Below are 229819 nucleotides of genomic sequence, written 5' to 3'. Positions count from 1 at the left end.
TGTTGAAGGAGAGGAAAGGGGGTGATGAAGGGGAGAAAAGGAGAGGAAAGGGGTGATGAAAGGGAGAAAAGGAGAGGAAAGGGGGTGATGAAGAAGAGGAAAGAGGTGGTAAAGGAGAGGAAATGGGATGAAGGGAGAAAAGGGGGTGATGAAGAAGAGGAAAGAGGTGGTAAAGGAGAGGAAAGGGGATGATGAAGGGAGAAAATGGGGTGATGAAGAAGAGGAAAGATGTGGTAAAGGAGAGGAAAGGGGGTGATGAAGGAGAGGAAAGGGGGTGATGAAAGGGAGAAAAGGGGGTGATGAAGAAGAGGAAAGAGGTGGTAAAGGAGAGGAAAGGGGATGATGAAGGGAGAAAATGGGGTGATGAAGAAGAGGAAAGATGTGGTAAAGGAGAGGAAAGGGGGTGATGAAGGAGAGGAAAGGGGGTGATGAAAGGGAGAAAAGGGGGTGATGAAGGAGAGGAAAGGGGGTGATGAAGGGGAGAAAAGGGGGTGATGAAGGAGAGGAAAGGGGGTGATGAAGGGGAGAAAAGGAGAGGAAAGGGGGTGATGAAGGGGAGAAAAGGAGAGGAAAGGGGGTGATGAAGGAGAGGAAAGTGGGGAAAAGGGTCGATGAATGGGAGGAAATAGAGTGATGAAGGGGAGGAAAGGGGTTGATGAAGGGGAGAAAATGGGGTGATGAAGGGGAGAAAATGGGGTGATGAAGGGGAGGAAATGCAGTAATGAAGGGGAGGAAAGGGCGGTAAAGGGGTGTGATGATGGGGAGGGAAGAGGGGGAAAAATGAGTGACGAAAGGGTGAAAATGGAGTGATGAAGGGGAGAAAGGAAGTGATGAAGTGGAGAAAAAGAGTGATGAAGGAGAGGTAAGGGAATGATGAAGTGGATGATAGGGAGTGACTTTGAGTATATCCTTTAGTCTTTTACTCAACTGAACACTTCGTTCATATCCACTGTTTCATAAAATCACTTGAATTAAAAAAAAACGTACATGTGATACATTAAAATGTGGTTAACAGGGGTGGGTATCATATACAGATGGACCAAATGCATACTACTCTTTATACCGAAGGAGTAAGGCACGCTTTACAAAAGTTGTATTGTTCTACCCATATATGGTAGTGCCATTAGCTACAAGTACCACAGACGGGAACGAGCATATTATCACGGTGCACACTCTTTACAGCTGTCCATTTCAAACCATTCAGCTGGCTTAACTCACTTGACGACATGTGGACTAAACTAACACCGGGACGATTGGTGATAATTATTCAACTTACTTTTAGCCATCAAATTCACACATATGATATTTAATATTTTATTGATATTTTTTCTTGGAAATACATCAACATAAATTCATTACGTGGGCAAGCGATTCGCCATTAAAATGGTCTCACCGGGTATCACTTTTCTCACACCACCAGAAGCGATCCTTAGCTTTAGATTTCATTCTGTTTATAGTGTTATTGTAGAATACCTCGTTTTATACATCAAAGAGTGTACACTTCGGCGACACTTGATTACAATACGCCATGGTCCAAACCAAGACGAAGGAAGACCCTGAGTGTAGTGTGTTACTCACTACTTAGACAGGATGTCGTCTTTGAGCAACGGCGGGAAGTCACAATTCAGCAGTTGGTTATCACACAAACTGAAACATATTGTATTACCCTACCGATAAATCTTCAATTTCAGATCCAACAAAGAAACCAAAAGAACAGCATAAACGTCACACCGAAAATTAAAAAAAAAAAAAAACTTCACCAGTGCATGAAGTAGCAAAAAATACATAGAAGAGACTTCGATTTTAAAACTGACCTCCAACAACAGTCGTCAGCGCCATGAAAACATCCCAATGAAGAATAAATTTCAACGTGAGATTGGGTCGTTAAGTCGCTATGGAAGATACTAGTGAGCAGTATGTGGTATACTCTGGAACCCTTGAAAAAAGTGATGAACCACACAGACATCGGCGGCGCTGATATTCCTTGACGAACCCCGTGAGCTGTAATCGTTAGTTCTTTCATTTCAATATTTCTATTTTTTCTTTCTCTTAATGTGTCATTGCCTTCCTTAACACTGCCTTTCGCCAATGCAATGTATTCCCACTTTTGACGTACCACTTTCGTGCATGAAGCTCGTCATTTAGTGGGATTTGATATTGGTGTTCGGAAACGGAGAAAGCACAATCACACAGCTTTCAGCCTATATACACAAAAACTGTATTACAGAATCTTGTATTCTGATGTGATAGTGTAGTACCGACCCGTGTATTCTCTTCTGTATTAGTGTGTTAATTGTGTTTAATATTTTTAACTCCATGTCTTGTCGTCTGAAAAACAAGGAGTCCAAAACATATCTCGCAGTCTATGATGTACCTAACAAACCTACCACCTCCTCCTTTTTTAGCACACAATCGTCTGATGTTGAGCTATCAAATCGCCTCTCGTCCGTCGCCCATCTGTCCAACCATCCGTCCGTAAACGATTTTGTTATCACTACACCTTGAGAAGAACTGGATGGGTCGTTCTTAAATCATATGTAGGTTCTCCTTAGTGCTTAGAAAAAATATGATAGGCAGACGGCCATCTTGGATTTCGCCAAGTAAAGCTTTTATTGCCATATCTTAAGAACTACTTGATGGATCGCTCCCAGATTTCATATGTAGGCTCACCGTGGTTCCTAGTTGTGTCTGTTTGTTGTTGGATTGATCAGAAATACAAAATGGCCGTCAGAAAGCCATCTTGAATACTGGCTTTGAAAGTTTGTTATCGCTATTTCTCCAGAACTGCTGCATAGATCTCTCGCAAATTTCATTCGTAGGTATCCTTTAGTCTCTAGTTGTGCCGCTTTGATTTTGGAACTGATAAGAAAAATAGCTTTCAGGCGACTTGGCAGTTAAAAAATATTATCGCTACTTCTGCAAAGAAATGTTAAAATTCTGCTCATTGAGAGCAAAATCAGCCGGAAGAAAAGAGAAAAGAAGGGAAAAGATCCAACTTATAACAAGCCAAAGATCAAAGAATGGTTTGTGCCAATATCCCTATTGGATCTTTATTTATTGTAAGAGCTTCGATACAGAGTAATTTGAAGTCTTTCTTCTATTGGTGATTTCATTCCTTTGCGGTAATACCCACGTGCAAGCTTCAGTTTATATGTGTATTTATTGTAAGGACATGTGTAGGAAAGGAATGTCAACTATTTCCGTGCCAGTCCCTATATGATAATAACAGAACGATCGCCACACTATCTGTGTGTCATATTACCTATCATGCATAGGAAGTCATGGTTCACTGGTTTTCAAAACTAAGTTCGATTGTACATATTTTCCAAGCCATTAACTTTTCATTTAATCTTTTTTTTCAATTTCCTCAAATCAAAATAATACGGTTTCAAGTGTACTCGCATCAGAGGATAATCATATTTCATACACTATAGCACCCTGTACAAATTCTACTATTGGTCCTCTTTAGATTTAGCCTGCGGTTCCAAATGTTCGCGTTGACATTGAGAAAATATTTACGTATTTATCAGAAATACATTCCAAATTTGTGTACATACAGATACAAGCGTATATATTTCCCCCCTTTAATCTTACGAATGAATTCTTATCGTTGAAAATCTAATCAGTAGTCGAGAAGTACGCATATTCGTGTCGGTATGTAAGTAAGTAGTAGCTCGGTACACAGGTAGGTAACTGCCCTCTAACTTTATCTTTGACCGACGTATCGAAGGTGACACACAGATGGTTTGTGAATCATCCAAGAAACCCACTCTATATTGTGTCAATCCAATCTCAACTGACCGTGGTTTCACGTCACCGATACAGTATATGACCCGAGTTTATAACCACGTGCTTTGTCCTCTGTTTAGTCAGATATTTGTATACAAACACAGCGACTAGTGTACTCTCCCACTATTAGCAACTTGAGCGCGAGTGATGCTGATAAGCAAAGGTTAAATTTTGACCCGGAAGTGGTGGTTAGGCACACGAGCAGCCGTTCAGTGGATGAATTTGTACACAAAACAAAGAGATGGGACGGTGGGGTTTGGAAACTTAGCGAGAGGATTTTTTATTTCTATTTTCTCAGGATGTATTTAATGAGATCTAAGAAGCATTTTGAAAGCCAAGATTTGAAGGAGTTACAAGACAAACGTGAAAAATTTGCCGAGCGACATCGTGATGGTTCCAGTCGATCATCAGAGACGGCTTCTATGGATAAAAGTCCTGCAAAAACAAATAAAAAAGAAGAGTTTACTCTGGAGGAACTCCCAGATGGAGCTTGTTTTAGACCAAAGTCTGTGTTATCAAACGTGCAGGATGCTGAAACGGCTGTTAGACCCGCTGAGGTACGTAGAATTCGAATTTATTATTCATAGACATGTTTGTTGACATTTCAACACGATCAGCTGTGCGCTAACTTCGTTTTACCTGTGTTCAGAGATCTTAGTCCTGTTATATGCATTTCTAGTAGCATCTGAAATTTTCATGAAGAAAAAAGACGTGAAGAAAAACAGAACAATTATGTTTCTGCTCAACAGTCTAAGAGACAGTAGGCATATACAGTAAAATTTCGAAAAACGTAGCTCAGCTTTAAGTTTAACATAAACTTGTATGTAGATCTTGTATACTGTATGTATACATGTAGGTCGCGATTTTCTGTACTGTAGTTGAGAAATCAAGCTGTAGGACTATATATTTTTATATTCAAAAGGTAGATTAAAAGTTTGCAGCACTGCTTGACCTGGTTGGGGAAACTTTTTTTGTATTACCGTAAATCCCATAATGAAATACAAGTTAATATTGAAATTTTAAAGCATCTTAAACAGGACCAGATAGCAAAAAGAAAAGAATGTGATAATCAGTGTGTTTTATTATCATTGTTGATTTTTTTTTCAAATTTTATTTTGCTTTTGAAATCAATTTGAAATAAAATTAATTTGAAAAGGATAGCCATTTGACAGTGTTAAAGCTTAGCAAGTAGAACTTCCTTGGATGTAAATTTGTATTTTGAAAATGCCTCAAGGCAGTAAGTTTGGCAGGTAAAGTAATTACAATAAAAACCCCAAGGAAACAAACTACTGACAGTGCCACAACAGACAAGCTGTACTTAGACCTATGATCTGTATCTCTAAGCTAACTCAATAGAAACGCTGCTCTAAAAGGGCCGTGTTATAAAGGAGCAAATTAAACTACACAATGTTAAGACATTATATGAACAGGTACAATATAAACTTGAATTATTAAGGGTAAATATGATTGATCTAAAATCATAATTTTGTCAGTTTCTTTGATATTGACTGATGATTTTATCAATATATCTGTCATCCATCACACGGAAATGATTGGGGAAAACAGATGTACATACATTTGCATTGAAAGTGTTAATTTTTGCTAAATCATAGAAAACATATGATATAAAATATGTATCAAAAGGAGATCCTTTACTGAGAAGTGTTAAGTAGGGGTTAAAATCCTGTTATAACACTAAACACAAAATCAAGCCCGACAAGAAAGCGTGAATGTTTTTATTAAAAATTAACAATGAAAGTAGCAAGTCCTATTATACAAAATATCTCTTTCATTTCCTTGTATGTACAGGTAAGTTTAAACGCAAAACCATGATAAATTAAAAGTCTCTAAATTTACCAGTTATAAAAAGTGGAGAGTTCAGTACATGTATACTGAAGTAAGGGACAGAGCTATGAGAAGTGTATTTAATGTGACCTAGATGTGACACATTAGAATTAACTGTCTATTCATTTTGCCACACATCCTATTGTGATGGTGATCTCTAGAAAGGTGATAAGTAATTTGTCATCTAACTTTAAGTACATGTAGTAACACAGCTGGGGAAAGTTAGTTCAAGTACTTGTAGTAACACAGCTGGGGAAAGTTAGTTTACTTTAATTCCTAAGCATTTAAAGATGTTTAATTAGATACAGATCATGATATGGATGCAAACTTCCATACATGACTTTAGTTATGTGCTAGCAATATCTGTTATACTGACATGCAAATTTAGTTAAGATTGACTCTTTTGTTATCTGTAGTGTCAGGAAAGATATGCTAGTGTTGTCACTATATTTACACTTTATGTTAGGAGATGGAAATTGGAATATTTGTTGGTATTCTATACATATGCCAGGTATACTAATTCTTGTTAACTCTTGTCAGTGTGACATGTAACGGTATTATCCTTGTGGGGATTTCCCTTTCCGTCTTGTGATTCCACAGATTCTTTTTATGTCTCCTGGTTTTATTGAAAAAGTGAAATACTTTTTTGGGATCCAAAATTGCATTCGGTTATGTACGGTCTGTATGTGATGTATTTCATTGCATTTTTGTGGAAGATGAAAGAATTTTACAGCACTGTAGCTATGTATTCAATGTTTATATCCTGTGTGATGCAGTTTTGTGATAGGTATTATGAATTGATGGTTTCACTAGTTATAGAGGAATCTCCTTGTAACAAGTACAGTATTTGACTGATTAAGTGCCTGCATTCCTGTAAGTACCCATTGATAAGGTCCTAATTATAGTACAACATTCTGATTAGTTTTGGAAAAATCAACATTTTGCACAATCAAGAAAGTTATTGAGTCTGTTGAAGCAAATATGGTCCTCCAGCAGCAGAAGATTACTGCATGATAACGTTACAACATTTTTTCTGCCACCTTAAATGAAAAAGTACTTCACCTGTTGTGAACAATTTTGATCTTGTCTGAAATAGTCCCACAAGATCCCCTGTTCAATTTGAGATTTTCTTAGAATCCTGGGTGCTTAATGGGTAGAATAGGGTATTTGTTGATGAGTCTAGCTGTTAACAAGGTTTCTGAGTACAAACTACCGTTACTTGTATATTAAATGAAGAAATTGCATTGGGTCTCGCACTTTCCTGGTATATTTATGACAGTTGATATATAAGATTTGGTATCTTTGTGACTAGATTTCCTGTCTTGGTAATGTATCTATTGATTGTTTAGCTTAAAAGTAAATCATATTGAGGGGTGTGCAGATGAAATGATTGCTCACATTGACAGGATGATCCTCAAGTCAGACAGACTGTGTGAACTGAATGACCTGGTTCTTATTGTAAGGCTGTGTAATGTGTTATTTTGTGTATAACCAGTGTGTTTCCTGGGGTGAGTATGTGTTTGTGTGTGAGGAGGGAGGTGGGAGGGGTGTGTGTGTGTGATAGGGAATTTTCTATGTATTTGATTGATATTCACATGATGTGTGACACACAGGAAGAAAATTAATGAATTAAGGAATTGACATCTACATTGATAGGAAGGATATACTGATCCAGTATTTTTTGTCCTGGTTAATGTTGAATCATTTGTAATTTACATAAACTAACATAAACAGTGAGGTTGATACATCATATTAGCTTTAGGTAGACTGTATCTTAACACCAGTCTAACTTAACAATGAGGTCAGCCACAGATATCACCAGGTGTTATGGTATATATATAGATATTGAGGCGGAGGCATAGATATCTCTAGATCACTTAGTATATATCACCAGGTGTTATTGTATATACATAGATATTAAGGTGGTGGCATAGATATCACTTAGTATCTGTGTTATTGTTTCTATATTACAAACAAACAGACACTTTGTACATTAATACATCTGTATACTAGTACTGTGTTCTGTATAAAAAGTTATGGCCAGCCTACTTTCACTTCAATCCACAGATCAGCCAGGTGTATCAGCTTCTGTATTATAAATGTTCTTAATTCTATGCAATCAAATTTAGTGCTTTATTTTTTGGCAAATTACCATGACGATGAATTTGTGCAACCACAATAATTGCTATACATAAAAATTGCATACAGACAATGCAATTACTGAAGTCATATTTCATTGCAAACTTTGTGGGTGAAATGCACTGAAATAAGATTTTATAGCTAAATTAGGTATGTTTACAGAAGTGTTGTGGACATTTTAATGGAAAAAAATTGACTTCATGATGTAAATTCAGCTCACTGTTAACCTCAGTATCGACTCTCTCAAATGTTTAAAAAAAATGCTGGAAACGAGCTGAAATACAGATGTAATACTGGGGTAGCAGGAATGTTTAGTGTAAGGAAGACTCCCTGGTGATGGTGTTTTGAGGTGTACATGAAGGTATAAGTACAGTGTACCAGATTGTCTACATATACTGGATGGTTGTGCTGATGTCAAAAACAGTCTTAGGTATTTACGTAGAGCCGTCATAGTTCCCACCAGATTCTAAATAAACCTGGCTTTTCACAAAAGAGTAAATTTGTGGTGAATTTCTATCCATTTATCATGAAATTACAAGTGCTTGCTGTTTCTTAGCAAAAACTTGTGATTAAATGCTGATTAAATCAATTTCAATGGTTTTTGGTGTAGAATTATACAGATATTATGCAGATTTGGAAAGAGTACAGTATCGCATTTGGCATCATGATTTATATATATCATATGTATATAAACACATGCATGCAATGGACTCCACTTTGTACAGTACATTGGAAATTTAAATCGTGATCTGTAGAAATAAGCACCATCATAGCGTCTTGTGTATCTTGATGTAGATGTGTTGGAAAGTACAAGATTTGACGTTATACTTCATTACAATATGGTATGTGAATGATATATATGGTGATTACATTCTGACATGCAGAGAATGACTTTTTAAACTTTGAGGAATTCTATTTTGAATGTTATATCTGAAATTATTTAAGAAATATAAATAAAATTAGTAGATTTTAACCACTTTATATGTTATTGCTGTGAATATACAATTATCTATCAGGAGATAAGCCCATGTCTGTGTGGCTCACCTATAGCTATTGCTGTCCAGTGGCTTTTTCAACACATACTATTGTATTACATTGTAACCCTAGTAAATCCTAGCCTGGTAATGGCTATATTGAGGAAATTTCTACTTAGCTTGATTGTTTGAACATACATGTAGACAAGTGCACCAAAGGTAACAGGTTTGATCCCTAACAGAGGCATTGAAATAAATAGTGAATTTTGTTACACTGATACCAATATGGTGGTTCAGGAGTGATATTCACTTTATATTGTCCCACAGACATCTCTGTGACTCTGAAAACATGTGGATGAATTCTTTTCTGTCCTCCCTAAATTTTGATACTGAACATTAAGAGTAGGGTAAGGGGATTATATAAATAGGGTATGCAATGTAGATAAATCCTAGCTGGTATGTATGTAAGACTAGTGAGCAAGAGGTCCAGTGTACATGTTTGGTCCCCAGTGGACGCATTGAAATAAAAGGAAACCCTGTACATTTGATACAGAGTTATGGTCCCTGGGGCTTATTGCAGGATAAATACAGTAGTTTTGATAATTGCTGTCAAAGCTTTGGATAACCTTGTAGCTGCTGTAATGATCTAGATCTGTTATCCCACATTCAAAAAACACTTAATGTTGCTCACTAATTACTTTACAACATTTTCATTGCATTTTTGTTCCATTAAACCACATATCATTTGGATAAAAAGAATTGCTGATTTTATGAAATATTCTTAACTGAACTTTCACACCAGCTGGCAGTAACGAGACCTTTAGTTAAAACAGCTTAGTCTCTCAGTGAGGAGATCTGTGTTTTGATGTCAGATGTAACTCGCCATCATAGATGGAGTAGAAAGGATATCAGTATATAACAGATATAAAGCATAACATCAGAACGGCCATGTGCTGCTACATGTACAGGAAATGTTTAATTTTGTTTATGGTGAACTCCATCACCTTGCCGGAATCTCCCATCCAGAAACTGCACTGCTCTTGAATGGCAGGCTTCTGTTTCATTCACAGAGTTGAAGGTCAAGATGAGGGTTAACACAATTTTAGATTCACAGATGTATGATAAAATTAATTTGTTAGTAATTAATACACAGCTTGCATATAGCAGTATTGAACAGGATTGCCAACCTACATGGATCGAAATAATGAGGTGAAATATTATACCAATAAATCACAATCATGATTGTTTCATCCTAAAACGTGTTGGAGATTTAAAGTCAAAATTAATCATAAAGAGATGGAATGTTCTCTTATTATAAGTATAAATAGAAAGGTACTTTTTTCAGTATTTTGTAATTTGTGATTTAGAATTTGTCTGAATAGAAAGGTACTTTTTTCAGTATTTTGTAATTTGTGATTTAGAATTTGTCTGAATAGAAAGGTACTTTTTTCAGTATTTTGTAATTTGCGATTTAAAGTTTCGTTTAGCATCCTCAAATGTTGGCGAGCAACCAAGTGATGACATTCAATCACAGAGGCAAGGTTGTATTATATCTTTGTGTAGCAACAGCTTTCTAATTCACTGTATTGATTAAATGGTTTTTGTGGTATGTTGATATGAGGTGAGTGTTCAGACCATTTATCCTGTTAGGGTATAGCTACCTGGGGTTAGATACTGTGTGTGAGTCACCCTCTCTCAAGCATTGTTGATGACCATCAAACTGCTCACTGTGTAGAAACTGTGGTACTCTACATATATCTTATGAATATAGTCGTCGTTAATGAGCTCAACAGTACCAGGGGATCGGTAGGCCTGCTTGGTAGGCCTGCTCGTCCCTCCGTTTGATGTCTATGACAGGCTTCAGAACATGACTGGACAAATATCCAGCAACATGTGCTTCCATTTTCAGACCAAGCAAATTAAGATGCGTCTTATATCCAATTCATTACCCTTAATCAGGAGTAGTATTTATGACAAAATTATCCTGACACGTTGTGTGTCAAGCTTTACACCTACAGGAGAAAGTAGTCAACCAAAGAAACAGCAAGAAGGCTTTATCGGGGGAAGCTTCATTTGTCTTCAGGAATAGGATTAGGGCTCAAAGTTGTTCATGAAGGGTGTTAGTAACAATTTTCTAGAGATCCAAGCACTTGTTGGCATTGATAAGTTCTGTTTATACCGTTGGAGATTAGGACTGTTATGTGATGGTTCCATTCATTAAACCTCCACTCCACAAACCATGTAAGGGACTGCTGTTACTCCTACCTGATGTAGGAATGTGAAGATGTAAACAGTTTTTTCTGTTGGTAGTTATTTTTCTTTGAATGTGCATTTAATTAATAGCTTAATTACATATGTATTACAATATTGTAATACATTTGATGGCATTGCTGGTGAAAATGTTTTATAGAAGGTATTGTACAGGTCAGTATTTGCATGTAAAACAGACGTTCTCTGTTGCTGTTGTGAATATTGAGACTGTTATAGTATATCTAATGGAGAAAGCTTGTACTGTTGACCAGAATCTAGCATCAATTTTGGGGTCCATTAGCCGTATGTGTTTCTGTCAATGAAGTCTGCTGCCAGAGAGCTTTCCTTTGATAGACTGGACAAGTCCAGTAGACCTTAGAGAACTGGAGGTGTTGATGCTAAATCTACCATATAATTTGTCTGTGGTGCTAACCTGCAAAATAGATGTATAGAATCTGTTAGGAAGTACATATATGGCAGGTTGATATAGGTATGATCATACAACTAAAGGTCAACAGTTCTCATCCTCATATACTATTGTTAGATCTTTTGAATTTGTCTTAAAATGGTGTTGTAAGAGCTAAAATTAACTTGTTCAACTCAAATTTGGTAAAAATTAAGACTGGTTACTTTTCACTTTATATGTAGGGGTAAAGGGCATTGATAATGAAATAAACTGGTTTTTACATGAAATAGGAGCTATCCTGAATGCAGAGTTTTCCTCCTTCTTTGAATTTCTCGTGGCAGAGTTAAAAAGTCTGCAAGATTTTCAATATACTGTAATATTTTCAGATGTAAATGGCTTAGTGTAGAAGTGGAAAATATATCTGAAATGAGAAAATTAAATATTTTAACCTTTTAAAATTTCTACAGCTATTCTTATAATGGAAAAAAGCGCCTCAATGCAGTCACATGGTAAAGTTTAAATGACATTCTAAAGCAAACTGAAAGAAACACTTGGTGGAATATTCCTTATCAGTAAGGAATTATTGGGTTGAACCTCCATTTACAGAGAAGTTTTTCTGCCACCATCAGATATACGTGAAGAAATAAAAATTTTGGTTTGTTAAACATCATCAAACTTGGTATTTGCCATCATGCTTGAATAATTACCATAGTTGCCACTTTAGAATGTCTAAAATTGCCTCTGTTTCAAAAGAGTTCCTTATCACTATAACTTAGATATTGACCTTCCTTGGTTATCAACAAGGTGTTATACAGGAGGTGAATGCTACATATCTATTGGGTCAGTTGAGAAGCCTGTCACTAGAGACCTATATGTTCAGGTCAGTTCATTATAACTGTTGTGTCAATGATTACATGAAGCCTGAAGGTTTTTCTGGGGATAGGATCTCGACTAAAACTAGATAACACATTGATGCTGGGGTTTCTTACTGTGTACGATAGATATATATTGATTATTTGTAGAGTTAAGTAATCCCTGTGTTACATAAAATGGAAGCCTTAGCAGCTATCTTAAGCAGGAATCATTAGTTGTAGGCTAAATATAGACCTGGTGACAGTTTGATGTACAACAATATAAACTTGTTTGTGGTTTTAATGCTGTGACCCGATTCATGTAGGCTGGCCTTCAGATGCTCCACTTTACAAGTCTTTTTCACCAACATAGGCCATATCTTCTAAACCACTTAAAACTTTATATACTTAAATCATATGTAATTCAATCAGGGGCATTAACATGGTGTACATTTTTGATATCTTATAGTCTTATGTTTTGATGTGAATTTTGGAGTACATTATTTCCTGGTTTACTGATATTTCAATTGTTTCGTTTAAGGAGACTGCATCAGCTCATTTTAACAGAAGTCATTATTTTTCAGTTGCATCCATTAGGGATCAAACTCTGACCACTGGTTTGTTAGGCGTATCTGATCAAGGTTAAGATCTGTCTGACTGAGGGTATATTGCGTCCAACATGTCTGTATAGAGTTGAAGAGTTCCGTTATACATTGTGTACCTTATCCTCCCCCCCTACTGATTGCTACAGAGAGTACACCATGTTCCCTTCATTGTTCTCTATTTATAGAGAAGAATGGGTTCAGGGTGGGGGTGGGAGCTCCGTGGGATGCACTTGATGCCCTTCTCATTAATTGCTATGCGCAGGAGGTAGATAAAACAAGCATATTCATAATCCTGGTTACATACCATTGTCCATATTGTCTTTGATGTCAGAAACAAGAAGCTATGAATGTACTGGAGAAGTGGGCTACAAATATCTTTAAGATGTAGTTAGATGTAAAACATTGGCAAACTTTACAGTATTTTCTGATATGAATAACCTTGTGTGATGTGAAATGAGAAGTTTTCCAGAGTGTGGGCTTTTGTGTTATACAGTTACAATAATGTGATCAATGTTTGATCATTTATTTTCATTACATGATAATGATATAAAATAGATTCAGTAATAAATCAATTTTCTTAGTTAGAATTAATTGTCAAGAGAACCTCATTATCAGGTGCAGATATTTTTATCAAGTAAGAATGGAACAAGACGTACAAAGTTTTCTCGTTATTTACGCTTTCAATGAAGGTTTTTTAACAACTTAACATTCAAATTTTTAAAGCATTTCTGGTCTTTATGAAACAAAATTGTAACCTAGATTTAACTGTTTAAAGCGAAGGAATATGTACAAAGGTAAAGTTTTGTGTATAAAACAGGTGGTCCTGAAGCTGATCAACAGTTGGTGATAATGTTTTGGATATAGAGTCTATAGAATCTTCAATAGGTAAACAGATATGAAAGGTTAGATAAATGGAAAAGAACCTAGCTTTCAATCACACAGGGTACCAGGAAGTAATACTGAGGTTGCTGACCTGATAAACATTTGCATTTTTCTGGCTTTCAAATAAAATCCATGTAAACATCAGTACACTATCTATTATTTTCTTGAAAGCATGTATACCACACCAAAGTAGACATGATACAATCTGACATTTGTCCAGGAATCCCACAATTGAAGTGATTCATTATATTGGACCCGAGACCTTTGAAGGGTGATAACTGGAGACAGAAGGCATTGGTGATAACATGGAAATATGTTTTGATCTTTAAGGAAAAGAATTACAGATTTTCTGGTGGCGTCCTTTAGTCCATGTCTGACCAGGAGTTTGGGTTTCAGTCTAGACCTGAGAGGTGATGATATAATGCCAAGGTCTTGTATCTACTTGTAAGCCCAGGTCAATGTCTCAGATCAGTCCTTACTTACATTTTGTGCAACACCCATTGTCATGTGTCCTCTAAACTAGGTCAGTGTCTCAGATCAGTCCTTACTTACATTTTGTGCAACACCCATTGTCATGTGTCCTCTAAACTAGGTCAGTGTCTCAGATCAGTCCTTACTTACATTTTGTGCAACACCCATTGTCATGTGTCCTCTAAACTAGGTCAGTGTCTCTGATCAGTCCTTACTTACATTTTGTGCAACACCCATTGTCATGTGTCCTCTAAACTAGGTCAGTGTCTCTGATCAGTCCTTACTTACATTTTGTGCAACACCCATTGTCATGTGTCCTCTAACCTAGGTCAATGTCTCAGATCAGTCCTTACTTACATTTTGTGCAACACCCATTGTCATGTGTCCTCTAAACTATGTCAGTGTCTCAGATCAGTCCTTACTTACATTTTGTGCAACAACCATTGTCATGTGTCCTCTAAACTAGGTCAATGTCTCAGATCAGTCCTTACTTACATTTTGTGCAACACCCATTGTCATGTGTCCTCTAAACTAGGTCAATGTCTCAGATCAGTCCTTACTTACATTTTGTGCAACACCCATTGTCATGTGTCCTCTAAACTAGGTCAATGTCTCAGATCAGTCCTTACTTACATTTTGTGCAACACCCATTGTCATGTGTCCTCTAAACTAGGTCAATGTCTCAGATCAGTCCTTACTTACATTTTGTGCAACACCCATTGTCATGTGTCCTCTAAACTAGGTCAATGTCTCAGATCAGTCCTTACTTACATTTTGTGCAACACCCATTGTCATGTGTCCTCTAAACTAGGTCAATGTCTCAGATCAGTCCTTACTTACATTTTGTGCAACACCCATTGTCATGTGTCCTCTAAACTAGGTCAATGTCTCAGATCAGTCCTTACTTACATTTTGTGCAACACCCATTGTCATGTGTCCTCTAAACTAGGTCAATGTCTCAGATCAGTCCTTACTTACATTTTGTGCAACACCCATTGTCATGTGTCCTCTAAACTAGGTCAATGTCTCAGATCAGTCCTTACTTACATTTTGTGCAACACCCATTGTCATGTGTCCTCTAAACTAGGTCAGTGTCTCAGATCAGTCCTTACTTACATTTTGTGCAACACCCATTGTCATGTGTCCTCTAAACTAGGTCAGTGTCTCAGTCCTTACTTACATTTTGTGCAACACCCATTGTCATGTGTCCTCTAAACTAGGTCAGTGTCTCAGATCAGTCCTTACTTACATTTTGTGCAACACCCATTGTCATGTGTCCTCTAAACTAGGTCAGTGTCTCAGATCAGTCCTTACTTACATTTTGTGCAACACCCATTGTCATGTGTCCTCTAAACCTGTCTCAGATCAGTCCTTACTTACATTTTGTGCAACACCCATTGTCATGTGTCCTCTAAACTAGTCAGTGTCTCAGATCAGTTTTGTGCAACACCCATTGTCCTAAACTAGGTCAGTGTCTCAGATCAGTCTTACACATTTTGTGCAACACCCATTGTCATGTGTCCTCTAAACTAGGTCAGTGTCTCTGATCAGTCCTTACTTACATTTTGTGCAACACCCATTGTCATGTGTCCTCTAAACTAGGTCAGTGTCTCAGATCAGTCCTTACTTACATTTTGTGCAACACCCATTGTCATGTGTCCTCTAACCTAGGTCAATGTCTCAGATCAGTCCTTACTTACATTTTGTGCAACACCCATTGTCATGTGTCCTCTAAACTAGTCAGTGTCTCAGATCAGTCCTTACTTACATTTTGTGCAACACCCATTGTCATGTGTCCTCTAAACTAGGTCAGTGTCTCAGATCAGTCCTTACTTACATTTTGTGCAACACCCATTGTCATGTGTCCTCTAACCTAGGTCAATGTCTCTGACCAGTCCTTACTTACATTTTGTGCAACACCCATGGTCATGTGACCTCTAAACTAGGTCAATGTCTCAGATCAGTCCTTACTTACATTTTGTGCAACACCCATTGTCATGTGTCCTCTAACCTAGGTCAGTGTCTCTGACCAGTCCTTACTTACATTTTGTGCAACACCCATTGTCATGTGTCCTCTAAACTAGGTCAATGTCTCAGATCAGTCCTTACTTACATTTTGTGCAACACCCATTGTCATGTGTCCTCTAAACTAGGTCAATGTCTCAGATCAGTCCTTACATACATTTTGTGCAACACCCATTGTCATGTGTCCTCTAACCTAGGTCAGTATCTCTGACCAGTCCTTACTTACATTTTGTGCAACACCCATTGTCATGTGTCCTCTAACCTAGGTCAGTATCTCTGACCAGTCCTTACTTACATTTTGTGCAACACCCATTGTCATGTGACCTCGAACCTAGGTCAGTGTCTCAGATCAGTTGGGTGTTCGTTTGGGATTGATTCCTGGAATGGATGTGAAAAGATATAGTGTCACCTGCCCGACCATGTTGGTTTTCCCCGTGGACTCTGGTTTCCTTCCACACTAAGACCCCTCGTGTGCTTCCATCTGAGCCAACAAGAGTGATTAATATAAGTTTGAAAAACTTGTTTCGCAATTGTTGTAAAATAAATAAAGTTTTATTATTATAGATCAGTCCTTACTTACATTTTGTGTAACACCCATTGCCCTGTTACAGGCTACAGTTAGGTCACTGTTTCAAACCAAAAAGAAAAATAAGGCCAATTTTATTTATGTAGACAACTAATTGGTGACTGCCATAATTGATAATTTCTGTCTGGAATTGAGAACTACTAATGATAAAACTCAGTCAGCCCCAACATTTTCATAGACATCATATTCTGATTACATTGACACTTGAAACAATTTTTTAATGATAAGTTTTATTTTAACTCATAGTATTAATTCTTGTTTTAGATACCACCTCAGTAATCACATAAATAAGATATTAAATATCAGCACTAAATTGCTGTAATTAGCTGTCATATCACCCAGCTTGATGATGTGTTGCAAGTGATTAAGTTCTTTAATAAATGGCCATTAACATCAAAAACAGATTCTTAATTACACATCCTGGGGATAATTAAGTACTCAAAAATTTTGTTGGGACCTGGTGGAATAGCAGAGACACAAATCTTAATAAAAATATTGTTTTAAGACTAGATCTGCGACATAAAATGAAACACTGTTTTCTATGATAGTTGTGATGTCATTATCATTTCAGTGTTAACACTTACATGGGCTCCTAATGCTCATCAAACCAAACTAGCTACCACAAATCTGCAGGTAGTCCTCATATCTCTTCAGACTTGCCTTTTTTAGAAAACTTTTCAGTGTAATTGATCCATTTTACTATCTCTAACTGCCAATTTGGTCTTCCATATTCCTATCTAACAATTCAATATTTATATCTTGTCACTTTCGGGAAAAATATTTCCTTTGTTCTAGAAATAGATCTAATGGACAATAGACAGCTACAGTAACAAAAAAAGGAGGCGAATTGGCTAGATTTCTAGTTAGTGCTAGTAGGAAGCTGGCAAGGTGTCTAGCTATATTGCTAGCAGGAAGCTGGCAAGATGTCTAGCTATATTGCTAGCAGGAAGCTGGCAAGATGTCTAGCTATATTGCTAGCAGGAAGCTGGCAAGATGTCTAGCTATATTGCTAGCAGGAAGCTGGCAACATGTCTAGTTATATTGCTAGCAGAAACTGGCAAGATGTCTAGCTATATTGCTAGTAGGAAGCTGACAACATACCTAGCTATATTGCTAGTAGAAAGCTGGCAAGATGTCTAGCTATATTGTTCACAGAAAGCTGGCAACATGTCTAGCTATATTGCTAGTAGGAAGCTGGCAAGTTGTCTAGCTATATTGCTAGCAGGAAGCTGGCAAGATGTCTAGCTATATTGCTAGCAGGAAGCTGGCAACATGTCTAGCTATATTGCTAGCAGGAAGCTGGCAAGATGTCTAGCTATATTGCTAGTAGGAAGCTGGCAAGATGTCTAGCTATATTGCTAGCAGGAAGCTGGCAAGTTGTCTAGCTATATTGCTAGTAGGAAGCTGGCAAGTTGTCTAGCTATATAGCTAGCAGGAAGCTGGTAAGATGTCTAGCTATATTGCTAGTAGGAAGCTGGTAAGATGTCTAGCTATATTGCTAGCAGGAAGCTGGCAAGATGTCTAGCTATATTGCTAGCAGGAAGCTGGCAAGATGTCTAGCTATATTGCTAGCAGGAAGCTGGCAAGATGTCTAGCTATATTGCTAGCAGGAAGCTGGTAAGATGTCTAGCTATATTGCTAGTAGGAAGCTGGTAAGATGTCTAGCTATATTGTTCGCAGGAAGCTGGCAAGATGTCTAGCTATATTGCTAGTAGGAAGCTGGCAAGATGTCTAGCTATATTGCTAGCAGGAAGCTGGCAACATGTCTAGTTATATTGCTAGCAGAAACTGGCAAGATGCCTAGCTATATTGCTAGTAGAAAGCTGGCAAGATGTCTAGCTATATTGTTCACAGAAAGCTGGCAACATGTCTAGCTATATTGCTAGTAGGAAGCTGGCAGCATGTCTAGCTATATTGCTAGTAGGAAGCTGGCAAGGTGTCTAGCTATATTGCTAGCAGGAAGCTGGTAACATGTCTAGCTATATTGCTAGCAGAAACTGGCAAGATGTCTAGCTATATTGCTTGTAGGAAGCTGACAACATACCTAGCTATATTGCTAGTAGGAAGCTGGCAAGATGTCTAGCTATATTGTTCGCAGGAAGCTGACAAGATGTCTAGCTATATTGTTCGTAGGAAGCTGGCAACATGTCTAGCTATATTGCTAGTAGGAAGCTGGCAAGATGTCTAGCTATATTGCTAGCAGGAAACTGGCAACATGTCTAGCTGTATTGCTAGTAGGAAGCTGGCAAGATGTTTAGCTATATTGTTTGCAGAAAGCTGGCAAGATGTTTAGCTATATTACTACCAGGAAGCTGGCAAGTTGTCTAGCTATATTGCTACCAGGAAGCTGGCAAGATGTCTAGCTATGTTGCTAGCAGGAATCTGGTAACATGTCTAGCTATATTGCTAGCAGGAAGCTGGCAACATGTCTAGCTGTATTGCTAGTAAGAAGCTGACAAGATGTCTAGCTAAATTGCTAGCAGGAAGCTGGCAAGATGTCTAGCTATATTGTTCGCAGGAAGCTGGCAACATGTCTAGCTATATTACTCGCAGGAAGCTGGCAAGATGTCTAGCTATATTGCTAGCAGGAAGCTGGCAAGATGTCTAGCTATATTGCTAGCAGGAAGCTGGCAAGATGTCTAGCTATATTGCTAGCAGGAAGCTGGTAAGATGTCTAGCTATATTGCTAGTAGGAAGCTGGTAAGATGTCTAGCTATATTGTTCGCAGGAAGCTGGCAAGATGTCTAGCTGTATTGCTAGTAGGAAGCTGGCAAGATGTTTAGCTATATTGTTTGCAGAAAGCTGGCAAGATGTTTAGCTATATTACTACCAGGAAGCTGGCAAGATGTCTAGATATTGCTAGCAGGAAGCTGGCAAGTTGTCTAGCTATATTGCTCACAGGAAGCTGGCAAGATGCCAAGCTATATTGCTAGCAGGAAGCTGGCAACATGTCTAGTTATATTGCTAGCAGAAACTGGCAAGATGCCTAGCTATATTGTTCACAGAAAGCTGGCAACATGTCTAGCTATATTGCTAGTAGGAAGCTGGCAGCATGTCTAGCTATATTGCTAGTAGGAAGCTGGCAAGGTGTCTAGCTATATTGCTAGTAGGAAGCTGGCAAGATGTCTAGCTATATTGCTAGTAGGAAGCTGACAACATACCTAGCTATATTGCTAGTAGGAAGCTGGCAAGATGTCTAGCTATATTGTTCGCAGGAAGCTGACAAGATGTCTAGCTATATTGTTCGTAGGAAGCTGGCAACATGTCTAGCTATATTGCTAGTAGGAAGCTGGCAAGATGTCTAGCTATATTGCTAGCAGGAAACTGGCAACATGTCTAGCTATTGCTATTGGCTGTTTAGCTATATTGTTTGCAGAAAGCTGGCAAGATGTCTAGCTATATTGCTAGCAGGAAGCTGGCAACATGTCTAGCTATATTGCTAGCAGGAAGCTGGCAAGATGCCAAGCTATATTGCTAGCTGGAAGTTGGCAAGATGTCTAGCCATATTGCTAGTGGGAAGCTGGCAAGATGTGTAGCACTTTGGCTAGCAGGAAGTTGGCAAGATGTGTAGCCCTTTTGCTAGCAGGAAGTTTGCAAGATGTGTAGCTCTTTTGCTAGCAGGAAGTTGACTTAACATTTGAATACTGTAAGAATGGAGTTGGTTAAACATTTAGCTAGTGCAAGCTAGTGCATCGTGTTGGGTAACAGTATTAATCAGGTGTTTGTGCTGCATCCCTTGATTGGATTGGAAGTTCCAACAAGGTTTAAAAACTCCACATCATTGTGTTAATGCTGACAATATTTTGATGACATTGGAATGTGTTGTTATATAACTTTGTTTAAACACTCTACAGTGAAGGGTAAACTAACCCGTTATAACAAGGGAAGATAATATCTCTAATAGCCTTACAGGTTAGACTTATACTTTAAATAACACATCAAAACAGGATGAAAGTCCTGTTCATGTGTGCTTCAAAACAGACATGCAGTAAAGATTTGAAATTTTTCTTATCAGCTGATGTATAGGCATCATATTTTGGCAACCTGTATCTTACACCATAATCACTAAATCAGAGGGATTTATGGGTAGGGAAGTGTGATAGACAGAATAATCTAGTCGGTGAAGCTCTTGGTGATCTAACTTAAGTATCGTAGTTAACCTAATAATGCTACCAGTTCTTTGGGTTCATCCATGGTCATCTCTTTGAATTTTTTTAAGACTGAAGAATTTTATACAGTGGCTATATGACTGTCTTGTGTATGTTAAAATGTTTTTCCATGCCACTGTTTCCTCCTGGATAATTGTCCACCAATGCCTTCAGTATCTTAAAGCTTGAATGACTGATTATCCATCCAACTGCTTATATTTCTCCTGCATGAAATGTATGCTTTGATGACCGCAGGGCGCTTGATAGAACTGATACGGTATTTGCGATTAAAAGGAATTACAAGCTGTAAAACTTAAAGTGTTGCAGTTTACTGTAAACTTGACTTTCTAGAGCAGCTTAAATGATACTTAATCTCTAAAGATCCGAGGAAAGTTAATAAAAAAATTTGAAGGAAGTTATTGTTTCATCAAGAAGAAATATACTTACGAATCGGTCCTCTTTGTACCAATTATTTCAGGTAACTTTAAAAAAGTAAACTTTTTAAATGTCTTTTGAGGTCAATGGTGAAACATCTCTGAAATCAATAGAGAAATGACATGTCTGCATGTGCTTGAGCGTGCCTGGTAGTTCAGACCAAAACGATCTTCCTATAATTCTGAAAAGTTGTCATGTAAAATTGGCATTGCAATTAATCACCCAACAATGAATAATGATTTGTTGTTATGAGAATTGAAAGTATAATTAAGATATTAGTACAATTTGTATTATTAAAGAAATTAATATTGATGAAACTGTGATGTAAAAATAAAAGTTATTTCAGTGATTACCCTACAGGGAGGTTCAAAAAGGGACCCTTTGGTCTCCAGCTGGATGCTCTAATTTTAAAGGGAAATTCCTGAACTATCAAATTCTGTACTACTCTGTTCTTCACAAAGTCTTCAATCTGAACGACAACAACAAACCAGGTTTGAACTCTTCAAGGAAGCATCTCATTCTCCTATAGCTGCTACCCTAGGAGTGGTGAATGACACCCTAGGAGTGGTGAATGACACCCTAGGAGTGACCCTAGGAGTGGTGAATGACACCCTAGGAGTGGTGAATGACACCCCAGGAGTGGTGAATGACACCCTAGGAGTGGTGAATGACACCAAATCTCTAGGAAGGAGTAATGAAAATCACCCTGCCACTGTGGGTTTGAACTAACGACCTTTTTTAGTCTCTAGCCGGACTCTACTGCTAAAGAGAAATTCCCACAAACATCGACTGGTAAGGTGACCATGAAATGTCCACTACTACCTTATCATAGAAGACTATCTAACACCACATTGATTACCTGTATTATAAGACTATACCTTTTTCCAAAATAATGTGGCATATTTTAATAATCATGGATTTAGGAAAATTATTTTATTTGTCAGAAATTCATCACTATTGTTTGGTATAAAGGTACTAGAATGAGCATACAGATTACAAGATACTTGTGGTTGTAACACAAGACTCTGTCTAGAGCAAAATGATACCAAATGTAATCTCAGTGGTAAGGAATTCACTGAACCCAATCTTGTATGTTCAAATTATAAGTTAGCAGCCACCACAAGAAGAAAACTGATCAATGCTTGAAATTGGATTGTTTCTAGTTGCAGACTTTGTGAGGATCAATTTCTCACTGATTTATTGGTGATTTGTGTGTAGCTAGGAACCTTCATGTTTTTCCCTGACTTCTACAAGCATGATGATGTAAGAGGTATCATTATTCCAGCGTACTGTCACTGGATGAAATATTTTTTAACTGATACTTTTCCTATTCTTGTTTCTCAATGTTTCTGCTGTTTCTTTCATTTCCTTTCTAAAACAATAAAGAAAATACCAACATGCGAACCGAATTTAAATCTGAAATAAAAGTCACAGAAACGACAGCAAAACATGAACATAAGAAATACTATGACAGATTCCTGAAAAAGTACAGGAGAAAAAAAACAGGTTTTCTAGAAGCATATTAATGTGTTTAGCTTCCTTAACAACTCTGCCGTGTAAATCTTGACTCTGCTATGTTAAACTGTTAAAATAGATCTATCAGTACTTACATATGTACACAAGAGAGGACTATGCTGTATTTTCCTGGCTATAAGCTCAGATCATAGCTTTGATTCAGAGTGTGTTGGTACCTGGGCTTATTTTCCTGTGATAATCCCAGTCCCAGGAGTATTGTGTTGGTACCTGGGCTTATTTTCCTGTGATAATCCCAGTCCCAGGAGTAATGTGTTGGTACCTGGGTTTATTTTCCTGTGATAATCCCAGTCCCAGGAGTAATGTGTTGGTACCTGGGCTTATTTTCCTGTGATAATCCCAGTCCCAGGAGTAATGTGTTGGTACCTGGGCTTATTTTCCTGTGATAATCCAAGTCCCAGGAGTATTGTGTTGGTCCCCTATGATTATTGTCTTGTAATAAGCCCAACCCCTGAACTGACTCAGAAGTAATGTGTTAGGCCCTGGGCTTATCGTCATGTGATAAGCCCAGACCCAGATTTTAACTCAGAAGTAATATGTTGGCACCCTTGCATTATTGTCCTGTAATAAGCCCATGACTTTGACTCAGAGGAATTGTGTTGGCCTCCTGGAGTTATTGCAGGATTAACACAAAAGCATATAATTTTAATTAAAGAGAAACCTTAAATAACTTTACGGATGTAGGAGAAGATGCCGAATTTGTTCAGCCCGAATGCGATAGATCAGGTTCCCTCGAGATCGGTTTTTCAGCCAGGAACATCCGTACAATATGTAAAGATGGTTATAGAGCCAATTGAATTAAGGTTTTACGCATTGATAGTTTTCTGTCCTTTAGGGAGTACTGTGCTTGTTTTAGAATGGTAGACAGACATGTGTTGTCTGCAAATAATAATAACATATCACACAGCAACCAGATGACAGTTAACATGTGTTTATAGTAAAAGTTATTGTATCATAAATTAGTGACTACTGATAAATGGTTACATGTCACGTAAATCCTTTACATTAGGTACAGCGTATCTATCACATTTCTGACCTGTTATGTCATATCATGTGGCAATGTCATAAGACACATGTTTATACCACTGTTGTAACGTCATAAATAAGTCATATCTTTTATGACGTCACTTGGTTGTCTTGATAGTGAAAAAGGATATCTGTAAGTGGAACCAAGCCATTCGTGTAGGCAAATTTATAAGAGTTTTTGCTTATCTTTTAAAAATTTGGGTTATATGATAAATAGAATCTTAAATTTGTGTCAATGTAAAATGAAATGTATTTAACAAGTTAAATGATTTAATAAGCCAAGAGCCTTTAAGTGACAAATCAAATTATTGAACTTGTTAGGTTAATCCCATATTACATCAACACACATGTAAAACCTATCTATTTATACTTTTAGGTATTTAGGTGCATTAAAGTTAAAGACATCATATTAGCAACATAGAGATAAAAAACTAATACTTATGTAGTGTCGTCATGAAATTCATTATACTTATTCATTTCAGAAAATTTCAGTAAATAACACAGTGTACAATAGAATTGATAATTAACTTGTTTGTTTTGATATCCATTATTTCAATATGTATATTTTTACACTTCAGTTATTTATTATAATTAATGAAATATAAGTAAGATAACAAGGATGAAAAGAGACTATAAATGAAAGATGGCTGCAGATATTTCTCTGCCATGTTATGTTAGAGATTATGATCTCAGAGTTTCTTCCCCAATAACGTCCTTTGTCTTGTTTTCTGTAAGTGTTCCTGTAAACACAGATCAGTCGGCATCAGTGCCTCTGTTATGGTTCGATACATTTGTATCATAGACATTTTTATAACTATTATTAACAAATCTATAAATCTTCTCCCCTCCTATATCAGAGAGAAACTATTGGACCAAATGTATTATGGATGAAGTTACAAAATAAATGGTAGAATTTCATAGTCAGCAGCTCTGTGATTATAAGGGCATTATAAATATTGATGTGACGGAGAAACTATGATGGATGGGTGAAAGCGGTTGTAACAGACATCATGTTTGTACAACATGGGGAGCTATATTTGTAAAAAATAAGTATAGAAATAGTTGTAACACTGGGGAAATTGGTTAGCTGAAATGTTTCTTATTTTCAAATTAGATGTATATGAATTATCTGTATTTTTAAATTTCATTTTCATTTCTTTTGGAGTTGTCATAAAGATTTATAAGGATGGTCTAATATGAAAAACCCAGGAAACAAACATTTTAAACATATTTATTGATAGGATATTTTTCAGATCGGACTAGAAGGCATGGTCAGACTCATTATCAGGTCTGATTCATAAAATAAATGGCTGTCCTCTTACCTGTGAGTTTGGTATAGAGTTCAATACATGTATTAGAGGTCATTGTGCTCTAGATCTTTATTCAACAGTTGGTGGTTTTGCTCAATAATTTGTAAATGGAGCGGGTCAGTGTGACTTCCAAGTATTAAATAAATACAATCTCTGTCACTCAGCTGACAGAGCATGCTTCTTTGGCTCAATAGCTTTGGAATTTTCATGCCAGAGACGGTTTGGTTCCTGTCTGGGCACTAACCAGTCAATGTGTTGTTTTTCTCTGTCCGTTCACAAATTTAGAAAAAATTTTTTTACCTTTCATGGCTTGATTACAATTTGAAAATAATAGCAAATATAAATTACCAGCAAGACGTTGTAATGACTTTATATTTGATTTCAATTCTTTTGATTTCAAAAAATTATTTCATGTTTCGGTATTGAAGTCTTAAATTTACACTAACCTATGTAGACTATGTGATGCGTATTGTATGAGTTAAACAAGACACAACATATACAATTCAGCATACTAGGAAATGCCCTGAAGGAATCAAATCACTGTTACACTACTCACCTGTTGAATTCTGAAGTTACCGTAAATACTTGAATGAATGTTCCTGTCCCACTGTTACACCACTCACCTGTTGAATTCTGAAGTTACCGTTAATACTTGAATGAATGTTCCTGTCCCACTGTTACACCACTCACCTGTTGAATGATTGTCCCAGTCCCACAGATACACTACTCACCTGTTGAATTCTGAAGTTACCGTAAATACTTGAATGAATGTTCCTGTCCCACTGTTACACTACTCACCTGTTGAATTCTGAAGTTACAGTAAATACTTGAATGAATGTTCCTGTCCCACTGTTACACCACTTGCCTGTTAAATTCTGAAGTTACAGTAAATACTTGAATGAATGTTCCTGTCCCACTGTTACACCACTCGCCTGTTGAATTCTGAAGTTACAGTAAATACTTGAATGATTGTCCCAGTCCCACTGTTACACCACTCACCTGTTATATCTGAAGTTACCGTAAATACTGGAATGATTGTCCCAGTCCCACTGTTACACCACTCACCTGTTGAATTCTGAAGTTACAGTAAATACTTGAATGATTGTCCCAGTCCCACTGTTACACCACTCACCTGTTATATCTGAAGTGATTGTCCCAGTCCCACTGTTACACCACTCACCTGTTGAATTCTGAAGTTACCGTAAATACTGGAATGATTGTCCCAGTCCCACTGATACACCACTCACAATGCTGTGATAGCAAAATAGTTACAAGATCCAAAGATGGAATTGATGTCTCTATTTACTATTTACAGGTGATATGGTAACTTCTGTGTAAATGATATTGTACCCCTATGTGTTTGTCAAGTATCAGCATTGTCAAACTGATAACCAATTCTATTGTGGATATGAGGAATGGCGGCTGAGTATCGGAGTTGAGAGAAGAGAGAGATGAATTGATAGCAGTAATTGTAACATTACATTCATTGTTATGAGGGCACTTTTTTTGTTCTCATGAAAATATCACATCTCACTTATCATGTTATGTGTATAGATTGTAGAGCGGCTAGTACACACATTTGGGAAGAGAATCTGATGGAAACCAATCACAAAATACCCACATATAGAACAGACAAAGTGGGCACAAGTTTGAAGTTGTTACAACAACAGCCATATTCTGATGCCAGTAAACCTGTATACACAGCTTGTTAACGGTGATGATGTCTTCAATTCTTTTAACTTTATTGATTAAGTAGTAGAGTGATACTGCGACAAATTTATGTATGAAAAATGGATATTATAAGCTTTTTGAATGTCTGTTGAAGAAGATCCTTACTGATGAAATTCATGTAGTTGCTTCATCAGAGTTTTCTTTAATCTTGTTTAGAAACAACCATATTTGTGATGGTGATTACAACAGTGCAGGGAGAGCTATCGGACGTGACTGACGTAAACTGACTGGGGACAGATTCTAAGATGACTAAGCGATCAATGAGTTTACACAATAACACACAAACTCTAACAAAGGACGTTAAGCACTAGACGCAAGGGAGTAAGACTGTCTTTGTCCAGTAGGTCAAACACCCTTAGTGGTCAACCTTACGGTCAAGAAACTAATCAGCTTGGAAGAAGAATAACGGTATTTGATCCTCTTTTCTCATTGAATTAAGGAGGTTTGGGGGAAGTCATCCACATTTCAACGTAATTGTTAGCGTATCATCTCTTTGTGTTGATGGTGATAGAACCTTTCTACTCCTAGCTTTACATACATATCTTTGTTGGAGCATGCCCAACATTATTTCAGGACCAATTTACACAAGGGAAAGATAGACACTATTTAAATATATTATCTATCCCTACATTCTCGGCAATATAAATTTTTGATTGAAATCACTTGTATAGATACATCTAGAGAAGAATTAACATGCCTGCATATCAGATAATTTTCATATGTTTAAACTGATAATTGATGAAATGTAAACAGTATTAGTAAATAGCTTTCATCTGTGTGGTCTTCATGGTATATGAGAGTCCTCGGTGAATGGCTGCCACTTGGAATGCTCATTGTACTAATAACATACTGTTGGCTAATTATGTCATATATAAATGACGTAGACAAATTGAGTAGATATGTTGTACCTAAGCTATTTCACTGTAAATTAGTTTATTGTCAGTGTCTTACGGTATAGTTTGTAATATGTGTAGGGGATTTAATATCGCTATGGTAACAGTCAGTAGAAAAAGCACAAAATACAACTAGTTAGCAGTTATTTACATATGTTATACAACAGTGATGTAACCGTTGTCTACATGTGTTATACAACAGTGATGTAACCGTTGTCTACATGTGTTATACAACAGTGATGTAACAATTGTCTACATGTGTTATACAACAGTGATGTAACAGTTGTCTACATGTGTTATACAACAGTGATGTAACAGTTGTCTACATGTGTTATACAACAGTGACGTAACTGTTGTCTACATGTGTTATACAACAGTGATGTAACTGTTGTCTACATGTGTTATACAACAGTGATGTAACTGTTGTCTACATTATACATTAGTAATATAAGAGTATAAGAGTTACTTTTGTTTTTGTTGGATCATATTTTCACAGTTAAACCAAAAGCTTAAAGAAAAAAAGGATTGCTTTTTTACTCAAATCATTTAACATATTTAAGATTCAATTTTCAATTTTATTATCAATTATCTTTCTTCACGTGAATTTTTTGTAGCTCTGAAATCGCGAAAATAGAATCTTTCTTAAATTAACAACATTTACAGTACTTGCGATGAATCTGAATCTTCGATCTTGTGAGAATCTTTACTCCCAAGTCCAATAATTCTATTGAGGACTACTATAGATCTTCCTGAGATAAAATAGTTTGGATCAGTTCAGTAACTTATAACTAATTATAGTTTGTCTAGATAAGGTCACATCCCGAAATTGATTTGAAGTCATTGATTTATTGTGTCTCCAATGAGAGTAATAGGAAAAGAGTGTGAAGTTGATGACAGTAAAACACTAATACAACTTGATATTAGATTTTACCAGTAGTACACATCTACCAGGCTATGGAGCATGACAGACTGGTGAGACAAGACTCCAGCCTCCACAGTTAATCAGGGAGGGAGATATGCACACAAATTTCATTTGCACTCATATATATAACATTCCAAGCAAACAGGGGTAGTTACGCTAAATGGAAACGTAGATCTAATTTTCTCTAAATCTACTAGAATGTAGATTGTGCAAAATTTAACCCTCGCCATACAACCACTGCTTCATTATCTTCTAATATTGCCGTCGAAGACATACAGAAAAAAAAATCAATGCATATTCTGTCTTCAGATTGAAATTACCGCTATCTGGATTGAAATTATAAAAATTTCTCTACAGATTTTTTACGGTAATCAAATTAATATGAAATAGTTTTCAATTTGCAAACAAAGCTCCAGTAATTGCCAAGTTCTTGTTCTGTCGTTCTAATTGGGAAGCCAGATTGCATTCAAATTGGAATGAAGACTGATATGTTAGTAATGTAGGTCACCAAATTCTGGTACACACATCATTATTGTCATGACTGCAGGGACTTCCATGATTAACAGAACTAACTTCAGACCATAATTCTAGACCTTCAACAAAACATTCTAAGGTTAATTATCAGAAATTGCTAAGGATGCTTACATACATTTTGATACAAAATTTCAAAGATTTCTAAAGCATGTGATCAATTAGGACTGAATAATTTATGACTGTATCAACCTCATGAGCAAATTTGCTGACTTACACCCAATAAATATTGTGCTTAATAGAACGCAATTTGAATGCAAAAAAAAATTTCAGCTAGTTCTTCAGTTTCAGAGTGTATTGAAGTAGAGAGTTAAAGACTGTTTGATGTTGTATTTGAAATAATAATAAAGTAAAAATAATTTTTGGGTTTCTTGTAACCAATCTGTTGCTCCCAGAACTGTGAATGCACATATAGAGGCAGGTTTGATTACCAGGGGTAATTATTAGGTAAATTACATAGTGTTTCTGCTGTAAGTCAAGGAGTAACACATTTTTAACCTTGCTGAGTAAGGGGATTGGCTTATTAGATAAAATAAAATGTCAGATTTTATACGGCAGTAAAGCCAAGAGGTTCAACACTGAACCTCACAATAGAGGGTAGGATTATCAGATAAAACATTGTACCCTGTGATTATACTGCAGTATTCCAGGGTGTCCAACAATCAACCCCTAAAAAGGGAGTTTGGCTTGTTACAGGGCAATATCATGGTATTTGTTGGCAGTTACATGTCACTGGTTGGTGCCTTCAGTATTCAGAATGCATTGAAGAGATAACTTGTTAGTGGAAAAAAGGTCATGTCACTTTGTTATCACTATAAAATAACATAAGTGTCTTGATACTAAAAAAAATAATATGTGTTTACTTATTTATGAAAGAGACAACTATTTTCTATACTAACTAAAGTGTACTTTTTGATGTAATGATTCTGTGACCTGTTCATATTTTTGTTTGCACTGATGATATAAAATTAGGACTGTTTAGTGAAAAAAATGCTTATCATGAAATTGTTGAAAGTTTAATGCCAGAAGGACATTGTTTAATGTACCGGTAATATAGATAGAGTTTGGTATTTTTAGCTGTGACGAAATACTTTAGGTATTGTGGAACTGCTATCTATTAAGTGGAAGCCCTTGACATACTTGATGTGAAATGATAATGGAATGTAAATGATTGCTTATGTCTTTTTAAGCTTTTATAAATCTACATAGCTGGCCATGTGGTTTACTCAAAACCGTAAATCACCAAAAAACCAGTCATTTACAACAATATTCAGCATCATGGCAAGGTATCAAAAATATTCTTTAATAAACAAGTTATACCTCCACAGGGCCTGTTAACAATTTCTCTGCTATACATGTAAACACATTTTTACATTACCAGGGCCTGTGAAAAAAAATCCATAATAATAACACTTTGGCACTTGCTTCTATGAGGAAACCATTCCACGTTTGTTAAAGGCTCGTCCTGATACATCTGTATCTTCACATCGTTCTGAGATATGATAAGAGATCCATTCTCAAAGGAGTTAGAAGTAAAAAATGTATAGCCTTGGTTCCTATTGAAATAAATTTGAGTAATTTTAAAGGCACATGCATACCATTTTGTGATGTATATTTACCAGACATATTGGTTTGTCCTTTATCTTTATTTTATTGTTGAGTCTGTCCTGTAGAAACTGTTATATGTTAAAAAGGATACTTAAATCTGTCAAGATAAAAAAGATGAATGTGAGAGTTGGGCAGTATTACTTGCTGTCTGACATTTACAAGATGTAATCCCTAGGTATAGAGATATCATCACTGAATTAACTTTACACTGAAACTGTCTGGTGACTAAAGTCTTCAGCAACAGGTGGAAAAGGGGCCCAACAAGGGATAACTTTAAAGTTATCCTCAGGCCAACTGCTCTAGCTTATACAGTGTTGTAAAAGGGAATAACGGTGTTGAGTAACTTGCAGTTTCAGAAGTTTTTAGTAGGTGAGCTTTATGGATAATTTATGGTATTTTATCACACATGAATTTAGGAATGCAAAATAATATAAGATTGGGGCAAAAAAAGGGATATTTATTGAATAGCTTCAGTGAGGGATATATAAGGGGGGAAATAAGGGGTTACTTTACAATTGTTTCCATTAGTAACAAGGTCTTAAGTTGTGGATGAGATAATGGTAGATACAAGAGGTCCATGGGGCTGTTATTGCTCACCTGGTGATCAAAAGTTTAATTGTCATCAGTTTGTCTTACATAATTAAGAATCATTGTTTCAAATTTCTTTATACAAACTTTAAAACAATCATGCTAAAACCGTGGACTTGAAACATTATTCATTTTAAACAATTATTTCCACTGTCTTATTCAAACTATCTGGACATTTCAGTACAGAGGTATGCTTTTTGACCTTGAATATAGGTCAAGGTAACTTGTTTTCTTTTAAGGTGGTAACACTCGTACAATCCAGCTTCTGGAGAAACATGATTCTTGGGCTGTACATATCAAAGAATTATTTAGGGTGATATGACAAATGTGGCTGCTGTGACCTTATACATGTATACAAATCAAGGTAATTGCTTTTGTCCAAATTTATCTGGTATAAACCATGAAACATGCTGCCCAAATATCATAGTTCTAGATCTTTTGTTTCATCTGAAGAAGTTGTTTGAAAGTCTTAACAAATTTGACCTCTCTGGACTGGAATATGGGTCAAGGCCATTTCATTTTGCAAACTTAGTTAAATTTTATCCTTGAACATTCTGGCCTTGCATATTTCTTGATTTCAGGGCCTCTGGGTGATCAGAAGTCTTTGAGTATTTTATAGATTTTTACCCATATGATATGTATGATATTGGTCAAGGTTATATTTTTTCACAAATGTAGTTGAGCTTCATCCCCGAAATATTGCGGACATGTGAGCTAATTATTTAAGTTGAAACCTATGGATGACTTAAAGGTACAAGAAGGAAGTTATATGATTCAGAAATAAATATACCCGGTAAATATAGCTGCTGGATAGCAGTGAAGATACATCGGACGTATTAGAAATCAATGCTGTAGAGATGCTTGGTTGGTGCAGTGGTTGGGGAAAAATATGAAAAAAATGTATTATATTTTCTGGGCTATAAACCACACCTGAGTATATGATGCAGGACTGGTTTTTAGTAGGTTTTTGATTAAATCCACATATAAGAGGCACCAAAATATAAGCCCCTTTCTTTCTACGATGTGGTAGCCGTTATGTTGACCAAAGTTTGTTGATGTAACCGACAACGGAAGGCAATTTATCAAGATCGTCATTGAAACATTTTATATAAGTTTGCAAATGAATTATTCATCAATGATCCTTCATTTTATTGATGTGTTTCAAAAAAGTAAAATAGCAATTATCGAACTTGTTTTGCTTGGGAGCCTTCTATGCACAGATATAGGGCCTGACGTAATGTATGGTTTACTTGATATCTCCATCAGTGTCTGTACTGTTAAATATAAGCGAAGGCCCTTGCATGCTGACAAAATTTTTACAGTCACTTATTATTTCTTGTAAGTCACATGAAGCCATTCTTATCGTAAACAAGCATGGCAGTCGTTCCAGAATTTGATCTGATGACCTTTCAAGCCCAGGATGCAACATGCTATTGTAAACTTCTACTTTGGCTTCCAAAGCAATTACGAAAGTTCAGAAGATGTTATTGTGATTCATATTTAAGGGCTTGATTAATTAAATCCATGAGAACGTTATCTTTATTTCAATCTTAAAATCATCATGGTAGGAAATGACAGTTCTAGACATTCGGTTTCAGTCACAAACATGTGATAGACAGGTACTTGTACTCTTGCTGTTGTACTTGTATGCTTGTTTTTAATCACTATTTTATATCCTAACTTAAAGCGTGACATGTTACAACTAAAATTATCAAGGTGCTAGGTCACGCAGGTAAATAGTGCAGGTGACAAATTGGTTGTCCCAAAATAGATAACAGTCTGGAACTGATGTCCAGATGATATGTTCCATTTTTTATTTATTTTTTCATTCTGCTGGTTTTATTTTCGTCCAAATATAAGATGCACTGGTGTATAAGCTGCACTGGTATATAAGCCTCTCATCTGACTGCAGAGGAAAAAAGCAGTGACTGATAATCTGGAAAATACACTAACTTGTGTCCAATAAATATATATGTAGAATTAAGGGAGAGCTCTATTATATATAAATATCCCATATAAACAAATACTATGTTTAGCACATCACTGGTATACTAAAACAATATTAAGAATTCTGTAGTGATGTGAGGTTTTTATTGTTATTTCAGTACATTGGGAGCTTTTCTGTCCAAGGTGCTGATCAGAATGCCCGGGCAGAATGTGTCCAGACTCACTTAGAGGATATGAGGGTAAGTTAATAATAAGAGAATTTGTAGGATGCATGATCTAGAGCACGGAAGTACGGCATTTAAAACTTAATATGACGAGAGATTAAGTAACCTTGAATTACAGGTTTTAAAACTTGTAGTATTACAAGAGAGTAAGTGACTGAATTACAGGTTTTAAAACCAGTAGCATAACACAAGATTAAGTAACCTTAAATTACAGCTTGTAAAACTTGTAGGATTATAGGAGATTAAGTGACTCTGATCAATGGTAACAATTTTTGAAAACTTGTAATATGACAAGAGATTAAGTAAGTGAAGTATTACAAGAGAGTTAGTGACTCTGAATAACAACTTTTAAAAATTGTAGTATTATAAGGAATGAGTAATCTTGAAATACAGACATTGTAACTTCGTACAGTATTACAAGAGAGTAAGTGGCCTTGAATCATGACCTTAAATATGTGTAGTATTACAAGAGAGTAAGTGGCCTTGAATCATGACCTTAAATACGTGTAGTATTACAAGAGAGTAAGTGGCCTTGAATTATAACCTTAAATACGTGTAGTATTACAAGAGAGTAAGTGGCCTTGAATCATGACGTTTAACATGTGTAGTATTACAAGAGAGTAAGTGGCCTTGAATCATGACCTTAAATACGTGTAGTATTACAAGAGAGTAAGTGGCCTTGAATCATGACCTTAAATACGTGTAGTATTACAAGAGAGTAAGTGGCCTTGAATCATGACCTTAAGAGAGAGAGTAAGTGGCCTTGAATCATGACGTTTAACATGTGTAGTATTACAAGAGAGTAAGTGGCCTTGAATCATGACCTTAAATACGTGTAGTATTACAAGAGAGTAAGTGGCCTTGAATCATGACGTTTAACATGTGTAGTATTACAAGAGAGTAAGTGGCCTTGAATCATGACCTTTAACATGTGTAATATTACAAGAGAGTAAGTGGCCTTGAATCATGACCTTAAACACGTGTAGTATTACAAGAGAGTAAGTGGCCTTGAATCATGACCTTAAACACGTGTAGTATTACAAGAGAGTACCATGTCTGTGTCAGACTATTAATTAGAGTTTATGTAAACTTGATTTAATTTTACAGTAATTTTGAGTTATCAAACACTGACTTTGTCTCCAGTGTTTGGCTGGTGTTCACCTACTCTGGCTGTTGCAGGTTCTCATTGGTTTTACACTTAGAATTTCTTTAGATGATCTTTGAAGACATTTCTAAACTGTAGATTCTGAGTGTTGATAATGTAGAATCTAACCCCATCTTCCTTACACACACTAGAACACACACATAAAATTTCCGAAAACAGTAAAACCTTAAAACAATAAAACTGACTTAAAAGTGAGCAGGTGTAACTGTACCCTTCAAAGATCTCTGTGGATTTCACTGAAAAAGGACATCTTTATATACCATACTAAATATATTTCAAGTCTCTTTGGCCCTGTGACCTAGAAATCTACTTCAAAATGTCAGAATTCTTTTTTATTTTATATCAAAAATCTGTTCTACTCATTTTTGAGATGTAATAGGAGTTACCAGCAGACATGATAAATGTGACGCAGTGATGATATCCTGTCTTGTGGCTTGGGATCTGGAACCCTGCTATCAGTTCATCACAAAAACTATGTTGATTTTAGAGTGCATTCTTTATAGATAGGGCTTATTAGATTCACTGAGAAGACAGTGCATTCTGCTGGAGTTTATACATTGTCACGCAACTTTCTGTAGAATTGACCAAAAAAATATTAGGATTTTATCTGGTTCTATCTAATGTGTATTTTATGATCGCTGCGAGGCAAAAGATATGCAGCAACATTGAACTGTAGCTAGGGCATTGATAGGCCTGAAAGTTGATTTGAAATATTTGTAATCAATGCCATTGTGTATTGTGATGAGACCTGAAACATGATTGGTATGATTTATGATCAATATCTTTAGTATGTTTGTGATGTCATCAGACTTGGAAGCTAATCATGATTTGTGTACTTATTAATCAGCACCAATGCGTTTCAGTGGCCAGTTTACTTGGTTTCATAAATTCAACTCAATATTAATTGGCTATATCTTGATCTGCCAGAAACACTGGTATCAACTGACATTTCATTACCCTAATTAAATATAAATAGAATCTTAAAACTTTGAAAAAAGTGCCCAGAGATAATTTATATCATATAGTATGATTATAGGTGCCTTCAGTTGGTGTCCTTGTATTTTGAAGGATTGCAGACAGATACTTTGATCATAACAAGTTGGGGATTGTGTTTCTTAACATATTTAATATGCAATTAGCCATGAAACATATCTATTTTGCAATAAACCAAGAAACATACCTGTTTTGTAATAAGCCAAGGAACATATATTTGGCAATAAGCTATGAAACATATCTGTTTTGCAATAAGCCAAGAAACATATCTGTTTTGCAATGGGCCGTTAAACATATCTATTTTGCAATAAGCCATTAAACAGATCTATTTTGCAATAAGCCAAGAAACATATCTGTTTTGCAATGGGCCGTGAAGCAGATCTATTTTGCAATAAGTTAAGGAACATAACTATTTCGCAATAAGCCATGAAACATATCTGTTTTGCAATTAGCTAAGAAATATATTTATTTTTCAATAAGCCAAGGAACCTATCTATTTTGGCAGTAAACTAAGAAACATATTTATTTTGCAGTAAGCCCATACTTGATAATAAGCTGACCCACACCTTAGCGGAAAAGATATTGTCTTGTAATAAGCCCACCCCCTACTTTCAGTCAGATTTTAAGCGCATGCCTCTGAGCTTATGTTATGGTAAATTCGGCGAGGAGGAATGCTCCCTGTGATTCTACATACATATATTTCCAGTTTGTATTTTTGAAAGAGTTTCAGGAATGTAATCAATATGATCTTTGAACAATATACTTATATGTGAAACAGACTAAATAAGTCACGGAGACATCACACAACATCAAAAAAAAGTTTCCTCTGTGATAGTTTGACTGATAAAATAGTATTAAAACAGAGGCAATACATTTACATAAGACAAATGAAAAAAATCATTCCAGACAGAATGATCTTGTCTGTAGGTTGGTCCATAAGGATATATTGTGACACAAAAAGTAACACATGTTGATCGGTGATCAGATAGCAGTCACTTGGGTTTCCATCCAATCATCCATTAAATTTATATAAATAAAATTGCAGTAAAAGTCATTGGAGGTAATATCAGGTATTGTATGGAATCTCACAGAGGATTTACTTAAAACAGATACGAAATTGTGAAATTAAAAGATGAAAATGATTTCAATGCAGTTAAACTCAGGAAATGGTTCTACACATGATAAAAATACTTGACATTACTTGACATATATAGAATTTTGTATATTCCACTGTGATTTGTTTCTGTATTTACACTGTAATAGTTAACTACATTTTAGTTATCGATGGTGACAGTTTGGTGTTCAGTAGCCCTCCCTCTTCACCAGACAGTAAGATTATTCATACGATTGGGATCAGACAGAGAACACGTGATCTGGTACCAGGATACCATTGGGATCAGACAGAGAACACATGATCTGGTACCAGGATACCATTGGGATCAGACAGAGAACACATGATCTGACCAGGATACCATTGGGATCAGACAGAGAACACATGATCTGACCAGGATACCATTGGGATCAGACAGAGAACACATGATCTGACCAGGATACCATTGAGATTAGACAGAACACATGATCTGGTACCAGGATACCATTGGGATCAGACAGAGAACACATGATCTGACCACATGATCTGACCAGGATACCATTGGGATCAGACAGAGAACACATGATCTGGTACAAGGATACCATTGAGATTAGACAGAGAACACATGATCTGACCAGGATACGATTGGGATCAGACAGAGAACACGTGATCTGGTACCAGGATACCATTGGGATCAGACAGAGAACACATGATCTGACCAGGATACCATTGGGATCAGACAGAGAACACATGATCTGGTACAAGGATACCATTGAGATCAGACAGAGAACACATGATCTGATACCAGGATACCATTGAGATCAGACAGAGAACACATGATATGGTACCAGGATACCATTGGTATCAGACAGAGAACACATGATCTGACCAGGATACCATTGGGATCAGACAGAGAACACATGATCTGATACCAGGATACCATTGGGATCAGACAGAGAACACATGATCTGGTACCAGGATACCATTGGGATCAGACAGAGAACACATGATCTGGTACCAGGATACCATTGGGATCAGACAGAGAACACATGATCTGGTGCCAGGATACCATTGGGATCAGACAGAGAACACATGATCTGATACCAGGATACCATTGGGATTAGACAGAGAACACATGATCTGACCAGGATACCATTGGTATCAGACAGAACACATGATCTGACCAGGATACCATTGGGATCAGACAGAGAACACATGATCTGACCAGGATACCATTGGGATCAGACAGAGAACACATGATCTGACCAGGATACCATTGGGATCAGACAGAGAACACATGATCTGATACCAGGATACCATTGAGATCAGACAGAGAACACATGATCTGGTACCAGGATACCATTAGGATCAGACAGAGAACACATGATCTGACCAGGATACCATTGGGATCAGACAGAGAACACATGATCTGGTACAAGGATACCATTGAGATTAGACAGAGAACACATGATCTGACCAAGATACCATTGGGATCAGACTGAACACATGATCTGATACCAGGATACCATTGGGATCAGACAGAGAACACATGATCTGGTACCAGGATACCATTGGGATCAGACAGAGAACACATGATCTGGTACCAGGATACCATTGGGATCAGACAGAGAACACATGATCTGACCAGGATACCATTGGGATCAGACAGAGAACACATGATCTGGTACAAGGATACCATTGAGATTAGACAGAGAACACATGATCTGACCAAGATACCATTGGGATCAGACAGAACACATGATCTGATACCAGGATACCATTGGGATCAGACAGAGAACACATGATCTGGTACCAGGATACCATTGGGATCAGACAGAGAACACATGATCTGACCAGGATACCATTGGGATCAGACAGAACACATGATCTGGTACCAGGATACCATTGGGATCAGACAGAGAACACATGATCTGATACCAGGATACCATTGGGATCAGACAGAGAACACATGATCTGGTGCCACGATACCATTGGGATCAGACAGAGAACACATGATCTGATACCAGGATACCATTGAGATTAGACAGAGAACACATGATCTGACCAGGATACCATTAGGATCAGACAGAACACATGATCTGACCAGGATACCATTGGGATCAGACAGAGAACACATGATCTGGTACCAGGATACCATTGGGATCAGACAGAGAACACATGATCTGACCAGGATACCATTGGGATAAGACAGAGAACACATGATCTGGTACCAGGATACCATTGGGATCAGACAGAGAACACATGATCTGACCAGGATACCATTGGGATCAGACTGAACACATGATCTGGTACAGGGATACCATTAACAGAGCTGTGTTGATAGTTAAGCCATGGTGTATCTCAGACTGTCTGTCGTCTGTGGATATTGATGGGGTAATAACAATGAAGAAAACTAGAGAAGTGAGCTCTGGTCTCTCATCTATAGCTCCCATGATGCCTTTAAATTGATCACCTCCTATTATTACAAATTTCTAGGGTCATCTGACACTGAACCAAATACCTTGTAAACATCAGTAGAGGTCTATCAGTTCCATATTTCAGACAAGACACATTCAAGTCATCCTACGCTGAGAAACAGAAGCCGGATCTTTTACAGTACGAGACAATTGTCTCGGTTTGATATTTTCATTTCACGTTTGAAGTGTAGGCTATCTGGCTCCTACATTTTTATACCATCACTAAATACTACTGAAGGGTAGGCGGATGGGTGTGTGGGTATTTAGTAATCACTTTGTACATCTGTGTGTCCATTGGTGCAAAGCTTGTATGTCATGAATCCCATGCAGAACTAGTTCATTTCTGTAGCTTAGCATCATAAGATGAAGTTTAATGTCTGATTTGATTTTGGTTGTAATTGGTCAAAGTTATAGGTCAATGGTCACCCTTGACCATTTTTGAAATTTTGAAAGATTGTATACAAGATATTTTGTGAACAGATTTAGTTTAAGCTCTTACCTGTGGTGGTTTGTGTTTCTCAGGAAGCTGAGAAAGAAAAATGGATTGATCTGTGTTGATATGGTTGTGTGCTTGAGCAAGACTCTTTACCCTAATGGTTGTAGATAACATGTGATGGGCCTCCTGTTTGTTGTTCAGTGAGGTAGCCACCAGCTACTTCAAGGACACTCCACCTCAAAAGATCCAGACTATATTCCCAGCAAATGAGTTGTTTACATTCACAGCCTAGCGTGACAAGACCTCAGTCAAGTTTTATGATATACAGTTCTTTGAGACTGTCCTTGGCAGTACTGACATGAACTTACACGAGTACTTGTGACAAATGATAGATTCATTATTTCCATATTAACAACAGATTTAATTGTAATATAATGACTAAATAACATGTATTTGGTGATTATCATTACATCAGAATTCCTTAGCTGTACAGATATTCTACGACTGTTCATGTGTAACCTGATGCCCTGGCTTTTCTTACATAATTGAGTAGTGGTTATGATAATAACAACAGAAAAAAGTCTGTGGTGTGAATTCTGAAATAACTTACATAATTAGAACAGTGGTTATGATAATAACAGAAAAAATCTATATTGTAAATTCTGTTACGAGTTGTAACAATGCAAAAGTTATAAATGTATTGTTAGTTGCTTTACGAAAAACAGCTTTTGAGAATTAAAACCAGACTTTTAAAGTTAATGATGTTAATGAAACCTGGCCAGGTATAATCTGTCAAGGCATAACAGTGGCCTTTGAGTCAGGTACAGCAGGGAAGCTGGAGATGTCATCAGTATTTAGCAAGTGCTAATTGGTTTGGAAGCTGTGTGGAACTGTCCTTGTACCCTGTGAAGAAATGTGATTGATACTAATCTTTGTCTGGTATTTTTGGTGCAAATTTCATTGTGTTCTGTGTGACACCAGACAGGACGTGGTGACAGGCTGTGATAGACAGGAAATTATATCATACATTCATTTTTATGAATGAAAAAAAGAATCTTCCATTTGTCCTCAGTCATAAATTGTCGGGCAATTATAGACCCTGAAAACTACATGACAGATGTAATTGGCTCTGTTTTAAGTGATTCTGTTAAATAGTTCTGTGAAGGAATTGCTGACTAATATATCGTCATAATGGTCGTAATGTTCTTGTATAATTCTTACTTATATACAGTCCTATATTAACTTATTAACAGTCCTATATTTACTTATATACAGTCCTATATTAACTTATTAACAGTCCTATATTTACTTATATACAGTCCTATATTTACTTATTAACAGTCCTATATTTATTTATATACAGTCCTATATTAACAGTCCTATATTTACTTATATACAGTCCTATATTAACAGTCCTATATTTACTTATATACAGTCCTATATTAACTTATTAACAGTCCTATATTTACTTATATACAGTCCTATATTAACTTATTAACAGTCCTATATTTACTTATATACAGTCCTATATTAACAGTCCTATATTTACTTATATACAGTCCTATATTAACTTATTAACAGTCCTATATTAACTTATTAACAGTCCTATATTTACTTATATACAGTCCTATATTAACTTATTACAGTCCTATATTAACTTATTAACAGTCCTATATTAACTTATTAACAGTCCTATATTTACTTATATACAGTCCTATATTAACTTATTAACAGTCCTATATTTACTTATATACAGTCCTATATTAATTTATTAACAGTCCTATATTTACTTATATACAGTCCTATATTTACTTATATACAGTCCATATTCACTAATATAGACTTCTATATGAAGTCTTGACTGTTTGACTAAGAATTTGACTATGTGATGTTATACCAGAAAAAGAATTAAAAACTTTCATAATATTTTTTAGATTAATCAGAAAAACAAAATGGCTTGTTATTTCTTAAATTTTTTCAAATTCATTCTCAAATTTTACATGTAGGCTCCCTTTGGTCTCTAGCTTTGTATTTTCCATATTTTAACGAAATATAAAATCAAAGTGGAGGACAGACAGCCATCTTTGATTTTGACAGTAAAAGATTTTTGTCAATATTTCATGAGAAGTTCTGGATGGATCATTTCAAATTTTATATATAGATTTACAATTATGTAATTAATTGGAAAGAAATGAAACAAAGATGAAGAGAAAGTTTGAATTGTTAAAGAACTTAGAAAGATAATACTATGATGAGCACTAAGATCCCCTGGGATCTCTGGTCAACGTGTTCACATAGCAGATACTCATACTGATACTGATCACACAGATTTGTTTCCTTTTGAGGTTTGTAGATTTGTGTGAAAGAAAATAAAACACAGTAATTGTATAGCCCATAAAGTATTTACTGAAGGAAGTTTGATTTTTTAATGGATATGATATTTGAATTCATTGAAACAGATATACCCAGGGAATGAATTGAAACATGAACTGAGGCAGGTTCATTATCAGTTTTCTGGTTGAAAGAGTAGCAGAGTGATACGGTATCAATGCATCATTTGTATTTTTCTGTTACAGTAAATTAGATCTGAACACACTTACCAAGTTTCTATATATATATATATATGCACGCTATTGTACTGTTGTGTACTGGCAGCCCAGTAATTGTGATGGTACCTGCACTTTGTCAAGTACAGTAAAATTATCCCGACAACAAACATTATGAAGGCTTTGTTTTCGATTTTACGTGAAAAAAAAATGTAAATGCTTTTATATTTAGGTTTAGATAATCCTGAATCAAAGTTTGTGTTTTAAAGTGTATTGATTTGGAAGCATGAAATGACCTGTAAAGTCATTCTAGTGTTTCTGTGTATGGATTGTAATTTAAAAGATAAACAAATTTGAACCTGATAAAAATTCAGTGAAAAACACATAAATTAAGGATTTTCAGAAATTTACAATATTTCATGCAGGAAATTTCAATTAAAAAAAAAGACTATACTGTACCAGTATATATAATGTGGCTTGCATCAAACATTTTCCAAAAAAATGAGCAAAGTTTTTTGCCAAATTCATCCCATGTAGATTAAGGATAAGGCAACTAAGGGACTGAGTCCAGGGTTTGAGGGCGAGGGTTAAGAAAAGGTCAGATATAATGAGTGGATATACCTAGCTTTGTACAAGATAGCTAGGATTTGATGCTTAGATAGTGTATAAAAAGATAAACTCACATGCAGCATGTAACTTCAGATAAAATTTAATAAAAAAAATATCATACTTGCCGTTAAATAAATGATATGGTCAAATTGAAGTTTGCTTTGAACTTTACTGAACATTTTCTCAAAGACTACTGGACAATGTTCAACAAATCAACATATGTAGTGTACTGGTATAGCATTATTAATCCAACTATCTGTAACTTCTACAACTAGATTAGCTGAAATTTCTTAGGACTTCTAAAATAGCAGGCAATTTTAACTCGGAGTAAATATCACTTAAATAGTCATATGTGATTATGTTTGATCTAATTTTCCATCTGGTACTAATGGAGAATATTTATACACCTATGATTCTCATAACATCAGGAGTTTACTGCAAACAAGTATACAACACAGTTTGTGTGTGACTTTAAGAATTTAATATATATAAAAAAGAAAGTGGAGCTTTTGAGTTTGACAAAGACATTCCAATGCAAATGACTTTTGAACTGATAAATTACCTAGTTGTTCTGTTATCTCCCTTTTAATTGACATATATTAATAAAAAATGAAATCCAAGCCATGTGATCCTTAGGGATGTACTGAGGAACCTCTGTTATGTAACAGGACCTGAAATAGCTGTGTACAGGGGGATTTATCAGTTAAAGGACTGATTCACATTCAAGGTCACTCTGGTGTCTTGTATTGAACATTTTGAAATCACACCTTGTGAAGAATTGATAACAATCTTCACTATTATCTACAGGTTTTGTTTATCTTGACTAGTAGGAAATTTTGATCGTCTGTTTGGTTGTGTCTTCCCACCTTTTGTCGGTGTATACGGAGTGTGAACAGTAAAATCGGGAAACTTGTGTGTGTTCAGCAGCAACCTTATGAATTTGATATAGTCCTGTAATATAACCAGTGATTGTTTGAAAGCTGAAGTTGAAAGTTGAAAGCCTGACATTTTTTTTACCTTTTCAGACAGTTGACAAGAGTAAGAAGGTGTTACTGGTCATCTCTCTGTCAGGGATCAAGGTCTGCAGCAGCAATGGGGAGGTAAGTCTATTATGTTGTATATAAAAACTTACAGGACTTTGTGTGTTCTAATACAAAGGCAATGTCCTGTGTTTCCAGATTCACCCAAATGTATCCAGCTTTGTCACTCATCTTGTTTATTTAGAAGCAAGATAACACAACTGATGTATAAGTAAGATATATATTTTTGTTGATATTGGGAAGGTTTTCCAAGATGCCTAATTTTTAGACCATCAGACTTGTACATCCAAGTGACACTATTGAGCAAAGAGACATTTCTTGGACAACTAGACTCACTTTTTGGCAAAAACATATTCCTGGACAACAACAAGACTTACTATTTGGCAAAATGATATTCCTGGAACAGCAAGATTCTCTGTTGGACAAAAACACATTCCTGGGACAACAAGACTTACTATTGGGCAAAAACACATTCCTGGTACAACTAGACTTACTATTGGGCAAAAAAAATTCCTAGGACAATTAGACTTACTATTGGGCAAAAAGACATTCCTAGGACAAGAAGACTTACTAGTGGGCAAAAACACATTCCTGGGACATTTAGACTCATTATTGGGCGAAAACATATTCCTTGACAAGGAGACTTACCATTCGGCAAAAAAAACATTCCTAGGACAACTAGACTTACTATTGGACAAAAAGACATTCCTGGGACAACAAGACTTACTATTTTGGCAGAAAGACATTTCTGGAACAACTAGACTCACTATTGGACAAAAACACTTTCCTGGGACAACAAGACTTACCATTGGGCAAAAAGACATTCCTGGGACAACTAGGCTCACTATTGGGCAAAAACACATTCCTGGACAACTAGACTCACTATGGGGCAAAAACACATTCCTGGGACAAGTAGACTCAATATTGGACAAAAACACATTCTTGAGACAACTAGACTTACTATTGGGCAAAAACACATTCCTGGACAACTAGAATTACTACTGGGCAAAAACACATTCCTGGGACAACTAGACTCACTATTGGACAAAAACACATTCCTGAGACAAGAAGACTTACTATTGGGCAAAAAGACATTCCTGGGACAAGTAGACTCAATATTGGGCAAAAACACATTCCTTGACAACTAGACTTACTATTGGGCAAAAAGACATTCCTGGGACATGAAGACTTATTATTGGGCAAAAAGACATTCCTAGGACAAGAAGACTTACTATTGGGCAAAAACACATTCCTGGACAACTAGACTCACTATTGGGCAAAAACACATTCCTGGACAACTAGACTTACTACTGGGCAAAAAGACATTCCTGGGACAACTAGACTCACTATTGGACAAAAACACATTCCTGAGACAAGAAGACTTACTATTGGGCAAAAACACATTCCTGGACAACTAGACTCACTATTGGGCAAAAACACATTCCTGGACAACTAGACTCACTATTGGGCAAAAAGACATTCCTGGGACAACTAGACTCACTATTGGGCAAAAAGACATTCCTGGACAACTAGACTCACTATTGGGCAAAAAGACATTCCTAGGACAAGAAGACTTACTATTGGGCAAAAACACATTCCTGGGACAACTAGACTCACTATTGGGCAAAAACACATTCCTGGACAACTAGACTCACTATTGGGCAAAAAGACATTCCTGGGACAAGCAGACTTAATATTGGGCAAAAACACATTCCTTGACAACTAGACTTACTATTTTGGCAGAAAGACATTTCTGGAACAACTAGACTCACTATTGGACAAAAACACTTTCCTGGGACAACAAGACTTACCATTGGGCAAAAACACATTCCTGGGACAACTAGGCTCACTATTGGGCAAAAACACATTCCTGGACAACTAGACTCACTATTGGGCAAAAACACATTCCTGGGACAAGTAGACTCAATATTGGACAAAAACACATTCTTGAGACAACTAGACTTACTATTGGGCAAAAACACATTCCTGGACAACTAGACTCACTATTGGGCAAAAACACATTCCTGGACAACTAGACTTACTACTGGGCAAAAAGACATTCCTGGGACAACTAGACTCACTATTGGGCAAAAACACATTCCTGGACAACTAGACTCACTATTGGGCAAAAACACATTCCTGGGACAAGTAGACTCAATATTGGGCAAAAACACATTCCTTGACAACTAGACTTACTATTGGGCAAAAAGACATTCCTGGGACATGAAGACTTATTATAGGGCAAAAAGACATTCCTAGGACAAGAAGACTTACTATTGGGCAAAAACACATTCCTGGGACAACTAGACTCACTATTGGGCAAAAACACATTCCTGGACAACTAGACTCACTATTGGGCAAAAAGACATTCCTGGGACAAGCAGACTTAATATTGGGCAAAAACACATTCCTTGACAACTAGACTTACGATTGGGCAAAAAGACATTCCTGGGACAACAAGACTTACTATTTTGGCAGAAAGACATTTCTGGAACAACTAGACTCACTATTGGACAAAAACACTTTCCTGGGACAACAAGACTTACCATTGGGCAAAAAGACATTCCTGGGACAACTAGGCTCACTATTGGGCAAAAACACATTCCTGGACAACTAGACTCACTATGGGGCAAAAACACATTCCTGGGACAAGTAGACTCAATATTGGACAAAAACACATTCTTGAGACAACTAGACTTACTATTGGGCAAAAACACATTCCTGGACAACTAGACTCACTATTGGGCAAAAACACATTCCTGGACAACTAGACTTACTACTGGGCAAAAAGACATTCCTGGGACAACTAGACTCACTATTGGGCAAAAACACATTCCTGGACAACTAGACACATTCCTGGACAACTAGACTCACTATTGGGCAAAAAGACATTCCTGGGACAAGTAGACTCAATATTGGGCAAAAACACATTCCTTGACAACTAGACTTACTATTGGGCAAAAAGACATTCCTGGGACATGAAGACTTATTATTGGGCAAAAAGACATTCCTAGGACAAGAAGACTTACTATTGGGCAAAAACACTTTCCTGGGACAACTAGACTCACTATTGGGCAAAAACACATTCCTGGACAACTAGACTCACTATTGGGCAAAAAGACATTCCTGGACAACTAGACTTACTACTGGGCAAAAACACATTCCTGGGACAACTTCCTGGGACAACTAGACTCACTATTGGGCAAAAACACATTCCTGGACAACTAGACTCACTATTGGGCAAAAAGACATTCCTGGGACAAGAAGACTTAATATTGGGCAAAAACACATTCCTTGACAACTAGAATTACTATTGGGAAAAAACACATTCCTGGGACACCTAGACTCACTATTGGGCAAAAACACATTCCTGGACAACTAGACTCACTATTGGGCAAAAACACATTCCTGGACAACTAGACTTACTACTGGGCAAAAAGACATTCCTGGGACAACTAGACTCACTATTGGGCAAAAACACATTCCTGGACAACTAGACTCACTATTGGGCAAAAAGACATTCCTGGGACAAGTAGACTCAATATTGGGCAAAAACACATTCCTGGACAACTAGACTCACTATTGGGCAAAAACACATTCCTGGACAGCTAGACTCACTATTGGGCAAAAACACATTCCTGGACAACTAGACTTACTACTGGGCAAAAACACATTCCTGGACAACTAGACTCACTATTGGGCAAAAAGACATTCCTGGGACAAGTAGACTCAATATTGGGCAAAAACACATTCCTTGACAACTAGACTTACTATTGGGCAAAAAGACATTCCTGGGACAAGAAGACTTACTATTGGGCAAAAACACATTCCTGGGAGAAATAGACTCACTATTGGGCAAAAACACATTCCTGGACAACTAGACTCACTATTGGGCAAAAAGACATTCCTGGGACAAGCAGACTTAATATTGGGCAAAAACACATTCCTTGACAACTAGACTTACGATTGGGCAACAAGACATTCCTGGGACAAGAAGACTTACTATTGGGAAAAAGACATTCCTGGGACAAGAAGACTTACGATTGGGCAAAAGACATTCCTGGGACAAGAAGACTTACTATTGGGAAAAAGACATTCCTGGGACAAGAAGACTTACTATTGGGCAAAAACACATTCCTGGGACAACTAGACTCATTAATAGGACCTTGGAAACCAGACTTATTTTTGGATGCTTTCAGAAGGACATGTAGACTCCCTTTGTTATAACTGGACTTATTTGAAAACTAGATTCTTCTCTCGGGTCAAAAGACTGTTCTGGGGACATCCAGACTAATATAACAGACACAAGATTTATAAATCAATCACACTCATTATATTGGGACTGTAACATACTTATCATTGGAACTTAATTTGAGGTTTGTGACTGGAACATTCAGGATAATCAGGCTCAGTATAAAACTAGATTAATTGGCTCATTATTGTGATCACATTTGAAGAGGTCTCCTGTCAGCTGTTTCAGTAGTTTAACAACAGGTAGAAATGACAGACCTGTGGTATTCAGTTAAAATATTCAGTTTAAATGTTGACATTCAAAAAAATCTATAATATTGATTAGAACTGATTTGAATAACTTTCAAACAATGCTCTAGGTAAGTTTTGCCTGTCAATAACATACAGATTTATTGATTTTGCTGGACGGTACCACAGGACAAGTTGATGGGGATTTTGTTGTGATTACAGTCAGTTCTGTCTCCTGGTCCATAGAGTATAACAATAAATTCTACCTCATTGGATCACAGGATTTGTTATGTAACATGGAAAACCTACAATTTGAAGATAAAAGTCTGTCTTGTATGAAGGTAAAATCTACACATGTACCAGTAGCCTGGACAGATGGCGGACAATATTAACGTGATGTAGTACTCCATTAATTGGGGAAGAATTTTATGTTGTAAAAAGCATATCCCTTACTGTGTGCATCATTACGTAATTGTAAATTCCGCTATCAATCTTTATAAGAAACAGGCAGAACAGTTTTGAAGGAATTTTTATAAACGCTATATTTGTTTTAAACGCATTAACTTGTCATTGTAAGATGTTGCGATTGCTGGGAGCCAGATGTGTTTCCTGAATACATGTGTAAGCTTCTTTGAGGTAGTTAATAGGGTTATAAATACATCAATGTTTGAATGATACATACTGGACAGAGCTACACAGCGTAGGTGATGTCGGTATTGAAACAACGACAGAAAAATAAATTCCATATGTAACATCCGCCAACTAACAATGTGTATGCTAATTACAATAGAAACTGCGATAAAATGTGTCACATTTATCCTAAATAAAGCCACTATAAAATCATACCATGTTTTAAATCAATAAATCTATTTAAAACAACTACCGTAGTTATCCTGTAAAAACACGCAAAAAAGTTTTACGGTATAAAGTTGTACCGTATTTATTATGAATAAATATACCATAAAGTTGTACCAGATTTATCCTGAATAAATGTACAAAAAAGTTGTACCAGATTTATCCTGAATAAATGTACAATAAAGTTGTACCAGATTTATCCTGAATAAATATACCATAAAGTTGTACCAGATTTATCCTGAATAAATGTACAAAAAAGTTGTACCAGATTTATCCTGAATAAATATACCATAAAGTTGTACCAGATTTATCCTGAATAAATATACCATAAAGTTGTACCAGATTTATCCTGAATAAATGTACAAAAAAGTTGTACCAGATTTATCCTGAATAAATATACCATAAGTTGTACCAGATTTATCCTGAATAAATTTACCATAAAGTTGTACCAGATTTATCCTGAATAAATATACCATAAAGTTGTACCAGATTTATCCTGAATAAATATACCATAAAGTTGTACCAGATTTATCCTGAATAAATATACAATAAAGTTGTACCAGATTTATCCTGAATAAATATACCATAAAGTTGTACCAGATTTATCCTGAATAAATATACCATAAAGTTGTACCAGATTTATCCTGAATAAATATACCATAAAGTTGTACCAGATTTATCCTGAATAAATATACAATAAAGTTGTATTAGATTTATCCTGAATAAATATACCATAAAGTTGTACCAGATTTATCCTGAATAAATGTACCATAAAGTTGTACCGTTTTTATCCTGAATAAATATACCATAAAGTTGTACCAGATTTATCCTGAATAAATGTACCATAAGTTGTACCAGATTTATCCTGAATAAATATACCATAACGTTGTATTAGATTTATCCTGAATAAATATACCATAAAGTTGTACCAGATTTATCCTGAATAAATGTACCATAAAGTTGTACCAGATTTGTCCTGAATAAATATACCATAAAGTTGTACCAGATTTATCCTGAATAAATATACCATAAAGTGGTACCAGATTTATCCTGAATAAATATACAATAAAGTTGTACCAGATTTATCCTGAATAAATATACCATAAAGTTGTACCAGATTTATCCTGAATAAAGCCACAATAAAGTCATATTTATCCTGCATTAGACCAAAGCAATCTCAAAGAAAGGAGATTGACAGTTTACAGTGATCAGTACATGATATTTGGTCATATTACTACAGAAACTTTGTAATAATAGATTAAGATGGGGTCAATACCAAGCTTGGCCTTAATGTGAGATGAACATGGTATTGTGGAAACTACCTCCCAGAAATACTCTGTGTATGTTATCTTTATAATAAACCAATGCTGATTCAGGATGGTGTCGTATATACAAAAAGATTAGAATTGAGATTTCAGAAAAATGAAACGGACCTGTTAAGCTGTACCATGGTATCTTTGACACATGTATGACAGTCGTCAGTGGTTTGTGTTTGAAATGTGAGACTGCAAGATGACCTTTGTATATGATATAGGAGACACAAAGACTGACCCATGGTGACCTATACTGACCACAAATAATGTCCCTTGTCTAGTGTGATAGACCTGTGTGTGTTGACGTTGACCGAAATCTATCTTGTCTGTCCAAACATCAATGTCTAGAGACAGAAGCTGAAACAGATCAGATGTCTAGTTGTGGTGAGGCTTGACCACTTCAATCACCAACATGTCACAATTTTCTACTACATAAATGTTGTTTATATTGTCATATCCAAATGTTCTGTCAGATCTCAGGATCAGTATCCCGATATGTCACTATAAATCTTTGTTGGTTGTGTTCTTCGTTGGAAACATGTTTTATAGTTCCTTGGTTTCTCTCTCTCTTGATTTCTTGATATTGGTTTGGACTGTTTCATAGTTTTGATTACATGTATTTTCTGTTAGATTAAGTGGGGTCATTTACCTGTGACTGCTTGGAAGGAATGTGTGCCAGCTCCTGCTTAAAAAGAACCTTCAATAAATGTTCCCAAAAAATCATTCTAGATAGGTTTGCTGTATGATTTTCCTATTATTGAAAATAAATCAATTCTTGAGTTCGAAGAATTTTTTTGTGCGATTGTCAGCTAAATCTTACTGGATGTTGACAGTGATTGCTATTGTGTGTAGTTAAGTGTGATTATCCGGATCAGCACAAGTTCAAGGGATAAATTTACACATGGACCATTTAATTCAATTTAACCCCAGTAAATTTCATTTGTGCTATGGGGCAAGATGGTGCACTCATGACATTGGCCTGGTTCTCTGCACAGACACAATATCTGATGATTTAGTCCATTAGAGACCAGGCCTGACAATGGCAGAAATTGATAAAATCAGTTAGGTAGCATTCATATCTCTTTAGGGTGAAAACATCTAATCAAATAATAGAGGCCAGAGGTTGTTGGGAAGTCAGGACTTGTTGTACAGTGATAACAAGAGTTTTATTTGCACATTATGATCAACTGTAAATTCATGTTTTAGTTGGCCTTAAATTTCCTGATTGAGGAAAAAAAACCATGAATTTCTGTCAACTGAAATGGCGCTTTATTTTGTGGATAAATCTTGCTTCCCAAAAATTTTTAAAATCATGTAAATTTTTATCTGTTTATCAATTTAAGGACATGTAAATTTGTGGATCAAGGAGAAATCATGAAAATAAATCCCCCCCAAAAATTAACAATTTTGCAGTAGATGGATTTAAAGATTAGGTAGCTTATGAACTTGATATAGAACTTGGATCGAATTCAAATGTGAAAATTATTAGATAGAAGAAGAAAAAAAATGTATAGTTGGGGATTCAAAGTGATCACCCTTTGGAAGAAAATTAATCTTACATAACTAAGACTAAATTTGCAGAGTGACTTTGACATTTTGACAAATGCTCATATGTAGGTGACCCAAATTGATCATGGATGATTGTGATTGGTTAATTATTCAAGCAGAAAGTCAATTAAATATCCACCCATTAATTAACTCCATTAAACCCATTGATTCATAGGATGATACTTTTTTGATATCATTGCAAGACTGGAATGAAATATTATCATGAATAAGAGATAAATGTCTTGCCAGTGTGTTGAGAAGTGATACCACTAAATCTGTGATAGACATAAACTTTGATAATAACTCCTAAGATTTGACCTCAGTTTGAAGACAACATATCTGTCAGTGTCACAGTCAAACTTTACTGTAGCACCTTCCATGTCTACAGAAAATGAAAAACTAAGACATCTTAGTATATTTGAATGAAATTTTTAGTGTGTTATACTTCTGATAGAAACTTTGTGCTTCTATATTCTGGTCTGTGGAGGACAGGTAAAAGAGCTGCTGTTCTATAGTAATCACTCTAAATAGTTGGAGAGAGCTTATGATTGTGTTGATAAAGATGTTACAAGAGTGTGCAATGTTCAGGATTGTAAACTTGAAGAATGACAACAGCTGTTGATAGGATGTCAAACAAAGTTCAACCAAACCAAAACCTCGACTAACCTAGAACAGGTTTTTAGGGGCAGAATATTCACAATACAAGTGTGATTTACATTTTTCATTGCGTTTTCAAAGCCTGTGACCTTGATCTCTCTAGAGTAATCATACAATGTGATTTAAGTATATCTGATATTTTAGAGTAAATATGTGTGACCTTGATATGATTTGTGGACATCACATGTGACCTTGACCTTTCCAAAATGTAAACAATCATTTGACCTTTTCCTTTCCCTTTCCAGAGTGTGTACATGGCCCATGCCCTGAAGCGAATTTCCTATGCAACATGTGACCCAGACCACTGTCAGTTTTCCTTCCTGGCTAGAGAACCGAAGGGACATATCAATATCCAGTTCTGTCATGCCTTCATCACCACCACATCAGAAGAGGTAAGTATTCTCACCTTAGGAACACCTCAATAGTTCTGTAGTGCATCACCAACACATCAGATGAGGTAGATATTATCACCTTAGGAACACATCAATAGTTCTGTCGTGCATCACCAACACATCAGATGAGGTAGATATTTTCACCTTAGGAACACATCAATAGTTCTGTCGTGCATCACCAACACATCAGATGAGGTAGATATTATCACCTTAGGAACACATCAATAGTTCTGTCGTGCATCACCAACACATCAGATGAGGTAGATATTTTCACCTTAGGAACACATCAATAGTTCTGTCGTGCATCACCAACACATCAGATGAGGTAGATATTATCACCTTAGGAACACATCAATAGTTCTGTCGTGCATCACCAACACATCAGATGAGGTAGATATTTTCACCTTAGGAACACATCAATAGTTCTGTCGTGCATCACCAACACATCAGATGAGGTAGATATTATCACCTTAGGAACACATCAATAGTTCTGTCGTGCATCACCAACACATCAGATGAGGTAGATATTATCACCTTAGGAACACATCAATAGTTCTGTCGTGCATCACCAACACATCAGATGAGGTAGATATTATCACCTTAGGAACACATCTATATCCTGTTCTGTCATATCTCGATATCTTCATCCTTGGCTCCTCTCTTCAGGTATGCAGTCCTGCCTTTTTACCATATCATTATGAAATAAGAAGGACATTTGTATCTAATTGCAATGGAAATTTTAGTAGTGTTGGGGTCTGTAACAACTTGGTTGGTAAATTATCAGACCAACACAGGTGAAGGTCAAAGGTGTGCATATGGTTTGATCCTATTTCAATGCTGGTTATGTTTCTCTGGAAGCTGAAATCATGAATAGTCCAGCAATGTCATAGTTACATCCTCTGGCAGAATAGTCCAGCAATGTCATAGTTACATCCTCTGGCAGAATAGTCCAGCAATGTCATAGTTACATCCTCTGGCAAGACACTTTACCTTGACTGTCATGGATAATGTTAAGCAGGGCCTTCTGCATGATGTTCAGTGTGGAAGTCAACAGCTATTACATGGAGAATGCCTAATGAAACAAAATAGCATTGGTGATCAGTTTACATGTACATTATAAACTGAACATTGTGGAGTACATGCACCTAGATATGATATCTATGACAAATATGATAATTCAGTCTCTGAATGACAGAAACAGATCTCCCTGATCCCCTTCTCTGAATCCCCTCCCCTTTGATCCCCTCCCCTCTGATCCCATCCCCTCCAATCCCCTCCCATCTGATCCCCTTTCTTCCGAACCCCTCCCCTCTGAACCCCTTTCCTCTTATCCCCTCCTTCTGATCCCATTCCCTCTGATCCCCTCCCCTCTTATCCCCTCTCCTCTGAACCCCCTCCCCTCTGATCCCCTCCCCTCTGAACCCCCCCCCCTCTGATCCCCTCCCCTCTGAACCCCCTCCCCGCTGATCACATTCCCTCTGATCCCATTCTCTCTGAACCCCCTCCCCTCTGATCCCCTCCCCTCTGAACCCCCCCCCTCTGATCCCCTCCCCTCTGAACCCCCTCCCCGCTGATCACATTCCCTCTGATCCCATTCTCTCTGAACCCCCTTTCCTCTGAACCAGTATATATATGTAATGAAAGAGGTGAAACGCAACAGACTAGGAATCCAACAGATGACCTCTGAAGTGTTAAAAGATGCTTTTACCATGCAGGCAAGCCTTTATATGGCTCTGCTATCAAATAACCCAAGTTGTGGTGTCATGTGATTCTCATGGTGAGACTTTGTGATCTGGTCAGCTGGGTCACCAAACAGCATAAAAGTAGGTTACTGCCAGGTATGTTAAGAGTGTTAATTGGAAATTGAGACTCAAACGAAAAGTACAGGAATTAGGTTAAAGAGGAAATCAATTAAAATGAATGTGTTTGTATCTGTCTGTGACCGGTATTATGAAGTTTGTTGTGGTGGTTAACCAGCCATTTAAAGAGAGATATGCAACTGATGTATTTGTGTAGTTGTCAGTTACTATGGCTGTCTTGTTTAGTCTGCATGCATTTTTATTATATGGTTTCGTTCGTGCCTTTAGCTTCCAGACCTCCCCCATTTTTTTTAGAAGTCTCCTTTCTCTGTCTATCTGTGTGCCTCCTATCTATATCTGTCTGTATGTCTCCTGTCTGTGTGTCTGTGTGCCTCCTATTCTTTGTGTCTGTGTATCTCCTTTCTGTGTCTATCTATGTGCCTCCTATCTGTATCTGTCTGTATGTCTCCAGTCTGTGTCTCTCTGTTATTGTTTCTTTTCTATGTCTCTCTGCTAATGTTTCCTTTCTGTGTCTATCTGTGTGTCTCCTGTCTCTGTCTGCCTGTGTGTCTCCTGTCTCCATGTGTCTGTGTGTCTCCTGTCTGTGTGTCTGTGTGTCTCCTGTCTGTGTGTCTGCGTGTCTCCTGTCTGTGTGTCTGTGTGTCTCCTGTCTGTGTGTGTCTGCGTGTCTCCTGTCTGTGTGTCTGCGTGTCTCCTGTCTGTGTGTCTGTGTATTTCCTTTCTGTGTCTATCTGTGTGTCTCCTGTCTGTCTGCCTGTGTTTCTCCTGTCTGTCTGCCTGTGTGTCTCCTGTCTCAGTGTGTCTGTGTGTCTCCTGTGTCTCCTGTCTGTGTGTTTCCTTTCTGTGTCTATCTGTGTGTCTTCTATCTGTATCTGTATGTATGTCTCCTGTATATATGTTTATGTTTTCTGTCTCTGTCTGCCTGTGTGTCTCCTCTCTGTATCTGTATGTGTGTCTCCTGTCTATATGTTTTCTGTCTCTGTCTGCCTGTGTGTCTCCTGTCTCTGTCTGTCTGTGTTTTTATGGTATCTCTTTTTGTGTCACAGGCCTAGTATGTATGTATTATCTGTATGTTATTGTTTCTAGCTGTGTCTATCTGTATGTCTCTTGTCTGTGTCTGTTTTCGTGTTTCCTGTCTGTATCTGGCACTCGTATCTGTCTGTGTGTCTGCTGTCTGCTGTCTGTGTCAGTATGTGTGTCTCCTGCCTGTGTCTGTCTTTGTCTCTTGTCTTTGTCTATGTGTCTCCTGTCTGTGCTGTCTTTGTCTCCTGTTTTTGTCTGTGTGTCTCCTGTCTGTGTCTTTGTATGCCTCAGCTGAAGCATCTGTTTGTATCTAATGTCTATTTATTGGAGGCTGTAGTGGTATCTGTTTCAATCAAAACCATGCTCCATGATGTTGATATTGTCAACACATGTTTTGATAAAAGTTTGTCACCAAACTGTCAGCTAAATTTGACCTGAAATGACCCTGTTCTAGTTGTCAGTTCATATCTGAATACAATGCATGTGTTGGACATTTTTGGGCTCCAGGTCGTTCTGTTGCTCTTCCTTGGGAAGGTGGTAAGAGAGATGAATTGGTATACACAACTACAGTTGAATATTAGATGCTTTCCAGTGGCATGTTATTGTTTCAAGTTTGTATATTATTTTTGTAGGAAGAAATGTCTGGTTAAAAAGTGAAACATCTTGTTTCCACATTTTGAAGTAAAGCTTGAATGTTACATAGTCTCTGTGTTATTTACACTCTTGGAGATAACTCATGGTCAGGGGATATGTGGAATGATCTGCAACTGCAGTGAGCATTAGCAAATGGGTTGCAAATAGAATTAACTGGAATCTGAATTGTAAAAAAAAAAAGTATAAAATCCAAGGTCCTGGCTAATCTATTCAGCACATCTATTCATTACTCTGTTCCCCAATGCTATCTGTATCGTGAAGGAAGTCTTTGAGAACATTGAGGTAGGGAAGAGAGGTCACCTAAACCTAGGATGCCTTTATAGCTCATTACACTTAAAACTCCCCTATGTTTTAGAAACCATTTAATTCAATGCATCCCCCATGTTTATAACTGGGAGGAAATACAGGGCAACAGTACATTTCATTTTGTACAAGTATTTATTTGTCCCTTGTGATCGAGTCTCACCAAATTTCATTATTTGCTGACGTCAGTTTTAAAGTCAATCTCCATCTCACAGTCTGATGCATGCTACCGTGTTCTGAAATGCACAAGGAAGATGAACTCCAACCTCAACAGACATAATAATTATCTAGCCTTTACATAGGGAGGTTCAATGTTTTAATTATTTTCTTCAGACTGTAGTATAATGAATAATAGATCTGGTTGATGAAACTTTGTTTTACTTTTCTATCTTCTATTAGAAATGAGACTATCACAGTATTAGATCACATGGTATATATATTTGATTGTGTGTTTTTTATCTACATTGATCAATTTTGTCTCTGATCTTGCCAAAAAATATTTTATAAAAACCCATTCAAATATCTGACTGTGGTCAAGATTCAAGCTTCATATTTAAGATATTACATATATTAAACTATATACCCTTTGGCAGGATTTTTTTTCTCGGATGCTCTTGATAAAATGCAGCTACAGCGATCCTGTGAGGTTGTCACTTACTTTTACATGGAGATCTCATCTCAGAATGCTCCTGGCTGTTCTTGGGCCAGTTAAGTCTGCAAACAAACAAGTTTAATCTTTAGATTACATAATGGTTCACTGCCGGTGGAATATTATCTGTTAATGTCAACAAATCATACAAAATGGATAATCAATGTTCTAAAATTATGTATTTGATATTTTCTGGCTGTAAAGCCCATTTATATTGGAGATTTAGAATAAAAGACATAAATTTTAGTGCTTAGTGCATCCTTAATACAAGTTATGATAAAGTGTCCAATTTTACAGTTAATACATATCTATGTCTAACAATATACATTTTACCAGTATCATTTTCATTGTGTTAGAGTTATCTCCCTTCCTGATCTTCTTCAATTTAAATGATAATTAGACTTGTGAGTTATGGTATAAAGGGAAACTTTCATTACAGTTAAACAGTTTCACCCTTTTTATATTAGAATAAATATATAAAGTAATTAAAAGTTTACTTTGAAAGCTGAATATACAATATCATGTATTTAGGGCAAATTTAACACTGGGTGAAAATAAACGAAATTAACCCTTGTTAAATTTCCCCATATACAGCATATTAGAAACACATCGTAGTATAGTTATATCCTATCAGGATATCATGTCTGCTTTACTTGTTACAGTGCTGATAATGTATTTTGAAGTGATCTGTATTTAGTTCTATTTTAATGCGGAGAATTACTTATAATTTATTTTGACCATATAATAATTCTCTGTTTAATTTACAAACTAGCCATTTTGGCTAATCAACCTTATCATAATTAAAAGGCACTTCTCATGTTCTGTCTTTTGTAAAGATGGTAAAATATTACAGTAAGGTAGCATACATCTTTAAGTCTTTCATGTACGATCAGACTTATTACTTAAAGTGGTAGTGTATTATTACAGTATATTGTATCAAATTGGTTGTAAGTAGTGTTTCATTTTGGCTTCTTACTGGTAAAATATGAAGACTAATGACTTTTCAAACAGTGTTTTGTACCTGTTGATTGAAATTATAAAAGATAGCAAAAGAATCTAAGATGGGGTAATGCCACATGTCAAAAAGGTGGTTACTTCTTAGGATTGCTCACATCCACATTTACAGTAGTTAGCATTTTTGTTAAATCACAAAAATTGAAAAATAAAGCAAAAAAATTCATGTCAATTCAGCTTTTTGATTCAATTAATTTAATAAGTAATATCTTTTTAATGTTAATTCTACATAACATAATTAAAAGGCATAAATCTCAAGGTTTGCTATTTATATAATCCACTTATTAACATTAAGACCTCTCCCTGAATAAAATCAGAAGTTGATATTGATAAGACGGTTGACTTCCTCTAGAAGTTTAGGTAACTTTTGTCAAGCTAGTTATGGACATTTGATTGAGTGACCGAGTGAGATCATCATCCTCCCCCACACTGCCTGTCAGTCCAGCCCTCCAGCTACCTGTGGTACCTGGTCGTTTGTCATTAGTCCAGGTAGTATAGCAGTGGTACAGGTGTCAGTTTATGACAAGTCTTGCAGGACCAGGTACACGGATTTCTTTATGTGTTCCAAAGTTTCCTGTGTGACCAGTATCAGATGGTATGTAATCTCTCATATCTCTTTATATCTTCTCCAACAGTTCCAAAAGTTTTATGGTAATCTATTTCAATCCATACTCTTTATTTATAAAAGGAAAAAATCTATTTAGGGAATATTGTTGAAGTTTAGATGCTGATTGAGTGTCTGTATTCTATAGATGTATAGAGAAATAGAGAATAGAACAGGTGATTATCATGCTATCAGATACCCAGAACAGCTTTATGTCCTCAATTATCTAGTCATTAATTTGTCAATGCATTGTTGGAACAACTTGTCGCTGCAAACTAATTTATAAATCACTAAGAACCGGGCCTTTATCAAAGTAATGACTTGTAATAATTAGAATGATGATCTGGAAGTTGTTATCAGTGGATGGCTGGTGTGGATGTAGACTTGCTTCTGTCAGTAAGGAAGCTGCTGAGACCAGAATATTAATTCTTTTAATTTGTGACAAGTGTGCCCCACTTGACCACAAGTACCAGTTGCTGTGGGTACTTACCAGCTTGAGGTTCATACTGCAGGTTGTCAGGGTTACAATCTAAGGTCACCAAACATTGACCTTACACTGGTCCTTTGTTTTACAGTGTTGTGGTTTGTAGGAAGTGAAGTGTGTGTATTGGTGAGCCTTAATTCCTAGGGTTTAGATCATATCCAGTCTCCTTCCTGTCTGTACCAGATGTTTGATCAGTAAGACACACAGCATCATCTGTTTTACACACTGGTCTCTTTCTGTACAATAGTCATTGGTACAGTGTAATGATTGTCTCCCTTGGAAATGTGAAGACTGAGTGTACATATCTTCAGTACTAGTTTTCATATCCTTTAACTCTGATGTAAGGACATACACGGTCACAATTGTTATCTAAATTCCACAGGATCATGAAAAAAATTGAGTTTTTTCTCGGTATCCAAGCTTATCATAACTAAAATAGAGAGAGACACACATGGAGAGTGACCTTTAGGGGTATTGGAGTTATCAAGGTTCGATAAAACAAAGTTTGACTATCAAAGTTTGAGATAACAAAGTTTGATTATATGTTTTTTCTGAAAATTTTGTCCAACTTTTTTGACATATGCTCTGTTAATTTGAGGATGTCCCTGATGAGTGTGATTGACAAAGTATTGTTTACAAGATGTTGGTACATAAGGAAGATCCTAACAGGAAATGTAATATTTTAGTCATAAATAGTTTATAAAGGTTCTAGCCAGTTTCTTAATCTAAAGAAAAAATTTCCCTTATATATATGAGGAATGACTCTTCACTCCCTCTTCCTTCAAGGAATTTTTTAGGAAAATCAACAATGACATCATGAATTTGAAAAATTAATGAAGTTGGTTTCCAAATTTTCAGGTTTTAAAAGGAACATTTTGTGAGTTTGACATTTTCTATCAAGTTTAACTGCTTTCTGAATTACCAGTTTCCTGTCTAGTGTACATGCTCTACAGAGAACAGATATGACTTGACCTTGGGTTTTCCATAATCAAACAGTAATAGATGTGAATGTATGTACATAGTTGATGAAATATGTTGATGACCTCTATAGATTAGTCCCAAGGTCACTACACTTGGGTTGATATATCAAAAAAGTATTTATGGTAAAGTTGTTTATCACTAGTAATAATGACATCAGGCCTAGGGACCTCCTTACACAATGGTCCATCATTACTGTAACAATGACCTCTACCTGTCCTTCACTATTAAGTCTAGCTAACCAGTAGTGATCACTCTATCATCTCTAACAATGAGCTCGTTACCTGTCTGTCTCTTAAGTCAAACGAGTATGATCTATGACTTGTCCTATGTTTGATGTGTGACATAATGTGTTTTACATCAACAAATAAATAAAAGATATAATGGTTAAAGGGTTTGCCTTCAGGCCTTTACGCTGGTGATCAATAGATGGTCAGAATAGTGTTTACCTGCATAGTATAACCATGGTCAAATTCTTGTTAAACTACATTGTGTACCCAAGGTCAATTCATTGTAAAGCTGCACTGCATATTCAAGGTCAAGAATCTCTTAACCTGCACTTTTTATCTCTTTGAAGGTAATTGTTTTATTTACCTACATTGTATATTCAAGGTCAAGGTCTTATATACCTGTACTTTCCACCTAAAGTCAAGGCCTTGTTAGCCACAATGGATATTGAAGTTCAGTGTCTTGTTGACTTAACTCGTCATGTTGCAAGAACATAGATTTTCGTCACTGAGATGATTCCTGGAAACGAGAGGAGTCACGTAGACAGAAAACCTGTCAATCAATCGTAAATTGTGTATTTGGGGTTAAAGGTTGCTTGCACTGTATAGGTAACATCATGGATTTTTTTGGCTTAATGATCAATCCTAGATCAAGGTATTGTTCAATAGAAATGTATATCCAAACTCAAGTTATCCATTCCAGTCCTTAGTCTCTAATGTAATTCCAGGAATATATACCGTCAATGCCTGTCTAAGGGATTTTTGCCTGCACTGAAGGTCAAGGTTTTGTTTGGCTAAATAGTTTATCAAAGGTTTTACCTCCACTATCAATATGATATTAATGGTTTATATATATTTTGGATTGTTGCTGAGTTTTTAGGTCACAATATTTGTTTACCTTGACTGTCTGGCATTAACACCTGACTCAGTATATTCTGTTTGGTCTGGTGCTGATAGGAACACAGCAGGTATAGAACAGAACACTCAGACAAATGAGGTCTTGGCTGGCTGACTGTAGTTTATCTTGTTCATAATTGTAGGCTAACGACAGGTTGTAAGTACCATGTATCACTGTATGATTAGACAATTATTGAGGGTGTGCAGCTTGCCGAGGCTGTGGGAGGGGGTAAATGTGTAAGGGGAACAATGTTTGTGACATATGCTGCAATTCCTGGCAGGGTTGGAGTACAGACAACAGCCTGTTGTGACATCTTTTTAGCAGATGTGGAACCAGTAGGGTCAAAGGTGGAGGATTCCTACACTGCTGAAGAATTAAGCCAGCAAGTAATGCTAGAGTTCCAAATATCAGCGAGTGCCAGTCAAACTCTGTATGAGAATGCCAAACAGGGAGAAACAATGGTAATCAAACTGTGTATATAGGTAGACTTGCCTTTATAATGCTTAAATAACAAATAAGTTATTCCTCAGTTTAAAATAAAAAGGCAATAAGTGAAAAGAAATAAACTAAAGGGTAGTGAGACTTGCCTGAAGGATAGGATTTACAAGGTCAGGCCTTTATAAAGGTCTCTTTAACACTGCAGTGTGACATTCACTGTGGGCTCTTCATGAGGAAGATGTAATAAGTGACTAAATATGATCTAGGACTAGGGGATATGCTACTGTTGAAAACATTATTGATTGATGTTACAGTTTTATTGGCGCAGAAGTTCTCATTTCTACATATTTACTGGAGCAGGTTTTAATGTTACATTCAACAAAGGACACCTTCTATTTGGCAGCAAGTTGTGGTTGTGTGACAGGGAGTTACCATATTTTCTGGGTTATAAATTGCACTGGCAGAGCCACATATTAGCCGCATCAGAATATAAGCCGCACCCTTTCTTACCAAGTGGTAACTGTTATGTTGACTGAAGTTCATTGACAACGGAAAGCAATTTATCAAGATTGTCAATGAAACATTTTATATACTGTAACTTTCCAAATTAATTATACACAGATATAGTCCCTTATTTTATTGATGTGTTTAAAAGACGTAAAATAGCAATTGAGGAAATCGTTTGGCTAGGGAGGCTTCAAAGATTGTCTACGGTCAGATATAGGGCCTGACGTAACGTACGGTTTACTTTACAACATCTCTATCAGTGTCTGTACTGTTAAATATAAGCGAAGGCCCTTGCATGCTGACAAAATTCTTATACTCCCATATCATTTCTTCGAAGTAACATGAAGCCATTCTTATCGTTAACAAGCATGGTGGTTGTTATATAATTTGACCTAATGACCTATCGATCCCTGGATGCAACAGGCTATTGTAAACTTTTGCTATTGTAAACACCATGAAAGTTCAGACGATATTATTGTGATTCATATTAAAAAGTATAATTAATCAAATCCATGAGAATGTTATTTTTGTTTCAATTTTACAATCATCCTCTACATGGTTGCAAATGATGATTCAAGACAATGTGTTTCAGTCACAAACATGTAATGGAAAGGTACTTCTAAAATACCGATGTCTCTTACTGGTGTACTAGTATCCTTGGTTTAAATCACTGTTATTCTTTCTGGAAGGATGACATGTTAAAGCAACCAAAACTATCAGGGTGCGAGGTCATACAGGTCAATAATGCATGTGATATGCCTTGACAAAATTGCTGTTTTGAAATGCATAACAGTCTGGAATGTGGAGATGATATGCTTACTTGGTTTTCATTCTGACAACTCTTTTCTTCCACATAAAAGATGCACTGGTATATAAGCAACACATCAGACCACCAAGTAAAAAGCAGTGGCTTATAATGAGGAAAATACGGTAGTTTTGGCTGTGTGAAATGGATTTAATTGTGGTCATGTACTAGGGATTTAGTTGGTGTGTGACTTGCAGTTAGCTGAGATATATGAATTAGAGTTAGTTGTGGTCCTGTGACAGGGAGTTAATTGTGGTCCTGTGACAGGGAGTTAGTTGTGATCCTGTGACAGGGAGTTAATTGTGGTCCTGTGACAGGGAGTTAGTTGTGATCCTGTGACAGGGAGTTAGTTGTGGTCGTGTGACAGGGAGTTAATTGTGATCCTGTGGCAGGGAGTTAGCTGTGATCCTGTGGCAGGGAGTTAGTTGTGATCCTGTGACAGGGAGTTAATTGTGATCCTGTGACAGGGAGTTAATTGTGATCCTGTGGCAGGGAGTTAGTTGTGATCCTGTGACAGGGAGTTAGTTGTGGTCATGTGACAGGGAGTTAGTTGTGGTCCTGTGACAGGGAGTTAGTTGTGATCCTGTGACAGGGAGTTAATTGTGATCCTGTGACGGGGAGTTTGCTGTGATTCTGTGGTTGGTAACTGTAGTGTGATTCCTTGTAGAACCAGTCAGTTATGTTAGACAAGTTTATATCTAAACACCCACTGATACTATAGATTATGTAGCGATTAATTACACTTTTTTCTTTTATGATAGCACTTCGTTGATTGATTTAGACATTTTTCTTAACACAAATTGAATTTTTGAAATATTTATAGCAGAAGTGGATACATGGCATTTAAAAGCTATCCCCAGCCTTTCACTTTTATTAGATTACTTGTTGAAATATAAACACCTGCTCCAACATTACAGCACATAGTGTAGACAACATCAAGGGAAAGGAAAAGATAACTCTAGCTGACTAAGTCATTAATATCCTGAGTTAAATAGCTTTATGACATAGAAATGGTCTTATATTTCAGATTGAATGACCTGCTGTTGAATTTTTGCATAACTTTTGTGTACACTGAACAGCAGACTTACATTGTAATAAATCCTTTAGTACTAAAAAAAGATTCAGTTATTAAATCTATTGAGATGAATTGTATCATGTTAAGAGGAAAGTGAACAATTTATCTGTTAAATCTCTTGTAGTCAGATGTAACAGATACAGGTGGTGTACCTGTCCTCATACACAGCTCAATGAAATCCAAGACATAGATATTTTTCTGAATGAATGAGTTTACAAAGCACCTGTCAGTGTATAACTCTCCACAAGTAGAGCTGTCCTGATTTTTTTCTTGTGTTCTGAACACTCCAATTACTACAGGTGTATGGATAGATCACTGCCTGGTTTATAAAAGTGGACTTATTGCTTTGGTCAGTGTTGGGGACTGTACAGGTAAGAATGACAGTAGGTTAAGTGTGTAAGCTTTCTAACAAATTATACCCATCATTTGTGCTTGAGTTAAGGCTGTATGCTGGGCTAAATTTAAGACTGGTCAGATGTTAAAGAGACAACATTGTAAATGCTACTGATCACATAATACAGAGTAACTAGTACTGGAGTTAAGGCTGTATGCTGGGCTAAATTTAAGACTGGTCAGATGTTAAAGAGACAACATTGTAAATGCTACTGATCACATAATACAGAGTAACTAGTACTGGAGTTAAGGCTGTATGCTACCTAACACTTATACCAGTGAATGACACTATAGAAGTAAGGTTAATAACACATTATACCAATTACAGGTGGTAAAGTTAATGCTACATTTAAGTAAGAGTTAAGGATATATGCTACCTTACAAGTTACTGTATACCTTTAATTGGAACTGCAGTTATTGTAAAAATGTTCCTCAAAGTATTTTTGTTTCCAAGTTAGAATGTAAATGTCTACTTTATCATGATAGAATAATAGAACTGTTATCTTTTCCTTTTGTGATTAATGGGTCACCTACATTACAGAGGATAATAGATTCTAATGTAGAAGGGCATGGCACTATAGAAAGTGGCTAGAAGGTGTCTGCGAGTATGATAAGACTTTATGGCTTTATAGTTCTAAAACAGTCCTAGCTGTACACAAATCTAAATTAGGAAAGATTTATTTTGTAGAGGAAATTTCTAGGATGATATTTCTGGTGTCATCACTTTAAATATTTACACAAGAACAAAAGCATCCATAACTGATTGTCAATTAAGACATTAAAAGACTGTAATTTTATACAGAGAGGCTATGTATGTACAGAGAGAATGTGAGTATGAAAATAGAACACTGTTACCAGTGCTGTTGACCTGCCTGTGAATATAATGGCTTATGTCTTGCTGAGCTCAGCAGCATATCCTACAACTATTCTACAACTCAACACTAAACATTAAGTCAATAGTGATATTGTTGTATATGTCATAGAACATTCACTGAATCAAAGACAGGTTTGTGTATCAGGTGTCCATGTACTGAGGGAGGACCACAGATTGAGATTCGTTTTCTTTAATGTCACTATTCTGGATTGGAAAAATGGGGCAAAAAGGAAAAAAGTGTTCGAGGGATTTGAGACTTATGGATTCTGTTACCTGTATGTGTTCGACGTTGATTTATCTCTGACGTATCAGATAAATTGTCAGATAAATATGTAATGAATTCTTTTTATCATACATCATTTTGTCAAAACTGCATTAAATCTGCAACTGGTTTCATTTATTCTTTTTATTTAATTAGATTACATCTGTTTTTGATTATTAGGCAGAAAGGCTGTTAAATATGACATCATTTTAATTTTATCACTTGAAGTCAAATATGGCATTATGTACCAGAAAGAGCGGACAACCAAAAAGTGTAACAGTGGAGTTGTGTGTGATATTCCTTGTCTCACGCGCAAAAATGTTCCTTTTTTTTGAGAACATTGTAACATATATGTAGAGAGGTCTTCGTAAACCTAGACAGTTTACGTGCTGGGAGACAACTGTAGTATGGTAATCGACTATTTACAGGACTGGGTTGAGCGTGAGCATTGTTAAATGGTCCTGTAGATAAAAACATATTAGCCTGAGCTTTAACAGACATTCAATTTCCTGCTGTAGTTTAAATCAATGCCTCGTGCTGCCACCTAGGGACAGGACGGACCCTGGTCTGGTCTTGGGTCATGCAACCGGTTTTGAAGTTAGGCCATGATCTCTTCTTACCCGGGCAGGGATCTCCCTAGCCTATGGCCACCACTATACTGTGGATATTTGTGTCAAGACCAGAGGCCAGTGAGTTGAGATTCTTTGTCTGGTCCATGGTCGATAACAATTACAGAATGTGTTAAAAAAGCCCAATATGATTCTACAATATAGTCTGGGATTATTGTAAATATGTAAAAAGTTATTTATGTGTCGGATTTGTGTCAGTTATCAACTATTATTTATTACCATTGGGAATACAAATGTTCTTGTCTATTTGAAGCCGTATTTTCTTGATTATAAGTGATGGCTCTTTTCCTCAACAGTCGGGCATGCGGCTTATATACCAGTGCAGCTTATATGTGAACGGAAAAAAATAGGCAGAATGAAAAAAAAAACCAAAACCCATTTTGTCAAGGCATATCACATGCACTGTTGACCTATGTGACCTTGCAACCTAATAATTTTGGTTGCTGTAACATGTCAGGCTTCCAGAAAGAATATGAAATAGTGATTTAAATCAAAGATACCAATTTTTTTACGAGTACCTGTCCATCCATGTTTGTGACTGAAACAGATTGTCTAGAACTGTCATTTACAAACCTATACAGAATGATATTAAGATAGAAATAAAAATAATATTCTTGTGGATTTAATTAAATCATACCTTTTAATGTAAATCAAAGTAATATCTTGTGAACTTTTGTGGTTGCTTCAGAAGCCATAGCGGAAGTTTACAATAGTCTGTTGCATCCTGGGATCGATAGGTCATTGGGTCAAATTCTAGAACGATCACCATGCTTGTTTACGATAAGAATGGTTTTGCGTACCCTACAAGAAATAATATGGGACTATTGGAATATTGTCAGCATGCAAGAACCTTCGTTGATATTCAACAATACGGACATTGATGGATATATTGTAAAGTAAACCGTACCTAACGTTAGGTGCTATATCTGACCGAAGACAATCTTTGAAGGCTCCCAAGCCAAACGATTCCTTAATTGCTATTTTACGTCTTTCAAACACATCAATAAAATAAAGGACTATCTGTGTATAATTCATTTGCAAAGTTACAGTTTATAAAATGTTTCATTGACAATCTTGATAAATTGCTTTCCCATGTCTATTATTAAACAAACTTTAATCAACATAACGGTTACGACAGGGTAAGAAAGGATGTGGCTTATATTCTGTTGTGGCTAATATGCTGATCAAATCAAAAGAAAATCACTAAAAACCAGCCCTGCGGCTTATACTCAGGTGTGGTTTATAGCCCGGAAAATATGGTAGTGTATTTCTTATTCATCGGTATGATGAGTGTAGGCCAGACATCTCTTTTATCATATCGTGGTGAGGTTTTCACTGTAACAGTTGGGTTAGCATTGCTTCAATCAGTACAGGCATTGGACATCTGACCAGGATGCATAACTAGGTACAGGTTTGGGCATATAGAGAGGGAATATAGGGGTGGGGGATCATTTAATGGTTGGGTATATAGAGAGGGAATATAGGGGTGGGGGATTATTTAATGGTTGGGTATATAGAGAGGGAATATAGAGGTGGGGGATCATTTAATGGTTGGGCATATAGAGAGGGAATATAGGGATGGGGGATCATTTAATAGTTGGGCATATAGAGAGGGAATATAGAGGTGGGGGATTATTTAATGTTTGGGCATATAGAGAGGGAATATAGGGGTGGGGGATCATTTAATGGATGGACACCGAGGGAATATAGGGGTGGGGGATCATTTAATGGTTGGGCATATAGAGAGGGAATATAGAGGTGGGGGATCATTTAATGGTTGGGCATATAGAGAGGTGGGGGGATAATTTAATGGAAAATGTAATATTTTCTATAGTGTGTTGATAGTGTGTCATTTATATGTTGTTTTTCTAGTAGTTCTCCATTAGGAAAGATAACAATTGTCTAAACAGATTTTCACCAGATATTTCTTTGATATGGCAAATACATACACGTGAGTTTAAACCTGTTCAACGGTTAAGTGAATAAACAGAATTAAAATCAAACTGAAGAATATTTCACAATCTGAATGGATTAATTTGAAGTTGAAATATGCCTTGTCTGCACAAGTGGAGCGGTCACTATAAAATGGTAAATTAATTGTTCAGGACCTTTTACAGGTTGCTGTATACTGGAAATTGTCACCACTGATTAACTTTCACCTGGTTCTCATTTTTGCCAATAGGAAAACAATGTTGGCTAAATTTTGGTGTTCATGTAGAATAAGTGTTTCATGTTTTTAAGGGTGAATGTAACACTGATGTATGTTTTCCTGTATACATGTATGACCAAGACCCAAATCCCAGCCTGAAAGCTTCTTCTACCCCCATCACGTCTCTGAATGCATACATTGATATATGTTTGTATTCTTACTATTTTAATTCATCCTTTTCTGCTGTAGCTTCAGATGTCCTCAATATATGGTAGAGTTGGTCCTGTTTGGTTTTGTTTGGTCCTGTTTGGTTCTGTTTGGTGTCCTGTTTGGTCCTGTTTGGTCCTGTTTGGTGTCCTGTTTGGTCCTGTTTGGTTCTGTTTGGTCCTGTTTGGTCCTGTTTGGTGTCCTGTTTGTCCTGTTTGGTCCTGTTTGGTCCTGTTTGTATGCTATGTTAATTATGATGTCAGTGTATTTAATGCTGTCTAATTAGCATCATTGAGTACCTGTCTCTCTAGAGGCAGGTAATGGTGATAGCTTATCTGATGAACAGTATTTTATAAGGGAGATAACCCAACAATGCTTTTGTAGTAAATAAGAATTATGTATTTTACAAGCGTAGATATTACTCACATATTCTCTGTTTTTTTCTGGAAGTGACAGTTTGTATATGTTGACTGATGTGTATAAGAAGAATTATCATTTCAAATTTATGTATGTTGTTTTCTTTTTAACCAAGGCCAGTATTGAATAAGAGATGCCCAAACAGATTGAAAGTGGTACCTCAGACATATCTATCACTTGTAGGTTTTGGTCTGTGACACTCATTTTAAGGTTTCCACTTGAAAATGCATTTTAATTGTTTGTGAACTGAAGGCTGAATTTTAAGCTTCTTAAAGCGGCATTGTACGGCTTACATTGATTTTGAATTTGTAAGTTAGGTAATATAACCCTGTAAATGCTATTATATAAGCTTGTAAATGACACAATATAACTTGTAAATGACACAATATAACATGTAAATGACACAATATAAACTTGTAAATGACACAATATAACTTGTAAGTGACACAATATAAGCATGTAAATGACACAATATGAACTTGTAAGTGACACAATATGAACTTGTAAATGACACAATATGAAATTGTAAATGACACAATATGAAATTGTAAATGATGTGAAATAAAGTTTCCTTTTATTTGATATTTCATCTAAGAAAATTACATTTTTTTGCCATGAAGAGAAAGTTTGATAGCTTGTTGTTAAGTTCCTGGTGTTGATGGTATCTATACATATACTTGTATATAAATAATTAAAGACACACAGAAGTAGGAGTGTCATCTAAAGACCAAACTGGGTATATTTATAGTAACAACTTGTTTATCTGTACAATTTGCCTGAGGCATTAATGCATAGGTGTTAATCCCTAATATTTTGTGTTTATTTGTAAAATCCAATTCTAGAAGAGAGAAAAGCTATACATGTTTACCAGGGATTTGAAAGATACCTTGTCTGTCTGTAGACATGAATGTAGGACCTATAATATGAAATACAAAGACTGACCTTTATGACCTTCCATTGACCCAATCATGGTCAAAGTCTACATCACACAAAATTGCTCTTAAAATTAAAGCTGTCCTGGTGTTATGTCAAGTGCTCCTATTATAGGTGTTGGACTGGACAGATCAATTATAGAAGTTCAATCATATGGGTTGGTCATTTAATTATTGGATTTTGATGATCAGGCTGGAGGTAAGCTGTGTTGTTCACTTACTTAATTGTTTTGGTGTCAAGTTTCACTTTTGTGCATTAAACTCTCCATTCATCATCATTTCTCTGCCAAAGGAGTTATCCCCTTGAGGGAGGCATGGACTGTCCCTTATTGAAGGTTTTGTCTATGTCAAATCCAAAGTCTTAAGAAGGTGGAATTTTGTCCTGTGAGTATTACTGACTGATGGATTTTCAAATTTAGACTTTCCTGTGTCTTAAAGGATAGGATTGGGAGGCAACAGATTTACTGACAAGCAGGATTCTTATTTTCCCAGGATGCATTTATAGATATTGCTGAAATATGATTGTGACTGATTCAGACCCTATGGATCTTTTAACACTCGTTGAATTGTGGATTTTCATTTCAAGGCTGTTACACTGTACGTGGTTCTGGTGCCATGAGTATCTCGGAGACATTTATTTTACTTCTTTGCAAATAGGTCTGACATTTCTAGGACCTTTTAAAACCGGAAACTAGATGTTAGTGAAAAAGCATACAATACATATTTTCAGTGAAGTAAATGGTACTGTCACCCATCCTATCGTAATTACTGCCTGGAATTCTCATTCCGGATACAAGTGGGATTCCTGGAACCTCTGGAATGTCACAGTACTATATCACAATCAAGAAAAAGGACAGAGAGGGCTCTATTATAGCAATGGAGACATGTAATGTACCGTACTGTCCCCAGTAGGTACCCATCTGTTGTACAGTGTAGACTTGTTATGTACCGTGCTGTCCCCAGTAGGTACCCATCTGTTGTACAGTGTAGACTTGTTATGTACCGTGCTGTCCCCAGTAGGTACCCATCTGTTGTACAGTGTAGACTTGTTATGTACCGTGCTGTCCCCAGTGGGTACCCATCTGTTGCACAGTGTAGACTTGTTATGTACCGTACTGTCCCCAGTAGGTACCCATCTGTTGTACAATGTAGACCTGTTATGTACCGTACTGTCCCCAGTAGGTAGCCAACAGTGTCATTAAATGAGGGAGAGAAACTCTCAGAAAGAAATGGTGATTAGTTGTAAATTGTAATGGAAATAACACTTTACAGAGAGTTTTATATTGTAAATGTACCACCTGACAATCAAACCACAAAAGAGATTACATAGATATTGTTGTTGTAATAATATAATAATTGATATCAGAATTGTCCGAGCCATTTTGGGTAATCCTATCTTCACCTCTACAGAAAAAGATGTGTTGTGAAATCCAGACTGTTATAAAGCCTTTGTAACCTGTATCAGCCACCACTGTGATGTCCCTCTGGAGCAACTCAGTCCTCACACTATTAGATTAACAAACCAAATTAAGGAATAGGATTGCCAACATGTCCTTGATGATAGTCTCATTCTTTTATCAAGTAAACCTAAAGCGTCATTGTTAGCACATATCTGTCCTCTTTGATTTTATTACAAGAGAGATTTTCCGAAACTGATGTAAAATATTTGTGTCTTTTGTTCCTTTTATACCTCAGCTGTATCAGTCTCCTGTCTGTCTAAGTGGGGTGATATGTCTGTATTTATCCCTCTGTTTCTGTCCCTGTATCAGCCTCCTGTCTGTCTAAGTGGAGTGATATGTCTGTATTTATCCCTATGTTTCTGTCCCTGTATCAGTCTCCTGTTTAAGTGGAGTGATACATCTGTATTTATCCCTCTGTTTCTGTCTCTGTATCAGTCTCCTGTCTGTCTAAGTGGAGTGATATGTCTGTATTTATCCCTATGTTTCTGTCCCTGTATCAGCCTTCTGTCTGTCTAAGTGGGGTGATATGTCTGTATTTATCCCTCTGTTTCTGTCTCTGTATCAGTCTCCTGTCTGTCTAAGTGGAGTGATATGTCTGTATTTATCCCTATGTTTCTGTCCCTGTATCAGTCTTCTGTCTGTCTAAGTGGAGTGATATGTCTGTATTTATCCCTCTGTTTCTGTCCCTGTATCAGTCTCCTGTCTGTCTAAGTGGGGTGATATGTCTGTATTTATCCCTATGTTTCTGTCCCTGTATCAGCCTTCTGTCTGTCTAAGTGGGGTGATATGTCTGTATTTATCCCTCTGTTTCTGTCTCTGTATCAGTCTCCTGTCTGTCTAAGTGGAGTGATATGTCTGTATTTATCCCTATGTTTCTGTCCCTGTATCAGCCTTCTGTCTGTCTAAGTGGAGTGATATGTCTGTATTTATCCCTCTGTTTCTGTCCTTGTATCAGCCTCCTGTCTGTCTAAGTGGGGTGATATGTCTGTATTTATCCCTATGTTTCTGTCCCTGTATCAGCCTTCTGTCTGTCTAAGTGGGGTGATATGTCTGTATTTATCCCTCTGTTTCTGTCTCTGTATCAGTCTCCTGTCTGTCTAAGTGGAGTGATATGTCTGTATTTATCCCTCTGTTTCTGTCTCTGTATCAGTCTCCTGTCTAAGTGGGGTGATATGTCTGTATTTATCCCTCTGTTTCTGTCCCTGTATCAGCCTCCTGTCTGTCTAAGTGGGGTGATATGTCTGTATTTATCCCTCTGTTTCTGTCCCTGTATCAGTCTCCTGTCTGTCTAAGTGGAGTGATATGTCTGTATTTATCCCTCTGTTTCTGTCTCTGTATCTGTCTCCTGTCTGTCTAAGTGGAGTGATATGTCTGTATTTATCCCTATGTTTCTGTCTCTGTATCAGTCTCCTGTCTGTCTAAGTGGAGTGATATGTCTGTATTTATCCCTGTGTTTCTGTCCCTGTATCAGTCTCCTGTCTGTCTAAGTGGAGTGATATGTCTGTATTTATCCCTCTGTTTCTGTCTCTGTATCTGTCTCCTGTCTGTCTAAGTGGAGTGATATGTCTGTATTTATCCCTCTGTTTCTGTCCCTGTATCTGTCTCCTGTCTGTCTAAGTGGAGTGATATGTCTGTATTTATCCCTCTGTTTCTGTCTCTGTATCAGCCTCCTGTCTGTCTAAGTGGAGTGATGTGTCTGTATTTGTTCCCCTGTTTTTACCCCTATAACATCCTACTCTCTGTCAACCTGGGGTGATTTCCCCACATTTCTGTTACTGAATCACCCTCCTCTCTGTCAGACTCGGATGATATCCTTGAATTATCTACATCATAAGGTTTCAGGATAATAGGTTGTAGCCACCGTATAAAGAGGTATCAAGTCATTTGAATACAGAAGCCTTTTTCTGTTTCCTGAGTATACATATAGATTTTTGACTAAGGCTATAAGCAAGAGACATGATTTAGAGCCCATTTGAACATCATCTATGTTTATTCAAAGCCTACTTAAACCAGGAACTGAACATGGTTATACTGTTAAGTGTTGGTAATTCGTCCCTCATCGATGGAAACAACCTCTACTATCCCCTTAACAACCTTCAAACCGTGGAGTGTCAAATTGTAATTGTTGTTTAATATTTTAGAATTAGAGAATCTTCCTTAAGGCTTCTATGGATTTTCTGACTGGAACAACAGGAAACCTTTGTGTCTGGAAGCTTTATAGAAAATAATCATCTTAGTGAATAATGACTTGAGAGTTTCTTCCTTCCTCAAGCAAAAACCTAACTGTAGGACTACAAACACAAATCTCAGAGATAAAGAGACGGTTTTTAAATGTTTAACTGTATTGAGACTTAATTCTCACACCATTAATGAATTAAGTAGATACCAATTTAGAAATATGATTTTTTAGCTGGAAATCCTAATTATGGAGATTATCGAAAAAAAAAATGCCATGACAAAATTGTTTATTTAGCATGTTTTTATCACCATCTAGATTGTCCTGCATTAAAACCTGGTCAGTTATTTGACCAGTGGTAGGTCAGCTGACTTATCCTGTTCCAAGTAGGGTTTAGTTATCTTGTTATATTGTGAAGAAAGAGTTTTGTTTGGGTATAAAAGAAAACTCCTTTTAGAAAGGTTAATGGCACTGTTAATGGCCTATTTGGTTGAAGAAGATCTTGTTGAGGATGGTCTTTATGTGATGTTTAGATCAATGTACCTTTATACAATAGAATGTCCCTTGTATCTATTCTGGTGTGCAGTAGTACAGTTGGTGTTAGTAACTCCATTTCTTTGTATCTGTCGACATTGGTATCAAGTTTAAGTTTTAACGTAATTTTCTTTTGATAAAAGCTCAAGATAAAAATCTTGTTGACATTTTAAACTGCATTCATTTTATGAAAGAACATTTTCCATACAATTTTGCTCAAAAAAAATAACATAAACAAAATTCCCCTGCTATTTTGCCAAAAATAAAACTTTCCTTTCTTTTACCACTTTTTCCAGCAGAACTGGTTGGGCCCTTTTGGTCGTGTTATATGCAGTCCATCACTACAGAGATTTACCCAGTCAAGATCCTGTTAAAAACTTTGTGACATACTTTCAATATATATTTGATGTTTTAAGTATAGAATACTCTGAAACAACATTTAAGATGTCACATTGTGGTTAAAATTGAGAAACAATGAAATTTTATTGATGAAACAAGTATAACTAAGGCTGACATAATTTCTGGATGTGGAAACGTCTCATGTGACTGACTATATGTTTGGCTTACTCAAAAAGAAGCTATTGTTCATCAACACTTTATTTCTTTTAATGTTTTCTTCAGGTTGGTTGATGTCAATAGAGACGTTCTTACAACACAACTTGTAGAAGAATTGCAAACACATAATAACACAATTAAGAATTCATAAATCTACTAGTGGTGTTATACGAACTTCAATGTACATCGTCCTGAACTAACCCCTTGACTCTGTGTCAGAAGTATTGTGTTGAACTTGTAGGGTTATTACAGGATAAATCTGTATTACTATATCATTGATATAAAGGCTTTAGTGGATGCATATGGTAGTAAAGCTATTTTAACTTTGTACACCTGATCTCTTCTAAAGTTTGGAATCCCTACATAAATCTGAATGACGCATTACTCCTTCACTAATCCACTGTGAAGTCAGGTCCTGTTGTTGGAATTCATCACAAATTTGTTCACTTAGTACAAGTGAATATGTATTTGAATGTAATACACTGTTATGAATTATAGTGCTATCTCACTGAATTATCTTATAATGCATTACTTACTAGGTACACAGCAACAATATTAACACAATATATTTGTGATTGTTTCTGATCAGCTTGATGAGATAAAGTTAGTGCTGACCCGACATGATTATCTTGATGAAAAATGTTTTTAGATCATCATTTTCCCATCTAGCAAGTTAACCTGCTCAGGAAATTTGAAGATGATGTGAACTGATATTTTATATTTTGTTTCTGTATTTGCAGGCAGAGGAACTAAATACAATCATTGGTAATGCTTTCAAGATGGCTTATGCACAGCAGAGAGTGCGACAACCCACATTCAACGAGCTCATCGAGATACAACTGAACGAACAAAAAGCCAAGTTCGCAGAGTATCAGGTTCAGGCTCAGAAGGAGTTCAAACAGAAACTCACAGAGATAGCCACGCCAACGCCCTTCTCAGAGAAGGCGATACAGCGCATGGAGATGCGACGTCAATCCAGCAGTGACGATGTTCAGGAAAAAGAACGAGAACTTGCTGTGGGCAAAAATAAACTATGGGTAAGTTTCCTTGTTGCTTATATGACAGTGTTTGTGTGTGGGCTGCATTTTGCATATTTTTGTCATGAATTCTTTGGAAATGTTTTTGATATTATTCGAGAAAAATGATTTTTGAAATTTTGAGCTGTTTTTATTCAGATTTGGGTTTGAGTTATGTTTATGATTGTTGCAGGAATGAAGCCTGAATTTCAAATGAATTCCAAACTAATAGTCTGGCTATGGCTCATTGTAACATATATATCTGTGATGGCTTCTGTTGGTCAGTGTGATGGCTAATAGTAATAATGATAAGTGTAGGTAATTCTTACAAAACAAGACAATATCGAGATCTTTCTTTACTTTCATAAAGGTTGATCTTCATTTGATATTTTAATGTGAATTCCTAGTTGGAAGTTATACTCACATTTTTACATCAGAATCTGGTATCAACAAGTTACCTGTTAAAAGTAATAGTGAAATTCTCTAAAAGTCTGAAATACAAAGAATACGAAATGAAATCTTCATAATGAATAGATAATTATGGTTTAATATTGTTAAAATCCTGTGGTCATTTAGAGACAGCATGAAAAGTGAATTATTATAACTAATGGAAAGGATGTAATTATATTAAAAATATAAAGTTATCTTTGAAATATTTAAATAATATGTTCTAATTGTTTAAAAACTACCAAGAGGTAATCCTCAGACTGTGTCTGAGTTACATGGCTGACTACTGCTGGCTGATAATGACATTTCTGCTATACTAACATCTCTTTGTGTGCCAATAAAGGAAACCTACTTGTATTTGTTCTATACATCTGTGCTATTTAAGTCCATAAACATTTAGTCCCAAATTGTGGACTTGTATGTAAATCATTTTAACATTTCTAAAGGTAAAACATATTAAATGTTTTTGTGTATATAATGTTTGATGGGGTTGAGGGTGGGTGGGGGAAGGGGGGATGTTGCCATGCATGGTTTGATGCTTGATGGTTTATGTTTCACAAGAAGCTGTCTGTGCTTGCACGATTGCATTCTTGAAAATGACACTTTTATCAGAGTCATTCTTGATGGCATTAAGCATGTGATGGGCCTCCTTCATAGTGTTCCTTGGTAGCCACCCGCTATGTTTACAAGCAAGGAGACGTACCTCAAAATGACCTTGGTGAATGTTGAGGAGGCAATAGCAAAAAAAAAAAAAAAACAGAAACAACAGTGATATTTTTAGTTATCATACGTAATGTTGTCAGTGAAAGAGAAAATCCCTTAAATCATTAACTGTAACTATCATTTAGTATGTCCAGGGGACCCACGTCTTATATCTAGATAATGGGCTTATTACAGGACAATGAAATAACATTGGTTTGTATGGTGTAGATTATCACCAACCATGTGCTTAATGCTGAATAAATGATATTGTTTGTAACGACAGAAAACCTGTGCAAAACATTACTGCACCATTTATAAAATTAACTTATTTTGATACCAAAATATTTTTAGAAAGCTCCAATATTGATCCAGATATAATCATTTGATCTACATACCCTATCACACTATAGTCACATGGAGCAATTGACTCCAGGTGTTTTATAACACAAATTTTATTTTTGATGAAGTTTTTGAAAGGTGTTTGGTGATTTTGATCAGTTAAATGAAGGCTGTCTTATAATATTTTGGTAAGCTTAGGACAAATTTTCATTTGATGATGAATAGCAGGACAACAAGTGATATATTCATACCTGAGGGTAGGTTATATATCACGTTCAGGTCAGAACAACCTGAGAATGAAATCATTCCCAACTGTAGTAAAAACATCAATATTCACTCCATATGTACTCTGAGTCATACATATTGATTGTAGTCATTGTTCCCTGCATACTTATTACACAATTCAACAAAATTTCCATATTTTTACATTCAGTGTAATAGGTTTCAGGAAAGATAACTCTTTTAAGTGAGTTAAGGGAGACAACCAGGTGAAACTTGATGTGAAACTTCATGTCAAAAAAATACTTTTATTAATAAAATTTATTAATATTTCATACTAGATTTCTTATATTTTGAAATCTTGGCTATTTGAATTAAAGTGTATTTGATCAACATTCATCAGTGTCATAGTTTATAGCTGTTACTGTATCAAAGATACAACATTATTGATAAAATAGTTATAGATGACAGTTAAAATAGTTAGAGATGACAGATATATTATATCGAATGACCCACATTTTCAACAACCCAGAGTTGATGATGTAACACTGTGCAAGGTTTCACAGTCTTAGCATTTGAGAACTAGATTTTGCTATAAACTCATTACAATTGAAACTAAAATGTTTTCAAAAGGGTAGACAAAGTATCAGTGGTGTTTATAACCAGCATGAATGCCAACTTAAAGCAAAAAATATATCAACTTGTGTTACTTAAAAATTTAAGGGAATCAGCCAGTTTCTGACCGTGTTTAATGTGACTAATGAAACCCTGTATTATAAATTGTGTCATGCAACATGTGTGTGTATTTCCAGTTTTCATTACAACGTAGTCCCATAAAGGTACAGTAGGCCAGCCTGCATTTCCCTCCTCATGTAGTCATTTCTCAGTTTGTCTTGGCAAAGGAAAATGTTTTTATGTCAATGAAGCAGTACTTCCGAGTAAAAATAGACATGTGATTGAGTGAAAAAGATCAGCACATTAAGCCTGATTTTTCCACAATTTGGAAATCTGTGAAAAAAGATTTTTTTTAGATAAATGCAAATCACTTTTACCAAGTTATCCAACATATCATTATATGTAGAAAGATGTGAAAACATTTTGCCAGCTTTTGTTCTTATTTCAGATTATGAGGTGTTTGGGATATATAAAATTTAATGAATGTTTGTAACAGGGGAGTCTAATATAAGCCACAATATTGATGACTTCCTGCCTGTTTCATATATATACCTGGTCACTTTGGTTCAAATATTATAGATTTGCTGAAGTGATATTGTCTTGATCCTAGTAATTTTTTAATTTCTTTTTATACTTTTAATTTCTGCATTATACATTTTTTTTTTGCTCAATAAATATTTGATATGCTCGTTTACAAACTGATATTACCAAGGTACAGTTGAAGGGAGGCAACTCTGTTAGCCATAAGGCGGTAATGATGACATGTTTTTGTTGTCCTCCTTGGTCCTGTGTCTTCATGTAATAAAACAGTTTGAAGCATGAGAAGTAGATCAACATTTAATAGCCCAGTTTGATTTTTGAGCTTCGGTTCACATTAAGTTCTAAACTATTAAAATGTAGTAATACTTGAGTGACTTATGTGGATATTTATCACAGAGAAACAGACATGCAAAAAATATGGCCCTGAGTTTAACAAATCTTGAAATCTTAACTACCATAGGGATGCATTACAAAGTTAAGGAAAAACATAAGTTTAAAGAAATTTTCTTAGCTTCTGTAATGCGCTCCTGTGAGAAAATTATGGAAAATTCCCTAAGTTAAGGCAGATTCATGAAACTGGGGCTTGGTGGCTATATAGATTTTGGAGGTCTGATGCTCAGATCTGAGGCTTGAGTCCCAATCTGTTTTCTATCCAATCTTCTTTGATTATTAGATATGAAATGTGTATAAATTGTTTTTGACATGCATTACACTAACTAGCTCTGTTGGATGACTTTCTCTGTGTTGTAAAACCCTGTTAGTAAATACTACATCTGTTAGTGTACACAGTAAATAGTCAGATTTTCTTGCTTCGCCTATATGTCTAAATACCTAGGAACCTGACATGATTGGAATGTGAGATCCGCTGGCCCCAATGTCCCATTCGGCGTGATATGCTCCCAGTTCCTATAGAATACAACCCACGTCCTCTACCTACCCTGTTTACTGATATAAGTTGTCATTAACAGCTTTCAGATTAATTAATGTTGATGCTGTTTCATTGTTTGCCATTTTGTAATCACAGTCACGTCCAGTATCTGTTGCATGCTTCTTCTCTATCTTCTGACTGTACATATGTGTTGGTGTTCAATACCTTCTTCATATTCACTCTGTGTGTCATGACACGTTGCAAAATCCTTTTTACTTTCTGTTTGATTGCGACTGTGATAATTTTTATCACTGTTTACATTTTGGTGATGGAAACAAATTTTTTAAAACTTAGTTTTGTTGTAAAAATAATTTCATTTCTTCAATGGTGGTTTATACATGATGATTTCTGATGTCCAGTTTTTCTGACATACTCCATCAAATTCTCTGTCATTGTATCCGTCTCCAATGAGTGATTGTAAAAAAATATATCTTATCAGTGTTAGCCTACCCTTCTGTCTTAGTCAGACAGCAGGTGTACATGAGGATTAATTTAGAGATGTTACTTTTCTAGCTTTTTCCAGGTAGGAAGTTACAATAATTTGACTAAATATGGTTTCAATAATTTTTCTTAGTTTTGAGAAATCTTACTGGATGAATTTAGTGCTGGCTGTTTACTCACCAATACTTAAAGAACATTGTTGTTAATTATGTACCTGTCAGGTATATTAATTTTTTGTTACTTTGATTGAAATTTAATCTTAAGAATTTTATCATGAGATAAATGATATTTTATTTTTTGCCTTTAATTTGGAAATGTATTTATTGTATCATGTTTGTATCATTAGAAAAAAGGTTTGATTAACTGATAATATATTTGATAAAATGTGATATTAATTACATGTAACATTAAGAACATGCTCCACATAGATACAGAGTGATTAATTCAAGAAAATCATAATATCAGATAATGTTAGAGATGAAAATTGGGTATTGTTTCTACTTAAAAAAATCAAGATCTTTAAGACATTGTAACAAAATACTATAATAGTACTTCAATACCTCACACGTCATTGAGTTTAGGGTTTTTATCCTTTTATCTAACGTTAATGATTAAGAATTTGGAATGTTAGATCTGTAATTTAAAAGTGAAAAAAGACCAGAAGAATAAACGACAACTCTTTTGGATCATAAGTAAACTCACTCCAACATTTATTTTAAAATTTTCATTTGTTTTCAGGCTAAACAAGCAGTAGACAAAGTAAAGCATCGTTCTGCTGCCAATGAATCGTTAAGTTGCTCACCCCCAGGACGCAGTGAGTCCCCGGGAGGGAGACCTCAGTCAGAGGCTCTCATCCACAACTACAGTGTAGGAGACCAAGCCCACAAGAGAAACTCCACACCAGTACACTCTCTAAACCAGAATGCTTCCTCTCTGGCCTTTCTTCGTAGCTCCTTTGACAATACAAATAACTCAGGGAAGAGTAAAGGGTCTCCTGTGACTGCCCTGAAGGATGCTATAGACAAGGGCTTTTGTAACGGCTCTCTTTCTAGTCAAGATAGTACAGACTCTCAAGGACTTCTAATACATGACCAGGAGGGTTATCTCGCCCCTCAAAATGGCCGGCTACTCAATGAAGACAAGGTAAGTAACTCTATCATTCCAAAAATACTCTTCAAAGATTGAAACTTTGGTGTTAGACTTTAAGATAATGACAACAAATGATTGTTAATAATTAGTAACTAAAGCAGTGTTACTTTTAATATAAGCTTAATAACTGCAAGTTGAAGTAAATGTTGTATATCTGATAATGACTCCATAATTTGAAAACATTGATTACAAAATATGTTATCTCCATAGTTTCAATGCTTAGAGGTTGTTTTTTTGCTCTAATACTCTGGCTTGGTAGTATGGATCCAGAGTGAGGATATTTTAAGACAGAAATGACAGGTATGCACGAAGACAAATGTGTAGTGTAAGTAATTAGGAATAGAACCATTTCCTGTGTTAGCTTACACCTGCACTAGTAATTAAAGACTGCAGCTGCAAGTACTTCAGTGTACAAAAAAATGCTCCAAGAATCTATTTTACTCTTCAGAAGCATCTAGACAGGGGAGAAAACTCTGTTTTTGGGGAAACATTCTCTGAGAGTAGATTCATCTCTACTGAGGGTAGAGATTAACAGGAGATATGTATATATTTAGCAGTAATCTTACTATTGCTCTTCTCAAGCTGGAAATGTTGTGCTGAAATATAGTTGTGCGGATTGCATATTCAGTGTTTGTTTACGTAACTATAACTGGATGTGCCATTTCACCATTGTGCTAATTTGCTATGCATTCTGTGAGAAGAGATCAGACCTCTCTTGTGAAGGGGATAGATGTTGTCTAGAGTGACCATTCTGTGAGAAAAGATTAGAAAACTGTTGTTAAGGGGGATAACTGTTTCCTGGGGTTACCATTCTGTGAGAGAAGATCAGATGTCACTCAGTTGTCAAACGGTAGATGACAAAATTGTCATGGGAGATCATTCTCTGACCGGAGGTCTTATGACACTGTTGTCATTGGAAAATAATTCTGCTGCAGAGGGAAAGAAAGGTAGAAGGTAAAGATCATTAATGTGGAACATGTTTCAAGATTTTCTTCAAAACATAAAATTCTCCCTTTATCAATAGTAGTGTTATTGTTTCAGATTAAAGACTGTTTTGATATCATGAATGTAATTCCTTACATCACTTTGTTGGTAGAATTTTGGGGTAAAATTTGACCAGGTAACTGTTGGTCCTTAGTACATCCACCTGTCAGACCAGGTGTTGACAGGTGAGGATGCTGGTAATTAACATTTTTTCACGGTTAACAGTCAATGAAAGCTGCAGACCGCTATTAAAACCCTCAATTAGGAATCACTCAATAGTGACCTCAATATTTATACCTCAAGTGGTTTTTAAAAAAACTGTTGCTGAAAGTAGGAATGTGAGATGGATGTGTTATTTATAGATGTTATTGAGGACTGACAGAAGACAATGTTTCAGTGTAATGGTACTTGTAAGGAGAACGTGGTGTTATGGGTGACTGTCACTTAGATATGTATGTGGCATGATTATATATAATTACATGGGTATGGTGATTTTCTGTCATCAGTTAAGGTGTATTGGTCCAGAAAAGTATATAAACCAGTCAGTAGATACCCAGTAATGGTCAGTGAGGTGTCTAGTGAGGTGTCTAGGTGTGATTAGATACCCAGTAATTGTCAGTGAGATGTCTAGGTGTGATTAGATACCCAGTAATGGTCAGAGATGTGTCTAGGTGTGATTAGATACCCAGTAATGGTCAGTGAGGTGTCTAGGTGTGATTAGGTACCCAGTAATGGTCAGTGAGGTGTCTAGGTGTGATTAGATACCCAGTAATGGTCAGTGAGGTGTCTAGGTGTGATTAGGTACCCAGTAATGGTCAGTGAGGTGTCTAGGTGTGATTAGGTACCCAGTAATGGTCAGTGAGGTGTCTAGGTGTGATTAGGTACCCAGTAATGGTCAGTGAGGTGTCTAGGTGTGATTAGGTACCCAGTAATGGTCAGTGAGGTGTCTAGGTGTGATTAGACACCCAGTAATGGTTGAGAACGACTAGGTAACTGACATTTACTTGTCTGCTCATAATAACTGTACTTGTATTTCTGTTTTTAGCTCTACTGGTCGTAGAATGACTTTCCTGTTTTTACACTGTGTGTTCTATTGATATTTGAAGGTTTCTCTAGCCAAGTTATTCATTTTGTATGATGTTAGGAGTCAGTTCTGGTTATCTATATAAACTTGTACACATTCATGTGAAAATATGGAACCATCAGTCTCTAGTTTAAATTCCACTTTTATTCATTCGAGGAACTTTCAACTAGAATGAGATCTCCATATGTAGTGGATTTTCAGGTATGCTGAGCTTGGTTTTGTTTTACGTCTTCAAGACAGAGTTATTTCCCCTTTGTATCAATTTTAGATCTTATCGGACATTTCTCTTGGTTGATATAGTCCTAGGATTAGAAAGATCAGAGAGCAGAATTCCACATCTGTCATCTATAATGACACTTCTTTTTCAGTAGTTTAGATTTAATCTTCTCATCTAATATTTAATTATAGAACGTTACAAAGACATTGTCACGGAACGAACGTACCAGTTGGGTTACAAAGAGACTATTGTTGGTGTGTCATTTTATTACCTTCAGTGTTAGTTACATTTTACAGTCGACGTTTAGGTGAGATAAAGCAATAATCTAGCTAGTTTTTATCCAAGAAAACAGAATCAGTTTTCCTGTTTTATTCTGTCTCCTTGTTGTTAAATTCTCTAAGCTGTTGGCAGCATTTTACAGAAGATTTATATCTGTAGATACAGTGGGAACCAAAATATTTTATTGAATGTCTGTGGGAATCACTGCTTCTAAATTTACATTTAAATGTCAGAAACTCTGAAAACAGGGAAAAGTTACTTTATATTATTTAGAGACATTTTAGTATTAATATGTTGTAGTAACTATATAGTGTGAATTAAGTCATGGAGATTTCTCAATCCTACCCAGAATTACTGCTGTTATTAGCAATATAAATATAGTTGATAACTTTAGGTATTTTTTAATTCATTTGATCTAAATTTTATTATTGGTCGTATAATTGTTAATTAATTCCATTTGTGTTTACAGTTAGTAGAAGAATCACAGACTTTCACCATGAAACACTTCTTAAGCTATAAAAATCCTTACTTTATATCTGGATCTAGGGATTGTGGTAGCCCTGTCTGTAGACATTAGACTTTCCAATTTTCGGTGAATATTTATTTATGAGATCCAGCACTGAATTATAAGGAAGCTTTCTTGATCAAGTTTTGGTCTTATGGTAGTAGGTTCTGAAATAAAACCATATCTGAATAGACCTATTATATAGAGTGTTTTAATTCCGAAATTGTTAAGGCTGTTTTCAGCGGTCCAGTATATGGTGCCAATTATATCCACATATGTAACATTAGCTTTATATTGATCATGATGAAGGCAAATGCATGATGGGAGGACAAAATGGTTGGTGCCAGAAATGCCATTACCAACAATTTCTACAGTCAATGCTGCTAGAGACATGCTAAATTTAGATTTGTTTTGAACATTAAAGCATGTGGCACATTGAAATATCTACTGATATATTTGCTGATATAGATGTTTCTCTATCTATTCTGAGAATACTGTGTGTGTCAGAAGTGATTACCTCCATTACATAATAAAGAGCTTCCCTAGGGGAGATAATTTGGTTATGCAATGGAGACAGGTAGCCAGGGAATTCTCTTTGAACAATAAAACCACCATCCCTGACAAACGTTGTTCTATAATTTGTGTCTGTAATTCTATAGAGGAGATAGATTTGTGAAAACTACGAAGGTCTACACAGAAAACATTTGATTCCAAAAGTTTTTTTTTTGTTCTAAATTTCCTTCTTCAAGCTGAATTCGGAAAACAAATAGTTCAACCCATGCATTCAGGTGACAATTGCAAGCTCTTAAAATAGCCTCAAGTGTGTTGTTGAAAGAACCTGTCGAGGTAAGATAATGAATTACTCCCTACATTCTCTCAGAACACTCAACACCTTTCATAGCTATAAAGGATTGCAGCCTACTCATTGTTGAAAAACATACTGAAGCACTGATGATTAATTAATTAATTATCACTTTAATTTTTATGGTTGCAAGTTGCACTTTTATAAAGGCTTTTCAAAGAGCAGTTATGACCAAATTTTTTATTTTACAGAAAATTTTATGAAAATACTCTAACAAAATCGTTAATAACTCTGGTTATGTCAGACAGCTCTGAGGTAAACCTCCCTTTGCAGCATCATAACCCCTTTTATGTGAAATCATTGAACCATGACCTAAGTCTGATTCATTGAAGGGTTTCCATTCAATTAAAATAGTTTGTGAAGGCTTTGGAATGTGTACAGCATTTTGATGTGGGTCTTTCTGTGTTTTTTCACATGGACACTTCACACTTTACAACATAAAAACGAGCGGGACAAAAGTCAACAATGTCTACAAACATCAGTAAATGCTACTGTGTGTTTAACCGGTTATTATACAGGGTTTTATACACTTTTTAATTCTCACCAGTACAAAATGTTTACACAGGAACACTCAGATATTAACGGGTTTTATTGACTTTTTATATCCCACCTATGCAAGAGAGAGATTTAGGAGAACTGTTGAGGTGACAAAGTGATGATGATAGTTGTTAAGATATTAACAGATAGATTCCTTGACTCGACCAATGTCTCTAGAAAATTGAATTTGTAATAAATGATCAGATGGCAAGTTTTATGACTTGGATATATTGGATTCTAGAGTTAATAGCAAAGGGGAGATAATTTAGTAGAAGAATGGACAATCCTTTGTGTTCAGTATTCTGTATCCAGATGCTGTCATCTTCTGCAGCATTTTATCATGACTTGTAAGACGACCGGTCCTGTACTGTACCGGTAGAATTAGGGTGTTGTTATATGGTGATAAGATGACGTGAGTGAGCCTTTCATCAGAACATTAATCATAATCTAGTTCTTTATAGTACTGGTAAGTCTATAGCCTGGTAATGACATAATCTGCTTTTTATTATGGATACTAGGACATCTGTGTCAGATGTCATTCAGTGCATGACCTTTCCTCTTCACTGGTAACGCTGTTATCTTTGCAAGTTTATCTCAGGCTATATAACTAGATTAATCTTGAGTGTTTTAGTGATTTTCTGTTAATATAGCAGACATTGAAATGTAACTGAAAAGTTCAGTTTTAATGGTGGATAAAGTACATCCAAACCTTAGGTATAAAAGTATATTCATCATGTATCACTTACACATGGGAAAACTCAACCTGTTTAAATGCCAATGTTGGTCTCTTGTTTGACTCACAAACAAGGTTAACTTTTCTTGTCAACAATGGTCACCAATTTGACTCACAAACAAGATGTAGCTTACCAGTCAATAAATGTCATTTGTTTGACTTAAACAAGTTGAATGTTACCTGTCAATAAAGGTCAAATGTTTGACACAGACAAAGGGAATGCTACCTCAATAAAAGTAACAAGTTTGACTTTCAAACAAGATTGATTTTACCTGTCAATAAAGGGCACAGTTTTGACCGACAAACAAGATTGATTTTACCTGTCAATAAAGGGCACAGTTTTGACCGACAAACAAGATTGATTTTACCTGTCAATAAAGGGCACAGTTTTGACCGACAAACAAGATTGATTTTACCTGTCAATAAAGGGCACAGTTTTGACCGACAAACAAGATGAAGTTTCCTGTCAATAGAGGTCACAAATTTGATCCACAAACAAGATTAAGCTTCCCTGTCAATAGAGGTCACAAATTTGATCCACAACCAAGATGAAGTTTCCCTGTCAATAGAGGTCACAAATTTGACCCACAAACAAGATAAGTTTAAACCTGTCAATAAAGATCACAAATCTCACTTAGACAAGCAAGATGCAATTTACCTGTTAATACAGGTAATTTGTTTCACTCAAAGATTAAAAAAAAATGTTTCAGTACAGGTCACTGACTGATTGGTTTTTTGTTTAAGTAATGTTCAGGAAAATAGTGCCAGTCTGATTTTACTGTACCACTTTACAATAACTGACATGTATCATTCACAGGTGACACTGAACCCTCACATGTGACCAGTGTTTGGCTTTAGATGTCAAACACAATCATGATCAGTTACTGTTGGAATTTGACAAGAGCTTGCAAACAAAAAAATTACAATAAAAAGAAATGTGAGATGTCTTGAGGAATTCTGTAGATTTCCATCAATGTTCTACTAAAACCTGTTTGAATAAAACCAATGACATTGTCATTGAGTCAAATTGTAACCTTAAAAAAAAATTTTGCACTTTTTTACCCCTTAACTTGTTTTGATGTGAAAAGGGAAATGAAGTTTGTGGTTTAGTGGCTACAGGTGTGTGTTTATCTGTGATCTGCACTCTTTATAAAACTCAAATTTCACACAGAATCACATCCTCTGGAGAGGACACACAGCAAATCAAGGTACCCAGTGGAGTCGAATTTGAACAGTGATGTTGTTTATCGTTAAAATTTTTATGATAAATGATGCAAAGAAAAAAAAGTTTTCTTTTCTATAAAGGCAAGATCATCTCGTTTGATATGGAAGTTTAAAAGCTGGTGACATGGAAAAGTTTTATTGATTATGACAACATTGTTGTTAACTCCAACAACAGCTGTACATATTGTGTTGATAAGCTTAACTTCTATATACAAAAGGCACACTGGGGACAGTCTAAGTTACTCCAGACTTTATATTGTAAGTTACTGGTTTGTGAGTATCCAGATCTACATATGATGATGTGTGGTAATTAATTCTTCATGAGAATGGAACACAGATATGTATTTACACATCTCAGGTAAGAGAAAATTTTGGTTGTATATGGCAAAAGCTTTAGTCAATAAGGCCAATGAGCAGAGGGAATTGTTCATATCTTAAAATGGTTGTCAAGTGTAGATCTTCATGTTGATCAGTAGGGGTTTGAAAGTATGGTTTAAAGTTCAGCCTCTGGTTCTACTGTGAATATTGATGTCTGTTTTATCTATTTCTGCAATCCTCTTCGATCTATAGTCAAAATCAATTATCTCTGAGCCAGTCCTGCTATCATTGTTTCTGAAATGGAATGAATGGGAGATCAGTCGAAATCAAGAGAGAAGGTGAAACGGGGTGGAGGGAAAGGAAAAAAGAAACTTCTATGAAAATTATCTGTTTTTCCCTATGGGATAAGTAGTTCTAGACAAATGACAGGGCACATATTTAGATGAATGATTGTGATTTGTGCCAAATAGTGATTGATGGTGATGTGTGCCCATTTGTGACAAAATGTGCCTGATTGTGATTTGTGCCAAATAGTGATTGATGGTGATGTGTGCCCATTTGTGACAAATTGTGCCTAATTGTGATTTGTGCCCAATAGTGATTGGTTGTGACATATATGTCCCTGGTTTTGATGTGTGCCCATTTGTGACAAAATGTGCCTGATTGTGATTTGTGCCCAATAGTGATTGGTTGTGATGTGTGACTATTTCTGACAAAATGTGCCTAATTGTGATACGTGCTCAGTAGTGATGTGTGCCCCGTACTGTCATATATCTGACAGTGATATTGTGACTTGTGTACAACTGTTTACCAGTACATGATATGTTTCTGCAGTATTGATCAGGTTTCACATTTCTATGTGTTATCTGTGTCTCTCATTACTTCATTAGTCTATCTGATTCTAATTACATACACCTTTGTTACTTGTGACACGTGTTGAAGGCCAGAGCAGAAAATTGCAATTTTAAGATTGAACTGATTTCTAACCACAGACAACAATGAAAATTTTACAGGTGACAGGAGTCGTGTAACTGAAAGATAAACCTCTCTATGTCTCAATGACAGAAGTGTGTCTAAGGATCTGACTTATTACACACATTGTACAGTCTTAGTATGGTTTCTCTACTGGGCCTGATTGACACAGGATATCTCAGTAAAATCTCGGTGGAATTGATCGGAATGTAGATATGGTTAATCTGTAATTAAGGAACTGACAGGTGAAGTGACCTTGGGTGTATCAGTGAGAACACAAAAAAACTGTTCCTGTAATTTTAATGAAACATCACTTTAAAAGAGGGGGTAAAAAAAATCTGAATTATTGCTACCTTGTCATCAGTGTTGTGAGTAGGACCATTTGTTATCTGAATCTGTTTCCTGTTCACAATTATTCACAATTAACAATGATATCAAACATGGATCAGTTGAGCCATGAGTCACCTGTCTCACATTACTCGTACACTAATGACACGGGTCACCAAAATTTCTCTCTGATTGTTGATTTGTAAAGAATGCATGTTTTTAAAGAAACATTTCTACTTAATGTACAAATGTGTACATATTTCATGCTACTTTAAAGCAAAATGTCCCATACATGGACACATTTTATAAAAGGTTAGTGTACAAACCCTTGACCTTTTAGTCAGCTTTCCAATGTTGTTAAACCTGTCTATAAAGGCCACTCATGGAAGCAGAGAGAAGTGGGCTTTTTTAGCACATGGCTTATAAATAGATATTACAATCCATTGTATTTGTTCATTGAGAACCAAAATCAGTGACTTTTATAGACAGGTATTCGTTATATACCTGTAGCCTTTTTAGACAGGTGGTCTTCATAGACAAGTATTTGTTATGTGAGATGACATTTATAGTCAGGCTTGTTTTAGACAGATGACCTTTGTTGACAGGTATTTGTTTTATACAGATGGCCTTTATTGACAGGTATTTGTTTTATACAGATGGCCTTTATTGACATGTATTTGTTTTATACAGATGACCTTTGTTGACAGGTATTTGTTTTATACAGATGACCTTTGTTGACAGGTATTTGTTTTATACAGATGGCCTTTATTGACAGGTATTTGTTTTATACAGATGGCCATTATTGACAGGTATTTGTTTTATACAGATGGCCTTTATTGACAGGTATTTGTTTTAGACAGATGACCTTTGTTGACAGGTATTTGTTTTATACAGATGGCCTTTATTGACAGGTATTTGTTTTATACAGATGGCCATTATTGACAGGTATTTGTTTTATACAGATGACCTTTGTTGACAGGTATTTGTTTTATACAGATGACCTTTGTTGACAGGTATTTGTTTTATACAGATGGCCTTTATTGACAGGTAGTTGTTTTATACAGATGGCCATTATTGACAGGTATTTGTTTTACAGAAGTGGCCTTTAAGGCAAGTTTGACTGTATATTTAATCCTATGAATTTTTTTTCCTAGAACAAGAATCTGTGCAACAAGATGGTCAATCGTCCCCTTCCAGCCCTCCCTAATCAAGCCAATGGTCAGTCAGGAAGTCCCTGTAAACACAAAAACTGGACAAGTATGGATGATGATGTGCTAGTACCACGAAGGTCTAGGTCACGGGGAGACAACATGGGAGACTCCCCTAGACGGAGGCCAGCCCGCCCATTAAGTGAAGTATTCTCTGACAAAAAACTTTCTGCATCAAACTTTCCTGGTGCTAGGTTTGATGAGCCAGGTTGTTATATGTATGGCTCTAGGGAAATGCAGAGTCGGCAAATACGAAATTCACGGTCAGAAGGCATGCAGATCCAACAACAAATTCACTTACAAAGTCAACAAGTGGTAAACAATCACAGATCCCCAAGTAAACAGGATGAACACTCTTCTCCATCAAAACAGTCGTTTAGATACCAAAATAACCAAAGTCCTTTCCAAGAGCCCAGTTCTTATGAGAATCCGGAGGACTCTAGTCAGCCCAACAAATCACGTCCAGGGTAAGTTCATAGATGTATTGTTCATTGGTCAACATTTTATATAAAAACACATTATGTTGTGAGTACATGTTGTTTTTAGAAAAGAAGAAAAAAAAAATGCAATTTCACAAAGGGAGATTACTCAATACCCAAAGGGAGATTACTCTATACCAGTCAAGTAAATCTATGTTTTGGATAGACCATGAAATCAGATATGCTCCATGGTAAGTTTTCAGACATATTGTTCAGCAATGAATGTTTTATTTCAGTCATCTTTGGAAATTGAGATTGCTTTTCTTGTAAGTCTGGGAAAATTGCAAAGGCTCACAAAGGGAGATTACTCCATAACACTCAGGCATGTCAGTATACCAATAGGGAATCAGTCATACCCTAAAACTGCCCGGGGTTACAACTTGACTTAATGTGAATCTTTTTAAGACTAAATATGGAGGATTTAAGGACACAGTAGTGAAAGTGACGGGAACATTTAATTGTTTATCTTTCAAATTAAGACTCAAAACAGTTGTTAAAATAAAGTTATTATGCAGAGTCCGGGGGTCAATATTAGTCATCAAATTAAATGCCAAGTTAGATTAAAGAAATGAAATCTTTGATTTGACAGTTGTTGAACAATACTTCTGTTGACAGAGTGCCTGTTATTGCTAGGCTTTTGTCAAGCACAACGTTTTATATTTATCAGGTGTTAACTTGTCTGCCACCCACAAACACTCTCACCAATCACAGCAGGTCACACAAATATATATACCAGCTGAATACTGTTGTGTATGCTAATTACATAATACACATGACGATATGATACACAATAATTGAGGTTATTATCAATGACTTATAGAGTATAATTGAAGTTATTAGTGGTGACTTATCGTGAATCAAGTCTGTGGTTTTGTAAGTCTGTCACATTGACAAGGAGAAGATAACAGTACGGACATCAAGTCGAAAACAACATGTTAAGACATTTAAACTGCGAGTAATCATATGATGGGAATTTCTCAGGAATTCTAAATGGTTTTGAAAATGGATTATTCATGCATAGAGCTCTGACTAGGGGACATTCAAATTTGAGGAAATTACATCATGCAGATTAATTGTTTAACATCAAAACCATCAAGACAGATGAATATTGTTAGTTATTCTATAACAATAAAGTTTTCTTACATATTTTTATTGTCTGATTTGTGTTAAGTTGCTTCTTAAAATTTGAATTTTTCTTAATAAAGATAGGTGGTGTTGTTGAGAATGTATTAGGATTTCCAGATAAATTTTGACTTGTTGACGTTGAGTGCCTTAAGAGATGAAGAGACTCAGGCACTGACAGTTAAGACATGACAGTGACACTTACAATGGCCCTCTGAATGGTCCGGAATGTGAAGTACCGGACAAGATTATGGGGTTACAAACATTTTATTCAAATACTGAACTTCAAAACTTTAAATTGTTTCTCGACAAAAACCCCTACCATCAATACATGTGTAAATTTTTGCCAACTACTTATCCCAGGGAAATTTTAATTTGTTTTGTACCGTCATAAAGTTAGTTTTTGGATAGGCTCACTGACATTTTGTCTATATATCTGTCAGGGTTCTGAGCATCAGAGCACAGAATGAGCAAAATCTAAATATGTTCACAATGGATCAGAAGCTTGAATAACTCTGCACAAATCAGATGTGCAAATGACTCCATTTGTAAAATTTAAAGGTGCAATATTGGAGAAAAAAAAGACATATCAACATTTGTTCTTAAATTTTGTCAGCCTTGAGATTTAGGAAATTTTCAGTTTAAAATTTGGTCTGTAATTCGGGTATGATGTAGTTGTAATTGTTTTTGTCCAACAATAATCCTGTGTCTGTAATAAGCCCAGCCATATCTAGTGCTGTTTAGTAGACTTATATACCAATGCTATTTCAATGTCTGTAATAAGCATATCTATATTTATAGCAGTTCAGTAAAAATCCTTATAAAGCTGTATTATTGTTCTGCATTAAGCTCTTGCCCTACTCTGTGTCTAAATGTTTATGTCTGGGCCTCGTGGGCATGATACAGGAAATATTGAATATATGAGGGACTGTTTTGATGAAATACTTAAGATCTTAGATGGTGGACAGGAAGTACGAGATAATTCATGCTCACACCAAGTCAACCCATCTCCCTGTATTGATAGCCATCGGCTGCACCACCTTTCCCAGTTAGGCTGTCTATACCAGAACTTTTTGTAAAAAGTTGGAAGAGGAGTTAAAGGATCAATCAAAAGGCACTGAAATCCTGATAGATTCAATTTTCTGATGATGAAGTTGAGGTGTAATGGATGTTTCAGTTCCTCTGTAACAAATGAATCCATGTCAGGGTGTTGATACCTCAGGCATTTGTGAATTATTGAGTGTGGTGTAATTTAAGGTGTACCGATGCAGGCTAGTCAGAGTAAGTGACACACCACCTCTACATGCCATTTCTGTGTCTGTGGAAGACATGGTGCTCAAGTCTGTCTCTAATTGTCTGGGTCTATTACTGTGATGGTAGTTTAGCTGCTTGTCAGTGTTTGTCACTAATGGTACCAGTGCTCGTCAGTGTTTGTCACTAATGGTATGGGTTCTAGTCAATGTTTGTCACTAATGGTATCAGTTCTAGTCAATGTTTGTCACTAATGGTATCAGTTCTAGTCAATGTTTGTCACTAATGGTATCAGTGCTCATCAATGTTTGTCACTAATGGTATGGGTTCTAGTCAATGTTTGTCACTAATGGTATGGGTTCTAGTCAATGTTTGTCACTAATGGTATGGGTTCTAGTCAATGTTTGTCACTAATGGTATCAGTTCTAGTCAATGTTTGTCACTAATGGTATCAGTGCTCATCAATGTTTGTCACTAATGGTATGGGTTCTAGTCAATGTTTGTCACTAATGGTATGGGTTCTAGTCAATGTTTGTCACTAATGGTATCACTTCTAGTCAATGTTTGTCACTAATGGTATGGGTTCTAGTCAATGTTTGTCACTAATGGTATCAGTTCTAGTCAATGTTTGTCACTAATGGTATGGGTTCTAGTCAATGTTTGTCACTAATGGTATCAGTTCTAGTCAATGTTTGTCACTAATGGTATGGGTTCTAGTCAATGTTTGTCACTAATGGTACGGGTTCTAGTCAATGTTTGTCACTAATGGTATGGGTTCTAGTCAATGTTTGTCACTAATGGTATGGGTTCTAGTCAATGTTTGTCACTAATGGTATCAGTTCTAGTCAATGTTTGTCACTAATGGTATCACTGCAAGTCAATGTTTGTCACTAATGGTATCAGTTCTAGTCAATGTTTGTCACTTATGGAATGGGTTCTGCTCAATGTTTGTCACTAATGGTATGGGTTCTAGTCAATGTTTGTCACTAATGGTATGGGTTCTAGTCAATGTTTGTCACTAATGATATCAGTTCTAGTCAATGTTTGTCACTTATGGTATGGGTTCTAGTCAATGTTTGTCACTAATGGTATGAATTCTGGTCAATGTTTGTCACTAATGGTATAGGTTCTAGTCAATGTTTGTCACTAATGGTATGGGTTTTAGTCAATGTTTGTCACTAATGGTATGGGTTCTGGTCAATGTTTGTCACTAATGGTATGGGTTCTAGTCAATGTTTGTCACTAATGGTATGAGTGCTAGTCAATGTTTGTCACTAATCGTATCACTGCAAGTCAATGTTTGTCACTAATGGTATGGGTTCTAGTCAATGTTTGTCGCTGATGGTATGGGTGCTAGCCAAGGGTTTGTTGCTAATTTTAGGAGTGCCCATCAAAGTTTGTTGTGAATGGTATTTACATGTCATATGTTTTGAGCCCACCATCAAAGATAAATCACTAATGTCCCTGATCCTTTTGTGTATAAACAATCCTTGTTATGGATATTTCTTGAGAAGTGCTTGATGGATCATTGTTAAATTTCATCTGTAGATTTCCCTTGGTTCCTAGTTATGCCTGTTTGATTTTGGGACTGATGAAAAAAAAACAAAATGGCTGACAGGTGGCCATCTTGGATTTTGAGTACAATGAAAGTTTGTTAGTGGTATTTCTTCTGAGTAATTTTCAAATTCATATATGATTAAGACCAAGAACAAAGGAAGGGGTAGATAAGAAGGAGAAAGATCCCATTTTAAAGAACAAATATAAACCAGATGCTTGTTTTGTTTTGCTGCTAATCTTTTTAAAGCTACAAAGGTTGATAAAAAAGTCTGTGGCATGTCTGACCTTCATTGGAGAATGAGATGTAGTTATAACTGTATGGATAGTGTGGGCCAAGCTAATGCACAAACCTAATGCTTAGCATTAGTAAACAGCAGTACAACTATAGACAAGTAATGATAACAAAGGTCGTAAATGTTTTAAAATTGATGCTAAGAAAGTAAAAAGTGTATGGTTGCTAGAAGTATGAAACTAATAAAGATTATCCCAGAGTTTAATAATAAACAATGAGATTGTAAAAATGTCATCTTGTGTTTCAAATTCAGCAATAGCAACTGCTGATTGAGGCAATTCCAAGCAGAATGTACCTATTTATACAGCTAACTTCATATGTTGAGAGTGTATCTGTGATCTGTGTATAGTGTACAAGTAATTTATATTATTGCTTCAAGGTATGCTGGAGACCTGTTACATGGGAGTAATATTGGGCACTTGTTACCAGATGTGTTTGGTTGCATGCAATTCTTTTTGCTGAAATACAGACTTGTTGATGAGGAAAAAGTCACATCACATAAAAAAGTCAGTGATTGACATTGCTAACGTGGTTACTAAACAATGGAACATTTATCTACTGTTGCTATACTTTTCAGCGTGCTAGGGGTTTTCAGTGTCTTCAATAGGCTTGTCATTTGCTATTGAAAACAGCAAACATTAAAATGTTTGGAAAAAAAAAAGTAAGTTGGAAAATTGATCTCTGCTTTAAATTCACTTAAATGCAGGAAAGCCATTGCTCAAATAATTGATAATGACTCCAATTGTATTTGTTGAATTTTGCTATTGATGTTGTATTCAAATAGCTTCCTATATAGAAATCGTTTGATATGATTGGTGACAGAGCTGTGATAATTGTACCATTTTGATTGCTCTACTAACCATGAAGAGCTCTATTGACGGACATCTCCACACAGGCTTGGTTATTTTTATGTCAAAAAGTGCATGAATCACCAGACTTCTAGCTTTTGTTAAGCTATAAAAGTGAAAGTTAATTTTTGGCAGTCAACATTCTTGTCTTTAGTTGTCATTACTGTACCCAGGGGAGATAATTTGTGTATAGAGCTGGTTTAAATTCCAGCATTGTCCACCTAATGAGCCCTACTGTGTTGTCGCCTGTCTTTAACAAAAGACGGAAAGTTATTCAATCACAAAATGTTTTGTGACAAGGACAGTCCAAATCCTCTCTCTGTGACCTTGAATTCTACACTATTGTTGTAAAATCGTAAAAATTTAATTTCTACAAAAGTAGATTGTCCTGTGTAGTAAAAGTCATCCATTCATTAGAACTGTGTATAGAGAAGGCGTCAGTTGATCAGGACAGGGGGAGACAACCTTGTATTGTGTTTCAACCTGTCAGTCATCTGATACCATTGTTTTGTTCCTTTTGATTGCAAAAACAGGCATGTTATGATTGAAGGGGAAATTACAGGTGACAAGTATACACAGGTGGTGTATCTTCTTACCAGAGTAAATCCACACTTGGTATACCTGTCCTATACCACCAAACCTTCCACACTTGGTATACCTGTCCTATACCTCCAAAACTTCCACACTTGGTATACCTGCCCTGTACCTGCCCTGTACCTCCAAAACTTCCACACTTGGTATACATGTCCTGTAACTCCAAAACTTCCACACTTGGTATACCTGCCCTGTACCTCCAAACCTTCCACACTTGGTATACCTGCCCTATACCTCCAAACCTTCCACACTTGGTATACATGTCCTGTAACTCCAAAACTTCCACACTTGGTATACCTGCCCTATACCACCAAACTTCCACACTTGGTATACCTGTCCTATACCTCCAAAACTTCCACACTTGGTATACCTGTCCTATACCTCCAAAACTTCCACACTTGGTATACCTGTCCTGTAACTCCAAAACTTCCACACTTGGTATACCTGCCCTGTAACTCCAAACCTTCCACACTTGGTATACCTGTCCTGTAACTCCAAACCTTCCACACTTGGTATACCTGCCCTGTACCTCCAAACCTTCCACACTTGGTATACCTGTCCTGTAACTCCAAACCTTCCACACTTGGTATACCTGTCCTGTAACTCCAAACCTTCCACACTTGGTATACCTGTCCTGTAACTCCAAACCTTCCACACTTGGTATACCTGTCCTGTAACTCCAAACCTTCCACACTTGGTATACCTGTCCTGTAACTCCAAAACTTCCACACTTGGTATACCTGTCCTATACCTCCAAACCTTCCACACTTGGTATACCTGTCCTATACCTCCAAACCTTCCACACTTGGTATACCTGTCCTATACCACCAAACCTTCCACACTTGGTATACCTGTCCTGTAACTCCAAAACTTCCACACTTGGTATACCTGCCCTGTACCTCCAAACCTTCCACACTTGGTATACCTGCCCTATAACTCCAAAACTTCCACACTTGGTATACCTGCCCTATACCACCAAACCTTCCACACTTGGTATACCTGCCCTATACCTCCAAACCTTCCACACTTGGTATACCTGCCCTATACCACCAAACCTTCCACACTTGGTATACCTGCCCTGTACCTCCAAACCTTCCACACTTGGTATACCTGCCCTGTACCTCCAAACCTTCCACACTTGGTATACCTGCCCTATAACTCCAAACCTTCCACACTTGGTATACCTGCCCTATAACCTTCCACACTTGGTATACCTGCCCTATACCTCCAAACCTTCCACACTTGGTATACCTGTCCTGTAACTCCAAACCTTCCACACTTGGTATACCTGTCCTGTAACTCCAAAACTTCCACACTTGGTATACCTGTCCTATACCACCAAACCTTCCACACTTGGTATACCTGTCCTGTAACTCCAAACCTTCCACACTTGGTATACCTGCCCTATACCACCAAACCTTCCACACTTGGTATACCTGCCCTGTAACTCCAAACCTTCCACACTTGGTATACCTGTCCTGTAACTCCAAACCTTCCACACTTGGTATACCTGTCCTGTAACTCCAAACCTTCCACACTTGGTATACCTGCCCTATGACTGCAAGCCTTTAATGCTTGATGAAAAGTCTTTATAAAGAAACAGGTGTCTAGTTGAATAATGAACAAGGCATTCACTTGATGTCAGGATAAATTGATGTATATCCCAGGTAAGAACGAGGAGTGTTGATCCCAAAACAGATTTAATGTTGAAAATTACCTGTCTTATTTTAATTGTAACTTGAGAGCTTCATTAACCAGAGGATGCATGATCTGTGGTTCAAGGCATCATCGAGACTCCAGAGAACTAGTACTCACTCTAATTACCTAGAGATTATACTTTACACAATAAAATGGTAGCAAATCCAGCTATGATGTAACAATAATGAATTTTACTGATCCCAAGTAGGACATATTAAAGCCTTGAGCTCTTAAATTAGTTATAGCGTTAAAAAAAGACCAAAAAAAGCACTTTCTGTCATTAAATGATGTATTAGTTAAGTTGGTTACCATTGATATCAAAGTGCAGCAATACATATCTGAAAGCTTGATCCTATTACTCCTGGGGTTATGGAGCCATTCAGGTGGGATCTTGTTTTAGTCGGAGATGGCGTTTTGTTGCAGACTTTTATGATGTCTGAGCGTGAGGCTATTTCCCTTGTGTGTCCGTGATCTCCATGTCCACAGGGACCTGCTCACATAGGTAACACAGCTGTGTTGCCTGTCAGCATCCATGGCCAATGCAAACACGAAAATGATAGAACATTAATTTTGTAGTCAATCTCATCATCTTATTTCAGAGGAAATTACAAAAAGTGCTTGTTTTCCGTGTGGCGAAATCATAAAGTGATATGATCTCCTGCAGCTGATGGCAGACATGCAACGGTATGGACAATCGCCATGCTTGTCAGTTGTAACCAGGCAGGCTTATGATGTGTTTTGGGATGTGTTCTCCTGTTGGGTGATGAATGAAAGTGTTTGGGAAGAATGGCAACCTTAGTGGTGATAAATTATGGGGTGGTTTACCCTGGTACTGAAGGTATGTGGTAATGAACGCTGGGGCCGAGGTGTTCCTGTGGAGGGAAGGTATGGGGTAATGAACGCTGGGGCCGAGGTGTTTCTGTGGAGGGAAGGTATGTGGTAATGAACCCTGGGGCAGAGGTGTTCCTGTAGAGGGAAGGTATGGGGTAATGAACGCTGGGGCCGAGGTGTTCCTGTGGAGGGAAGGTATGTGGTAATGAACGCTGGGGCCGAGGTGTTCCTGTGGAAGGTATGGGGTAATGAACGCTGGGGCCGAGGTGTTCCTGTGGAGGGAAGGTATGTGGTAATGAACGTTGGGGCCGAGGTGTTCCTGTGGAGGGAAGGTATGGGGTAATGAACGCTGGGGCCGAGGTGTTCCTGTAGAGGGAATGTATGGGGTAATGAACGCTGGGGCCGAGGTGTTCCTGTGGAGGGAAGGTATGTGGTAATGAACCCTGGGGCCGAGGTGTTCCTGTGGAGGAAGGTATGGGGTAATGAACGTTGGGGCCGAGGTGTTCCTGTGGAGGGAAGGTATGTGGTAATTAACCCTGGGGCCGAGGTGTTCCTGTGGAGGGAAGGTATGTGGTAATGAACTTGGGGCCGAGGTGTTCCTGTGGAGGAAAGGTAAGGGGTTAGTTCACCCAGTACTGAAGTGTTCCTGTACAGGGATGGTATGGCGTAGTGTTGCATGGTACTTTAATGTTCCTGTGGAGGGTTACTGGACCCTAAAAGATAAGTGTTCTTGTTAAGTAAGGGTATGATATGTAAGTGTTCCTGTTGAATAAGAGAATAATCATGGGACTATAGGATGGAATGGCACTATATTAGTTAGAAATGTTGGAGAGTAGTTGGATTTTATGATATATGTAAAACATGTAGACCGGTTTGGTTTGAAGTGTTAACCTGTTTGTTTCATTGTTTTGCTACATTAGGACTGAAGAAGTTATGTTAATGTCAGTTGGAGATGTAAGTGCTGGCAATGATTACCTGATGGTTGCTGCACCTGTGTTTTCTACACCTTCCCCCACCCCTCATAGACATGGTACATACCTCTCCACCCCTCATAGACATGACACATACCTCCCCACCCCTCATAGACATGGCACATACCTCCCCACCCCTCACTGTATACATGGCACATACCTCCCAACCCCTCATAGACATGGCACATACCTCCCCACTCCTCATAGACATGGCACATACCTCCACACCCCTCATAGACATGGCACATACCTCCCCACCCCTCATAGACATGACACATACCTCCCCACCCCTCATAGACATGGCACATACCTCCCCACCCCTCATAGACATGGCTCATACCTCCCCACCCCTCACTGTATGTATATAATATATATAAACCTCTCCCATGGTACTTATCTCACACCACCACAGAGGGATTGCTTGTGACAGGGCCACTCCATTTATGCTGTTTTGCTTACAAAAAGATTTCTGAAAGGATTCTGTCATATCCATTGATTGATACTAAAGAGAAAAAAATGTAACAATTTTATGTGTAATTACTGTATGGGCTGTTGCAATCACATATAGATGTACGACCATGATATTTCATGAGACAATGTAATTCTCAGTAATAGATCTATTCTTGCTGTACTTTGGCAGCACTAAGCGCCCCATTGTCTGCCTGTGTGTCCTCATCAGGTTAATGACTACTGGGTCCACACCTGATGTTGATGGATGAAGTGTGAACAATATAGTTACTGAGGATGCTGACAGTGTCACTGACAGATACTCGTCTCTGTGTTAACACTAACAGACTCTCGTCCCCGTGTTAACACTGACAGACACTCGTCTCTGTGTTAACACTGACAGACACATGTCCCCGTGTTAATACTGACAGACACTCGTCTCTGTGTTAACACTGACAGACTCTCGTCTCTGTGTTAACACTGACAGACACATGTCCCCCGTGTTAACACTGACAGACACTTGTCTCTGTGTTAACACTGACAGACACATGTCCCCGTGTTAACACTGACAGACACTCGTCTCTGTGTTAACACTGACAGACACATGTCCCCCGTGTTAACACTGACAGACACTTGTCTCTGTGTTAACACTGACAGACACATGTCCCCGTGTTAACACTGACAGATACTCGTCTCTGTGTTAGCATTGACAGACACTCGTCTCTGTGTTAACACTGACAGATACTCGTCTCTGTGTTAACACTGACAGACACATGTCCCCCGTGTTAACACTGACAGACACTCATCTCTGTGTTAACACTGACAGACACATGTCCCCGTGTTAACACTGACAGACACTCGTCTCTGTGTTAACACTGACAGACACTCGTCTCTGTGTTAACACTGACAGACACATGTCCCCCGTGTTAACACTGACAGACACTTGTCTCTGTGTTAACACTGACAGACACATGTCCCCGTGTTAACACTGACAGACACTCGTCTCTGTGTTAACACTGACAGACACTCGTCTCTGTGTTAACACTGACAGATACTCGTCTCTGTGTTAACACTGACAGACACATGTCCCCCGTGTTAACACTGACAGACACTCATCTTTGTGTTAACACTGACACATTTCCCCGTGTTAACACTGACAGACACTCGTCTCTGTGTTAACACTGACAGACACATTTCCCCGTGTTAACACTGACAGATACTCGTCTCTGTGTTAACACTGACAGACACATGTCCCCCGTGTTAACACTGACAGACACTCATCTCTGTGTTAACACTGACAGACACATTTCCCCGTGTTAACACTGACAGACACTCGTCTCTGTGTTAACACTGACAGACACTTGTCTCTGTGTTTACACTATAGTTCTTTAGGATGTTAACAGTACCACAGACAGACACTCGTCTCTGTGTTAACACTTTAGTTACTGAGGATGCTATGGACATCTTCTGCCCCTCCGGGAGCTGCCATCAAGGCTAATAAGAGTGACTAAAATTGTTACAAATTTATATTGATGATAAATAATGATATTAATTTATATTGATGATAAATAATAATATTAATTTATAATGTTAATATTCAAAATTTTGTTATAATTATATTGAATTCATGATTTGAATTTAATCAGAAATAATTTGAATTAATTAGGACATTACTTCCAGACCTCCAATCTGGTGTTATACTTTTATCATCCTGACTTAGACCGGATTGACACACAAGCATCAGAGTGATATATATATATATATATATATATATACGCACTGCAATTTCACGTTCGACTTGGCAAGTAAAACTGATATCTGAGAGAAACCAGCTCTATCATCAGACATGGGTCCCGAGAGATGTCAGATTTTTGTTCTGAAATTTAAATTTTGGAACTAATAAAATCAATTTCGTTAAAATGTTTTCCATTTCACTAGGCAATCTGCTGCGATCATTTTGTTTTGCCCCATTCTGTATAAGACAAATCAGATTTTTCTCTGGCATAGATGTTTTGAATATAGAATTCTAAATCAGTGTGTCTCTGTGCTTTTCATGTGGGAGATAGGCTGTTCCATTATGTTAGACATTTAAGCTCTTTTGCAGGAAATGTGTTTTTTCAATGGAACATAATTATCTTATTGCATGAGGATCTAAAACCAAAAATATAGGGTTTACAGCAAAACCCAATTAAAACAATTCTTTTTCTCCAGACTTGAATTTAATTACTGTGACAGAAGATGATGACTGCATGTTCCCAACGTAGCATGCCTCCAGGTGTCAGCCATGTTACAGAACACACGGCAGCGCTACCTGGTGAATAATTCACTCATTTCAATGCAATTGTTTTAATCCTATTTAAATGTGGAGATGGTTGTTGGTGATAGGGAGGAGATATAAAGCTTCACCGAGCCATGCACTCGTGTAGTCAGTCATCGCCTTACTGACATGGACGCTCCAAGTGTGCATCTCATTGCCGCTGGTCATCGGGGCAGGTGACAATGTTTCCATATCAACAGGTTTGTGGGCCTGTGCTTCCAGGCGACAGGTGAGTCTGTTTTCAGATTTACCTGTAAATTCAGGTAATGCAGAAATTTTTATAAGTCTTTTTATCTCTAAGCAACCATCTCATAATGACGTTTGTAAGATTTCCTTCAAAAATTTTGGTCTTCAAACTGTTAGAAAATCAATTTCATATTGATATCAATACAAATCTAAGATTATGGTTTTGACCACTATATTTTGTTTAATACAGATCTTTAGATCAGGGATTTGGTGATGTCCACTATATATTGTTTAATACAGATCTCTAGATCAGGGATTTGGTGATGTCCACTATATATTGTTTAATACAGATCTTTAGATCAGGGATTTGGTGTTGTCCACTATATATTGTTTAATACAGATCTCTAGATCAGGGATTTGGTGATGTCCACTATATATTGTTTAATACAGATCTTTAGATCAGGGATTTGGTGATGTCCACTATATATTGTTTAATACAGATCTTTAGATCAGGGATTTGGTGATGTCCACTATATATTGTTTGATACAGATATTTAGATCAGGGATTTGGTAGATTGATGTCCACTATATATTGTTTAATACAGATCTTTAGATCAGGGATTTGGTGATGTCCACTATATATTGTTTAATACAGATCTTTAGATCAGGGATTTGGTAGATTGATGTCCACTATATATTGTTTGATACAGATCTTTAGATCAGGGATTTGGTAGATTGATGTCCACTATATATTGTTTGATACAGATCTTTAGATCAGGGATTTGGTGATGTCCACTATATATTGTTTAATACAGATCTTTAGATCTGGGATTTGGTAGATTGATGTCCACTATATATTGTTTAATACAGATCTTTAGATCAGGGATTTGGTGTTGTCCACTATATATTGTTTGATACAGATCTTTAGATCAGGGATTTGGTGATGTCCACTATATATTGTTTAATACAGATCTCTAGATCAGGGATTTGGTAGATTGATGTCCACTATATATTGTTTAATACAGATATTTAGAGTCAAATGTAAAGAAGTTAACCAGAGTTCTTCTGTAGCTTAATTGAGTTTGAGTGTGGATGATGATTTGGTTGACATACTGGTATTTTCTTGTTGTTTTTTTTTTACTCATTTTTGTTTAAAATACATATTTCGTTAGTCACTAAAGACTATGCCTTACTGATGACTTACAGGAATGTCTTTTATGACGTCTGTTGGCATCACAAAGAAAAGATGGCATGTTCATAGCAATTCTAAAGACGTCATGGGAAACATGGGAGTACTTTTTGTGATGTCTCAAGACATTATTAGTAGAGAAGAGTTGTGAAATGCCGGGAGATCGGCCATTGTATAATTGTATCTAAAGATCTAAATTTCTTGTCATATTTTTTGTCCAAGTTGTTTTTAGACTATTCAGTCACAGTGATAAAGTAAACCATAAAAAGAAACCAGTGTTAGCACTTACTCTCGTCGTGTCTGATTTTGAAACCATTACAGCAGAATCCTGTGTTAGAATCTCTTTGGGTATGTTTTGGGTGTTAATTGTATTCAGCTGTGAAGAATCCTATGTTGGCAAAGAGTATCTGTTTTGTTTGTTACAATGGTGTTGACTTATCTGCAATATTGGCTTCTGTCAGAAATAGATCGCTAATATGAGAAAGTGAAATGTATCCACCTGTCAGTTAATGTTAAATTGTCCCTATTTTTGTATATCTGTGAACTTCTGTATTAACACTACAGTTGTGATGGTGATTCATCAGCCTCCTATCATCATGAGAACCTTAGAAACCATCTGGTGAAGTGTCGCTTTAAAAGTGTTGTAGTTATTGTCCCCAGTTGTGCAGTTAAATTTTTTAAGTATCATGAAAGAGACGAACTGATAAGTATCCTGGCATGACTAACCAAAGTGTAATAGAGGGAAAAATCACAGAAAAATCTCAATATCATATAACTAAGGTGTGATGTATAAGCACCAGTCTCAATAGTAACCAACTTCACAAGCACTGGAAGTAACCAAACATTTAAAAAACACTTACAAAAATTCAAGTGGTAAAGACCCTGGTAATAGAAACTGGGCAGAAAAAAAAACGTTTAACACTTAAGGGAATTTTCAAAGACGGATAGAATGGAAATTGAGTTGTGCCTGTCTGTTGAGTTTGAGTGTTAAAAAGGCAGTAAAGGGGAGCATTAATAGGGATATATTGTTTCCCTCTTACCATAAACCAGCATTAGGATCAAGTCATACCTAAAGACCTCTCCTACTGGACACAATCTGAAAATTACTTAATCACAGGATAACTGGTGCCCCACCATAATTACAGGTCTCTGGTCCTGATCACTATCTCTAGAGCTTTATGTCTGGTCGAGGTCATAATGAAAACAATGTACGCAGATAACGTCGTATAGAATTCTGGTCACAGGGTCTATTATATATTACATCATATAGAATTCTGGTCACAGGGTCTGTTATATATTACATCATATAGAATTCTGGTCACAGGGTCTGTTATATATTACATCATATAGAATTCTGGTCACAGGGTCTGTTATATATTACATCATATAGAATTCTGGTCACAGGGTCTATTATATATTACATCATATAGAATTCTGGTCACAGGGTCTGTTATATATTACATCATATAGAATTCTGGTCACAGGGTCTGTTATATATTACATCATATAGAATTCTGGTCACAGGGTCTATTATATATTACATCATATAGAATTCTGGTCACAGGGTCTGTTATATATTACATCATATAGAATTCTGGTCACAGGGTCTGTTATATATTACATCATATAGAATTCTGGTCACAGGGTCTGTTATATATTACATCATATAAAATTCTGGTCACAGGGTCTATTATATATTACATCATATAGAATACAGGTCACATGATGTATTACATATTACAACATATAGAATACAGGTCACATGATGTATTACATATTACAACATATAGAATACAGGTCACATGATGTATTACATATTACAACATATAGAATACAGGTCACATGACCTATTACATATTACAACATATAGAATACAGGTCACATGATGTATTACATATTACAACATGTAGAATACAGGTCACATGATCTATAACATATTACAACATATAGAATACAGGTCACATGGCCTATTACGTATTACAACATATAGAATACAGGTCACATGACCTATTATGTATTACGACATATAGAATACAGGTCACATGATGTATTACATATTACAACATATAGAATACAGGTCACATGATGTATTACATATTACAACATATAGAATACAGGTCACATGATGTATTACATATTACAACATATAGAATACAGGTCACATGACCTATTATGTATTACGACATATAGAATACAGGTCACATGGCCTATTACGTATTACAACATATAGAATACAGGTCACATGACCTATTATGTATTACGACATATAGAATACAGGTCACATGATCTATAACATATTACAACATATAGAATACAGGTCACATGACCTGTTACGTATTACAACATATAGCATACAGGTCACATGATCTATAACATATTACAACATATAGAATACAGGTCACATGATCTATAACATTTTACAACATATAGAATACAGGTCACATGACCTATTACATATTACAACATATAGAATACAGAGTGAAGACTACATCGAATGTTCAGACTCGACTAGAAACAAAGACACTGCTAGGATATTTTGACTTGACTAGGAAACAGAAGACACATCTAACAAATCTGGGATGTATGGGCTGAACAGAGGAAGGCAGCTACATGTTTGAAATCATTTTTAGAGTGTTGTAACAGGGTTGAAGATGATGAGATAATGACTATCAGAGCAATCTGCTCATGGTGTAGAGCTACACTGCTGTGTTGCTATGTTTTATGTTGTGTAAAACAATCTGTTAATTGTTGCCATCACCTCTCCAGTGGTTCGACTGGTTGTTTATCTGTTCCTGAAATATTAGAACTCATCACTTCCAGTAATCAATAAAAGGTAATAAAATCGCAGCAGAGTCGAGGGAGAAAAAAAAATTTAGTCAGACAATTAAAAAAGAAAAAAAATCATATTTTCAAAAATATTTTTGGTGTACATGTCTGATACCTGATTAGGCAAGAGAGATAATTTCAGGTGTGGAATTTCTCTGTAGTGATTTCTTCCCTAGTGACTGCCTTTTTAACATTTGTATGGCTGTGTTGCTGATACTCCTAAAACTCTGTATTATAGATATGGTGTTACTTAACCATTTGTTTAGTGGCATGTTTACATGGAAGGATTTAGCTAGAAACCTCCCTTCTCTCCAAGTTTTGTTCTGTCCTTCACACTGTAAATAATTTCTCTCTGTAATGACTGTACTTCCTGAAAAGTGTTAAAGAATTTCCTGGAAATGATTACATAGATATTGACAATTATAACATGGTTTGACACCTTACCTGTATAATCCCTGGGTGTAATACCTTACCTGTATAATTCCTGGGTGTGATACCTTACCTGTATAATCCCTGGGTGTGATACCTTACCTGTGTAATCCCTGGGTGTGATACCTTACCTGTATAATCCCTGGGTGTGATACCTTACCTGTATAATCCCTGGGTGTGATACCTTACCTGTGTAATCCCTGGGTGTGATACCTTACCTGTATAATCCCTGGGTGTGATACCTGTATAATCCCTGGGTGTGATACCTTACCTGTATAATCCCTGGGTGTGATACCTTACCTGTATAATCCCTGGGTGTGATACCTTACCTGTGTAATCCCTGGGTGTGATACCTTACCTGTATAATCCCTGGGTGTGATACCTTACCTGTGTAATCCCTGGGTGTGATACCTTACCTGTATAATCCCTGGGTGTGATACCTGTATAATCCCTGGGTGTGATACCTTACCTGTATAATCCCTGGGTGTGATACCTTACCTGTATAATCCCTGGGTGTGATACCTTACCTGTGTAATCCCTGGGTGTGATACCTGTATAATCCCTGGGTGTGATACCTGTATAATCCCTGGGTGTAATACCTTACCTGTATAATCCCTGGGTGTAATACCTTACCTGTATAATCCCTGGGTGTAATACCTTACCTGTATAATCCCTGGGTGTGATATCTTACCTGTATAATCCCTGGGTGTGATACCTTACCTGTATAATCCCTGGGTGTGATACCTTACCTGTAGAATCCCTTGGTGTGATACCTTACACTATCTCTTGTTCTGTTAGTTGGTTTTCGTTCCAGTGTTCCAGCATGATTCACAGTTATCAGTAATTACACAACCATAATGGCATGACATGATGTGTATAAAACACTGGTGTACATTGCTTCTCCTAAGGTTGGTAGATATTGATTCTACTCCTCCACGATTTCCTTATATTCCTGGACTTTCTTTTGATGTTTAATGCATGTTTTTGACGTATGCAACTTTTTTCTTTATTTACATTTTATGTTGTGTGGGTTGCAGGGGAAGCAAATTAAAAATATTGACTATGTAACACCTGTTCAAAAGATGAAGGCAAACTGTTTTCTATCATTTATGACAAACCATTACACAGCTAATCCCTTTTTGACAATATTTCCAGTTTGCTCCCGATAACAGACACCATCTAATCCATTATTGTACCAATACAGACATTCTTTATCAAACAACATCTCCTGTTTATTTTAAATTTATCCAAGGTTGGCCATGTTTAATCTCACAATAGTCATTTGATTACAGACTTAATGTGACAAGTGTGAGAAGAAGGAATTACATTTTTGTATAATTGACCAAGCCTATAGCCTCACTCAAGGCCAGATAAAAGTGTGACAAAAGATTGGAAAATAGGTTTCAATAAATACCTGAGTTTATCCTATGTCCCTTTTGATTTAGCATGGAATCTCCACAATTTCTCATTTATTAGTTTTACTAACTTGAAAGTTTAAAGCATAAAAGATCTTAAATTACATTCGGCAGTGCTGTTTTGGAAACAGTACACAGTTCTCGTATGTGTATTTGTACCTGGTAAACTTATATTACTGAGTGATTGGAATATCGGAAGACTTAAGAGGACCGAGAAATTCGTTTTCATTCATATTTGTAGGTGAATAAACAAGATTCTGATAACTAGATATAGGTTTTTATTTATAAAAAGGTTATTGTTTACACATATATATATATTACTGTGTTGAGTATTTGCAAGACATTATAGTGTTGAGTATATTTACCTGTAAATAATAAAGCAAACAGGTAGGTATATGTAATTAGTAAAGGCTAATTGAACAGGTATGTGTCTGAGTATACTAACACTGGTACACTAAACAGGTATGGTTGTGGGGATTTTACACTGGTTTGATTGGTCTGTTTAGTTTAGAATTTAGCGTGTGGAGCCTGTGTCGTGCTTTAGATGACGATGTCACACCTGAGTACTCCCAGGTATGTGGAGCATGTGAATGTTTGAACCACAGTTCTTACCTGTAACGTTTAAACTGCACAGCCATGTGACTGTCTCCAGTCAATAATAACAGGTCTTTATCAGCGATCAGTCCGGCAAAAAAGCAATTGTGTGGTTAGTGTGAAAGGCCGCAAAGGTGGGTGAGTGGACATCACAGGTATGGTGTGGTGGAGAACTGGTGATAACGGACATTTCAAGATTATAGCCAAGAGTGGCTGAATTTTGCTTGTAATCTCATGACAGTGGTGAAAAATGACCACGAGGATATGATGTTGTTGATTGAATTCTAGAGAGATTCCTGACCTTATTTACCTGTAGCTTTCAGTGCTAACGAGGAAGATATGTTAACCACTTGTGTTTGAGAAAGACACAAGTGTGTGTATGTATACATACCTATATCACAAGGTCAGAACACTTAGGACAGCTGTGATACATGCTCTGTTCAAACTAATCAACTGTAACACAGAATATTGAGAAATATCTTGACCATCCGTGACTGTACACTGGGAATTCATCGCAGCCTACCGGTATCTACGCTATCAACAATGTGCTACTTCTGACATCTCAGTATTTTTATGTTTTTATAGAACCGTGAGATGAACTTCCGACTGTGGATCTAACATGTGTTTATCAACAAGTTGCCACAATGGAGAAACGGTCATTAACAGTGCCCTGATCTCTAGTGTCAAGTTTTAGGGGCAAGTTTCCGGTGAGTTGTAATAGGAAGAGAAATATCCAGGTTATTGTTCTAGAATGGTTAATCAAGTATAATGTGAATGAAAGTAAAGTGTTGTTGTTGGAGCCTGGGGTGGATGTTGAGAGGTTGATGATACCTGGTGTTTCTGTGTGGTATATAAATCTGCCTACAGCTGTGGTAGACAGAGCGCCATCACATGAACAGAACTGCCACCATACCATTTTAATTGTCCATCAACATATTACAACCCAGGCAAAAACTTAACTGGAGCTTCCGTAGCAGTCTATCAGCGCAGTGTCAATATCTATACTCTCGTGGCTCATGGTACCATTGCATGCAGTGTGATATTAAGGCAAGCGTTTGCTCTACATTTGTGCTGTTAACTAAATTTGAAAAAGTCAAAAAAAAAAAAAAAATTTACTTTACAGTCCTGAACATATTGTCAGGGGTTGCAGCTGAAATCAATTGTAAAAAAATTAAGTTTGTATTGAACATTCGCTGGAAGATAGACTGTCATACTGTGGAAGGGAGAGTGAGTGTTAAGTGAAACCAACGGACAGAGGTTTCCACACGATGCGAACGAATACTCATCATGCCCAAAAACTATTACTATGATATGAGTGTGTTCAAACGTTGGTTTGAACGTAGAAGGAAACAGAAATGGAACGGAATTGTTCGGTAAGTCACAATATATTGTAATACTTTCACTGAAGACTAACATAATATCCTTAAATTGTTGAAATAGATTTTGAAAAAGGTTTTTAAAGAACAAAGTCTTTTCAGCTGTTTAGTTATTGGTGGATTTATATTTTTCGCGATGACAGAAAATGTGATATTCATGTTCAAGTATTTTCATAGGCTTTTGGTGTCTTGAGTTAACTTTCTTGTCCTGTATTGAGAAAATTAATTTCATCTTCACCGTGTGATTGTGGCATGAATGTCCAGTATTTGTGGGAGGGTCAGTGACTATACTGATGTTTGAAGTGGCCATTCTTATGTCAATTTCACTTGACCAGAGATTTTTTGTTCCTACGACACTGTGTCAATATTCATCAGTTGTGATCAAAGCCACACCTGTCTCGTACCTGTCCAGTGGTACCTGACCGCTAATTACATTAGGGAAAACTACGCACCTCTTTTCTGTAGTCTACTATAAAGATCACCATTCTCATAATGGAATGAATTAAAACTCTCCAGATCAATTTCAGTCCTTCAAATGTTACAGAAATGAATGAAAGTTGTCAATTTAAGAGCTACAATGACCTGTTTGAATTGTGGTCAGTCTATCATTATAAAACTGGACATAGTTCTTGATAAATATAAACCAGGAATAGAATGGATTCAATTGAAAGTACCATGAATGGTATACAAAAATTAAAACCCAAAAGTAAGGTAAAAGAAAATGGGATATAGTTGCCAGGAGGGAATGAAGGTGGGAAGGGGTGCTTAGGGTGGGTTGGGGTTTAATTATGATGACCTAGTGACATTATTGGTGAAAATGTAAAGAGTTTGTGCTGTAGTGAGAGATATAATGATGGGAAATATTCGTAGACACGAATACAATTAAATTTCTTTATTTTCATTTTGAAAATCTTCGACACAATTGAAAGACTTTTTGGTCTAGCCAATTTTTTGTTTGGTTTTAGATGTGATAGGAAACAGAAATATTATAATTGTACAGTTGATATAACAAGCTGACATTTGTTTTACTGGACTTATGTAAAATATTAGGTACAATAAGGAAACTTTCTCAGATATACTGTGAGGAATCATTGTATGAGGTAAAGGTTTGGACTGTGTTTGTAACTAACAGGCAGTAATTTCATTCCTACAAAACTCTTACAAGTAATTAAGATAAAATATCACAAAATGATTAGTATGCAGTCTCTGTATTTGAGCTCATTTTTAAAGATAAAGTATGCATTTATCTTGAGCATGTTATCAGCAGCTCTTCAGAGTAAAGTTTGTGCACCCGCCCATCTTTACCTTCTCCTCCTCCCTTATCTCCTCCAACTGTTGTAACAGAGAGGTTATAAGGTGTTAACAGCTGTTTGTTTATAGATAAGAACACTGCTGTTTGATGCCCATTTCACAGACTAGCTTATCCAACTCTAGCTTTCTCTTCAAAATTTATTTTAGAACAGGCAGCCAGTTTTGAAATAAGACATTTATTATTTTGTGGGTGTTGTTGACAGAAGAAAATTAATTGTAAACAACAGAAAAAAAAGAAAAGGGGAAAAAGAAAGAAAAAAACCCTGTCTGACATAATTACATGTACTTTTCTGAGTTTGTGTAATTTTCTTTAGGCTGTGCTCTTTGATTGATGGTAAGCAAACCTAAAATATGTTGTCACTTTATGTGAGACATCTTTAACATACATAGGGTACATTTCACTTGTACCATACACTGCAAATGCTTGCTATACTTAATACATTTGTCTTCAGGCATCTCACATTTGGTTCCAGAAGAAAAATTAATTATGGACATAATTGCTGAGATATACCTATACTGTAGGTTGTTTTTATCTGACAGAGGTTCGACATTGTTATACAATTGACATGTACAGATTGAGTTTGTGATGTAATTGTGTTGATGTTTCTGATTGGTTTATTGAGTTAACCTGAGAAATTGAATTACACACTCACTTTGTCTAATGGTTCTAAGTTGTTCCCTACAGATCTTACGGAATAATACAGAAAAACATCATGTTGGATCAATTTTGCTTCAGTAGGTTGTAATCGACAACTATTACGGCCATTTTCCTATTTCAACTGATGTACTTTGTACGAGGTTGTCATTACATTACAGGCCACACCCCTTTGCTTGGATCTCTAAAATGTTTATTTGTCAGCCATTTAAGATGAATCCTGCTTGCTTTCTTCTTTCACTTTGATTTCGTTTTATTCCATTTTATGTCACCTTTATGTTGCTCTGTTTTAATTCTTTAGACTTGTTGACTGGATTCTAATTCTCTTGTTAAGATCCCTTTTGTTTTTTGAAATGTGGATCAGTCTAAGATAGTTAACAGTACAAACTTATTACAACTTTTACAAATTATTATAACACTTATTTTAAAATTATTATTTTTTATTTCATCTAAAACAAATCGGTTAATTTTAAACGCTTTTAACATTCTTCTAGTATATAAGGATATTGTTCTTTATGCGGAATTTCTGTTATCAAAATCTGTTTTGTTATAGTAACTAAGGATTTTAAAAGCCAATTAACCACCTTTCCTGCTGATAAAATGTCAGTTATCTATATCTAATGCAGGCTTGAAGTGGAGATTCCTCTAAGTCTAGTTCACAGCAAAGTATGTAAAGGTTATCTAAATTATTAATTGTCTAAAAAATTGGTTTTGCTATGTTGTTGTTCCAAATTTGACCGTAGGTAGTAGTGAGGAAAGTGTGTGTGAGTACTGGAAGACGGTCGCTGATTTGTCTATGCACAAAGTGATTTTCTCCAAGCAACTGAAAAAAAGTCTTGAGGTTTCTCAATACCTATAATGTATGTGATGATACAAAGAATATGTGTGTCGTCAGTGTGTCTTGGCTGTTGTCGGGCTAGTCTATACTCATGGACAGTGAGGAATCTTTTTTTCGGTAAAAAACACACGGAAGGCAGACAACAATGATCAGAAGTAAACCCAAGATTGAGATGTCGTAAGTATAGAACTGGTTGAGGGGGGTATTGTGATGAACTTGGTATCCCTACAGACTTAGATGTTGTACGAGATGAACAATTTAGTAAACCTACAGGATATGTTGAGGTTTCTCTGTGCATGTTACCATGTAAGTAATCCCGTAAAACAATACATCTTATGTTTTGTTCTGACAATGTTTGTACATGACTACTTTTTACTTACCAGGAATGGAGTAATATTACCATATTTTAAAAATTTTCTCTGGATCATGTTTTTATAAAAAGGTAATGTCTTCTAAGGTTTTTGTGAATATCAAATTTTTTTTTTTTTTTAATGTACTTTTTTCATTTTTATACACCCATCCTTTCATCTCTTCAACAGAAATATTTACATCCACTTAATAGTAATCATAGGTTCTTTATCGGTTTCTGTCTTGACTTATGTTAACCACATAAGGGTTGTGTACTTGTTCATGCTCTTTCTTGAGAAATATGGGGTGTATCTTTCTCAACTTGTATGTGAAGGTTTCCCGATATCCCCTTGTGTTACCTTTTGATTTTAGGACTGATCAGGCAAACAAAATGGCCGACAGGTGGCCATCTTGGATTTGACAATTACAGATTAGTATCACTTTTTTTTTTAGAAGCATCTTCAAATGACATAGAAGTAAGAGCATAAAGAGAAGAATGAATAGAAAAAAAGGAAAAATATCCAACTGTTAAAGGATAAATAAAGATCAAAGAATTCTGGGATACCTTGTATCTTGTCATGTAAGGTGACAAACCAGTAGTGTAATAGGCATAGGCAGCAGTTTCACAGAATTTATCATTAACACACACATCATTAAATATATAAAGTATGAGAAATGTTAAAACCAGAGAACAACAAAGACGTGTACATTCACAGTAAAATCACCAACATGGAGTTTATCATTTATTTTGTCGAGGTTTGATATGGCAGGTATATGAACCTTCCTGGAATGTCATTATAGGTAATTTCCAAAAGCAATTAAGATGGCTGAATGGTGTGTAATGCATTAACTTTAAAACCTACACTAGACCACTTTGAAGTTGATGTCAGTATCAATTATTAACCTTTCAATTTCATTGTTCATTGACTTTCATGCTTTTTCACACAGTACGGAACATTGATCAGTAATGCAGATCACCTGTTTAGTGATGCGTGTCGCACACTGGACATCGTGTTAACCTGTGTCACCAAGGCTTATGGTGTTTATCTGTGTCATACAGGGACATGGTGTTAGTCTGTCATACAGGGACATGGTGTTAGTCTGTACCATACAGGGACATGGCGTTGGTTTATGTCTATAAAACAATAGTTGACATGGGAAGGTTGACTGAGAGTAACACAACAATTATACCAGCATGACTCATTGTACTATAAATTACACTGGTGAAAATGATCAGGTGTTCATAATCCATGTCAGATTTATGACAGATAAAGGGGAAAGTCAAACCAGTATAGATGTCACAGTAAAATATCAGGTGGGAATTTTCTGAATGAAAGAGAAAAATTTTGACATGATTCAGTCCAAATTTAAGTGATATATGATGATCTATAATATCAGAAATGATGAATTTATAGGGAGGATAAGTGCTATATAGGTAATAAAATCACATTCACAGACCAGGGTATTTCCTGGGGCTGATCGTTAACTACAAGATACTCGGGTAGGTTCCTTTAATCACTGGTAGTGCTATGGTAATATATCTATATTGATGAATATCTATAAATGTTTGTCAATTAAGTCAGCAAATGTTTTGTAAATTGATGAACCCTTGATGTTCAAGTCCTCTTCAGTCCAGTAATAGTGCCTTAATGGAGTCGATCAAGTGATAGCAATAATAGGTTCAGAACGACCAGGTTTGGACGAAATTTGTTGGAACTGCACTGAATCATGTGATCTTCAAGTCAAAAAATGTCTTCCAAGATTTTTAAACAGACTTTATTATCTATACTCTGTTGTTGTGTTACAGATCATGTGTTGCCTATTGACCATCCTCTCATTCTCAGTCTGAAAATAAACAGATTCTTGGCAGTAATCAAGCTCTATTCTGTCTTTTAAAATTGAATCTTTTTATGCTTTTCATGCTAAACCTCAAAGGTTAAAACCAGTAAGAACTCCCGATTTAAAATATATCATATCTTTAAGGTCTGTTCTTTACAAAGCACTGAAGAACAGACAAGATTTATCTGGTGAAGATTGGGAGAAGAAATAGGATATTTATAGTCTTCAATCTTGGCAAATCTGAAGAATTATGATTAAGTACTTGAACAGTTTTTAAAATAATCTACTTTTCTTTCCTTCCTGGCACTATCTCCACTGCAAGGTACTTGTGATAGTTCTTTGGTACAGAATGAAATCACCTCTGAGATGTAGGAGGTATAGGGATTAATAAGGATACACTTCAAACACTCAACAAAGACGAGACAACTTTCTCACACACATAAAACTAGGGACTTACAGAAAGACATATCTACTGTTGGAATAACTTCAGAGATATGAAACATTTGTTAAATATTTGATGGTTAGAAATTCTCACAGGAACAGATATAGTGTACCTAATGAGCTGTAATCTGGGGTAAAGATCTTACAGAAATCTTCCCACCTCATTCTTGTACAAAGATCTTATTCATGGGATCATATTTTATTAAAATATGAAGTACTTAACGTTTATTACTGGACTAAACTTGCTGTCTGGTAGTTGAGAACAGTGAGAATATACCTGTTTGATCTCCAACAAAGGCTGATCACAGGTAGCACCTGGACTAATCCCCATCAGCTATTTAATTAGTTTCAGGTAGAAGTTTGATGAGGAACATGCAGATATGTTTGATGAGTTTCACAATTTTGAAAATACAATACTGGAATTCCTTTGATAGAACATTTTCTAAATACTTGTTTTGAATAACGTTATTGTTATTTTTAGTTTAGTTTTTATTTTATTGAAAGTATACAATAACAATTTTGCAAATAACATGTAAAATAGAATCAATGTAGAATTTTGTCTTAATCTTTTATATACTCAATATACAAAATACAGTGAAAATGAGATTTCATAAATTATCATGTTTCTCATTGAAGATATAGGTTTACTGTGCTAGATAAAAAGGAAAATTGCAGAATTTGTTAACGACATGTTCTGTTTTAAAAGAAGGTCTGATTGGAACAAATATTGTACAGTTGATTTTTTAGGAAATGTAAGGTCAGTTTGTGTCACTGAAATGTTAACTTAGAAGGTGCTGTGTCTGTTAAGTATGGCGAATGGTCAGAAACCTAGACTTTAGGTTCTTGTCGAAGTTTTCCAGTCAACGTCTTGTGACATATCGATTCAGTTAAATTGTACATAAAATCCAGGTCAGAACAAGGAAAGAATACAGTACTTGTAAAGTCACAGAAAAGAAATGAAAAACATTGACAAGTTTCAGTTTTGAGAATTTCTTCTACAAGTTACCTTGGTAATGTTATAAGTATTTAGGTGAGATCTTGTTCAGATGACCTCATTGGTTAAAGAACCAATCAACAAACATTGTCGAGTACAAACTCTTGATTTCCCCTGGGTTGTAAACATGTTAATTACAACATTATTTCTACATTTTTTCTACCCAGTGTCAGCATTGTTATGTGATCAGCTACTGTTGATGAAGGACGGTTCCTAACTGAGATATAAATGGCCTCATTAAGATATTTGTTAATGTATAGTAACAGGACTGTTAATATATTTTCACCCTATTAACCTGTGTGTATCAGTGGTCAATAGTGTCGTCCGAGTGGTCACATGTACCAACGATTAGTCATATGTAACTGAAGAAAGTGAAGAAAGGTATTATATAAATATTGACCTGTCCCTTGTAAGGAGAAGTAGACCAGAATACTGTAGCATTTTTATCAAGTTGTTTACATTTTTCCTACATTACATCACTGACAACAAAGACATGCTGAAAGCCCGAAAATCTCGTGTAGATATCTGGGTTGTCTCGGATACTGCTGAAATATTGCCTCAGTGATCTGATTCGCAATGCTTAGGTGTTAGCTTTGTTTTATTTCTCGTTTATATACTTTATCGGTGAGTTAATGCCAGTAAAAACACAAAGGGGTCGATCTGTACACTAAGGTTAATCCTAGCTTTGTGGCAGTGGTACCTTGTCAGTCAGTAGGGCACCAATCAACATTTATTCTTCAATCTGGTGGGAACATTTCCGACTTGTTGTGACCTGGGCTGGGGGCTACCTGTGTTGAGGGGGATGAAAGGAGGAGTCCTTTAGTGTATTGTACGACCAGACGATGAGTCACTTCACCTAGGGATGAAATTCATGTTTAAGACACGTACAACTCAATCAAAAGTTTTCATAGAGATTTCACAAGTCTTGCTTTGGGGGAAATGGAAATTAAGCAATCTACATAATTATTGGTTGATATAAGGATTTAACTGGGTACAAATTCTCTGAATGAATTGGTGATGAAATGGAACAGTAGACACTATTGATACAATTACAAAACACTAACTTGTTGAATATATATCCTCAATGTTGGAGCATGAAATCTGTCCAAACCAAAACGATTTAGTTTATTTATAGAAATTTGCTATTCACCAAGAATGTGCAGCAAATTGCGTAGAGTCAGTGATGACATGAAATGGGCAGTTAATGGTAGATATATCTTACAGACCTACATCAGAGATATTTGTATATTTCAGTATTATGGTCTTTCTGGGAGGGGTGATTAGCTGGATACCCCCAGGTAGAATTGTTAGGTTAAATCACCTTGTTTGTTAATAGGTATTCATTGTTATATATACATACCTGTAAACTCAGGTATTCATGATTAAACACATCTAAATTCAATCTAAAATCAATTAAGTCCAATATTTTTCTTGCACATACCAATCCTTTTGTTAAATACATATGAAAACATGTTGTTAAAAAGTCAGTGGAACAAATTTTACTCGTACAAAGATTTTATCATATTGTAATTACTGAGATATTGGTTCCGATTTCTTTTCATCGAAAACAACTAATTTCTCTGTTATTGTATCAAAGTGTAACTTCGGTGCATTTCAATCCTTTGACGTAACTGTACACTTGCCAGTTTATATTTTTTTAGTTGTAGTTAAGATTTAAACTATTGAATTACTTATAATTCTGGGTTGGATTCTTTAACTTACAGAATGAGATTTATTTTGTCTTGATCATAATTTCTCTTTGTTCATTTGTTTGTCAAATTTTAAGTACCCCATAAACAGTTAGGGTTATTTTGATCCAATGTCTCCTTGTAGTGGCTTGTATCTACCTCTCTCTACAACATCTGGGACGTGAGACCTATCACATCCTCATTGAGGGCCATTGGGGTGCAGTATCTTACCCAAGAACAAAACCACAAACTGCACAGACTCAGCGCTTCCTGAAAAATACAAACCGCTACAAGTAGAGAGCATCAAATCACACGCCTCCTCATCACAGGTGGCATTGCCCATCACTCTTACCCACTGAGCTATCAGGGCCCTCATAGTTTCTGTAGACTTTCCAGTATGGTCACCTATAGGTATAGTAGCACTAGTGAGTATGGTATGTGACTTGTATCTAATATGGTAACATTTGTGAACAGTAACATTCGAGTATGGTAACATTTGAATTGTGAGTATGGTGACTTGTGAGTATGGTGACTTGTGTGACGTAATTTGTATAGGCTTATGAGTATGGTGAATTGTGAGTATGGTGACTTATGTGATGTGATATGTATAGGCTTGTGAGTATGGTGACTTGTGAGTATGGTGAATTGTGAGTATGGTGACTTGTGTGACGTGATTTGTATAGGCTTATGAGTATGGTGAATTGTGAGTATGGTGACTTGTGAGTATGGTGACTTGTGTGACATGTGATTTGTATAGGTTTATGAGTATGGTGACTTGTGAGTATGGTGACTTGTGTGATGTGACATGTATAGGCTTATGAGTATGGTGAATTGTGAGTATGGTGGCTTCTGTGACGTGATATGTATAGGCTTATGAATATGGTGACTGGTGAGTATGGTGACTGGTGAGTATGGTGACTTGTGAGTATGGTGACTTGTGAGTACATGTAAAACTGTTTGTACCTTTGCAGTCTCACCTGTGATAGGTGAATTATTCAAGGTAGATAAAAACTAAATATGTATTTATGGTTGTCAGGTTGACAAATAGGTAGTTCATGGTGATGGATGGACTGACAGTAAACATGTGGAGGTCGATGTAGAATTCTGATGACTTTCAGCCTGCAACAGGAGCGGATGCATTCATTAAAGTGTCAAATCCCTTAGGCAAAGAATATTCAAATTAGTCATTCATGGTATTGATAATAAAACTTGCATAAGGTATAATCAATTCAGTTTCAATAAATAGCAGTATTGTACTGAACCTAAGATCAAACCTGATGATTAATCTCACAGTAGATAGTTATCATGTGTTGTCAAAAATAATAAATCATCGAGGTTTTATGTCACAGTATAGATGTGTATTGGGTGCTTTATGTGAGGTACACGACACCCTAATGTTGGTGTATGTTCTATTTCTATACTTTTGACCTTTTCTATGTCATGGAGCTGTATTTTGTGATAATACTGACATTTCCAAATGTTAGGGTCAAGTAGCTTTAATGCTACATGATATACTGAACATCTCTGGCTGTGATATCTAGCTTGAGTGTTGGATTGTTAATATAGATGATGTATATGTTATGCATGACTTGAGCATTAGATAATTTCAGAATTATTGTTGGTATTTAGGCCAGACATTTTGGATGGAAGTTGATTTTGACATTTATTTTATTTCTGACCGTAAAGTGTTCCTGGGTTTTATGTTTCCTATGATATTTAATTCTACAAAGACATACATGATGTACTTGGCTCAAACTTTGGGATTCTCTATGCATCCCAAGTGTGTGATCCTTAGGTTTGTGTGATAGGTTTATCACCATGTCAACAGTCAGGGTCATTTTGAGGTAACTGGTGGCTACCTCGCTGAACAACATACAAGCGACTCGTCACATGCCATCCAGATCAATAGGGTTAAGTTTCTCCTCAAAGAACACACCCACAATAACACAAATATTTCTCAGATTTCAGAGAAACAAAACTGCCTCAGGAAGTGAGCTTTAACCACATAACTCTTGATGTTAACCTGATGTTGTGAAGGTTAATGCTACACTGACTGAGCTATCACAGAACCTTGATACTAAGGACAAGCTCTGCAGTGTGCGATACACCAGGTTTAGTGAAGATTTCTTTTGTTTGATTAAATATGTTAAGTCAAATATTGCATTTAGAAAACACTGTCCATAGCAAAAGAATGTCCAGTAAAACATGTATGATTACAACTATATATGAACTTTGACCTTTTACAAAGCTATGTAAATAGTTATGGTACTGTAAAAGTTCAAACTGATGTGGGGAATTCAGAAAATGCAGTGGTGAGCATACTTATTCTGTGTAAAACTGTAGTAGACATACTGGTCTTCAGAAAAAACTGAAAGGTAGGTAATTTAAACCAGACAGTCCAAGTTAACTTTTTGGAGTGTTTGAAGTTTTAAATAGCAAGCTGAGGAACTGAAAGGTTTTACTATTGACAAGGTAATGTCTGTGTTTCCAGTGTTACTCTATTGTAGTCCAGAACAAATCAATATAACATATGATTTGTTTGTAAAATGGTTTCTGAATTGGATCATAGACATTTGAATTTTTGTTCCTCTGGGATAAACTGTACAGTATAGTTCCTATTCAGTTACTTTTCTGAGGGGCAGTGATAGGATATAAATTCTGCTGTGAGCTGTCGGATACCACGTATGGAACTTCCTCATGGAGTCAACCAGTCTTCTGGAGTTAAATATTCTTGTCAATAATTGTTGCGTGAGTTATCTGCACCTGTTATAATTCATCAATAAAGATGCCTTCAGATCTGGAGATCAATATCTGGCGCCCCTGTCTCAGATACCATAATACTCAGGTATATTTTGTTACTCTCACTCTGCTGGATTTCGATCTTCCCCCAAAAAAATACAAAAAAATAATGAAGATGCCAAATACATTTTCATCTTCTTATGAATCACATTCTAACAATATTATCGTGAACAAAATATCAAATTGTTCTTTTTACCCTAAATTAGAATTAATACGGAAGTATGTGGACAGTAAGTGGGTATTGATGTTTCTGAAGTCTTAAGGTTTTTTGCTAAAAATCAGTGAGGAATTCATAAAATTTGTTTTATTGTTGGTAGTTTCTATACAATGAAGGGGATGTTCTCTACCTTTTCTACAATATATATACTTTGTGTAGCTACATATATGAAGATTTGCTTGTAGATGTCATTTCTGATTAATTGTGGTTTGGGTTGACATTCTGTTTCGTGTAGAGAAATAAAGGAGACAACATGCTTGAAACTTTAAAGTAAACCCAGAAACACATTAACACCGTACAAATGAGGTAACACGCTATTAGTCATCTCATTATGGACGTTGAAAAATAGCTACTTACTGGTGCTACCTTGTAAAACAATAAAACTGGGGGACAATTCACTATCATTGTGTGTGTGACTTAGCAACCAGAGAGATGACATGCGGTATATATACCTGTGTTTGATTATACAAAAGTTTGATGTATTCTCACATGTGAGGAAATATACATTTGTGATGAGGTACACTCCATATTAGGACTCCGTATGCTACCGTTTCACATATGAAGGATATTTACGGGGTTTTTTCCTTGTAAAAATTCATCACGGAATAAACTGTTCAAGACTGGGTAGTATTTACTGTACAGCTCTGCTAGAATGCTACATGTCACAATACTGGTGTTTAGGTTTATTGTCACAGTTCCTTGTCATCCTTCTGACAGTTACCTGGTACTATGTCGCGGTTTACATGCAGACACAGGAAGTAAGATTGGGTAAACTGCTGCTTAGCAGATTCATATTCACAATCTCTTGAATTATTAAAATGTTTAAATTTGAATTCGAGGATGTTGTTAAAAGTACCATACTATCATACCTGATTTTATTTAGCGAAGAACTGTTCTTTTGTAGAAAATACATATTACATTGTTTCCAGCATCACAAAATATCCATGGAGTAGCACATCTAAAAACAAAAATTTTCAAGGACTTTTTCATTTGTTTTTCTCAGACTCGAGTCATTGATGGGCCTGGATCGAAGCCACATTGAGGATGAGACGTTGCGTCATGCATCCTGGTATCAAGCAGGGATCCCACGGGAGATTGCCCTGGAGATCCTACAACAGGAGGATATAGGATCCTTCATTGTTCGGGATAGCTCCACCCATCCGGGATGTTACGCCCTATCAGTCCGCGTCCCAAAGTTTGAAAACCCCACAGGCATCTCACATTATCTGATACTTAAGACACAACGGGGAGTCAAACTAAAGGTAAGAAAATTGAGATGAATTATTTTCAATTACTCTATATTGTTAAGGAGAGTATATCTCATACCATGTTGTCTGTCATCCATCAGCAATTTCTATATAAACCACAGTCATGAACAGTTGACCAGATTTTGATGTCATTTGGTCAGAAACATCCTTGGGTGAAGAAGGATTCAATTTAATGTAAATGGTTGGTCTGCCCCCCGTTGAGCCAAAAAGGGCACATTTAGCAATTTCTTTTTAAATCACAGAAATTATTAGATTTTGTCCACATTTGGCCTGAAGCATTCTTAGGGGAAGGAAACTTTACAAATGGTTTTACTGACCCCCTGTTGGGAGAGGCATATGGGCCAATGTGGAAATAGATCTAAACCTTCAGAATTCCCTTTTTTAATTAGTTTTGATAAAGCCTTTTCAGCCAATCAAAATCAGGTGAACAATGCAGGTCCTTTGGGCCTCTTGTTTTGATTGCATAAGCTTTCAGTATCTTACCATTTACCTGGAGCATATTAATTCCTAGTGTGATTTGGAATAATTTGTTTTTTTGCTGTTTTGGTATTGAGCTAACCTGAAATTAGAGAATGATGTATTGATTGTAAGGTTGAACAGTTGTTTGTATTTTTGTGTTTTAGGGTCTGGAGAAAGAATGGCCTGATCTTATTGCTCTAGTCACACATCACACTGTCATGTCAGAAATGTTACCATGTACGTTACGTCTCCCACACAAATCTACCAACCCAACCTTCAAGGACAGCGACAAGGACGAGAAAGAAGATGACCCAGATTATCAACGTCTTTCTGACTTTTCCTCCATGATGGATACGCTCAAAATGTAGATTCTGGTTTCCATACCAACGGGGAGGAATAGCAGTGTTTATTTGTTACCATGGCTGCAACCATGGTGACGATAGATATCAACAATGCATATTTCAATGACTGGCATGGATGTTAACAACCCAGTGGTCATGAGAGTCTCTTGTTATCAATCATGAAGACCTGCTTTAGTCAGTGTGGGACTCCTTGTCAGGAATAAAGATTTAGTGCTGCTGGTGACACGAGTTTATGACATCCTTTCTGTGATGTTACAGCCCTCATTGAAACACTAACAAGCTGTGCTGATTATTTCTAAACTGTGATGATATGACAGGCCTGTGATTAAAGGGGGATAACTCTAACTTTGGATTTTGTGACAGGAAAACTTATCAGACACTATTGGTTGATAAATATTTCATAAGTGTTGTGAGTACTTGATGAAACCTATTCATATCGGACAGTGACCAGTAGTGACCAGCTGTCACACATTGTGTTACAGTAATATTGTGCAATGTAATTCTACAAATTGTGTGAACTTAATGATAAGTCCAGTAGGTGCATGGTTCTTTTCACAAGGTGAAAGGTTGTAACCATGGTCACCTGGCAGTGTTACATGCCTGTAGACGAAGTCAACACCATGTAGTGTTCCTGGTTAGGTGGAAATATAAAAATTCTGTTTGTCCTGATATTTGGACTGTTACAATGCAGTTGTTTGGATTCTGTGTTCAGGTTCATAAAAATTTGTGTCCAGTCACAGCTTGGAACATGTCCAGCAAGCAGTTTGACACAAGTTGTATGAAAGTCATGATTTTGAATTCCTGGTGTTTATTTTAACATTATTACATTCTACATTCTGTGTCATCCTGTTACAATATTGCACTAGATTTATCTTCCTCTCACATACCGATATTCTCATCAACTCATCGAAGAAAATCATGCAGTGAATTCAGAAGCAAATGTAAGGAAGCCATGAATATACATCATGAAATTATTGAATGTCTCGGTGAAAAAAACAGATCCTGGTGTACACATTTGTCAGAAACTTGAGCTATGATCAGTGTAAGCATGCTGTATCAGTGAAACATTCGTTCTGTGCTGCAAAATATGGCACTAGATATTCCTGTTGGATTAGGAAGGCTCATTTAAAATCTGTCATTATAGGCGAGTATGACTAGAATTAATCTGCCAGTGAGGTGCAGGAGAGACTGTGATATTAGATATGTATAGGTGTTCATGTGTATTATATACATTGTTTTATGGGTTTTAAAAAAACATGGAAGTACACAATGTGGTATTGAAGGTCATGTTGCTGGTGAACATATTGAACTGTAATGTATTGAGATATTGTAATGTATAAAAAATACAATGTATTACACTGTATTTGTAATGAACATTGTTATACATTGTGTTTTGTAGTTTATATATTGTACTATTAGTAAATAGAAGTAGGAGAAATAATGTTTGGATTCTTGCCTTGGAGTTACCTCCCCTCCCCAATCCTCAGTGGAGGGCAGGTCAGATGAAACAGCTTACTGTTGGAAAAGAAGTGTACTTTTTACAACCTTTGTCACATCCTTTTTTACTCCTTTGCAGCTATACAATAAGAATGTATGCCTTTTTTTAGAGTAGTATGAACTACGCCAGGTGGAAATTGTTTTGATTCAGGGATAAATAATACAACATACTGTTGAGTATTAATCATTGCAAGAGTCTACATTAAAATCCACAGGAACTTGGAGATGTTTTTGATAAAGCATCCCCTCCTCCCCCTCCCAAGGGAAATAACTCTGTAAGTTGAACGACATTTATATAGATGTTCAAACATCTTTCTAAAGCAATAATGTTTTGTGTAAGACTGGTTCATTCCATACTTAGTGTGAGGCAGGATCATTACTGCTGATAAAAGCATGACTAAGCCCACGATGTTGTGTTGGAGGAATTGTACTGCCAGCATTATAACTAGAAAATGGAGGAGGAATGTATAAAACGCTGGGGAAACGTGATATAAAATATAACATGGGAGTATTGTGATATAGACCTGTTATCAGGAGATTACAACTAGTATACAGGTGTCAATCATACAAAGATGCCACAAAACTCCATAATATTGACGAGATAAAACTGCTTCTAAATCTTTAAGTAAATTCTTGTATCATTTTATACATTAAGTGAACCTTTAGTGCTGTTTATAACTTGGTAAATAACCACAAGGTGATGTCAACATTTTTTTAACTGTTTATTTGGCAGTCTGCCTATTGGTGCATTGTAATAGCCTAGCCTGAATATAAACCGTTTACCAATACAAACATCAAGGGTATTGTCCTTGGATTAATGTCTCAAAACTATCCCTATTTTATTTTTTTACATACATCGTTCTCAAGAAAAGGAAAGAGCTAATTTTTTTTTTTATTGTCGCTTTGTCTACACCAGAATCCTTGGTAATCAGACAAGTCATTTAGTCTGTCTACATCAGAAACCTTGGTTATCAAAAAATCTTATTTAGATTCTGACTTTCGTCACCTGTCTACACCAGAAACCTTGATAATCAGACAAGTAATTTTACAGCTTTATTGCCATAAGTAAAGACTTTTAATAAAGTAGATAGGAATGACACTTATTATCCAGGACGATATTTCCAGATTACATTTCATGAATCTTTCTTTGTTGATGGAGTTTGGTTCAGATTTTATTAACGTAACCGACTTCGTTTTATGCTTCCACGAGTACATGTGAGACATGTAGAGACAGTTGTTTTAATTATGTTGTTTTAACTTCCTGTTTAAGTTGTGGCCTTATTATGTTGATCCCTTGTAGGAGCTTAGTTGTCGATTTGGGTGGTTGTATTAGAGTGAACTGTGAGTTGTACGAGGTAGAAGGATTTTATTTTCAAACAGAGAGGAGTTTTAATGATTGAATATTAAGAGTAGAGAGAGAGAGAGAGAGAGAGAGAGAGAGAGAGAGAGAGAGAGAGAGAGAGAGAGAGAAAGAGAGAGAGAGAGGGAGAGAGAGAGAGAGAAGAGAAGAGAGCTAGCTAGCTAAGAACTATAAGAACTAAGCAATGGTGAAATGAACTTCAAATCAAGTGGTATGAACTTTGAACTAAGTTGGAGCGATATTTAAAATAAAACGGAATGAAAGACAGTATAGAGATTTGAGATTGAATTTTTCCTGATAATTGGAGTGACTAATTTGTCTTTAAGCCTTGGTGATTTACTTTAAATTCTAAACAAAAGTAATTAAAAAAATTTAAACGATAAATTCATTAATAAAATCAAGGCTTAAGGACAGATTATTTATTTGAAATGTAAGAATGATGAATTATATTATTTCCGGTAGATTTAATTGCATGTTTTAGCATTAAGAGTTTTAGATTATTGTATTCTACTCATTCCCAGAAATCAATTTTGTTTTAAACTTGTTTTGGTTATCTCCCTTTTTACTGAAGATCTGTGGATATACATAAACCTACGTAACTATCTGGTTTATCTCATACACTGACCGACGTCTTTTATTGCCGTTTCTGGGAGTGAGAAGGACACAGCAACATTTCTGTTTGTTAGCATATTTATATAGAAGATTGTTGAATGTTTATTTTGTGTTTTTGCCAAACCTGTGATTGTCTGTAGGCTGAGATGGGTGTGTCACCTGAGTATTACACTGATCTTGCCCAATACAAGTCATAGAGAAAGTACATTGCTTGTTTGTTTTCTGTTTAAACCAACATTATCATACAATGAACAGATTTAGAATACCAAATTTTTCATGCTTCAGAATGTATTTCTGAGAGGTGACCATCTTAGATTTTGACAAGTTTTTATCACAATCTTTAACAAGAGATCCTATAGGGATCTTGGCACCCACCATTGTTTGATCTTTAAAAGCTGGATATTTTCCTTTTTTTCTTCTCTGTATTTGCTCTTAACGATTAGACATTTAAACATTCCTTTGCAGAAATAGCAATGATAATCTTTACCTGCGAAATCCAAAGTGATAAACTTTCGATTTCAAAATCCAAGATGGCCACTTGTAGGCCATTCTGTTTATTCTGATCAGACCAAAAATTAACTAGAACAACCAGGGACAAAGGGGAACCTAAATATGAAATTTAAGAACGATTCACCAAGTACTTCTCAAGAAATAGCAATAACAAACTTTCAAAGTTAAAATAAAAGATGTCCACCTATTAGCCATTTTATTTCTCTGCTCACATCCAAAATCAAACAGGCACAACTAGAGATCAAGGGAAACAAATACACAAAATTTTAGAAAGATCTGTGGTGTAGTTCTTATGAAACAGTGATAACAAAATTGCAAAGTCACAATCCTAGATGGCAACCGTTTGACCATTTTGTTTTTTTTATCAGTCGCAAAATGAAATGAGCACAACTAGGGACCCTAAGGAACTGATACATGAAATTTGAGAAAGATCTATGTAGTCGTTCTTAAGAAATAGTGATAACAAACTTTCAAAGTCAAAAGCCAAGTTGGCTGCTTCTGGGCCATTTTGTTTTTCTGATCAGATCCAAAATCAAACTGGCACAACTAGGGTTCAAGGAGAACCTACATAAGAAATATGAGAAAGATCCATGCAGTACTTCTCAAGAAATAGTGATAACAAAAACTTTACGGACAGATGGACGGCAGGACGGACGCAGAGTGATTTGAATTGCCCACCATCTGCTGATGGTAGGCAAAAAAAAGATAAAAATAATCTTTTTCAATTTCATAGTACATATCCTTTTGTCACATTATTTCCAAAAACAAAAAACAATGAGTCTCCTTTCATCATTAAACAATTTATTGCATAACACAAGTATTTGATAATAGTCTATCCATACATTACAATATTAAGTTTGTACATCAGGAATATACAAGCAATACTTTCAAAAGATGAAACGAAACACTGAATCTGTATAGCAACTATATGCAGAGTTTAAAACAAAGTATGACATACATTTAACATTTCTATAGGTTTACACCGTATCGTCAAGGGTAGATAACTTCATGAATGATCATAGGATATATGTAAATCAAGGGAGATAATGCATGTCTGCCATTAAATTCACAATGTACAATGGTATGATAAATAATCTCAACATAACTAAGGTATTAACCCTTCAGTCCAGGTTTCTCCTGTGTAACTATGCATCGTCTATACTTAAGGTTTTTTTGAAACTTTACATCTCTCACACAATTGAGATCTCTCAAAGATTCATTCCCTAATACAGACTTTAAAAAAAACAATCAAAAAAAAAACAATTGCATTGGCGCTGATTGAAGCATGAGTGTAAATCTAAAAATTATCTCTTTGATCTGTCTTCTGGGAGTATATCTCCCCATGATCTGTCTCTTAGGAGAACTGATCTCAAACTGACCTGTCTCTAGGCAAGTGATCTCTGATCTCCCAAATGACCTGTTTTCAGGGAACTGATCTCCCAAATGATCTCTCTCTCTCTCTTGAGAGAGAGAGACCTCTCTCTCGGGAGCTGATCTCCCACTGACCTCTCTCTCGGGAGCTGATCTCCCAAATGACCTGTTTTCAGGGAACTGATCTCCCAAATGATCTCTCTCTCTCTCTTGAGAGAGAGAGAGCTGATCTCCCACTGACCTCTCTCTCGGGAGCTGATCTCCCAAATGACCTGTCTTCAGGAAACTGATCACCCACTGACCACTCTCTCGGCAAATGATCAGTCTCTCTTTAGAGGGAGAAATGATCACATGAAGTAAAAGGATTTCACCACTGATACTACATTATCACAGAATGTGCAGCACAATATCTACACTACATACCTATACAGTACATCTGTAATATATATATAGGATTATACTGGGATTTTGATGGGATTTAAAAATGATAAGCACTCAGTATGGTATACATATAAATACTGTATAGTGGATAATACTGGTTTATCTTGGACATTACAAAGACTACAGAGAAATAGCAAATTAACAAAAAGCATGAAATAAGAGGCCCACAGGGTCTGTAATTGCTCACCTCGTTTACAAGAAATAATTACAACAGAACCCCGTTTTGTAGAAGCAATTCAGATGCTAGAATAGTCCAAATGGAACTTACTGTTAATTTGAACGACTTTTGACTTTGATTGCTCATCAAATAAGATGGCCTTCTATCCAATATAAGTGTTTCAGTCCATCAATGATCTAATATAAACTAAGGATATTTTGTGTACTGGTTCCATGGATGATATGAACCAGGATGAATTTTATAATTTGTTTTCATGAAAAAACACAGTTTCAAAACTTAAATTTACTCTTTAAGTTCTCTATGAACTATGATAAAGCTATGAAGTCTGAACAAATTACCAAAATCTGTTTTCAAAGTCAAAAGAGTGAGATGTGTTAAAGTCTTCAATGAGTATAACAGTGGTTAGAAGACCAGTCTGTGATATGGTGAATAAAATATCAATCTACTCTTTACAGTTCTGAAGAAGAAGTGTTTGACATGGGATGACTGACCAACATTGTACCACCTCCTAAGTACAAGGGCACTTTGTGCCAGGTGACCATACATTGATTATAAATTAACTATTTGTCTAATTAACAATATATTGTATGAAGTATGACTTTTTAAGTCTGTACTATAATATGGCTGAACAGGAATAAATGGTGTGATTCAATCAGTTTTTGTTGCCATTTTTAAGTAGAATTTAATTCTTTCTAAATTTCACTGATACAGCTAAAAATGGTTACAAAGCTGAAAGTTGACTAGTTATACACTGGCTTATACACAAGTTTACATAATGGACACAAACCCACAAAGTGTATATTGTAACTACCTAACAATAAGCCTGCACCTGGCAGTAAGCCTATATATATATTACTGTTCAGTGTCAACAGTAAACCATTGTCTCATTGTATCTGGTAATAAGCCCATCTCCTTACTATAAATCAATGGTTGTGTAGTTCCCCATCTGTCCCCCACCCTGAGTTATATTGCTAATTAAGTATAGTTTAGAACACAACCCAACATGAGAGTATAATCTTTGTATAATGCTACCTTGTGCATATTCACCAACAGGTTTCCAGGGTTTTTTTCTTAATTTCTTGATTTAATTTCCAAAAAAATATACTTCAAAGCACTTTTTAGGCTAAAAACCAAGACATATATTTGCTCTGTGGTTTGAGGTGATATAGAAGTTTTTACTCTACGAATGTCCAATATTACCATTCCAAGGTCTTAAACAACTAAACAATATGAAATTTATTTAAACCAACTTCCTTTGACAGTTGTGCTATAATAGTAAAGCCCCTAACTTTTATTCAAAATACAAAATCCTTCTTTTTTTTACTTACTGTAAAAAAAATAGTTTAGCTGGGCTCAAACTTTGTGGTTTTCAAAAAATATACATTTTCATTTATTTCATGGTAATAAATGTGAATGTTTATCTGTTTATCATTAATGATTTACAGTAAATTACTGCCATTCTATATTTTCCTTGTAATGGGTTATCTTGGGTGATTGAAGTCATAAGGATTTTGATAAATCTCCAAAATATACACAATCACCTTCTCACTTTTTTCAGACTGGCTACCAGAATTAGAGTTCTGTATATAATATTGCTCAGTTAAATTCTGAATTGAACACAAAAGGGAATGCTTAAACAGGTCAATAAAAATCACTAACATTGTCATAGCCACTGATGGTCCACCTCCTGACTGGAAGATTCACAGAGACAGAACATTAAAGTGATTTATTTAGAGTTGCCTCCCTTTACTCTCCCGATCTTCAACATATTTCTTTGCTGGAATGTCTTAAAAAATCTGGCAGCATTACACGAGATGTTATCAGATTCTGTAGTTATTTATCTACTTACTGGTGAAGATCCAATTAAGATATCAGTCAAAATTGTGTTTGTACAAGTATTATAATTCATAATCTTTTAAATCCAAAAATCTTAAACTATATATTCTATAATTCAAATAAAGTTTATGGAGATAACCATATAAAGGACATCTTACACATATAATCAATAAACTTTATAAAATTGTAAAAACAATCTTTAAACAAATAGATATACAGCAAATAAATAAACTAATTTGTCTTCTCAAAAAATCCGTTAATCACATAAAAATTTTGTTCTTTTCTTAAGAACAAAACTTTGAATTTTTCATAAATGAACTGGAATACTTAAAATAAGATTGCAAAAAGCACTTTACAACAGTATGTGTCATACTTAACACAATTATCACACCAATGTAACACACATGTGTCATACTTAACACAATTATCACACCAATGTAACACACATTTGTCATACTTAACACAATTATCACACCAATGTAACACACATGTGTCATACTTAACACAATTATCACACCAATGTAATACATCAGCATCAGGTGTATGAAAACCAACACTCCAATACCACTAAGGTGTACCCTGGTTACAACAAAATACTGCCAAAAATATATCAACCATTTATTTCATTTTATAAATTTTAGAAATTGTAATTGAATTATCTCCCTTGTTGGAACTCTTGAAAAGCATTTGAAAAGATGTATCACAGATATGAATTATCTCCCTTGTTGAAACTCTTAAAAAGTCTTCCCAAACACCATGTGGTACCTATACTGTATAAACCCACCCTGTATCGCTATAAACTGCTATTCACTGGGACTGCTATGTAATGCTATTTCCTGTGATTAGTCCACCCGCTGATTTAGAGTCAGAGGTGTGTTGGTCCCCTGAACCTATTACAGGATATGATTACACTAGGAGCTGATAATCTATCTCACACAAGCTGATCCATCTGATAATTTCTCTCGAAACTCAATTAGGTACCTTTTGATCATTCTTTTAAGGAACCTTGAATTATTTCTATAAAATCAATTACTATTTCAATATACATACAAATATAAAAATGAAATTGCAATATAAGGGTAAAAAATTTACTGCGTTGTTGGAAAATTATGTACATATTTATCACAGTAGTTAAAGAATCTCGCAATAGATTTAAAATTTACAAATCTGTGAAACAACAAAGTGATTAAGTGAAGCGGTAACTATGGCAATGGATTAATAAACAACCAAATTTTACATGGAACACAACATCCTGTACCATACTGTATCCCTGGTAGTGCTGATTACTGAGGATCAAGAACAAAGTAAGGTTAATACAGGATAACAACCAATGTACTGTTAAAACATTCTGATACCGGCCAAAATAACCAGGACAAAATTTCTGTGGAATTATGACTTGCCATCCTTCCTTCCAATCTCATTAATGGCAAAATCTCTAAACATATAACTGGTTGAAAACCAAAAGAAAGAAAATTTAATTTCATGAGCAAAAATCCCAACTAATAAGTTTATTGATGATATGTGCAAAACTAAAGTAACCACAAAATTGTCAGAGGAATTATTAGCAATACTCAGATTCTACCCAAATTTGATCTTTCTTGCCAAAAATTAGAATTTTTCAAATGTAATAATATTTCACAATTTTGATTTTCCCCTATTGATACAACTTTATACTTTAATTGGTTGCTATGGTACATTTTGAGAATCTGGGCTTCTTAAAGTTTGTTGTGAACGCTGACATATAAAAGAATGCTTCTTATCCACATGTTGTACTTATTGCTATTTGTTGTTGTGTGTATGGTTTTTTGTTTTTTTTTAGCATTTTTTATTTGAAAGGACTTATTTTGTGTAAATAAATCCAATTAAAATTTAATAACTGATGGAAAAAAAGTTCAATTGTTAATAAAAGCAAGGTGATATACACAATTAATAAAGGTGTAATACTGGAAGTAGCAAGTAACAAGTCAAACAGGGGAACAGACTGACAAGTAACAAGTCAAACAGGGGAACAGACTGACAAGTAACAAGTCAAACAGGGGAACAGACTGACAAGTAACAAGTCAAACAGGGGGACAGACTGACAAGTAACAAGTCAAACAGGGGGACAGACTGACAAGTAACAAGTCAAACTGGGGGATAGACTGGCAAGTAACAAGTCAAACAGGGGGATAGACTGACAAGTAACAAGTCAAACAGGGGAACAGACTGACAAGTAACAAGTCAAACAGGGGGACAGACTGACAAGTAACAAGTCAAACAGGGGGACAGACTGACAAGTAACAAGTCAAACAGGGGGACAGACTGACAAGTAACAAGTCAAACAGGGGGACAGACTGACAAGTAACAAGTCAAACAGGGGAACAGACTGACAAGTAACAAGTCAAACAGGGGGACAGACTGACAAGTAACAAGTCAAACTGGGGGATAGACTGACAAGTAACAAGTCAAACAGGGGAACAGACTGACAAGTAACAAGTCAAACAGGGGGACAGACTGACAAGTAACAAGTCAAACAGGGGAACAGACTGACAAGTAACAAGTCAAACAGGGGGACAGACTGACAAGTAACAAGTCAAACTGGGGGATAGACTGGCAAGTAACAAGTCAAACAGGGGGATAGACTGACAAGTAACAAGTCAAACAGGGGAACAGACTGACAAGTAACAAGTCAAACAGGGGGACAGACTGACAAGTAACAAGTCAAACAGGGGGACAGACTGACAAGTAACAAGTCAAACAGGGGGACAGACTGACAAGTAACAAGTCAAACAGGGGGACAGACTGACAAGTAACAAGTCAAACAGGGGAACAGACTGACAAGTAACAAGTCAAACAGGGGGACAGACTGACAAGTAACAAGTCAAACTGGGGGATAGACTGACAAGTAACAAGTCAAACAGGGGAACAGACTGACAAGTAACAAGTCAAACAGGGGGACAGACTGATAAGTAACAAGTCAAACAGAGGAACAGACTGACAAGTAACAAGTCAAACAGGGGGACAGACTGACAAGTAACAAGTCAAACTGGGGGATAGACTGACAAGTAACAAGTCAAACAGGGGAACAGACTGACAAGTAACAAGTCAAACAGGGGGACAGACTGACAAGTAACAAGTCAAACAGGTGACTGACAAGTAACAAGTCAAACAGGGGGACAGACTGACAAGTAAAAATTCAAACAGGGGAACAGACTGACAAGTAACAAGTCAAACAGGGGGCCAGACTGACAAGTAACAAGTCAAACAGGTGACTGACAAGTAACAAGTCAAACAGGGGGACAGACTGACAAGTAACAAGTCAAACAGGGGGACAGACTGACAAGTAACAAGTCAAACAGGGGGACAGACTGACAAGTAACAAGTCAAACAGGGAAACAGACTGACAACAAGTCAAAAAGGGGGACAGACTGACAAGTAACAAGTAAAACTGGGGACAGACTGACAAGTAACAAGTCAAACAGGGGGACAGACTGACAAATAACAAGTCAAACAGAGGAACAGACTGACAAGTAACATTGTGCAACAAGGAGGGATAAAAACCCATTGTTTCTTATCCAGAAATTACTACAACCAATTCTCTAAAATTTATACATCCACATCATCAGAGAAGATTCATCATTGCGGAGGTGTTCTTTCTGTTGTTCAGCTGGTGGTCGTTTCCAGTCCAGATAACCATCTCCTCCACTAATCACAATCACTGCATTGCAGTTGCGTTTAGACAACGTACTAATAGCCTTCATTCGAGGGCCATTATGCTCCCCTGGTGGAAGTTTAAGTGATAGCGAGGTTCTAACATTTGGTGATTTGTTCTTTGATTGAAGTGACAAAGTTTTTCGCAAACTAAATGATTTTTTTGCTTTCTCTTCCTTGTTGCCTTTTTGTACATTTGTATCACCTTGACCTTTACCAGAGTCACTTTGACCTTTACTTGAGTCACTTTGACCTTTACTGGCGTCACCTTGACACTGACAAGTAACAAGTCAAACAGGGGAACAGACTGACAAGTAACAAGTCAAACAGAGGAACAGACTGACAAGTAACAAGTCAAACAGAGGAACAGACTGACAAGTAACAAGTCAAACAGGGGAACAGACTGACAAGTAACAAGTCAAACAGAGGAACAGACTGAATGATTTTTTTGCTTTCTCTTCCTTGTTGCCTTTTTGTACATTTGTATCACCTTGACCTTTACCAGAGTCACTTTGACCTTTACTTGAGTCACTTTGACCTTTACTGGCGTCACCTTGACACTGACAAGTAACAAGTCAAACAGGGGAACAGACTGACAAGTAACAAGTCAAACAGAGGAACAGACTGACAAGTAACAAGTCAAACAGAGGAACAGACTGACAAGTAACAAGTCAAACAGGGGAACAGACTGACAAGTAACAAGTCAAACAGAGGAACAGACTGACAAGTAACAAGTCAAACAGAGGAACAGACTGACAAGGTTCTCAAGTTGTGTGTGTGGATAATGAACTTTTGTTACATGGAGACTGGTTAAGCAAGAATCTTTTTCCCAAATTACCAGTAACTGGACTAGGTAGTCTGATGCTGTTACTTCTTACATAGACTTTTTTTACCGCAAACACAACAGAATCACTGTGCCCTGGTTTGAATTATCTGCCCAATAAAATGTGTTGGATATTTATATCTTCTTGCTTTGTTGGTCAATAAAACATAAAAACTTAAACATTATTAGATTGATAAAAGTTGCTGAACACATACCAAGACTTCATTGTGCAACAAGGAGGGATAAAAACCCATTGTTTCTTATCCAGAAATTACTACAACCAATTCTCTAAAATTTATACATCCACATCATCAGAGAAGATTCATCATTGCGGAGGTGTTCTTTCTGTTGTTCAGCTGGTGGTCGTTTCCAGTCCAGATAACCATCTCCTCCACTAATCACAATCACTGCATTGCAGTTGCGTTTAGACAACGTACTAATAGCCTTCATTCGAGGGCCATTATGCTCCCCTGGTGGAAGTTTAAGTGATAGCGAGGTTCTAACATTTGGTGATTTGTTCTTTGATTGAAGTGACAAAGTTTTTCGCAAACTAAATGATTTTTTTGCTTTCTCTTCCTTGTTGCCTTTTTGTACATTTGTATCACCTTGACCTTTACCAGAGTCACTTTGACCTTTACTTGAGTCACTTTGACCTTTACTGGCGTCACCTTGACCCTTTTTTTCCTTAGAATTACTCAACACATCGCCTTGCTTATTTGTCAGTTCTTTACCATACATGTTTTCAGAAAGGTCTGAATTTTTGCTCGAATCTGAACCTTCATCAAAGGTCATAAGGTCACGGTAATACAAATTGACTTCATCCTCAGAAGACACCTTATCTAGGAGGTTAGACTTCCTCACTGTACCTAAACGTTTCTTTTGCACTGTTTCCAGTAACTCCTTTCTAAAAGGAAGAGAACTCTGGGGATTTCTCAAATACCGCCCCTGTAGAGATTTAGAGGACACAACCTCAGTTTCATCAGCCCGTAAGGTCATATGGGAAATGTTCTGAGGGATAAGTACCTCCCCTTTCTCATTAGGTAAAACTTGAACCCCTACATTCTCCTTCTGTATTGAAATGTCTGTTTCTACAGAACTAGATTTCAGCTGCTCACTGGCAGCATCACCATTCTGACACGACTCATTTTGTGCCATCTGATTGGCCCCATCAACAAACTGCCACAGATTGACAGTGTCACAGTAGACAGGGATAAGAAGTCTGACAGGGCCATTGTGTGCATGGCAGGAGACCCAGGGTTTGTCCCAGTAACGAGGGACACCATCCTTAAGTCGTGGTAGGGACACTGTCAAAATGATTCCTACATTCGTGCCGATCCAGAGATAGCCTCGACTTGCCATTAGACAAACTATTTATACAACCTGTAACAGGTAACAAACTATACAACCTGTAACAGGTAACAAACTATTTATACAACCTGTAACAGGTAACAAACTATTTATACAACCTGTAACAGGTAACAAACTATTTATACAACCTGTAACAGGTAACAAACTATTTATACAACCTGTAACAGGTAACAAACTATTTATACAACCTGTAACAGGTAACAAACTATACAACCTGTAACAGGTAACAAACTATTTATACAACCTGTAATAGATAACAAACTATTTATACAACCTGTAACAGGTAACAAACTATACAACCTGTAACAGGTAACAAACTACAACCTGTAACAGGTAACAAACTATACAACCTGTAACAGGTAACAAACTGGTAACAAACTATACAACCTGTAACAGGTAACAAACTATACAACCTGTAACAGGTAACAAACTATACAACCTGTAACAGGTAACAAACTATACAACCTGTAACAGGTAACAAACTATACAACCTGTAACAGGTAACAAACTATACAACCTGTAACAGGTAACAAACTACAACCTGTAACAGGTAACAAAACAGGTAATAAACTATTTATACAACCTGTAACAGGTAACAAACTATATAACCTGTAACAGGTAACAAACTATTTATACAACCTGTAACAGGTAACAAACTATATAACCTGTAACAGGTAACAAACTATTTATACAACCTGTAACAGGTAACAAACTATTTATACAACCTGTAACAGGTAACAAACTATTTATACAACCTGTAACAGGTAACAAACTATACAACCTGTAACAGGTAACAAACTATACAACCTGTAACAGGTAACAAACTATACAACCTGTAACAGGTAACAAACTATTTATACAACCTGTAACAGGTAACAAACCATTTATACAACCTGTAACAGGTAACAAACTATATAACCTGTTACTGGTAACAAACTATACAACCTGTAACAGGTAACAAACTATTTATACAACCTGTAACAGGTAACAAACTATACAACCTGTAACAGGTAACAAACTATATAACCTGTAACAGGTAACAAACTATACAACCTGTAACAGGTAACAAACTATACAACCTGTAACAGGTAACAAACTATACAACCTGTAACAGGTAACAAACTATACAACCTGTAACAGGTAACAAACTATACAACCTGTTACTGGTAACAAACTATACAACCTGTAACAGGTAACAAACTATACAACCTGTAACAGGTAACAAACTATACAACCTGTAACAGGTAACAAACTACAACCTGTAACAGGTAACAAACTATACAACCTGTAACAGGTAACAAATTATTTATACAACCTGTAACAGGTAACAAACTATATAACCTGTAACAGGTAACAAACTATTTATACAACCTGTAACAGGTAACAAACTATACAACCTGTAACAGGTAACAAACTATACAACCTGTAACAGGTAACAAACTAACTATACTGTAACAGGTAACAAACTATATACAACCTGTAACAGGTAACAAACTATTTATACAACCTGTAACAGGTAACAAACTATACAACCTGTAACAGGTAACAAACTATACAACCTGTAACAGGTAACAAACTACAACCTGTAACAGGTAACAAACTATACAACCTGTAACAGGTAACAAACTATTTATACAACCTGTAACAGGTAACAAACTATACAACCTGTAACAGGTAACAAACTATTTATACAACCTGTAACAGGTAACAAACTATACAACCTGTAACAGGTAACAAACTATACAACCTGTAACAGGTAACAAACTATACAACCTGTAACAGGTAACAAACTATACAACCTGTAACAGGTAACAAACTATACAACCTGTAACAGGTCTATACAACCTGTAACAGGTAACAAACTATACAACCTGTAACAGGTAACAAACTATACAACCTGTAACAGGTAACAAACTATATAACCTGTAACAGGTAACAAACTATACAACCTGTAACAGGTAACAAACTATACAACCTGTAACAGGTAACAAACTATTTATACAACCTGTAACAGGTAACAAACTATACAACCTGTAACAGGTAACAAACTAACAAACTATATAACAACCTGTAACAGGTAACAAACTATACAACCTGTAACAGGTAACAAACTATACAACCTGTAACAGGTAACAAACTATACAACCTGTTACTGGTAACAAACTATACAACCTGTAACAGGTAACAAACTATACAACTTGTAACAGGTAACAAACTATTTATACAACCTGTAACAGGTAACAAACTATACAACCTGTAACAGGTAACAAACTATATAACAAACTATACAACCTGTAACAGGTAACAAACTATATAACCTGTAACAGGTAACAAACAATTTATACAACCTGTAACAGGTAACAAACTATACAACCTGTAACACCTGTAACAGGTAACAAACTATACAACCTGTAACAGGTAACAAACTATACAACCTGTAACAGGTAACAAACTATACAACCTGTAACAGGTAACAAACTATACAACCTGTAACAGGTAATAAACTATTTATACAACCTGTAACAGGTAACAAACTATATAACATGTAACAGGTAACAAACTATACAACCTGTAACAGGTAACAAACTATACAACCTGTAACAGGTAACAAACTATACAACCTGTAACAGGTAACAAACTATACAACCTGTAACAGGTAACAAACTATACAACCTGTAACAGGTAACAAATTATTTATACAACCTGTAACAGGTAACAAACTATATAACCTGTAACAGGTAACAAACTATTTATACAACCTGTAACAGGTAACAAACTATACAACCTGTAACAGGTAACAAACTATATAACCTGTAACAGGTAACAAACTATACAACCTGATAACCTAACAAACTATATAACCTGTAACAGGTAACAAACTATACAACCTGTAACAGGTAACAAACTATATAACCTGTAACAGGTAACAAACTATACAACCTGTAACAGGTAACAAACTATATAACCTGTAACAGGTAACAAACTATCTATACAACCTGTAACAGGTAACAAACTATACAACCTGTAACAGGTAACAAACTATACAACCTGTAACAGGTAACAAACTATTTATACAACCTGTAACAGGTAACAAACTATACAACCTGTAACAGGTAACAAACTATACAACCTGTAACAGGTAACAAACTATTTATACAACCTGTAACAGGTAACAAACTATACAACCTGTAACAGGTAACAAACTATACAACCTGTAACAGGTAACAAACTACAACCTGTAACAGGTAACAAACTATACAACCTGTAACAGGTAACAAATTATTTATACAACCTGTAACAGGTAACAAACTATAACAAACTATACAACCTGTAACAGGTAACAAACTATACAACCTGTAACAGGTAACAAACTATAACAGGTAACAACCTGTAACAGGTAACAAACTATATGTAACAGGTAACAAACTGTAACAACCTGTAACAGGTAACAAACTATTTATAACAACCTGTAACAGGTAACAAACTATACAACCTGTAACAGGTAACAAACTATATAACAACTATACAACCTGTAACAGGTAACAAACTACAACCTGTAACAGGTAACAAACTATACAACCTGTAACAGGTAACAAACTATTTATACAACCTGTAATAGATAACAAACTATTTATACAACCTGTAACAGGTAACAAACTATACAACCTGTAACAGGTAACAGGTAACAAACTATACAACCTGTAACAAACTATATACAACCTGTAACAGGTAACAAACTATACAACCTGTAACAGGTAACAAACTATACAACCTGTAACAGGTAACAAACTATATACAACCTGTAACAGGTAACAAACTATAACAGGTAACAACCTGTAACAGGTAACAAACTATATAACCTGTAACAGGTAACAACCTGTAACAGGTAACAAACTATGTAACAGGTTATACAACCTGTAACAGGTAACAAACTACAACCTGTAACAGGTAACAAACTATTTATACAACCTGTAACAGGTAACAAACTATACAACCTGTAACAGGTAACAAACTATACAACCTGTAACAGGTAACAAACTATACAACCTAACCTGTAACAGGTAACAAACAATTTATACAACCTGTAACAGGTAACAAACTATACAACCTGGAACAGGTAACAAACTATACAACCTGTAACAGGTAACAAACTATACAACTTGTAACAGGTAACAAACTATACAACCTGTAACAGGTAACAAACTATTTATACAACCTGTGACAGGTAACAAACTATTTATACAACCTGTGACAGGTAACAAACTATTTATACAACCTGTGACAGGTAACAAACTATACAACCTGTAACAGGTAACAAACTACAACCTGTAACAGGTAACAAACTATTTATACAACCTGTAACAGGTAACAAACTATACAACCTGTAACAGGTAACAAACTATACAACCTGTAACAGGTAACAACCTGTAACAGGTAACAAACTATACAACCTGTAACAGGTAACAAACTATACAACCTGTAACAGGTAACAAACTATACAACCTGTAACAGGTAACAAACTATACAACCTGTAACAGGTAACAAACTATACAACTTGTAACAGGTAACAAACTATATAACCTGTAACAGGTAACAAATTATTTATACAACCTGTAACAGGTAACAAACTATATAACCTGTAACAGGTAACAAACTATACAACCTGGAACAGGTAACAAACTATACAACCTGTAACAGGTAACAAACTATACAACTTGTAACAGGTAACAAACTATACAACCTGTAACAGGTAACAAACTATACAACCTGTAACAGGTAACAAACTATACAACCTGTAACAGGTAACAAACTATACAACCTGTAACAGGTAACAAACTATACAACCTGTTACTGGTAACAAACTGATCTGTAAAGTTGAATAAAGGAACACTGACCCTTTAATGACTACTACTGAACATTATTATCCTGTAGAGAGACTAACAAAGATATTCTTACTGTCAGTGGCTCTGCGTACTGTGGGACAATGAAATATAATTTGAGGAGCTAAACATTAATGTGTATAGATGGACTGATCACCAGGTATGGACAAAAATATCAGCCAATAAGCTGACAAGAATTCTGTTTTGTCTACTTAAGGAGTTGCTACCTGAGTTGAGATTTGAGGAAAAGATTGTGCCCTCTGTGGTTTAAATTTATAATTTGGTAGCAGATGACAGAAATTTGCATTTATAAAATTTTGTGAAAATGTAAAGTTTAAAACACATTTTAACATCTGTGGGTCAGATTAAGACAGATGTAAATTGTGTTTTTCCCTAATTGGGTGGTTTGGTTCACTTGTAAACTTTCGATCGTTGACTTCTGAAGGTGATAACAGTCCGAGATGCCATTTAACTTACTATATTACCCCATTTGTAGAATGAATTTGACAGGTCTGTTTCTGTAAACTAGATAGTTGTCTCTTGTGTTGAACTTAATACTATAAGCTAAAATGATAAGTGATAATAAATAGTGTTTGATTGAGTTGTGTGAGTCCTTATAACTAGGATTTGGTTTATTGGTTGATAGATATGGTAGTTATACATCATTACTTCCTGCCTAAATTGATTGTTACCAACCCACTTACTTGATACCATCCTTTCCACTGCACCCTTTACATTCACTTCCTGTAAATTTTGCTTGGTTTCGATGTGGAAGAGGCTGACTCGTGATTGGTCCTTGTACGATACCCATAATCCCACACCGGATCGAACCATCTCCATGATCTCTGATCCTCCTTCATTGGAGCTCATTCTCACCTTCTCCTGAAACATCACATATAATAATTATATATACATATAAAATATGATTTCCAAAATATAGAAATAATAGGATTTCTGTTACACAAGGTTTTCACAAACTTTCTTCTCTCTCATACCTGTTTATCATCTCATTTTAAAACAGGTTTTGGTAAAAGTCAAAATACAATCTGTGCTTTGTAATCAGGACTGGTGATTAACTGAAAAATTAACAGGAAATGTTTACAAACCGCAATCATTAACTCTGTGATTAGGAAATTACAGGTCCTGACTTTGGTACACTGTACAACACATCCTCTTGGTATGACCAATGTATGCACTTAGTGTCATTGTCCTACTTCAAATGAAAGCAAACTTATTCTACAGACACACAATTTAACAAAGGGCCATCACTCTGTATTTAAAAAACTGCTGTCCCAATCTTTTGTACACATTATTTAAGCATGACTTCTGAATACACTATGTTTCATTTTGCTAGTTTAACTGCATGCAAACTGATGGTACGCACAAAAAATTTTAACTAAAGGACAATAACTCTGTAATTAAAGGGTTTGCTGCTCCTGATACACTGCACAATGTCATTGTATGACTAATGTTTCTCTTGATAAATATGGAGTTATGGGCCTTGAATAAAGCACACTGCACATTGTCTTTGTATGACTAATATTTCTCTTGGTAAATATGGAGTTATGGGCCTTGAATAAAGCACACTGCACATTGTCTTTGTATGACTAATGTTTCTCTTGGTAAATATGGAGTTATGGGCCTTGAATAAAGCACACTGCACATTGTCTTTGTATGACTAATATTTCTCTTGGTAAATATGGAGTTATGGGCCTTGAATAAAGCACACTGCACATAACCTTAACAGAACAAAGATTAAAATATTGTATTACATAGCATCATCATCTTGACAGTAAGTTTTCACAGATAAATGAATAGATAGTGTCATTTGATTCTGATGAAGTCAGCAGAGAGCTTACACTGTATGTATTTTCCTCATACTGTATAATGTAGACATAGTCCCGACACGATAACCAAATCTCCTCCTCCATCACCAGGATACTACGGATTGGCATACTATCAATCGGTGTTATCTTTGGTGAACGAAAGTTCCATCTCCCTTCTGAAAGAATATTTTATAATAATAAAAATTCACGGCTTCAACCACAACGGTTACTGTATTTATTACCGATAAAATCACAATGGAAAAGCCATTTATGTTTTCTGTCTGTCAATTTCAACTAAATTTATTCAGAAGTACATAACCAGTAGAAGATTAGAGTGTGACATTTCCATGACTACACGGTCACCTTCATCTTATAACACAACCAGAAGAAGACCAGAGTGTGATGGTTCCAGGACTACACTGTCACCTTAATCAAACAAAGGACCAGTGTTCTAGCACTGATGTACATAGTGTACTAGAGATTTCCTTCTTAACTTAATTGAGTGCCCTCCTTTACTAGAGATTTCCTCCTTAACTTAATTGAGTGCCCTCCTTTACTAGAGATTTCCTCCTTAACTTAATTGAGTGCCCTCCTTTACTAGAGATTTCCTCCTTAACTTAATTGAGTGCCCTCCTTTACTAGAGATTTCCTCCTTAACTTAATTGAGTGCCCTCCTTTACTAGAGATTTCCTCCTTAACTTAATTGAGTGCCCTTCTTTACTAGAGATTTCCTCCTTAACTTAATTGAGTGCCCTCCTTTACTAGAGATTTCCTCCTTAACTTAATTGAGTGCCCTCCTTTACTAGAGATTTCCTCCTCAACTTAATTGAGTTGTCCTTTAGTTGAAATTTTCCCCTTAACTCAGGTGAGATGTTTTCCGTTATTTCAATAGCACCACCTGAGAAAATGAAAACTAAGACACCAGGGTATTCCACAATACTGTATAGCAGATTATAATTTCATGAGGATGCTATTTTGGCTGTTTTACGCCCAGATATGTTCTGTGAAATAATAAGACTTGTGTAAATATTATCCATAATTCAATAAAACTGCCAGTACAATCTGAGGTACAATCTCCAGCATGCTCTGTAATAATCCAAGGATATTTCTACAACTACAGGTAATCACACAGATTTTGTGGCATGTGATATGGATTATTTGTAACTTGGAACAGAATATTTTTGTTTAAAGTATAACTCTTTCTCATTGTCATGAATCATTGTGATGTTTGGTAGAAAAATCAGCAATGAATGTTTGAAACTAGACATTGGGAGCTATTTTCACTAATATTAGATCTCCTCTTCCATCTAGAATTCTGATTTTATTGTTTTCAAAAAGTTTGCAAATAACCAACTTTATCTAATGTTTAAAACTGTATATGTAAAAACTAAATTTGAGTAGAAGCCAAATAAATCCATAGTTTTCTGTAAAATGTTTAAACACATAAGACAGTTGTGGTGTTACCTTCATCTCGGTCGTATATGACCAAATTTCCATTATTACATCCAACAAATACTCGGTCATCCATGGCTCGAATCACAATAGCAATGCCATGACAGAAGAAATGTGTGACTGGTTTTCTGGCCGTGGTTGACAGGTCTCTTCTTCCAGCTTCGTTAAACAAACGGAACACCATGATTCTGAAACAGATAACAAATGACATTCAAATATGTAGCAACTGTCAGAAGACAACAAAACTTAATGATTTACTAACAGTTCTCTGTCCCCTGTACTCACTGAGAGGAGACAGTAGACATCAAAACTAACAGTTCTCTGTCCCCTGTACTCACTGAGAGGAGACAGTAGACATCAAAACTAACAGTTCTCTGTCCCCTGTACTCACTGAGAGGAGACAGTAGACATCAAAACTAACAGTTCTCTGTCCCCTGTACTCACTGAGAGGAGACAGTAGACATCAAAAATAACAGTTTTCTGTCCCCTGTACTCACTGAGAGGAGACAGTAGACATCAAAACTAACAGTTCTCTGTCCCCTGTACTCACTGAGAGGAGACAGTAGCCATCAAAACTAACAGTTCTCTGTCCCCTGTACTCACTGAGAGGAGACAGTAGCCATCAAAACTAACAGTTCTCTGTGCCCTGTACTCACTGAGAGGAGACAGTAGCCATCAAAACTAACAGTTCTCTGTCCCCTGTACTCACTGAGAGGAGACAGTAGACATCAAAACTGAATGATTTACCAACAGTTCTCTGTCCCCTGTACTCACTGAGAGGAGACAGTAGACATCAAAACTAACAGTTCTCTGTCCCCTGTACTCACTGAGAGGAGACAGTAGACATCAAAACTAACAGTTCTCTGTCCCCTGTACTCACTGAGAGGAGACCGTAGACATCAAAACTAACAGTTCTCTGTCCCCTGTACTCACTGAGAAGAGACAGTAGCCATCAAAACTAACAGTTCTCTGTGCCCTGTACTCACTGAGAGGAGACAGTAGCCATCAAAACTAACAGTTCTCTGTGCCCTGTACTCACTGAGAGGAGACAGTAGACATCAAAACTAACAGTTCTCTGTCCCCTGTACTCACTGAGAGGAGACGGTAGACATCCAAACTGAATGATTTACCACCAGTTCTCTGTCCCCTGTACTCACTAAGAGGAGACAGTAGACATCAAAACTAACAGTTCTCTGTCCCCTGTACTCACTGAGAGGAGATGGTAGACATCAAAACTTAATGATTTACCAACAGTTCTCTGTCCCTTGTACTCACTGAGAGGAGATGGTAGACATCAAAAATAACAGTTTTCTGTCCCCTGTACTCACTGAGAGGAGACGGTAGACATCAAAACTAACAGTTCTCTGTCCCCTGTACTCACTGAGAAGAGACAGTAGCCATCAAAACTAACAGTTCTCTGTGCCCTGTACTCACTGAGAGGAGACAGTAGCCATCAAAACTAACAGTTCTCTGTGCCCTGTACTCACTGAGAGGAGACAGTAGACATCAAAACTAACAGTTCTCTGTCCCCTGTACTCACTGAGAGGAGACAGTAGACATCCAAACTGAATGATTTACCACCAGTTCTCTGTCCCCTGTACTCACTAAGAGGAGACGGTAGACATCAAAACTAACAGTTCTCTGTCCCCTGTACTCACTGAGAGGAGACAGTAGACATCAAAACTAACAGTTCTCTGTGCCCTGTACTCACTGAGAGGAGATGGTAGACATCAAAACTAACAGTTCTCTGTCCCCTGTACTCACTGAGAGGAGACAGTAGACATCAAAACTTAATGATTTACCAACAGTTCTCTGTCCCCTGTACTCACTGAGAGGAGACGGTGGACATCAAAACTAACAGTTCTCTGTCCCCTGTACTCACTGAGAGGAGACGGTAGACATCCAAACTTAATGATTTACCAACAGTTCTCTGTCCCCTGTACTCACTGAGAGGAGATGGTAGTCATCAAAAATAACAGTTCTCTGTGCCCTGTACTCACTGAGAGGAGATGGTAGACATCAAAACTAACAGTTCTCTGTCCCCTGTACTCACTGAGAGGAGACGGTAGACATCCAAACTTAATGATTTACCAACAGTTCTCTGTCCCCTGTACTCACTGAGAGGAGACCGTAGACATCAAAACTAACAGTTCTCTGTCCCCTGTACTCATTGAGAGGAGACAGTAGACATCAAAACTAACAGTTCTCTGTCCCCTGTACTCACTGAGAGGAGACGGTAGACATCAAAACTTAATGATTTACCAACAGTTCTCTGTCCCCTGTACTCACTGAGAGGAGACGGTAGACATCCAAACTGTATCCTCCACAAACGCATCCTCCGTTTCAACAGTCGCATACCCCTGGACCATCTCTACAGCCACAGCCTCCACATCCATAGCCTGGAAGGACTCCACAAGGGCAGGCTTTGTTGATTGGGTGGACACCAGCGCCACCTGTGATCGTTTCTCTGTTGTCATGACAACCCACAAATGTTGAATACCAATATCAATGGTTCCGGGGGCAGACAGAAAAACAGGTACTGCACACTTCATCTGTAGGTCAAAGGTCAGATTTGAAAGAGGAACGTATGCTGTGACAATATTAATCAATATCAACTACACCACTTAACAAACAGTTATGAACTACCAAACCTTTTCCACAGATTTATCATATTTCATTAGATTTTACACGAACCATTACTATGCAGGAGTCATTCCCAATGTTAGAATGCATTTTTAAATACTAATATATTTTAGTTGTGTAAATTTCACTCTAAAAGCCTCAAAAATGATTAAATCAGTGAAAACAAATTATGAAATGGTGAGAAGTATTGACCTGTGAATATGCATGTATATATGAATGTGCATTGATATGATTAGAAAACACGTCCACACTGGCATGCTTAAAAGAGTTACCTACCTTTGTATAGTTACGAGGCACATCCACACTGCCATGTTAACAAGAGTTACCTACCTTTGTATAGTTACGAGGCACGTCCACACTGGCATGTAAAAAAGAGTTACCTACCTTTGTATAATTACGAGGCATGTCCACACAGACAGACTTCATAAAGACTGCAGGCTGTAGAGAGTTTGTGTCCTCTGCCTTCAGCCAGCCTGGGTTGTTCTGCGGCTCTGTTCACACAAATATCACAAACATACACAAAGTGCTTACAGAGACATATCATATTGGCTTTTATACACAAAGTGCTTACAGAGACTTAAATCATATTGGCTTTTATAAACTGGGTTTTCTCCGTACAATAAGAACCTTCCAGTGCAGTTCAGACATGGTTGTATTAACCTATATATGAACCTATAATAATCATGAGTCTGAAGTCTGATAGTGCGTTTAATGTTTTCAGAAGAGTTCTGCCCTAATTTTGATATTGAGAATAGTATCCTGAATGAAGACTTGATCTATAAAACTTACCTAGAGCAAACTTAGCCATCAGGAACTCTTTACACCATTCCTGTTTCATCTCGGGAGTTGATGTTTGGAAGGTGTATCGCACATTCCTGTTAACAATACAATATTGTCAATATCATATTACAACAGTGTACCACACGTTTCTGATATACAACAGTGTACCACACATTACTGATATACAACAGTGTACCACACATTACTGATATACAACAATATACCACACATCACTGATATACAACAGTGTACCACACATTACTGATATACAACAGTATACCACACATTACTGATATACAACAGTGTACCACACATTACTGATATACAACAGTGTACCACACATTACTGATATACAACAGTGTACCACACATTACTGATATACAACAGTGTACCACACATTACTGATATACAACAGTGTATACTATATACAACAGTGTACCACACATTACTGATATACAACAGTGTATATACCACACACATTACTGATATACAACAGTGTACCACACATTACTGATATACAACAGTGTACCACACATTACTGATATACAACAGTGTACCACACATTACTGATATACAACAGTGTACCACACATTACTGATATACAACAGTGTACCACACATTACTGATATACAACAGTGTACCACACATTACTGATATACAACAGTGTACCACACATTACTGATATATATACAACAGTGTACCACACATTACTGATATACAACAGTGTACCACACATTACTGATATACAACAGTGTACCACTGATATACAACAATGTACCACACATTACTGATATACAACAGTGTACCACACATTACTGATATACAACAGTGTACCACACATTACTGATATACAACAGTGTACCACACATTACTGATATACAACAGTGTACCACTGATATACAACAGTGTACCACACATTACTGATATACAACAGTGTACCACACATTACTGATATACAACAGTGTACCACACATTACTGATATACAACAGTGTACCACACATTACTGATATACAACAGTGTACCACACATATACAACTGATATACAACAGTGTACCACACATTACTGATATACAACAGTGTACCACACATTACTGATATACAACAGTGTACCACACATTACTGATATACAACAGTGTACCACACATTACTGATATACAACAGTGTACCACACATACTACTGATATACAACAGTGTACCACACATTACTGATATACAACACATTACTGTGTACCACACATTACTGATATACAACAGTGTACCACACATTACTGATATACAACAGTGTACCACACATTACTGATATACAACAGTGTACCACACATTACTGATATACAACAGTGTACCACACATTACTGATATACAACAGTGTACCACACATTACTGATATACAACAGTGTACCACACATTACTGATATACAACAGTGTACCACACATTACTTACTGATATACAACAGTGTACCACACATTACTGATATACAACAGTGTACCACACATTACTGATATACAACAGTGTACCACACATTACTGATATACAACAGTGTACCACACATTACTGATATACAACAGTGTACCACACATTACTGATATACAACAGTGTACCACACATTACTGATATACAACAGTGTACCACACCACACATTACTGATATACAACAGTGTACCACACATTACTGATATACAACAGTGTACCACACATTACTGATATACAACAGTGTACCACACATTACTGATATACAACAGTGTACCACACATTACTGATATACAACAGTGTACCACACATTACCACACATGATATACAACAGTGTACCACACATTACTGATATACAACAGTGTACCACACATTACTGATATACAACAGTGTACCACACATTACTGATATACAACAGTGTACCACACATTACTGATATACAACAGTGTACCACACATTACTGATATACAACAGTGTACCACACATTACTGATATACAACAGTGTACCACACATTACTGATATACAACAGTGTACCACACATACAACAGTGTACCACACATTACTGATATACAACAGTGTACCACACATTACTGATATACAACAGTGTACCACACATTACTGATATACAACAATGTACCACACATTACTGATATACAACAGTGTACCACACATTACTGATATACAACAGTGTACCACACATTACTGATATACAACAGTGTACCACACATTACTGATATACAACAGTGTACCACACATTACTGATATACAACAGTGTACCACACATTACTGATATACAACAGTTTACCACACATTACTGATATACAACAGTGTACCACACATTACTGATATACAACAGTGTACCACACATTACTGATATACAACAGTGTACCACACATTACTGATATACAACAGTGTACCACACATTACTGATATACAACAGTGTACCACACATTACTGATATACAACAGTGTACCACACATTACTGATATACAACAGTGTACCACACATTACTGATATACAACAGTGTACCACACATTACTGATATACAACAGTGTACCACACATTACTGATATACAACAGTGTACCACACATTACTGATATACAACAGTGTACCACACATTACTGATATACAACAGTGTACCACACATTACTGATATACAACAGTGTACCACACATTACTGATATACAACAGTGTACCACACATTACTGATATACAACAGTGTACCACACATTTCTGATATACAACAGTGTACCACACATTACTGATATACAACAATGTACCACACATTACTGATATACAACAGTGTACTACTGATATACAACAGTGTACCACACATTACTGATATACAACAGTGTACCACACATTACTGATATACAACAGTGTACCACACATTACTGATATACAACAGTGTACCACACATTACTGATATACAACAGTGTACCACACATTACTGATATACAACAGTGTACCACACTGATATACAACAGTGTACCAACAGTGTACCACACATTACTGATATACAACAATGTACCACACATTACTGATATACAACAATGTACCACACATTACTGATATACAACAGTGTACCACACATTACTGATATACAACAGTGTACCACACATTACTGATATACAACAGTGTACCACACATTACTGATATACAACAGTGTACTACACATTACTGATATACAACAGTGTACCACACATTACTGATATACAACAGTGTACCACACATTACTGATATACAACAGTGTACCACACATTACTGATATACAACAGTGTACCACACATTACTGATATACAACAGTGTACCACACAGTACTGATATACAACAGTGTACCACACATTACTGATATACAACAGTGTACCACACATTACTGATATACAACAGTGTACCACACATTACTGATATACAACAGTGTACCACACATTACTGATATACAACAGTGTACCACACATTACTGATATACAACAGTGTACCACACATTACTGATATACAACAATGTACCACACATTACTGATATACAACAGTGTACCACACATTACTGATATACAACAATGTACCACACATTACTGATATACAACAGTGTACCACACATTACTGATATGTACCACACATTACTGATATACAACAGTAGACTTACTTGAACATATCATGGACGTTTATTGTACAGCTATTAAGAAGTTGTAGCTGTTGGTCCTTGACTTGAATCATTTGTTGAAGGTCTCGTGTTACCTCAATCACAACATCCTCACTCAAACCCTGTCAAATAGTAAAAATAAGAATTTTAAAAACTTTCATACTTTATTCGAATTCATTGAATGAGTCTAATATTTTGTTCAGTCCTGATTTTCTCTTCTTTATCTTAGTCAATAAAACACAGTTGACTCGAACACTGTGGAGTGGAATGCTGCGTTTGTGTCGAACATATTTTGTGGTCCGCCCCTTCTAAATTTTATCTAGTTTTCCTTTCTTGTGTCAATCATTCAGACTCCACCATCTCTCAGGTAAAAATGTCCTGGCTCTGGTTCAAATGACTTAATGTGATTGGTCAGTCTTGTCTGTGTTAACAAGTCCTATTGAAATTTTTGATTGAACATTAATTCCTGCCTTTACACAGGTGCACTGGTGAAAGTTTGAATTTATGACGAATTAGGCAACCAAACTTAAAACAAACTACACAGTAGTCTGTTAAGCGTAAATCTATCCTGTTTTGTTATATGGCTGCCAGAAACCAAATGGAAAAAACAAGCGATGACTTCCCTGTCGATAATTAATAAAAATACTTCTTTGTCATTGACACATTAGTTTATGATTTTAAAAATGGGGCAAAGCCACAATTGGCCAGGTTGTGGGATGAGTGCAATGTTATATGGTATTTATAAGACAGTTAAGGGTGTTTCATTTATTGAGTATGTAGAATATTTGTTATAAGAGAGAAAGTTTGGTTGTATTTTATGAATTGGTGCAATTTGAAGTAGTTTCTAAGAAACTGTGATAACAAGAAAAGTTTCAGAAAGTGACTAAGTTCCAAAGCCCGAAAAATCCAGAAAAATGTCCGGAATGAATCTATAATAGGAGGTGCACATCTTCAACATATATATAAACATCCTACAAAGTTTCAAGCTTCTACGCCAAAAACACTAGGAGGAGTTGATTCTACAAAACTGGTACCCCTTTTCCCTGCCCGCCTGCCCGCCGACATTCACCACACTATAACCCAGATATGCACTATGTGCAACCCGGCTAAATATATTTTCTGGATATACATGTACGTATTCAAAGTGCAAATTTTTTTTTATTCTTTTTTATAGTTATGGAGTTATGATCTTACTGTGCTTGTATGTGTAAAGTTATGCTTCACTGAACCTTTGTCTTTTCGTAACCCCACCTCAGTGCTATCGATGTTATATCAATGTAGAATATTCATGAGTATGCATTTATTGAGTTTTGTTTGATAATATTAAATTTTTTGTTTTATATTCATACCTATAGCTGTTTATTTCAATAAAAGATATCATTAGTGTATAAAAAATATAAGATGTTTTCATTTCTTTGTCACTTATTCATTACTGTCATGCCATGCTATGAGACACGTATCCAGTCAACAACTGACGATAATAGGGCTAATCTTCGAAGCACAATGTCTCCATCTGTAGAAACACAGCTAAGACAAACCATCAGATAAGTCAAATATTTCATTTGGTTCCATCAACTTTGACTTATCCAAGTTTACTGTATGTCATCAATCACAAAACTGGCCTGTTGTGTCATGTTACAGAGTCACGTCATTAATATCATAACACAAGTCTTCTAACACTACCATGGTATGTTTATAATTTGGGGAATAATCATCATTGTGGAAAAAGTGGAATTTCTGGTCAATTTTGAGTAATGGTCAGCCATTTTCGTCAGAATTTAGACAAAGGATAGGGTAAGAATATACAGGTGAGGAGGGGTGTTTCCCATTTACTGAAGAATGCTTAATACCAAATTTTGGCAAAATACAATCATTCCTACAGGAGTAGTAGGATTTTAAAGAATTTGCTCTATTTCACCTACTAGGCCTGGCACCTCCCATCCAATTGGGCTGTGATCCACCATTTATACAAAATTGATTCCCCTTCTCCCAACAATGCTTCAGATCAAATTTGGGCAAAATCCCATCTTTCCTACAGGAGAAGTAGGATTTTAAATTATTTACCAGATTTCCCCTTTTGGGCCCCGCCCCTCAGGCTCTGGACTGCTGGGACACACTATTTACACAAAAAATGTATTTCCTTTAAGTATGCTTCTGACCAAATTCGGTTAAATCCCCTCAGACTTACAGGATAAGTAGCATTTGTTAATAAAGAATGAACGATGGATGACAGAGTATACCTATAGTTCACTTCACCCTTTGGGTCAGGTGAGCTAAAAAAGCTAAATAAAAGTCTGCACATTGTGTATATAAGTCATATGAGAAGGTGTATTCATACCTCATACGTATTCTGTAGCGATGAGACCAGGGCACCAATCTTACCAAGGACAGAAAGGTCATGCATCATATTGCTGAGGTCGTTGTACAAGTGGAAGGGGTCATCCTCTGGTTTTACTGCCCAGTAGAAACACAATTTTAATTACATTATGTCACAAACATTCTCAAAGGTTTTTAAACACATGATTTTAGTGGGGTTTTTTTTTCTTTTATTGTCTGTTAACTCTCAAATAATGATTTGATCGAGAATGGAATCTGAACTATTTTCACATCCACGATACAATGGTTTGTTGTAATCATTGTTATATCCTAAACATCATTTTGTCTCTTACTGAAGGTAAACAAACAAAAGTAAACAATAAATACATACTCCTGTAACATCTTGGGTAGTGCTCACTGAATGTGAGTATGTACAAGTGACAATCAGGTTAAATCCCCACTGAAACTCGTATCTATACATACAACACACTCTCACAGACAAAAGAGCCATATACAATATGTTATGGGTGGTATGTTTATCAGGCAGTACATACATGGAGTCTTTGTCTGTATTGAGGTACGTCGATTAGAAGTGAAAATGTTACTCTGCATATCAGGAGAGATAGAGCTATCCTTTAACTCTAAATTCACCAGAGCACAACAACTTTTCACCTTGAGTTGTTCTGCAGTTCGTCGGTCCTCAGTATCCCTACAATTAACAAAGGACCTTAAACAATGCTGAAATATATTTCATAACTTTAGAACTTGTTTCCATGGCAACATGTAATATAATAACATTAATTAAAAATTACATCAAATTAAGATATAAAACAATATTAGATGATCCTCAATTACAAACTTTATATTACAATGTATTTTTTAAGTTAACTAAGTGCCATATCCTAATATAAATTCCTTTATCTAAATTTTCTTCTGAACTAAGCTTTTCTGTGAACTTCATTAATAGTTACCCTACTGTGAATTGTCCCTTTGCTTAATTGCAAGTTATCCTTTACTAAAAATTTTCCCAAACCTAATTGTGAGTTACCCTTTACCAAAAATTTTCCCTAACTTAATTGTGAATTACTCTTTGCTAAAAAATTTCCCTACCCTAATTGTGAGTTACCCTTTACTAAAAATTTTCCCTAACTTAATAGTGAGTTACCCTTTACCAAACATTTTCTCTAACTTAATTGTGAGTTACCCTTTACTAGAAATTTTCTCCAACTTAATTGTGAGTTACCCTTTACTAGAAATTTTCCCTAACTTTATTGTGAGTTACCCTTTACTAGAAATTTTCCCTAACTTAATTGGGAGTTACCCTTTACTAGAAATTTTCCCCAACCTAATTGTGAGTTACCCTTTACTAAAAATTTTCCCTAACTTAATTGTGAGGTACACTTTACTAGAAATTTTCCCTAACTTAATTGGGAGTTACCCTTTACTAGAAATTTTCCCCAACTTAATTGTGAGTTACCCTTTACTAGAAATTTTCCCTAACTTTATTGTGAGTTACCCTTTACTAGAAATTTTCCCTAACTTAATTGGGAGTTACCCTTTACTAGAAATTTTCCCTAACTTAATTGGGAGTTACCCTTTACTAGAAATTTTCCCTAACTTAATTGTGAGTTACCCTTTACTAGAAATTTTCCCCAACTTAATTGTGAGTTACCCTTTACTAGAAATATTCCCTAACTTAATTGGGAGTTACCCTTTACTAGAAATTTTCCCTAACTTAATTGTGAGTTACCCTTTACTAGAAATTTTCCATAACTTTATTGTGAGTTACCCTTTACTAGAAATTTTCCCTAACTTAATTGGGAGTTATCCTTTACTAGAAATTTTCCCTAACTTTATTGTGAGGTACCCTTTACTAGAAATTTTCCCTAACTTAATTGTGAGGTACCCTTTACTAGAAATTTTCCCTAACTTAATTGGGAGTTACCCTTTACTAGAAATTTTCCCTAACTTAATTGTGAGTTACCCTTTACTAGAAATTTTCCCTAACTTAATTGTGAGTTATCCTTTACTAGAAATTTTCCCTAACTTTATTGTGAGTTACCCTTTACTAGAAATTTTCCCTAACTTAATTGTGAGGTACCCTTTACTAGAAATTTTCCCTACCAGCTTTATATTACAATGTATATAGAATGAGTCCTATATACTGAGTACTTGTACTGGGACTGAGACGGTGTCAGATTGGTATATAAACGTACCATGTATACTTTCATAGACTCTGAAAGTCCTACTCCATCAGGAGGGAATCATTTAAAATTCAAATTAGTCATAGACATAGTAACACTATACCAATAAAGGAACATCACACTGGATACAGGCTGTAAGTCCTATTAACAAAGCATCCTGTAAACATATTATACTGATAAAGACCTTTAATGTTTACAATACAGAAGTCATATTCTGTAAACACATATCTAAGCAGTATTCTTATACTTTTTGCGCTGTAATTGTTGGCTGAAAGAAAGTCCCCACTAACAGCAGTTTCTGTCTATAACAATATTTTTGGACATAAATTCATAATTTTGCAAATTTGCCAAAAAACAATGATCTGCTAAAATTTCCTTATGCCCAATTAGTATGTTTTAAAGTAAATGAGACATGTTTGCCCTTGAATGTACAGATATATACCTGTATCCAATCACCATGAGACAATCGTCCATTAAGATGAGGCGCCGTTTCTTCATCTGAATCTCTCCAGAGGCATTGGCCTTGGTCTACAAACATACACAGCTATATTGTACTATCAACCAGAGTTAGGAATACCTCATACCCTTACAAGAACTTATATCTTATAACCTACTGGAGACCTTGATTTCATCTTTTATTATAACCTACTGGAGACCTTGATTTCGTCAATGGAGATTTTCATAAATGGAAGAACGGCAATAACAGACACTTTAAAACTAATACATACACATCTTTTATAAAGAAAGATTAACCAATATGCCCAGGCATCACCAGTGAGTAGGTTATTTCTATCAGACTGACTGAATTCGCCTCTAAAAATATGGCGATCCAAATGAATTTTCAACTTCAGAGGCAAGACCAGTCGGCCTAATAATACTGACTAACTCATTGGTGACGCTGGTCTATGTTGTGTTTGAAACAACCTTTCTGATATCTTATTTTATCACTCAGTATAACTATACTAAATAGGAAAAATTGTTTCAGTTTGAATATCTTTATTACACGACATGACAATACCAACATACCATCTGTTCAAAGTCATCCTGACGAAGGAGTTTTTGAGAGCGTTCAGGATATGTCCTGCCAAGCTTTTTGAGGAGACGCTTTGCCTCCAGGTACTGTTCACTGTCACGCTTGCTCTCATTAAGGCGGTGTGCCACATTCTCTAATTCAGTGAGAGCTCTCTGTAGGGCACATCGGTCATGGTGGTTCGGTGGTGTGTACTTCAGCAGGTCCTATGTACAAAGTAATATGATTCTACAGCTATATTAACATTTTCCTCGAGGAATGACTTTATACAACTCATCTTGAAACTTGAAACTATAGAGGACATTTTAATTTACAAAATATCATCAAGATTCTAAAAATTTTACATCTAAAAAAATATCTTTAAGACATGAATGTTTCCGCTTCAATGCATATCATTACCACTGTTTGATGAATTCATCAAAGTCATCAAATGTGAACTTTAACCCTTCAACCTTGACTGATGACACATTAATATGATTAGAGGTCAGACTATAATGATTCTATGGGGGATAAATATTAACCAAATCTGTGAGATCTCAGGTTTAGTTCTTAAGACATTGAATCGGAAAGGGATGGCATGGACTAAAACAAACACGAAAATATGGTTTAGGACACAGTATTTAAAACAACATCTCATTACAGTTTTGTATAGTTATCTGATGAACAACGCATTATCTAAGGGAAATAACTGCAAATCTAACATGTATGGCATACCTGCATAAACATGATAAACTGAGGAAATCTCTGGACTGGCTTTACCATCAGACCAAATATGGACAGACGGTCAGAAGTGGTTTGCTCTTGTTCCTGAAATAAGTAATTTACATGACTCAGTCAATAGAAATCAGGTTTACATGTCTCATTTACAAAAACAACTCTGCTCCATATCCCCTTGCGTGTTGTAATGTTGGTGAGCTCTCTAAATATCACTTAGTAAAAGGCCAAATAGACCTGTATCACTTATCTGTTCTGTAGAATATACAGAGGTGTTGGAAGTTATTCATTAATCCATTAATTTGTATCTGGTATTACCAGCACTCAACAACCTTTCTTTTAAGTAGGTTTTAAGACTCTAAGCCTCATGGTTATTTAGAAGATGTTTTTCAGAGGCTTAAACACATTTGACTGTGATGACATTCAAGTGAAATCACATGATGTCTTTCATTTCATCATGCTACTGAGTTAATAAAATAACATCAGAGCTCACCTTTATCTAATGTTCTTAAAAACAAGAATTACAACACATATTACTCATGTGACCTCAAACCTGATGTCATTCATTTGAACATAACCCCCAAATGCCAACATTCCTTCTAATATAATTTAATAATATCAACCTTCCTAGGACATAACACCACCCTACAAAGTCAACATTCCTCCTTAAAACCAGACAATGTCAACAACTACAACTTCAACAATCGTGTAACATAACAACTTAATGTCACCATTCCTAAAACGAAACACCACAATGTAAACATTCCATGTCAACATTCCTTAACACAACACCACAATGTAAACACTCCTAAACACAACACCACAATGTCAACATTTCTTAACACAACACCACAATGTAAACATTCCTTAACACAACACCACAATGTCAACATTCCTTAACACAACACCACACTGTAAACACTCCTCAACACAACATCCCAATGTCAAAATTCCTTTGACATGACACTTCAATGTCAACATTCCTTAACACAACACCACAATGTAAACATTCCTTAACACAACACCATAATGTCAACATTCCTTAACACAACATCACACTCCTAGACACAACACCACAATGTCAACATTCCTTAACACAACATCACACTGTAAACACTCCTAGACACAACACAACAATGTCAACATTCCTTAACACAACACCACAATGTCAACATTCCTTAACACAACACCACAATGTAAACATTCCTAGACACAACACAACAATGTCAACATTCCTTAACACAACACCACAATGTAAACATTCCTTAACACAACACCACACTGTAAACACTCCTCAACACAACATCCCAATGTCAAAATTCCTTTGACATGACACTTCAATGTCAACATTCCTTAACACAACACCACAATGTAAACATTCCTTAACACAACACCATAATGTCAACATTCCTTAACACAACACAACAATGTCAACATTCCTTAACACAACACCACAATGTAAACATTCCTAGACACAACACAACAATGTCAACATTCCTTAACACAACACCACAATGTAAACATTCCTTAACACAACACCACACTGTAAACACTCCTCAACACAACATCCCAATGTCAAAATTCCTTTGACATGACACTTCAATGTCAACATTCCTTAACACAACACCACAATGAAAACATTCTCTATAACAAAACATCACAATGTCAACATTCCTCAATACAACCCTACCATGTCATCATTTCGTTAACACAATCTCACAATGACAACATTCCTATGACACAACATCCCAATGTCAACATTCCTATGACATCACTTTTCATTGTTAACATGCTTATAAACTTCCCATTAAATTCTCGATACATTAGAGATCAGTGAATATTATAATCATTGAAGATTGCATGTCAAGGTCATGCCAAACATCAGTTTTACATACAAACATTAGGCAGCACATGTTTTTATTTGAAGGATTTGCAGATTGAGGTAAACAGACACAGTGACAGACCTGCCAGGAGACGGAGAGGAAAATTGGATAGACCAGCAGTAAGTTATAAGCAAATCTTGTATACCTACATGTTTACTGTACCTACCTGTTTACTTATCACCTCGTCTCATTTCATTTGTAGACACTTGTATCATTATGACCCTAGTTATCTGACCCCAGTCACATAGTTTCCTGTTAACCTGTGACCCTACTTACCTGCTAACCTTTAACCCTTATTACCTGTTCATGTTTGACCCTCATAACCTGTTTACCTTTGACCTTAGTTGCTAGTTTACCTCTGGCACTAGTTACCTGTTTACGATCCTAGTTAACCGTTTATCTCTAATCCTAGTTACCAGCTTACATCTGACCCTAGTTACCAGTGTTACCTCTAACCCTAGTTACCAGTGTTACCTCTGACCCTAGTTACCAGTGTTACCTCTGACCCTAGTTACCAGTGTTACCTCTGACCCTAGTTACCAGTGTTACCTCTGACCCTGGTTACTATTGTTACTTCTGACCCTAGTAACCAGTGTTACCTCTGACCCTAGTTACCAGTGTTACCTCTGACCCTAGTTACCAGTGTTACTTCTGAACCTGGTTACTAGTGTTACTTCTGACCCTAGTAACCAGTGTTACCTCTGACCCTAGTTACCAGTGTTACCTCTGAACCTAGTAACCAGTGTTACCTCTGACCCTAGTTACCAGTGTAACTTCTGACCCTAGTAACCAGTGTTACCTCTGACCCTAGTTACCAGTGTTACCTCTGACCCTAGTAACCAGTGTTACCTCTGACCCTAGTTACCAGTGTTACCTCTGACCCTGGTTACCAGTGTTACTTCTGACCCTAGTTACCAGTGTTACCTCTGACCCTAGTTACCAGTGTTACTTCTGACCCTAGTTACCCATTCACTTGAATTTTTGAAAAATATCTAATCATTAAAGACAACATCTAAGTTGTCTCCCTTTCTAGCTAACACTTATTCTACTCTCTCTCACAGTGAGCAGCTAATTTATGATAATTCCAACATCAAGACTATAAGTATGATCATGTCCTAGAGTTTAGACAAGTGTGTAAAATAACACTAACAATGTTAAACTTTTTCAGTAGGATTAAGGACTAATACACACTTAACAAAAGTAGAAAAAAGTGAAGTGTTTAATATGTGTCATCCACCTTTAATATTCTTCCTGATTCTAGTGAATTTCCAAATTTATACAATACTATGGTTAAATAGTAAATAGTGTGTAATCAGGGAGTTTTAGGTGACCCAGAACTGTATAGGATTACAGCGTAGTTATAGTTTTATTGTCAGATAAACAATACATGTAGTGTGTAATCAGGGAGTTTTAGGTGACCCAGAACTGTACAGGATTACAGCGTAGTTATAGTTTTATTGTCAGATAAACAATACATGTAGTGTGTAATCAGGGAGTTTTAGGTGACCCAGAACTGTACAGGATTACAGCGTAGTTATAGTTTTATTGTCAGATAAACAATACATGTAGTGTGTAATCAGCGAGTTTTAGGTGGCCCAGATAAACAATATATGTTTATTACATTTTATTACATTGATTTCATTTAGACTAGCCACACAGCAGGCACTCTGGCTGGGGAGGAGAGCAGTCTTATACTAAAAGCAACAAAATATAAAACAAATATCCTACAAGAAACATTACATGTAGTAGGGAGGTAAGGAAACATATCATATAAATCCTAGAGTAGAGCTACCCAATATGTGCTTCCACCTAGGATCGAACCCAAGACATCCAGGTCTCTAGCCGAATACTCTACCACTGAGCTAAAGGGGAATTCCCTCTAGCGAGAACTAAAGGTTGACCATAATCCTATGTACAATTAAAATATGGCCTCTTTTTAATGTGTTCACCCCCAAATATTACATCAATCCAGATCCCGACTCCCTGTCACCACAGAAAGGGCCATGTTAACCATCAGTTCGTAGAATTAGAGATCAATTTACTACTATTCTACTTATCCTAGTATTACAAAAATGCATGGACTTTTTTCTGTATGTAATGTTAACGTTTTATCAAATCTCAGTAAATTTCTTGAAAAGCTTGATAATCTATTGAATGTACGTAGCTAAAATAATATTATGTACGTAATTGTTTACCGCCATGCCAAGAATGTTTCTTTGTAATCTGACCTCTCGTAACATACTTTGTATGTCTGAGAGTACCAATAAAATCTGAAGATCTGTAACAGGAAACACCTCTGATCTACCCCGTGTCACCTCCAGGTCTCTAGTTGGACACTCTACTTTATGTACAATTACAATCTGCCACACATACAAAGATAGGGAAATGTTTACCTAATCAATGCATTTAACCCTAGCCTTGTAGCATGTGGTGAATTCAACGAGGCAAGGATATTGAGACAGATAATAAAACTATGAATTGAACATAAAGCAAATGACTTGAAAAAGTCAGATGAAGAAATTTTGGCAAGCTAGATTTATGCATGAAACTATCAAATGGCCTTATTTCGTCAACACTAGTTTTTTTTTTTATTTCAGAATATATTAATTTTCTGTATCAGTCATAGGTTAACTGTATACAGGTAGTGATACACAGAACATTCAGTATCAGTAGTTACATGCAGCAGATTCTGAAGTGATGTGATAACAGCTTGCCTAAGGTTACAAACAAGCATTGCTCTATTACATATTAAAGCAAAAACTCAAGTCACCCTTGTCACATAATACCTGAATCACAAGAAAGTTTGGGTCTCGTCGTAAAGCCTGTATGTCGATGGCCTTCTTGTTGCGCGCACCAGGTGATATATCACAGCTACCTGATTGGCTTACCTCATTCCCACATTGCTATGGTAACAATGCCATGAATATTCAGATAAGATGTTTCATATGAGAACCAGTTTTCTTTATAAAAGTCCTTACTTTTGCATTGTGTTTCAGAGTTTTAACTTTCAATTTAAAATAAAAAATCTAAATGTTATTTCCCCAATAAAATCTTCAAACCTTGAAAGAACATGACAGACAGTTTGTTTGTAAGTAAAGGCACAAAGAATATCAATTCTACAGAACCAATAGTGAGCAGTAATTATATATTGAAAAAGATTTCCACAGACAGATGGAATTTCAGAGTCCAAGAAAATAACACTTAATACCAAGCCATATATATAGAACCAAATAAATAAAAAAGTATCAAGCTTACTGGTAACAAGATTATGTTGTATGAGTCAAACTATTGTCCGTTACTATGGCAATGGTGTTACTATTTTATCACCACAGTGACATATGTACTATCACCATGGTGATGGTGTTACTATTTAATCACCACAGTGACATATGTACTATCACCATGGTGATGGTGTTACTATTTTATCACCACAGTGACATATGTACTATCACCATGGTGATGGTGTTACTATTTTTCATTGTGGTGATACTTCTAAGTATACTTTAAACCATATGATCATTATGATAATGGTGCTACTACAATATCTTATCACCATGGTGATGGTGCTAAGTCGCACCTGTAACCATATAACCATCATGGTCTTTTTGCTACAATACAGCTATGATGGTGTTTGAATATACCTGTAAGAATTTACGAATTCCCGGATTTGCGTTCTGAGCCCGTTTGATCTCCTCCATTGCAGTAGAGAACTTGTTTACATAGTCACTGTATACATCCACAACCATGGCCCTAGAAAACTGTAAAAACATCAAATTTTCATCATCACATCAACAATAACAAAATCAATATTCAAAAACTGTAAAGGTTAAGTACAACAGATATGAAACAAACAGTAACACTGTGTAAAAAGCAGAACATAGTTGATTTGAAATTTGGATCAGATATTGAGATAGTGTGTTCTTGATCTCTAAACAAAGTATTAACCATTGAACCATATGGTTTATGTAACTTATTGGGAAAAAGTGAACAAGAAAATTGTTTGCTTTTTTTATGAAAACTTTAATAAGAAATCACATACAGAAGCTGTGAAAATGTCTCCAATCTTTTCTGTGGTGTCCCAGTTTTTGACACATTCTGCCAGCTCCAGTTGGAACATTAGGTGATAGTTTAGGATCTCATGTGTCTTGTTAAATACATCCTTGACTTTTGCCTCCTTAGCCTCCAACCCAAAAGTGGAAAGCAGAGGTTCCTTATATACCTAAACACCGAGAAATAAAAATATAGAAATACTTTGTGGTTCAGGTTTTAGTAATCAAAATCATTAATACCAGTTTATGTAACTGGTACATTTTATCATCTGTAAGTGACATCATCACCATATTAATTTTTTAGAAACAGTGTCCTAGATTTCACGTAGAAACATTTTTAATCCAATAATGGTATATTGCCATATAGTTATCACTCAATAAGCCTGCACTTGGCGTTAAGCCCACCCACATCTGTAGCAGTTCAATAAGATATACAAACACATGCAATGTTATTAACTAGTAATAAGCTCGCTCCTAACATTGAACCAGAAGTAAAGTATTACAGTATATTGACAATGTATCAAAATAGGATTTCCTGGAAGTCACTGACTTATTGTTTCTGAACTGTTTCTTTGAAAGGAAAATATGGATGGACAGATGGACAAATTGACAGATGGACAGATGGACAGATGGACAGATAGACAGATATCGTGCTATCAATAGGCCATCTCTGATGTAGAGCACCAATTACAACCAAAGTAAAGGAATTACTGACATTTCAACTTTTTCAATCTTTATATCATAATTACTCAGTAGATATATCTAATCCAGTATATGCCTATCATTACAAGAGATCTCCGAGGGATCTTGGTGCCCACCATTGTTGGATCTTTATATTCTCTGTGAAAGTTGGATATTTTCCCTTCTTTTCTCTTCTCTGTTTTTGCTCTGAACGATACAATATTTGAACATGACTTTGCAGAAATTGTGATAATAATCTTCACCTGCCAAATCAAAAATAGCCTCCTGGAAGCCATTTTGTTTCTCCTGATCAGTCCCAAAATCAAAAGAGCACAAGGAGAGACCAAAGGGAACATATATATAAAATTTGAGAGATATCCATTCAATACTTTTTAAGAAATAACAATCTTTACTAGGTGAAAACCATTTTATTTTTTTTGATCAGTCTCGCCCCCAAAAATCTATTGTAAAATTGTGTCTATAAATGACTTACATTGACCACTCGGTTCAGAGAATCTATATAGGATTTCTCACTGTTGATTATGCTCTCTACAACCTTCCTCTTCTTGTTCTACAACATTAAGGATCAAGTTCGTTAAGATTGGCACTCATGATAAATATTTTGTCATACTCCTAAAATATATACAATATGGAACAGTTAACCAGTAAGAGAGTGAGGTCTGTAACTATACCTGTAACTGTGTGAGGTATGTAACTATACCTGTAACTGTGTGAGGTCTGTAACTATACCTGTAACTGTGTGAGGTCTGTAGCTATACTTGTAACTGTGTGAGGTCTGTAACTATACCTGTAACTGTGTGAGGTCTGTAACTATACCTGTAACTGTGTGAGATCTGTAACTTTACCTGTATCTGTGTGAGGTATATAGCTATACCTGTAACTGTGTGAGGTATGTAACTATACCTGTAACTGTGTGAGAACTGTAACTATACCTGTAACTGTGTGAGGTATGTAACTATACCTGTAACTGTGTGAGAACTGTAACTATACCTGTATCTGTGTGAGGTCTGTAGCTATACTTGTAACTGTGTGAGGTCTGTAACTATACCTGTAACTGTGTGAGATCAGTAACTTTACCTGTATCTGTGTGAGGTATATAGCTATACCTGTAACTGTGTGAGGTATGTAACTATACCTGTAACTGTGTGAGGTCTGTAATTTTACCTGTAACTGTGTGAGGTCTGTAACTATACCTGTAACTGTATGAGGTCTGTAATTTTACCTGTGTGAGGTCTGTAACTATACCTGTAACTGAGTCAGATTAGCTGGAGGAGCAGGCAGTTCTGGAGGAGGATGTCTTTTGGTGTCCAGTTTGACTGGTAGACATGGACTGTTTTCCTCTGGAGAAGATTTGTCGGTTTTCTTACTGACACTTCCTCGAATTTTCATACGGTCAAAAAGTCCTCCTTTCTGGTAAGTAAATTAGGTTCAGAACACGAACTTAATGCAAATTTTTGAGATTTTGGATAAAGTATCAGTGAAAGAAACAAGATCCCAGCAGGATCTTGGCACCTACCATTATTAATATGATCTTAGGATCTGTCCTCATTTTTTAATCTTTTCTCTTAATTACTTTAAGTTATATGAAATTTGAGAAATACTGATCCTAGCATTAGCCTTTAAAATCAAGAAGGTAACATGTCAGCAACCTGGTGTTTCTGATCAGTTCTAACATAAACACACAACTAGTCTTAGGAACAAGTGGAATCTACAAATAATAAGAATAATCCCTCCCGTCAAGGACGAATTTGATAGCTGAGGTATCTTTATGATGTTATGTTAATGGTACAGACTTACAGTTTTGGGAGGAGGTTTGGGGAGTGGTTTTTCAATATATGGGAGATATCAAAGTCATCATCATCTGTGTAAAGCAACAATTATCTTCAGTAACTACAAACAATAATTATCTTAAGTAATTACAACGTACAAGTAACTCTGAGCAAGTTCAAAGTATGCATGTTTAAATATTAGTAAAAGGGGAGATAACCCCCAGGTGTATTACTGATATAACAAGACATTCTGAAATTAAGCTGAGGTACAGTCAGTAGTTATAACTTCTGACTTTATATAACTGTGTGCTGAGGTACAGTCAGAGGATAACTTCAGACTTACTGTGTGCTGAGATACATTCAGTAGATAACTTCAGACTTACTGTGTGCTGAGGTACAGTCAGAGGATAACTTCAGACTTACCGTGTGCTGAGGTACAGTCAGAGGATAACTTCAGACTTACTGTGTGCTGAGGTACAGTCAGAGGATAGTGACTTCAGACTTACTGTGTGCTGAGGTACAGTCAGAGGATAGTGACTTCAGACTTACTGTGTGCTGAGGTACAGTCAGAGGATAGTGACTTCATACTTACTGTGTGCTGAGGTACAGTCAGAGGATAGTGACTTCAGACTTACTGTGTGCTGAGGTACAGTCAGAGGATAGTGACTTCAGACTTACTGTGTGCTGAGGTACAGTCAGAGGATAGTGACTTCAGACTTACTGTGTGCTGAGGTACAGTCAGAGGATAACTTCAGACTTACTGTGTGCTGAGGTACAGTCAGTAGATAAATTCAGACTTACCGTGTGCTGAGGTACAGTCAGTAGATAGTGTGTGCTTCAGACTTACTGTGTGCTGAGGTACAGTCAGTAGATAACTTCAGACTTACTGTGTGCTGAGGTATAGTCAGAGGATAGTGACTTCAGACTTACTGTGTGCTGAGGTACAGTCAGAGGATAGTGACTTCAGACTTACTGTGTGCTGAGATACATTCAGTAGATAACTTCAGACTTACTGTGTGCTGAGGTACAGTCAGAGGATAGTGACTTCAGACTTACTGTGTGCTGAGGTACAGTCGGAGGATAGTGACTTCAGACTTACTGTGTGCTGAGGTATCAGTAGATAACTTCAGACTTACTGTGTGCTGAGGTACAGTCAGTAGATAACTTCAGACTTACTGTGTGCTGAGGTACAGTCAGAGGATAACTTCAGACTTACAGTGTGCTGAGGTACAGTCAGAGATAACTTCAGACTTACTGTGTGCTGAGGTACAGTCAGTAGATAACTTCAGACTTACTGTGTGCTGAGGTACAGTCAGAGTGCTGAGGTACAGAAACTTCAGACTTATTGTGTGCTGAGGTACAGTCAGTAGATAACTTCAGACTTACTGTGTGCTGAGGTACAGTCAGAGGATAGTGACTTCAGACTTACTGTGTGCTGAGGTACAGTCAGTAGATAACTTCAGACTTACTGTGTGCTGAGGTACAGTCAGAGGATAACTTCAGACTTACTGTGTGCTGAGGTACAGTCAGTAGATAACTTCAGACTTACTGTGTGTGCTGAGGTACAGTCAGAGGATAGTGACTTCAGACTTACTGTGTGCTGAGGTACAGTCAGAGGATAGTGACTTCAGACTTACTGTGTGCTGAGGTACAGTCAGAGGATAGTGACTTCAGACTTACTGTGTGCTGAGGTACAGTCAGAGACTTACTGTGTGCTGAGACAGTTACTGTGTGCTGAGGTACAGTCAGTAGGATAGTGTGCTGACTTCAGACTTACTGTGTGCTGAGGTACAGTCAGAGGATAGTGACTTCAGACTTACTGTGTGCTGAGGTACAGTCAGTGGAGATAACTTCAGACTTACTGTGTGCTGAGGTACAGTCAGTAGATAACTTCAGACTTACTGTGTGCTGAGGTACAGTCAGTAGATAACTTCAGACTTACTGTGTGCTGAGGTACAGTCAGTAGATAACTTCAGACTTACTGTGTGCTGAGGTACAGTCAGACTTACTGTGTGCTGAGATACAGTCAGACTTCAGACTTACTGTGTGCTGAGGTACAGTCAGAGGATAGTACAGACTTCAGACTTACTGTGTGCTGAGGTACAGTCAGTAGATAACTTCAGACTTACTGTGTGCTGAGGTACAGTCAGTAGATAACTTCAGACTTACTGTGTGCTGAGGTACAGTCAGTAGATAACTTCAGACTTACTGTGTGCTGAGGTACAGTCAGTAGATAACTTCAGACTTACTGTGTGCTGAGGTACAGTCAATAGATAACTTCAGACTTACTGTGTGCTGAGGTACAGTCAGTAGATAACTTCAGACTTACTGTGTGCTGAGGTACAGTCAGTAGATAACTTCAGACTTACTGTGTGCTGAGGTACAGTCAGTAGATAACTTCAGACTTACTGTGTGCTGAGGTACAGTCAGAGGATAACTTCAGACTTACTGTGTGCTGAGGTACAGTCAGAGGATAGTGACTTCAGACTTACTGTGTGCTGAGGTACAGTCAGTAGATAACTTCAGACTTACTGTGTGCTGAGGTACAGTCAGTAGATAACTTCAGACTTACTGTGTGCTGAGGTACAGTCAGAGGATAGTGACTTCAGACTTACTGTGTGCTGAGGTACAGTCAGTAGATAACTTCAGACTTACTGTGTGCTGAGGTACAGTCAGTAGATAACTTCAGACTTACTGTGTGCTGAGGTACAGTCAGAGGATAGTGTGCTGAGGTACAGACTTCAGACTTACTGTGTGCTGAGGTACAGTCAGTAGATAACTTCAGACTTACTGTGTGCTGAGGTACAGTCAGTAGATAACTTCAGACTTACTGTGTGCTGAGGTACAGTCAGTAGATAACTTCAGACTTACTGTGTGCTGAGGTACAGTCAGAGGATAGTGACTTCAGACTTACTGTGTGCTGAGGTACAGTCAGTAGATAACTTCAGACTTACTGTGTGCTGACTTCTTCAGACTTACTGTGTGCTGAGGTACAGTCAGTAGATAACTTCAGACTTACTGTGTGCTGAGGTACAGTCAGTAGATAACTTCAGACTTACTGTGTGCTGAGGTACAGTCAGTGGATAACTTCAGACTTACTGTGTGCTGAGGTAGAGTCAGTAGATATTCAGACTTACTGTGTGCTGAGGTACAGTCAGAGATAACTGTGTGCAGAGACTTACTGTGTGCTGAGGTACAGTCAGTAGATAACTTCAGACTTACTGTGTGCTGAGGCACAGTCAGTAGATAACTTCAGACTTATTGTGTGCTGAGGTACAGTCAGTAGATAACTTCAGACTTACTGTGTGCTGAGGTACAGTCAGAAGATAGTGACTTCAGACTTACTGTGTGCTGAGGTACAGTCAGAGGATAGTGACTTCAGACTTACTGTGTGCTGAGGTACAGTCAGTAGATAACTTCAGACTTACTGTGTGCTGAGGTACAGTCAGTAGATAACTTCAGACTTACTGTGTGCTGAGGTACAGTCAGTAGATAACTTCAGACTTACTGTGTGCTGAGGTACAGTCAGTAGATAACTGTGCTGAGGTACAGTCAGATAGTGACTTCAGACTTACTGTGTGCTGAGGTACAGTCAGTAGATAACTTCAGACTTACTGTGTGCTGACTTCAGACTTACTGTGTGCTGAGGTACAGTCAGTAGATAACTTCAGACTTACTGTGTGCTGAGGTACAGTCAGTAGATAACTTCAGACTTACTGTGTGCTGAGGTACAGTTCAGGTACAGTCAGAGTGACTTCAGACTTACTGTGTGCTGAGGTACAGTCAGTAGTGTGCTGAGGTACTTCAGACTTACTGTGTGCTGAGGTACAGGTACAGATAACTTCAGACTTACTGTGTGCTGAGGTACAGTCAGTAGATAACTTCAGACTTACTGTGTGCTGAGGTACAGTCAGTAGATACTGTGTGCTGAGGTACTTCAGACTTACTGTGTGCTGAGGTACAGTCTGAGGATAGTGACTTCAGACTTACTGTGTGCTGAGGTACAGTCAGTAGATAACTTCAGACTTACTGTGTGCTGAGGTACAGTCAGATGATAACTTCAGACTTACTGTGTGCTGAGGTACAGTCAGTAGATAACTTCAGACTTACTGTGTGCTGAGGTACAGTCAGTAGATAACTTCAGACTTACTGTGTGCTGAGGTACAGTCAGTAGATAACTTCAGACTTACTGTGTGCTGAGGTACAGTCAGACTTACTGTGTGCTGAGGTACAGTCAGTAGATAACTTCAGACTTACTGTGTGCTGAGGTACAGTCAGTAGATAACTTCAGACTTACTGTGTGCTGAGGTACAGGTACAGTCAGAGGTATAGTGACTTCAGACTTACTGTGTGCTGAGGTACAGTCAGTAGATAACTTCAGACTTACTGTGTGCTGAGGTACAGTCAGTAGATAACTTCAGACTTACTGTGTGCTGAGGTACAGTCAGTAGATAACTTCAGACTTACTGTGTGCTGAGGTACAGTCAGTAGATAACTTCAGACTTACTGTGTGCTGAGGTACAGTCAGTAGATAACTTCAGACTTACTGTGTGCTGAGGTACAGTCAGTAGATACTGTGTGCTGAGGTACTTCAGACTTACTGTGTGCTGAGGTACAGTCAGTAGATAACTTCAGACTTACTGTGTGCTGAGGTACAGTCAGTAGATAACTTCAGACTTACTGTGTGCTGAGGTACAGTCAGTAGATAACTTCAGACTTACTGTGTGCTGAGGTACAGTCAGTAGATAACTTCAGACTACTGTGTGCTGACTTCAGACTTACTGTGTGCTGAGCTGAGGTACAGTCAGTAGATAACTTCAGACTTACTGTGTGCTGAGGTACAGTCAGAGGAGACTTACTGTGTGCTGAGGTAACTTCAGACTTACTGTGTGCTGAGGTACAGTCAGTAGATAACTTCAGACTTACTGTGTGCTGAGGTACAGTCAGTAGATAACTTCAGACTTACTGTGTGCTGAGGTACAGTCAGTAGATACTTCAGACTTACTGTGTGCTGAGGTACAGTCAGTAGATAGTGTGCTGACTTCAGACTTACTGTGTGCTGAGGTACAGTCAGAGGATAGTGACTTCAGACTTACTGTGTGCTGAGGTACAGTCAGTAGATAACTTCAGACTTACTGTGTGCTGAGGTACAGTCAGTAGATAACTTCAGACTTACTGTGTGCTGAGGTACAGTCAGTCGATAACTTCAGACTGACTGTGTGCTGAGGTACAGTCAGTAGATAACTTCAGACTTACTGTGTGCTGAGGTACAGTCAGTTACTGTGTGCTGATACAGTCAGTAGATAACTTCAGACTTACTGTGTGCTGAGGTACAGTCAGTAGATAACTTCAGACTTACTGTGTGCTGAGGTACAGTCAGTAGATAACTTCAGACTTACTGTGTGCTGAGGTACAGTCAGTAGATAACTTCAGACTTACTGTGTGCTGAGGTACAGTCAGTAGATAACTTCAGACTTACTGTGTGCTGAGGTACAGTCAGTAGATAACTTCAGACTTAGTGTGTGCTGAGGTACAGTCAGTAGATAACTTCAGACTTACTGTGTGCTGAGGTACAGTCAGAGGATAGTGACTTCAGACTTACTGTGTGCTGAGGTACAGTCAGAGGATAGTGACTTCAGACTTACTGTGTGCTGAGGTACAGTCAGTAGATAACTTCAGACTTACTGTGTGCTGAGGTACAGTCAGAGGATAGTGACTTCAGACTTACTGTGTGCTGAGGTACAGTCAGTAGATAACTTCAGACTTACTGTGTGCTGAGGTACAGTCAGTAGACTTCAGACTTACTGTGTGCAGACTTCAGACTGTGTGCTGAGGTACAGTCAGTAGATAACTTCAGATAGAACTTCAGACTTACTGTGTGCTGAGGTACAGTCAGAGGATAGTGACTTCAGACTTACTGTGTGCTGAGGTACAGTCAGAGGATTACTGTGTGCTGAGGTACAGACCGTAGATAACTTCAGACTTACTGTGTGCTGAGGTACAGTCAGTAGATAACTTCAGACTTACTGTGTGCTGAGGTACAGTCAGTAGACTTGTGTATACCAAGAGACTTATGTTACCTGTAAAGGCGATAACTCCAGACTTACCTCCTAGATAATAGACATCTGTATACAGAGTCCCGGACGATAACCCCAGACTTACCTCCTGGATAATAGACATCTGTGTACAGAGTCCCGGACGAAAACTCCAGACTTACCTCCTGGATAATAGACATCTGTATACAGAGTCCCGGACCATAACTCCAGACTTACCTCCTGGATAATAGACATCTGTATACAGAGTTCCGGACCATAACTCCAGACTTACCTCCTGGATAATAGACATCTGTGTACAGAGTTCTGGACCATAACTCCAGACTTACCTCCTGGATAATAGACATCTGTATACAGAGTCCCGGACCATAACTCCAGACTTACCTCCTGGATAATAGACATCTGTATACAGAGTTCCGGACCATAACTCCAGACTTACCTCCTGGATAATAGACATCTGTGTACAGAGTTCTGGACCATAACTCCAGACTTACCTCCTGGATAATAGACATCTGTATACAGAGTCCCGGACCATAACTCCAGACTTACCTCCTGGATAATAGACATCTGTATACAGAGTCCCGGACCATAACTCCAGACTTACCTCCTGGATAATAGACATCTGTATACAGAGTCCCGGACCATAACTCCAGACTTACCTCCTGGATAATAGACATCTGTTTACAGAGTCCTGGACCATAACTCCAGACTTACCTCCTGGATAATAGACATCTGTATACAGAGTCCCGGACCATAACTCCAGACTTACCTCCTGGATAATAGACATCTGTATACAGAGTCCCGGACCATAACTCCAGACTTACCTCCTGGATAATAGACATCTGTATACAGAGTCCCGGACCATAACTCCAGACTTACCTCCTGGATAATAGACATCTGTATACAGAGTCCCGGACCATAACTCCAGACTTACCTCCTGGATAATAGACATCTGTATACAGAGTCCCGGACCATAACTCCAGACTTACCTCCTGGATAATAGACATCTGTATACAGAGTCCCGGACCATAACTCCAGACTTACCTCCTGGATAATAGACATCTGTTTACAGAGTCCCGGACCATAACTCCAGACTTACCTCCTGGATAATAGACATCTGTGTACAGAGTCCCGGACCATAACTCCAGACTTACCTCCTGGATAATAGACATCTGTATACAGAGTCCCGGACCATAACTCCAGACTTACCTCCTGGATAATAGACATCTGTTTACAGAGTCCCGGACCATAACTCCAGACTTACCTCCTGGATAATAGACATCTGTGTACAGAGTCCCGGACCATAACTCCAGACTTACCTCCTGGATAATAGACATCTGTATACAGAGTCCCCGACGATAACTCCAGACTTACCTCCTGGATAATAGACATCTGTGTACAGAGTCCCGGACCATAACTCCAGACTTACCTCCTGGATAATAGACATCTGTATACAGAGTCCCGTCAGAAGAGTCTTGAGACCATCCCGGTACCCTCTGACTTGGCGCAGTCCCTATAAAAAAACACAATCCATGTTAGTCAGGGTTACTCATAAACAGGTGAAAATTAAATATAAACAAATCAACATCGGAACCCGATCATGAGATATAGTTGTTTTATTCTTTACTTTGCTAAAATATCTCCAGATTTAATGATGTTTGTCTGTGTTGGTCTTCAACAACAACATAAAATTTCAGATGAGTTTGATTAAATTTACCTTGACATAGTACTGATTTGTGAAGATATAAAAAATTTCTATAACAACTTATTATCATGTGTCTTTGATAAAGAAAATAGAGAAACTATTGTAAACCAGAAATATAATTCCATGAATTCAATATTAACAGCATATTTAATGAAGTTAATTAAGCTCAATAGTTTTAAGTAAGGCACTACGTAGTTATATACAACATTAGGGAATATATTGGTACAGAACAAACCGACTGAAATACATATACAGTTGAAACTCGATGTCTCGATATTTCTGGAGTCGAAATTCTGCTTGAGTCAAAATAAGTCCTGCTTATTTCCTATCTAGATCTTGTGTGAGTTGAAATTCAGATAAGTCGAAATGCTTTCCTTGTTGCCTTGAATTTCGAGATAACGAGTTTCCATTGTATATACTTTAGCACAGTATAACAGTGTTATGTATTAGGGTATAGTTACAATAGATAAGGTCAGCTAATTTTATGTACAATGTATGTTTTGATTATTGAATTAATTATTTACACTGTAATCAAGATTATCATATATCTGGTCAGATAAATGGTGTGTTGTGGCCATAGGACGCAACATAAATATTGTTAGATATATGTGTAGTATTAATACTAATGTTGTAAAATTGTCAAGTGTTGATGACGTAAAGTAACATAATAAGTCATATAGGGAAACTGATTTAAGAGCTACAAATGATATGGTGAACAAGGTCTTTCATTCATGCTAATGTAATATGGAATTTATCATAATATGTATCCAGTTTAATTCTAGATTACATCAACACTCACACAAGATTTTCTATATATCAGCTATGTCACCATACATATGATTACTGCCCTTTAATGGTCATCACGGGAAAAAAAATCTTCAATTCTACTGTACATTTATCACATCCGTATGTATCAAGATGTCCTGTGTGGTGTTTGAACATAATCACAATTCTAATTGATCAAGTAATTTATTTTGATATTTTTTTTTTTATACGGATCAAAAGTAAAGAAATATGCGATGATTCTAACATTTCATTACGATTTGAGAAGGTCATGATATTATCAGGTAGAGCTGATGAAATCAGAAAAGTTGGTAACACTCAGTTATTGATATAATGTAACAGACAATATATATATATATATAATCAAATTAAACAGAACAAGAACAACAGTGAAACTGATGAATGGTCCACGAAAACAAATCTATTGAACACACAATTTTAATAAAGGGCAATCATTCTGTTAAGGAGTTTCAGGCACTGAATTTGGTACAGGGTACATCCTCTTAGTATGACCAATGTATCCCAAAGTTTCACTATGCTAGTTTAAATGAAAGCAAAGTTATGCTATGGACGTCAATTTCTACAAAGGGCAATAACTCTGGAATTGAGATGTTATGGGTCCTGATTTTGCTACACTGCACATAACCTTTGTATGACTAATGTAATCATCACGTTTCATTATCCTAGTTCAAATGCAAGGAATTTAAAGCTATGCTCTTGACAAAAATGTAACAAAGGGCAACAGCTCTGTAATTGAGGGGGTCATGAGCCCTGAATTTGGTACACTGCACATCATGTTAGCATGACCAATGTATACACCTAGTTTCATGATCCTTGCTTAACCTTGGGCAAATTTATGCTCAGGACACGAAAGTACAAATATAATGATGGACAGAAGGAACAAAGATGCAACTAAATGATCCTCTCAAAATTTTTGAGGGGTATAATAAAACTGAATATGCTGACACATGACAGTAAATATATATCCAATGTACAAGGGAATACAACAGATTGTATATAAATATTTATGTATGACAATTCTAGTGACTCCAGTAAAAAAAAACAATCTAAAATGGATTTACAATATCATGATGTAGCTATCTTAATTTTCTTGGACTTTTTTATATTTAAACTAGAATTTAGGCCACAGACTAGCTTTATGTCCCTACTGCAATTTGACTTGAATATGATATTTACAGTACTATCTAATTTCCATGTACAAGTATTTACTCCCTTAAAACTGATTAGACAAACATACAGACAAAAAGACAGACAGTCTAATACTGATTAGACAAACATACAGACAAAAAGACAGACAGTCTAATACTGATTAGACAAACATACAGACAAAAAGACAGACAGTCTAATACTGATTAGACAAACATACAGACAAAAAGACAGACAGTCTAATACTGATTAGACAAACATACAGACAAAAAGACAGACAGTCTAATACTGATTAGACAAACATACAGACAAAAAGACAGACAGTCTAATACTGATTAGACAAACATACAGACAAAAAGACAGTCCAATACTGATTAGACAACATACGGACAAAAAGACAGACAGTCTAATACTGATTAGACAAACATACAGACAAAAAGACAGACAGTCTAATACTGATTAGACAACATACGGACAAAAAGACAGACAGGATTACAATTCAGTTCACATCCTGTTTACAACACTTTGAGGTATATCTATTAATACATTACGTATGGCAAACACACTTCCAGATCTCTTATTACAATTCCTGAACAAAAGACGTTGTAGAGATCAAAGTGAAGGGAATCAAAGGTCATTAAATCCCTGTTAGGCTTACCTGAACAACAATCTTGGTATTGATACAGAAAAAATGACCAGAAAAGTCCATGAAATACCTCCTAGATGAAATAATGTAAATTTGTAAAGTTATATAAAACCAGGATATGCCCTGGTTCTCAGAAACCTTCACTTTCACCCCTGAAATTGACATAAGACTCATAAAATTTAGAAAGTTTTACTCTATTTCATAAAGAATTGAAGTTCACGGAATCTTTCAAGTCATAAATTTTAGGGTCCAAGGAAAACCCCTACAAACATATCAAATATTGTCCCTTTAGAGATAACTGACAAAGTGAGCCTTTATAATTACAATAAGGAAACAAATGGATTATGTTCTAGCTAGCACTATATAAAGTTAATTCAATAATAATTACTATATCACTAGAGTACAGAATTTCAAACGAGATGAGATCCTTTTGCTATGTCAACTCTAAATCTAGTCAGACTTTGAACTCTATACTCCACCCAACCTCTTTATCAACGTCAGGAATATTCCATATCTGATGCATGTTAGTCAATAGGGAAAACTTCTCAAGAAAACATCTTAATAGAATACAATGACCTAAAATTCTGTCTGGTAATAAGCCCACCCATATCTAGTGCTGTTTAGTGGACTTTCAAACAAATACTTATTCATTGTCTAGTGATAAACCATGTCTGATAATAAGCCCACCCATATTAAGTACATTTAAGTATACTTACAAACTAATGCTATTTCATTGTCTAGTGATAAGCCCTTGTCTGGTAATAAACCCACCCATATCTAGTGCTGTTTAGTGGACTTTCAAACTAATACTTATTCATTGTCCAGTGATAAGCCCTTGTTTGGTAATAAGCCCACCCACTTCTGTTTCAGTTCATCAGACCCCTTGTACTCTGAGACAAAGAAAAATCATAGACAACAACTACAGTATCACAGACAACAACTACAGTATCACAGACAACAGCTACAGTATCACAGACAACAGCTACAGTATCATAGACATCACAGACAACAGCTACAGTATCATAGACAACAGCTACAGTATCACAGACAACAACTACAGTATCACAGACAACAACTACAGTATCGCAGACAACAGCTACAGTATCACAGACAACAACTACAGTATCACAGACAACAGCTACAGTATCATAGACAACAACTACAGTATCACAGACAACAACTACAGTATCGCAGACAACAGCTACAGTATCATAGACAACAACTACAGTATCACAGACAACAACTACAGTATCACAGACAACAACTACAGTATCATAGACAACAACTACAGTATCACAGACAACAACTACAGTATCGCAGACAACAGCTACAGTATCACAGACAACAGCTACAGTATCATAGAAAACAACTACAGTATCACAGACAACAACTACAGTATCACAGACAACAGCTACAGTATCATAGACAACAACTACAGTATCACAGACAACAACTACAGTATCGCAGACAACAGCTACAGTATCACAGACAACAGCTACAGTATCACAGACAACAGCTACAGTATTGCAGACAACAGCTACAGTATCACAGGCAACAGCTACAGATCACAGACAACAGCTACAGTATCACAGACAACAGCTACAGTATCATAGACTACAGCTACAGTATCACAGACAACAACTACAGTATCATAGACAACAACTACAGTATCACAGACAACAACTACAGTATCGCAGACAACAGCTACAGTATCACAGACAACAGCTACAGTATCATAGAAAACAACTACAGTATCACAGACAACAACTACAGTATCACAGACAACAACTACAGTATCACAGACAACAACTACAGTATCGCAGACACAGACAACAGCTACAGTATCACAGACAACAGCTACAGTATCACAGACAACAGCTACAGTATTGCAGACAACAGCTACAGTATCACAGACAACAGCTACAGTATCACAGACAACAGCTACAGTATTGCAGACAACAGCTACAGTATCACAGACAACAGCTACAGTATCACAGACAACAGCTACAGTATCACAGGCAACAGCTACAGTATCACAGACAACAGCTACAGTATCACAGACAACAGCTACAGTATCATAGACTACAGCTACAGTATCATAGACAACAGCTACAGTATCATAGACAACAGCTACAGTATCATAAACACAGCCACAGTATCACAGAATGAATGTTACAGTGTTATAGACAAAGTTACAGTATCACAGAATGAATGTTACAGTGTTATAGACAAAGTTACAGTATCACAGAATGAATGTTACAGTGTTATAGACAAAGTTACAGTGTTATGGACAAAGTTACGGTGTTATAGACAATGTTACAGTGTTATAGACAAAGTTACAGTGTTATAGACAAAGTTACGGTGTTATAGACAAAGTTACAGTGTTACATAATATTATATTACAGTGTTATAAATGATCAGTTTGATCAATTTTTACCCTCAACACTACAATCCACATATCCACCACTTTTGACAAACATCATAGTTACACTGAATCTGACTACGCATAATCATATCATTTTTAAAAGTCCTATATCCTGTCAGAATTCACATGAGCACACACACATACAATAACAAATTTGTGACACAGATAAGGTGTCAGGTAAAAGCTTACCCATTAACAGAATGGAGTGAACCATTTGTCCTGTTCCTTAACATAATTACTTTGACTGGGTCCTAAAAACTCCTCCAATGTACAGGGTTTCTTTTACTTCCCCTATAGACACTTCCTGTTTTCTGTGTCAGATGATCAACAAGTAGATTGTAAGAGGTTTGTTGAATGATACGATCTAGATCTCACTGACACAATAGTGAAGATGGCTGTTCTTATTTATAATCACATGACATTGACAACATATGACTATTATATTAAACACTGGTTATCTCTTTGATCACAAACGCATGTATTTTAATACTCTAGGATGATCCATTGTCCTATCAAGACTTAAGTAGCCTTTTGTACTGCATTGCCAGTTTCATCCTTAATGTATTACCTCAGTGACATTGCAGCTTTGCCCTTTCTCTATGACCTCAGTGACCTTGACACTCCGACCTTTCTGTATAACCTCTGTGATCAGGCCAGATTGATCTTACTGGTATAGACTGAGTGTCCTGAACAGTGGACCTATCTCTATGACCTCTGTGACCTTGCAACTTTGACCTTTCTTTATGACCTCAGTGACCTTGCCATTCAAACCTTTCTGTGATCATGCCAGATTGGTCTTACAGGTATAGACTGAGTGTCCTGAAAGTTGGACCTTTCTCTATGACCTCTGTGACCTTGCCACATCAACCTTATTATAACCTCTGTGACCTTGCCACAACATACATTTTCTTTGAACTTGACATTTAACATTACTATTACCTCTGTGACCTTATGTCTTGGATCTTTGTTTATAATCAGTGTGACCTGAACAGTTGGACCTTTTCACAGGGATAGATATCACCATCTTTTGGGAAGAGGGATAGAGAAGATGAGAAAGGGTAGAGGTCACCACCTATTGGGAAGAAGGATAGAGGATGAGAAAGGGTAGAGGTCACCACCTATTGGGAAGAAGGATAGAGGAGATGAGAAAGGGTAGAGGTCACCACCTATTGGGAAGAGGGATAGAGGATGAGAAAGGGTAGAGGTCACCACCTATTGGGAAGAAGGATAGAGGATGAGAAAGGGTAGAGGTCACCACCTATTGGGAAGAAGGATAGAGGAGATGAGAAAGGGTAGAGGTCACCACCTATTGGGAAGAAGGATAGAGGATGAGAAAGGGTAGAGGTCATCACCTATTGGGAAGAAGGATAGAGGATGAGAAAGGGTAGAGGTCATCACCTATTGGGAAGTGGGATAGAGGATGAGAAAGGGTAGAGGTCATCACCTATTGGGAAGTGGGATAGAGGATGAGAAAGGGTAGAGGTCATCACCTATTGGGAAGTGGGATAGAGGATGAGAAAGGGTAGAGGTCATCACCTATTGGGAAGAAGGATAGAGGATGAGAAAGGGTAGAGGTCATCACCTATTGGGAAGAAAGGGTGGGATAAGGGATGAGAGGTCATCACCTATTGGGAAGTGGGATAGGAGAAAGGGTAGAGGTCATCACCTATTGGGAAGAGGATGAGAAAGGGTAGAGGATGAGAAAGGGTAGAGGTCATCACCTATTGGGAAATGGGATAGAGGATGAGAAAGGGTAGAGGTCATCACCTATTGGGAAGTGGGATAGAGGATGAGAAAGGGTAGAGGTCATCACCTATTGGGAAGTGGGATAGAGGATGAGAAAGGGTAGAGGTCATCACCTATTGGGAAGTGGGATAGAGGATGAGAAAGGGTAGAGGTCATCACCTATTGGGAAGTGGGATAGAGGATGAGAAAGGGTAGAGGTCATCACCTATTGGGAAGAAGGATAGAGGATGAGAAAGGGTAGAGGTCATCACCTATTGGGAAGTGGGATAGAGGATGAGAAAGGGTAGAGGTCATCACCTATTGGGAAGTGGGATAGATGAGAAAGGGTAGAGGTCATCACCTATTGGGAAGAAGGATAGAGGATGAGAAAGGGTAGAGGTCATCACCTATTGGGAAGTGGGATAGAGGATGAGAAAGGGTAGAGGTCATCACCTATTGGGAAGTGGGATAGAGGATGAGAAAGGGTAGAGGTCACTACCTATTGGGAAGTGGGATAGAGGAGATAAGAAAGGGTAGATATCACCACCTATTGGGAAGAGGGATTGAGTGAGGACGAGAAAGAGTAGAGGTCATCACCTACTGGGAATTGGGATAGAGGATGAGAGAGGGTAGATGTCACCACCTATTGGAGAGAGGGATAGAGGAGATGAGAAATGTAGATATCACAACCTTCTTGAGGGGGAGCAGGACAGTAAATTGTCTACTGCTCTAATCACCTAAATGTCTAGGCCTTTTGAAGATAACACTGGGACTTCAGTAGGACATCTACCTGTCTAGGTTTGGTAAAGTGAACACAAAGACTAAAACAGGACATCCACCTAGCTAGGTTTGGTAAAGTGAATATAAAGACTAAAACAGGACATCTACCTAGCTAGGTTTGGTAAAGTGAACACAAAGACTTAAAAATGACATCTACCTAGCTAGGTTTGGTAAAGTGAATACAAAGACTAAAACAGGACACCTAGCTAGGTTTGGTAAAGTGAACACAAAGACTCCATCTACCTAGCTAGGTTTGGTAAAGTGAATATAAAGACTAAAACAGGACATCTACCTAGCTAGGTTTGGTAAAGTGAACACAAAGACTTAAAAATGACATCTACCTAGCTAGGTTTGGTAAAGTGAACACAAAGACTAAAACAGGACATCTACCTAGCTAGGTTTGGTAAAGTGAACACAAAGACTAAAAAGGACATCTACCTAGCAGGACATCTACCTAGCTAGGTTTGGTAAAGTGAACACAAAGACTAAAAAGGACATCTACCTAGCTAGGGTTTGGTAAAGTGAACACAAAGACTTAAAAATGACATCTACCTAGCTAGGTTTGGTAAAGTGAATATAAAGACTAAAACAGGACATCTACCTAGCTAGGTTTGGTAAAGTGAACACAAAGACTTAAACAGGACATTTACCTAGCTAGGTTTGGTAAAGTGAACACAAAGACTTAAAAATGACATCTACCTAGCTAGGTTTGGTAAAGTGAACACAAAGACTAAAACAGGACATCTACCTAGCTAGGTTTGGTAAAGTGAACACAAAGACTTAAAAATGACATCTACCTAGCTAGGTTTGGTAAAGTGAATATAAAGACTAAAACAGGACATCTACCTAGCTAGGTTTGGTAAAGTGAACACAAAGACTTAAACAGGACATCTACCTAGCTAGGTTTGGTAAAGTGAACACAAAGACTAACATCAGGACATCTACCTAGCTAGGTTTGGTAAAGTGAATACAAAGACAAAGACAATAAAGACTTAAAAATGACATCTACCTAGCTAGGTTTGGTAAAGTGAATACAAAGACTAAAACAGGACATCTACCTAGCTAGGTTTGGTAAAGTGAACACAAAGACTTAAAAATGACATATACCTAGCTAGGTTTGGTAAAGTGAACACAGAGACTTAAAAATGACATCTCCCTAGCTAGGTTTGGTAAAGTGAACACAAAGACTTAAAAATGACATCTACCTAGCTAGGTTTGGTAAAGTGAACACAAAGACTAAAACAGGACATCCACCTAGCTAGGTTTGGTAAAGTGAACTAGCTAGCTAGGTTTGGTAAAGTGAACACAAAGACTTAAAAATGACATCTACCTAGCTAGGTTTGGTAAAGTGAACACAAAGACTTAAAAATGACATCTACCTAGCTAGGTTTGGTAAAGTGAACACAAAGACTAAAACAGGACATCTACCTAGCTAGGTTTGGTAAAGTGAACACAAAGACTTAAAAATGACATCTACCTAGCTAGGTTTGGTAAAGTGAATACAAAGACTAAAACAGGACATCTACCTAGCTAGGTTTGGTAAAGTGAACACAAAGACTAAAACAGGACATCTACCTAGCTAGGTTTGGTAAAGTGAATACAAAGACTAAAACAGGACATCTACCTAGCTAGGTTTGGTAAAGTGAACACAAAGACTTAAAAATGACATCTACCTAGCTAGGTTTGGTAAAGTGAACACAAAGACTTAAAAATGACATCTACCTAGCTAGGTTTGGTAAAGTGAATACAAAGACTAAAACAGGACATCTACCTAGCTAGGTTTGGTAAAGTGAACACAAAGACTAAAACAGGACATCTACCTAGCTAGGTTTGGTAAAGTGAACACAAAGACTTAAAAATGACATCTACCTAGCTAGGTTTGGTAAAGTGAATATAAAGACTAAAACAGGACATCCACCTAGCTAGGTTTGGTAAAGTGAACACAAAGACTTAAACAGGACATTTACCTAGCTAGGTTTGGTAAAGTGAATATAAAGACTAAAACAGGTTTGGTTTGGTAAAGTGAACACAAAGACTTAAAAATGACACAAATAAAGACTAAAACAGGACATCTACCTAGCTAGGTTTGGTAAAGTGAACACAAAGACTTAAAAATGAATAGCTATTTGGTAAAGTGAATACAAAGACTAAAACAGACACAAAGTGAACACAAAGACTAAAACAGACATCTACCTAGCTAGGTTTGGTAAAGTGAACACAAAGACTTAAACAGGACATCTACCTAGCTAGGTTTGGTAAAGTGAATATAAAGACTTAAACAGGACATCTACCTAGCTAGGTTTGGTAAAGTGAATACAAAGACTTAAACAGGACATCTACTTAGCTAGGTTTGGTAAAGTGAACACAAAGACTAAAACAGGACATCTACCTAGCTAGGTTTGGTAAAGTGAACACAAAGACTTAAAAATGACATCTAACTAGCTAGGTTTGGTAAAGTGAATATAAAGACTAAAACAGGACATTTACCTAGCTAGGTTTGGTAAAGTGAACACAAAGACTTAAAAATGACATCTACCTAGCTAGGTTTGGTAAAGTGAATATAAAGACTAAAACAGGACATCTACCTAGCTAGGTTTGGTAAAGTGAACACAAAGACTTAAAAATGACATCTACCTAGCTAGGTTTGGTAAAGTGAACACAAAGACTAAAACACAAAGACATCTACCTAGCTAGGTTTGGTAAAGTGAACACAAAGACTTAAAACATGACATCTACCTAGCTAGGTTTGGTAAAGTGAACACAAAGACTAAAAAAGGACATCTACCTAGCTAGGTTTGGTAAAGTGAACACAAAGACTAAAACAGGACATCTACCTAGCTAGGTTTGGTAAAGTGAACACAAAGACTTAAAAATGACATCTACCTAGCTAGGTTTGGTAAAGTGAACACAAAGACTTAAAAATGACATCTACCTAGCTAGGTTTGGTAAAAACAAAAATGACATTTACCTAGCTAGGTTTGGTAAAGTGAATATAAAGACTAAAACAGGACATCTACCTAGCTAGGTTTGGTAAAGTGAACACAAAGACTAAAACAGGATATCTACCTAGCTAGGTTTGGTAAAGTGAATATAAAGACTAAAACAGGACATCTACCTAGCTAGGTTTGGTAAAGTGAACACAAAAACTTAAAGTGAACACAAAGACTTAAAAATGACATCTACCTAGCTAGGTTTGGTAAAGTGAACACAAAGACTTAAAAATGACATCTACCTAGCTAGGTTTGGTAAAGTGAATACAAAGACTAAAACAGGACATCTACCTAGCTAGGTTTGGTAAAGTGAATATAAAGACTAAAACAGGACATCTACCTAGCTAGGTTTGGTAAAGTGAATACAAAGACTAAAACAGGACATCTACCTAGCTAGGTTTGGTAAAGTGAACACAGAGACATAAAAATGACATCTACCTAGCTAGGTTTGGTAAAGTGAACACAAAGACTAAAACAGGACATCTACCTAGCTAGGTTTGGTAAAGTGAACACAAAGACTTAAAAATGACATCTACCTAGCTAGGTTTGGTAAAGTGAATATAAAGACTAAAACAGGACATCTACCTAGCTAGGTTTGGTAAAGTGAACACAAAGACTAAAACAGGACATCTACCTAGCTAGGTTTGGTAAAGTGAATACAAAGACTAAAACAGGACATTTACCTAGCTAGGTTTGGTAAAGTGAACACAAAGACTAAAACAGGACATCTACCTAGCTAGGTTTGGTAAAGTGAACACAGAGACTTAAAAATGACATCTACCTAGCTAGGTTTGGTAAAGTGAATATAAAGACTAAAACAGGACATCTACCTAGCTAGGTTTGGTAAAGTGAACACAAAGACTTAAACAGGACATCTACCTAGCTAGGTTTGGTAAAGTGAATACAAAGACTAAAACAGGACATTTACCTGTCTGGACGCCATGATGGTAACACAAGGACTACAGTAGGATAGTACACAATGACACAGGTGTTGGGTAAAAAACATTACAGAATATTCAGGACGACAATCTGTTCAGTTGCTTAATGCTCTTTCAAAACTATTTTTAATGAAATTAAATAGTTACCATGCATTATTCATTTTTTTTATGTTTGATATTATTTTCATGATATAGACGAACACAATCGTGGGAATTAGTTGAGGAAAGGAAGGATGTCTAGAGTTGTCATACCTCATGGTATAGTGTAGTGGTTAAATACATGTTTGTTACAGGATTCAAACTTCTAAAACATTAAATAACTTATTCATATTGACAATATATGTTCTTATCATAACAAAACTTTTGAAATCCAAGTCAACTTGGTTCAGTCTCTCAAAACTACATAAACTATACGGACAAATGGAAAACTGAAAGAATTTGCTTTGGAAAATGCAGAGCTATTATGATAACAACTCACATAAAATATCAAGAGAGCTTTGAATTTGGTATCAAGCAACAATATGTCCATGAAAGATAAGAGGTTTCATTATGCATCTATCTTATAGTCTTAGTACTTTTAATTTAAGTAAATACATCACAGGGCGTGTGAATGGATCTGCATGCATATCACTCCTAACCAAGAAATGTTTTGATAAAATGCATTCCGAAAACTTTAATTGTGAATGGATCTGCATGGATATCACTCCTAACCAAGAAATGTTTTGATAAAATGCATTCCGAAAACTTTAATTCAGTTGTTAACTATGTAAAGTTATTGAGTTATTTTATAGTCATGTGAAAAACAGTTAAATCTATCATTCCACAGAGTGTTCCACAACTCTTATATCAAAACCTTTCATCCGTATAGACAAGGGAGGTACCAGATTATCTTATTAAAAAAAACGACACCACAAAACTGCCAATCAGTACGTATTCCATTTACCGATGAAAGTGTACAGTATGAAGTGTGAAGAAACCTAAATAAAGAATGCACCAGAATTTGACAGATTTTCAGGGAAACAATATAAAATTATTTCTCAGGGAAACAATATAAAATTATTTCTCAGGGAAACAATATAAAATTATTTCTGTACCATATTCTTCTATTGTAAGTGCAGGGACTGACATATCAATACTAACTAAAACTTAGGGTGGGCATATTACAGAACAATAAAAGATAAAACTGTTTTCGATTCTAATAAACAGCAATATGAGTGGGCTTACTGCCAGGCATGGCTAACTGCCAGATATATATATATATTAACATTTTGTAATTTCATCAGATACAATTTTACCTGTAGTCACCACCATCCTATCAACCCTGATCATTATACACAGTAAACCAGCAGTGTCTTCTATCAGTTTTACAACAGGTAGTACAAACCAGGTAAGATCTTTCTATACAATATCTGATTATTGATCGTCAATCTGGTATCAAACAGTGGTTGTCTCCCTTGAAACCAGAGAGATAGGTTAGTCAAAGATCTATAAATAAATGCTGAGTAACATACAGGTATTCACATCATCAACACTATGGTACAAATCAATACCATCTCTTCTTATGAAAAGCTTAACGTGAAACAACAGTCTATACATACCAGTCTAACGCAATCATCTATCTATCTCCTACCTGTCTTAAGCTACCATCTGTCTATCTCCTACCTGTCTAATGCTATTATACATCTAATTCCTACCTGTCCTAAGCTACCATCTGTCTATCTCCTACCTGTCTAATGCTATTATACATCTATCTCCTACCTGTTCAATGCTATCATACATCTATCCCCTACCTGTCCAATGCTATCTTACATCTATCTCCTACCTGTCCAATGCTATCATACATCCATCCCCTACCTGACTAAGCTACCATCTGTCTATCCCCTACCTGTCTAATACTATCATACATCTATCTCCTACCTGACTAAGCTACCATCTGTCTATCCCCTACCTGTCCAATGCTATCATACATCTATCCCCTACCTGTCCAATGCTATCATACATCTATCTCCTACCTGACTAAGCTACCATTTGTCTATCCCCTACCTGTCCAATGCTATCATACATCTACCCCCTACCTGTCCAATGCTATTATACATCTATCCCCTACCTGTCCAGTGCTATTATACATCTATCCCCTACCTTACTAAGCTACCATCTGTCTATCTCCCACATGTACCTATCTAATGTTACCATATGAATTTCACCTACTGTACTAACCCTTCTGTTATCTATATACTACCTCCTGTTTAGAACTGCTTCCTTCCTGTCTAACACTACCACCTTTTAATTGAAAAAAAGTTCAGTTTATTTGGATTTCTCAAAATTTTACTCTACAGAAAAATCTCATTTTTTTTTTTTTTTATAAAGAGAAGTTCTTACCTTCATAGATATATTAAAAACACAGGCCTGAACAATACAGGTATGTGTGCGAGGTCTACAATATCATAATACTAGTGGTTATTAGAAGTATGATGGGACAGGATACCAGTCATCAGATACAATAGCCATGTACCATTAATATACAGTATCAGACAATTACAAAACACTTAATAATGACAGTCATACTACAGTCCTCATTGAATGGTATGTAGGTTGTAAATATCTCCACATGTGATGTTGATTATCAGGTCATTTTATCTCCTGTTGTTTAATATCATATCGTACTATATCTACATTATATTGTTCATTAAAATTACAAACCAATACTATTTCCTTCCTGTCATGAGCTTGTAAATATGTGTTGCTGTGCACACTAAGATAACAAATTAATTTTATTTAATTTGTCAGAAACATACCTATCCATTTATGTAGCCATTAGTAAAATTTAAAATATAGCATTTGTATGAGTTAAATTTTGTCAAAATACCAGTGTTACGATAGCAAAAGTAAACATTACTATAAAGCTAATTTTCACTCACTGCCTGACAGATGTACTAAAACTACCCACTCACTGTGTTAGATTCAGGATTAACTGGTCTTGTCAACTTAATCATAACAGTAGCTTAATCAAGACCATCAGTAAACAATAATACTTCCTAGCTGAAACATGTCAACCAAATAAACTACCGATCACAGAATCCTTGGTGTAGATGCTCCATCCTTTATTTAGTTGTTAGTACCTATTATCTATGGAGGTCTGCTAGAATCCTTCTGATCCACCTAGGATTCTTCTACCGATACATCTACCAACTAAAACCACTCACAGGACGTTGGTTCTACCGATACATCCACCGACCAGTACCACTCACGGGACGTTGGTTCTACCGATACATCCACCGACCAGTACCACTCACGGGACGTTGGTTCTACCGATACATACACCGACCAGTACCACTCACGGGACGTTGGTTCTACCGATACATCCACCGACCAGTACCACTCACGGGACGTTGGTTCTACCGATACATACACCGACCAGTACCACTCACGGGACGTTGGTTCTACCGATACATCCACCGTCCAGTACCACTCACGGGACGTTGGTTCTACCCATACATCCACCGACCAGTACCACTCACAGGACGTTGGTTCTACCGATACATCCACCGACCAGTACCACTCACGGGACGTTGGTTCTACCGATACATCCACCGACCAGTACCACTCACGGGACGTTGGTTCTACCGATACATCCACCGACCAGTACCACTCACGGGACGTTGGTTCTACCGATACATCCACCGACTAGCACCACTCTCAGGACGTTGGTTCTACTGATACATCTACCAACTAGTACCACACACAGGATGTTGGACTCCTCCAACTCTTTTTATTTTCCCAATAATACTGCCTAGTAAGACCACGAGTTAACTTTCTATTAAGACCATGAGTTGACTATAACACTACCTATGAGGTAACAATAATACTTTGTAGTAAGACCACGATTTAACTATAATGCTTCCTATTAAATGTTAACTATAATGTATAACAGCATGCTGATTTACTTGATTATCAATGGTTATTGATTTGATTACAAAAATAACCAACAGTTAAATGGTGATTCTCAAATTTATTAGGCTATATGATAACACAGTATGAAAGGATCTAGCAGAGAATGGGAAACAAGAAGAGGCCACAACATATATATATATGTAACCCAAACTATTATTCTACAGGTGATGAGGTAGTCACCATGGCAACACACTGTTAAATATATGCTGGGTGTATAGCCATGTGAAAAGTCAGGATCACTTTGAAAACTCCATGTTGTGGATGGTGGCTATCTCACTGAGCACAATGCAGGAGGCAATAAAGAACAATATGGGTAAAGGACGTGCCATGCCAAAGGATACAACAGCAGGGGATGGTTTGTGATCAGTAGCTACACAAACCATTCCTAATACAGATCCAACCACACCTTGGATCTCTAGCTTTAATGACACCTGACAGCAGTTGAAAGTCAGTCATCACATTTATATATATACATATATATATATATACAAAATGATGTGAAAAAAATACAGGTAAGAAATACATATAAAAGCAAAATACAAAAATTCTACAATGTATATAAGGTATATCTACCAACAGCCAATCTATCACAAAAGTAAAAAGCAGGACGACTGCAGAAAATCTAAATTGAATAAAAATAAAAAAATAATGTAAAAATCACTCTCATCATACCATTCTTAATATTAATTTGTCTTATTGAAATCTGTGACAACTAGCTAACTACAGTAAAACTCAGATAAGTGGAAGTTGACGAGACCAAATGAAATATACTTATCGGATGGTCTGACTTAGCCGTGTTTCTACTAAAGGAGATACTGCATATCAAAGATTTATCCTATTTTCATCGACTGTTTACCGAATAATATTTATATAACAAATAAAAATTTTTTGTACTTTTATACACTAATGATATCTTTTAGTTAAATAAACAGTTACAAGTATGAATACAAAACGAAAAAAATGTAATGTGAAACAATATTTTGAAATAAAACTCAATAAATACATACTCATTTTTACCTGAGATAAGGTAACGACTGAATGTTGGACAAAATAAGGAAGTATTGGTGGAATTAAGAAAGGATGGATCACAAAAAACAATAATATAAAGTATTTGATTAAAGCAGGTTTAACACGAGTTTTACTGTAATATGTTAGTAGCTGTTAATCGACAGATTTTAGGTAAGACTAGCAGTTAAGAATGATGGTGTATAGACTACAGAAGTGACAAGCATTACAATGACACCCAGTGCGTGCTGATAAACTATAGACACAGGGTGCAGGAATATACAGAGTTACCTCTCTTGAGTGTATCCCATTTATTACCTCCCTTCTGCGATTTCCCTCGTGAAGATTGCTTCTTTTTAGCTTTGGATTTAAGTGAGGTTTTATCTGTCTGAGGGAGTTTATCTGGCAACACTATCTCCTCATACACGCCACTGGCTCCAACTGATAACGTCCTTTGCAAGCTTTCCTTTCTACATAATGGTTTTGGTGCTACCTCCTCCTCAACTTTCACTTGTAAAACCTTGTCATCTACTTCAGAAATACTGGTATTGTCTGTAATTGGTTTTGCTAAATCATAGATAAATTTATCATCTGTTTTATAGTTGACATCACTTAGAACTTTCACACTTTCTCCTTGTGGAAGACTGGTTTGTGCCTCCTGTATCGGAGGTTCTACATCAGGTGTCTGTGTCAAACCTTCTTTGTCCATGACATCCTGTGATTCTCTATTTTCCGTTGTATATTTTGTATCCTTATCTTTGTTAACACCAATCTGTTCAGGTCCCTGCTCACTACATTTTACACCATCATCTTCACAAACAGCTTCATAAAAGTTCTCCTCTAGCGTCCGGTTTTCCTCCTCGATAATCTTTAGCTCAGGAAGAGGCTCTTCGGGTTCCTCATAAGAAGGCGACCTTGCTACATTTTTAGCCAATTCATAAACAGGAAAGGTAGAATGTGAGGCAAGATCATACACTATGCCACCATCCCGTGACTGTCCACAGGACTGTTTAACAGGACCAAGAGATGATCGTAAAATAACATCTTGGGAAAGTGGCATTGGTTCCCACATTTCTGCTACAGGTTTGGAGATATCATATAACCCCAGTGGGGCCTTAACTACATCATACTCTGGAGCATCCCCGCCTAACAACCCATCCGTACTAGTCTGAAAATTCATACCTGTATTGCCATTTTGACCTTGACTCTGGCGCATCAGCGTGTCAACTTGGACAGTGGAAAACGCATCAACATAAAGGTCTGTCTCATCATCTGAGGAGTCCATCCTTGGTCTCCTCTCCTAAAATATAGAATTCATACACATGTTGTAATATGTAAAACAGTTCAAAGATTGAGGAATATGCCATAGAAAATCAGAGGCAGCAATTACAGAAATTAATTTACGTGTTCTACATATTTTTTGAAAAACTATCATCCGGAACAAGCCAAATTTTCTTTAAAACTTTACCGGCAGATAAATGTTATCATCATCTTTGACACTTTTGAGAGACAAATTCTCTATTAATGATATGCAGCTCTGAGATCCAGCTCTGAGATCGCATTTATATGTATATTAATTAAACATTCATGTTAAGCTAAAAATAACATTTTTTCACAGTGACATGTCCCTATGTTAATTAACATGAAAACTCTGTGCTGATCAAGATTAAAGTACACAGAGTGAGCTTGAAGCCACTGTCAATGATTAAGTCAGTGATAGGTTAGTTACTGTAACTCCAAAACATCTGGACTACACTCATGTCAATTACACTGATAGCTAACAATTATCCACAACCACACAGGAATCTGTTTTATGTGTGTATACCGAGGTAACATAGTAAAAAAGATCTGTGTTTCATGTAAGGTTATACACCAGTAAATATAAGCGATATGGCAGCTCAGGTGTGGATACTTAGCAAGAAAACAGAAATCACAGAGCTGATAATTCGCAACCCTTAATATGTAGAAACATTTGGTGAATCAAGCATAAAATGTGGTTGGTTCTGAACTTTCTGCCATGCACATCTTAAATCAGTCAGCCATGACAATACTACACTGTACAACTTACTCTGATAATCTCCATCATCATCAAGCAGTTATTGTAACATTACAAGTCTGAAGAACCTTTATGAAACTATCGAGATTTGTGAAATTCTGTGTTATCTGAAAGATGTTGGTCCATATAATAGACTATGACTTACCATTTCAATCTTTTTTGATAATATAACCATTTAAGATTTTTAGCATTTGTCTTTTACCTTTTGGTTTGTTTGATGTTATTTCCTTTTTTGGATCGCTGTGTGTTTTACCGTTTGATGACCCTAATGACCTTTATGTGTTGACGAGCCGTTTAGAATGTCATGAAATTAATCATCAAACAGAAGCACCGCACCTCTTTTTACGTAGAAAGCAGCCACATTAACCCTCGACCTGATGACCTTGACCACTGGTCAGCAGATGTCTTCATCACTTCTGACCAACTACGTTTCATAAAAATATAATACCTATTGATTGATTTCATTAACAGAAATATACCTTGACCTGTGTCCACATGACCTTGACATTTGGTTTGATGATGACTTCAAATTTCACCTTGACATTTGACACCCTGACATTGTCCTCTGGTCAGTTTGTTTTTTAATGTGATGCTACCCACAATGGAATGCTACCCAAAATGGAATGCTACCCACAATGGAATGCTTCCCAAAATGGAATGCTACCCACAATGGAATGCTACCCACAATGGAATGCTACCCACAATGGAATGCTACCCACAATGGAACACTTCATAAAAATTTGATGCATACTTTTTATTTTGCAATACAAGTTTCTATTAACTATTTTAAAGAAGAAGTAAGATATTTATGTATTATTAGAATTGAATTATTACATTTTTTGACAATCCATGTCTTCTATGTTGCTCATCATCTCTATTCAAAATTTTCAAACATGAAAAAAAAAAAAAAATCTGTGGACATGTCATGCAACAGCACAAATATCCAATCATGTTTTTAACCAATGAAAAGTAATGTTGAAATTAATATTTTGACAGATAAATGACTAAGATTAATGAGAGAAAGTGAACTTTCATATAATGAAGTAATATATTCAAGATTAGGTCAGTTACTTCTACAAATGAACTGAATAAAAGAGGCGTTCCATTTTGGGTACCTCTACCTGTTGACATGCATTGCTGAACATGGCATGCCTTTTTGTGTCCTATTTATAGACATGTACACTGCTGACATGTAATCAAAGCAGGAAATGAAAGCTGAAGGTATCTATTTGTGAAATATCAAGAAAAAATATAGGATTCAAAGACTTGGTAGAAAAATTTGACAATTATCTTTAAAACGTGTTCCGATTTGGGTAGCATCACATTAACTTGATCTGGTCCAACTTCATTTCTAAGGGTTACAAAATAATGCTAGCCATTTAAAAGAATCTCAATTTCACCCTAATAATGTTGACCTCTGGTCAATTACACCCCCCACCCCCAACTTTTAAATCCTATTAAGTGCCAAGTTTGACCTTGGCCTGTCCCAATAACTGTGACATGTGACTGTTTTGACCTTGACTTTCCACTTGATTTTAACCCTATTTGTTTTGTATATTGTCCTAAAATGTTTACCTTTAACGAGATAAACACAATAGTAACAACATCGGTAAACGGTTACAATACTAGTAATACACTATAAGTCCAATACAAGGTGATTCGTGTATGGCCTTCTTTTTACCACAATTTCAAATTTGTAAGTGGACAAAAATCTTCCTTTAATTAATTGCTAGTTTTTGGTTTGGGAAGGGGAGGAGGGGAGGACATCAAACCAAACAGGCCGTGAGCAGGACGGAAGTGAGAAGAGACAGAAAAACAGAAGGGTAAAATGGACAAAAAAAGAAAGGAAAATACAGTTTTTCAACCACTGGCTGGCCGACAAGCCAAATCAAATCTCAATCAAAATTTGGTATCCTTTATGTGAAAGGTACTTTTTATAACTGATCTCACCTGTATACCTGTAATCACATACACATTTTTGTACTGTTAAACATAATAGTTTATACAATGGTCATGGTAGTGTATAAATATATCAGGGTTTATCATCTGACATAACACTTCACATATGTAAACAAAGCTGTATGCTTTGAAATGTATTTTATTATCTAATTCTTATCGAAGAGGAAAGTTGTTTAATATATTTTCTGTCTGAAAGGTCCCACGTTGTGAAGCAAATTACTATGTTAATGTACGGCTGATGCCTCCTTACCAATAGTTATAATATCTCCATAACCAGTAATAATGAACTTTCTTAAACAATAAAATTCACTATTTTATATATACAGGTACCAGACATTACTTTAAACTATCCAGTACAGAAATTGATTGAAATATGGTTTTAAAGCACCTCCAGATCCACATGCATATTTTGACATTGATTTTTCTAAGTTACCTCCTAACACTTTAGGCCCCAAGTATCCATGCCAAGCCCTATAGGGACACAACAGCCCAATACTGCAGTTTAATAAACTCAGCTTCACTGAAATTCTGAAGTAATGAAAGACATTATTCACTGGTGTGACAGCTTTAAGGCTATTTTTCATGTTTGAGGACTTGTACCACATTGACCCACAGTGATGGCAAGTGTATCTCTTACCATTTGATAGTAGGGATAATCGCCAGAGAAAAAACAGAACCTGACATATTTCCTCATCATCTTACAGTGTTAGGTCCAAAATTCAAGGGCCGTTGATTAAAACATGTTATCCAGACAAAGACTCATTATATGTAAAACAATATACATGCAAATTTAACAAATGCTGCACTAAACTGGAACAGATCTCTGGTGCCAATGTTATTTGCTGTAGTCATGACAACAGATAAAAGATCAAATAAAAAAAAAGTACCAATGAATGAGTCTGTAAAAAGATACATGTACTGATGGCAATTTTCATCTTAAGTACTTTCCAATTTGGCATTAAGATTAGATGTGCAATCCAAGCCAGTACTTTCAGCCAGGTACCACTGCATAAAGAATGAGATTGGTTATCTCTATAGCCTCGGGAGAGGTAAAACACCACATGAATACCGACTTCCTATCTAAAGGAAGTGACTTGGCCCTTGATGACCTGTTACACAGAAAGCCAATCTGAACAATAGCAGTCAATAGCCCAATAATTAGAGAAATAATTAAAAGTTTCTTTCACGGTGTAAAGGTCTCATGTAATTTCCACTCACAGTAAAATGACCTTGAACAAGCATGAACTTTCAGCAAGGTTTTATGCAAGGATCCTTTTTTTTCTGTATCTGCATTGCGTGTATTGAGGAAACTGCAAATTGCTTTCTGTGCATTATATTCACATTTGAGAGATTTTTGTAAAACGTTAAAACAAATTACCTTGTAGATATCGTTGAAACAGCTGAAAGTTCAAATGAAAAGCCATTGAACAATCACCAGGTGGCGCTGTTCGGGCATCATCGACAACATCGACATTAAAGTATTTCCAAGAGCAAATTATGAAATTGATGGTTTTATCTATACTTTGTTAATAAGTAAAATGTCTTGTAAAATTATAACTCAATGTTTTACATGTCTGTTACATTCTAATCCATGATTATACAGCATTTAGAGATATCAAAACCTAAAATTTACATGATAAAAGAAGTGACCACTACTGCCATGTAGATTACAAACAAATAGTATCATACTGTCACTGTAGACTTGTTTCTCAATCTGTCAAAGTTTCCATCATTATGATCTTTCATAGACTAACCTAAGATACAGAAGCTGAACACTTTAGCACAGTAGTTTAAGAAATAAAAGTGATACAACCCTCTGTTAATATCTCACAACACAACTGCATATTGTTTATACAGGAACATTACAGATCCCAGTTGGAGGTAACAGAACTTGATACAGACTGTCTGCTCGCTCAACATCACACACCCTGACTGCTGCCAAAATATTCTGTATAACTTTGATAGATCTATTTAAATCTTACATAAGTCTGCAGTCACATAATCATAGCACAGAAAATGTGGTATGAATACTGTTAGGGCTGCTTTTAAACTTGAACATGATTTTAACAATTTAATTTCTTTAAAACTGTATAGCTTTGAATGTTAAAATAACCATATGATTTTTGCACACAGTTGTAACTCCGTGTTATTGAAACTATTCAGGGATAAAAAATTGTATGAAAGGAATTTTCATTGCGAGGTATGGCCTTTCATATTCTGATGACCCATTACGGGTCTTCCCACTGATATAGAATATCAACTACCTGTCTTACCAAGAATATCTTCACTGATATAGAATATCAACTACCTGTCTTACCAAGAATATCTTCACTGATATAGAATATCAACTACCTGTCTTACCAAGAATATCTTCACTGATATAGAATATCAACTACCTGTCTTACCAAGAATATCTTCACTGATATAGAATATCAACTACCTGTCTTACCAAGAATATCTTCATTGATATAGAATATCAACTACCTGTCTTACCAAGAATATCTTCACTGATATAGAATATCAACTACCTGTCTTACCAAGAATATCTTCACTGATAGAGAATATCAACTACCTGTCTTACCAAGAATATCTTCATTGATATAGAATATCAACTACCTGTCTTACCAAGAATATCTTCACTGATATAGAATATCGACTACCTGTCTTACCAAGAATATCTTCACTGATATAGAATATCGACTACCTGTCTTACCAAGAATATCTTCACTGATATAGAATATCGACTACCTGTCTTACCAAGAATATCTTCACTGATATAGAATATCGACTACCTGTCTTACCAAGAATATCTTCACTGATATAGAATATCGACTACCTGTCTTACCAAGAATATCTTCACTGATATAGAATATCGACTACCTGTCTTACCAAGAATATCTTCACTGATATAGAATATCGACTACCTGTCTTACCAAAAATATCTTCACTGATATAGAATATCAACTACCTGTCTTACCAAGAATATCTTCACTGATATAGAATATCAACTACCTGTCTTACCAAGAATATCTTCATTGATATAGAATATCAACTACCTGTCTTACCAAGAATATCTTCACTGATATAGAATATCAACTACCTGTCTTACCAAGAATATCTTCACTGATATAGAATATCAACTACCTGTCTTACCAAGAATATCTTCACTGATATAGAATATCAACTACCTGTCTTACCAAGAATATCTTCACTGATATAGAATATCAACTACCTGTCTTACCAAGAATATCTTCACTGATATAGAATATCAACTACCTGTCTTACCAAGAATATCTTCACTGATATAGAATATCAACTACCTGTCTTACCAAGAATATCTTCACTGATATAGAATATCAACTACCTGTCTTACCAAGAATATCTTCACTGATATAGAATATCAACTACCTGTCTTACCAAGAATATCTTCACTGATATAGAATATCAACTACCTGTCTTACCAAGAATATCTTCATTGATATAGAATATCAACTACCTGTCTTACCAAGAATATCTTCACTGATATAGAATATCAATTACTGGTCTTACTGAAAATAACTTCACTGTTGTAGAATATTAACTACAGGCCTTGCTGAAAATAACTTCACTGTTGTAGAATATTAACTACAGGTCTTACTGAAAATAACTTCACTGTTGTAGAATATTAACTACTGGTCTTACTGAAAATAACTTCACTGTTGTAGAATATTAACTACAGGTCTTACTGAAAATAACTTCACTGTTGTAGAATATTAACAACAGGTCTTACTGAAAATAACTTCATTCTTGTAGAATATCAACTTCTGGTCTTACTGAAAATAACTTCACCGTTGTAGAATATTAACTACTGGTCTTACTGAAAATAACTTCACTGTTGTAGAATATTAACTACAGGTCTTACTGAAAATAACTTCACTGTTGTAGAATATTAACAACAGGTCTTACTGAAAATAACTTCACTCTTGTAGAATATCAACTTCTGGTCTTACTGAAAATAACGTCACTGTTGTAGAATATCTACTACTTTTCTGACTGAGAATAACTTCACTGTTGTAGAATATTAACTTCTGGTCTTACTGAAAATATGGACATATTAACTTCACTAGTGTTTATAGAATATCTAGAATGATGATAATTGGACTTTGGAATATGAACCAATACACATGACAACATTGTATGTAAATACATTTATAATACCTAATAACCAAAATCTTGTACTATATAATACTAATACATACTTCACCTCATTTCATTGACTCCTGATAAGTATCTATTACAGCAGTTTAAGTAGCTACTAGTAGTAAGTGAGATGTCAGCAGTCTAGAAATCACTTTATAGGATCATCTATCAGACACCAAGTACCATACACAAGAAATAAATTAGTACCTAACCTCTGTAACTAGTAAGCTAACCCATCACATATGTGACAATCTATGGTGATTTGTCTTACTAATGACAAGGGTGATAATGTATCATTTAATGACACATGTCATTCATGTCCAACTGTTTTATCATTTAATGACACATTTCATTCATGTACAGGTGTCATCTGACATCAGGTGATATCAATTATGTATCATTTAATGACACATGTCATTCATGTCCAACTGTTTTATCATTTAATGACACATGCCATTCATGTCCAGGTGTCATATCATTTAATGACAGATGTCATTCATGTCCAGGTGTCATCTGACATCAGGTGATATCAATTATGTATCATTTAATGACACATGTCATTCATGTCCAAGTGTTATATCATTTAATGACACATGTCATTCATGTCCAGGTGTCATATCATTTAATGACACATGTCATTCATGTCCAGGTGTCATCTAACAACAGGTGATATCAATAATGTATTATTTAATGACACATGTCATTTATGGCCCAGTGTTATATCATTTAATGACACATGTCATTCATGTCTAGGTGTCATCTGACTTCAGGTGATATCAATACTGTATTATTTAATGACACATGTCATTCATGTCCAGGTGTTATATCATGTAATGCCACATTTCATTCATGTCCAGTGTCATATCATTTAATGACACATGTCATTCATGTCCAGGTGTCATCTGACATCAGGTCAAATCAATAATGTATCATTTAATGACACATGTCATTCATGTCTGAGTGTTATATAATTTAATGCCACATTTCATTCATTTCCAAGTGTTATATAATTTAATGCCACATTTCATTCATGTCCGAGTGTTATATAATTTAATGCCACATTTCATTCATTTCCAAGTGTTATATCATTTAATGCCACATTTCATTCATGTCCGAGTGTTATATAATTTAATGCCACATTTCATTCATGTCCGAGTGTTATATCATTTAATGCCACATTTCATTCATGTCCGAGTGTTATATAATTTAATGCCACATTTCATTAATTTCCCAGTGTTATATACTTTAATGCCACATTTCATTCATGTCCGAGTGTTATATAATTTAATGCCACATTTCATTCATGTCTGAGTGTTATATAATTTAATGCAACATGTCATTCATGTCCGAGTGTTATATAATTTAATGCAACATTTCATTCATGTCCGAGTGTTATATAATTTAATGCCACATTTCATTCATGTCCGGGTGTTATATAATTTAATGCAACATTTCATTCATGTCCGAGTGTTATATAATTTAATGCAACATTTCATTCATGTCCGAGTGTTATATAATTTAATGCAACATTTCATTCATGTCCGAGTGTTATATAATTTAATGCCACATTTCATTCATGTCCGAGTGTTATATAATTTAATGCAACATTTCATTCATGTCCGAGTGTTATATAATTTAATGCAACATTTCATTCATGTCCGAGTGTTATATAATTTAATGCAACATTTCATTCATGTCCGAGTGTTATATAATTTAATGCCACATTTCATTCATGTCTGAGTGTTATATAATTTAATGCCACATTTCATTCATGTCCGAGTGTTATATCATTTAATGCCACATTTCATTCATGTCTGAGTGTTATATCATTTAATGCCACATTTCATTCATGTCCGAGTGTTATATAATTTAATGCCACATTTCATTCATGTCCGAGTGTTATATAATTTAATGCCACATTTCATTCATGTCTGAGTGTTATATAATTTAATGCAACATTTCATTCATGTCCGAGTGTTATATCATTTATATCATTTAATGCCACATTTCATTCATGTCCGAGTGTTATATCATTTAATGCCACATTTCATTCATGTCTGAGTGTTATATAATTTAATGCCACATTTCATTCATGTCCGAGTGTTATATAATTTAATGCCACATTTCATTCATGTCCGAGTGTTATATAATTTAATGCCACATTTCATTCATGTCTGAGTGTTATATAATTTAATGCCACATTTCATTCATTTCCAAGTGTTATATCATTTAATGGCACATGTCATTCATAACAAAATGATATTCATTTAAGACATGATTCGTTTTTTACCAGCTGTCACTTTATTGTTGTCAGCTGGTGACATTCACTTTATTTTGCTGTGGACACTACTTTCAGAGATGACCACTTGTACTGGTCATCCTGTTGACCGATATCTAACAGGAAATTATCATTCTCTCTTTGTTTAATATAATGATATCAAATGTAAATCAAGCCTTATTTCTATGTTCACTTAAAACCTCCATCAGTAAAAGATAATTACCCAAGGTTTGAGAAAAGATCAGGTTCTATCAATTTTAACTTTTCTCGACTGAAGCTTTGGGCTGAAATCTATTACAGGTAAAATATGTCCTTACTGTCTCCATTGTACAAATTGTCAAAAAAGGAGTGACTAAACTTTAACCTTGTTATTTTGTCTTTTCATCTTCTCAAGAATAGTTTTTAAAATGCCTCACTTGAAAATACCTCCTTTTTGCATTTATATGGTGTGACTATCCAAGCAAGGAAGGTTGAGTGCTCTGTTCCCAAACTAAGACAACTAGAGTCTAGAATTTGTACTTCTCTGTTTTATGTTTGAATAAGTTGAAGATAAGGGCTGGTTTGCACATTAGCATGTCACTGAATAGGGTCTCATATTACTGTGTCCAGGTCATGACACTTCAGTGATGACACTAGAAAATTGACTTCGGGTGGATGAATTTGTCAAGGTTATGACATTTCAGTGTAATGGCACTATAAAAGTGACCTAGATTGGCCCATCATCCATAAACACATACTATGCCCTGTTTATGACATTTAAGTGTAATCGCACTATGAAATTGGCCTTGATTTGCCCAGGTGATGACATTTCAGTGTAATGGCTCTAAAAGTGACCTTGAGTGGCCCATTATCCATAACACATACTATGTCCAGGTAGAGTGATAGCTCTAAAAGTGACCTTGAGTGGCCCATTATCCATAACACATACTATGTCCAGGTAGAGTGATAGCTCTAAAAGTGACCTTGAGTGGCCCATTATCCATAACACATAACATGTCCAGGTGATGACATTTCAGTGTAATGGCACTATAAAAGTGACCTTGAGTGGCCCATCATCCATAAAGACAATCTCCATAATAGCTCTACTTGTTGTTAGTGTGTAAAGCCTTTTTGAACAAAAAAAAACATTCTGAGTCAACAGATATGTCACTCAGAGATATCTCCAGATGAAGCCAGTGTAAATTATAAGTATGTATAAACTTTATATCAAAACTTCCATTGAAAGTGAAAATAGCGATTAAACTTCAGTCAGTAAAACTTATTTATCAACCCTGAAACACCTGTAATGTCACTACAGATCTCACTCGGCCTGAATATACAGAAACACTGGAATGTATTAAATAACACAGACACAGGTTATATAACTAAACACAACATGTAAGGAGATATATTCAATAGAGGAATGCTTTCTGATTTTTATGACTCATACATAGTGTACATGCATATCTACATCATCCCAAACTTTAAATACTGATCACCTAACAATCAAAAACAGAAGAGTAATGTAAATAAAATGGATGAGTAGAGCTCAGCTCTTATAAAATGAGACGTGAATTTATATGATGTACATGTACAGTCACAATGGATCATGTGATATATTATTAGTAGTAGATGTATGTGGTTGAATGGTCTCAATAAATCTTCATTTACATTCTTTCTAGTATATAATTCAGTGATTACTCAACAATTTAATTTCCTATGTCCTTTTCAAGTTTCAGGGGTCCGGAAAAGCACTCGTCCGGTCGTCATGGACGAGTGAAAATTGTCTCGGACAACCAGATTTATCTTTGTCAGTTGTCCGTCGGACGAGTACTTTTTTCCAATGATATTAATGTTACAACTTCAATTTCAATAAAAAAGTAAAGAAAATTTAAAACAAAGAAACATGTTTACGGTACTGCGAAAACAAAATATTCCAGTCTGCTCTCTAACTTTTGATTACACCAGAGCTCCCATGACGTCAAATATAGCATTCAGTATACCTTAGTCATTTTCCAGCGGTTATACTGATGTCAGGTGTTTTTGTTCTTAACAGCACATAGTCAGTCGGATGTAAACAAACACTATGGTTAGACCTAAGTGATGCACAATGTCTGAAGCAAAGCAGCCATCACTGCATAGTTTTTCCACTAAAAATTCAAATTAAAATAGAAAAAAAAGTCACATGTCACATGCTGATTAAGTCGCCATTTCACAGCTGAATTTGGACGAGTAAACTTCCAGTCCAGACAAGTAAATTTTTAAGCCCACCAGTCATGTGCCTAGTGGTTTAAAATATTTTTACAAACCCCTGAGTTTATTGCTAGAAACAATGGGTCCAACAATGCACAATTAAAGTATTTCCAAAAATTCTTGGAGTTCAATTAAATTTATCACTGATAATTACTAATAAATTGATTACAATGTAATCTTAACCTGTAACTAGAGCACAACACATTTATGTTGATAACCAGCTTCAATTTAAAATTACTTTTTAAGTATTAACCCCCTTTACCTCTTTATACATACATCAAGCAAACCTTTAGTTTTTATAATATTGTAACTATGGTTATGTGGGACGTCAACATCCAGGGTCATTTTGAGGCAGCCTCTCCCTGTACTATAGTTGTCAGATACCTCACTGAGCAATATAGGAGATCCTGATCTTAAAAGACACCACCTCATGACCATAAGAGGATTCAACAAGATCTTAATTACTCATGGTTCTCTAGACTTTAAACACACTATATTCTTCTCCTCTTTCCAAATACAGTTTTAGTTTAATATAAAAATGTAAGCCTTCTAGAAATTTTGCTATATTAAGTAATAAATTTGTATCTTCATTGTTGTGGGATATGAATAAACCTTAAAGGTAAAATTTTGGATGAGAATTTCAGTAATACACTGTAACCATACTCATGAAACCTAAAAATAATTACTGTACTAATCCATTGCAAAATTAACCACCAACTTGTGTACATGTATCTTATAATTTTCAGTGATTTTATTCAAAAGCACAAATCAACACTGTTTAGCTACAGACCGCTAAAAAAGGATGGCTAACATTGCACTCATATAGGATAATACAGAGCAATAGGAGAAATTCTAAAAGTTGTATTTCATTTTACAAGCAATTCCTGTTATATCTTTGATGCCCTTAATGTGGCAATTTGATTCTACCTGATCAGGAACATGAGATCCCAGACAGATCTTGGCACCTACCATCATTTTATGTTTATTTCTTCTTCAGGAGTTGGATCTTTTCCAATATTTTCTTTTCTTTCCTCTGTTGTTACTATTAATCATATGAAATTTGTGAAAATTCCTCTTGAGAAATAGCAATCATAATCCTCAACTGCCAAGTAAAAGATGGCTGCCTGTCAGCCTTTGGTTTTTCTTATCAGTCTCAAAATCAGATGAGCACAACTTGGGACTAAGTGGAACCTACATACAAAATCAGTGAAGGATTTATCAAGTACTTCTGAAGAAACAGTGATAACTAACTTTCTATGTCAAAATCCAAAATGGCTGCTTGTCAGTCAGTTTTTTTTTTTTTTAACAGTCCCAAAATCAAATGGGCACAACTAGCGATCAAGGGGAAACATACATGTGAAATTTGAGAAAGCTCCATCCGTGTACTTTTCTAGAAGTGATGATAACAAGGTTTCATATTCAAAATCCAAGATGGCCGCCTGTAAGTAATTTTGTTCTTCTTCTCAAGAAATTTTTAGAACAAGAATGATTAAGTATGAACGACACACCACATATATAAGGCAATCTGAATAGCCAACCTACTGATGTGACTGTTTGCATTTCTCTGGACTCTGAGAAAAGGATTGGTCTCCGCTGATGTGTTTGTGTCCTTGAACATGACAATTTACCCTAATCTAAGAGCTTATCTCCCCTTTATTTGTAGAATCAGACATATCAAAGAGACCAAAATTTTCACAAAGTTTTTTTTTCTTTATAAATTTCTACAGACAGGGACCAGTCCACATAACAACATGTACCTTAAGGTTTTTTACAGATCCAAGTTGATTCACATTTTACAGAGAGACAGCTTTCCAAAGTATTCAATATGTACTTATACCTTAACTTAATGTGTCATATCTTGAAGACAATTTTCACTTGATATCTAATGATGTATTGATGCATGACATCATATCTGTAACTCTCTCAAGAAAACTTCTCAAATGAGTTTGGAAAGATGTTATATTATACAATAAAACAAGAGGCCCATGGACCTTAACGGTCATCTGACATAAAATACAAGATTTCAAATCCTGAACTTGAGAAGAAGTCAAAAATGTGTTTTCAAGATGGCGACCATGGCGGCCATGTTGGATTTCAGACCAACCCGAAATTAACAAACTTTCGTCAGGATCATGTCACGATCATTTCAGGTAAGTTTCAGCTCAATGAGACATGAAGAACTTGAGAAGAAGTTGAAAATGCTTACGACGGACGCCGCCAGACAAAAGGTGATCACAGTAGGTCATTAGACCCTTCGGTCAGATGACCTAAAAATCAAAGAGGTCTTTTTTAAGTAGAACTCTTTTGTAAATGTTCCTGATTTATGAATATTATATTTTACGTATTATGTATGAATATAATTTATTTGTTGCTTAACATGATAGCGACATCCTCCTCTATAAAGTATTTTAGAGTATTCCTCTTACCTCGGTTGGAACTCTTGAATACACAGTCTCTGTATCACCATGCTCCTTGTCACCTGGAGGCCACACCTGGTTAGTTGCCATGTTTGTCTTTTTCTGTAAAGAAAACCCAGATTGAAGAAGGACTATACATACAGCACTAACTCTACCAAAATCTGAAAAAAGTTACCTGCTGTCAATAACACAAATCTTTTTAAACTCTTCACATGTTCAATATCTTTCAAAAATATATGACTCATTTGCATCATTTGCTTACAAAATCGCAAGATTTTTTTAAAGGTTTGGGATACAGCATTTTTGTGTCATTGTCCGAGGAAAATTGGTAAACTGGGAAGGAGGTTTTCAGGAGTAAGTTACAAATTTGGGAAATTTGGCTTAAATGTGAAACAATTTCAATTTAGAATGGGGTCCATTATCAGTCCCAGAATCAAAATCAGGAACTCAGACAATCCTCTGTCATCGAGGAATCAGACCTTAATTGTGATTACTTGTGCAAAATTTAAAATGTTCTTCTGTGACTTTTGATTTGTTGACTTATTTCCAAATGGAGACCTTGATTTGGACCTAAATAGCGACTGCCAAAATTTAACACTAAAAGCAACATCATAGTCTTAATGTAACTCTGGTAAGTTCTAGCTTCACTATACTATATGGCAAGAGAGAACTTCTCTTTAGCTCGATCTGTTGAGTGTCAAAGTAGTAAGACAGAGGTCCTGGGTTCAAACTCTTGTGGAGCCAGTGATATATATAATGACCTCTGTTACATTATTTTTGCTACTTTTTTAAATGTTTGTTAATTGATTTCCCTGGTCAATATTTCATCATGATAACTGGAAAAGATTTATACAAATCAAATGTTTAATGTCTTATTTCTTCTGATTTTAGATCTTATGTGAAGATGAATTAAGATATTTATTTTTTGAAGATTTGTCTGTTAATTGAACATTTCACACTGATTTTCTTAATGTGTTTGTTGCACTTTTTCTACCCTGATGATGGTGATATTTTTTAATAATGAAAGACAATTTAACATTGTGTAACACCTTTCACAAAATAAGTAAACTAACTCTAATACAAACTGACACGTTAGGTGGATGTTTTGGGAATTTTTTTTTTTTTTCAAATGTGGAAGTTCATAGATATTGATAATTCAGTTCCACATTCCAACAACTAGCTTAATAGCCATCATGCAGTTGAATGTCATGTCTATAAGTATTGAAGTTGAGTAACGTGAAATGTGGACAGCACTTGGATGAATAACCCCTTTATTGTACTCCAAGTGCACATTACATTCAGTGGCAGTGTGTGTTGGGAATCGTCACACAATTTAGAACAGATATCAACAGTAATCATTTGGGACTAATAGAGATGAATGAGGTGATGGTTACTGCATTTCACAAATGTTTAGAATATAAAGATTTTTATTTCTAAAAACAAAATCTGAAAAATGTGAAAAGACGGTTGTCATCACTGAAGTGTGTACAGAATGAAAATCGCAAAATGAACAATGTTATATAGAATAATATAGTTCAGCAACACTAAAGTTGTCACTTATATGTATTAATCAGATAAAAGTTAAGATAACTTATATTCTCCTTAACATACCAAAATACTGTATGCCTCTTCTTTTTGCCAGTGGGGGCCAAGCCACGATATCGGTTTCTTTGTAGTTCAAACTGTTAAGGTCTAATATGAAAATCTATCTCTTAGTCATTTAATGGTGCTGGACATGCTGATTAAATTAGATTTAGCAAATTTGATATGTGGCAGGGTGATTTTTATATTAACTGAACTATATATATGTGTGTTTATTAGTAGTGATTATGTTATATGGTATAAGTGTCTTAAAAATAACATATCATTAGTGTGGATTATATATATGTTATATGGGTTTTGAAAAATAACATATTGTCCACAGTATTTCATTATATCAAATGTATGTATAAATACTATTACCAGGCAATAACGCTGTAGGGTCAGGTATTTAAGACAGGACCTTTGACATGCCTGCACTATGACATTTTAACCTCACAACCTTACACTCTGATTAGCTAGGACTGTCACATGATTGACTTTCATTGGTTTAGACATTACAGTTACTGGACAGTCTCTGATTGGGCATAACAACCCGTTTTGGCCAATCAGATGCTTTCCATTTAGCCAAGTGAGATTTGCACGTGCTGCAAACTTTGTCAGTCCTAGCACCAGCTGCCAGCCGTTCAAGTTTCCTATTGGAGAGCTAAAGTTTGCTGGGTGTCAGAGAAATGCCGGTGTGAGGTGTGAACTGCCAGTAAGCTGGTCAGAAGCCCGGTCAAACCCCTGCATGATATGTAGGGGTTTTATTTTGTTGGTCGTACGTAATAAATGTGGGAAAGAACGCACGTGTGTCATCTTTTATTGGACAACGAAACACCCCCGTTACAAATGGCGCCTAACGTGGTGGTATCCACGTCATCAACAATATGCTCCGGGTCAGCTCCATATTTGCACCTCTAGAGGGCTAGCATCTCACCTCCGCCAGACCGCGACAATGACCCCCTGTTGTGATGTCTCATCATGTGAACTCTTGTGTGTGACTGTATGTACACCTTGTTTTGTGCTTTAATTTATTACCACGTGTGTGTGAATGATTTGACATGTTTTGTATATATTGTTTGAGTCCATTCATTCAAAAATGGTACATGCTGCAGTCAAATATCAACGATATTGAACCTCGTGGTATACAGGATATACAACCTTGAGACCCAGCTTCCGGTTCCTGTTTACAGTACTACTTCCTGTCTACAACTTCCTGTTTACAGTACTACTTCCTGTCTACAACTTCATGTTTACAGTACTTCTTCCGTTACAACAATGTGACAGAGGTCATTTTTATCTCAATGCCTCCGCTAAGAATCTAACCCGGGACCCCTGGCTTACTAGTCTGACGCTCAACCAATCAAGCTAAAGAGAAGTTCTCTCTAGTCGAGTGGTATATTGCAGCTAGTATTTTACCAGGGTTACATACTCCCCCTCCAGGAAAGAACTCGTCCTCGAGTTTCCAGGGGTTACAGCGATGCTGGTGGGGCATGGCTAAGTACTATTCCCGGGTCCCTACATGGGCGCCAATGTGACAGAGGTCATTTTTCATCTCAAAGCCACCACTAGGAATCTAACCCATCACAAAGGACTGACAAGTGAAAAGCCTTGGTTTTCAAAAGGGAAATAACTCTAGATATTTTAACTTCCTCGTGTGTTTACAGGTAGAAATAGTGTTGTCTTAAGACATTATCTAATGATTATTCACAAAAATTTACTTTTTTCATTGCCGGTGACATTCAAAACAAGCAAATACAAATATTTTGAAGAAATACAAAAGTAAAAAAAAAAAAAAATTGGTGAAATATTTTGAAGAAAAACAAAAACAAGAAAAAATTGGCAAATGTTGCTAGTTCGTGTGACATGCACAGGCAATGATAAGCTGGTAAGAAATCAGATCATGGTCTCTATATTATCACACAATGCTTGCTCCAATTACATGGCATAATAAACTATGTTGGTACCAATCAAGGACCGAGGAAGCTGGGTATCAATATTGCTATTCCTACTCATAAAGTTGACACTCACTGATGTACACTACCAAGTCATTCTGAATTAAGCTATTTAGTATTTATAGACTGTTAATTTCGTATATGTGGTCGTCACTCCAGAGCCTTTGGACAGTAACTACAGTAGAACATTCTAATAGGCCTAGTCATATTACCCCGAGTGATCATGTAACGTGAAACACCGTTAACTTTTCATTATTTATGTTACTATACAGACTGTTGAATATGGTATATTGCTTGTAAAGCACGCGTGTATGTCAACATATACACATTAAACAAAATGCTTAAGATGGAAGGCCGTCCCCAAAAGTGTAGTATTTAATAAAACATAATCAAATAGTGTAATACACCTGTGCTACTTGTGTATGTAAGGTATCCCATTGACGAGAAATAGGTAGAGTTATACAGTATACGGCCTACGAGCGCGAGCAGAGGTCCATTTTCCAGATTCCTTACACAATTTTAAATGTGTAATGAACAAGATGACAAGACTAATTACAAATTTAAGTGACGAATGTCCACTTACCAACCCTTCCCGTCGCAGATCTCTAGTAAAATTAGCTCCATCTTGTCATAGTTGACCCTTTCTGACACGGAAGTAGCGACGAGCGTCACGTGTAGTTGTTGACGTTCTATAAGGCCAATGGGAAAATAGTACAACGTCTCTGATTGGACAAAACTGTAATGAAGTCTGACAAAAGCGCGAAATTTGAAAATGTTTCGTGACGATTTAAACTTGGAATTATTTTGGAAATAATTGCAATTTCTGATGTATTGGAGAGATGTTGCAAAAAGATCCGTACCATGATCCAATAATCAATACTAGTAGGCATATCATCTTTAAAACTCATTGCATGGGCAAGAGGCAAGTCTATCTGGGAATTGTTGCTTTGTATTAACTGAACTTACATATTGCACTACAAAAGATGATTTGAAATATGTGCAGAGTATTTTTATGGATGCAGCAAAATTATTCACAACTACTTAAACTTCCACAGAGGTATGATAATGACATGAATATTGCATGTAAGTTTGCTGCTGAAGCGTAAGGAGAGTTGAGTATAAATATTAAGAGGTTCTACTCTATAGTGTGCGAGGAGCCAATCAAAGGCCTCCTCAGAAGTAAAAAAATTCATTGCATAATGTTTCAATTCTTCATTTATTTCAAGTAATGTTACCATGAAATTCAAGTTAAAGGTTTCATTTTTTTAATGTCACATCTCTGCACGAGTCAGTATGTCTGATATAAGTTGCCCATTGGTGGGTTAGTTACAGGTCTGTTCTCCACTTTCACAGAAGAAATAAATTTTCAGCAGATGCAAGGGTGTTGGCCTGTATCCTGCCTCTTTGATTCCTAAGGCACTGTCTGTTGTCGGACAGGTTGGGTCTCTAAAACATCTGTATGCACTGTATGGACAAATGCATGGCCCTTTGAATGGGTAATAATGAACTGAGATAAATGTTATTCACAAGGTTCTAAGGGGAAGTAATACAAGCTTTTCATGGAACAAATGTTTCTTCTTCAGAAAATTATGGCCCATAAATATATATCCTAAATTTATAAAACACACCACTCCGTTATATATGAAACTACAATAACTCTCAGAACAAGTGCCCCTTACATTAAGGTTTCACAAAGGGTCCATACATTGCCTTTTATTATAGAACAAATTCCAAAATATATGCAAGACTCTAGAATTGTTTGTTGGATTTATCATCCCCTTGATCAGCCAGGGCCATTTTCAGTTAGTCTCTTGACAATATGCAGGCCTGTCACAGCCTTCCAACATACCGCAGGCCTGTCACAGCCATCCAACATACCGAAGGCCTGTCACAGTCATCCAACATACCAGAGGCCTGTCACAGCCATCCAACATACCAGAGGCCTGTCACAGTCATCCAACATACCAGAGGCTTGTCACAGCTATCCAACATACCAGAGGCCTGTCACAGTCATCCAACATACCAGAGGCCTGTCACAGCCATCCAACATACCAGAAGCCTGTCACAGCCATCCAACATACCAGAGGCCTGTCACAGCTATCCAACATACTGAGGGCTTGTCACAGCCATCCAGAACAACTAGGATTAAGTATTTTGCCAAAAGGACAAAACCATGTGACCAGCATTGATTAGTCCAATTTCTCTACTCCCTAAGAAACACTGGAAGCAGAGAACTTCGAAAAAGAAAAGGATACAAGAAAAAGGCAAAGGCTGGGGATAGATTATCATACATGGTGAGAATTATTAATATTCATCACAGAACATACCTTCATCATGTATCTCTACATTCTATATACAAATGTATTCATATTCTTTCATGTCATCTCAGAAGACAAAAACAAAACAAGACAAAGGCAGGCAAATCAATTCTGGTCATTTAAATTTATTTGGCTAGAATTATTACAACCACTGCTTTACAATGAAAAAAAAAAACAAAAAAAAAAAACAAAAAAAAAAAAAAAAAATGAAGATGTTCCTGGCATTAAAACATGCACAAAAACAGTATGCATGATAAACACACATCACAAAACATCATTCTCACGTAAATAAATCAATACACCACAGGTGGTCATACTCAAGGTCATCAAAAGGTCATAAGTATCATAATCCAGGTCCGCAAGTCTGTCTCAAGGTCATCACCAAGGTTATTGATGTCATAATTCAGGTCAAACAGGTCTGCTTTAACCTCATTACTACTAAAATCAAGGTCAATCAGGTCTGCCTAAAGGTCATAACCAAGGTCATCAATATCATAATCTAGGTCAACTAGATCTGTCTTAAGGTCAGTAAGGTCATCATCAAGATTATCAAGAACCATGTAGTGAATTCAAGCTAATATCATCAAATATCAAATAAAACACATCTGTCATTAAGTTCTCAGTGTCTTACTAATGTAATTAACTACATCATCATAATATCTGTCACAAAAGTTAAAAATGTCAAACTCATGTCTAAGATGGACATAAAAAATGAGAGCCATTGATAGAGAAGTACTGACATTGACTGGATGAGGATCCTGAGTTTGACCAACTAAAGTGTACTGTTAGCACCACACCCATCCCAGTGTTGTCCTGTACATCTAATCCATTACATAGCTAACATATGATCCAGTAAACAAGATATCTAACCTTGTCAAAATTTCCTCACTAACCCATACATCTTACATCATTATATTTCTTATTGAAGCAGTTCTTTTTTTGTGAGCTTTCAGAGCAGATTGCTTTTAAATCCTGATATGAAATATCCCATTCAGAATTTTTTAACCAATAATTATGTATTTTTAACAAGCAACCTGTACTTGTATCCCGTCTTAATATTTAGAAATTACCTACTTTGTGAAGTTTGTTTACAGACAACTAATACAGACATACACTTTGTTATCTCACACAAGTCATTTTCCAATTTAAGCATCAGACTAAAGATAAACCTGCTTAAAATTAAAAATACTGCAATAATTCATGTGGTATGCTTTCATTACACTTAAAACATGTAGTTTTGTTCAATTTATAAATTTCAAAAGTTAAAAAAACACTCAAGCCCTGATTGGTCCTGATGATTTTAGAGAATATCAGATAAAATAAGTTCTTTTTATTTAAAAAGAGCAAATTATAATATCTAGGTCTGGTCCCATAAAACCCTTGTTGACTTTTAAAACTTGTAAGATCTAATAACAATAGTTCAGAAGGTGTTGAAATTAACCCAGCAATTAGTTCTGTAGCAAGAACACACAAGATTTCAAAACAAACAAAAAAAAAAAAAAAAAAAAAAAACCAGAAAAATACAAAAAAAAAAAAATCCATGTGTAGAAAATTTCCAGGTGTGAATGTTTCAGTAGGACAAGCATTCAGGCCATCATAGAAGCCACTGCTTAATGTCTGGATATAAAGAAAACAAACAAAAGTAGCGGAAATACCAATTAAATGTAAGATGTTGAACAAATGTCATGCTTTTCTTGCCCATGATAAAGGCAACACATTCTATATTGCAGGCCTTTATGACGAAGCTATCACAAGGACAGATGATGATTATTTTATGAATGATTTTTTTAATTGCTTTGTCCTTCACAGCCAGTCTATGACAAAATGTAATGACCTTGTGTTCAATTATCAAATAGGTCACACACATTATACTGCACATATATACACACGCATATATTTCCCATTTAAATGCAAACTGACAATCTGAATGATTATATACATTAATGAAAACCTTCTCATTCCATATGATAATACTACAGGTAGAAGCAACTGAACACATATAAAGCTGAGAGTGGGTAGGGGGAAGGGGATATTGTACATCATGCCCAAACCACCAACAGACTAATGTGTACACACGAGATCAGAACCAAGGAGTCTTAGTGGAAGGGTGATCAAGGGGCAGTATTACTCAAAAGTGGCTTTTCTTGTTCACAGTGGACAGCCATAAATATTGCTTATGTGTAAAAAGTCTCGGGGTTCTAGGCATCAATTATACATAATAACACACTTATATCATCAAAGTTCTTACAATTGAGCAAATATGATCCAAACTTAGATCAAGATTTCAAGAGTTACCTCCCTTTTCCTTCAATGTAAGATAAAGCTTGTACATGTAGTGATAAAGATTTCAACAAAGAATTGACTTGATCCAAATATTCAGTGATAATCTGGTATGTTTTCTCTGCAGCACTAATATGAAGTTTTAAAGTACTACACAAGAGTTCTGGCTGCTATTGAGGAGAATCGACTGCAGGCACTAAGGAGTAGCCCCATTTATCATCTGATTTGACATATAAAAACCTCAGTAAATCTGACACAAACTTGGTTAAAATTTACACAAATTCTGTTAAATGAATCTGTTATTTGTTAAATAATATTAAGTTATAAACCACAAACTGACACCACTTCAGGTTTGATTGAACATGACTAGTTGTGTGCGAACAAAAATTATTAAAACACAATACAAAAACAGACACTGAAGCGGTACTGTTAAAAATGTTTTTACATGAGGAAAGACATCAAACACTTACTCAATAAATTATGGTTATGTATATCACATGTTGTCAAACACCCTTAATTACATGACCATATGTCATTGGTCATTACAATATTAAAATAAGTCTACATATATTAATATCTAAATCATAGGTTAAAAAAAAAATAAAATATTCTTGACCAATCATAAAATCTGTTTTGTTGTTTATCAAAACAGCACTTTGCTTGTTTTTACCCCACAAAATAAATGGCTTTATGGTCAATGTATAAATTATGGTGAAGTCCTTCATACGCCTTCTATTTTCAGACATAACAAACATATTACATACATACTTAAAAATAAGCCACATACATATACTTATAACTGTGAGCATCGTATGTTTGAATGACATATCACTGTGTCCTCTCAAAACTTGTCTGTGCCCTTCTCAGCATATCAGTTTTATCAACCATAAATTTGTCCTTAACAGGAGTTTCATCATACTTAGATGAAAACTCTTTTTCAAAGGCAAGTGAAACCAGCATACAAGAGACAGGAACTTTTAAAACTTCTGCAGACTAGCATTACATTGGTGTAACTTAAAAAAAATATATATTGTTTTTATGTGTTAAATATGTAGGCATGAAAGCATAGGTGGAGACAAAATATGTGAAAGGAAGAGCTTTAAAATTAATAGGCACTGACCTGTAAGAATCTTTACATAATATCTTAAAAAGATATAATAAAAGTGACATGCACATGTAATCAGCAGTTTACAACAAAACTATTGTCTTTTCATCACTGTTTATAACCTTTCATGCATCTGTGAGCCTCATGTGGCTAATTGTACAAACGACTCTGAAATACTGATAATTTTATAGAAGTTTGGTACAAACAAAGAATGATCCAGTGTACAGTCAGTAAGTCATGAAAATCTTACATAGGAATATGAATCATGTCATTCATCTTTGTCAAGAAAACTGGAAATTAATACCACATAGGATTCGACTTGTACGGCCGACACATTAAACAGATATACTGCTCAGTTAAGCAATGTGCCTGTAATGTTTTATGAATTTGTAAAGTTAAAATCTTCTGGAGAGACACAAGGCTGACACACTTCCTGTGGTAAATATCATTCAGTGAGCATAACATGACTTTACATTTCATAAAAAATATGTTAAGAACATCTGATTTTTCTAATCTTAAGAACAAATGTATATTGAGAACCGTCTTCATTTTGCAGAACTAGAACTACACCATCTAGGATGTAGTTTTGATAAGATATTTCCAGGAAAGTTCTTGGTGGCTTTCCTTATATGATCTTCATTTCCTGGGCAGTTCTATGTATCTTTTCTACTCTTTCCTCCAAATTATGTTTTACATCATGTGTTAACATCAAATCAACAGTAAATCCAGAAATGTAATCTAGGGATTCAGAGAGCTGTACATGTGAATAATTCTTTCGAAAAAATAGCACTAACAAACTTTAAAGTCTTTAACTCAAATATCTAAGATAGTTTTTCAATGCCATCTTGGTTTCTGATAAAAACCCAAAATGTAAAATGCATGACTAAGGTTAGAAAGATCCTTCTTGTCATGTTATTTTGAGAAAACACAACTAAAAATTCTTAAAGAGTGGAACAGATCAGAGAGTAAAGACTATTGCGTGTGTTTAAACATCAAGCCACCAAGAACCCTTGAAAAAAACTTGTTTCTACCAGCGATGTGATCAGCCAAATGGACATGCCAGATAGTCACATTATTTCTGATGATAGTTTATAAAATAAAATTACGCAATATTGAATTAAACAAAGAATCTTTCTAGACAATATTTTTACTATTTTTGAGATTCATTTTTATAATTTTGTTGAAAATACAATTAAAATAATTATGTAAAATTATGTAAATGCCCAACATCTTCATCAAAATATTAATGGGACTATGATTATTCCATAACACAAGACAAGCACAGAAAGTGATAGTTAGTATTGTGTGACATTGAACCCATCCTTATAAGGGCACTTGTTACCGGTGTCAAAGGGGTGATGATACAAAGAGAGCATTAAAACCAGACCAGTTTCACCATCCTTAGTCAACACATTTAACTAGATAAAATGAAAGTAAGACTTTCCTCAAAGGTGTACCACATGATTAAATATTCTGTATGTGTACCACTACATTTGATTAATATAATTAAAAGTTTGGAAAAATAATACTGAATGAGAGCAATATCAACTTGATCCACGAAGGCCCTTGGTACTCTGAGGTAATGCAAATAAATCACAGAATGAGGATCAGTTACTTTTGCTATCCTCAGACTTTTCTTCATAACCAGGATATTTCACTGGAAAGGAATGTGGAATTTTATATAAATTACCTCCAACATGATGAACTTTTATCTTCAGCAATGAAAAGTTTGGGTTATACCTTTCAATATTGCACTGTTACATGGCAATTGCTGCAAAGATGGTACCAAATGTCATCCTAATGAAGTTGCCCAGTTGTATTATACACTAACGCTTTACTTGACCCTGATCTAGAATTTTCATGATAAATAGCAATAACAAACATCATATCTCACATTTGGCCATTAAGAAATAACAATACCAACTGGTGACTACAAATAAGATTTTGCATGAAAAATAATTTGAACAGCAAATCTGATGATGATGATGAGCTGATAATCAATTATTCCAGAATCAATGTGTTTTTAATGGATGATGAAATAAGGGTCATAAAAAAAAAATTGTGAATAAAATGTGTTTAAGAAATATGAGGGATAACACTGGGCAATAGCAGGAGGGTTGACAGCTGATGAAACCCATACACATCAAATGACTATGGACGGCAGTTGACCTGACTCCAAAAGAAATAGGACAGCAATCCTAACTGATAGTTTAGTGATCCAACTACGCTGTGTTTCATTACGATAGATATAAACTTAAGATTATGGCACAAGATCTGAAGATCTGTCTAAATATCACAAGTCTGTTCAACTGATTGAACCCAAAATAAACAAATACAATGTAGAGCTTATTATAGTATGTGGATAGCATTCAATTACACTGAAATATCATTACAAGTACTTATCTGAGGTTTGTCTATGTTGATTAGAACACTACTTTAAATGTATGGCAAGATGGATTCTTTGTTCAATGTGAAACAACGAATAGTATAAGTTAAATTTCATGGCTTGAATTTTCTACATTTGAAGGTAGGCAAAATATATGACCTGTACTTTTCAATTAATATATGAACTCCATGGAAAATTAAAAATATTAACATAGATTTGTCTTAATGAAAGATTATTTAAAAAAAAAACTTTTATGTGTGTTTAAGTTACATAAAGGAAATATATCGTTTGTTGGGTACACCATTTACTTTTGAGTTGAGAAGTGAAGAACTCTGCCGAGTTTTAACACATCAGGTTCTATAGCAATTTAATTTGCCATCCAATTGTGACAATAAGATCTGTATGTATGCTTAAGATTAAATATATTATCATTAATGGACACCTGTGGTGATAATTAAGTTGAAAATTACTTGAACCTTAACTTACTTATCATGTTCAAACTGTCTTCCATTGCGATGAACTTTTAAAAGAAATTAAATATAAACACAAATTAAGACATTTCACAATTAAAAATTGTCTTAAATACATAAGACATCACACACTTTAAAGATATGTACTACATACATGCAAACATTCTAATGGAAAAATTGGTTTAAAACACTTCTCTTAATCAAGGTACCCATACCTGTACAAGTCACTGATAAGCAGTTGTCTCCCTTCGATAACATTGGACAGTCGACATTCAGGCAACTCATGCATAAAATTATCTATACAAAGAAACTAAATTCATCTCTGTTTATCAACTTTTTTAAAACTTCATCACCATTCCCTCTTTGAAGGTTATGTCATTTTTAAAAATATTAAATAATAAAACTGAAGAATTTTTTTTTCAGAAAGCTAATATTGTCATTCAAATGCTTGTACACATTTTAAAACTCTCAAATTAAAATTTATCGAAAAAAAAAGTAGCAATGTGAAAATGTCTACCTTATTGCAAAGACCTATTGAACTTTCACCAAAAACACCTCAAATGAACAGCATGTTTGCTATAAAGCTTGTAAATTTTTGTTACATATCAGCTTTGTATTCATATAAGACAGTTTTTGGTGAGGTTTAAAATTTATTGCAACATTATGTAATACCACTGCCAAAAACAATCAAGGAAAGACTATTTAATCGTAGTTCTGTCTGAAGTAATGTATAGAGATTCCATAGTTGTATTTTGTTTTTGTTAAAAAAAACAATGATGTATGACTTTCAAGGATGAACGTTTGTATTTGCTACAATGTTGTCCCTAATGGATTTTATATCACTCATACACATTTTGGCCCTATAAGCATGGCGCCATACTGTCTAAATACTTTGGGTAGAGATATAAATGCTATCTTGAGATCCATTAACAGGACAATTGATAGTAACAGTATCATTGAAAATGTCCAGGGAATTGTAACAGCCATGTAGAGAGAAGCAAGAGTGTTCCTGTCAAATGACAAGATCTGATGAGGACAGCTAGGCCTTTCCCCCTAATCAAGTTGAGGCAGGATATGGCTGTTCGGCGACACCACAAAGTCAAGAGAGGACAACTCTGATCACACTTCCTGCTATGATTGATAAAGAAGGTAATTCTTTATAGAATTTGGTAATGGAAGCTTGTTAATTTCATGGAGTCTGCTTTTACCAAGGTTATGGCGAATGATGCGTCTACTGATGTCCATCAATGGTAATGGTTCAGCTGAAAGCAAAAAAACATAGCTTACACACTTTGTACAGTGACTTCACTTAACTGTATCAATTATCCTATAACAAGTATAGGGGCAAATACACGAACTTTGGCTCCAAATTGTAATTAGACTCCTTGCATGATCGCAAAACAATTACTGAAGAGTAGTTATTGGCCTATTATACAGTAATAAACTATTTCTCATTTCTATCATCTGGTAGAAACCGTTACCAGAAAAAGGTTCCTATTCACATCTACCATGTAGAAGATTTGATTACATACATATTTACATTAATGTGTAGTTATATAGCTTTCTTTCCATTCCTTTAAGATCTTTTGATTACATCAAAACAATATACATATCATTTCTATTCATCCAACTTCATGAGTACAGATCATTTGTTCTTCAACAGTGTACGTGATTCCAATTTTTCAGACAATGAATTTGACAAAGCTTAAAATACTTACGGTCCAGCCCTCCTATGTACCGCATGGTGATCTCACAATGTCCCCACACAGCACTCACTATAGGATAAAGTTTCTTTCCTTTGAGGCCTCTAAATGCAACACCAAGGTATTGTCCGTCTACAACAAAACTTAATGTACCCTCGTCCATATCCAGCACCACGAGGAAGCTGTCGGGCACAACAAAGTTCTCATCTGAGTTTAATAGACTAGGGTAAGTGACACCTGGGTTATTTTTCACATCATGATAAAGTTTGTTACGGCCGAGGTCCCAGCCCCAGGATTCACAATTACTACCTACCAAGGACTGATATCCTACACAATGTAGGGGTGCTTCACTGGTTCCCACTCCAACTACAGCATGTGTTCCCCGCTGTCGCGTGCTCCACACAATTTCCCACACATGCAGACCACGCGTGTATCCTACCTTACCACGCACACAGTCTGTACTCTGTGCAACTGGATGTCTGTGGAAAGTCAATTTGTCATCATCTTTAACAAATATATTGAGTGAACGATCATCTGGATTCCATGAATGATTGACTTGGACATCTTTTGACGTGGGCGGCATGTCCAGTAGCATGTCCAGTCGACTGGGCTTCTGGAAGTCTGGGTTGTATACCATGTCGCCTTTATAAAGTGCCTTGTAGGTAGTCTCTCTAGACGTTACTGTCTTTATCCCACCTGACACTTTCTGACCCATGTTCATTTCTTAGACAAACATCACATACAGGATACTGATGGGCATTAATGTTCACAAGAGAAAGAGTAATAAATATCTGTTAAATTGCACAATTCCCTCAGATGTGATTAAAACTGGATTAAAACAGCACACAGCAGAGATCCGTAAATATCACAATCTGAAAAATAAATGAAAACCACTGTTTAATATCAAATTGGTTGTCAAAATAATTAGGAGTGGAAGACCTGATTAAACTGTATTTAACTTTCTGAATCAATCAATGTGTGAGGTAGCAGTGGAACAAAACAATGGGATAACTTTTGATGATAATGAAAATTTTGAATTTTGTAAAACAATCCGCAAGCCTAAAGAGTTATCTCAATAGTTTAAAATGCTAATGAAAGAGGAGGTAAAGACTAAAACATTGTTCCTGCACATATGTGTTAAAGTTAGTTTTCACAAACCAATATATCTTAATCACTGTGATAGTAAGACCAATCCATGTAACATAAACAAAATGATACGACATATCAACATCTGCTCATGCCTAATTACAGAGATCCTGTACATGTGATTGTAAGGTTAAAAATGACCAGTTACAAAAATTCAGAGAACCTGTACATGTGATTGTAAGGTTAAAAATGACCAGTTACAAATATTCAGAGAACCTGTACATGTGATTGACATGTTAAAAAATTCAGAGAACCTGTACATGCGATTGAGCAGAAGAAAAAATCATGTATTTCCTTGCTAACCATTTAACTGTCATATCAATAGTGAATTGAAGAATTAAACCTTACAAGAGTTCTTTTCTATTTGTAAAGAATAGGACTGCCCTCGAGCTTCCGAATGTTAACCCAGACAATTTTTTTATGTGTAAATGGTAACCTACATATGAAACTTGAGAAGATCAATTCAGTTCTGTAAATTCTCAGGAAATAGTTACAACAAACATAAGTGGACAAAATAAAAGACAGCCATCAGTAAGCTGGCTTTTTTCAAATCATTCCCAACATTGAAGCATGTGCACATATAGAAACCAAGATGAATAATGCACATATGGAAAGAGGAATATTCATCAGGTACTTCTTGAGAACAAACAACAGAACAAGAATGATCAATTAAGGATGGAGGGTGGGGGAACATTGACAGATGATGATCTGATGATGGTGAGCTAAGGGCACAGAATGAAAAACATTTACCATGCACACTTAAATTTATACAATAACAAGATCTTTAACAGATTTTATATTGAATGAAGATGATTTGTTAAAAACTGAAGAAAATATTTCAAAACCAGTCTTCATTACAAAAGCACATACAAGTTACAAACACACATCTGCCATAGTGACAAATGATAAATCAATGTTGTCACCCTCCAAGTAATGTTATCATACATATGTATTCTTGTATAACCACACTCTTCAATTCCTTTTTGCCATACTTCTTCATTATGAATGGATATTTTATATAGAGGCATAGACACATTGTACAGTATTTTGCATGTCACATCTGCACATTTTAAAACTCTATTAGTTCAATAGCTGACCACATGAAATTCCAATGTTTACTTAAACATGAGAATCATTCTCCTGGTATGGTTTGATAAATCAGATTTTAAAATTCAAAAGTCAACATTTCATCTTACATTTGGACCAATATATCGTTGTTTAGTCTAACCAACTTAACCAGCTACTAACCTACCATTGCATGTGTTATAACATCAACCTTTCGAAGGAACACCAGCAAACCATGTACAACATAGTTGAGGCTTGCAAATTTATTCAAACATCTTGTAATATTTGAAAGACCAATAAACTTTTGAAACATATTAAAATCAATTCTTAATAACATTTATAAGATACCTTTGTCAATTGAATCTCCATTTGTAGCAAATTTCAAGAGTTTAGATAGAGAGAAAAAGAACAGCCAGAAAGCCTGGTTAGTAAGGTCCCTCTGACAATATCAAGTTACACTAGGTTCCAAATAAACCCAAATCGGAAAACGATAGAATAAGGAATGTAGAAAAAACCGTGTCAGTTACTTTGTAAGATGTTTATATGTGTCGATAGCACATGGTTATCGGAGGTTACAGTACACCATTCGTCCTCACTCTCACACAAAGCCACAAAGGACCAGAAAAAACATTCTAGTTTTCACTTGTCGTCATCTCGCCCATTATAACGCTGAAATGAACTACCAATAAAAATCAATAAAACTAAAGGTATAAATCATTCGATCATCGGATATAAGATTGTGGGACAAAGGATACAATACAACGTGATATACTGTAATATTGAGTCATATTAACCTATTGTTGTTGGATCAAAACATGAGACGACCCAGTACATCGGAAAGCCTTATCAAAGCCCAAAATAAATGAGTCAGCTGGCATACCAACTGCCTAACAGGACGTCAAAATAGGCAAATATGGCTGATGGATATTAAAATGTATTCACAGTTTACCATGATCTCCGACATTTCGGAGGAAACGACGAGAATATCAGCATTTCCTGTTGTCTTTATGTGAACCAAACTCTCTCACAAAACCATCATGGCTGCCAAGCTATCGGAGGTCACGTGATCTACACATAGGTTGACATCACTGAGCTAAGATCCCGGGGGTTGAGTCTTTTCTTAATTCAATACAAAAATGAGTAAAAAGTAGATGAGTCAACCTGTAAATGACACTATATATAAATTTTAGATAGAAATAAATATTAGAACGAACATTTTGTATTTTCACTTATGACGTACAGTTAGCAACATTAAATTAATGTGAAAACGTGAATATTAATCGTATCGATCGAGCCAGCTGTTCACATTGTACAAGCAGGACCATTGTATAATGCTGGGATGAATGGGATATTCATTTATTTAGATATTGAAGGGATGGACTAGAAATAGATCACGCCCAGCAGATTTTATATGAGCCGATATCGATTTATAACATGAAGATTTGTTTTTATTTTTAGTTTAGCTTGAATTATATTTCCTTTCAATATTCAACATAACATATGAAACGCATGGCATGTGAAAACAAACTTAGAGCTTACTATCAGTATGACTGCGGGCCTTTTGAAGGTAATCGGTCGTTATAGATAAATAAAAAAAAATACATCCTGTAGTACTATTTTTGAATGTAGAAGGTGTTCGTTGTACCAGGGACGTATATGACAGTCGGTTGTACCGACTGATCCATTCATCTGTTAAAAATATTTTTTCGTTTTTGTGAGACATTTGAAGCTTCTTCAAAGTCCCTATGAGTGATTCCTGTTGCAACAAGCAGATTCAGACTGTGTTGTGATTTCCTCCAAATATTGCCTTTGTCATTGTCTTCATTTCTAACGGAGATTGTTGAATAGATGGATCAGTCTGGCTCTGAGTGCGAGAAACAAACGTTCTTTGTGATGGAGGATGCGGAAGTTGAATCTTGCAGTCTGTTGTTTCTTGCATGATTTCGAATGATTCTAGCTGTGTTGCTGATCACTAATTAGGTTTTCATTCACTTCTGGATCCTCGTCTTTTTCTGGTAAGCGACAAGTTACCTATCGGTCAACAAAGTCACAAACAGTGATACATCCTCCAACCAGAACAAGCAATGCGCATGGGGTAGCCCACGTTGACGAAGCTCAATCCTGTGAAAATGATCCTTAATTTTCCAACAGCATTCCAATTAATTATGACCTGCTTAAGGAAGGTATGGAACCAGTGGTCGAACATGACAACATCCTTGATTGAGCTATTCTTCAAACCTTTACATGTCCTTGTCCAATCATGGTCTTCCACAGTATGGGATCTTCCTTGTTGTTCTAAAAGTACTTGAAGGATTTCTGTTCATCTAATGTCAGCAGCCGAGAAACTTGACGTATCATTGCCATGAGGTCCTTTAAAGTTGCTGATAGGATTCAGGAATTTGTAGCCTGGATCTATGGATAGGAGATCCTTCGGCTGGCTTACAAAGGCAGTAAAATTATTTCTTAATGTGTCATTAACAGTACTTTTTCGCGAAGCTATACAAACTTTGGATATCACGTGTTCAAGTTCTGGCAAGTACTGAGCATAGGAAATATCGGTTGGGTCGCTGGAGAATTTACTATCTATGGTGATTGGTTCAGGTGGAGTGGTCTTGTAACATCACATGTACCGTAACTCCATCCGGAAACTGGACAGAAGTGGAGTGGTCTTGTAACATCACATGTACCGTAACTCCATCCGGAAACTGGACAGAAGTGGAGTGGTCTTGTAACATCACATGTACCGTAACTCCATCCGGAAACTGGACAGGATATGACATGGCTCAATTTCCTGTTTCTTGTAATATGCTGACTGGTGTGTGTCCCGCACCAGGAGCAAGGTTATGAATATCATCAAAATGTTGGTCGAGGTTCTCCTGCCCAATGTCGACAGGTTGGAGACAGGTATCGGAAGGCACCCCACAGCCATAAACAGACTGGCCCTCTTAATATTCATTCTCAGCTTCCATGATTTTTGATAAAGTCATTGTCAATTTCTTCTTGAGGTGTTCTAGAAGTGACTGTTTCACTATCAACACTAAGGACAGCTATATCAGATGGCATAACTGACGCCAGGATGGATGTAGTGACATGTAGGATTAGTAGGTATTGTTCTGCTGTAAACACTCCAAAACTAGACGTATTTTTGTTTTATCGCTTGCTACATCTGCGTCGCTGACCTCTTTATTACTGTGCTCAGCAGAAGCACATGCATTTTTTTTTTATTTACTTTACTCTGAACTAAATCTTACACATCATCAGGACGACAAGCTACGTTTGAAAGTTGTACATCATCGGGATCTAGCTGAGCATTCTAATAAATAATATTAAGTTTACAAGTTCCTGATCCGATTTACCCTCGCTTGCTCTCGTTGCTGTAATAATTCTGGAGATAGTAGAATAAAAAGAACTGCTAAGGAAACTTCCTACCAGTTGTTAAAAGATTTAATCAAGATATTGACATCTTCTACAATATTATTTGTAATGCCTGTATACTGGTTCCCTTCCCCTAACTCACACAGTACCCACCAACCTGCATACTTGATAATATAACCCTTCAATTCGAACTTTGACATATGGGGAAAAAATCTTCTGAAGAATTCTTAATAGCAGATTCCTTATCGGTAACAATAATCGGACGGCTCTTCGATAGATTAGGAATTAGAAATTTGATAGATCACCGGAAAAAATCTTGTCGCGAATGAAAAAAAACTACGATATTGGTTTTATTATAATAAAATACAATGTGTATACTAGTACAAACACATAAAACATCTCCTACTCGACAGGTTGTGTCATAGGACATGTACAAGTTTTCATCTGAATCAATTCGAACCAGTAGATTAAACTCGCCCAATAACTCCTTAATCCCTAAAACATATCTAAGATCCGGACTTAGGGCTAACTCATGAATATGACCTATGTGATACATCAGTTCTAAAGTAATATACAATAAATCGTGGCTAAGATGTTCCTTGCTATTCTTAACTGGTGCTTAACTTGGGGGAGGGGGGTTAACTCTACCCTGCAAGGGGGGGCGAGAGGCTAAGGTTAACTCTACCCGGCAGGGGGGTGGGGGGCTAAGGTTAACTCTACCCGGCAGGGAGGTGGGGGGCTAAGGTTAACTCTACCCGGCAGGGGGGGGGGGCTAAGGTTAACTCTACCCGGCAGGGGGGTGGGGGGCTAAGGTTAACTCTACCCGGCGGGGGGGGGGCTAAGGTTAACTCTACCCGGCATGGGGGTGGGGGGCTAAGGTTAACTCTACCCGGCAGGGGGGGGGGCTAAGGTTAACTCTACCCGGCAAGGGGGGGGGCTAAGGTTAACTCTACCCGGCATGGGGGTGGGGGGGGGGGGGCTAAGGTTAACTTTACCCGGCAGGGGGGGGCTAAGGTTAACTCTACCCGGCATGGGGGTGGGGGGCTAAGGTTAACTCTACCAGGCAGGGGGAGGGTGGGGGGGGGGGTTGGGGGGGGGCTAAGGTTAACTCTACCCTGAATATCTCCTTTAACTGATTCCCAGTTTGGTTCCTCTTGAATAAGATGGGATACTATCAGCGGAACAAGATGCTTTAACCTGCTTTAAAACAGAGAAAAAAGTCCCCCTGTAATCATGCCCTTATGTATCAGTTCCATGAACTGGAGGAACAAGAAATACTTTCATTCCCTATATACTGAACTAATCTGTACGTAACTGACCCCTGCTTTTACATACACATCCTGGGTTTTAAATTCTTTAACCATTTCGTATCACCCTTCCCCTCACTTATGTAAGTAGTTCGTTTCCTCATTTATTTATTTTCGTTTAGGAACTCCATGACCACCCTTATTGACCGAAAAATAGGCATCACATGACCAGTCATCTGACCTACAAATATTTCCATGATCGTCGAAGAAAAAGGCCTTCCCTCCTTTGGGTTTTAAACTTGTTACGTTAGATTAAATAGCTTTATGTATAAAATTTTAGATTTATTAGATTTTTTTATCGAGATATTAATTATTTTTGATTTCTTGGTACGGGATTTGGGGCGTGGGTCGGGTATGGCGTACACAAATTCATCACCACCAGACAAGTGGGCTACAATGATAGTGTGTTGCTGGCACCAGCAGGAATCATAGAAATTAACTCTTTACCATAATAATGTACTGTATACGTATTAAAGTAAGAAAAAGACAGCATGCATGTTAATCTGTGTAAAGACGAGAACAAAAAGTCTGCCTGTCATGTCCTAAATCGTTGTGAGTCCATGGAAGTCAAAGTCAGGTGTGTAAGGACACGCCGTCATTTCATTTTAACTATGACATAAGGCCCAAATTAGTCGTGCAGTTTCCGCTTTCCTGATCGTCCTTATTTTGTTGCTACGTTTTATTCAACATCTAACAAAAAGACAAAAACAAACTCAAACAAACTCTGAAGTTTCCGTGTTGATTTTGTTCACGTTCTGTTTGGTTGGTGTAAAAAGAATTGTCATTTATATCTAATTCTACTTCACTTTAGATATTTCATGTTCAAATTCAGATAAAAAGGTGGGTATTAACCCCTACCCCGACAGCCTGCAGGAACCGTTATTGGTGTCGGTCTGTCTTGTTGCAAGTCTTGAGGACTAGAGACAGGCCTTGTATAGCCATCAATATGTTGGAGAGATTCTGACTTAGAATTCATTCCTCACAATCTCCTGCTCGGGAACTGTTAGCTTTTGCTTTAGTGAGTCAAGCTATATTGAAATAATCAGCAGATACCAGAGCGACAGAAATAAGAAAGTTGGACTGAGGTCCCGAGACAGCAAATGATCTGATGTGAAGAAATGGTCCTCGTGTGTGACAGGTTTCTTTCTATTGTAGGACCTTTCAGTGCTAATTAACATTTCCATAAACGATATTTTACATTTGTAATGTAGTTCATGTGATTATGTTGATGATAATTTGCACTCAAATATGTGTTTTTTTTATCTGTGAAATATTGTTTAGATAAAAGAGAGCAAGTTCAATTTAAATGGCATGAAGGTCATTGCAGATACATGTAGAGTAAAAGCAATGTGCGAAGTTAAATAGAAGTTAATTTGTCTAATACGTTTTCGTGGTATGCATGTAATCTGTAGTTATAATTACATGTACTGTGATATTCTTGTGAATTAAAAAAAAAGCACCAGAGTGCAATTAAATGTTATTAGTTATATGTGTCTAATGCAGTATTAAATTTAAAGCGTCTTTGTCCACGACTCTTGATTAAAAACTGGAAAACACACATT

At 36.3% G+C, this 229819-nt stretch overlaps 4 protein-coding genes across 4 annotated transcripts; 1 reads left to right on the top strand and 3 right to left on the bottom strand.

The window, feature by feature from the left end:
- Positions 1-4060: 4060 nt before the first annotated feature.
- Positions 4061-128407, top strand: LOC132546756 (uncharacterized). The gene is made up of 9 exons (XM_060210475.1): positions 4061-4346; positions 33654-33734; positions 44061-44135; positions 53173-53319; positions 76127-76423; positions 81432-81836; positions 91039-91559; positions 123648-123906; positions 124536-128407. The coding sequence occupies exons 1-9, from the start codon at positions 4089-4091 to the stop codon at positions 124737-124739; spliced, it is 2247 nt and encodes a 748-aa protein (XP_060066458.1). The 5' UTR covers positions 4061-4088; the 3' UTR covers positions 124740-128407.
- On the bottom strand, positions 55632-56462 carry LOC132546751 (pre-mRNA 3'-end-processing factor FIP1-like). Its single transcript, XM_060210469.1, has 2 exons — positions 56346-56462; positions 55632-55961 (listed from the first exon to the last, which is right to left on the bottom strand). Exons 1-2 carry the CDS (start codon positions 56460-56462, stop codon positions 55632-55634), a joined length of 447 nt encoding a protein of 148 aa, XP_060066452.1.
- Positions 128408-137169: 8762 nt separating the features above from the next.
- Positions 137170-207656, bottom strand: LOC132546762 (rho guanine nucleotide exchange factor 10-like). Its single transcript, XM_060210480.1, is given in 22 exon segments — positions 137170-137688; positions 137752-138457; positions 144004-144181; positions 145159-145301; positions 146590-146765; positions 148867-149129; positions 149605-149711; positions 150010-150095; positions 153614-153732; positions 155949-156064; positions 156481-156635; positions 158573-158652; positions 159157-159366; positions 159875-159967; positions 165399-165515; positions 165797-165976; positions 166981-167058; positions 167754-167918; positions 168436-168443; positions 175760-175843; positions 192737-193745; positions 207576-207656. Coding segments are annotated over 22 exon segments (4503 nt in total). The 3' UTR covers positions 137170-137339.
- Positions 207657-220792: 13136 nt separating this feature from the next.
- Positions 220793-222085, bottom strand: LOC132546757 (SPRY domain-containing SOCS box protein 1-like). Its single transcript, XM_060210476.1, has 2 exons — positions 221380-222085; positions 220793-220923 (listed from the first exon to the last, which is right to left on the bottom strand). Exons 1-2 carry the CDS (start codon positions 222083-222085, stop codon positions 220793-220795), a joined length of 837 nt encoding a protein of 278 aa, XP_060066459.1.
- Positions 222086-229819: the final 7734 nt, after the last annotated feature.

The sequence above is a fragment of the Ylistrum balloti genome, unplaced genomic scaffold (assembly GCF_031769215.1).
Source record: "Ylistrum balloti isolate Yb309-2 unplaced genomic scaffold, AGI_CSIRO_Ybal_v1 Utg369912, whole genome shotgun sequence".
NCBI lineage: Eukaryota > Metazoa > Mollusca > Bivalvia > Pectinida > Pectinidae > Ylistrum > Ylistrum balloti.
This window is presented reverse-complemented; position numbering and strand designations above follow the sequence as displayed.

Excerpts from the sequence above, each read along its gene's own strand:
- LOC132546756 (XM_060210475.1), top strand. The coding sequence starts at position 4,089 with ATGTATTTAATGAGATCTAAGAAGCATTTTGAAAGCCAAGATTTGAAG. Across the intron at positions 4,347-33,653 it reads CGGCTGTTAGACCCGCTGAG|TACATTGGGAGCTTTTCTGT; the intron begins GTACGTAGAATT and ends TTGTTATTTCAG. Across the intron at positions 33,735-44,060 it reads CTCACTTAGAGGATATGAGG|ACAGTTGACAAGAGTAAGAA; the intron begins GTAAGTTAATAA and ends TTACCTTTTCAG.
- LOC132546751 (XM_060210469.1), bottom strand. The coding sequence starts at position 56,462 with ATGCTTCAGCTGAGGCATACAAAGACACAGACAGGAGACACACAGACA. Across the intron at positions 55,962-56,345 it reads AGAGACAAAGACAGACACAG|GAGACACAGGAGACACACAG; the intron begins GCAGGAGACACA and ends ACACACAGACAG.
- LOC132546757 (XM_060210476.1), bottom strand. The coding sequence starts at position 222,085 with ATGAACATGGGTCAGAAAGTGTCAGGTGGGATAAAGACAGTAACGTCT. Across the intron at positions 220,924-221,379 it reads GTACATAGGAGGGCTGGACC|CTGAACCATTACCATTGATG; the intron begins GTAAGTATTTTA and ends TTTTGCTTTCAG.